At 28.0% G+C, this 222423-nt stretch overlaps 18 protein-coding genes and 1 long non-coding RNA gene across 25 annotated transcripts; 8 read left to right on the top strand and 11 right to left on the bottom strand.

Annotated features, from left to right (window-relative positions):
* Positions 1-18660: 18660 nt before the first annotated feature.
* Positions 18661-23775, top strand: LOC132947493 (uncharacterized). Of its 2 annotated transcripts, XR_009664931.1 has the most exons (4): positions 18661-18954; positions 20022-20130; positions 20245-20431; positions 23610-23775. It is a non-coding gene; the product is annotated as an uncharacterized LOC132947493 (long non-coding RNA). The 2 variants fall into 2 exon arrangements; XR_009664932.1 differs by lacking the exon at positions 20022-20130.
* LOC132947492 (uncharacterized) lies at positions 22109-28148 on the bottom strand. Of its 3 annotated transcripts, none has more exons than XM_061017800.1 (4): positions 28104-28148; positions 27734-27991; positions 23924-24160; positions 22109-23038 (listed from the first exon to the last, which is right to left on the bottom strand). In XM_061017800.1, the coding sequence occupies exons 2-4, from the start codon at positions 27989-27991 to the stop codon at positions 22919-22921; spliced, it is 615 nt and encodes a 204-aa protein (XP_060873783.1). In that variant the 5' UTR covers positions 28104-28148; the 3' UTR covers positions 22109-22918. The 3 variants fall into 3 exon arrangements, with proteins under 3 accessions (XP_060873783.1, XP_060873782.1, XP_060873781.1); XM_061017799.1 differs by having other exon boundaries at positions 28084-28148; XM_061017798.1 differs by having other exon boundaries at positions 28109-28144.
* A 3783-nt stretch (positions 28149-31931) lies between these two features.
* Positions 31932-50516, bottom strand: LOC132947491 (uncharacterized). The gene is made up of 20 exons (XM_061017797.1): positions 50315-50516; positions 50097-50257; positions 47520-47756; positions 46949-47135; positions 44476-44636; positions 44273-44404; positions 44027-44212; positions 43371-43553; positions 42677-43303; positions 40255-40407; positions 39204-39500; positions 35864-36008; positions 35714-35800; positions 35347-35474; positions 34474-34599; positions 34201-34405; positions 33734-33879; positions 33423-33638; positions 32504-32605; positions 31932-32200 (listed from the first exon to the last, which is right to left on the bottom strand). The coding sequence occupies exons 1-20, from the start codon at positions 50412-50414 to the stop codon at positions 32126-32128; spliced, it is 3654 nt and encodes a 1217-aa protein (XP_060873780.1). The 5' UTR covers positions 50415-50516; the 3' UTR covers positions 31932-32125.
* Positions 50517-54720: 4204 nt separating this feature from the next.
* LOC132947090 (adenylyl cyclase-associated protein 1) lies at positions 54721-59633 on the top strand. The gene is made up of 6 exons (XM_061017287.1): positions 54721-55043; positions 56864-56998; positions 57082-57277; positions 57802-57887; positions 57950-58206; positions 58272-59633. Exons 2-6 carry the CDS (start codon positions 56880-56882, stop codon positions 58868-58870), a joined length of 1257 nt encoding a protein of 418 aa, XP_060873270.1. The 5' UTR covers positions 54721-55043; positions 56864-56879; the 3' UTR covers positions 58871-59633.
* Positions 59634-61690: 2057 nt separating this feature from the next.
* Positions 61691-73115, bottom strand: LOC132946932 (nicotinate phosphoribosyltransferase). Of its 2 annotated transcripts, XM_061017050.1 has the most exons (15): positions 72640-73115; positions 72416-72557; positions 71252-71422; positions 69111-69237; positions 68496-68579; positions 68305-68432; positions 65451-65569; positions 64733-64926; positions 63914-63961; positions 63438-63578; positions 63244-63368; positions 63038-63181; positions 62843-62979; positions 62650-62778; positions 61691-62579 (listed from the first exon to the last, which is right to left on the bottom strand). In XM_061017050.1, the coding sequence occupies exons 2-15, from the start codon at positions 72489-72491 to the stop codon at positions 62502-62504; spliced, it is 1701 nt and encodes a 566-aa protein (XP_060873033.1). In that variant the 5' UTR covers positions 72492-72557; positions 72640-73115; the 3' UTR covers positions 61691-62501. The 2 variants fall into 2 exon arrangements, with proteins under 2 accessions (XP_060873033.1, XP_060873034.1); XM_061017051.1 differs by lacking the exon at positions 63914-63961 and having other exon boundaries at positions 72640-73114.
* Positions 73116-87814: 14699 nt separating this feature from the next.
* On the bottom strand, positions 87815-89490 carry LOC132946579 (signal peptidase complex subunit 1-like). The gene is made up of 4 exons (XM_061016625.1): positions 89332-89490; positions 88808-88867; positions 88649-88735; positions 87815-88054 (listed from the first exon to the last, which is right to left on the bottom strand). The coding sequence occupies exons 1-4, from the start codon at positions 89365-89367 to the stop codon at positions 87914-87916; spliced, it is 324 nt and encodes a 107-aa protein (XP_060872608.1). The 5' UTR covers positions 89368-89490; the 3' UTR covers positions 87815-87913.
* A 139-nt stretch (positions 89491-89629) lies between these two features.
* LOC132946414 (uncharacterized) lies at positions 89630-92389 on the top strand. The gene is made up of 3 exons (XM_061016407.1): positions 89630-89785; positions 89955-90438; positions 91100-92389. Exons 2-3 carry the CDS (start codon positions 89989-89991, stop codon positions 91310-91312), a joined length of 663 nt encoding a protein of 220 aa, XP_060872390.1. The 5' UTR covers positions 89630-89785; positions 89955-89988; the 3' UTR covers positions 91313-92389.
* A 1444-nt stretch (positions 92390-93833) lies between these two features.
* On the top strand, positions 93834-122298 carry LOC132946275 (guanine nucleotide-binding protein G(I)/G(S)/G(T) subunit beta-1). Of its 2 annotated transcripts, none has more exons than XM_061016180.1 (9): positions 93834-94258; positions 111479-111575; positions 115739-115884; positions 116282-116452; positions 116523-116645; positions 116711-116840; positions 116902-116973; positions 117088-117304; positions 119301-122298. In XM_061016180.1, exons 2-9 carry the CDS (start codon positions 111519-111521, stop codon positions 119405-119407), a joined length of 1023 nt encoding a protein of 340 aa, XP_060872163.1. In that variant the 5' UTR covers positions 93834-94258; positions 111479-111518; the 3' UTR covers positions 119408-122298. The 2 variants fall into 2 exon arrangements, with proteins under 2 accessions (XP_060872163.1, XP_060872164.1); XM_061016181.1 differs by lacking the exon at positions 93834-94258 and adding an exon at positions 103851-104305.
* On the bottom strand, positions 117467-119294 carry LOC132946279 (uncharacterized). Its single transcript, XM_061016184.1, has 3 exons — positions 118207-119294; positions 118037-118148; positions 117467-117977 (listed from the first exon to the last, which is right to left on the bottom strand). The coding sequence occupies exons 1-3, from the start codon at positions 118323-118325 to the stop codon at positions 117873-117875; spliced, it is 336 nt and encodes a 111-aa protein (XP_060872167.1). The 5' UTR covers positions 118326-119294; the 3' UTR covers positions 117467-117872.
* Positions 122299-124963: 2665 nt separating the features above from the next.
* On the bottom strand, positions 124964-131420 carry LOC132946273 (vacuolar protein sorting-associated protein 18 homolog). Its single transcript, XM_061016178.1, has 18 exons — positions 131010-131420; positions 130484-130664; positions 130194-130336; positions 129923-130108; positions 129671-129860; positions 129292-129416; positions 129001-129225; positions 128827-128943; positions 128640-128752; positions 128425-128536; positions 128177-128353; positions 126925-127069; positions 126684-126856; positions 126250-126604; positions 126032-126183; positions 125688-125954; positions 125485-125624; positions 124964-125399 (listed from the first exon to the last, which is right to left on the bottom strand). The coding sequence occupies exons 1-18, from the start codon at positions 131082-131084 to the stop codon at positions 125336-125338; spliced, it is 2940 nt and encodes a 979-aa protein (XP_060872161.1). The 5' UTR covers positions 131085-131420; the 3' UTR covers positions 124964-125335.
* Positions 131421-131722: 302 nt separating this feature from the next.
* Positions 131723-135687, top strand: LOC132946278 (chromatin accessibility complex protein 1). Its single transcript, XM_061016183.1, has 4 exons — positions 131723-132026; positions 132092-132258; positions 133631-133751; positions 135423-135687. The coding sequence occupies exons 1-4, from the start codon at positions 132011-132013 to the stop codon at positions 135557-135559; spliced, it is 441 nt and encodes a 146-aa protein (XP_060872166.1). The 5' UTR covers positions 131723-132010; the 3' UTR covers positions 135560-135687.
* Positions 135685-136402, bottom strand: LOC132947508 (U11/U12 small nuclear ribonucleoprotein 25 kDa protein-like). Its single transcript, XM_061017814.1, has 2 exons — positions 136001-136402; positions 135685-135930 (listed from the first exon to the last, which is right to left on the bottom strand). Exons 1-2 carry the CDS (start codon positions 136400-136402, stop codon positions 135685-135687), a joined length of 648 nt encoding a protein of 215 aa, XP_060873797.1.
* Positions 136403-137072: 670 nt separating this feature from the next.
* LOC132947509 (prostasin-like) lies at positions 137073-141491 on the top strand (the record flags this gene model as incomplete). The annotated part of the gene is made up of 6 exons (XM_061017816.1): positions 137073-137085; positions 137464-137585; positions 138981-139194; positions 139705-139866; positions 140729-140929; positions 141106-141491. Coding segments are annotated over 6 exons (846 nt in total), but the record flags the coding sequence as incomplete, so codon positions are not given.
* A 1519-nt stretch (positions 141492-143010) lies between these two features.
* On the bottom strand, positions 143011-145579 carry LOC132946274 (phosphatidylserine synthase). Its single transcript, XM_061016179.1, has 2 exons — positions 145145-145579; positions 143011-144917 (listed from the first exon to the last, which is right to left on the bottom strand). The coding sequence occupies exon 2, from the start codon at positions 144898-144900 to the stop codon at positions 143614-143616; it is 1287 nt and encodes a 428-aa protein (XP_060872162.1). The 5' UTR covers positions 144901-144917; positions 145145-145579; the 3' UTR covers positions 143011-143613.
* A 211-nt stretch (positions 145580-145790) lies between these two features.
* Positions 145791-148546, top strand: LOC132946276 (26S proteasome non-ATPase regulatory subunit 10-like). Its single transcript, XM_061016182.1, has 5 exons — positions 145791-146056; positions 146236-146334; positions 146396-146542; positions 146624-146790; positions 146868-148546. Exons 1-5 carry the CDS (start codon positions 145940-145942, stop codon positions 147010-147012), a joined length of 675 nt encoding a protein of 224 aa, XP_060872165.1. The 5' UTR covers positions 145791-145939; the 3' UTR covers positions 147013-148546.
* A 3477-nt stretch (positions 148547-152023) lies between these two features.
* Positions 152024-157340, top strand: LOC132947431 (synaptic vesicle membrane protein VAT-1 homolog). 2 transcript variants are annotated; one of them, XM_061017709.1, is made up of 6 exons: positions 152024-152209; positions 152697-152885; positions 153199-153409; positions 153526-153780; positions 154509-154637; positions 155630-157340. In XM_061017709.1, exons 1-6 carry the CDS (start codon positions 152135-152137, stop codon positions 155635-155637), a joined length of 867 nt encoding a protein of 288 aa, XP_060873692.1. In that variant the 5' UTR covers positions 152024-152134; the 3' UTR covers positions 155638-157340. The 2 variants fall into 2 exon arrangements, with proteins under 2 accessions (XP_060873692.1, XP_060873691.1); XM_061017708.1 differs by having other exon boundaries at positions 152027-152209; positions 154509-154753; positions 155630-157337.
* A 5600-nt stretch (positions 157341-162940) lies between these two features.
* LOC132947510 (E3 SUMO-protein ligase KIAA1586-like) lies at positions 162941-170513 on the bottom strand. Its single transcript, XM_061017817.1, has 3 exons — positions 169236-170513; positions 163240-163334; positions 162941-163115 (listed from the first exon to the last, which is right to left on the bottom strand). Exons 1-3 carry the CDS (start codon positions 170511-170513, stop codon positions 162941-162943), a joined length of 1548 nt encoding a protein of 515 aa, XP_060873800.1.
* Positions 170514-176617: 6104 nt separating this feature from the next.
* LOC132947110 (protein pinocchio) lies at positions 176618-212483 on the bottom strand. Its single transcript, XM_061017310.1, has 5 exons — positions 212239-212483; positions 209283-209433; positions 178097-178262; positions 177124-177253; positions 176618-177048 (listed from the first exon to the last, which is right to left on the bottom strand). The coding sequence occupies exons 2-5, from the start codon at positions 209407-209409 to the stop codon at positions 176932-176934; spliced, it is 540 nt and encodes a 179-aa protein (XP_060873293.1). The 5' UTR covers positions 209410-209433; positions 212239-212483; the 3' UTR covers positions 176618-176931.
* A 6991-nt stretch (positions 212484-219474) lies between these two features.
* On the bottom strand, positions 219475-220191 carry LOC132946280 (uncharacterized). Its single transcript, XM_061016185.1, has 2 exons — positions 219747-220191; positions 219475-219644 (listed from the first exon to the last, which is right to left on the bottom strand). The coding sequence occupies exons 1-2, from the start codon at positions 220189-220191 to the stop codon at positions 219475-219477; spliced, it is 615 nt and encodes a 204-aa protein (XP_060872168.1).
* Between the last annotated feature and the right edge of the window lie 2232 nt (positions 220192-222423).

The raw sequence follows: 222423 nt of genomic DNA on the forward strand, positions 1-222423 counted from the left end.
ACGGTTATAATAAATAATCATATAATAGCGCTCCGATTTAATGTCAAATTGACAAATTTAATGTAAAAAAAAACAAAAATTTTACGAAGGTCAAGAGTACACACGACACCGCGAAGTTGTTTAGGTGTATACGACGGGGGGAGAGGGCCAACTACCGCCGCCGTATTCCCTCGCACGTTGAGTTCACATGTGTGAACTTTCTCCGTTTGTGTTTTTTGGTGGGTGGCGGGTGGAAGAGAGAGGACACCAGCTCATCTCCCCCACCGTTCACCCGCCGATTATTATTATTATTATTACTATTATCATTGCTGATACAGTCGTCATATCAATTTTTCACCGTCGTGTTGGTTCGCCATACGGCGATTTGGGGCGGTAACCGTGCGTCAGACCTCCGCACAATTCAGTGTCCGACTACCAGTATATATATGTAGCAATCGACCAGAGACCATCACACAGTAGAACGTCGGTACACCGTTTCTGTCCGTAGCCCGACCGACCGCCGACCGTGGCGGCACCGCGTCTCATATCCGCTAGATGGCGCTATGCGACCGGTTTCCGAATAAACTATAATATTATTATTATTATTATTATTATTGTGTTCTCGGGCCGTGGCGACCGACTACGCGGTGCATGGAAGGAGGTCCCACCCGGCACCCGCCGAACCGCAACCAACCGTAAGTCGTGTAACAATGGAAATACGATGAACAAAATAATAGTGGTTTATTATTATTATTGTTGTTGTTGTTATTGCTATGAATTTCTACATTGTATAACGTAGGCTGAGTTAGGTGTCGATTTTTTTATTATTCATATTCTTGAGGCGCACCGCTTAGGCGGTGGTTACTTACAGATACTTACTTATATGTTTTCTTGTCCATCGCACACATTTTAACATGCACTTATGGTATACCTTAGCTATTTAGCTAATTCTTGCCGATCCATGAATAAGGGTATGAATAAATATAATTTAAACTAATGACTGCAGAAAAATTAACAGTACCTACATAGTACGTGGAATTGTAAAAAAGAAAATACTGCTTTGACGCTTTGTACAATTGTACATAATACATATAACATATACGATATGCCTATAACAAAAACCTCCACAGCTGTGTTTACTATTTAGTATAAAAAAAATCGCGAATTATTATATAACCCTCCTTTGTTACATATCTACTCACATACTCCCTAAAAGCTTATGTAATACGGCGTATTCGGTGTCATCATAAAAGCTGACATACGACAAACGCTCCGCTTGACTGATTATTTTACTTAAAAAAATCTGCACCAACATCTCTTTAAATAAAACAAAATATTTTTTAATCCAAGTGAATTGCGAATAGTAGAGTGTAACAGAATAACCTAACAAATAACAATAAAAAATAGATACAAGTTAAACTCATAGAAAAAATTATAAAAATTATATGGATAATAAATAATTCAAGATTTACAACTTGTGTCTAAAAATTACCAAAAAGAATATTTTGAAAAATGTTATTATTACGTTTCGAATTAATTTACTCCAAAAAAATATTGATATTTTAAAAAGTTAACTACTTGATTTAAACAACAATTTAATTATCAATTTTTTTTTAAAGATTAGATTTACCAATTTGCTATATTATGCATTTTTCTAAAAAAAATGTAGCAAAATTAATTTATTTTTATTTTCTGTGTGAAATATAAAAATAAAAAATTTATAGGTACTGTACTTTACTTAAACGCAAGTATCCATAAATTAAATTAAAATGTTGATTAGAACAAAAGTTATTTTATTTGTCAGGTTATTCTATTATACTTGAACAGTATACGGTGGAGACTCGTTTGCGCACATATTAATATATATTTTAAATTTAAAACAACTCGTTTGCGCACAAAATAGTGAACAATGAAAACCAGCTGGTAAGTACAAATCTGGGTGTACACTGTACAGAGTGCCTTAAGCTTCACATACACGATCAATATTATTGATATCAATTGAACACACGTCAATTAAAAAATAACAAAGTTGGTTCTGGCGTTTGAAAAATAATAATGTGCTATTAAAATAATACTCGAAAAATGATTCTGAAATTGGAAGGGGGCTTAAACACTTTTTCGGTTTACCTTATTTAAACTCAAATGAAGTTCCGGACGCATTTACTGAAATAATTTCAATAGCTCCTTGTAATATTAGTATGGATTTTCCAGACCATATATTAAAAAAGAATATTGATTCTGATGCTGATTTTGAGCCAAAATTATGGGCTAGTGTACCAGACAATAGCCCAAGAACAGCGAACGGAGCTGAAAACGTTCACATGCACTTCAATAGTTAATTTTATACCTCCCATACTCATATTCGCCAATTAAACAAATATTAATAGAAATTCAAGTCAATATTGATTTAAAAATAAATTTATTAAAAAAAAAACAATAAGATACCCGTAGAATAGAAATATTAAAAAAATTAAATTATATGGAAAAAATATATTCTGATTCAATTTCTGAAGCAAATAAATAAATTAATGTTTTGATATGAAAAATGATTGTATACCTACTAGGTATACATTGTCGAATTTTTTGTAGAAATACCTAGATTAGATAGCACAAAAGTGGATAAATGGTTTTATGGTTAACATCATATATAATATATAACAGTAATAACTAATAGTGTAACACAGTATACTGTATAGGTAATATGAATGGTTAAAATGCCTTTATTGAATACTTGGTTGAGTATAATAATGCAAGTGATAATATGTGTAGGTACTAACTACTAAGTACTATGTGTGAGCAATAAACTATAAAGGGACTAAGTATGAATGTAGGTATGTAAATATCTATTATAAAACGCTGTAATTAAAGCACAACTTATCTTTTTTCCTTGAATATTAATCTTCATGGTTTTATTCATACAATAGAAGTGGAAAAGAATTATGTTCATACTTAAACATATTATTGATTAATTTACTGTTTATATTAGACAACGTAATATGCATAGTGCATACCTACGTAATCGCACATATATTTTAATTCTAAAAAAGTATTAGTTTTGCCGTTGATATTCGCATTACTAATAATATATCTTGAATAACACCCATTAAATAAACGTGGTGGGGTCAGTTGCTAGTGCAGGGTATGTCTATAACGCTAAACGCACCCACCGGGCGCCCATGCACACGAAGTAGGTATAATATATTAAAGTATAGGTACCTACTTATACAATGATAATATATTTAAATGTAAAACGGGTATTTCGAAAAGCATATATTGTTATGTATATTGTATACATATATAATACTGCTATAGATGGAAACAATAATTAATTCCTCGGCCGTTCACTGTAATTTATCAGTATGCCTACATATAGACATATAGTATATACTAATCACTGTACACCACACCGCACCGTATATTATTTTCTTCTATAGGCACGCTGTTTTCACAGTGTCTAATATATTATCTTTATCCAACCAAAAGTAATCAATAGAGTTCACGTTATATTTTATCATATTTTATAAACCACATAACCCATACGTATATTCATCACGACTGGCGACTGTAGACATTCAAATAAAATGAAACGGGCTTTTAATTATATTTTATTATAAATCATGCCTGTGGCCTACTTTACCCAAATTAATAAAAATTTACAATGAATCAACAAATTATACATAATATGTACCTATACGCGCAAGCCAAATTTTTTTGAGAGGACTGAAATCCTCCATAATATTGGTTGAAAAAAACGTGGGTTGTAGCGCCTCGTATATACGATATACACCGACCATAGTTATGTATGGACGCATGCAAATACAAATTATAATTTACGTTCAATCTGTTTTAAATCTATATATCTTAATATCAAGCGCATAGTAAAATAAGCAGCTGATAAACACACATAATATCTCAATATCTATGGTAAAATATTACACGGTCTGGGTCTGGTCTCATCACACTTTCGCAGCTGCAAACCGCGGGCTTCTTAGCTATCGATATATCGTATAATTTAAGTGCAGTATAACAACAATATTATTATATACCTTTACCTATACAAACACCGTCCGGATGCCGTTTTACGCGCAAACAAGCTAACGTTCCACGCTGGCCATTTTCGCGTTCGCGGAAATTGCCCCTGTGCACGATTAACATTACATTTTCGTTCGATAGAATAGGTACTTGGCCTGGCTGCGTTTGACGGCGAGACGGTTTCCTGGATTTCCGCACCCAGCGAGTTTCTTCGGCCAGTTTTTTTTTTTATATATATATATAAATATAATACAAAATATTGTACACGTTCGGGTTTGTACTTGGGTATAACAATAAATACCACAAAATAAGTTCCCTAAAATTCTAACCGCATACAGTATTATGACACTAAATGGCTATGATGAGAATACACGCGTGCGGTTCCGTGTTGTACCATTCTATTGTATTTTGAGCGATCAGCAGTTAAACGCTTGAACATATGAAAGCATGTTCAAGACTCGTTTTGCCAAAATTTTACTGCAAATCAATAAAAAAATACATCTTCCCCATCTAATGTCAATTTAAATTTAAAACTATCTTGAACGTTGAGTGAGGTTTTTCAGGTAGCAAATTCGTTTGTACCTATACTTTGGCAGCTCAAGAGTAAAAATTGATAAATTGATTAAACTTAAAGTAAAGCTTTAGTTTGATAGCCATTTTATCATTTGTATTTTGTCTTATCTTATTATTATTTATTGTCAAGTGGGAATATTTCAGTCTGCTGCAAGAACATCCCTGTACCCATTTATGTGTATGTGGGGAGGGGAGGGAGTAAAGATCTAAAAATACTACTTGGCCTCTAAGCGATATTCTTACCTTTGAATTTGGTAAAGAGTCAAATTATTCTAATATTAAAAACAACAGAGTAAAATGGATTACTCTAAACGTAAAATTTGTTATGTTTTGCGGTTATCATGGATAGACAATTTTATTCGCATATTAAAACAAAACATTAATAAAATTTAATCGTTTAACTTATTATTAGATATTAACTACAAATATATATGATGCATTCATCTTTTCAATACAATTTTATTAATATTAACGTAATAAAAATCAATTAAATTACAGAAAAAGTAACCATACAAAACTAAGAAGCCCCATCTCACCCCCCTTGAAGATTCCCTGTTTAAATGTACTAGCTATGGTATCATGGCGATCAATAATTTATTTGTCCAATATATAATTAACCAAATACTAACGAACAAATTATTTTAGTAAATAATGCTCAGGGCATGTATTTCATAAGCTAAAATAAATAGACGTATTAATCTTACATTTGCCATTCTTACAGAAGACTCTTAACTAATTATTTCGTTCAAATATATGATTTAATTTACAGTTGAATACTGGTAATTTTCAGATATTTCACATCGTGTAACAGTGTAACTGTGTAAGAATGAAGAAAAAGTAAATGAATTTATAGTTATTAATTCACAAGGTATGAAAGCTTTTTATACTCCTTAGTCCTTTATATTGTTCTGTAAGAAAACGGCTTAAATACGTCCCGCATGCAACACCATAATCCTTATTACGTGAGTTCGTCACCCGAATTATTTTCTACTCGTGCTAAAAGACAGAGTATTGAATTTATACCAAATGAAAAAAAATCGTTAGCATAAGCTTTACTTAAGCTTTTTATATCGATGGTGGTACTATAGCATCAAGGTTCTGGGTATTTTGGTAACACGAGGATTATACCTTTGTACCTGTAAATTGTCAATACAAAAATAATTTTAAATTTTAATTCGTTTGAAATCTGGGATTGTAATCCGGAGTGTACACCGCAAAGTATACTAAGGGCTGTAAAAAAACTTTTATCACCTGAATAAACACGATTGTGCATTAATGCTTATATAATGCAACATACAATAATATATTATGTATACACACAATACACATCAAATTGTATAAAAAGCACGGCGAATCTGTGTTACCTATACGTTTATAGAATGTCATACTCATACATAATATAACTTTTTTGAGCAAATTAAATTCATTTTCACAAATTTGGGTATAGAAATATTAAATTATGTACTTATTATATATTTCATTGATATCGTTTGGTTTTTTAAATGTTTTCTAAAACATCACATAGATTTTATTATTAATTATAATTAGTTTCTATACTTTTAACTTACAACTTTCATTTGTATCGGACTCATTTTTTTTATTACTTGTTTTTAGTTGCCATATAAATTATATTTACTGAAATAAAAATTACAATACTTTTACTTACATGGCTATATAGTAAATTTTTTTGATATTATTATAATCTATACTTCAATAACGCGTCGTACCAGAGAATGATTTGCATAGAAAATAACAATGTATATATTATACATAATATCAAAAAGCTTAAACTTTCTAAGATTCATATTTTTTTTATCTACAACAAAATAACTTGTTTTTAAACTGCATGCTTTTAACCCAGTCGGCATATGCATCTCATTCAAAAAGATTAATTTAATTTTTAAACGTTTTCTTATCATCTGTTTACAACACGCGTTTAGGTAAATAGAAATAATTATTAATTATACGCTTGATAATTGTTATTCTGTAATTATAATTAAAACGCGGTTACGAGTGTATAAAATATGAGGTGCATCAGCATCACAGTTATATGTTATCTAATAAGGCAATTCGTCTGTGAAGTATTATAGGTACATTATGCAAAAATATACCTATATAATATTATATATAAACTATAGGTACAAGTTGATTCTTTTAAAAGTAATTATTCATTATTTTGAAAAATATTAACTTTTTAGACATTACCTTTTTAAAAATTAAAAATACATGAATATTTAGTTTTTATAATTTGTTTACTCTTATCTTATATGCGAACCAATATCGACTTTCAATTTATAAATGTATGAATATAAATATATATGTATATATTTATAATTTCGTAATCTAAAGTAGACCATTTTTCTAAAAACGTTTATGTATAAAATATATAAAATATTTAATGAATAATTTTTATTTATTTATCAACATTTTACATGTTGATATTAATAGAGTATGAGTCAATAACGGTTAAGTACACAGTGAAATTGAGATACATTAATATATTAATATAATATAATACAACTCCACTTATCTACAAAAATTAAATAATGCATATAAATAAGAATGTATCAAATAGAAAACTTCAAAAAAAAGTTATTATAATACTTTTTGAAGTAATGCGTGTTTGCCGTGACATATAGATCAACTCATGTCTTATATTATATTATACATCATACATGCCTTACGTCTACATTAAATTATTAAACCATAAAATATTGTTACATAGGTACTTTACATGCACAATATAATATTATTCTTCATTAGTCGTACTCGTATAATAAAATTGTGTGCTACCTATGCTGAACCACATCCGTGGAATTGCCAACGTTTCATGTTATATATTATATTATGTAGAATTTAAAAAACGGCAATACCAATTACCAACCAATATTTAGTAAGTAAAACTCACCCTTTCATCCGTGTGATGTTAATAAACTGTTAAATGAACAAACTTTAGGTACATGCGTAAAGCACATCCAAAGTATCGTCAAAACGTAAGAAATAATATCGACATTTTCCGTGTTATTTGCAACAATTCGCAAGCCTTACAAACCACGCTGTGAACTTACAAAGTTTCTAAGTTAAATCTCATAAAGTACGCTTTATTTTATAAAATTATATAAGGCTCAACAAATAAACAATGTAATATAATATTTTTAAAAAGGCTGTGAGGCTGTCACTGAATAAAAGAAAAAGTTTATTGAACCATAATATAATGTATGTATATTATGGGTACTCTTTGTATAAGAGTCCTAATTAAGTAAATTGCACCTGAAGGTATAATTTTTTTTATCACAAAACGGAGTTGTGTGTTTATTTTACTGTGCAGATAAAATATACCAACTTGACGCTATTTTTACCGCTATTGGTACCTACAACATACGTCAAAAGACGCAAAATCAGCTCAGATTATTAAGTTAGCGAGTTGTGTTGAATATGATGAAAATAACTCCGACAAAAGTTAAATAAATATTTTATTTTATTTTGTGTGTATGGACAGATTAAAAATAATATTTAGATATTTTTATTTTGGTGTGCGATTTGTTAAATATTAAAATACCTATTCAAACATTTCAAAATGTATAATTTTTATAATTCAGCATCCCTATTGCCACAAATTTCACACCATGCAGTATAATGCACGAGGTTTTCGTTTATCTGCTCTCATTTTAAGTACCCACTCGTTAAATGTTCAATATATGCTATGTGCTTAATAACACATCTGGACTAAACGACCCATAACGACAGAAAAAAAATATATAGGCTTACTGATTTAATCGGTATAGATTGATTACTTTTTCATTAACTGTCGATAGGTAGACAATTGGATGCACCGGTGTGACCAATATGAGTTTAAAATCTTATTGAAATAGTTGATTAATATTCTTTAACAATTAAAGAAGATTTTTCATTCTTCATTCTTGGAACCTTTTAGATTCTGAGCGGAGCGATTTTTAAACTTTTGTTTTGTCAGAAATAGAAAATTAAACTTTTATCTTATTTTTTATGTAATATAATATTAATATATGTTTCACTGAATATTAACCCACAAGATATCTCTCGAACATTAACATAAGAATCGGGTAACCAGGTGTGTGTTCTAATTGATGGATTACACGTAACATGCCATAGCTTAGGTACATCGTAATATATCTTTAAACAGGAAATTCAGATTTAAACTTCAATTATACATCCTTCCTCGCCGTTAACATTTTGAGACATCTTTATTACTTGGATTAAATAACGTTAATTTAATGAGTTTATTTTAATTAGAAATTTAGAAGTATAGTATTAATATTATACATAATAAAATAAACTCAAATTTTTATATGATAATAATTAATTTTAAATAGTTAAAACTATAGTGCTAAAATACTTAGAAATATACTAAACATAGATAAGTTGGGTAATTTTTTCTTTGTTTTTTAATAAATCCGTTTGACATCAAGTAAACTATTAATAATTGGATTAATGAATCCATAGTTCATTTATAACGTCATAGCTAGAAATGTATGAAAACAATAATTAAATAAATAATATAATAGGTAGGTATGATGTATGTAGTACGATTAAATTTAAAACGGCATTCGTAATTTATTGCTGAAATGTGCACAATACCATGAAAGCAGCTAAAACTCATAGCATATACCAAATTATCACCTAAATCAATCTAAATTCACATATTTTATGAACACCTTTTTCACATAATTTTTTTTTTAACTACTATACTTTAACCAGCACTATTTAAGGACCTTCCCATATTTTGTTAAATAAATTAGGTAATACATAAATAAATTACTTTGTAGTTGAAGTTGATTATATTTTATAAGTATTTCTTGGTCTTTCTAATTATTTTTCGGCTTCTTTTTATACATATTAAAAATGTAATAGTAAAAAAATATATTATGTAGAGTTGAAAAGTAGTGGAAGTTGGTTAGTAAAGAATACAATGAACGGTAATTTTAATTTATATAAGAAACCACAAAAAATATGAAAGATCAATTAATTTTATAGGTTTTCAATAACTTATTCATTATTCATTATTATTAATAATTATATATAAATATAAAACGTTACAATATAAAGTGTCTAACCATGACACTACACGTGCAAAACTACACAATACCTGCACATTTTTTTTTTTGCTCAAGTGAACTAAAAAATATTGCATATTTTAATAAAAATTGTGGATTTAAGAAAAAAACTATTTCCTAAAATCATATTTCTATTGTATTAAATTTAAATATTATTATTTTTTTTTGTAAGGAGAGGGGGGGGGTCATAATAATGAACCATATAAAAAAGTATATTTGTATTTTATGCTTACGATAAATAAAAAAAAAAAATTCAAATAAATAATAATTCTAATTCATAATAAAACTTAAATATTGTTATTAAAAGCTGTAGGTAGCTTACGCAAATTAAATTTTAAGTAACTATAGTAATATCTGTTTACGGTTTACCTATACTTGATATTTTTAGCTTCATCCGTGATTATTATCATATATTATCTATAAATGTCTAATATATTAAGCTACTTAATATGTCCACACATACAATTTCTGTGGTAATACACAGTTAATGTTGTCATAAATAAATAAATAAAATAAAATTGTATTCTTATCTATTAACTTTAACGTATTACATATCTAATTACCAGTTGTAGAGTTCCTAGTCACTTGATTATAATATTATGCATTTTGTTGATTGCAGACTAAATATAAATGTACCTTCAGAGAAAAACAAATTTTATACTTTGGACTTTTCAAATAATTTAATTTAATTTTTAATTAATTGTAATGATAAATAACTGATAATTACCAAAATACCGTGAACCGTATATATATTTATATAAGTACGTCATGTGCATAACTGTACACTGAACAATAGGAATAGTTTAGGATTTACGTTATCTGTGTATTATATTACTATTATATTATATCGACCGTTGATGTGGTTATTCCGAGCGTTATTATACATTTTTATTATTTATTATAATAAATTACTTATTAAATGTGTCAAGTGTCAACTACACAATAATTATACAATACCAATATTTTGTTCAGTATATTACATACTACTTACTACTATAAGTTATAACTATTACGCTTAGGCAGGAACATACTGTAAAATTATATAAAAATTCAAAATATACAACTTTTCGAACAGCAAATACAAGAGTCTATGATAACTTTGGAACGAATTCTATAAGAGTTAAATCAACCTAAATGTCATTGCTTTTTGTGATTGGGTATATGATATAACATAACATTTTAACTGATTATTTATTATACCATAGGGCATAGGCCTTAAACTACTAGACAAGAACTGTGTATAACAACAGCATTACGAGCGGTATTTTATTTTGGATGATTGCGGTTTAATTACCGATCGGTCACCGGTTCTCAGTAACCGACATACCTAACGCATAGTGTGATCCTAGCCTAACAACATATCGCAGGGATGAAGACCGTCTTGACGACAAAATACAATAATCTATAGGTATATCTATTAACTATATATAGAGAGCCTCTGTCTATATTATATATATATTACCATACCACCCCGCACTACCATCATATTGAGTAATCGAGTAATCAAAAAGTGCCCTCCATGTTGTTACGCTTTCCATACAAGCATTGCTTGTCTAGAAGTATAAAGTCTATGGATTATACAAACTGAGATGTTAATAAAATTTATTTAATAAAAAACAATTACAATGTTTGTATAAATGGAATTGTAACAATTTTTAACACATTTTGAGTAATAAATTAAAATACGATTATATTATTAAATTGATTATTGGTATGAAAATATTTTAAACTAACATAATGGGGGATTATTTTTAGGGAAAGCATCTCTGGAATGTTCTGTTGTATTGATACTATAAGTATTTATCACCTACTAAGGTATTGATGGGTGCAGTATCTTTGATCATATAGGTACTTATTGGCTACTGTTTTTATCCTCTATGATAACTTGACGTACCTACTTCGCACGCTGAATATATCTTTATAGTAAGTATATTGACTTTAATAATACTTACTTTTCTTCGAAAAATAAAAAAAATGCTTAACTTTTGGAAAAACATGTAGCTTGTACACTTGTCAAATGTGCAGTCGTAAATTACATTCCGGACAGAACCTGTTTTAGAATTTGTAAAGCCCGGGATAAAGCAAAAAAAAAACTGGCCTATTTTTATAAATTGTAAATTAAATTACAATAAATTAGTAAATTAAACAATATTCGAATGTAGGGCATAGGTATATTACAAAATAACAATTTTTATAACTGTTTTCTAGCCTATTGTTCTGAAAACGCATCAATAACATTCCTGAAATTTATGTTTGCAATGATGTAATTTTTATTTGATAAGATCTCTAAAGAATACAATTTTTTTTTTAATTTTTTACTTCTTCCTATTTTATTTTTATTTTATTTTAGCTGAGCCACTGAAGTATTTTTAGGTAACATTTTTTAAATGGCAAATATAACAATGTATTATAAATAAAAAAAAATTTCGAAACAGCGTTCAAGTGGGTAACACTCTGCTGTACATTAGGTGTCTAAAGAAGTCACCGTAAATTGTCAATGAATGTGTTAAATGATATAAAATCATTGTTTACGAATAACGATAGACGATCTGTCAACCTATTAGTATATTTATCTTACTATTAAGTGATATAGGTGGCCATTAGTAAATACTCAATAACTGTAAACGCTCATAAAAATTGTATTTGACTTTTCAGTGAACTTTTTTTTGTTAAATATACAAGAAAATTAACTTAAATGTTCAAACCTTTAATATACATAGAACAACTTTTTATTTATGCTCGACTTTTTTTTAATTCCCAATAACAACCATTTATGAGTAACCTTAGGTTTCATTTTAATTTATACACGTCTGTTGTTATTACAGCTAAGTATAATAAGTATTAAAATAAAAATAATGTTGTTATCATTCAGTTGAACAAAACGTAGGTATGCTCTATTTGACTATACTACGGTCTTATAAAGGTACATAATATTATATATATGTATGTATATGATCATAAACTATATAAATATCTGCCAAAATTACGTTCGATCGATGTTATTAATACAATAATATTCCAATATCTAGAGAATCGTTTGATGCAGTCCAATTTTCAATTATTCTCGACTCTCTGTCCATTAGATGAAAATGAGCAGATATATGATTTATGTATGATTTATTAAATGGAAATATCGATTGTCCCTATTTATTGGAAAAATTAGGAATTCGTACCATCATATTTCTCTAGAAGTAAAACATTATTTATTATTCCCTACTAATTACTATCCGAAAAAATCTGGTGCTGATTAATTTTTTCTGCTCGCGTTAAATATAGCTAATAACATATCCTCCTCATTAGATTCATTAGATTTTTTTCATCTACTCATGATATTATTAAACACAATGCTATGTTATTTTTAAAAATTGGTGGTGCATAAGTTAATTTCATGAAAACGTCATGTACCTATGTTTTTTTGTAATAATTATTTTATACTATTATATTATTAAAAAAGACCTAGGTCCGTTAAACTATTTATAAATAAATACATAAATAAATAATATCTGTGTCGTAAGATAATAGACGATCTTAATGAGTATTTATTATATTATAACCATATTTTTTGTGACAGTGAAAAATATAATTTATATTTTAACAAGTATTTTTGAATGTGTACACTTCTTTAGTGTTATCCAAATGTAAGGAATAAAAAAAAATTAAAGAAATTAAATCCAGTAGATGACCTTCTAATTTGCAAGGGTTCTGGACAAATACCCATAATGCCCTTAATAATAAGGCCCTGATTCCGGAACTACTAATTATACGCACGATATCAATATGTAGAACGTAAATACATACCTGTCATACCTACCTAAGATATACAATAAAATTATGTTATAAGAAAAAAAATCATTCAACAATACGTGAAAGTGTTAAAACTGAGATTCATCCGTAAAAGGAAAATAATATTATTTTTTTTTTTTTTATTAAATAATAGACTATTAATATGACCATTGGCTGTACTGAATTGACATACATTTACACGTTATAATAAATTACATTTTATATTTGTATGCATACCTATACAAATAAATTACAAGCAATTAATTAAATTAGACTTATAATAATAAAGGTTATCTTGCATTTTAAGTTGTCTTACTTGAGACTTATGGTAAGGGCTTTTGACAGGATATTACAGGTTCTCGTATCTCCGTTTCAATATATATATTTTTGTAGCAACTTCTACGTAAAATATAAATATTGAACACGATATATTATTATTTCAGAAGTAATTTTATGTGTTATATAAATTATCCTCGGTAAGTTCAGCCTCTAAAGTTTCTATTGTTGAAAATAATTGTACATTGTCCCATGTTAAGCCACACGACAAGGGACGTACATATATTTTGTCCACCGTCCAAAGTATTCCATGAATATTGAAGAGCGTAGGCGAACATATCTATATGTATATATACATATTCTCTGTACGAGAATAAACATCGAATTAATGTGAAATAAACACTATAACGAATAACGATAAACGTTTTAGCGCGGCGTTTCGATTAAAATTACATATTATAATATTACTATGTACGCTTTTACATTTGCCGCTTAAATTGCTATTATATAGGGGTTTTACTGCTCTACTCTATATGGTCACACGCCCATACACAGCAATGATTTTATTTATTTTATGAGTTTACAACACGCGGAAAGTCTATACGACAAAATAATTTTTTTATTTTAGATTCCGAGTGAATTATCAGTGCATCATAGACCTATAACAACAAAGGTCCCGCGGCGTTATTAATGGCCTTAAATTATTGAGAACCACTCACAGTAAATTTAAAAATAAGCCCATATCGCTTATATAAATTACCACCAGTCGAAATTATAAGCTGAAAGTCCAATGTTGTTTGAGACTATTTATGTGCCCCTAAACCAAGCGTCTGCCCTGCATGATTATACCCTGCATACCCCGTGATGCGCACGCCTATGGTATGTATAGAAAACGTTACGAAATGCTGACAATCATGATTTTTTACAACCTAACCGTCTTATACATAATGATTACTTTCAAATTCAACATTGCAACATTTCAAACAAAACTATTCCGAGCCAAGATGAGCGAACTTACTGAAAATTAGAGCTCGACGGACGGGCATACCGCGGCTTTCATTTATTTATTTGTGCTGGTGACGCGTATAATAGGGTATAGTCTTTAAGATTCACATCGCACGACCAATGTGCGCAAAAATCCGAACGATACGCTTTGTAACACAATAAATATGTACACGAAACCATTCGCGAGCACATCTCTAAATAATAATAATATTGTACAGGCGAAAGGTTTTTAACCGTTAAACCGTGCCGAGTGTTTCTCACATATCAAAATGTTTACGGCCATCGAACTAAAGTGCACTTGCATTTTCGACGACCAAACCCTGTACGCGTTTTCGATCGTAAATTTTCGGTATTAATGGCACGCTGCAATTAGTGACAAACTGTAAAATATTATTATATTCATAGCGGGAGACTATAACAGTGGCGCCGTGTGCGTAGTGCCCGTGATCGCATGAAACCAACGAGAGTTGATTATTATAGCCTTTATTGAAAGGTATGATTCTAATATAAAACGCATTATTTATGAATACGTATACGTATTCGTTATTTATTTAAATACGCACGAATAAAGTCACTTGCATTCAGTCGTGAACGTAATTAATTATTGTAATATATATTTTATACACAAATATAAGAATATTATTTCGTTAGTGTTTTAAGTGTTTATAATATATTGTATGGACAACAAAAACATGTTCAAGTGAAAACGTATCTATATAACTTACGTGCACAATAACATTTGGTAAATGACATGTCGAGTTATACATTGTAAGTGGATACGCGTAAGTTAATAAGTCTCCCTCGGAATGTGCTATTATAAAGATTAAAGAATTGAAGTCCTTTCGAAATGCTACCGTGTAATTAATAATTATAAATTTCAACCTCCACCCCAAACATTTTTCAATGACTACTGCAAACTGCATTATTCAAAGATAATCAATAATTAACTAAAAAATAGTGACTCATAAATACTGTTTTATTTTAAATGTTTAATTTACCATAATACAATTTACGGAGTCATTCTGATCCTTGGTAATGTTTGGCATAAAGTTGGAATGTTTTAATTTTTTCAATACACCTGAATAGTGCTAAATGGTTAGTAACGATAGCTGAACCTATATAAAATGTTTATATATTATTTTCTAGAAGTTGGTTTCTTTCTTTTATGTTTTTTGTAGTATATTCTTGTTTTGAAGATCTGAATAATTTATTCAGCTCTCCATTAAATTGAGCCGACACACCTTTTTGATATACCTTTAGTAAGTCATGCATTTGTTATTTTGTGTTTATTTTAATCAAAATATTCTATTTGTATTACTTTTCTTTATTTAAATTTTAGAAAAATATGGTATGTGCATTTTTTTTAAAGATCAGAGTCCACAATACATATTAAAAAAAAAAACCTGGGAAATTTGCTCTGCTGTATAGAAGCTGTTGAGTGTACCTCATCATTGAGAAGGTCATCACTACTCACTAACTGTAGTGGATGTGTTAAATTTAAAATTTGAATTCAATGATACATTTTGGCACACGGAATATAATTTATTATTCTAGGCAAAGACGATGTATCAGCCAATAATTCGAAGGGTACTTCTTATTATATTATATTTTTAATTTTTTTAATTTATTTTATTAATATTATTATTTTTTTTTTTTTTTTGTTACAATATTTATTTATACAATCTGTAAATGTGTTTTTCTACAATAAGTACAAGCACTGTGGGAATTAATGGGTTGGAGGCTTGAAGCCTGAAGGAAGAATCCATCCAGTGATGGAACTGCATGACAGATTTAATCGTCAATTTATTTTTCTATTAGTATAAATATTATTACTGTCGTTTGAAGTATGGAAAAAATCGCATACATTATTTTACAATAATTATTATAAAATTATTTTATTTAACTAGATACAGACATTCGAACTCGAACAAGATAAGGGAGAAGTGAGAACCTCATGCACAAATGGCCCTTTGTTCATAATTCAAGTTATAGTGACTGCGGTTTCCCTAACTAAATTATATAGCGCATACCACACGAGACTAACCAAAGAGAAAATTCAACATTAAGCTCTATGATATCTTCAATACCCTGAAGCTATTGAATATTTGAATGGTTTAAAAATATATAGGTATTTTAACTTCTAAATTCATATTATTATTGCTCTGTTTATTGTTATTATAAATATTATTATTCATTATTTAAAAAATAATTTAATCTCTTTTATTTGTTTCTACTTAAATTATCATTTATCAATATAATATTACCCAGTTGTTTATAGTTTATACCTTTACGAATAATTCAGACATACTGTATAATGATATAAATAGCCTTATCGTATAAAAATGGCTTAAAATGAATTAAAATATTTTTGAAATTGAACCGTGTTGAGTTAGTAATTAAGTTATAATGACGAAAAGTTTCTTGTACCTAAGAATAATATTATATGAACTACGTACAACAAAATAACTTATTTAATCGTTATTTTTCGTTTAAAATTGTATATGTATATTATATATTATATAATTTATAATAAACCTTGTATTAAATTGCCTAGCTTTATTAATTATTAAAATTTCAAATGTTAATTTTAAACTACAAAAAATTAAATAATTTTCGAATTTTGTAAGAATTTGAAATTTAAATGGTTGTAAAAAAATATGACTATTTATTTTTTAGTTTGTGTACTTGCCGTAAGAGCAACTTATGAATAGACTTATATTAAATGTTCCAGCTATTTTTAATCGTAACTAAAAATTTTACTGCACAAAGAATAAATACCAAAAAAAAACTAAATTTAAAATGTCATAAAATATAAATAAGTAAATAGCACAAAAGGACCCAAAATATTTTTTAATTTATCAATTTCTTTTTTAAAATAGGTACAAATATAAATATTTCATGAAAAATTCGATTCTCTACAAAATATTCTATAGTTTTTTATTTTTGAAATAAACAAAAACGGGTTTTGCGTGAAGAATGTTCCTTAATTTGTTTTTTTTCCAGATTATTTTGAAATTGAGAATTATTTTCTCTTGACTTCTTTTTATTAATGTAAAGAATCCTTTTTGAAGTCAAAGGCAATATTTCATTTTGCAGAACACTTCAAAATCTAAATACTTAAGACATATTAATTGTGATAGTTTTATTATGTTGGGTACAAAGTGGACATGTTTTATGAAAAATATATTAAATACGATTGGTTTATCTCGTTATACTGATATGAGATACCTACCACAAAACCCAATACCCAATTAAGTTTATAGCATATTTATATCATCATTCAATATTCACCATACATTACAAACTTAAGTCTATATTATAATTTATACTCGATTATTACTGATTATAGTAATTACTAATTAGTTTCGGCGGGCAATTGCTTTAAGCTATTTTATTAAAAGAGAACGTGATGACCAGCTGATGTGTCGTTTCCGTCTTAAAACGTACAACATATCAATTTTACGTTCGGCCGAATCTATTTTGTGTTGTTACTTTTAATATTACCGCAGATTTAATTATTATAAAATGTAAAGGTAAAAATATTATCAGCTGTGTTTTATCGTCGGTTTTTTTTTATATTTTAATTTTGAAATGAGTTATGAGCTTTTTTAAAATTATAATATTTTACATACCTACTTATAAAGTTATAACTCGCTTTAAAATTTAAATATAAAAACTGACGAAAGAACACAGATAAAATTCTTAACTTTAAATTTGATAATAGTTAAATTGATAATATAATATTTAACTTATAACAACACAAAATGGATTCTGCTAAATGGAAATGGGGGGGGGGTTGTTGATAACTAAACATATGTCACATTGCCACACCTTAAAAATTGACTTCGGGGCCATCACTACAACACTGATAGTGGTTTTATGTGTACCGATGCTTGTATATGCTCACATTTCACCAATACGCAGTATATAGTACCTATCATCGTAATTCATATAATATATTCACATCGTATGCCAAATACTAACAAAGCCAGAAGCTTTGATCCAAAATGTCAAAATATGCGTGTTTCGGGCTTATACCAATATTAATAATATCATAATTATAATTCAAATAATCATAACAATATACCTACCAATGTTCACATTTTGGCGTAGCTGCCAAATGCTAATTATCCACAATATTTGTGAACGAAATTCAATATGGACGGATGGATTAAAATTATCTAATTTAACTCAACAGCGGCGAAGCACACAGGTATAACGAGTTTATAAATTGTAAGTAATAGTAAACATAGTACTACGTGTATATTCGGTGAATTATAATTAAACTTTAAATTATGGCAAAACACTAATTATCAACAAGGTTGTTTAAATGCTTAGTAATTAAACCAATTCAACAGATAGGTAGGTAGGTACGTTATATTATGAGAAATGCTAATAAGTAATAACTTACTAATAACCAAGATTAAGCAAAATATAAATCGAGAGTTATATTTCACTCTGACGGGTACGCAAAATAACTATGACTGGATACTAATTACAAACACACCACAGCTAATTGGATATTTATATAATGGAATATGGGGATTTTATCCAGTATCCACCATCAACATAAAAGTATAGGTAATTAATATCTTAACAATATAATGTCAAAATGTTGAAAATAAATTAAGTTATTATTTTGACAAATATATAATTTTCTTTGATAAAATGTCAATGTCGCATCGTCCATTTTACACAAAAATACATCAGTAACACTATTTTAAGTCATTGTATGAATTAATATGGTATATATTAATTTTCATTGTATATAACTCAAAAAAGATATAAACGTGTGGCGTGTGGCACGTGTTCTTTTTTGTAAAGTCATAATAATTACAATTGGGGGACGGAGTGGCCGACCCGAGTTCAATACCTCGGTCGCGGGCGGAATTTTTCTTAGGGCAAGTCACGGTGTCCCCCACCCGGGCATGGCAGATACCTACGGGTGCCCAAATTAAAAATTCTGCCAAAACAAACACACACGTGTAAACTAATCTACAGCACCCTCCCCTACAGTACTACAGGCTAATGACCTAGTAATCGAAGCCTTAACCCCAAAAAAAAAAAAAATAATTACAATTATATTATTATTGTTTTATCTACGACAATGCTACATAAATACATAATGTATAATATACATATAATATACGATAAAAAATATTTTTAGGTGTACCAGGTGAACTTTCGTATTATACTAGTACTATCGTACTATACCTAGGTGATCTACAATTATTATTATTAATTTATTTTATTATTTATTAATATATTATATGATTTAAGGAAATATAACAGAGTCAGGATTCTACTGGGTTATAGCACCTTGAACGGACGACAATAGTTCATACTCAGATTCTGCTTCTGAAAATAATCCTCTTAACAACGGGAATAGGTATTATGGAAAACGAGTAGAAAGACCTTGGGTTTTTAAAACGTTTTTTTTGTTGTTGAACGTCGAGATAAAGCTACACTTATATACCAATAATTGAAAAATAAATACTTCCAGGAGGCAGGCGCAATAATCATGTCAAATAAATGAAAACCCTATAAAGTTTTACGAAATAAAGGTTATAATCACTTGACCGTAAACCATTCTAAACACTTTGTCGACCAGCTAACAGAAGCCAACACATATACAATAGAATACATCGGAACTTTTACATCGTCATCTAATTGAAGCATGCATGGTGAAGGTCAGTTAATCCTTAACATACTTTTTTTCACATTTTTAATTGATACTAAAAATGTTTAGGTATACCTAAAGTAATTAATTGTACTAAGTAACTAACTAAGTAACTGTACTTGGAATTTTTTTATATTTGACTATTTAATTTTTTTATTTTTTGACATTTGTATGATATAACACAATAAAAAATATAATATATTTTTATACATTCAATAGTACCTACCTATACTATTGAAAAAAACACTTGCCAAGTCGGGGATCGGCATGTAAACTTTCTTGATTTTTAATTTTTAGAAATGTATTGGCTGATATCACACTCAAGCGGTACAACAATTTGAATCCAGAAAAATGTCGGTGTGAATAGCCCCACAAAAAAATCATTATTTTCATTTTCATTTAGTAAGATGGATCTCCGAAATCGGAGAGCGGATTTCGTTGTTTGAGATCTTGTTAGATTCACATTGGTTAGGAGAAGTGCAGTGAAGATTTTCAGAACTTTATCTTTAGTAGTTAATTCATTACAGAACATTAAAAAAAATTAAAACAAATTTTATTAGGCGTTTTTTGATTTTTTTCAGCTTTACAGCTTTGTATTGAATCAACGATTGGAGATTAAAGTTCTGAAAATCTTCATTCCACTTCTCCTAGCCAATGAATCTAACAAGACCCCAAACAACAAAATCCGTTCTCCAGTTCCGGAAATCTACTTCGCTAAATAAAAATTTATCGAAAAATAACTCTTTTTTTATCTGTGAAAAATTAAATTACATTTTTTGAAAATTTTAAATCCACATTTAGTATCTATTTTATAATCCCTTTTAATTAGTTATCAACCAACTTTCTAGCTATCATAGTTTAGGAGAAAAGTTAAAAAATAGAAATTTTGGGACTGTTCACGCCGACATTTGTATAGATTCAAGTGGTTATACCGCTTGGGTGTGATATCAAATCTCTCTCATTAATATTTTATATTAAAGCTAGCTAAATTACCCACATACTCATCATTACTGAGTTACATTTTTATTATTTTCCTATTTAACACAAATTCTTGAAGTTTTCAAAAGTTTTCAGACATTTTTCATTTCAATTACCGTACTTTTTTGATTAAAAATCAAAAAATTAAAATATATTTTTAATTTGTACGTAGATCACTCATCCTGAATTCGCAGATCGATCAACTGCTGTAGATCACCCGCCACACAAATGCCCAAATAAATATTAACTATTAACTATAAGTATTATAATAAATTAATACTGAATACAAATTAATATTTTACATTGAGAATAAGTAACAATGTATACAGCAGTGACGTGAAACTGACTAATTTTACTCTCGTGAGTAATTTATAAAATAAAGGTACAGGTGGTAGACGTATATGGTAATATGGTATATATATGCTGAGAATTATGAATTTGCACCTCGTGGCTTACAGGCTTAGTTAGGCAATAATATCAGTATACATATAAGGGTTTTAGCCTCAATTTAGATGGTAAATATGTTATTTTTTTTTATAACATAAAAAAATTATAAATAGAATAGTATGCGCCACCTCTGAGTGGATATATTGTGTTGTACGAATTCTATAGGTACATCTCAAACAACGATTTTATCTTATTTTGTCAGTATAGTTAATGGTTAATTAAGCTTGAGAATAAGTAGTTCAATTAATGTATTAGTACTACAAATATATGAAAAATAATAACATACTACCATTGATTATAAATACTATTTAATAGTTAATACTATCTAATAATTTTTATAATCAATGGTAATACGTAGGTAATTAAAATAATTAATTTATCTATAGGTACCTACATTTATAACATTATTGTTACAACATAATATGTTACAATGATAAATTAAACATTTACTATTGTTACAATATAATATTTTACAATGATAAATTAAACATTTACTATTGTTACAATATAATATGTTACAATGATAAATTAAACATTTACTATAATGTATATTATATTCTTATTTTAATTCTAAACTAAAAGTTATACGACTGAATAATAATAAAATAATACAACTAAAGATTAAATATCCAACGAATTATTGAATATATATAATGTATAATAGATACAGTGAAACCTCTAGATACAGCCATACAAGACACTTTTGATCACTGATATTTTGTCCGCCAATCGGATGTGTCCGCTATTCAGAAGGTTCAGTTGTAGAAAGTTTGTAGTTTGTTCCCAAAAAAACGTCCGCTATTTTGAGGTGTCCGTTAGAGGAGGTTTCACTATATTAAAATTATAATAATAATAATAATAATAATAATAATAATAATAAACAATTCTATTTATCATTATTTTATATCAATAAGTTCCTTGTAGCACTTTTATAAATAAAAAAATTATACTTAGTTGGTATTTTTACGTGCTTATAAAATCTAAATCGTGCGTAATATAATGTATTAAATAAATACACCACATTTCAATAATGCATTAGCAATTTAACTTTAATTTGATGTCATTGTGTATATCAGTTTATAGTCCGGCCACCGAAAATACGTCTCTGCGTTTCATCCCATTCAATACTGACATGTCGCCAATTTTTAGCAGGATTTATATTCTTGTATAATGGCTGTTTTTGGAATTTGCCCTTAAAACACAATAAACAAAATGTTTTGCATAAATATATACATACAATATTTTATTTATTCGTTAAAACGAATTGCAAATTGCAGTATAGAACTAGATGAATCAAACATACCGTTATATAATAAAATTACAAATTATAAATGTACATATTATAATATGATATTAAAATTGTTCCTATTATTTCATACGTTAGTTACGTCCTGCATATAATATATTATTATTTATAGTTATACTATAAGATCCACATTTATCACACTCGGAAAATAATATTCCCTCTCTTCGGTATACACGTTTTAAAACTAAATTAACTTTTGATTTATAATAAAAGCAACCGACCTTATTATTTTCCGTTTTAAATTCCAATGCAATTTAAAGTGTTATCACTATAATAATTTAAAATTTAGAGGACGGGAAAGGAGAAAAGGCGCAGGGAGATGAAATTATTTCTGTGCGTTTTGCTGAGAATTAATCGATTTGATTAAACCCGACGCGGCTAACGTGAGTTCCAATGGAGGGTTGACGTATAGCTATTTCATCCGATAGTATATAACATTAGATATGTTTCATTATAGCTATGCGGTGTGATGGTATTCGTTGCAAACGGCGCATGAGCAGATTTTTTTTCCGGAATGCTACTTTAAGGTCTATCGGACCCGATATTACCGCCACGCTGGATCAATGTGGAAGCAAAACGACCGCTGTACAATACAATATTATGAATCTGTGCCGGTACTTGCAGTATAGTAGGTATAATATTATATCGTATAAATTAACTTAACACGCAGCGACGATTAATATTATTGCCAACATGCACGATGACGTAAATCATAACAATTAATATTCATTTTATTGTGGTGACGAAGGGGAAAAAACGTAATTATTTTACCGGGTCCGTGGCGAATGGTTTTGACGGTATGTCGACGGGAATCGGTCGACCCTCTGGCACGCCAGAAGTTAGTTCACTCATTGTTTTTGAAGTGCTGTACACGAAGGTGCACACCATGTCCCGCCTGTCAGCCGATACATCATCGAGACTGATCTGAGGACACTTGAAAACTCTGGGTCTCGTCCTCAGGATATTCGATCTTGCCTCTGCTTTATCTTTATCGTACTCAATCACTTTCTGTAAAACCATGCAAATTTATAGACTACTATTTACAACGTGTACAATGTACATAATATACTATATTGTATAAACGCATCAAACATACGACCTTTTGTGCTTTTTGTGTTCGGGCCGATTTTCTTCTATACGTATATATAAGTACGTACAATACTACATGATAGTGGTTTGCTCAAGAATAAATAACTATCTAGATAAAGGTTTGATCCTGCGCATATTGATGGAAACGGTATTCTACCTATTATTATTTTATAATAAAATACATCACAAAAATGCATAATGCATAACGATGTAGTAGACGCAACTAAAATATGTTTATATTTTAGATACCTATAATATTAATTTTAGTATATTTAATATTTTTATATTTATTAATATAACGGGCTATAAATAGCATTTACATGTATTATATAGTTTTAAATAATTAATTAATAATACCTAAATAAGAAAATGTACAAGATAATATATAGTTCCTAGCTATGTATAAAGTTATAAAGAAGAGAAAGATGCTTCTACATTGGTAATCCACATCATCCTTGTAAGCGGAAAAGAGCCTCATTAGCAGCATAGCTTGTGGTAACTTAATATGGATTGCGTGATAAAAAGAATAATAATATAATGTGCTTAATAATTTTTCCGTGTGTAAGTTAGTCAGTTACAATGGGGTTCTATAGAACCAAAGCCATTCGATACTATCTCAAAGATTCTTTCTCGTTTAAATTATCGCAGACCATCATGATGGATTTTGTGAGCTACGTTTATCTTATTAGCAACTGAAATCGCGCAACGTCAATTCAGACTCGCTAGGACTCGTGTAAGTGTGCGTTTCGAGGTTAACCAATTACATTTCATAAGGAATCGAAAACAATATTTAAAAAAAAGGTTGCTTTATGCAATAAAAACATTCTCTACATCCGTTATGATAGGTTTGCATACAACATGCATACTTGGAATGAAACGTATTGGGTATTTGGGGAACCTAAATTAGGATATCAAAACATGAAAAATTTCATTACTTCTCCAAGAATAAAAATATCATATTATGTAGTTTAATATTGAAGTAATGTATGAACATCAAACTTTTGGATTGTTTAATTTTATCAATAGATTCAATTTTTGAATAAATAATATTTTCCATCGGTGGCTTAATACAAAGTTCTTATAATACCTATTTAATTCTGGAAAATTTGTACGTCTCATCCACAAATAAGTGGTATAAAAATACATAAAAATGTTCTATAACGTGAAATTGCTGACAAATAATTCCATTATTCATACTAGGTGCTTTTAAATAATGTATCCCTACCTAGTACCTTAACACATATAATATGGGAAATATCACATTGCATTACGTCGTATTATATAATAATCATATATTATATTAATATGCGGGACCGGATTTAGAGATGTGGAGGCTCCGGAAGACCCATAAATACTTACTTATTAACTTTCTTAGGTCAGATATTTCAGTTTTCGTGGTTTAATATTATTAATATACGATAAATTATCTGCAAAATTCGATGAAAATTATATAGTTTATTACACACCAATCGAAACTTTGTGGTGTTTATTTACGGTTACACTAATTTAAAATAACAAGAGAAATACAGTTAGTGAAACCTGAAAGTTAATAATTCGAAGTGAATTCGATTCCCTTGAAATAATATACGTTCAAACTCAATAAAAATGTAATCACGGTAGACACAGCACTATGACCAAAGTGTTTTGAAGAATATAGGTAATATCGAAAATGGCCTTAGACCACGCGATGTATCTTATTTTATCTGTATGTCCCACGCGACGAAATCATTCAACTCCTAAATCTGTAGACTTTAACTCTGTAATTGAACCTGAATGGATTCATCATGGATTTAAAAAAATAAACCAAACCAATACATTATCTCTATTTACCCGAAAGTTTTTAAGAAAATAATCGTAATTTATAACTTTTCTAAATATTGTTAAATATAAAAATATACGTTTCACATTTGATATAGTTTATTCAAAAGGTATTAAAAAATAATTCCCGTTAATGTTTGTCTAATGAAAAAAAGAAAAAATCCGTTGGTATTATAATATGAAAGACTTATAGATTTTGAGTTGCAATCCTGTCTCGTACAATAAAAAATAAAAAACAAGCCAATCGCATTTTTTTCGTAACCAAAATTATTTTTTAATCTAATTATTTTATTATATACCGAATACATAATATACAGAACTTTATTTAATTACAAGTTCAAATATACACTCATAAAATATACTCGTGTTCGTAAATATTAAAATATACCTACGAATGGTAAGTTTCTTTTAACCTATATTGTATAAAAAAAATGTTCATCGTTTAATTCAATACCGATCACTATTATTCGTACTGATTACAACAATAATTTATAATAATTAAAACAGAAATTTACTTAATTTCAATTTTAAGTTAAATAATTAAATAAAAAAATTATAGATATAATCTATAGGTTGATATAAATTTTGCCAAAAAAATCAAAATATTATAATCTTTTTTATTGTTATTAACTTATGCTAATACTGGTGAAAAGTAGAACGGTGTAAATAGGTTCGTGGTATAAGTAGCATAATATTAGTCTAAATATATTGTAAATGTATAGAAAATAATAATTTAAGTCAACGTATCCTTTTACTTATCATAAAAAAATGTTAACATGCATTTATCGAAAAATAAACTTAAAACTTGAACATTTTGAATGTACCTATATAATTAATATATGAAAAATACATTACATATTTACATAATTTAAACTTTGTGCTAGGTAAGTTATGCCTAAGCTAAAAAAAACTAATTTTTTTTACAAATTACAGATTTGTTAATAATAGTAATTACTAATGATGTATGAAAAAAACAAGTTAGGAAATGTGCATGGGAAATATTCCCGAATTTAGTGTTTTATTAAACCGGACAGTATCAAATTAATTATAATCAGGATACGTCATAATATATTGAACGATTAAAATCCGTGATGGCTTGTGTAAAAATTAAAATATTTAAATATGTAACCAAATACATTTTAGAAGGGTGCCTACCAAGAAAAGAGTTTACACTCATATGAAAGAATCCCAATAGGTTGTATTCTGTAAAAAAAATGAACAGAAAACTTAAAAAATAGTACAATGTGATTAGATATGTTATATATAGATAGATAGATAGATAGATAGATAAATACATAAATGAATATATAGACGGATATATAGATAAATAAATAATAATTAGACAGACAGACGAAAGCACATAAAAATACGCATGGATATAGATAGTAGATGGATGGATAGTAGATATTGGAGAGGTGTATGCTGGCAGGCAGACCCAGTTGTTTCTTAATGGCCGTAAGCTAAAACAGGCGAATAAGGAGATATTAAACCAAGCGTCGTCGTCGGCGTTGGATAATTAAAATTGTCAATTAATAGTTAAATACGTAACTTGGTGTCAGCACGTACCTATATTAAATAGTTATACGACTGCGCGGCAATCAGTGCATTCCAGTTGAGTAAATTATCTGACAGATACGTTTCTCGAATTACTATAATATTATATGTTTTGCATACCTCGGTTGGGTAATGAGTAATAGGTTTCTGGCTACACAAAATGGGTTTAGGATAGCAATCGAAATCGAAAGGCAACCTTTGTGCGTACGGTATCGTCTTGAGTGTCTCCACGTTGCTAAACGACTGTGGTGCCAGAAAATGTGGACGTTCCGCTTCGGCTTTGAATTCGTATTGGTCCCAGTCAAAAATCCGCTGTCTCTCCGCCAGGAAAGGCCACGTAAAATCCGAACGGTTAGTCGTTTCGAAAGTATTTGTCATCTGAAACCGGTGTAAACGACGTATCGATAAAATTTATATAATATTCAATAGAATAACTAATAAATAAATAATTAATTCTTTATAAGAATAACTTCTAATAATAATATACTACGTCACTTTTAAGACGACACCAAACACGTCACTGAATCCGTAGTCGACACGACCCGATAAACAGTGTTGTTGTTGTGCATCGCAAGTATACGATATTTATTATGATTATCAGTAAGGCTATTATAGTATTCATCTGCTCACTTTATGACTCATCCCACAGCGTAGTCAGCGGTAAACAGTTTTGTGATTTTGGCAGGCGTTTTGTATATTATAATATTATCTTTTTCTCCGATTTAACTGTAAATACTAAATATTCACGTTTATTTCTTGCAACGATGTTCATTCGTTTATAACATAAGCCAATGAACACGCCAGTTCCACAGGTGAGAATGATTGTGATTTGCGAGAGTAATTGAAAAATTATACAACCAAAAGGATATTACAATATTATTATGTAAATACATGAATGTATAAAACGCATAAAAATTGTCTTCTTGGAATCGACGGAGCAAAAATACAAACAAGAATATTACATTATATAATTACAAAAAAGGGGTCCTTGGTTTTAAATTTATTGTTTGTGTTAACATCTCCTTTGCTCCTGATAAAAATAGATAATAATATTCAATTTAAAATACGAGTATATTATGTAGTACATATTTTACGATATTTTTTAATGACTGTAAAACCTCTTATTATTAATATTTTATTGAGTCAGGGATTACAGTTTAATTGGAACCAAACAATACTCAGAAAACGTACCATTTACAAATTTGTAATCACAAACACAATGACCCTTATTTTGTTTTTTTATTTTTTGTGTACAAAATACAATATTGTAAACAATGTAAATAATTTTTATACATTTTTAGGTACTCGTTCTATACACTGTATTGTTTTTCTCAAAACTAATATCCGTTTATTCAATTTGACCAACTAGGATAATAGTACACAAATCACAATAATATAAATATTATATCATTAAAATGTTTTCAAAATTAAAATATATGTACATTATAAACAATAGCATAAAATCATATGAAGTACTAAAATTAATTCCATATGATTCTATATGAATTTAAATCATGATAAAAATCATTAAGCTAATCTTAAAAAGTAGGGAAAATCAAGTAAAGAGAAACCTATAGAATAAATGCATATTGCTTAAATTTTATTTTTTGTCAATAATATATTATTATACTTATTATATGTAGGTAAAAGATACACTCGCCACATATTCAAGTTTAATTTGTTCAATAATATATTTACTTCAACAATGTATTTAATACTAATAGAATTTAAAAAATCTTAAGATTTCTTGCATTTTAACTAACATTATATTGTTTATAGATACTTAATTAATCTTTACTTTATTATTTTGGTCGATAACATTTTAGTATGACACATGCTTACTAATTGATGTCAAATAAAAATTCTTATTTTCAAATTATTCTATTGAAAACATTTCTAATTTTATATTAAAGTATATTTACATAAACATTTTTATTACGATAAGCTTCCTAAAACAAACTAATATGATATTTTTAATTTTATCAATTCTTGTATTTGTGTATATACAATTTGTTACATTGTGTAATGTTTAATGTTATAATTTATAAAATCAATGAAATGTATTTCTGACCTTGTGGTATACTTTTTCCCTTACTCAATGCACTTAAATACACTAAATAATAGTACAAAATACATTTCACATATTATAACTAAAATTAAGTAGTATTGTTTTACAACTTACACTTTTAAGTTTGAGATAGATATAGACTAGTCGAGTGTATAAGTCAATTATTATTATTGATTTTTTTTTAACAAAGCTTTACTTATTTGTGAGGCTGTTTGCATAAAATACTAATCTAAGCTTACAGTGTCCTTAATTAATAGTTTATATTGTAATTGTGTGTATTTGTTAATTGTTTTCTCATCAGTTGGTTGTTGGTTTCACGGTTCCACCATTGGGTTAATTTTTCAGTATTTTATAAAACGTATGCGGTGCATTTCAATAATACAATATTTTGATCACACGGCGTTATAGATAGGCAATCAGGTACATCAATCACTGTCATGGAATCATTTTTCCGATAGAATTTTTTCTCATAACCATGATATTTCTCTAATGCATACAAAATATATTCAATACATCAAAATTCAAAATAATAAATACGATATACGTGAATAAGTTTAAATAAGGTGAAATCAGAATATATCATATTATTTTAAGTTTAGATATCAATAAACCTATTACAATAATTTAAAACTATAGCTAAAACTAATTGAGCCTGAATTCATTCTTCTGACTGTGTGAGATAGGTCGTCGTGTTGCTTCCATTTTCCACTGAGATGGCTTACATATGCTACATACTGGCCAATTATTTCGTTTAAACCAATTGAAAAAATAACCAACAAAGCTGTTAGATATGTTTGAATGAATTATGTTATTTGTGTGCCGCTAAGTTCACGGACGTAATTATAACAGTTATTTTTAAATTTTTATGTCAACGTTGTAATTTAATTTAAAATGTGTAAATAATTATTTTACCGAAAGGACAGTTTGACACAACATAATTCTTTTAAATGTATGTTAATATAAATTCCTCCTTCATTAAAATATATTATTATATAATAATATACTGAACCATCCTTAGATAATGTTATGTTCAATGATTGATTTATTTAACTAAAAATATTAAAAATATTTAATTCGTAAAATAAATTTATCGATAATTTACCACAATAATATTATGAATGTACTGAATATAACTAAATAAATATTCAGAATTGAAGTTTTGTAGTTTTTTAGTATACTTTAAACTTTTAAGGCCATATTTTGAAGTAGGTACTTAGAATTTCTATACAATTTAAGGAGTATCTTGTGACAATATAAACTTTTTTTCCAATGAAAACTAACCTTTTTTATTTTAAATTGATAGCCAATAGACTATTTTGAAAATGTTGATGCATATATTAAATAGAAATTCAAATGAGTTATTTTTTAAAGTCTGAGTCATTACACTGTATGTAATACAAATATTAGATAGTTTTATATAAAATATAAAATAAATTTAGTATCTTTAGTCTAGTACTTATTACACTCGGTTAATTTTTACAAACAGATATACAATTTTAATAAACATGTTATATTAATACATACCTACTACTTATTAGTATATATAAATTATCATAGCCCGCATATCTTATGAACCTGTTCATGGATTATTATCCTTAGTAAGTACTTTAAGTTCAATAACTTAGAAACTACTCGTACAAATTTTGACTAATATAAATCAACTTTTTCAAAAAAAAATCATCTTCTTAACAATTTACGATAAAAGGGGTGATTCTTATTTGAAATAATAAGTTAGTATTTTCACACGATGCAACTTAAATTAAGTTAAAAATCCAAATATTTAAAATTATGGTATTTAACCACACTTAAAAATTCTAAAAATCAGAATTTGTATAAATACATTATTTAGGGGAGAATATTTGGTGAATCACACTGTATATTAATTTATACTAATAAATCATCGATTAAGATCAATGATAATATTCAAAGAAAAGCTATTGCAAATTATTCGTACTGTGGAAAGTAATAACGTATCAAATATAATCAAAAAGAAAATAGGTTCCATTTTAATTTAGTCACAAATATTTTAAAAAAATTATTGTTTAATGATCTCTCTCATCTACATATTATTCTAACAGTAGAAAATTATCGACTAGAATAATTTAAAACTATTATAATATTATTTCTATAAAATCTACAAATAAAATATTCTCATTAAGAAATCGTTATTGCAATTTAGTTCTTAATGAAAGATGATATTTTTTTTTAGTATCACGTAACAATCACAGATAAAAATACAAATTTTTCCTCTTTTTATATAAATTTTAGATTTTATCATTGAATTAAAATTTTAAGAATTAAATAGTTCAATTTTTAATACAAATACAATTTCTATATTAAATCCACCCAATAATGTTTATTTATTTATGCTCTAATAAATTTTATATTTGATATAAATGCAATTATTATTTAATCTATATTTTAAGAAAGTAACCATATCCCCATTATTCATCCTCTTCTTCCAGCATTTTTCGAATATCTAATTTATTCATGAAATAATAGCTACATTGTCTGCCTTTCTGTAAATTATAAAAAAAATATGTTTGATTAATTATGAAATTGTATATAGTGATTACTGATTAAAAACTATTCGACAAATATCATTTAAATCAATATGAATATAAAAAAAAAATTAGTTGTCCCTGAGAAAACTGTTTACGAAAACCAAAAGAAAATTACTTTCATTACCTAATTTAATTAATATAATATTGCAATGATATCTACCTAACTATTTAGTTAAGTCAATTTCAAACATATTCGTTTAAAATTAATTTGATTTTTAATAACGTAGATTTTATAATATATTTAATATTTATATATACCAGGTCTTTAGCTATACGATTGGCCCCACTTCCTATTAAAATTGTACTCATTGTTTCCACTTGATCTACAGACATAGCGTAATGCAGTGCGGTTCGTTCAATCTATAAAAAATAACAAAATAATACATTAGGTACATACATACAGTATTATAACAGTTATCGATAAAATGTTTTGTCCAAATAAAGATCCCTTATTTTTTGTCAAAAATGACTTTTGAATTAATATAAAAACATTTTTAATAAACCAACCTACAGAATGTACGGGATTGGCGAACTATGCGAGTGTCAGCCGCAGCACTAATATTTTTTTAAGAGGATGCCACATCAACGGCCGTGTGTGTTGTTTTCGTCTTATAAACACGTGACATAAGAAATTTGTGTTTAGCCGTTCCAATTTGTTGTAGTAGGTAACCTAGTTTCTAAAGGTTACTAATAATTAATGAATTGACCTATTATCAAACTCAAAGCTAAGAACATTATTTGTGTTTTGACATGGGTTTTTTGCGATGTTTTAATTTTAAAGCAATTTATAACGTAAATACGTAAAATATTGCAATTTAAAAATTATCAGAACTCGCTTATAAATTAAAATACTATACAAAACCCATGTGAAAACACAGATAATGTTCTTACTTTTAAGTTTGATCATAGGTTAGTTCACTCTATTATTAATGGCTTCTTCACTAAATTGGAACTGCTGAACACAAATTTGTTATGTTATTCGTTTGTAAGACGGGGCAACATATTATGTGAGTGTGGCGCCGCGTCCTCTTAAAAAAACATGATTAAAATTACTAACACGGTAATTTGAAAAAATTTAATAAATATTGACTTATTTTATTGTTTACATATTTAAAGAACTTTAAAACTTAATCATTTCCATAAGTCCATTCAATAAAATAAAATAATTTTATCTTACATTATCAAGCACAAATAATGTAGTAGGAAAATTTTCCGCAATTAACCGTAAAATCTCTTCATTCTGACTTAGTACAGCTATATGTAAACTGCACCGGCTTCGTTCGTTTTTCGCCATAGCCAACATGACACACTCGTCGTCACGCTCACACAACATTTCTTCAACTTGACTTTGGGCTCCCAAAAAAATTTCTCGATGTAATCGCTTCCGTTTTTCCTTCATATCATATTTCATTTTAAACCAACCAAAATCATTAATATTGTTTAGTTTATTTATATTGTAATTATATAGTTGTATACTATTATACTAACTTCAAAAGTCGGTATACTTTGAAGGATAACTGATACGTGAGAGTGACCTCTACTTAATGGTAATGTTAAAATGTCTTTATCTGTGTTCAAATCCAAAATATGATCGTACCCTTCCAATAAAAGATTTATTACTTTGTTGTATTCACCTAAAAATGTAATATAATAATATTAATAAAATTAAAATACTGAGTCTCGTGGTATTATACATTAATTTAATGACTATATTATAAGTTTAAATTTGTATTATTTTGATTAGAAATAACAACAATCTGTACATAACTTAGTACAATAAGCTGAAGTTATATCTAATTAACAGAATTAAAATAAGAAAAAAGGTGGGTAAGTGGATGTCGCTCTGCTGTACAGTAGGGTACAAGTTGTAACTATGGCATATTTTCCTATTTATACTAACAAGTAATAATATAATATGTTAATGATAAATTATTAATACATTTCCGAAAACTTACCCCTGGCTATAATATGAACCACGAACTTATCAATAGTTTTCACATTTTCTCTAATGTTCGAAGTTATGGCAATATCTCTTGGAGTTCTATAATATTCATCTCGAAGTGCAATATTCGCATCAAGTTCTTGCAACAATTGAAAGAACGCATTGCGATTATGTGTTCTAGATGCAGCATAGTGAATCATGTTCATTCCAAATTCATCCTAATGAAATAAAATTATTATTTTAAATACTGTGCAATAAAAATAATTGTATTTTCTAAACGTCTTACACGACTAATTTTTTTGAATTCTGGCTGATAGTTACTGAATACATCCCAAGGTTTGAACATATTTTCAGAAACCAGAGGTTGATCTCCGTCGTTAATACCTTGTGTCTGAACTCTGGGTTGCAACACCTGAACATAATATTGTGGCAATAAAACCACCGTAAAGGAATGTTCGATCCAACCATTGTGATAGGATATAATTTTAAACCAAATTATGAATTTACTATTAATGTGTTTCAATTTTAAAATACTGCGGATGAAGAATCAAAGTTTATAGTTCATTAAAGTCAAAATATTTCTGTATTTTAGTGATATTTTTTATTACTGTTATAAAAAGCACACGTTTAGACACAATAATCCATCAAACACACTGATATTCATGTAACAAACATAATACAAACAAAATATATTAGCATAGTATTGTGTTAGTCTGAACAAGAATTGTTAACTAAAGAAATTTGAAAATCAATAGAAAATACATCAACTATACAACATTTTTCGTTTGAAACTATATTAGTTATATTAGGATAAGAATACAATATATATATATTAAAAGCTTATTATAAGAACAATAATTCCCAAAAATAAAGGAAATTTAGTGTTGTTTAAATATTGAAAAAAAATAAGAAAAGTTTTATTTTTTACTATTTCTATTTTCTATAATATTGTTAAGTTAACATTTTTGTTTTGGTAAAAATTAATAGATACATATTTTTTAAGTGTAAAAATAAAATGACAATGCAATTATTACAATCTCTATAATTTAATATCACTTAAAAATTATTATAAATTACATAATATGTCAAAAAAAAACCTAAATAATTATGATAGAGTTAAATTTTAGTTTTTAAATCATATTAACTTAGCCAAACTTACTCCGCTTTCTTGATCTAATTGCGGATCATCGTAATGGTTGGTCAAATGTTCAGCTAAGTACAAAGTTGGATTAGATGGTCGGCGTTTTATAAGTTCCTTCAAACCAGAAGTTAGTGGTTTTCCAATGGCTAAAATAAATATCATAATTTACATTGCAATTCTGAAGAAAACTTAAATATTAAATAATATTAAATAATTTATTACAGCTCTAATAATTATAATCCAACAATAATAATTCAATTTATCCTTTTACTTTTCAATCAATTATATTTTCTTTGAAAAGTATATATTATAATATATAAATTTTATTTCCAATTAATATGTAATATTTCCCATATGCATTATATTGATCTAATCAATAAATTACCTTTAATTAAGTATTCACTATCCTCGGCGGAAAATTGACTTGCACTCATAACCACTGAGAGTAATTTTCCAGAGCTATTACAAGATCCTAAGTAAAGAAAATCAATTATTATAAATTTAATCATTTAATAATAATTTAATTTGTATTAACTGTCCATGTCTGTATCAATATTTTCCTCGTCGACAGTTTCTGTGACGTAACTTACGTAACCTAAAGTTTTACGTATCTTATCTGGATCAAATGTGACATCACTTTTTCCAAAAGTTGGTGGCGTATGGTAATCAGCTTGAAAGTCCTATGAATATTTCATGAATATTACTATGGATACACACCAACAACAAGGATTCATATAATAAATAACTGTCAAGTATAAAATTAGTTCCATCACTTTTTAATTGACAACGGTAGTCGGGTAATGATGGACGAAATAGATATACCACCTACCTGCATGTTTACTACACAAAAATATTAATAAATTATTGATACATGAATTTAAAGTACAAATAAATTGATGTTTACTCCCATGCCATAACCAACTAAACTTTCAAATTTAATATTAAATTAGTAATATCTTTCCTAAGATTAACTTTGAGGGTCAAATGTAAACAACGATACTATAAACTTTCCTAAAAGCGCATGATCTATAACATTATGGTTGGATGGAGTAATATGCTTACCTATCGGCTATCACTTTTCTGTTGCCTAAAGAAAAAATGTATTTATGTATTTAAATTATATTTAACTGAATTCTAACCAGGTCTGGTTGATCAAAGATGGCTTTGGGTCAAAAATAATTTTCTTAACAATTGGAAAAAACCAGTGTTCAAAAATTCACTTAAAAGTTGAAAATTTAAATCGTTCACGCTAAGTTTTTTTTTGAAAGAAACATGGTTATATTGTATACATTCTTCTAGTCGTTCCTTTAAACTGTTATTTTATAAATCTTTATAGAAAACGATGAGTATGGTATAAATCATTTTTTTATTGTATGTTATAATTAAATTTAAAATTATAATGACATAGTACATTACCTTTTATTATTTATTATTATTATTTTATTTTTATTATTTATATGATCCAATATCCATTATAATTTATAATAACATTAATTCTTAATAAAATACACTTATACTTACTATAGGTACCTATATCCAATATAATAAGTAATTACTATTCACTGTAAGGTAGCGGGAATCAAATTTATTGAAATCAAAGTCAAGTTACAACATACAATTAATATAATATAAAATATTATTTTAAAATATATAACAATATACATTCAATGCTCAGAATCTAAAATATACATTTATACATTTACAATATAAATTAATATATACTAGCTATATTAACTGGCGTTTCCTGATGATAAATGAAACCAAGATGAGCAATCCAGTTACGGCAGATAATAATAAAACACTTTTTTCTTACGTGAACCAATTGCAATCAGAAATCAACGAACATGTGGTTATGATATGAATATTATTATTAACGATGAAGCCACCCTAAAATAACTAGTTTAATCTATTATCCAAACCTTCCTCGAATTTTAAAAATCAGACAAGTATTTTTTGATTCTCTAAACAATTAATCTTTGTCTTTTATATATAATATTATAACGGCTGTTATTTCTATTATAATCTAATAAAGACTTACGACCGTCCGGGATCCCAAACAATAAATGTGTGCAAAATGTTGTGCTAATGGGTAACAAACTGTAGATTTTTATTAAATATAACCCAACTAATAATATCTGTATTTTCTGACTACCTATTATTATAATATGTCTATACATCTATCTTTAGCTTCAGTCGAAATATTCCTAATTGTTTTTTTATCAAAATCGATCAAGTATTTTTTTTAGTATATCAACCTCAGCCTCGACTTCTTCGCTAATATAATATGATAGCTGTTAGTTGTTACTCTATTTTACATTTATATAGATTAGCTGTATTAGCCTAAATGACAAAATGTAATACAATACGTCATACAATTATATCCATTCATAATATATATTTTCAAAGGGGGGCATTAATTTGTTAAAAAGTTAAAGTTAAGTTAAAAAGTTGATTTTTTAAACTTTTTAACTTAACTAGTTAATTATTTTTATTTTTGACTTATTAAATTATTCAGTTAAAATGTATATTGATGTAACTTAACTTTTTATAGTTAATTATCATTGTTGTGCAGTTAAGTTAATTTTCTATTCGTGTCATGCATAAAACTAGAAAATACTAATTCGTTGACTCTTTTTCGATTTTAGTTATTTATTTTGAATTATATATTGTAATAATCTAATTTTTTACTAAGTGTTAAACGTCTAGGTAAGTGTTTGTATATAACAAAATACTTGGGCAGTTTATGACTTAAAAATATCGTAACTAGAAAAAAAATTAACTTTTTTTTAACTGAGTTGAGTTAGTTTTATTTTCTTTCTTAACATTAAACTTATATAATTAAATTTTTTTCTTGTTAACTTTTAATTTAATAGTATTACTTAACTTGCCACAGTTAATTATTTTCATTAACTTGCCCACCTTTGTCTATTTTTTATCTTTAATCAATGGAAACCATATTATATATAAACGGTTACCCAAAACAAAATTTATGTGTAGAGACGCCTACCAACCCTTTTTTAGATTACTGAGCATTTCCGATTTGGACATCACAAATGCACCAACTAGATTTTCTATCAGAGAAGATGCTGATGTCAAAATCGGATTATTTTTACTACCCCAAATGTTGATAAAAGATAGAGAAAAAACACACATCATTGTAAATACAATGCATTCAACGCTCCGCTCAGAATCTAAAATTTACTAAGAAGACTAACTTTTTGCTGTTGCGTTTATTTTTATTTTCTATATACGATAAAATATTCAAAATATTTATTCTAATTTATTTCAAGCTATACTAAACCATAAACCTATCCACACCATTGGAGGATATGTCACCATGTCGGTATTAACTTATCAGTTATTTATTGTGTTTTTTCTAAAAACTAGTACAACCTACCTATGTAAGAATATATATTAACTTAAGTATATAATTGTAGTTAAACTAAATAGATTCTGATCCGCCCGTCTTCTTCGCTCAGAATCGGTTTTCGCAAACAATGATTTATCATTCAATTTAAATTTAACATAATGTCACCTATTGCAGTAGCCTACGAAATAACGAATTACACTCGAAAGTCAAAACACTAAACAGCATATACAGCAGACTGCAAAGCGAATTCCACGAATTTTTCGTTAAAATTAAATACAGTTAAATTTCTGTCACGCTAAGTTCTTGAAATTTCGAAGAAAAGCCCACATTAGTTAAATTTATATATAGTGGATATTAAACACTTAAAAGTTTGTTTTTTATACTTTTTTGCATTAGTCATTTTTTTCATTATTTTGGGACTAAATTATTGAATATCGACCATTAAGTAAGTTTAGGTAAACTAAATACTTATAAACAGAAACTTTTGAATCAAACGTGAACTCACCTCTAAATTACTTTTTGTCTCCAACAATTGGTCTATAAATGTCTTATCTTGCATATAATTTATATAATCTATTGCAGTCCATCCTTGCAAGTCAATCAATTTTGAAGTTTCTGGAAACTTATCTATCAGGTATCCAAACACATCAAATTGTTCATAGATAACTGCTGTATGTAAAGGAGTTAAGCCTAAGCCACTTCTAGACTCACGAGCTAAACAGAACTTCCTTCGATCTAAAAGCAGAATTAATTCATCCAAGTCTCCTACAGCACAATATCGATGAATCTGATCAATTTTATTCTGAAAATAGTAATATTTTATTTTTTTATGAATATCATAACAAAAAAACATATCATCATAACATTAAAGTACATTTTCGCTAGATTCAGAATCTCATATATTATATGACTTATTATATGTATGGATTACAGAAACTAGAGTTAGGTACTATATTGTACTAGGTGGTTTTTTTGATACCTACTCGTTAAACATTTTTTAATACTTATTTTATCATATTGAATTAAAACGCCAGGTTTTTTTTTTTTTGGTTGCGCATACAAATGGGACAACATTTTTTATCTACCATAAAATATTCACCATTCTACTATTTATAAAGAATCAAGTCAAATAAGATACAAATATCAAAATTTTCTAACAGCATGTGATAAAAACAGTTCCCACTATTTATACAGCGAATTGATCGTGACATTTTTATGGGGGTATAGAGAAAATCTCGAATGTTTTGAAAACTGTTGAAAAATGATAAGACAATATACTCTCGTATTAAACAAATAGACAATTTTTTTTAACTGAACTCTTATAAGAATCCTTATTTAAATGCAATAATTTACTGAATTATGCAGGCCCATTATTCTAATGAAAATTAAAATATCGATCTTCTGTTAGTTAAAAGTTATTTATTTTTAAACTTTTTTTCAATAATTGAATTACCTATAAAATGTATTATAACCATTTCCCATATACATAATACATAAAAAATAAAAATTTTACATTATTAGGTAGGTATATTAGCTGTCAATAGTTTAATACTTACTGCATAAAATGATGTTTTATCAAGAAAGTCTTGAATTTCTGGTACGTCTGATCTTATTCCTACGAGTTTTTCATATTTACCATCTAAAATGTAATCCGCTATTTGTTCTAGGTTACCTTGTTTTACTATTATTTGAGCTGAGCTTATACGTTCCTAGAAAAGAGAATAAATTATAAAATATTCTTAATATGATACTTAAAACTTATAATAGGTAAAATACTTAATTTGTTTTATTTGATAAGTGCCCAAAAATTTTATTTTTCATACAATTATTGAGTTTTAGATTATCTTTTACTACAAAGTATAATCTATTCATACAAGAGTAACCTCAGGCGGTGGTTATCTGCGCTCGATAATGCCAATGGGTGTGCTATTTTTTGTTTAAAAATATTATTATAACATTATAATAACGAATAATATTAGTATAATGTTATTATAATAATATTATAATATTATCATTACAAAATGCTGTATGGGTTAATGGCTTAATGCATTCTCTGGAGCGTCACTTTATTATTCCAACAACCCCCTTGCTAACCAAGCTAACCATTTTGCTAAGAAGTAAGATTAACATGGTAAAGTATTTTTCAGTTGCGGCCGATCGCCAGAAACTAAATGTGACAACGAAATTCAACCAAAATTGATTTCATTGAAAGGTTTGGGCTCTTAATCTTGTTAAGTATTCGAATACCTAATTGTATTTAAATACTTTTTGACAAATGTATTTAAAATACTTTTTCTTCGTATTTTTATTCCAGAATAGTAAATACTTTTTTTCATATTACCGTTATATGTAAATCACCAATATTTTCAAATTTTTTATTTTTTTATTTTTAGAAGAAAATATACAATCTAAATCTAAGACATAATGAGTATATGTGCGATAAGAGGGAAACAAATAACATGATTTACATAATTTGGGGAAAGAATCCACCCACCGATGACACATTCGACTTGGTTTAATTTTCACATTTAACTATTATAAATTGTATTTTTAAAATAATATTTTATGTTGTTTCTAAGAATTTATAACAAGGCCTAACCTTGTTCAAATAAGCAAATAACAGAATGGCTAACCGAGTCGGCCCCAAATCTGAAATTATTTAACGTGTTTAAGTATGTATATTTAGGTTTTAACGATTAAGTTTAAATAATTATAAATATAAGTTTAACCATATATTTGTGATTAACGTACAAGTAATTCAATATCAAACTTTTTATTAAACTAAAAAAAAGTGTTTCTTATGTATTTTGAAGACTTAAAAAGTATTTGTATTTATACTTTTGAAAAAAGTATTCGAGTATGGATTTTAAATGACAAATGACACCGCGAGTATTTAAATACGTATTCTGAATACATTTAAAAAGTATCACTTTAGTCACAAGACTAGCCAAACCAGACGAAAATCGGTCACCGTCTTAGGTTAGGTTTCATACGTATGAGACAAATGTATAGAAGAATTCATCTATGTATACAAGGTGTAACAAAAAGAACTGATCAAAAAAAAAATAAATTGATGCTACTTAAACGTATGACAAAAATTGTCAAAATTATATGATTAGTAAATAGTTTTAAGAATATACCTATGTTAACAAATTCCAAAAATAATATTTTTAAAAAAGTTATTGCGTTCCAAAAAAATTTAATCAAAAAAATATTGATATTTTAAAAAATTCTAAAAAATAAACTAAATAAGATAAATGTTTTTACCCTCCAAATCGTTCTTATAATCAGATTCACAAATTGGCTATTTTGAATTTATTCAAAAAAATTTAAGTCAAATTTATAATTTTTTATTTTTGCGCGTGTAGCGCAATTGGCTATAAATGATATATAAAAAAAATTTAAAAATAATGATTACCTAGAACGAAAGTTATTCCAAAAGTCAGTTCTTTCTGTTACACCCTGTATATATTATTATTGTTTTTGTATAGGTATACATTGTTATTTGTTATTTCAAATAGAAAAATATTTGTGCAATAATTTATTAACTAATGTAATTATTACATCACTGGCTTCATGCCGCGATGCTGCAGATACGTTATTTATAGTATCTTAACTTTTTAACACTATTTTTTGTAACAACCTTGCTAAAAACACTGTTTCTAATTCTGTATTTTATAGACGTTAGTATTTTTATCATCTGATTATCTACATAAACATTTATTAATGCTATAAATTTGGTAGATACAAAATAATATTTCAATAAATAAATGCCTTATTTTATCATTAATTTCTAGATTTAATAACCAGAAACTAGTCTATGAATGATTAAATTATGATACGTACTACGTAGGTATATATCAATCTGTCTGGTCCAAATTCATATTTTATGTTTTAAATATGCATAATAATATAAGACTAATGATATAAGAAGAGTTTTTACTTTTTATTTACATTATTATTAAACAATTTTTTTACCTGCAATTCGGTAGACTCCAATACATCATTATCAGAATATTCAATATTATTTATATCATCTAAACTATTAACCCTGTATACCGGGCCATCCATAGGTAAAATGTCTTCCAAGAGACCATTATTCAATGCTTGTCTGACCTCACCCAACGTAAGACTATTAGATTTTGGAACAATGTTGTTTGTTCTACCGATGTCTTGAAATTCTGCAGGTGTTCTATATAATGAAATATAATTTTCATATCTATTATCAGGATCATTATTTGTTTTATATTCATTATTATCAACATCGTCAATGTCTTGAAGTTCCGATTGAGAGTATAAAGAAATAAAATTATTATCTCTATTCTTAGGATCACTATTTTTACTATTTTCACTATTATCAATATTATCATCAATGTTTAATTGTTCTGATTTAATATTTAAAGAATCATTTTTAGTTCTATTCTTAGGATCAATTTTTTCTTTATTTTCACTTTTATCAACGTTATCAATATTATTAATATTCTCAACATTATATTTTGCAGTTTTAATGTTGTCGATATTTTCAACATCATTTGTAATTTCAGCGTTGTTGGTATAATCAATATTTGTTGAATTTTTTTTTATTGTAGTTTGTATTTCAGATTCCTAAACAAACATTAAAACACTCATAAAGAAAGGTCTTTGTCTATAAACTTTATATGTGAATACGTACTTGAGTTGGCATATTTTTAGATTTTAATTTGCTAACAGATTTATCAACAGGTTCATAGAAAATATTCCAGTCCCAAGAAGCTGGGAACTCTGATGCAATTCTTGGTGCTTTTGGTAAAACGGTTAATAAATCATTTGGGATGTCATTTATCTTCACACCATCACTTTTAGGAGTTCTACCATTCTTAAATACAAAAACAAAATATATGTTTTCATCAACACGAAGTGTAATTAAATAATTCAAATATATATTGAATAATGTTTATAAAATAATGAATTGTGCATAAGATAACTTCAATTGTTGTACGATCAGCTCAATATAATAAAGGTAGTACGCTATGTAATATACTATGTCCATTGTACCTACATAATACATAATATATAGATTATTAGATTAAAACATTGACTATAATATTCTAGTATGCTGTATAATATTATCAAAGATTATCTACACTCAGATAAATTAAAAAATAATAATATTTTATCAATAATTATGTTTATGAAATAATATCTCGTAATTCAATAAATCAGTTTGCTTATGCTCATGTACTGTAAGTTATCACATTATTTAAACAATAACTTAATAATTGGGTGAATGCATGACTCAATAATAAATACATAACAATACGTGTATAAGCAAAAGTACTGATGACAAACCTTATCAATTAAATTTTCATTTGCTCCTGCTTCAACAAGCATGTTATACATAGGTAAAATATGTTTTGATGGAGAAATAAAAACATAATGTAGAGGTGTTCTACCATCATTATCTCTTAAGTTCACCATTTTTGGATTTTTGTTTATTATGTATTCAACAATACTGAGACGACCCAGTCCTACGGCCTAAAAAATAATTGATTTCATTAATTTAAAATTTATTGTATGCAAAACTAAATTTGCAACCTTATGTAATGGAGTTAATCCATTCTTGTCTTTACTTGCTAAAACTTCTATAGGGACAGGATCACGATTCAGTTTTTTCAATAACACAAGATTATCGTCAATAACAGCCTTATGAATTTCTTTGATAATACCCTTTAACAAATAAAAAAAGAAATACTAAAAAAAATGTATTTCGACAAAAAGTGTAAACATTTAAAAGTTACCATTATGTAGGGCACTGCTTTCAAAAACTTGTTCACAGTTGTTTGTTTGCTAGTCTCAGTCAACAACTTATCTCCCAGTCCAGACCAAATTACTTTTGAAAGCTGTTTTATGTTACATTCGTGTATCCATATTCTTATGTTGGAAGGTTTTATAGGAACCTCTATAGGGATTAGGAAAATACAATCAACCAATCTTACATAATATATAATATACATGCCAAACATAAATAAATGTATAAAAATATATATGCCATATTTCAACTAATTATAATAGTATTATAATGATAATCTATGTAACCAATTGAAACCATTAGGATATTTCTCCATTTCTATTAGAGTTAAAAAAAATTAAGATATAAACACCATCCAAGTCTCAAGGAATTTATTGATATAACTTTTATAGTAAACGATTCAGTAGTTTTTGAGTTTATTAATTTTGCATAAACCAACATTTATATTATCTGCAGATAACCCGACTTCGCCCGTGAAAAAATGAAGAAATATATATAAAATATAACACTATATACGGGTATATCTTGGTTTTAGTGTACCTCAGTTCAAGGGAAAATTGGTGTCAGTGTACCTCACTTTTTGAATCGATTCAATCGAGATGGACAAGTCTATAGGACCTATCTGTTTCAGATTGGATATAGCACTGGTATAAATTGACCGTAGTTCAAACTACTCTCTAAACTTTTCTGATGATGTCTTTGAAATTCTCACAAAATCGGTCAAGTAGCTTTTGATTATATAAGATAATACCTATTATATTATATTCAACTCTCATATTTGTTTTAAGTTAATATTTATTCATTTGAGGTCATAAACGCGACGATTTGATTAATTTTACCTCGTCTGCTCGAGTAACCAATGGAAACCATTTATAAACTAAATAAATTTATATTTCCTTAATTTTCAGTTTTTCAGTTTTTCTCGAATTTTCAAATTTTGCGGGAACTTTTCACAATTTTTCTTTCTGTAAAAACCTTATTTTGGCTATTAAAAACATAAAATTGGACCAATTTTACTACTGGACCAGCCGTCTTCAAGTGATGCGATTACTAACGAACAGCATATAATTTTTATTTATATAGATTTAATGTTTAGAATTATAACAGTTTATATATAATATAAGTATCGAAAAAAAATGTAATCAGATTACATAAGAAACCATTTTAAATCTATGATTTTACTAGCGATGTTTATATAGACCGGTAAAATGTTAAGTTTTAAAACAAAAGTTTCGGAGTTTTGTGGTGAGAAACTATGGGGCAACTTTCCTTAAACTATAAATAGCTCTGATCAGAGCTTAGTATAACGTTGTATCTATAGCTGAAAAAGAGTGATTTAATTTAAAACTCTTTAATGTTTTTACTATTTTTAAATAATTTTCTTAAAAACTACTAACAAATTAAAAATATATCCTCTTTAAAGTAACTAGGAAAACCATCTGTATTCATTTTCAAATCTAAATTAGGAATATATTGAAATTGTATCTTAAGCTTTCCAGCTTCTACAGTATCAAATATCAATACTGAATTTCAAATAACCTCGTAGGAAAAGAAACACATTGTACAACCAATAGTAAAAATCCAAACTTGACAGTACAAACTAAATTAAATTTGCTACCAATTTAACCAACACCCTCCATCAAAGTTGATGATCTGAGCATTTGCCTGCGAGAAAAGTGTCAAAAAAAAAGAAAAAACTCACACTATTGTAAAACGAATACGTTCATCGCACCACTCAAAATCTAATAACTTCCTCTCAGCAATGAGCATTATAATATAAATACGTATACTTATAAAATAATTTGTGTTTTTATTATGAAGAGTTTCACATGTAGTGCATGGGAGTTTAAATGTTAAATGACAAGCACTAATTAAGTATGAAATATCATAATACACCATTCAATTTCAAATATAAAACAAATAAAGATTAGGTAAGTACAACACTTTTGCATCTATTTTAAAGTTTTGAAAAATATGATAGGTACTAAAAATTTTCACAAAACAATATACCAAATACTAAGGACAAAAATAAAATCTAAGTAATTCAGAAGGTGACAATCACAGATATACTGAACATTGGTACAAGTTTAGCGGTGTGTACTTTTTATGCAACGAAATAGGTAGATACATATTATCATGTGATAAATACATGGAATTAAAAAAAAAATGAACCCAAAGTAATATAATCTATGAATAATAACCATGTTTGATGATAAAAAAAAAATAACAATATAATCTGCTTTAAAATAATAAAAACAGCTTAGCATATTTTTTATATATTCAAATAAAATATATAATTTTTTATTTTTATTTTTACCTCTTTACTTCATTATATGTACTACCTACTATAACTAAGTCTAAAATATTATTGTTTTAATAAGTGGCTTAGTAGCCATCACAATATTTTTTCTAAACTGTTAAATATATTATAAATTACCTAGTTCTGACAGAAATTAAATTACCTTTATCTGAATCATCGCTTTTATAATTATTTGGCAATGTAATATTTTCACTATATTCTAAATAATAAGTTGGCGTTTTATTATTTATATCTAATGTGTTAGGATCAGCACCAGCTTCTAACATTAAATCCCAAACCCGTGAAACTTCTGAACAGGAACATATATAATGCAATGGAATTCTTAAGGTCTAAAAATTTAAAAAACATATTAGTTGGTATATGATATTATATACTTAACTTTGATTACAAATACATTTCTACAAAATAAAATATTTTTTAAATTTAAATGAATGTATAGCTGAATACTATAAAATATAAATTATAATAATGCTATTACAATAATGATGAATGATGATTTAAGTTAATTAATTATTTATCAACACTATGTTACATTATATTGGAAGATTGTGTACGTAGGTACCTACTTACCATCTTATCTAACTCTTCTAATTAGTTCTAAGTTATATTGTAAAATGTATATATATATATGGGTAATTAGTATTGATAAATAAGATATTAACTTAAGCAAATTTATACTTGAATATTTGATATATATTGAAACTACATATTACTTTATCTTTAACGTGGACAGTTTGTGGATAGTTCTTCACAAGCCACTCAACCACGTCTAAATAGTCATAATAAACGACTTTGTGCAGTATAGTTACTCCATTTAAATCTTTGCTGCAAACTAATTTTGTAGGAAGAATTTTGTAAATATTTCTTGACGTGTTTCCATTTTCTAATAATAATTGCATATCTCTCAAATTTCCTTTACAAGCAGAATCTTGCAGCATATCCATACGGGCCTGAAACATCAATGGCAAATTATTGAATAATAATACTGAATATCAGTGTCACTATATTATATAATATATATGATACTATTCACTGAATAGAAATATCCAGTGATAGAAAAACATATACTATAAGTTATACTTAGTTAGAGATAGGAAGTTGATGACCTAAATAAAAAGGTCAGCTAGTGGGTGTTACTCTGCTGTACACTAGGTTAAAAATGGGTCCCTGTAATGGATGGTATTAAATTTAAATTCAATGACATAATATAATTGTGTACGAAAAACGATTCTGAACGAAGACAGTCATCAGTCAGCATCTGATATATTACTAAGTATATATGATGATATTATTGTGAATAAAGTAATTTATTTATCTATTTACGTGAAACCTTGTTTTAAATTGCCAGTCCTTAGCTATAAAAGTTGAACATTTTCTAAATTTTATAACTACAAAATTATTTTTAAATTTTAAATTTGATACATTTCGCCAAAATTCGTACTTTAAATGATCCCCCTATCAAACAAAAAAACAGCTAATGGCCATAGTTTCTGGGCTTAAGCTCAATAAAAAAAAAAAATTAATAAATATCTCAAGAAAATAAGTGTTTTTGATTACAGGGAGTCCTCGGGCTTATTAAATTTTAAAAATATCAGCTCCCGAAATATCTTAATTACATTTTCGACTCGAAAAAGCGTCTTTGAAATGTTTGCGACATTCAAATTATGATTACGTTTATTATAAATTCATATTTATTTGTGTTATTTATCAATATACCTATACGTCATTTTTACTAAACACGACATTTCTGAATTTCTGACCTACAATTTCAATAATATTGATCGCTTTAAAATATACGAGTATAATCAAAGAAAGCAACTGACTATGTATACCTATATATATAAATATAGAGCTATACCTACCTAAAGTGATTGTTAATGATATAATAACTGTTTAGGTACATATTTTGGCTGTTTTTTACAATTCTTGTTATTATATTATAATAGGTACCTAATTTAGTTTATATAAATACTAAAATACGTTTATTTTAAAAAAAAAGTATTACTTTCTTTGTTACTTCAATTTCTGGTCCCGGAATTTCGTGTAGTTTGGTGGGTATATTATTATATAATATTATGTGTATTGTACTTTATATGTATAGTAGGTAATCATAACAATATTTTTTTTTTTAAATGATTATTCTACAGTAAATCATAAAGTTAGTTGGTTGTAAAAACATATATTATGTACATCTTAAACAGTTCTCATTTTATGTTTTTTTTTTTTTTTAATAAATTAATAACTATCCATTTCTTTACCTAACACCTATTTTTTAAACTCTGAGTGGAAGGATAAATTTATTGGTTTTAAACTGATATGTGAGCTTGAAGTCAAAAAAGTGCTCCAATCTTTAGCTTTGATGGAAGTTTCTGATAGAAAATCAAATCAAGTTTAAATCGTGTATACATTTCCCAGTTATTAACAAAACAAAAAAAAAAAAAATACGGGAATATTTACACAAAACCAGTTTTTGACAAATTTGATTTTGTTTTAATGTAATACTTACTTAAAAAAAATACATCTACGGGCACTTGAAAGTTTCACCTATAATGTTTTATGTTTATATTAAGATTTTCTAGGCATGCTAAATTTAAAAAATATTTTTGGATCTTTTCTTTTTTATCTATATATGACATATGTATTATAGAAATATAAAGACATTTGAAAATCTCAACTTTTTTAAGTTTGTATTTGACTTTTTTAAGATAAAATGTTTGTTTGTTATGTATTTTATGAGTAAAAAAAGCTTGAAAATGTAATGCAAGGTGTCAAAGTAAGTCACAAGATTTTCTTATAACAAAAAGATAAAACACATATAGAATATATTGTCAAAATTTTCACGAAATTAAAATCCTCAGGTTTCGTTATAACTATTTTACAATGAAAAATAATAATATTTTTTGTGGTGTAAATGTTTTAAAAGTTAAAACTAAAATATCTAAATGGGTAAATTACCTATCTATGGTGTATGGTAGTACATTATAACATAACTTCAAACTTTGAACTCAGTACTTATAGCGTATAGTTAAATAAACCTACTAAATTGTATTAAATATTTTAAATCACATGTTTGAAAAATCTTCATACAGTCTTCAAAATATAAGATACATTATAATATTTTAAAACCTAAATATTTTAATTTATTTTTACCTCTCCCTACAAAATAAAATAATAAATACAAATCGCCTTAATATATGTATGTAGAAAATTAATATATATGCTTAACTAATATAATCTAGGTAGTGAATTTAAATCACTTTTTTATTATTTAAATATAATCGAATATTTACTATATAAATCGGAACTGATTGTAAAAACACTTTAATTTTAGGATTTGTCGAATAGTGTCCAATTAATTTATAGCCTTCGCCATTCAGTAACTTTTCTTCCAAACTCTGCACGTTTCCATCTTTAATTAGTTTTTTAACTTGGTATTGGTTCATAGGTAACGCTAAAACAATAGTTTTAAAAAATAAATTATAAATGTAATATATTATTTTTTACTTACCCCTAGGAAGGTTATAATTAACATAGCACATATTTGGCCCTAAGCCAAATACATCATTTTTTGAAATTTTTTTTCGACATTTCTGTATATGAGGTTTCATTTAAATTTTTAATTAGATTCATTGATATTGATTTATCATTTCAAAAAAAATCATAACGAAGTATAATGATATGTACCTACCTATAATATCTGACGTTTATGAAATAAAATATCTTGTCCAGGGTAGCAAGAAACGCCGATGACCCCGCGTCCAATGCAGTCGTTACTCGTTGCTAACAACATTCAATATCGACAGGGTTGATGGTCATCGGGATTAATTATGATCAAAAGGTAGGGGAATGTATCAATTTTTTTTTAAATATTATATGAGTATTAATGAAGTTTTTACTAATTACTTATTATTATATACTGTAAATAATACTATACTATACTGAGTATACTGTATTTTTACATATTAAAACCAAAGGTTCCGTTTAATTTTTCTCAAAAACAAAATACACAACATTTTAAGTACAATAAATTTGGTACATCGTTTACATAATCCAACTAATAAGCTGCTGTTCGACATATTATAATATTTAATTTGATTTCGTATTAAGTCAAATTCCAAAGTATAAAGTACATAGTCCGCTTCAAAATAATTAGGAAACCCTAACAAAAAAATAACTTAGAACCTGGAATATTTGTGCAAAATAAATTGTGTTACAATTCAAAAAGGAATAATATTATTATATTAAAGACTTAATTTTGTAGATAAACAAAACATTCAAAATATTTTGGTTTTTTTTTTTTAGAAATTTGTTGACATTTTTTAGTATTTTTTTAAATTAATTATGTTGATAAGATTTTATTACTACATTTTTTTTCTTTTAATGATGATATACATTATTGTCTTGGTTAAAAATCTTGAAAACCTAATGTTCATCGTAAATTCTTCTTATCATAACTTAAAAATATCAAAAACATATAGGAACCAATTTTTATTATAATCGGTTTAAGTTTAATTATTTTAATTTTTAATACCATATATTTAAACGTTTAGTACAAAAAGTCTTTCAGCAGTTTGAAAATATTTAAAATACAATATAAGCGGTATCTAATACAAATTTTGGGTCACTGTAAATTATGTCCCATTTTTAATTGTTCAAGTAAATTGCAGCCCGGCTATATTTTATACATACATAAATTGTGACCTAAATATTTTTTATTCATACGTAAATTATGTTAAAGGGGCAAGGATATTTTTGAACAATCAATATTTTTCTTCTATTTTTCAGACTAAGGAATAAAAACAGGAAATATAGTTGTATTAATAGATATTGGTATGGTTAAAAATATTGGTTTTGATGTTAATCTTGTTTAGTATTAAAAAACGTATATTAAAATTTAGTTAGGTAAGTATAACTGGTAAAAATGAGTAAACATTTTGTAAGTTGAATGATAATTCCCGCACAAAGTCTAAACTTAGTTAAATTTTTTTATTAGCAATTCTTTCTTTTTTTCTTGTATATTTTAATTTTTGTATTTTTATGCAAAAAAGAGCTTCTGCAGTGTTATAAATAGGGCTCGAAATTGTTTGGCGTCTATACCGTCACAATCGCATAGACATAAAAGAAAATTACACATACAAATTTACAAATATCATTAATATTATTGTGACACGTAATTTCTATGGACGCAACTCGGTTATGACATAAATTAAGTAAACAGTTAGGAAAAAAAGTAAAAACCTTAGTCGAGTTGCATCCCCAAAACGGGACGTAAGTTACTTATTGAATTTACTATCCTATAGGATATAAAAAATTGAATATATAACGACGGTTTTTTCTGGGGATTTTTTTTCTGAACACCGTTATGATACCACACTTTAATTATACCTATGTAACCACTTTGGTAACTAGTATGCTCTTCGATCACCCTTAATTACATGGTATGCCCAATCCATGTATATATTATTATCTACAAACATGGCAGTAGACAGCCTATATTATATAAAAAAAAATATGGATAAACATTTACGTCGGTAAAGGTTGTCAACGTGATTTAAAAATAAATAACGTGAGGATTTGACAAAGCGTAGAAGTTCCACTGTCGCCTATGAAATATTCACTTCAAAAATACATTTCTGTTTTTTTTTTAATTTTACATATTTTGTATAATATTTATATTAGTACATTTTGTATTAAAACGATTTATGAGTCATAATAATCATAATCGATGACGTTTAATTTGAATTGTATTCATATTATGTTGTGAATATTAAATGATCAAAAAAAGAATTTATTGATTTGTATATTTATTTAACAAAATATATTCTTTTATTTGCATTTGCAGTATAATATATTGTTTAATATGTTTACTTTTAATCTTTTGTCCGAGGGGGAATTGTCCCATACTGGAGGGATTCAGGAGGGGGTCACGGAAGGGGGGTGTCCTTGATTTGAAGCAAAATAATAATATATAAACTGTTATTAGACCATCGGTTAGTCATAACACTCATAACCTTTCATCTGCATGCTAATTTCTCTATAGTTTTGAACGACGACGAGTCGAGTGATGTCGATGACTAATAAAATGACTATAAACATCGTCATAATATACGCAACCATATAAATTATTAGGTATCTGTAGATTGTGACATTAACTAAATATAGGTACTAATAAATATAATATAGTAACATAGGTACAATAGGTACATATTAGCTATTACATATTAATTATTATCATATATTATGCTTAATAATTTATGAATAGTTTCTTATAAAAAAAAAATACCAAAACATCACTAATAAATAATAATAGGTACAGTTGACTATTGACCATGATTTAAGATTTATCTTAAATTTTGCTGTTGGCCAAAATGGTCTAGCCCACCAAGCAACACCAATTTTTTTGATGATACACGCCACTGTTGTGACTTGTGAGATATGAGTAGGTATGAGACTAACGACTATGTGTAGCTTACTGGCTTCTCCTACTTAAATAATATACGCAAACTAAAATAGGTAGGTACTAAAATATATTATTTAGTTACAAAAATTCACAGTTAGATATTATTCAAAATTGATTGTAGCTTGATGTTATACAGCCTATAGGATATAGCTCTCCACGATAAATGCACTATCCAACACAAAAATAATTTTTCAATTCAAACCAGTATAGTTCCCGAAATTAAAGCGTTCAAACAAATCAAACTCTTCAGCTTTATAATATTATTATAGTAAATAATATCATAGACCTTACTAGTAATATTAATAGTATATGGTCTATGGGCAATATGGTTTAGATTAAAATTTAATTACGACAAAATGAAAAGCAGACTACAGACCTATCAAGTGACAATTTGATACAATATAACATTATAACATTTTATAGGTAAGTACAGGGTTTTATTTATTTCTGTTAAGATACTATTTAATAGTCACGATGTATTTACATCGTGTTAATAGTTAACCTTCGAGTGGGCGCGCGGACGGTTTTTACACCGCACATTTGAAAAAAATCGCACCCATTTGTTAAAAGTTTCATGCAGCGAACCTATCTATGAGGTATCGTCTAATTTCTTATCTATATAGTCGTAAGATAACGCAGTCGTTATAATTTTATAAAAATTAAATTCAAATGCGGCTCTAAATTGTGCGGTGTTAATACCGTCGCGCGCCCGCGTGTGTAAATGCAAAATGCGTGTCCGCTCGAAGGTTAAGGGGATTCGATACCGTGATTTTGTTTTTGTCTAACACACGCGCGCCATAGTATTTTAGACGTGTTTTTTGCTAAACATTTCAATTGATCTATTGAAGCGATAAGAATTCTGAAAACAGATTTGAATTTGTCGTCAAGTCTACTTGAAATCGACTTTCCCACATATTTGATATTATTCCCCGAATTCCTAAAAATGTCATATTAAAAAAAGTATTTGAAAATGTTCGGATTTTAATTTTTGGAGAAGTTAAAATCAAAAAATCAAAAATGTGGAAAAGTCGACTTCAAGTAGACTTGAAGACAAATTCAAATCTGTTTTTAGAATTCTTATCGCTTCATTAGATCAATTGGTATGTTTGGCAAAAACACATCTAAAATCCTATGTCGCGCGTGCGTTAGACAAAAACAGAAAATCACGGTATCAAATCCCCTTAGTAATATAATAATATGGTCATAAATCATAATAAAATATAAATTAGATTTATTATAAATTATATTTTATATATTCTGTCATGGTGATGGTGGGGACTGGGAATCATAGACCTATGAACTAGTCTATGGTGGTGATGGTCGCAACAGTTTATTACCAACTTTGGTTTTCATAAAATATCTTCCCTTTTCTTGGCCGTGTCATGTTGGCAATACCAGTCGGCTAATTCGCGATGAATTTCGTGATTCGGCGAATCGTAACAGATAACGTAGCTACTGTCTAGCTAGCTGCTAGCGCTTACTGCCTACCTCTAGCTCCAGCAGCTCATCGGCCTCGCACTTCGCAGTCAATACTTTCATTAATAATAATAATAATAATAATAATATTCTCGATTGTATAGGGTAACTTTTTTTGTGTTTAGATTTTTTTACCTTATTAGTTATTAGTATTTCGTTTTCCCCTTCTCGTTGTATTGGATCCACGGGCATCAGTCATTGGACATTCTCTAGTTTCTCACCAGTCTATGATCGCCGATCGTCCTAGGTGAAGCCGGTCGGTTCTGCATCATCGATATTATATTATTATTACTATAGTCAGGTGAGTCATCAATTCGAATATTTTTGATAATATAATAATATGAGTAGTGAGTACATTACATTAATACGCCCGAATTTGACGACTACATATTATATTATCTATGCTTGTTTTGAAACAATATAATATTGTTCCACCGATTAGTTGTATTGTATTATTTAGCTTTTTGTCCAAACTACTAATTTTATAGGTAGTGATATTATTACAGTTCCCAGATTTGAACGATCAGTTTGCGGCATGATGCTATGTATCAGCAGCCAATTAGTTCAATTATTAAATACGAAAATCAAAATGTTATCTGATTAATTATTTCTTTGTAAACATTGTGACTAATCAGAATAATCAGATGACAATTTATGTAAGGAAATATAAAACTCCATGTTTAAGTCATAAAACAAAGATTAGTAGAACAATATTGGGTATAGGTACAATTATTTTTCATTTATTCATGATGTGTCTAATAGCTTACATACTTGGGCTCTATATTTGTTTGAACATTTCAAATAATAAATATAGGTACCGATTTTTAATTAAATAACAAAGTGAACAATACCTAATTTTTATGAAAATATTCTAATTTAATTAATGTTTTTGTGGTTGAGTATGTATGACATTTTATTGAGGTCAACATAATTCAGTACCTACAATTATTTAATGGTGCATCAGTGCTTAATACATTTTTGCTCTCCAATTTTTATAAACCATAAACAACTGATTTAATAGAATATCTACCTAATAAAACATGAACCATATTATGTCATTTCCAGCATCCTGGTTTTTGTTTCCTTAAAAAATATGCAGTTATTTTCTTATTATAAGTAGGTAGGTAGAAACGCTCATTAAATACATGTTAAATAGTAACTTGTTTACAATAATTTGTAATGAATCTGTTTGTATATTATATTTTTAACTCTGACTTTTTTTCAAAGAATTGTAAGATTAAACATACATTTTTACAACATTAAAATATTATTGTTTTGAAGTAATTAAAATTTATGAGAAAATAGATTTTTTTATACCTACCTATTATAAAAATGTTCCTAATGAGTTTCAGTCAAATTATTAAAATTAATAAAAATAAAAATGTATTTATTCAATTTATACGAGTATCTAATATTCCTTAACATTTAAGATGACTTGCCAAGAAGTTTTGTTCGGTCCAATTCTGTTTAATTATAGATATTTTTTCAAAAAATATAATTTAAGTATGTATCCATAGGACATATTATTTACCTCAGTCTTTACCTTTGTTGTACCTAATATTAAATTTGATAGCGATAAATTCATCACATTAGAAAAAATTTTTTAAGTATACCTTGGGCGTAATTTAAGACTTAGGTATTAATATTTTTTTTTAAATATCTGCCTGCTTAAATTCTTCTATTTGTGTTACATAATGCAAATATCCCAAAGTCCTAATTTGTATGTATAATACATTTTACACAGGCTAAAACACATAAAGACTATATTATTCTACTGACACAATATTAAAATAATTATATAATAATATAATACATAATTAAAGCTAAAAAGTTCATATAATGCAAATTAAATAATATTAAGTTTTAAAATAAATTTGATTAGGTAGGTCCTAGATTGTAAATGTCTTAGGTATATGATTAATTAATCAATTAATTATATAATAAAAAGTTTTTTTTTAAACACCCAATTAAATCTAGGTCATAAGACATATATGAATAACACATTCTGCTATTTTTAGATACCTCTACTATTCTACACACCCACACACATTTTGTGATAGTACTAGACTAAAATGTTTAATATGTGTAATTTTTATCTATACCTCTATTTTTATTTTTTAGTATTTAATCTTTAATCATGAGTGTACAAGGGTTTGAGGATCTAATTAATGGTCCTTTGACCACTTTTGTCCAATTATCCAATCAAATTGGTGGTGATGTAGCCACTCAAGCTGCACTTGTCCTTAGCGCTTTTCAGTAAGTTATATCAATATTATTTTTAAAAAATAAACAAATTGTACCTACTGAATTATAATAATAATAACCGTTTAATTTTTTAGGGCTGAATTTCAATTCATCAAATATGCCAGTGAACATAGTGCACCAAGTGACACTGAAAAGCAAAAGCTATTACTTCCTACAAGTACTAAAATCCAAGAGATCCAAACACTAAGAGAGAAAAATCGTGGTTCTCCATTTTTCAATCATCTCAGTGCCATCAGTGAAAGTATACCTGCATTAGGTTGGGTTGCTGTGGTGAGTAATTTGCTATACGTTCCGAATTGATTCATCCAATTTAAAAACCCTATTTGTTGTAAAATGCATGTAGTTTCAAGTTAAGATAAGTTTTAAAGGTTATTCATTACATACAAGTTTTTGTTATCATATTTACAATGTCCAATGTGTTCCCATTACTTGTCTTTAGACTTAGCAGTCTACAATTTTTTTCTTTGATTATACATAAAAGGAATTGTTTATGTACCTCCCCTTCTAAAAGATATTGATGAACTGAAAACTTAAAAGTTGCATTACGGATACTTACATGCTTCATGATTCAACATGTTTATGAGGGATTTGGCTATTGCTTAGATATGACTTGAATAATGGTGCCCACATTAAACATTTTTAAACATTGTAACAAAAACTTATTGCAATTGCTAACCTTTATAACTTATTCTAAATTGTAATTACTCAATTTTTTTCAATAAATATGATGAATCATTTTGTACAGCCTGTATTATATATTTCTAAATGTTGAATATTTTTTTTTTAATTTTTAGTCTCCTACCCCGGCTCCTTACGTTAAAGAAAGCAATGATACTGGTCAATTTTACACGAACCGTGTGCTTAAAGAATGGAAAGAAAAGTATTTGTTACATATTTGTTCAGTTAGTTATTAGTGTTTAATATCTTAAAATCCTAACTTAGGAACAAAACTCATGTTGAGTGGGCAAGAACCTGGGTCCAACTTTTAGTTGATCTTCAAGCATATGTCAAACAACACCATACAACTGGATTGGTTTGGGCAAAAGCTGGAACAAAACCATCTGGAGGTCCACCACCCCCACCACCACCATGTGGATTGCCACCAATGGATGATTTATGTTTAGCCCCTGCTGATCCAGATGCTACTAACCGTTCAGCCTTATTTGCAGAAATCAATCGCGGTGTTGATGTCACTAAAAGTAAATATCACTATTATTATTATTATTAAGTTGTGTTTATTTATCAATAATATGTTTGTTTTAAGGCTTGAAAAAAGTATCTCCTGATATGCAAACCCACAAAAATCCCAGTATGAGAGCGAGTGGACCAGCCCCTGCTGTAATTGGTAATTCATCAGGTGTGTCAGCACCTAAACCAGCTGTTGAAAAACCTCCAGTGTTTGCTCGTGATGGTAAGAAGTGGCTTGTCGAAAACCAAAAGAACAATACTAATCTTGTGGTTGATGGTGCTGAAATGAATAATGTAGTGTACATATTTAAGTGTGTAAATTCCACTATCACAGTGAAAAACAAAATCAATTCAATCGTTATGGATTCTTGTAAAAAATCATCTGTGGTATTTGAATCATTAGTCTCATCTGCTGAGTTTATTAATTGTCAGTCAGTTCAAATGCAAGTATTGGGTAAAGTGCCAACAATTACTATCGACAAAACTGATGGCTGCCAAATGTATTTAAGCAAGGATTCTTTGACTACTGAAATTGTTACATCCAAATCATCCGAATTGAACGTAATGGTTCCTAAGGCAGATGGAGATTATTCTGAATATCCAATACCTGAACAATTTAAGACAAAAATTGGACCTAAAGGTCTTAATACTGTTGTTATTGAAGCTTCTGGGTAAATTTTAAACATTTACTCATTTGTTGAGTTCAACTGAAATCTTGAATTTATTCAGCATTTATTTAAATAGAATTAGGAGTAAAAAATAATCTTATTATTTATTTGGATGTTAATGTTCAAAATTTAAAAACTAATTTCATCATTCAATGTATACATTTATACCAATAATATTGAGTAAAACTACATTTTTATTGCAAATCTGTATTAAATCTAATGAAAATATAGGTGATTTATAAATGTATTGTGTGGTCTGAAATTTTAGAAATATTTGATTCGTACATTTTTATGTTTAAACCATATAATTTTTAATTAACATTATGTCCTGCTCATCACTATAAATAGTGCTCATATTTTTTACATTACTATTAACCCGTTTTTTACAAAATATTTATGAATTAATCAATAAAGTAACTATAATTAACTTTATAAATTCCTCGTATGATTAATAAATTATTTGAAACAAATTAATTGTGATAATTTTATATAAAAGAAAAAATATACTAATATTATTATATTAAGTATGATTCTGGTTTTTTTAATTTAAATTATTACTAATGATCATTGAAATTAAATGGTATTATTATTTATTTATTCATCAATATAGTTTATACAACAAAAATATTTATAGCTTTATTATTATTTATCACATTTATAACCTAATTCATAAATTGGTTTTTTGTATTTATTGTATTATCCTTAACTACTAACTTATAATTAAAAGTGGAAATCACAATAAAAAAACTTTTTTTTTATCAAATTAAATACATTAATGTAAATAGATAAACAATGCATTTTAAATAATTTAATATTGTGATTTTCATGAAGACATTTTTATATATTATATTATATTTTATCTTTTCACAGGAAATAAATACATAATTTAAAAAAATATTGTTTTACTTTTTCTTTACTAGTTATGCTCTATATTACTGATATTAACTGTGAGATTATTTGAACTGGTTGTTATTTCTGAAAGTCTCGTGGAGTTTTTAAGATGTTACAGCAATAAAAAAAATTTTAAGTAGAAAAAATAACTATCAAACTTAATATGATTATAATTTGAATTTTAGCTAAATAAATGAATTTTTAGTGATAAGACTTAATGTTTTAAAATATAAAGATCACAAACATATTTATAATATATTCAATTAATAATCTTAAAATTATTAATATGAATTTGCATGCAGCACCAGTTTTTGACATAATAGATTTTATTTTGTTGGTGGAACTCAAAAATGAATTATCGTGTACTTGAAATTTTCCAAATATTTTAACAGAGCTATTTATAAACATTTGACACTTGTTTTACAATGTACCTACCTCATAAGTAGCTTGTCATATTAAAACCAAAACAGTTTTTTTTTTATAGAAGTATTAAGTTAAAATTTATATTTAAATGAAGAATAATATTTTTACCATTTTTCTCAATTTTAAAATGTTATTTGCGGATACTTGAAACTTTTAACTTATATTTTATACACACAATGACATTTTCAAATGCAATGTTTACCGCAAAAATTAATCCAACCTACCATATTACTAACATTAAAACAAATTATTTTAATTGCAATATATACATATCATAAAATATACTTAGTAAAATGGGGTGAAAAGCCGTCTTTGCTCAGAATATTGTTTTCCATTGGGAATTATTTGTTATTGAACTGAAATTGAACATATACATTATAGTGACTTAGTTGATGACGAGGTACACTTGACGCCTATTGTACAGCAGAATGGTTACCTACTTTTCCCCTTCTTTATTGTTTGAAAATTAATAAAAATTGCTTTACTCCATCGAACACACTTTATTATAGTGTGCATTTTTTAATACAAACTTTTAAACCTGTATCTATAAAGAGCTTGATTTCAAGCAACAAGCAAACCGGCCGGTCAGCCATCTCAACACGTCATGACTACTTATGTATAAAATATAATAGATACCTCGTCAACGGTAATCTTTTTTAGAGTTTATGTACCGATCTATTGCTCAAACATCAGAAATGTAAGGAATGTAAAAAACTATATTTCAGATATATTCACTATTTAACATTTAAAACTCGTCAAATTAATGTGTTCCTTGTTTGTCACAACTTGATAAATTAATATAACCATAAATAAGCAGAAATATTTTTATATCTATCTGCAATTATTTGTGGTTAGATTGGATATATTTCTTTAAATTTGTTATTAATGTAAATCATTGATAATTGATTGCGAAATATGTTAAAATCAATTACTTAACACCGAGTGATCTATTCAACGTAAGCATCATTATTTCAAAAACTGTTAATATTGTTTAATGATATATGCATTTTTAATTCATTATCCCAAAACAGAATATTATTGGAGTACTTTAATACATAAAAATAGAATTTTGTACAACTAGTTTATGAGTTAAGTAATTATCGATGAGTGGAGACTTACAGTGTCAGCCCACAAAGTGTTTGCACATTACTTCGCTTGTCAAAACTTTAAATACTTATAAATAATAATTCACTTATCCAAAATTTGGCTTTTAAGCCGAAACACTCCAAATAATTTTCTGCTTTGGAATATGAAATAAAAAATTATTTTGTAACAACTTAAAATTATGTAAAAGAAATATTCTAAAAAAACATTAGTGCTTTCTGAAATAATTAGCGTCTTATATTAAATGAATCATTTCCGTCTGTATTAGTATTCCAATTTAAGACAATAATTATTATGAAATGATGTTCCTGGAATATTTTGAAAACATATCCAAATACAGGTGGAATATAGGACAGAATTATTTTAGAAATTTTGTTTTAAGTTAAAATAATAATAAACACTGATGAAATACTAAATATAAACGTGTAATTATTCTACGATTCAAACATTAACAATGTATAAGCTCTCTCTGTCTCAAAAATACAACATTTAAATACCTATAATACCCCAAAAATGTATATTATGTATGTATAACATTAAAATAATCAACAAAATTATACAAGTAAAAAAATAAACATTTCGAAAAATTACAAAAATTAACTTTTGTATTTCCTAAATATCTAAATACATTATTTAGCTAAACAAACTTAAATAAAGTGTTAACGACATTATTTAATTATTTTTAACAAAAAAAAAATGGTGAACACAAAAATAATAAAATTAAAACAAAAAAGGAATGCCATACACGCTGGTAATATTATTAAAATAAACAAAAAAAATTGCATTAAGTACTTATATAAATTATTATTGTCAAGACTAGAAATTGTTTGATTTATATTTGTTCATTTCTGTCACATTTTTATTGTGATATGTTGAATAAAATAAACTCAAAAATAACCAAGTAAAAATGATTTCATTTTGGATTTAGTTGGAGTATTTTAAACTGTGATCACTACTTGATAACCAAAATATATCTTTTATGCTCAAATGTAACGAATACATTGGCCACCTAAATTTTTAATAAATGTATAGTTATGTTATTTATATAGAAATTGTTAAATAAAATTGTTCATTCCTTTATCTCAAAATTAATTCACTTTTAGTCAAACAACTTAAAGCTTGTGTATAAGTGGAGTGCACATTCAAGCGTGTTGTTGAGATTATTTTGAAATTCATTTCATCAGCTGATAACTGTAGGTCGTTTTGGATTAAACATCACATCAAGACAACTCTCCGATTGGAGTGTTTCGCATCCATAGTTCATGCATAAACTCATAAAGATCATCTGACACAGATACCTATATTTTTAAAGATAAATATATTATTATAAATTTAAATATTTAAAGTATAATCTTAGAAATGACTTACTTTATAAGGAGTGGGATTCAGATTTCTTTTAATGTCAGGGCGTATTGTTCTTAAAGATTCTTTGACATGTTCTCGGACTTCTTTTAACTCTGGTAGTCGTTGCATAATATGCCCATTTTCCCAATAAACCTAGATGTACATAATAAACAAATATAAATAAATTATTATTTAGGACTATGAATCTAAGTTTTACTTTATATAAAGGTTTTATTTCTGATGGTACAACAAATGCTCGTTTCTTTTGATCAAACGGATGTCTGCAAAGAAGTTTTGTTTTGGCTATTGGTGTATCTTCAACAGACTTTTTCAATAAGTCTATCAAGGCAAATCCTAAGAATAATTAAAATAGTATCAAATAACTCAAACGTAAAATTCTTAATTTACATACCATCGGCACCATACAACCGAAAGGCATCCTTTTTACCAGGCATTGTAATTTTGCTACCATCTTGACTTAATTTAATTCGTGGTGTACCATTTACTTCGACTAATTTATACACACAACCCAGAGCTGGTTGTCTTTGGCACGTAACTAAATTCAAAACATTCAGTGCATTATTACTTGAAATTAAATTAACTATATTTCTAATTTACCTAGATGTGTTCCGATTCCAAAACAGTCAATACTATGCTTTTGATCATTTAAACTCCAAATAGTTTCTTCATTGATATCATTTGAAGCGATTATTGTTAAATTAGCAAACCAAGGTATATTATACCTATACAATTTTAACATAAGAATTTCTTTTTTAATTTTGTTTTTCTTTTTATAAATTAATTTTACTTACTCTTTTGCAACTTTAACAAAAGTTTCACGAGATTTGTTAGACAAATAGGCTAAATCACCACTGTCGATTCTAACACCAATAGCTTTGTATCCAAGATCATTTAATGCCAAGGCTACAGCACAGAAGTTCAAAATTCCGCTTCTAAAAAGAAAAAAAGAACTTAAAACATCACAAGTATATTAACTGTTATATTAATTAATATCTAATTCTAATGACTATAACTATATATTCGAATAGTTATTATATTAAACCAGTGCGAACCATTGAACCTAATCAAGCATGCGTTTATGACCAAAAATGATTTGTGGATTTTTACATGCTGTAAATGTAAAAATTGTAATGGATATAAGTGAAGTATGGATATGGAATATAAGTTTAATATTATTATTAAATTTAGAGTTAACAACACATAAAAAGCAATCAGCGTTTCTCCCAAGGTCAAACACATGCGAATAATGGATAATGGGAATTCTTACCCAAAACTTGAAATGACAGGTAGTTCTTTTGGTCCTAAGAAATGCCACCTGTAATATTTAGAACAGAAAAAAATACTGACTAATTTTTGTAGGTTTATTTTTTTATGATTGTTATAATATTTTGATAATTTTAAAGGAAAAGGAAAACTTGAAATTTGCTGAAACTCTCAATGATAAACTTTTTGTTAAATACTATCCTAAAATTCTAACATGTAATCTAAACTTCTATAACATTATAATAATTCCCCTATAGCTAAGAATTTTAAACCATTTATTTTATTTTAATATAGTAATTTTTTGTAATTATTAAAAAACCTAACTTTTGGAATATTTAAGAGCTTTAGGGACATTCTTACAATGTACGATTAAAGTAAACCGACCGAATTCTTACGGTAATAAAATCTGTTATCAGTCAATTAGTGTCAATCAACACTTTACCGGACATTGTAACAACAGCCCTTAACCATATTACTTTATAAAGTCACTTGATAGAAACTGAAAAAAAACATGCCATAAATTTGAATAATATGTAAATATAAAAGCACAAACAAAAACATTAGCTTAAGTTAAGATTGTTTTAAAATATGTAACATATATTATATATACATATATGTTAATTATCAGTCGTGAAAAAATACAAATGTATGGTATTTGCATGCCCTTAAGTATCCCAAAAGTTACATTTAAAGCAAAAAAATCAAAGTAAACTGGCCATGGTCTATTAGATGAACCACCTAATATCGTAAATTAGGTGAATCACCTAATATCGTAAATTAGGTGAATCACCTAATATTTATAGTAAAAATCACAATAACTCACTTGTTTACATCGTAAGTGTCTATGAGTGCTACAAAACCTTCTGGAAAAGCAATTGCAAATGAAACAAGAGCAGCCAGTTCTCCATCAGATGCTTGGCTTTCAGATATGTGTAAAAGGTTTGATAATGTAGTACGCCATGATAAAGTCAAGTCGATCAAATCTTGTTCTTTGCCATTATTCAAATTAATTAGAGTCTATAAAAATAAACCAAAATATAATATAATAAATAAGTAAATTATACATAAAATATTTAATTAAAATTGTTTTCCAATATGTTGAAAATAAAAATTAGATTTAGATTTAGCAAAATATTGTTTATGGTAGGAGCAGTGCTTCAAAAAGTTTCATAAAGCAACTTGAAAAATAAAAACTTTAGATACTATGAAAACATAATTTTTTGATTTTTTAAAAGTATCTTTAAATTTATAAGGAAAAAAAATAAGCAGCAATTGTCAAATTTTTTTTAAATAATGTAGGGCAGTACGGATACAACAAATATTTATAAAATAGAAAAATTGAATTATATAAATACTAAATTATAAAATACTTAATTTCCCATTTTTTTATTTAACTAGTTCATCATTAATATGACAGAAGAACTTTATTTTTTAGTTAACCTTCAATTATTGTTTCATTATTTTTTGATATTTAAAAACCAAATTTTAGAACCGTATTAAAAATAGATTTACATTTAATAATTTAAACTATATTTTAGTACCTTGGTTTTCAATTCACTAGGATTAGAAAATGATGTTATATATGCATGAGCATGAGTTCCTTTAACTGGTATATTGAACATTTTTCCAGCAAGTAAATTACTTGTTCCATCAAATCCTCCTAAAGAATAAAAGTATAAAAAAAATTACTTATCATTTATGATGTTATACAATATTACATTATTATTTTATTTTTAATAAGAATACAATATAAATAGGAGAAAAACGGGGAAACTCGCTCTGCTATACTCGGTTTTGAGTGTACCTCGTCTTTAAACAAGTCACAGTAATGGATAAGTCAATTTTGAATTCAATAATAAATCATTATTTACGATAAATAATTCTGATCAAAGAAGATGAGTGGTTCATCATCTATTTCTAAGAATAGTTTATATTAATATTCAAATTTTCTTAGTAGGTTAGCAAAAACATTGCATATAGCTTGTTAGTCAATATTTGACTATATCTAATTGGTGTGCCAATGACCATAGAATGATACCAATAGATTTATGGCATAAAATTAATCTAAACATGAGGTGAAATATTTCAAGTGTCTGCAATTATTCCGTTATGAATTAAACAAATAATTTCAACTGGTATTGCATTATTATTTCGGTTTTTTTATTTTTTCAAATTATTATGAATAGTACCAAGAAATTTTCTGCCAGAAATCGTCCTAAATTGTGAAAATTGAAGCAAATTTTCTGCTCCAAACATAATGATTAACAAAAAAAATATCATGAAAAACACATCATAGTTAAATCAACACATTCCTTGCTCCACTCTGAATCTAGTACTCTCTAAAAAAATTATTAATTTGATAAAACTAAAAGTTAAGTCATAATATAAGTTACGATTGTTTTGCTTTTAATGCACATCAAACATTTTTAATTTAATCAACAGACTCAAATTACCTTCACATAAAATTAACCATAATTATAACAAAATAAACTATTTTTTTAATAAGTGTACATTTTTCTATACTTAAAATGTTAGATTTCTACAATTTATGACAATATCATTTTAGAATTTCTTGTAATAGAATAAGAAGCTTTAGATAACAGAGATTGGTGTTCCACAAGGTTAGGTACCTACTCAGATATAAAATAAATGTTCAAAACCTTTACTCCATTTTTAATATTAATATAATTAAATATTATAATATTTCTTTAAACTCTTTAAACATATTGATATAAATAATTTATTGGTATTATTATTATTTCCTCATAATAGAACTATAGTGTAAAAATAGGTCATTATTAGTTAATTTATTTTTATTGTTATACCCAAGATTCCCAACATTAAATAATCAAAACAATTTACAATGGGTAATTAAGTATTTTATGACAAATTTTTAGTATATTATCAGAATTAATATTACAGCAATCGTATGAATTAAATATTGTTCATTTTAAGACCAAAAAATATATCAACACCTTACCATGAACATTTAAAAAAATATAGATACACAAAATTAACTTTAGTTGGATTTAAATTAAATACATTGAATAATACAGAAATAATGTACATAAATAGTAAGAAGTATTATGTATTTTATTGAAAAATCTATAATTAGTACTACTGCAGCAGATTCTTCTGTTTTTTTTTTTTATTGTATATTGTGATGATTAATAATATTAAACAACTTATACTATTTATATATTCAAGAAGACTCATGTAAAAAATGTAGTGCGAAATAAAATTCAGATATCAGAAAAGTGTTTTTATTTGCTCATCTCAGAGCAAATAGTAGTATGCTGAGATATTATATTTAACTAGAAGGCAATAATATTATATTATTGCATTCAAAAAATTATAATAAATTTAATATACTCAAAATATTTTAAAACAGCTGATAAATTCAAAAATTATATTCTATTATTTTATCATCCTAAGTGAGTAATTCAAAGATAAAAAAAAAAGTTGAACATAATTGCAACATTATGAAATTAGTTTAGTTTATGTTAAAATTAAGACCTTGAGGTCATCATTTTTTAATCTATCTGTCGAACAAAGTAATCATCAATGAGAACTTTGGCAATCATTCAATAAAAAATGTTATTTATGAAATACCAAAAACATTCATTTAATTTTAATTGCAATTATATGTAAATAAGTTTCTTCATTTTCTTTCACTTGAATATTAGTTAGTTCAAAGACATTATGTCTTAGACATACAACAATTTCAGAACTAATAATTAATATATTATGCAGTTTTTAACTATTTTTTCTATAATATATTATAATATATTATATTATATATTATATATTATTATATATTATATTATATATTATATATTATTATATATTATTATTATAATATAATAATATATTATTTCTATAATGTAACTTTTCAACACTAATGAAGATACATATTTATATGGTGTTTAGTGTTTACTGTTTATATTAAATATTATTATTCACCTAAATTCTAGATACATTTTTTTTTAACCAAACCAATTATATACTTAAAATATATATAAAAAAAGATCATATTAAAAAATTATACAATTATAATTTATTGTTACAAAAATGTAAGCTCAAAAAGTAATTTATAACCTGTCAGAAAATTAAAATTGAAGTTTATTAAAAATGTATTAAAGTCATTTAACTTAAAGTATTCGTGATAAAATTACACAAAACAAAATAAGTTTGAGTTCAAGTTTAGTGTTGATTACTAGTAAGTAATAAAACACGTATCTAGTCATAATTCACTTGGTACCAGTCACTGCCTGACATGGCTTGTATCGCAATCAATAACCAAGTTCAACCAGTACCCAGCACACTAGCAAATTGTGATTGTAATACTTGATAATGCATGACTATTTTTTTGTTATTAAAGTTAAAATTACATACCAATGTATGCATACTTAGAAGCAGACAAACCACCATCAGGACCTTGGGCTCGCCTTAAGCCAAATTCTAATAGTGATACATTATCACCTGCTGCCATTCTGTATCGAGCAGCATTTGTTGCCATTAAACTAAACAACAATTTTAAAAATATTATAAAATTTTTATTTATACATTTTATTAGTAGTCAATACCTAGAGAAGTTGACCAATGTTAATAAAGTTGTTTCTAGAAGTTGAACAACAATTAAAGGTCCTTCGACTCGAATTAAAGGCACTCTGTAAATAAAATACTAATTTAATTCTATACTCTAAAACATAAAAAACAGATTTAAACAATTCTTATTAGGCCAATAAAAATATAATATAAAGCAGTAGGTACAACTTTAAAGTTATTACGTACATACACAAGTGTTCTGATTCCATTCAAAAGTTAACTATATAAAATAATAGCAATGACATATAATGTTGTGATTGGATTTTAGAAAAGTTATTTTATTATCCAATGATCACAATTAAGTGGTACTCAGAATAAATTCACTACTAGTGGTTGAGTATAAAAATACCCAAAAGAATCTTCGTACAGAAAACATTTTTAAGTCACAAGAAAATGATTCATATCAAAAACTTTTAATGCCTATTTAGTATTTTTACATCAATGACCCAAATTAATATTATACAATATAATAAGTACCTATACAATACAACACAATAATTATTTATTATTTACATAACTAAAACCTGTTTAATCTAAACAGTGCTAATAAACACTTTAGTAATAAATACAATTTACATTTTCTTTTCAATTACCTTGGAAACACAACTGAACCTTCATCAATAGCATATAATTTCACATCTTTAGCAGTTAGTTCCTTTAAATATACAAAAAATGATTGTTCAATTGTAGGTGGCAGTGTCGTTTTTAAGTACTCAATATCTGAAAACACAAAAATAGTTTTTCACAATTATTACTCTTTTGATGAAGGTATTTATTGTCGTTAAAATCAATATAATGAAAACAATAACTACTATCCACATAAGTTTGTCCAAAATAACTTATAACCTAGAAGACTTCAAATCAACAAAATGTTATCAAATACCTATTTGAATTTGTAAACAATACATTAAGCATTTTTTAATTGTATGTTTATTATAAACTATAATTACTAATTAGTCTATACTAAATTAAACTATTTTCAATTTGAATCATTATTCATAAGTGATTGTATAATTTCACTACTTATCAAAAAGCCAAATATGTAACCATTGATTATTTTTTTTTCCATTACAGTTGTACTGTAACTATACTTTGTTAATACCTAATTACCTAGTATAAAATTATGTATGAATTATCAACCACAACAAAAGTACCTTGTCATTATACTTATGTTTTTGATATTTACTTCATTAAGTGAGGTATTTTAATTTAAAGTGTGTAGACTATTAATTGATACAAACTCAGTTTTAAAGTGTTATATTTAATTAATCTACATTGTAAGAATTTTTTTTATGTATTAATTATCTAAATATCATAATATGACGACTTACCTAATCAATTCATATTATTGAAATTGTATAATGTATAGAATGCAACATTAAAAAAAAAAAATGTTTCAAGTAAAATCATGTATCAAACATAAGTAGTTTAAAGATTATTGACAATTTTAATGATAAATTCAAATGTCTATAAAATAATCGATCAAAAAATTAAATTGGAGCATTAAGTACTCATTAATAAGCTATAAAACATTTCAAATTAAATAGATTATAAGTGTTTATAGTAAATATATATGTAGGTATTCAATTACAGACATATTTTTAAAGGTACCTATTCAATTCAGCGCTTATAATAGTTAATTGTATAAATTTGTTACCTTAAGTATTTAAATATTTAATAGGTGTACTATTTGTACAGAAACATGATTTTTATACTAAAATCACCTAAAAACATATAGGTAGCACAAAAATGTTACATATGAATATGTTTAAATGTATAATGCTGTAAATTATATATTTTAAGTACCTAGTAACAAATTGTGGGGACAGAGTGGCCGAGCAGACTAAGGTGTCAGCTGCGATGCAGCCGACCTGAGTTCAATACCTCGGCATTTTTCTTTGGGCAAGTCACGGTGTCCGGAGAACAAGTGACACCATCCCCCACCCGGGGCACAGCAGAAACCTACGGGTGCCCCATTAGAAATTCTGCCAAAACAAAACACACACGTGTACCAACCTACCCAACTTAAAAACCTACAGTGCCCTCCCCCACACCCAATAGCCTATGTTGCCGCGAGTTACCCAATAAAAAAAAAAAAAAAAAAACAAATTGTAATTATTCAGTCACATTTACACTTTTCAACTTTTACTTACCATAGTAATACAATTAGTAAATATCTGTTCTACACTATTCATAAAACCCAAAAGGTAACATACCACTATTTAACATTAACAAACAAATGAACAAATTTGAATCTGAAAAAAATTAATTTCTGCCTAAGTTTAATAAAAACTAAGATTATCAATAATTGTATAATAGTATGCTAAACCAAATGGAAGTTAAATTATTAAATATTTACTTTGAGGTATACCAAAATTTCAACCTTTGTTATATACGCTTTTTAATGGTTTTAGATATATATTTTAAAGCATTTTTTAGAAGAATAAAAATGGATCACTAAAAATATATTATTATTATAATTTATTTTCTTGAAATGGACTATTAAGGCTTTGACAACTGAGGTCATTAGCCAGCTACTGTGGGGAGGGTACTGTTGGTTTGAACTTGTGTATGTATGTGTGGGGAGGATTTGTCACTGAAAATTCCGGGTGGAAATACACTTTTAAGTAACTAATATTAAATAACATCGGTACCTATACAGTTATAAATTTATTTTCAAATTCTTAATTAAACGTACACATTTTTTTTAAAAGAAAATATTTTAAAAACTTACCACTGTCAGAATAATTGAAATTTTCCAAAAATCTTAAGCATTCTTCCAATCCACCGAATATGGTAAACTCGCCTTGGAATGGATTCTGACGAAAAAACAAATCAAATACAGCTGTATCGGATGTTTTTTCTGATTTCCAGTATGCATAAGCCATTGTAATTTGATATAAATCTGATAAAACAATAAATACAATTACCTATATGAATAATGAATTCAGTCAAAGAACATTTATATTTACACTAATTATCAAAGATGTAAGTTAAAAAGTTAGCCAAAAATAAAGCCTAAAGTAGTGAAAGTGGACTAGTGGTATAGCATAAAATGTAGTCTCTTAATACATACTTTTTAAGGACAGTGCCTATAATATATTATATTTACAAGGTCTCACTCTAAGAATAAAAATTAAATCTTTATTGAAAACCAACTCCACATTTATTTAAAATGTAATACTAAACAATATAATATAATGTGAAACTGTGAATATAATTAATTGTGTGACAGCCAATTATAATACAATTAGTACATAAATAAAGCCATTAAGGTACAAAATAGAATAAAAATGTAATGGTATCAATTTTTTTTTTTTGGCCAAATATTAAAATAGAAAGATTTATCTTAACAATTTCTTGAACTTCACCTGAGTATTTAATTCATGAGCTTTCATATTTTCAATGGCGAATAATTAACTAATAAATAATTGTTGAAAAATTACAATAGGTACCTCCTAAAGTTATTCAATTAAATTGTTTTCTTTTTTAAATTTTAGTTTTAAAAATGATTATTTTGTAGTAGTAAGTACCTAACTATAATGAAGTATATTATACCTAAATCATCAACATTAGAAGTTTTATATATAAAAGTAAGACTGTAACTTAACGAAAATCTATGAAAGTGTGTAGGTACCTAATTTAAATTAAAACAATTTAAATGTACCTAACAACCTGTACATTATTTCACTACTAATAGGTACATATTATAATAACAGGTACCAAATCTATAGTTTATTTTCAATAAGTCTAAATAGGTACTACAACAGTTTTAATTTTTGCATTTTGATATTGGTTAAAAAAAATATAGGATACCTAACTTATTAAGAACATACAATCGTATGAACACAGAAATAATGAATGGATGGTAAAATAAAACGACCTGTTTGTTTGTTACCTGTGAGTAAAGGCTGCACAACACAGTTGTGGACCTGAAGTCGCGTATGGACATTATTGCTTTCGTCGACGCTCATCGTGCGAATGGGTATTGCAAATGTCTGAGGTGAGCGGTAGGTTTAAAATAATTTCTTTGATTTCACCTTAAATAATAAATACATAAAAAAAGATTAAACAGACCGAAAATGACTAGGACATTGTTGTGTAAATTGTGTTATAAAATACCTGTGCGTTATTGCACACTTCCATTAACGAATACAAATCAAGAAGAACGGACGACCGCGCAATACGGCTAACACAGGACAACTGAATAGTGAAATAGTGAAAAGTGAAAAGTGAATTCTGTTTATTCCGAAGTCTGAACCGTGATTATCACTCTGAACTACCAAAGTCCACAACGCGATTCCGCTCATTCACATTATAGCCTGCCTATAGGTAGGTACGTTTTGTCAACACGCAAATTGTGTTCAATGTTCATTGCACAGTAACCGCCATTGCCATTTGCCGCCACTCGTGCACGATTTATCACAATATTATTACAGACATCACAGTGGATTTATAGACTCTATGAAATTTAAAAAGTGAAAACTGAAAAATGATAATGTATTATTATTATTATTATTATTATTTTACTAGAATTTGGACGTGAATAATTATTGTGCGCAGTAGCACAAAATCACGGTCGTTGTGCATAATACGTGATAATAATATTATTGTCACAGAATGAGAATATTGTATAATATTATATTATAGTTATATTCCGTGATTGTAGGTAATGGCTGGCAATAAATTATAGTGGCAACAACTACAGGCTCGGGGTTGATAAATGATAAGGATCTTATAATATGGGACAATAATAATAATAATAATAATAATATTATGATGCGATAATGATACGAAAAATAAAAATATACCATGGACATAAAAGTAAACATAATACGGCTAATTGTTTTATTAATAGTCATTTGACATTCGGAAATCATGACTGATGATCTATTCGAAGTCTATTATAGTATATAATATAATAATATATATTTTGAACACTTTCCTAGATGAAATAAGTTTAATTTTATTTCACATTATTTTAAAATAATATAATATCTAATTATAGTAGGCATTCTAGAAGGATATACATAACGAATATTTATATATTATATAATAATATTTTATTAGGCTAAATAGTGACCTACCTAGCTAGATATACCTATTGGCTATAATTGCCTAAATTTAAAGGTACGGTTCCTAATCTATATCTAATACGTGTGTATATGGCTAAATATGTACCCACCATAATCCAGCTATAATACCTACCTATAATCTCTATTCGATAGGATATTATTTAATATTATAATTCAAAAGGTTAGGTAACATATTTATAACAATACAATGTGAAAGATAGTTTGAATAATAAATAATAATCACCTTGACTTGACATTAAAAAAATTATCGAATAATATGGTGAATTATGGCGTGTATTTCATTAACAAATTTGTATGGCTTATTGTGTCTACTGTCTTCAGTCTTGTACTAGTAAAGTTGTACTTAAGTACGTCTTTAGTAAGCACTAAATTACGTATATATCTATAAAAAAAAAGGTAGGTGCTTGTAAATAAAATAATTTTGTTTTGGAAGTCCAAAATAATATATAATATGTAATTTTAATATTTATGTTATTGATTATACCTTCTTATTACGCTATCTAAGTAAATGTTTAAAATTATTACAATATTTTTTGATTGTAACTGTTAAAAATACTAATATAATAATTATAGCTACTTAGGTAGGTCATAGGTTGTAGGTTGTAGGTAGATATTTTGTTGAATACAATAATAGGTACATTAACTTATATATTATTAATATTTGTTTTGATATGTAGGTAAATAATTTAAGGTAGGTACCTTGGTATTAACCTTGCCTACCTAGTACATATAGTTATTTATTTATGTATTTATTTATACAATATACAACTTATAAGTTATAACTAGAATTAAGCTTGAAATAGTGACCTATTGACTAATCTGTTTTTAAAAAATGTATTTTTACGTACTCTTTCTAATCTAACTAAATTACATACAACTATTATACAAGCAAATAAGTTTTCAAAAACGTAAATGTTTCTAGGTGGGTACTGGTTAGTACAAATAAATATTTTAAATAGATTGATATGTCTATATGTCTACGCGGGAGAAACAGTGTGGATAGCTGTTTCCCCAGTGAGATGTGCTTGTAGCGACCTAGCTGTTCACGAGCGGATTGGATTTCATCAATAAATTATAAATCGGTTGTATATCCGGCATAGGCAGAGACTATTACTTAGAAATAATTTTTTGGTTGAACCCCTTAACTTGATTTATTAGCTAACTTTCATATATTCGATTTATTTTAGATTCTGAGTGTTGCGACGTATAATATTTACAAATTACAATGATGTGTGTTTTTTTGTTATCTGTCTGTCATCAACATTTGGTGTAGTAAAAATGCTCCGATTTTCAACGTCAGCATTTTTTTCGATAGGAAGGTGAATCTAAGCACCAGGAATAACAAATTATTTGTTTTGAAAAATAGATAAAATTTTTTTGCTGAAAATCAAAAAACTAACAACCGTAGACCCTTGAAATTTTTACCAAATATTTATAATTTCATTTTCCATAATTGATAACATTTTTGAATATTTTGACTCTTTTTAAGCTATTTATGGCCTTGATACATTTTTCTTAAATTATTGTCGTAAAAACTTTTTTACTTAGTAAAAAAGATTGAATATTAATCAAGGGTCCTCATTCATATAAGATGCTTTAATAGCAGTTCAAAAATATTAAAGATATAATATACCTATTAGCACGATTATTTTTATATGCATTTATAGTTTACATTTTGACAAAATTCCTCAAAATCCCGAAATGTTTCAAATAATTTTTCAGATAGAAATTCATAAAGAAGGTTATAACCTAACCTATCTATATATAACAAAAAAAATATAACTGAAACGTAACATTAATTTTTTATGAGCGTTTCAGCGTTTGAATTAAAAATGTTTACGATATATTTTGATATTCAGCGATAATTTAACGAATTCCAATTAATCGATTTTTGATATTTTGTTGTAACTCAAATACGAATAACCGAAGAAACTTACTTCACCAAACATGTATATTAAAATTGTCCATACATAGTAAAATTTTCAAACTATTCGACTATTTTTGTGATACTTATAGCAATAAGAAATTTTTTTATATTTTGTAAATTATTTTCAGTTAAAAATATATATTAGTTTTTCTTTTCATAGTTAATATTAGAAATTTTAATAAAATAATTCCAACAAGTTCTTCTACCTTTATCAAACAAAAATTATGTTGATTCGGTTTCATATATCGGTATTTATTTTTTCCGATTTCGTTTTTGGTTTTCAATATTGCTATTTATTTTTTCAGATTACAATATCAGTATTCATTTTTTTGAAACCCCCCTAAGTAGGATAGGTGTTCACATGAAGGAACATGGGGACAACTCCACCACTATAAATGAGAATTTCTATTTTCAATTGTTATTCTACATTTCTACGATAAGCCGGAATTGACTCAAAAGTGAATACAATTAATATATATTAATATATTAGACTATAGAATAGGTAATAAATGCAACGTTAACGGCAAAAATTAATTCAACATACCGTCAGCCAAATTACTAATATTGAAATAAATAATTATAAATTATAATAGCAATATAATTATATAATTAAATATTTAAATATAGGCTGACAGTTGACCAGGTTTCATACATTTTTTCGAACTTTTACCTTGCCAAAATAGTGTGCACATTTAAAAATATAGATATGTACTTACAAATTGCACACAATATTTTGACAAGGTCAGAAACTTGAAAATGACAAAACGACCAGGTCTCGTATAGTCGTATAGAAACCAGCAGCTGTGATTCAAACTTTTGTAAATCATTGAAAACGGCAAATACTTACAAATTACTTGGGTAATAATTATTGAGAAATCTTGAATTAAAAATGTTGTAATTGGGCAGCCAACTTACAGACCTCTCAAAACCTACTGTACAGCAGAGCATTGCTGTTATTACTTATACTTGCCCGCTTTGTCATTGAAGATTCACTTTCGTCAAAATTTAAACTTTAAAATATGAAGATATGACTTATCATGGATTATTGTTTCAATAGCTTTTTGACTAGTAAAAAAAATGTTTTATCAACATTTATGAAAAAATTCCAAAAATGAAATTGTTTATAATAATTCCTTAAAAGGTAAAAGTATTAAGTCAAAATATTTTAAAAATTCACAGTGTATAATACAAATTTACGTTATGATGTCAAGTTTTGACGATTAGCATTTTTTGAATAACAACAAAATAACTAAAACCCCGTTTAATGAAAATCGTTATTTTATGTTTGAAATTTAAAATATCCAATTTCGTCAATATTTGAGCTTTAAACTCTGATAAATAAACTTTAGCTATGTATTTTCAGTTGTTTTTAAATTCTATGAAAAAAACGTACATATTATACATTTTCAAGTTTTAGAATTTAGATATTATAGCTTAATTGTTATATAAGTATTAACATTTTATAAATTATTATCTATAATATGTTACATTGGTATCTAAACAAATTATTTTTTGAATTTTCGAATTTATGACGAATTTACATTCAAACAATAGTGTTATTGTATACTAATAATTGTATAAAATTAACTATACATAATTTATAATATAAACAAATAATTACTTATATCTATCAAAAAATAAAATAGGATAAATTTTAATAAAATATACGCACATTTGTTAAAGTATTTCAATGGTTTATTAACAAATCCAATCATAGTTACATAACCTTGAATGTTCTTTAAAATATATTGATATAATATTATTGTATATTGGCATGGAAACGATAAACAATTTGTGCTTCCTCTTAGTTTACTATCTAATTTATATAGAACATCATAAATCGAAAACTTTGTTTAGCTGAGAGGATACAGGGGTACCTCGTACCTACGCCCCGAAAAATTTTTGTTCACAACTCCGACACGCTCATTTATATTTATACTTTATAATTAATTGACTACTGATTTGAAACCTGATTTTTATGTACCGAAATTCTTAGAAAAATATTTGGTTAAGGAAAATTAAATTAAGTATGTACCTATAGGTATACTAGGTAGGTACCTATTATATATTAATATTGTAAATTGTAATTATTTAAAAAGGTAAAAATTAAATAAACGATAAAAAAAATGGGGAAGTTGCTCTAATGTAGTAGTAGTAGTATTAATATTAATGACAATTCATGAATTGAGTACCTACTACCTATAGGTAATAATTGTGGTGGGTGGGCGATCCCCCGTGAAAATTTGGGTTGCATGAATAAATTTGGGCTGATAACTTATAAATATTTTATTATTAGCCCAAAATTAGCCCAAATTGTCGGTTTACCCGGGGCCAATTTTTAGTCCCGGTCAGGCCCCGGGTATATATAGCGTTCCGTAATATTATGGCGGTTGAGAAGAGAGTTTTTAAGAGTAGGTATACCGTATACTTACGAGTTATTTATCAATTTTGAATTCAATAAATTTAAAAATATAATTGTAATTATTACAATAGCCATTCTGGTAAGGGAATAATTTTAATTTTAATTCATCTAAAAATTAACGAAGGATATTTTCTATGTAAGTTGTAAACTTGTTGTTTTATATTGTAGTGTTGATGTGCGGTTAAGACGTTATAGGTACCTATATAAGGCTATTAAGGTAAGAATACCGAACATGACGTAGGTATATGTATGTGAAGTACTTTCTGACTGTTTGATAAACTATTGCATAATACAATAGATTATACTATTATAGTATTTAAGTGAAGCCGTGAAGGCGAGTGTTTGATTTTAGTTGGTAATAAATAATAATAGATATAACAACTACCTAACAACAACTAGGATACCTACATGAGTATACTATTTAGTATACTATTTATTATGACATACTATTTAGTATTTGTGTCCGCTTGGCTATAATGTTTATTGTTATCTAATCAATTATTACACTTCAAAATAGTTTATAGTCACGTAATTTGTTAATTAAAATTCACAAAAAATACATTTTTGTAAAATACTACTTAAGTAGGTACTACCATACTAGGTACTACTACCTAAGTATACTTATGGCCTATGGGTACCAGGTACCTATAATATATCAATTACAATTTTAATTTCACGCATGTAATTAAAAAATATAAGATATTATCTATTATTTTTATTTTTTATAATTTATAAGTTATTAAGGGGATTCGATACCGGGATTTTCTGTTTTTGTTTAATACACGCGCGACATAGTATTTTAGACTTGTTTTTTGCCAAACATTCCAATTGATCTATTGAAGCGATAAGAATTCTGAAAACAGATTTGAATTCGTCGTCAAGTCTACTTGAAATCGACTTTCCCACATATTTGATATTATTCCCCAAATTCCTAAATATTTCATATTGAAAAAAGTATTTAAAAATGTTCGGATTTTAATTTTTGGAGAAGTTAAAATCAAAAAATTAAAATTGTGAGAAAGTCGATGTTCAGTAGACTTGACGATGAATTCAAATCTGTTTTCAGAATTCTTATCGCTTTGATAGATCATGTGGAATGTTTGGCAAAAAACACGTCTAAAATACTATGTCACGCGTGTATTAGACAAAAACAGAAAATCGCGGTATGGAATCCCCTTAACAGATATTTAACTTAATTGTTCCCTTGGAGGCATGCATTTTATGTTTTATACACTTATGCGCGGTTTTCCCGTTTTTCCTTTATTTTAGATTCTGAGCGAAGCGATGAATGTATTGATTCTACAATGATGTATTTTTTTTTATTTTTTTTTTAATTTTTTTTATTTTTTTATTTTTTTATTTTTGTGTCTGTCATCACCTTTTAGGACAGTAAAAGTGCTTGGATTTTCTTCAATAGTAACTTTTCTGATAGGAAAGTGAATCTAGTTGGTACTTTGGGGGGTCAAAAGTAAAAATTTCCCAGTAGTTTTCACAAGCGACGTGAAAAACGAAAGAAAAATTAAGGAAAAACGGGAATTTTTACGCAAAATCTGTTTTCGAGAAAATCGATTTTGGTTTTTGGTGTAACTCTAAAACAAATGACCGTAGGGACATGAAATTTTGACTGAATGTTTATATTAGCATTTCCTGTACACCATAAAATTTTGAAAATATTTTGACTCTTTTTGAGCTGTTTACGGCCATTGTCAGTTTTCAATTTTTTTAGTTTTTTTTTCTATAAATATCAATAAAATTTTATCTGTTGAGTAAAAAAGCTTCAAAATTTAATAGAAGGCTCCTAGGTTATTGTTTCAAAGGCAGATGAAAAAAATTAAAAATCCTTAGTCACAGTTTTTAATTATAAGCATTTAAAGTTCAAATTTTGACAAAATACGGAAAAATCACGAAAAATAGCAAATTATTTTGATGAGAATTCATAAAAATTTTTCTTTTTAAATCTAAAATTTGAAAATGTAATATACGATTACTCATAAGTTTGTCTACCTTTATCAAAAAAAAAATGTCTAGAAGAAACTTAAATTAAATTTTTATGAGCGTCTGAAATTTATATTTTTACAACATTTGATATTTACTCGATTTCTCATGTAACAATTTTCTTATTTTATTGTAATAAAAAAACGAATAACTGTAGATACTTGAAAATTTCACTGAATGTTTATATTAGCATTTTCTATACACCATAAAATGTTGAAAATATTTTGACTCTTTTTAAGCTGTTTACGGACGTTGTCAGTTTTCAATTTTTTTAGTTTTTTTTTCTATAAATATCAATAAATTTTTATTTGTTGGGTAAAAAAGCGTGAAAATGTAATATAAGGCTCCTGATATATCGTTCTAATAGCAGTTGAAAAATATTAAAAATACATAGGCACAATTTTTTTTAATAAGCATTTAAAGTTCAAATTTTGACAACATTTATCAAATTTATAATTTATTAATTATTTTGTGGTTAAAAATTTATACATTTTTAACTTTTATGGCTAAGGATTGAAAATTTAAAACAAGGCTCCACGTAAATAGGTTATATATAAATTACTTTATTCACAATAATATCATCAAATATACTTGGTAAAATCATAGGCTGACTGACCGTTTTCGCTCAGAATCGTTTTTCTTATACAATGATATTATATCATTGAATTCAAATTTAACACCATCCAGTACAGTGACCCACTTGTAACCTACTGTACAGCAGAGCGACATCCACTTATCCACCTTTTTTATTTTGTTTTTCCCTACGCTTTTGAAAACTACTGGGAACTTTTTGACCTCCCCAATGCACCAACTAGATTCACTTTCCTATCGAATAAGATACTGAAGTTGAAAATTGAAGCATTATTCCGATTACTTATCGTGCAGACACAAATAAAAAATAATTTAAAAATTAAAAAAAATAGAAAATTAAAAACCACAATAAATTAATATTCAATAAAAAATCAATACATTCATCGCTTTGCTCAGAATCTAAACAAATAATGAAATTCGACATTTTTGTATGCCTTATATAATATAGCTCAAAAAGAGTCAAGTTAAGTTTGTATTTTATCGATCAATATTAAACCATCTCCAACTAATATATAACACTCGCGCGATCTACCGTTCCGATAGATCACTATGAGCGTACGGAGCACGGATACAGAACAAGATCACGTTGAAATCGTCATTTCGACATAATAATACATAATACAATATTACAATATACCATAGATATATAATATAACTATTATTTACCTTTGCAATGTACATAATAAATATTATAATGATAAACTAAGAAAACAAAGAGATTGAGATCTTAGTCCGTGGTTTTGAGTTACTACTGTATACGGATATGTGTGTTGGTCGCAATTTTATAATCCGCTGTGCGTATGCTGTATAGTACCATGAATTTAGGATTTTTACAGAGGTAGAATACTAAGGGAGAACAATTTTTGATTTACGCAAGGTTATGTATAAATGTTTAATCTAATAAATAATCTATATAGGTAACGTTATATAAAAGTGAATGTTTGTCATTTATGTCATTGAACTCCTCCTAAACGGCTAGACGTTTTGACGGCTGACCTAATTTTTATTATTTTTGCTTTATTCGACCGGTGAATATTGAATTATTTTTTCTTTATTTGACTGACCAAATTTGTTCTCGTAACTTTTAACTTTTAAGTCTTTAGGGTAGATACGCACTACGCGGCTGCCCGTACGGCTGACGGCACGATCAGTGTACGCACTGTGCGGTCAGTTTGCGGTTAACCATCTGGGCGTACACTGCGGTCAACCGGACGGTTTTATACGGGCAGCCGAATAGTACCTATAGAAATGATAGGTTTTTAAACATAGATTATCGTCTGTCTATGGCCAACCCGTTAGTTACCAGTACTTACATAGTTATGATTGTTCTATAATTGTTGATTTTTATTTATTTATTGCCTGTAGAATGTAATTACCATATTTTAAATTTTTAATACTTATATTTAAAAGTTAATAATTTTACAATTTTTTTTTTCTACAATATCATTTTTAAATTTATAAATGTATACATTTTGTCAAAACTGTCTCAAAATGTGAAGCCAAATAATAAACCATCGGTAGCGCTGAAAACATTGGGTCCCCAGTGTGAGGAATCTTTTGGTCCCCCAACCCCTGCCGACCATGTCGTTTCCAGTCCGTTAATTATCTTAGTTCGTACACGGTGCATCGTGCATGGTGAAAACTATATAACTTAGTATAAATGGTATTCCCAAAGCTAATTTTTCGACCTTTGTCCCGGGAACACACACACATGCACATCAGAATAACAAAGTGTTAGTAAAACATTCGAAATTACCTACGTACGCACCTCTCGGGGACTGCAATCCACAACAGGTGGATTGCCTACCTGAAAATTATACTGCTCGCATGATCACAAGCGTTTCTGACGGGCAACGCCGGGGGGCAGGATGGCTATAGTATAATATAATCCAACGTGTCCTGACTGACTGACCGACTGACATTGAATGGTTTCATCCTTCTATATTGAGCAGAGGTTTTTTTTAGTTGCTGATATCGCATCCTCGGCCTCTTTTAGACGCGAATCATAAGCATCTTTCGTAATGACATTATAATGGTTGTCTTTTTTTCCTTCCACCGATTCCATAAGCTTCTTAAGAAACCATTCTCGGGTACTCATTTCTCTCTCGGTTTCCGTCATGATACCAAAGTATACAGCGACCCGACGATGATGTTCAATACCGGCGAACGTCAACGAGAGCAAAAAAAAGAACTTGGAATAGAAAACGGTCAATTCGCGCCAAAAACACGTATGTACAACGTCTACGACGAACACAATCGTACTGGCGAAACACGGTGTCGCAGACCATATTATACGCTGACGTATGCATCAGCATCGTATTATTATTAAAATTATTGTGGGTATAAACTGTTGAAGTTATCGTATCTAAGTGGTGGACGACTAGCTAGTTAAAGTTATTTTAATTGATTTAATAGTCGGCCTTATCGGTCGAATTATCGAGCAATATTTATAGATCGTCTGTGCGGTCGCGTGTGTTTTATGAAGTGCGAGTTCGATACATGCATTTTAGTTAAAACTAGTTTTTAGTTTTTACTGACTTAATTAAACCTGCGGTTAATTCTAGTTTTAACTTAGGATTTGTGGAAACTAGTTTCCACGGATTTCGGGTTTTAACTGTAACATAATATAGGTACACCGTACAACAAATGTTAAATAAATCGTAAATGTTCAGTTAAAAAAAATATTAAACAGATTTATAACTAAGATGTTACTATTTAGATTCGAGCGGAGCGATGAATGTATTGGTTTTACATTTACAATGATGTGTGTTTTTTATTTATTTTATATTTTTGTGTTTGTGTACTGATAACTTGTTTTGAACTGTTTAGAGACATTTTTAGTTTCCAATTTTATTAGTTTTTTTTTCTATGAATGTCAATAAAACTTTATTTATTGGGTAAAAAGCTTGAAAATTGAACACCATGCTCATATATTGTTACAATGACATTTTAAAAATATTAAAAATCCTTAGTTACAGTTTTTTTTATAAGCATTTAAAGTTCAAATCTTGACAAAATACTGAAAAAATACGAATATTATCTAATTATTTTGAGTTGAGAATTCATAAAAACGTTTCTGTTAAAATCTAAAATTTGAAAATGTAATACAAGATTCCACATAAGTTTATATAATTGTCTACCTTTATCAAAATAAAAATGTCTACAAGCAAATCAAATTACATTTTTTATGAGCGTTTGAAGTTCATATTTTTACAAGATTGGATATTCACTTGATTTTTCATGTGGCGATTTTGTTATTTTGTTGTAATTCAAAAACGAATAACTGTAGATACATGAAAATTTCACTGAATGTTTATATTCTTATTTTCTATGCAACTGTTTTCTATGTAACCTACTGGACAGCAGAGCGACACCCACTATTGTAACTTTAACAATAGTTAAATAGAAGGAAAAATAACATTTAACTTTATTAAATTTTCACAGAATTGAATAATCATTTAACTATTATAGCTTTAGCCTTTAACGATCGTGATTAATTAAAAAAAGTACGATATTAACATTATCTGTATTTGATTTGGGTTTTCTGGCAATTTATATATTATGTTTCAAGAATTTATAATTTATAATTAATTAATAAATATACATGTAATTATTCCATTTTTTTTTTAATAATAATGGCTAAAATAATTTTAATTTTAATCTATCTTAGGTATATTTTATATCCTTATAATAGTCATAAATTAAATAGTATATACGTAATATTATAACAACTTTAGTATGCACTATGCGTGTATATATTTACTGTGGTTCATAAAAAATAAATTAGGTGGTTTTTTAAGTGATTTTTTACACAAGAACTACAAAATCCAAACTCTATTCATAAGACATAAGACATTTTGTAGTTTTTACATTTTCAAAGTTCTGTAAAGTGTATTTATATTTTGTTATCAAGTTTCGTATTGACGTATTTCATCGCAGATATTTCTAATTACAGGCCATATTCAGTTAAAGTTAAAAGTGTATGATGTAGGTAACTATAAAATGTAGCAATGCCACAAGGGAAAAAAAGGTACCTATAAAATATATACCTTTTTAAAAACTTGGTAAATTATAATAGGTACATTTAACTTGATATTTATTAAGTAAAACATAAAACTAGTTGTGAACACTTTAATTAGTATAATAAATATTTCAAAATAAAAATGAAAACAGGGTAAATAAAATAATAATTTTTATAGTAAAAATAGGTAATAGCCAATGAATAGAGAGGGGGGGCAAAGCTCTATCTGGTTACTTTTTAGAAAATGTATTAATGGGTTTGCTGTTAAAAATTGTATAGTCTTAACCATGAAGCACGAATATAGTGTATGCGATTGTTGTCAAAAAAGAGGCACCATGAGGCATGAACAATAAAAATTGGTCAAGGCACAAAGATTCGTGTAAAAATAATAGAAGTTAATAAAATATTGGTCTTGAATGTGGTATGGTAGTATGGAACATTGGAACTCTTTAGAGTATTGTATGAGGGGGGGGGGCAATATGAGTTTGTTTTGTAAACGGGGGTGTAGTCTATTTAATTTTTTACTTACCCCTTCTTAAAATATAGTTCGGCGCCAGTGGTTATACAATAATAACGCAGTGGCAGATAAGTTTGAGTTCTTCGCCGAAAGCGCAGTGGACCCGTCGCCTCTTACCGGATGTTGGGATATTATGGACTGAGCGAACTCTCCCCATGATACCACTCACCAGTCACCTACAACATGACACAGATCATGACGGGACACTGCACTACTGCAGGTGCTTCCAGTTCTATTTACATCGGATGGGCAAGGCCCCGAGCCCCAAGTTCATACACTGTCCCTGCATATCTGATTCTGTTGAACATATAGGTACCTTGTTTCATTGCCCTAGGTGGGACGCAGTGAGGTTGGAAATCCATACTCGCCTTTGACGTCCTCTCACTACGGCTAGCCGCGGCTGACCCTGACATGGCTGAACTACTTTGTGGGCAGGCCCTCAACGCAAGCCCTTATTAAGGGAGGGCACGGTCCCAGGCCCCATTGATATTGGGGGCCCATCTTTATCCCCAAAATATATTTTTTTAACGCATCTAATAGTTTTAAAAAAAATAATATTTAACTCTTGTAAATTAGGTATTTAAGTTAAAAGTACTTATGCATATTATACTAAACTTTAGAGGACCATAGTTAATAACCTAGTGAACCAAAATTGATTATTATATTGACTGTCAAAATGTTCAGAAAAAAAGCTTTACCGGAATCCATCAAAAATTTAGTGGTTACCATTTGAAAAAACAAAATTGATTTTATTATTGGTACAACTGCGTGTTTAAAAATTTTGAAAATGTTATAAAAAAATTGCCTGTTAAAGAAGGTATCTTTTTTATTTTAACGAAACTCTATATCATCGATCCATAATTGTTAAAAAAAAACCTACGTACAATGGCATAAGATACACTGTATATTTTTTGTGTACCTAGTAAAAAATTATACAATAACATAAAGTCGTTAATATGTAATGATACAATTATTTTGAAGTTAAAGTTGAAAGGGGGCCTACTAAGTGTATGGTGTCCCGCGGGGCCCAATTGATCCTTAATCCGTTCTTGCCTCGACGACCTCACAACTGCAGACGAGGCGAAAAAAGCAACGGCGGCTATACTTGACAGTTGATGCTGAAGAATCGTATAGATTATTATATTGCATGGTAGAGACAATGTCTTCGAAACAGGACGAACTGAGATGCCACAGACCACGATTCTTCACTCTATCCTATGGCAATAGCACTAAGGGAGGGGCAAGCGATCCACGGCAGCCATGATGACCTTATTGTTATTTTGATGTTTATATTCTGTAATGTAATTTGAATTTTTTTTCTTTTGTTCAATATAATAAATGATGTGGCATGGGGGTAAGTATTGTGCAAACGGTTTACCCCCATGCAGCGGCCAGCGATACCACAAGGATAAACAAATAAATATTGAAATGAAATAGGCTCACAGACGACAAACCGTCACCAATCGGAATCGTTTTTTGTATGCAAATATACAATGATTAATCATTGAACTAAAAATGTAAATTCATAAATCCATTACAGTGACTTATTTTTATGACAAGGTACACTCGACTCCTAATGTACAGCAGAGTGTTTACCTACTATATCCTCCTTTTTTTTAAATTGTTTATTTTACGGACTTGGCCCTTTGAAAATTTACCTAAGGTCACAATATATAACATTAAGTACAATAAGACTATTAAGAGGACGTCACACCCGCATGTGTCGTCTCAGTCTTACAAATTTAATGTACAACATAGCAAAAACGGTTTTGCGCGGTACAACTTTTATCTGCCTGTGTTTGTAGTAGTGGCTCCAAAATTTCTGAACATATAGGGTAGAAAATTATATATGCTACAGCGTGCCTATATTTTAGATAACATAAATACAGTAAAAATTATTTGCATCTAAACATTTTGTTTTTTCATTTGCTTAAAAATAATGATTGGATAGTGTTATTAAAAAAAAAGCGCGCTGTTGCAGATATAAAGTTCTTCTTTACGTGTTGTGAAAATTTGATAGTTCTACAATAAATATGGTGCGAGAAAAGTTGTCCCACGCAAAACAGTTTTTGCTATGTTGTACATTTGTAAGATGGAGACAACACAAGTGGGTGTGACATCATCTTAACATTAACAAAGGTGGGATGCATCCATATTTGAAAGATACATTAATTTCGAAGTGGTTCATCAGCTATAAGTAGTTAGGTGTGGGGAAGAATGTAGAAAGGAACAAATGATCAAGTGGTTTGTTTAGGGACCTTGAATTGAGGATAGGTGAATCAACATCCCAAACCACAATCCATCCAAGAATTGCAACCCTAGTAAATATCTACATTTAGTAAGATTTTCAATAGCAAGTGCATTAGAGAATAGAGAATCTGAACTATCTATTATCATATTTTATACACACAACATCATTTTAAAACACAATGTTTTTGACAAAAATTAATCAAATCTACCTTATTACAAATAGTAATATAAAAATATACTTAGTAGTATAAGCTGATGGATTTTCTTCCCTCAGAATCTTTTTTTAATATGTAATGATTTATCATATAAATTACAGTGACTAACTAACTTACACCAAAATGACAAGCTGGTACTAACCTAACAACTACAGTAGAGCGGTAACTTACTTTACTCCATTTTTTAAATTATTTTTCTTGTTTTTTAAAAGGTAAACAAAAAAAAAATCCCTGCCTTAAAGTAAATATAAATTCTTGCAATATAACATATATGTAACATAAATTTATTTCAAATAATTGATTTAAATTATATAATATAATAGGAAAAAACAGTATATTAAAAAAAAATTCTATAAACTAGTTCACTTTGTCTTCTTTTTTTCTTTCTTTTTATCTTCTTTATACTCATCGTAGGTTAGGTTATTCTCAATTTTCTTAACCTTCTTTACTTTTTGCCATTTGAGTGGATTGCGAGCATAAATAGGCCAAGGTGGAATTGTCAGCTGAAATTTTTTTTTAAGAAATAAAGTATTTATAGTTATTGTTATAAAATTAGTACAATCGTTTAATAATCATATTTCCAATATAATATATTAAAAATGGGCTTAATGGTTATTGTAATGAAGTACCAGTTCATTATGCTATCGATTTCAAATTTTCGGGTTAAGAATATTTTCCATTAAAGTTATTGTCAGATAACTTGCCACAACGGCGGAAGCAAAATAATCCATAATTGGTGGTTCTCTATATTTCAAATTATTTATTAACAATTTACAATCGTAAATATAAATGTTAAAACTGATAGTATGTTATTAGTTTAAAAACGAATAACACCACCACCACCATCTGACAAACACTATATAAAATATAAAATATTACATTATTTGATAATTTAATATGTATGATAATCATTTATGCTGTACTTAATATAAAGTATGATATTTAAAGGTTGAATAACTAAATACAGTTAAATAAGAGGTTTGGTTCACCGATAATTAAACTATACTTCATTTTCATAAATTTTTTTACTGAATTATTGGTTTTTAAAATTATTATTATCATATATTAATAATATTATATATTATTAATTCACTTACTAAAGCAGAGACAAAAAATCCAATTAATGTTAGACCAATTGTGATTGAAAATTGCTCTTTTACATATCCCAAAATAAAACCAATAAACTGTCAAATATATAAACAAATAAAATATTAATATCAATAAGATTAATATTTGTAAGTATAATAAAAACTTACCCCACACATAGTAATAATGGTTCTAAACAAATATTCCGCATGTTTTTGTCCCACAAAGTCCTAAAAAAATATATTAATCATTAAACATTTTATATTTTTAATTTTAACTAAAATATATTTAATTTGAACTCAAGAATTTAATACAGGTAGGTACCTAATAAAAAATTTATTTATATCTATAGGCTATAGCACACAAATGCCAGAAATATAAAATCTATTGAGTACTTAACAAAAACTTCATCACAAAATATATTATGTATTTGAAAATAATGTTGGTTTTAATAAAATAAAAATTAGTAAGAATAATTGTACATTTACATACATAAAAACCAGTGCTTATTTTAATATGCTTGAATTGTTAAACATATTTTGCATCGCTCTAATTTAAAAATTCGGGGTGAAGGATTGTGATCATTATTGTGGTTTGAGGTGGAGCATCAAATCAAATTTATGAGCACTTCTAAAAAATCTTTAAAATATGCCTTGATCCTAATGCTAAGCAACTTAAGAATCTTACTTCTTACCATATGCCATTTCCAAATTGATAAATTCTCGAACATTATGGGAAACTCACAAATAAAATAATATAAAGTAATATATTATACTTCTAAACTATATATAATTGTTAAAATTTACAAAATACAAATTACAAAATATAATACGAATTTGTATACGACATACGTTATCGAATTGATAATACTATTGACACACGTCATCAACATATTATTCAAAGAACTTGTAATTCATTGTTTGTCATTCTTTGGTTTTCACTTATCAAACCGTTTCGCGCTTTTATCACTATCAGTGTTTATTTATTTTAATTTATTATTTGTTTACACTTTTTTCATTTGAAGCACGAATTAAGATATTATATCTTAAATCGTGATTTGAAGAAATTCAATATCTATTCTATATTAATTTATAATTAATTATTCAATTTATAATATTTTCAATTATACATAGGTTATGAATATTTTTGTAAGTGTAAAAAAATATACGTTCTTAATATGATTTAGTCATAGTTTTGAAAGCATTTATAGTAGTATTTTTTTTTATTTGACTACCTAGTATATTATTTTTAGAACACAAATTAGTTACTGAAGCATTATATTGATCTTTTAATATATTTTAATTTTATGCTAATTAGGTGATGTAACTATTACTTGATTTTCCAACAAAAGATGGACACTAGTCGCAATACAGTTGCAGCCATATTAGAAGAAGTGAGAGATGATGTGCACAGTTCAACAAGTCCTTTATCGCAACCAGTCCGTCCAACCAGCACTAATGATGCTAATAAAATTGTCATTTATGTTCAAGACAAAAATCGTTTTGTGAAGACTGAACATGCTGATTTCTTTAATCATGTAAATGATCATCCACCTTCAGAGAACTACAATAATTTACGTCCAATAGCAGCAAGAGTTCAAAGGGTATTTGCATCTTTGGGCACTGTCAGTCAAGGTCTACTAGCAGGAGTAGCTTTAGCACAATTATTCTTGGGTGAAGCATCCCAACGATCACCATTAATATTGATGTCATTTTTCTTATTGTCGACTATATGTATGTGCACAGTTCTGGATATTTTTGACTTGTACAGATGTGAGAGCTTCAAACCAAAATATATTTTAGTAAGTTTAAATGCTTAATAGTATTTTTAATGTATTTGGTAGGTAATAACTATAAGACCAATAAATTATAAATTTTTGAAATTCATAATTTTCCCTACATGTATAAGTTTATTTAGATTTTGAAATGATAAGGTATTAATACAATCTAATCTAAATATTCCTTTTTTTATAAAAATATATGTAGTCAAACCTATCTTTACTAATAGAATGTTAAAAAAAATAGTGATTTTTTTATACCAAAAGATACTAAAACTCAAAAATGTCAAAATCTGACATAACCCTTTTGGCCACGAATCAAAAAGTGGCTCTTATTATTTTTATAATCGAAAACTTTCTGTATCCCTCATAATGTCATAATTTCCAATTTTTGTTAAATTTAAATTCAATATTAATTTAGGCAGGTACAACAGTTGAATGAACAAATAATGATAAACCCGATCTACCCTAAGTACTCAAAGTTTTGTTGTTGATGAGTGATTTCTTCCAAGTTATTTTGCTGATTTCATAAAACAATTTTCATACAATATTAAATAGAATCTGACTTTATATCCCAATCTTAATAGTTAATACATACAAAATTGTTGTACAAGTTATTTAATATTTTAGTTATTTATTCTCAAACCAATGTTAAACTAAACATATACCATTTTGTATTTTTCAGGTATTATTCTTAAGTGTATTAACAGCTTTAGCTGCATTTGCATGTACTACATATGATACAGCTATTATGTCTGGTAGCAAAGTGGAAGCCAAAGTTTCGGAGACTTGGCGAGCATTAAACTGCTGTCGATGTTATGGTGCTGTTCTTGGATGGATTATTATTATTATTATGAAACCTAAAGATCAATTAGCAGAATATTTAAATATTGATTAGTTTTTAATTTAAAAAAATATTTTTTTGTTAATTTTTATTGAAAAAAAAAATCTTAGTATGAAATTTCACTAAACATATTCACTATTTTACATTTAGGTAATACTAACTGTGTTAGGAGAAGACTAATGGTAGAAATTCACAAATGTGTAAATCAAATTCTCCAGTTTATGTTGACAAGTTTCCAGATAGATCTATTTACTCTGGGGCGTCATAGTTTGGTAAATGTATGAAGTTGCATGGCCTACATCTATATGACCTCTACATTTATAAACTACAACAATTCATGTTGGAATATTTTTTGATGCAATTTCATATCAACTTTTTTGCAGTGTTTAATAAAATAATAACTATGCTTAAAATATTGTTAACAGTAGGTACCAATAAAATAAGCTTTGGTACTCCAAACCTCTGTTGTATAAGAAACAGTATTATAACACAGTGGATTAATCACCTTTTATGTTTCATTTAAAATGCTAAATTATTTTATATCATTGTATAAAGCCAAACCACAATTAAATTATATATAACAAAAACCTTTATTTTATACACCAACAGAACTAGTTTAACCAATATTGTTATTGTATTTGAATAAACTTCTATACAAAATCTTCATATAAATAAACCATTTTAAAATTGTATGCACAGTAACATCAAGACAACTGGGACCACTGCTTGCACCACCAACCTAAGCCCCCCCCTCCCTGATAAAAAAAACATTTATAATGCACATTTTTTTTGATGGATGCCAAATTATTATTAATATTATTTTTCTAACTAAATGTATAATCAAAATCATAATCAAAATTATTTTTAAAAATAATTGTTATTATTCAATGTAATGTAATAAAAATAAACTTAATGTACAAATATTTATGTGCCTTATGTATAGAGTTATGTATATTGTTCCTGAATCAATCAAAAATCAGGAATTTTATTTTTGTTAAAATTATAAAATAATTTTTCAATATTTGTAATAAATTGTATGTATACTTACTAGTAACTACGAAAATATTATGTTCGTGTTAATTTGTATTTGTCATTATATGGACAAAATAAATATTATAATTACATAATTTATTAATGTGTTTTGTAGATACTGATTACATTTATTTTACATTTGAGTTATAAAGTATGCAATACTTGTATCAGTTGTATCTAAATTGTATTACAATTTAAAGATCCAATTGTTTATTTTAAATAAGATAAAATTCATAAATACTGAGTAGAAATTATTTGATACCAAATTAAAATTGATCTTTAGTAACTAGTTGAGTTTTTATGTATCTATACAAATTAATTTAAGTGTAAATTTGTCTATGATCTATGTTTTAATTGAATACATTTAACATCATGAAAATATTGGATTATTTGTTCAACTTTTATCGATTGACTTTTTAATTTTTAAATATTGTTGTTCTTTATTCAATTATTTTCTTTTACAATTATGTAAAATCTACTTAAAGAAATATTTATCTAAGACATTACACCTGTACTCACTGAAAATGCCAACAATTAATTATAATATGACCAAAAACCAATAATCCTCACCAGTTGTATTTTCTATATATAACTGCAGTTATACTACTATATTAAAAACAATGAAGGGTAAATCATGAGTTGCTAGTTTTCAACAGATATGTACACATATTTGTAATTTTCCATATAAATTATTATAGGGCCCAGATTTATATGCATTTGCATGTTTTTTTCTGAACAGTCCAAAAAATAGCTAGGTAAGCTACAAGTTTTATTTGTAGTCAATAGATCTGAAATATAGTTTTATTTTGTCATTTTATGACATGTACTGAATATTTCTGTATTTTACGATTTTATACATATAGTTTTTAAAATAAATATCAGAATAACTGGCCAACTAGGTATTAATTATTCTTTATTATAATTTATAAAATCAATTTTAATATGCATGTGAAATAAAATAATATGGTTTTCAAATTTCCCACTCATATCGATGACGTCACTGATAAATTTTTAATTTCCGTTTGTACAAATAATAGGTGTTGGTTCAACACACGAATCTTTATTTTTATCGTATAATATGAATGTCTTTATAAAACGGACCGAATGTGGCTCCATAATAAGTCATCAGTGACTGATACAGTAATGCATAATCTTCTAGAATAATATAGATGATTATATTTCATTATTTTGACGAAAAATAGACACACTCCTGGCCACTTTCGTATAGTAGATAATATAAAAACCAATAGGCCGCGGCCCACGAGGCCACCTATAATTCTCTCGAAACAACCTTGATTATTATTATAGATTATAATTTATAATAATAATTATAGATCTATAATTTATTCTAGATTTTATCTATTCCGTGCCTCTGTGGTAGAACCACGGCCGGCGTTCCCATTTTACCAATTTGATTTCTTCTTCCAGGAACGTCGACAATGACGTCAACTACCGGTAGCGGGCTAGTCCGTGGTTTGGCCGCACATTTCGTGGTGTGGGTGCGGTGGAGTGGCGGTACAACGTCGCCCGCCCGCCAGAACAGCGAACTGAGCGAGTGGACTGTGGAGTCCTAGTCTACGGAAGCCGCACCCAATTTTTATCACTTCGTGCCGCGCGCGTATCACTACAGAATAATTTTTTATTATTATTATTATTAATTCGATAAAAAAAAAAAATAGCGAGTGTGAGAGAGAAAGAGAAAAGAGTAAGAGTAAAAGCGAAATAAGAAAATCGCGTCTTCTCGTTACCCAAATAATAATATGTGCAGTGCGCCGTCTTAGCAGAAAACTTTGTGCAAGTCCGCGCGGTCGTCCGTCCGGGTAAGTTGAGTTTGGCATTCGGGTGCGCGAGCGTGGTGTCGGCCGTGAAACTCGGTGTATCGCAAGTGCGTGAGCGACGTGAATGTGCCTTACAGAAACATCGGGCACTCGGCCGGACTGAATAGTGTCATAAAACACACGGACAAGGGTGAGCGTTAGTTATTAACAGTTATAGTAGTTATAACAAGGGTATGGCCGGGTAGCTAGAAGTTAGAACGTAGACATTGTGCACTACCCAGGTGATAAGGAATGTATCGGTGCTCGTATGGCGGACCGACAGCAGTCCGTGTATCTGCAAATGCATACCGACGATTGTGGTCTACGATTGTAGTTACGCTAATGTTGTCGGGACGCCCTTGGAGTCACTAACAGTCCCTGTGCACCAAACGCATGTACACATTGTATAATATAATTTCATTGTACTAGAATCTAATAATATTATGTAAGCTATCATTTGATACTGTGCCCAACTCTTTAAGACTTAAAATTTAATCTCACTGATAGAAAAACTTCTTAGGCGTTCCTCCATTAGTGATTAGTATGTGTACTTTTACAATATAATGAATTATTTGCTACTGTTCTAAATAGAATACTTAATTTCCAATGGGTAATTAACGTTTCATGAATAAGTATTAATTACAACAATTTTAGAAATATATTTTAGTTGCTGATAGCTACTTATCTTATTAATATTGTTGAATTACCTATTTCATTTCAACAAAATAATTTAAGTATACTAAAAATGCACATTATAGGTATATAAATATTTAAAAATGATTTATTCAACAGAAATATTTTAATTATTTATATAGGTAGGTAGTAATAAGTTGTGTTGACAACAATTTATAAATAATTATATTGATCTAGGTCCCTAATAATAGACTAAGTATTAATTTTTCTATCTAGTTTGTAACTCGGAACTTAACAGCGTATAGGTTAATACTAGTTATTAGTATTATATTATTTAATAGATACTAGTATACTACACATTCAGTCATATTTTCGAATATTTAATATTAAATAGGTAGGTTATAGGTACCTACATAAGGAAGATTATTTACAATATTAAGGAATGTTATAGAAAAATCAAATTTGCCACACCACTAAGTAAAATGTATAAGTTTTTTTTTAAATTTTAAGGTACAGTATTGTATTTAACTGTACTAAATCAACTACTGAGACAAATGGTCTTAAATTTGACATATTATGTAATAGGTATCTATGTTGTTACCTTTTAATATGCAAATCGTTTTTTTTTTAAGAAGATAGCTTATTTTAGGTACCAACTACCAATATTAAAACTTATTAATAGATCATTATTTTAACTAAGTAAAAAATTAAGATAAATAAATAATTTGTCTTTTCAATATTAACTCTTTCTTTTTGAACAATATTTTATAATTGAGTAATTTTATGAAAATATAGAAGAAGGTATAAAAAAATGTATGATAAAGACATAATATTGGTTTCATCAATCATACTTCATTGTCACTTCCTTTTTGTGGCAATTGATGTGTTATGAATTATGGTAGGTACCTTGATACTTATAACATTTTGTTTGTACCTAGTTATACAGGTAAACCTAAATCTTATTACTAAACATAATCATTAATTACCCTTTAGCCTTTGGCCTTTATCTTACTTTTAAAAATTAATATAGAACAACTTACTGTTTATTTATTAATTATGTAATGAAAAGTGAAAGTGATTTATAGTAGTTTTTAGGAAATCAAGCTTAACATTTTTTTTTCATGTAATATTCAACAAATTACCTACCTATTATTGGGTTTATACTCTGGTTTATATAAAATAGTACCTTTGTAAAAATAATATATAAAGTACTTTCCATAGGTATCTACGAGGGTATCTATTTATAAAATAGAAAAGTTTACATAATTTAAAAAATCCTCAGGACAAATTATAGGTACACTACTAATGAATTATTTTTTATTATTTTAGGATCATTAATAATTATAATTATTACTAAATACTAGGTATAAAATATTCAATAGTAGGGGTGCTGACTTGCCACACATGAAATATAACAATGCAATAATACTCAATATAATACAAATCTTGGACAACATAGATATCTGTCTGTTCATCAATAGAATATATACTACTTAAGTAAAATTAAAGAAGGTCGAAGTCTGTAGTTGGTACCCAATATAAATAGGTAGGCAATTTTTACTATTCTATACTTGACTTAGGAAAAATAATTATAGGATGTTTATTGACCAAAATTAATTGAATAAATTATAATTGTTAAAAATAAAAAATAAAACCAGTATTTCTGATAATGCTGTTATAATTTTATTTAATATACTTCTTCTTTTATATACCAAGAGGCTATAATACTGGTTGCAATACCCATAAAATAAATTAATATTGTTTATCATAATACTATTATGTAATAGGTACCAATGTACCTAATAGTTAATTGTTTGCCTTTCAACTCATCACCCATGTCATCCTGAGAAGATTCCCTAATTTTACATTTTTCATTCTTTAACTATCATCAGACCAAAGTTAGCCCCTAAATTCTCAATCTCTGTCATTTACTTTTTAATTAAATTTATTACCTACCAAGGCAGGCTCCTAATCTAAATTATTATTTAACATTTACATTACCTACTTAATTATATTGTTTATCTACTTATCTGTACTATTATAATAGGTATTATATGTATATAATATGTACCTATGTTATATTAATACTATATTATATTATTATTGTTATCCTTATTAAGAATTGATATAATTGGTGTGCTATATATAATTTGTGTGTTTAGAAAAAAGAGTATATTATAATATATGTTGGATTGTAGGTACCTAATAGATTGATGTAAAGATCAAAGGTTCTATTATCCAAACATAGTGTAAGGTAACTAAGTACCTATGCTTGGAATTAATTTTTGTATGGAATAGACTAATTTATAATATATTATAATATATGGGATGGAGTACTGTTAAAAACAAAATTAATTATTATTCAATTGAACAAAATTTATTTCAATATTCCAAGTATTTTTTAAATAGTTCAACAGCGCTACAATAATGGAAACATTTTTGTTTTCAATTATTTATATATATTTGCTGTAATAATATTCTTTACTTGTTTTAATTTTAATTTATAGTCAAAATGATGTTGCATAGTAATAAAATAAAGATAATTAGGTATTATTTAACTCATCCGAGTTAATTTTAAAAACCACAGTATCTGCTGTACAGTTAAACTGTTGTATATAGGTACCCTAAGTTCTATAGGTACTAAATATACCATATTACATTAGGATACCTATGGCAGTTATTGTGGGATCAAAATTATCAATAGGCTAATTTATATCAAGTAAGCAAACATTGAACATCAAAAGCTTTCCAAATTAAAACAGCTGGGTTCAGATATTCTATAGTTAATATAGGTACCTACCTAATTTTTAAAAATAATAAAGTTTAATACTTATTAAGCTAAAATTACTTATTACTTATGTCTTATGAGCAAAAAAAAAAAAATGAGCGTTAATTAAAATCAATTGTTGCGCTTACTTATACATATTAATATTTGTTTAAAAATATAAACAAGATAATTAAGTTCCTACCCTGTATAATATCTCAGATGGCACCTCCCCTGCAGATGCCCATAAATAGTTGATAGACTACAGTGTCTTATTTTGTATAATATGTTTAAATATATAGATATTGGAACTTGAACAATAAATATAATTTTACCACTAGATACCTATAATATGGTTAATAGACTTAACTTATTTGTGTTTTACACTTACTACAATAATTATTCTTTTTTAATATAATTTTGAATAAGGTATATATTCTTATTTTTCATATTAAATAATAATTATTATGATTTTAATTTTATTTACTTGGTAGGTATTTAAATGTTTTATTATTTAAAATACAAAAATAATAAGTACCTATTCCATTAATATAAGATTTAAATTTAACCAAAAAATAAAATTGAATCAAGACAAGTATTGCTAATGGATGACCATGTCAACTATCGACCTTAGTATATAAGTTTATTGTGCATCTTATTTCATAAAAAAAAAGTTTAACCCACTAACACAAATTGTAGGTACCTAACCAATTATTATTTATTTTAGTATAATATATATTATGTAGGTTTATATATTATTAAAGAAAAAATGGGGGTTGAGCATGCTTAGTGAATCACTCTTTATATACTTGAAATTTTTCATTTTAATTTCTAAAAAAAATTAATTTTTTTGAACTTTCCTGATTCCTATACATAAATAAATTGGAACAACATAATAAGTATGAATCATATCCGAGTAAAAACATTGCTGTCAAACACGTTCATAAAAAACATTTCCTAAGATGACCCATATTTTGAACAAACATGTTCTATACTCGCCGCTTATGTTTTCTAGTGGAGCCATAGTAATTTAGTATACATGGACATGGTTAGTAAATGATACATATCTTTATATATATATAATGAAAATTTTCATTGATAAAAACATTCTTCTAAAATCACAATATGGTGTGTAGCTAGGGTCCGCTTGAGTGCAACTTACGGTACCTAGGTATTTAAAAGTAAATATAATAATATTTATAGACTTACCTATAATCTTACAATAACAATAAATTATGAATATATTTTCTGTAGATAATTTTTATTATTTATTAGTAATTGATAAAATTGCTTACGAATTTAAAACAGTTGAAAAGTGTGGGTATAGAATAAATGTATGGTTTTTTTTGCGTGTTAAGTATTAATATAAAAGCCTATTATAAAATAATAATTAATATAGGTTATAACTTCTAATTTTAGTTTTGTCCATTAGTGAAATTATTTGTTAATTTTTGTACATAAATTAATGTGCAGTAAATGTATTCCCTGTATAAGTGTATCACTAATAAAGTAATTACCCCCTCCCCCCAGCTGGTTCATTATCATCTTTATTGCTATCTAATTTTTTCCGCCGTTAAATTTCTTGGATATATTCAATCTAGAATATAAAAAAATATAACTTCTATGTATTAAGTAGTATCGCTGTGGATACACTACTGGGTGATTATTTTAATAGTGCCTACCTGTATTCACTTAATATCTTGTAACACAAACGTTTCGTAAATATGTTAGAAACAAAATTATATTTTTATCGTTGTAATTTTTTAATTTTTTAAATTATGTATTTCTACTTTTTTGGGGCTTATAAAGGCCGTATAATATAGTCCACATTCGCTTTTTGTTCAACGCTCCGAAGATTTTTAGATCTTCTTTATTTTGATCCTCCCATCGTTGTCTAGGTTTTCCCCTAGGTCATGATTTATTTGGTCTCCATATTTTCGTAACTCCGTACGCATCACCTTAACTCTTGGTCTTGACTCTTGAGTACACCCATTATATTGGTTGGTATCTACGTAATCATTATAAGGTATATTAAACTCTGTTTGGTATTATTTCGTAACCACCTTCTTAATTTCTATTTTTGTCCAAATATTCTTCGCCCACGCTCCACAAGCATAAATTACAACGGATCAAACAAAGATTATTTAATCTAATTTTGTTTTTCCTCGCTGATAACTTTTTAGATTAAAAAGGGTTCAATTGGGTTGATGAAAAATAACATTTGTTTTCTGCTGGTATTCTTCTTTGAATTTCTTCGTAACTATCGGATTGTATATTATTACATACATGTAGTAAACAAATTAAATTAACAAGTTAAATTAAAAAATGTTATTTTATAGTGACTTAGAAGTATGTACAAATTAATAAATGACGTTATTAATTTTCGAATGTTTACTGTTAATTTAATCACCCTGTATAGTGGTCAACGTTATTGTCCTAAGATATTTTTGGAAAAAGCCGGACAAAATGTGTTACGTATTTTTGTCATCACTCGACACTCGTCACATAAGTCACTATCATTCCATCCATATGTTCCTGAGTCATCATATTATTGGCATACTATATGATATTACCTTATACCATATAATACAGCAAAATATCAAATTGTCAGCCTTTAAATACCTAAACTCTTTCAGAGATTGATTCTCGATCTCTTTTATTATATCCACATAAATCGCAAATAGTGAACAAAGTTATTATTTTAAATAAAATAACTAATTTTTTAAAAATTATATAGTTATTGCTCACCAATTTATAATAATTTTATACGCCTGTACTCTATGAAGACTAAAGTGAAAATAGTGCTCAAAATTTTCTCTACTCTTGTCCAGCTTGATGAAGTGCCTTCATTCAATAAGTATTTAATTTAATAATATATATATTCTGTATGTATATTTACTATTTCCGTTAAAACGTTATTATGTATTTAATTAACAGCAGATGTTCTTATATTATAAATTGCATATCTAATATATTAGGTACCTAATGATACTCGACAACCGCTGTTATATATAATAATATTTTAGTTATTTTTCAAGTAAAATAGTAATCTAACCCCAAGTTAAAATTATTTTAACCTACAATTCAACAATTGGTCAACTAATAGTCATACTTTATAATTTGTAGTAGGTAACCTTAATTATTAAGATGTTGAATGTTCACTTTGTTAATATATAGTACTATTATAGTAGTATATACCAGTTAGAAAAAGTTAAATTTATATTATAAAAACGAGTTTAATCAATATTTGTAGTTCAAATAATTACTAATATAAGTGATAATAATACTAAGTAGTAAGTACTAACGTATAAGCAAATTATCATAAATCATTATATAATATATTATATTATTATATTATCCGTACAAATATACTGTATACATTATATTATGTATTGTTTCATGTCCTCTCCAGAATCCAGTCTCTTATTTCCTCTGGTTGTATATTATATTGTGTCTGGGAGGTCGGTATACTAGCAGTAGGTGTCCTCGTAATCAGCAGCGCCCACCGCCCTCTCAATGGTTGTGTTAATGGTGGGGAGTCCGATCAATCTAAAAGCTCATGCGTGTTGCGCCCGTCAAGACGCGGTTGAACCGGCAGGCAGTGCCGGTGGTCGGCTTTTTTTTATTGCTTCGTTTGAACGCAGCCGAGAACGCGCACAGATATTCTGTATTAGATTAATTGCAGGTAGATTTTTGGGTACCCAGAATTCAATTGGTGGTTTATATAGTGGTTTATACTTACATAATTTTACAATATACATGTATATATGTACCAACTGCTGAAAATAATATAATATATTTTGGTATACTATGTTTACAATTTTAGTTTTTAATTTCTAAGTTAAGTAAATATTTTATACCATACAGTTATTTTTTATTTTGCAGTAAATTAAAATAATAACAATTAAGATAAAACACATTTTGAAATGTCTTAATTAATCCTTAATAAATGTCTACGTTATCCTATTGGCTTACATTTTATTGTGATTTTCGCCAAAACTTTATTCTTTTTTTAAATATCAGTTAAATTAATTAATATTAATAACTATTGGTAATCAAACAATTTCTATTATTAAAAATACTACAGGTATAGGTTCAATTTCAAATTGCTATTAAGATTGAATTTTTTTAATAAAAAATTATAAGTTTGTTTGTGTAATATGTATTCTAAAGAAAATATATTATTAGTAAATGAAAATACTCAGTTTATCTACATTAAAAAATAATGTGTTCTCTTGTTTATTTTGTTAATGTTAGTTAAATATGATAATTTGTTAAATTTAATTATTTCTATAAAAAGTTTTTATTTTTAAAAATATTAAATATATTTTATTGAATAGGCGTCATCATTATATTTTCATTTATCGATTTTGATTTACAAATTTTCGAAAGTTTTCTCAATAAAATCAATTGTTTGAGTGTGCTTTAAGAAATGTAAAGAACATATTATTTACCCATGCAATACACTACCTTGATATTAGTTGTTTTTTTTTTTTTAAACAAAGAATTATATCAGGTCTAACAATGCATCTAATACTGATTTTAAAATAATGTTGTATATTTTTTGTAAACAATACCTATTGTAGTAAACCTCGGAAATATGTTAATCAATTTAATGAGGATGTTAAAACTGTGGATAAAATTTAAAATACTATTGAAAATTGACTGAGTTAAGAGTTTACTTACTAAAATTAAATACCAGTTTTATAAAATCTTCACCTGAAAATTATTAGTAGGTAATATAACGTATTTATAATAAATTACTAAAACGAGATTTAAAACTTTTTATATGGAGATTAAATTATTTTTTGATATTAATAACATGTTAAAAAGTTGAGTTATATATTATTATATCTTAATTCTGGATTGTTTTGATATTATCATATAGCTTTTACATACCTATTGATATTGAATAAAATATGATAATAGACTATAGATACAAATTGTATAGGTACTCGTTGGCTATTTTACTATAGTTTTGGAAATCAGAAGATGTAGTCGGAATTAATATTGTTTTCTTTAATTTCCCCAATTGTTTATTACTGTAATCCATGAACTTGTTTTTCCCATATTACACACAACTACACAAGAAACAACGTTAACAAACTTCAGTGTGGTGTTAATATAATTTCATTTGTTAACGTGTTGCTGGTTTTAGTAGAAAAATTTCTATTATGAACTATTTACTAGAGAATTCAGGATATTGGATAATGATATCATGATTCACGAAGTTTTATATTTTAATATATTATACCAAAAGGCATTTTTGCAATTATTTGTTCAAATTTTTTTATGAAAGTTATTTTTGTAGTGGGAACTTAAAATAATAAAAAAAAACATACATTGGTAACTAAGTTGACTAACTTAACCTAACCTTTAGTTGAGATTAAATTAATAAATTAATAAATTGATTTTCGTGAGACAGTTTTATCTTTTCAATCTTATAAATAGTTATATAATATTACTGCATTATTTATTATTATTTATCATTGCTATTTTTAATTTTAAAAATCACATTATGCATTTTGACATTTTAATAGACAGATGATAAACATAACTGCTGTACATGTATACCTATTATATGTATAGTGTATTATAGTTATATATGCGAGTACATAGGGCTACTATTTGTGTATGATCGTATAAATACTCAAAAAGGTTGTTAATTTAAAACTTGAACGAGCCGCTAATATTATTTGTTTTATTATATTATGTATTATATATTATGACAGACATATATCATACTATTTTATATTTTTATGTATAATAACATATTATACGTATTATTTTTAATTAAACTAATTCGATGATGTAGTAAATATAGTTATATAGTAAATAACTCCTGCATTTAACAGTAAGTTTAATGGTATTTAAAACTTAATAAGTTAACTGTTTTATAACTTTTAAAAAATGGTACAACGTTTTTAGTACCTATCTATAATAATATATTTGTTTTAAAGTACGATAATTGATTATAAATACTAAATACTGTATATATAATCAATGGTACGATATTACTTACTTATAGTTTCCAACACATACAAATATGGATTTTTAAATATTTCCATACTGACAAAATAATATCTGACTAAATAATAGTATCTATGTGTATACCAATACCATATTATAGATGCAATATGATCGTAGCAAACATGTTGATTGAATAGACCGTTTAAAATACAGTTTTTGTTTTTACCTTTGTCTCATAGTGTAGTAGGGGAACAAGGAGTGAATGTCGAAATCAGGGAGAGGGTATTGTATGAGCGTTGTGTGATCGGCGCTGCGAAAGCCTCTCCTAAAGCTCTAGCGTGCTACGATGGAACTTTACATCCGCGCTCGACAGGCAGTCAGTACGGTGTTGGGCGTGGTTCGCATAGGAATGAATACTACAGCAACCGATGCGATATTTTTCATTAAATTTTTTTTTACAACTAACCCTATTATATTGTAATATTAGCTTTTAAACATAATAACTTTTTATTTGTACACATTATTTACCTACCAGCGCTTTATGTCTGTGCGTTATTTTATTTAGATAAATCATCCAACATTTTTACCCATTGTTTTTCGAATCGTTGGTTTCGCGATATCATTACGACGATGTTGAAAGGGGTGTTGTGCGCTAACGGTGCGTTTCTAGTACACGCGAGATAAGGTCCTTAATCTTAGTGATCGTATAAATATTTTTACCACGATGTCTAGCAATCGTTAATGAAACACGCAATCGGGATATTTACGTCCTACCGCTTAACTTGACGGATACATCCATGTCTTGACCTTAAATATTTGATTTATCTTGAGGTGAGTAACAGCAAAATTAATATAATTCAGTGTAAAATATACTATCCTTATGACAATAATACATATCACTTGTGATGGTATTCAATTTTTTAATATAGTATTGTACTATTGTAAAATAAAAAATAGTTTTAACTTTAATTTTTAATGTTTATAATATGCGTCATAAAGAACGCTGCATGTAACACATCTGCTATACAAAGAGAAATTTAATATTTAATCATAAAACATTTTAAGTACATTGTGATGTTTTTGTATAGTTTTTCCACTTGTATTAAACGGCTAATATTACGATTTTAATTAACAAAAAATGACTTCCTATCGTGTCAACCAATGGTTATAATTTATAAGTATATAATAAATGTTTATTTGAATTCTTTAATGTTGTGGTTCTTATACAAAAAAAATTTTATTGATATTTTGTGACGTACCTAGCTGGAAGAATAACCGAGGGAAAACAAAATTAGAATATATTTCCTAAACTATTAACCCTGCTAACCATATACTTTCTCAAACAGTACATTTAATATTTACGTATATTATAATATACGTACCTATAAAATATAATATATTCTAAAATATTAAAACTAATAAATTCATCACCTATTATTTAAATATTGCTTATGCAGTTATGCGCATGTAGCACGTCAATTGAATATACTTGTTACCTTCGTGAATTCTATAGTTTATAAGTTATATTATTATTAATAAACATATCGAATAATAGTTTTATTTTTTATACTATATCCATACAAAATCAACGTACTTGATTAAAATTGTAGGGTTGGGTTATAGATAAATATCCGTTTCTTATATTATTCTATTATCCAACTATAGTACAATATTTCAATTTGATAAGATATTTTAAAACTGAACATTTTAGGTATCGAGTAGCACAACTATTTCATTACAACTTCGCAAGTTCGGTATAGCCTACCCTGTCGGTTACGCAACAATAACTTATTATATCGTGTATTATAGCTGTTCTTTAGTTGTTCGAAGTAAGGTCCACTATTACCGAATTATTTTTTTCCTTCTGTATAATATAGATAGATCATAGGAAATTCACATCAGCAGCACCCCCGAAAATAATTAATATTGTTGTATTTACTGTTTATTAATTAATATAATGGTCAATACTAGATATATTTAGACTATAACTCTTAATATTTTTAATAGCCCATTGCCAGATACTAGTAAGGGCAACGTTTTACATTGACGTCGTTTGTATAGAATGAATTATATCCGCGATAAAAGTTAGTATATTTGGATGAATTGTAAAAAAAATTGAGGGACTCGTTACCCTGATCGAGGTTGACACTTAATAATAACATTTTTGCTTGTATCTTTTATTTACTGGCTACCATTATTTAAATAATAACATGCTTTACTTATTAAGCATCGTCGAATGTCGGTAATTTAGAGTGCAGCTCGTGGAGGTAATATATATTAATAATATAATTTGTTTCTGGGGGACTTACCTATTTTCGCCCTATGTTTATCAAAACGTACAAATGATTATTATAATAATAACTACAATACCATTAAAATAATCACTCACAGCTATCGAATCAAATTTCGGATGTCTACGCTTAACATTTAAATATGCGATTAGACTCAGTACATTTCTTTCGCTTCTAAAATAACAAATTGATACAGAGGGCATGAACACACAAAAAGCCTAGACAAAACTCTCATTGGGAGGAGGTATCATTGTGATGTCATCGTATCTTAATGTCGCATGTGGTTACACCGTGACACTGATGCATGGATTTCCAACATAGAATTATAAATATATGGACTGCGCGTCCCCCATACCCTACTATAGGTTTCCAAGTGCCAATATTTTAGCTAGATAGTCAATACCTGTGTAATATGGGTCCTGACTACCCAAGGTGTATGCTATATCAATGTTGTTTCTAACAATGTTGGCTTCTAGACCTTTCTGTTATCAGTCCATTTCTTTATAAAATTATGGTTTCCAATGTCGTATTATCAATAATTATTGTGGTAACGGATTCGACGAGAAACACCGCCGAAAACGGAATAAAGAAACCCAGTCGCACGAACGTTATTGCTGTACACTATTCTCAGCTCGCTGTCCATATAAAATACTAACCGTGTAGTTGTAATTTGTAGCCACCCCGTAGAAAATACAATTTAACGTATAATAACGTACTTTTATCGTATCACCTCAAGAACGAAAAATTCATCGCGGAACTTCTAGCTACACAGCTCGATTTTATTATAACATTATTGTCGTAATTGTATTTTTTTGCAGTCAACGTCCCTAACTTCTCCTAACCTAACGAATTTTAAAATTACCGCTCGACCCCTTTATCGCAAGGCACTTATATACGCAAATGCTATATGAAGAACATTACAGATAATATTATTGTGAATCATACTCTTAAAATATATTTCGCGCATTTTCGATTCTCTCGCTGTTGTTTTGACGACGACGACACGGTGTCATCGTTCATTTTCCCAGCGGCGGTGTCAAAGGCGTTGTCGAACTGCTTCGCCGCGGCGGGGGAGAAGAGAGAGCGAGAGAACACCACCGTGCCGTGTCGCCTTCACGCTGCACACGCGGTGGGTTTACCCCGGATGAAACGTCGGTCGGTCGCCACGGCAACATCCGCGCCCCGACGGTAACGTTGACCTTTGGCGCGCGCGATGTATGTGCTTGTGTGTACGCTTATAATATGTTCTATACGGATATTACGGTACTAGCCGCCGCGGAAAAGACAACGCCACAGCATCGCGCGAGTATATAAAACAAAGAGTGGCCGACCGGTCAAATACTTCCCCCTCCACCAACCATCCACAAACGGGGTGCCGTGTGTAAGTCGTCGTCTTTTTCGCTGTACGGGTCCACTCTCGTATGCCCTTAGTGCTTACCCTCGGGCCTCGACTCCGACACATCATATCGTGTTTTTATGACGTCCGTGAAATAATATTGTAATAATAATGACATTACTATTATAATAGACTTATATTATTATATTTACAATAATATGAAAGTCGTAAACTGCGACAATTGTCGTTGCTCATACTTTATATCAATTATATCGTACAAATCTTTTCTTTTTTCTTTATTACATTATAATATTATATAGTTACAAAATCTATCAATATTTATTTTATCACGGACCGAAACTCGTAAGATCACAGATGCATCTTCATACGTACAAATCTTAGCACAATATTATTATGTTGCCTATATATTATATAGATATTAAATATTTCAACTAGTTGACCTAAAATTGAAATGGGGTAGTCGGGAGATAACAGGGAGGGCCGAAATACACATTTTGAGAAAATTTTAAATATTTAACCCTTTCTATCAGTGCTTGAGTTGAAGTGGGATGGAGTCCCTATTATATTAGAAAATATTTATTAGTATAAACCCTTCTCATTATATCCTCGTCAATATGACAATTAAAAATATTCAGGTACGCAATTTTTTTTTACACGCATCCCTTTTTTAAAGTTTTCTCAATTCACCATGCGCAACACAACTTTTTTTTTTAAATAATAACTAATAAGTTTTTTCATAGATACAGACTAAATAATTTTTTTTATAAGGTTTGTTTTACTTACATAGTTAGAGTAAGCTAAATTTTACTTATTCTTACTTGTGAGATAAGATAAAATAAAATTGTATAAAACTGTTTATTTAGATTTTGTTATTTAATAGTGTTTATTTACATTTTGTCTATGTACCTATAGTAATTTATAATTATACAATATCAAAAATATCTCGAGTAAAAATTAACATTAAAATGTCGTTAAAAACCGCAAATTATATTTTGTAAATTTAAAATTGCTCTATTTTTTTCCATTCTGTAAAAAACTCTTTTATACAAAATGTTATTAAAAAAAATAGTATGTATACTTCTACTACTAGTATATAAATATGTATAGAAACAATTGTGTAATAATATTATCGTTTTCAGGAAATGTTCACAGAGTTAATCATACTAATGTTATACTATACTATGGTACCTATATACTGTCTATACACTATCACACTTATTTGGTACTACACACAAACACTATGTACGAACAATATAATAATTTAACAATAATTTTTACATTTTTTCCCCATATTATTTCCCCTAATATCCCTCACTTCTATAGGCGTACAAGAAAGTTTTATTTTAGTATCAGTTTGGAATAAATAAAGTTATTAATGTCCCGACCATATGGCCAATGTAAAAAAAAACTGCTTGTGCTATAGTTTGACGCATGTAATAACGCATCGGGAGAGAATGTCATTCCGCCTCTACTAAATGTAAGCCATAAAACAAATCCAAAATGTTGAGTTTCGTCTCAAGTGATTACGATGGTGTTTTCATTTCATCGTGTCATTGATAATATGCCATAATAGTTACATTAAATATTTTTGAATAAGAACATAATCAAACATATAAACTATATAAGGCCCTGTGTCACCATGACACCATGTATTGTGTTTTAGATGTTCCCTAACAATTCTTACCTGTTTGCTGTATTAAAATATCATAAATTACTGATAACTTCATAACACATTACGCTATTATTTATTATTGTTATATGTTTTGACAACAAAGTAAAATTAATTATTATTATTTGATATTGATGTTTTTATTTGCTACGCAATAGTGCGAATGTGTATTTTATACTACTACTATAACTGACATTAGGTTGAATACGGGTGCTATTGTATACTTTAATGGAGATATTCGCTATACATTGTGCTTGTCTAAAATATCGATATTACGTTTTACTATAATCCATCTATTTTGCAATATAGTTAGGATGAATTAAATATTTAAATTTGTTAGTCAAAAATAATAATTTTTAACAGTACTTATACTAGAATTGAGACAGATATTTATCCGTCTTAATTTTCCATTTATTTCATTAGTTATACATATACTATTATAAATCGAATAATTACTCTGGGACTAGTAGTTGAAGTATATTATGATGTGCATTATATGGATGTGAATAGAATATTTGTTGAAAATTAATTTTATTAATTATAACTAATAAGTAATAGACTATACAGACCGCCTAATGAACACAACTATAGAGTGCCTAACAATGACAGATCAAATGTTAAAACTTATATAAATATTAAATGGTCTAATATCGATTTTGTGTAACATAAATCTTCATTCTTCATCAATGGTCGAAATAATCTTACATAGTATTATGTCTCAATATTCGTCTATTACATAGTTTTAAGTATTTTATATCCAAAATAAAACAAATTATTACATTTTGCATAATTATTTTAACTAGAGTGTGTGCGGCGCGCGTGCGTTCGTTTTTTGGGCGAGACGTGCGCCTGCGCGCGTGTGTTTTACGAACACATGAGCGTGATGCCGGCCGGCGGCGGGTTAGGTAGAACGAGCACGCGGCTCTGCGCCCGATGATCGATCGGCTTCGCGCTTGCGCTTTACACCCCTTACTCCAGAATGCGTGAGTTAATCATGCACCGAAGACTTGAATTTTTGCCCTTTTTATTTTATTTTATGTGCAGAGAAATTATTATTATTATTTTGCCATGTCCGCATGTCGTGAAATTATTATTACTATTATTATTATATAAAGCCGATTGTCGCACAGACTTTTGGGCGGGTCATTCGTGACTCCGTCGTGCACGCATCGTCCGCCGGGATTGTCGTGGTTATAACAATCCGGTCAAAACCACCATACCGATGCTATAATATTATTATATACTGCAATATAATATAATATAATTAACTCCTCCACAAGGGAATTAATAATAATAATTCAATTCATTTTCTATATTATAATATACATTCTTACGATATTGCATCTTACAAAAGTAACCTATAATATGTAATACAAACAATTCTTCAGTTTTATTAATTTAAAATTGGAAGCAAGATGAAAATTCAATCATGTAATAAATGTTTTAATATCTGCTATTCTTATACATTAAATATATTGAATATGATAAACAAAAAACAAAATATATTATAATTGTTAATTCGGTAGAAAATGTAGGGATTGCGTAATTGTATTTTTATGACGTCGTTATAATGTATAAAAGAAAATATAAAATATTTTAAGTTTTAAGTTGTACATTAAAAAAAAAAAAAATTCATTTAAGTATAGATATTATATTATACCAAGTTTTAGGTACAACTAACAACTAACCTAACCTATTTAATGTATTATGTTTAGTCTTAAATCTGAATTATTTATTTTCCAGTTAGGTTTTATTCATATTCTTTATTCAGTTTATTATTTAATAAATTACATAATATAAGATACTTCATACTTATGTGATTCAAATACATATTGTTAATATTTAAGTATAAAATAAATAATAGTATTTTTATCTTAATTTATGTATTTGTTTAGTGTCTTGTAAAGATAACAATAATTGATTAAAATAACCTATTCGATTTACTTTTCTAGTAATGTATAAAGGCGTTAACGTGCACAATATCTACCTAATAATTTCAATAATTTTAATTGTTTAAGAATTAGGTTTTTGAAAGAAATTAGTGAATTATTGTTCGTTGAGTTCTCGTGTCAAAATGTTCCGAGCCTTGAAAAACTAGACACATGAAATTATAAACTCATTGATAATTGACGTCACGTATCCGTATTTTGTTCCCTCCCTAACCCATTATCATGCCTGCTGGAATGTATTCATAGACCGTGTGGTCTATTGACGGAAGTCAATTTCGCTAGTAGTTAATGCTACCCTTCTCTTCATCCTGTCAATTGCATGTGTTGATAGATAAACAAGCTAATTGCATTGGTTCTCAGACTTTTAAATAGATATATTTTTTTTAACTGCTATTAATGAAAAACATGACTAAATCACCAATACATAATTTGTATTCTGTCATTGAGCGTTATAAAGTACCTTTGCGTTCTTATTATATTCAACCGCTTCTTATATTGTTATATTATAAAATACAAATACAAATACAAATAGGTACCTACCTAATAATATAAATATTAAATTTAAACAAATTATGTATGTATTTATTACTTTTACATACATTACGTATACATTTTAAAATATACTTACATAAATAGTTAATACTGTGATTTGCAATGGACAAAAATTACTTATTTGCTGTTAAATAATGAAATATAATACAATTTAAGACTGACTGATAACTTACTATTATTTTTTAGCATTTGTGTCGGTCGAGACCGGAGGCCCTAGCCGTGCACAATGAATGAACTGGACTCACTAAGGCAAGAGGCTGAAACGCTGAAAAATGCCATACGAGTAAGTATCTAATAATTAGTTTAATAATTAATAATACAATATTTTATAATTTTTCATTTTACACTAATTATTGTAATACTATATTATAGTATATCCTTTATTTCAAGAACCTTAATGTCAAAATGAATATTATATAGATATTTTTTGATAAATTTATTTTTATATCATATTTTTAAAATCTTTTTATTATAATTAATAAACAAAAGGCACTCATTTATAAATAAGAACACATAACTCAAAACTTAGAAAAAACCATACCAATGCTATTAGATTATTATCTCGTTCATAAAAGCGTGCACAGACCTGCATTTTTGGTGGGCTTACAGTATTTTTGGGCTGTCTCCTATCACGCCAAGCAACGTTAATGCAATGCATAATGACAGACGCCTATTACGAAAATTATTTAATTAATTTATCACTAAATCGAAATCAACATTTGAAGCAATTTATTGTTCTGCAAATTAAAGACTTATTCGTTCCAAAATGCTACTTCTATTGAAAACGATGATTTTTACACAGACATGTAAAATGTTGTACCTTTATGATATATGCAATAACACGGAATAATTGTATCCCATATTCTATAGAAAATTTAGTCTAAAATATGAGCTACCTACTGACTAGTGGTCTTAACTTTTAGGGCCAAAATTACTAAATGTTAGAGGTGTTCAGCCGCTCAGGCCACCGGGAACGTACCCCATCCAAACGCCTATGATCTCGATCGATGTATATGTCGTAATTTTTATTTATTTTGGTAAACTTCTCTTTATCTAATCCCCAATTTAAGTACCTGCCTAAACAATTTTAGATCTTTTGAAAAGTTCGTTGTTAGAATAGTCTTGTACTCTTAAATCAATCAACATATTACAATGTTTGATTAAAAATATTATAAATTGTAATAACTCTTATGACACTACTTACGACCTACAGTTTTGAGTGTTGGTATATTATATAACGTTTTTAATATTATTAAATGTAAATCAGCTCTGAATTCTTATCAATTTAAAATTTTCCACCATTATATAGTCGGTGTGTTCGAATACCGTTCGTCCGTTCGTTTAAAAATATCATGACTATTGTCAAGTAATAGAAACGATGGACACAGAAAAAATAACTGATGGATTTACATAGATAATAAAGATATTAATGGATGGGCCAATGTTAAATATAGTTGAGGCCGCGGTCCTGGAGGGTAGGGCAATTGAGGCCCTTTTATATTGATACTAAAAGTAGTCGATACTCGATTTAGATCTTAGATCATATACTATGCATGGAGCCACGGCGTATTAAATCAATACAAAAAACGTTGCCGATATAGCGACGAGTCACCGAATTAGGTGGTCGATATACGCATGCGCAACGCAACTTCTCGCATATTTATCCAAAGATACCTATTGTACCTATGGATAATTATGCGAGGAGTTGCATTTCGCTTGCGCACATTGATTACCTAATTCGATGACTCGTCACTGTATCGGCAACTAAATCATACGTTGTAGCTCATAGTATTGTATCCATAGTATATAATCTAAGATTTAGATATACGTCTTATTTAGCCTCAATTTGATCACTTGATTACCGCTGATAAGACCGTTATCCATATCATGGTCCCTGCCGTCGTTGCAATAATATAATAATATAAAAAATGTGTAAATGTCTAATCCGCCGCGTCGGCGACCACAATTCATCGACAGTGTAAATTATATTAAGATACATTTTTCAATCTAAATGTCGATAAATATTATAACAATATATTATGTCTTCCGATCTCCGTTAAAAACGCGTTCGCCCCATCGCGTACTCGTGCGATCACGTGTTGCGCTCTCAAGTTGCGCTCGTAAGTCGTAACCGTCGTAACATACACACACATCCATACACACAACACACGTAATACAGGACGAAACGTCTTATCCAGTCAATAATTACAGTGTATAATTTTTATTTTTATTTTATTTTACTTTGAAACCTAACGTACTTATTCAAATTGCGTATAATATGTGTAAACGAGTATAATATTGTGGGCAGCAGACTTCGAGAGTTAAACATGTAAAACCATCCTCGCCACGCCTGTTTGACGATAAAAAAATAATAACAATCACCCTGTATAATAATACTGCGGTTATATATAAGCGTGGAGCTATGGTGGAGCTGCTATTAAAACGCGGCGGCATTATTTTATGTGTACAAATATAATAATATACGCTGCGGCTGTGTGGCCAACGCCGCGCACACACTGCACGCACACGTCTACAAGTCGGTGCTCGCTTGGTGAATCGAGCGGGTCGGTGGCGTAGGTGGTGGCGGGGTAGCGTGTAGTAGTGCAGAGAGCTTTTGCGGTGCGGTATACGGCGGCGACACGCGAAGAGGAGAACGGCGGCGTCGTCGTCGTCGTTGGTGGCGGCGGTGGCCAGCGAGGGGTCATGCGAAAGCCGGCCGGCAGTCTCGGTCCCCCGTCCATTCCACTCTGCTACCCCTCATCTGCTCTCGTTTACGGTGGCGGCGAACGACCTATTCTCCATCGCCCGCCACCGCCGTTGCGACTATCTCGCGCGCGCGCCCGTTTGCCCGTCGATCAATATGGCGCGTAGCCGCCGTCTCGCGCGGGTGCGTCGCCGTCGTTGTTGTTTGACTATAACTGCACGACGAGGGATCGTTCACACTGGCCAATTTACCCCGTCTGAAAAATAATAATAAAAACCGTATATATTTTGTAAATGGGAGGGTGTTTCACCAAAAGAAATCACTTATAGGTTTTTTATTCTTCGAATTTTTGGTCCCTGGACTCAAACTGTATAGGAAAACCCGATTGCGATGTAGAATCATCGCCTACGTTCGTTTGTTCGCCCTGTGTAATAATCGATACATACGGGTGTACATACGGGTGTACACAAGACTTCGAATATACTTCACCATAATATTATACTTGGACACCGTTGTATCCTCGACAGAATCTCAACAATTTCCCAAAAAATGTATAGGGTCTGTAGTCTGTTGATATTTGGTTGGGTTTTTTTATTTATTTGAATGGAAACTTCTTTGTTGAGTATTATTCATGTTAATTGCAAATTGTACATCGATTGATATAAGTTAAACATTTAAATCATACGTAGTTTTAATATGATATAATATGACATATCGGTTCAACTTTCAACATAATTTTTTTTCTGCTTAATAATTTAATATTATTAGTCATTAGTTACAACTTACAATTTTAATATTCATAAATACTTATATTATAATTATAAAAATATAAAACATCACGAATACGAAAACGCCCATTTAATTGTTTTTAGTGATTATGTGATTATAGTTTACTTTTATACAATTAATTCAAGATGTAGAATAATAGCATAAAATATTTGACTGTAAAATAATTAAGACAATTTTTATTTTTATATTACAATTTAAATAGGTATGCTAGATATAAACATATTGTACAGTCTTATAAAAAATTGATAGTTTAAGTTTTTATTATATTTTGTAATTGTTATTATTTATTATATAATATCTCCAAAGTTTATTATTTTACTTTCAAACAAATTACAATTATTCTTTTATTTTTCTAGTTTTATATTTAACAATTGTATAAGTTGTGGTCAATAAATAAAATCCAATTTTTGTTCTATTTTCAATATTCTATAATACAACTTAATTAAAACCATTATCTGTTATTCAAATGCATTGTAGATACTTGCTTAATATATTTTGGTGCATGTACGCAATGCAGAACAGAGATAATTATATTCTTATATGTATTCATTGGTCTCTAAATGGACGTTTACTAGGATGTACCTATATTGAATATATAAATAATGATGAATAAAAAAAATAATTTTCTCTTACAATCTTACTGTAATATGTTTATTGTATATAAAATGTATTATATATATTATATAGTATATGTTATATAATACTTATTACTTTTCTACAAATTGTTTGACGAGTACATTAGTCATTGTACATTTAATTTTAAACTAAGAATCAAATATTTATATTAAACAGAAATGTTTGATATCATAAACTCGTACAATCATACTTTACTAATGTGAATTATTATATTGTGTAGTTATACTTATATTATTGTGCATATTCTAATCAAATCAACTGCACTGATATTCAAACTAGTTTGTATTGTATTATATTATAATTATATTGTATTATAGGATGCAAGAAAAGCAGCATGCGACACAAGTCTGTCGCAAGCGACCACCAGCATGGAACCGGTCGGCCGGATACAAATGCGAACGAGACGTACCCTACGTGGACATCTTGCCAAAATATATGCCATGCATTGGGGCTCTGACTCCAGGTAATTAAAGTATTTTGAGATTTCATGTATATGAGTATGAATAAAGATATATAGCAAAATTGGCCAATTTATAGGTCTAATAGTGACTGCCTGCATCTTGTGTCATATTCATAAATAAATTTAAAATGATGATGATTTTCAACAAAAAAAAAATTGTCATAATTACAATTTTGTAGTCAGTATTAGTATTTATAGTTTTCTTTAAAAAATACTTCATAGTTTGATATGTTTTAAAAAAATACTATAAATACTAATACAAGTAGGTTTACAATTGTTATTAAAATATTAGATTTTTTATTTTTACTGTTTCTTGTACTACATTTAATTGCTTTCCCTGATGTATTAAATAAATTATATACTTTTAAAACTTATTGTATATTAAACAATTTTATTACAGAAATCTAGTATCAGCCTCACAAGATGGAAAGCTTATCGTATGGGACAGCTATACGACAAACAAGGTACACGCCATACCACTTAGGTCTAGCTGGGTGATGACGTGTGCATATGCCCCATCAGGCAGTTTCGTTGCTTGTGGTGGCTTAGACAACATATGTTCAATTTATAGGTATACTAAATAATTTCTTAATAATGTAAGCCAAATTAGATTTTATATTTTTGTATTGTAATATTTTTAGTTTAAAAACAAGAGAAGGTAATGTAAGAGTTAGCCGAGAACTGCCAGGGCACACAGGTTATTTATCATGTTGTAGATTCCTTGATGATAACCAAATTGTCACCAGTTCAGGAGATATGTCATGGTAAATATTAAAATTTTGTAGTATAATCACATCTGATTCTCGCTAAAATCTATTGTGCTATATAGTGCATTATGGGATATTGAAACTGGCCAACAGTGTTCATCATTCATTGGACATACTGGCGATGTTATGTCTCTGTCAATGTCACCTGATATGCGAACATTTGTATCAGGAGCTTGTGACGCTTCAGCAAAAGTATTTATAATTTATTGTTTTCAAATAAAATACAAATTAATTATTATTATTTAATTTTCAGTTATGGGATGTTCGAGATGGAACCTGCAAACAAACGTTCCCAGGACATGAATCTGATATCAACGCTGTCACGGTATTTAATTATTTGCAATATAATTTTTTACTTATTATTTTTTAAGTAAATGTACCAGTTATTTATTCATCCTTGATTTCATAATTTAAAAAGTTTTATTGTTTTTATATTTAGTTTTTCCCGAATGGCTATGCCTTTGCTACTGGCTCAGATGATGCTACCTGTCGTTTATTTGATATCAGGTCTGACCAAGAATTAGCCATGTACTCACACGACAACATAATATGTGGCATAACATCTGTATCATTTTCAAAATCTGGACGTCTACTATTGGCAGGTTATGATGATTTTAACTGCAATGTTTGGGACTCAATGAAAGCTGAACGTGCCGGTTAGTTAAAATTTATTTTAAGTTATTAATTATAAAAAAAATCTCTATAAACATTAAACATTTTTAAGGATCAAAATCTAAAAACTAATCATATTTTAATAGTTGAAAAATAATTCATGGTATAAATATATTAAAACAGTAAATATCCTTCCCCAAAAATATTTGAAAACATACATTTTAAATATATCTTAAATATAATTTTGAATTGTAAGCAGCTCCAGAAATTATAAATATAGGATTTTTTACTAAATATTTCCTTAATACCTATCTGTTTGTATGTGGTTTCTCAATATTTTTAATCCTGATGATTTCTAAAATAATTAGGTATTTCAAGTTTATCAAAGAATAATTAATATTATCTAGTTTAAAATTGTAGAAATTTAAATTATTGTACCTAATTTAAAACTTTTTAAATTTATGAATAATTTAGAAAAATATAAATTTTTCCACTTGCAATTTACTAAATAGTAGGGATTCATTTTCCCAGATGGCCTCCCTCATTTTCTGTCACGCATAATTAAACATAAATTATATACATACATTATAGTGTATGTCTTAATATATATACCTAAAAATCAGTCTTGTAATTTGATTTTATTTCAATTGGCAAATGTGTAATGTATGGCCCAAATATTTCTAATTGAAATTCTTGTTTACTTGATAACCAACCAATCTAAACCAAAAATAAACATCTCATCATATATTAGGTCACACAATTTTTTAATTATGTACTTCTCTTGATGTTGTGTTAGGAAAAGGTAGTACACTTCTAAGATCCATGTTTAAATTGCCCTTTCTCATCATTGCATTTTTCTTTACGGCATTTAATTTTTCATTTCTTTCTCTATCATGTCCAATAATATATTATTAAATAAATTAAATACAATTTCTTACAGTATTACTTATATTCATCTAATATCCATTCCCACTTATTAGGCCAATCATCAAATGCTTTTTGTTCTTGCTCACAGCGACTTCTAAAATTTTGATCATCACTTACAGATACATTTGCTCTAGCCATGTTATAATAATATAATATGATTAACGTTATTGAATTTTGGATATTTATTTTACAATATTATTAGTAACTAAGCAATATAATATCTATTATCTAATGATTAAAACTGGAGACTTCTAGGAATTAGAAATTTTTTTCGTCCAAAATATTTATGCGATTTACAAAATATGTATGTTGAAACATGATTCAAGATGTCAAGTGTTTAATTTTAGTTAAAATTAATTTTATAAAATTGCATGAACATTAGATGAAAATTCAGATACTATTGTCTCAAAAGACTAATAATAACCTATAATACAATGTAATTATGTTAGCAATAAATTAACCAATTAGTTAATAATTAATAATTAGTGTTGATTATTAACCCTGTAACCTTAAATTAATAATTTGAAATAAAACTTATATTTTAAAATAAATGTCTAGACCAAAAAGTATAAAGTCAAAGTGAAATAATTTTTAAAAATAATACTATTATGATTTATTTAATCAGATATTCTCTTAAAAAAATATCATCAAAAATTAAATAATCCTTTTATATGTGATTTTTAGATTCTCTTAATATGACATGAAGTCAATCCTTTCCCTAGTAATAAAGTATTTTATATATCGTTTGTCCAAAATCTATGAATACTATAGTCTGTCTCACGAAAGAAAAGTACCGTTTCGCGCATGTAGACTGAGTTATGATCCGATGCCGGACCGCTCCACACGCTTTATCGGTACCCCGATGTATCACAATGGAGAACGATCAGTTCACGTTGCCTCTGTTTATACACTGCTCGTGTTTACTTGCTACCACGACCGTTGTCGTCGGTGATGCTAACCGATTGTGGTGGTGGTACTAGTTGTAGTGCGGGGTGGGGATGCGCACAAATAACAGATTTCGTTGAGACGCGGTACCTTATTTTTGTAAGACAGACTATATTATAAATGTTATATATTTTTAAATACTATTCAGTTGCTTTTATTTTATTTTAGGTATATTGGCTGGTCATGACAACCGAGTCAGTTGCCTGGGAGTAACTGAAGATGGCATGGCTGTTGCTACCGGTTCTTGGGATAGCTTTTTACGTATTTGGAACTGAGTTGGCCTTTTGATGAGACCTATGAAGTCAACGCCAAACGGTCCCTGAATTACAAAAAAAAACCCAAAAACAGCTAAATAAATAAATAAATAAAAATACAACAAAAAAACCAAATAAAGTAAAAAACAGTTCAAACATTTTTTTCTTAACGGGGGACCACTCACGCGAAATGAAATGTTTTGTTTTTATCACTATAAGTAATCTCTAAGTTGCATTATTCAAAATCCAATACCACCCGACTTGAAGGTCTTCCGTTTCGCGCATTTTGGGACAAGTGTCCGCGGCTGTTTAGGTGCTCAAAAAAACAAAACCGTGGCAACACAAACTATCTATGGAAACGTAGTGTTAACAATTATATTTTACAACATATAATATACAGATGTGTATATATATATATACATATATATACATACATACAAACTAAAATAATTATGAATATTTATATCTAAGTCATATAACTAGAATAGATCAGTATTTAAAGTTATAAAACGCTAAAAAAAAATTATATTCCTAAAAAGTTTTTTTAACGAGTGTTCATATTAAAAATAATTTTTAAAACAACAAAAAACAACTTTATATACTTTTCTGTGTAAATACTAGTAAATTAAATCTTGTGTATAATATTAAAATTTAGTTCTTAGAGTTAAAATATATAATCAGAACTGTGTGCATTTTTCAAATAAATCTGAACTATATATTATTTTCACCGAGAAGTTTTAGATTTTACACCGATGTTGGTTTTTAAAATATACAGACGTTATTTTACGATAAGAAGTTGATCTATTTCAGTTTGTTCTCAATGCAAAGGTCATTTGTTTCTCTTTGCTGATACCCATTTATATTTAATTATTACACTTAATATGTATACATTTACAAGTGAAATATTTTGGGTTGAACATTGAGGTCAACTTTCTAAAATATTTAGAATCGTCTTAAAATTTTGTAACACCACGGACGGCCTTCATGAGGGTTGTGCTCTGATCATACACATCTTTGGTTTTTATTATAAACAATATTCTTTTAATATATATTTTACTTTTAAATTTTTTTTTTTACATTCTAACGCACACATACACATTTTTATATTACATAACCAGTTTTTTAAAAAGCATTTATACCTATTAAAATATACGTGTGAGTTATTTGTGTTGTTTTTAAACTGTCAAGCATTCATTGAATAGTTAATTTTAATTAATATTAATTTTATTGTTACTTTGTAAACAAAACCATTACGTTAGCCTTATGAATCTGATAAAACCATAAGTTTTGCCACTATATTATATCTAATGGTGGTCATTATTTTGTATTATTATTATTATTATTATTTAATTACTTAATTCTTTAAATGTCCACGAATTACTAAAATAAATTTTTGATTCCCTAAATGGATTTACCTACACCATTGAATATCCTGCAACTCTTACTGATTATAATGGTGGTGGTGATATTTTCAGTTTCTTTATAATTTTATACGGTATAGCTAACACTCAGTATGCATATTTATGGCGAATTACACATAACATTTAATATTTGCATTTTCCTATAAATCTGATAATTTAATTGTTAATGTATCAATACAAGGCAGAATGTTAATTGACTTACCTAGATCTTTCTTGGATGTGTTGTAATTTATGTTTATAAGAATGTCTTATTTCAATTTATCTAATCTTCATATTATACATGTGTTTTTGGGTTAATTAAACATGGAGTAAGACTTTTTTATATACATTAGCTGTATACTATACCATGTGTTGTGTTCTAATATGTTAGCTATCTGATACAGACATTTATCTTAATACCTAAAGAACTATTGACATAGAAACCTTTTTTAGTTTTATGATTTAATATTTTTATAAATATATATTTTTTCCTAAAAGACTAATTATTTCTATTAAAAATAAAAATCATTGAATATAATATTTAAATTCAATGAACATTGTCAACAACCACATGGTTAAATGTTAGTAAATACATTTTTTTTTCAACTTGAATGATCAGCTGTATAATTTATGAACATACAAAATATAAAATTAATTAAAAGTATTAATTTTACTTTTAGTTACATAAGAATAAACAAAAAAAAATTGTATATTTATATGCATGTATGTAATATATTTATACATACATATATATATATATATAGATTTATTAATAATAATACTAATAGTATGTACAAAATATCAAATTTATAATTACATTTTTTTGCTTAACCAAACATCTTTGTAAACATTTTAATACATTGAGTACTTAGAGAATCTTATCGATTATTGTAATGATTTTGTGTTCTACTTTCATTTTGTTTTTGTTTTTGAGTGTGTGTTGCAGTCATTTTTTGAATTTTTTCTATAGTACGTATATTTTATAATTAAAAAAAATTATCAATAGGATTACATCTTACCATCTAATATTATTATGTAAATATAAAATAGAAATTACATAATTTACAATTATAATTATAATTTTTTTTTTCGGCAACGGTTTGATGTCACACACTGTATCATATAGGTACTTTTACTATGGTTATAAATTATAATTATAAAATATTACAACTTTAGGTCTTACGTAAAGATAAGGTCTTAAAATTATCGTTGTTCGATAACTATTAAGGAAATAAGGAAAAAAATATTAAAAAATATTGCAGTCAAAAGAATATCGCTGTTTTTGTCGAATTTCTAATCATATTAATTAATTATAAGTTAAGTTATCATTATTAATTTTTAATTTATTGCCAAAAGGAAAAAACACTAAAAACCAAGTAGTTTATAGTGTCTTGTATTTTTTTTATTTCCTTTTTTTTTATCGCTATTGCGTTTATTTATTTATTTTTTAAAATGTAAGTGTAATAAGTTTGTCATGGTAAAAATAAAATAAATATTTAACATATTCAAATATGTTAAGTGTTATTTAATATGCTTTTTACACATTGCCAATGATTAAATAATTAAAATACTTTTAGAGCACTCTTTAAATTTTAATTTTTTCAAGCAGTGATTAACCTTATTTGTACAATACATAGATTTTATTAAAAAATCTTAAACCAATGAGGTTATTATACATCAGGTGACCCATTAAACATACTACACTAATTTTTTACGTCAAAGTTTGTGTTTTTTTTTATTATTATTTTAACTTTTAAGTACATTTTTACAATTAAAAATAAAAAAAAAATCATAATTTTTATAAAGCAGCAATCTTTATTTTCAATTTTATAGTCCTAAGCCAAATATTGTATTAATGATGTTAATATAAAAATATTGATCCCATATTACTTTTTTTAAAATTGATTTGATGATTCAATATTGAAGGCTTGACGTATAGAGTAATCTATAGTTTTCTATTCATATTTATTTAAAATGGTACTTTCCTGTTATACAAGACTACGGTTATTACCGCGACTACCACCTATCTTAGCTAATATTATAGCTGAACGATATCCATAAGCTGCGATTATATTTATTATATATCTATCATTATGTATATTATTACTTATTAGTTTTTGTAATTCTTGTTTGCCACGGCAAATTTGATACATTACAAATAATTATTTTGTATTTAATCTTTTAATTTTTTTTTTATATAATTCAAATGTAACTATCCCCACAATACATAAATTATTTATTATTTTATTTGTGGATTTACCATTTTTATATTATTATTATTATTTTATTGTTTCCGTTTTCCATGGCAAATTTGGCACTTTGGCGTGTATCGTGTTAAAATACATTACGAATAATTACTATGTATTTAAATTTTTTCTTTATTTCGTTCTGGCCATCCTCACAATACATATTATTAAAAAATATCAAAGAAGGCAAGAAAAATATAAGTCTCGTATAACAGGAAAGTGCCATTTTGGATTATGATGTTTCACAAATAATCGTGGTATTCGCGATAACGGAGGTAGTCTTGGATGGTAGTCTCCATAACAGCCATAGTCTCGTATAATAGGAATGTTCCTTTAAAATAGGTCTTCAAAGACTGAAATAAGACAATAGGTATCCATAAATATCAAATATATTATTGCACTATTTCTGATCCTCAAAACTGTAAATTGATTATAATTTATAAATAATTAACCGACAGTTCAATATTGATATCAAATCATAGACATTTTAACATTTATCATAGTGCTACAAAATATAGAATTAAAAATAAATTTTTCAATTATTAAAAAAACTTTTATTTGGAATTGTTGATAGTTTGAAAAACCCTTTTCAAATGCAAAACCCAATTTTAATGGCTTTAAACTTATTAATATAATATTTTTCAGACCTTTTAGAGTTTGAACATTGTCTTTCCAAAATTCAACTAAGTACTAACTTCACTATTTTATAAATATTTCTAAATTCTAATATAATATATAATAATTGATACAAAATATATTATAGTTGCCTATCACTTTATCTATTTCTTATTTGCTTACCAATCCTACTGGCTACTGCCATATAGAGATCTCATTAATTACATGTAAAATAATATTGCAAACTAACATCACTTTTATACCTACCTTTACTACAAGTTACAATATAGTAATACCTCTTACATTGTTACCACTGAAGAAATACCATGAAATCCATATTGATTCATTTCCATTGTTGTCAAAAAAGTTTTAAGTTATGAAAATCAAGAAATGTTTTGATTAGATTAGTTAAAAATTTCAGATTGCACAGTATACCAAGAACGAGAGGATAAAACACGGTATAAACGTGCACAAGAATAGTGTGATTAATATTTGTGTAGACCATTTTAAAATAGAGTACAATATTGTCATTGGTAATAATATTATAAAGGTAATTGTTTATTGTTACCTTCTATAGAACAGTTAAATAGGTACTTAAATTTACATAAACATACACTACTGTACATAACATAATATGATGAATTTATAAAATTATTTTTTTAATCTGAGCGATGATTGGTGAAAGTATTGATTTTACTATGATATTATCAATTGTTTTATTATTTTGTTTATCCCTATCTGTCACCACCTTATTACAACAAAAGCAATACAAATGCTTCAATCTTAAATTTTGATATCTAGTTGGTAGGTACCTTACATGGTAAAAACTGAAAAGTATACCATTCCCAGTATTTTTTTAATTAAAAATAAAAATAAAATTATCATATTATAATTCAATAACGAATCGGTAACTCTCAAATTAAAAAGTGATTACAGAGCATTTATTTCAATAAAATTTCATTCCATTTTTTAAATACCAACCGCAAAAGTAATTCATGTCTGATTGTAGTTTTAAAGCATCATTTATTTTTAAATACCAACCGCAAAAGTAATTCATGTCTGATTGTAGTTTTAAAGCATCATTTATTGATGTAATAGTTTTAAACATTTTAACGTCATCTGTGGACTGTGAAAAGCAATATTTTTGAATGTTTTAAAATTAAGAAATATCATTAATAAATAATAAGAACAATAAAGGAGATTTTGTGCTTACAATTACTTATAAATGACTTATACTGAACAATGATCAAATATGAATTCAGGCAGACAATGTAGGGCAGTAAACTTTATGGACATCAAAAAATGCAATGTATATTTTACTATTTTAATAAATATTTTATATTTACATTTATCAATTCTTATATAGTAGGTAATATAATACATAAGATGATTGGTTTGTAATAATAAAATTCTCAAAACAATAATTATTTTAAACAACAACTTTAACAATCCTTTGAGATCATTATGTATTTATAGGCATTAATACATTGTTTAACTTAACTGTGTATATATAATATGTGATTGATGCAGAAAATATAAATTAAAAGAATGCAACACATTATTTCAATTGACATTTAATTTTACTAATTGGTGCGAAGAAAAATTAAAACAATAATTATAGGTATTTTCAAATGGTTATAAATTATAACTTATAAAGTATAATAGTAAATAATATTGTATGGATTATTTTATTCCCATTCTTGCTTTATATTTTCAAAATCGGCATCTTCTATGAAAGGTTTGTCGATAAGACTAAAATGATAATAGAACAATTATGTCATGTTTATTTAAGAATAATTTAATTTTGTCCTTTGTTGTAGAAATGTATATTGTGTACCTTATCATAATTTCGCCACAGAAAAAACATTCAGCCGCCAATAATTTATCTAAGGATTCTTTGACTTTATCGCGACGACTTATTGCTTCCAATGACTGTGTTATGTCTTTATTGTTTTGATATAAGATGCTGAGCTGGTTCTAAAAAAAATAATGTTTCACCTAATTTTTAAAAAAGAAACCAACTATTCCTCAGCTATATACCTGTAAGTCTTTAATAGTGGTTATTGTACTGGGGTCGACATATGGTTGCATTTCCTTAATCAGGCATTCTGCGTGAAAACAATGTGAGCAAGGGAACGTATAGAATGCTTTGGTCACTAATTGTTCTTGACAACTGCTACACTCATTCGATGGTTGAATTAACATGTAGCCATTTCTGAATGACAAAATTTCAGATCTAATTACTTCAGCTGATTTGGTAGCATCTTCCATTTCTTCCTTGAGACTTTGTATATCCTTATTGTACTCCTAACAAAATTAATACAAATGCAATTATTTTCATAAAGAACCCAATACAAACTTCAATAATTATCACATTATCTCACTTCAAGAGATGAACACACAGCATCTTTAAAATGATCAATAGTTACAAAATCGGGGAAAAACGGTAAGATATCTTCAATTTTTATAAACTTGCACTCCTCCAAGAAACGCATAGCTTGTTCAATGTCATTATTTTGTTTCACTACATATTGTGCTGGAGTAAAAATAATGAACTGTCAAGTTATTATTATGCCAATAAGTATATTAAAGTGTAACTCACCGATCTTTAGCCAAAGTTTTTTTGATAATTCCATGTTGTTATTGGGCAATGAAGCTGTGGTTTTGGCCAAGTCAACACTGACTGTCAATGCTAGATCCACTGCAGCTTCCCATAGACCTAAGACAATAGACAATTGTACGCACGCTTCTCCTAGCTGGTGTTCACGACACAATCGCAGAGCAAATTCCGGGTTGTAGCTCACAGCCGTTATCTCTCGACCTTGTAGCTTTAAGTAATTCATAAGTTTGTCTCTATTGTGTTTTATGTAGAGTGATATCAAATAGTTGTGTACCGATTCCACATGGCAGTTCAAGCAATGAATACTATACTCCAAGTATCTGATTATTTCCAAAGCCTGTGTATAATATATGTGCAATATAATTATAAGTACTGATTTCTATACAAATAAATAAAATACTTGGTTCTATGCTCACTAGTCGTTCACTTGGATTTGGAATTATCAATGTATTGATTACTTTTAAAGGGTCTAACTTTTGTCCTTGTTTTATCAAAATAGAAACAGTTTGTGCCGGGGCTTTTTCAACAAGATCAGAGGAAAACGTGTAAAACAATTCACTGAATGGATGATTGTCCAACAATGTTAATGCTACAAGTGTATAATCATAATATTAATATTACTAGCTCTAAATCCTAGAAAAATCCAATTTTATTTACCCTCAGCAATATTTTCTTCATTTAAATAATGCTGAATAACACGCTTATAATCTTGATTTTCAAGTGCCAACCAAATCATAAAATTCACATCACCATGGCTAGCCAATATGTCATAAATGCTTTCCCAATTTTTACGTATGCAATCCTAAAAATAATAAACAAGTAATAACAATTAAAAACATAAAAAAGGTGGACAAGCTCAGCTATACAGTAGTTGTCGGGCATGTCATTGCAGTTTTGTAATTATTAATGTAACTATCTGGCAAACTTTTATTTTTTATAAAGGTAAAAACATTTGTGGGATGTTAATCTTCTATTCAAATTTCTAATGTTAGCTATAATAGAAAAATTTGTATACATTTTTAATTAAAAAATCAATAGATGAAAATTTGTACATTTACCAGTAAAAATGCAATATCATAAAAATTTAAAAATAAAAAAGTATACTCATGAATAAGGTAAACTTTTTTAATTTCTTGATTTTTAATCTTTTTTTGGATTCAAATTGTTATACCACTTGGGTGTGATATCAGTTAATAAATTTCTAAAAATTAAAAATCTAGAAAGTTTACATGCCGATCCCTGACTTGGCAAGTGTTTTTTTGATTAATGTAAAAAAAATAGTTGAGTGTTAATCCTCTATTTAAATTTTTAATGCTAACTATAAAAACAAAAACTTTTATGAATTTTTAGTTTTCACCTCTCAAAAGTACAAACTAGATTCACTTTACTATCAGAAAAGAAGCTGATTTTGAAAATTGGTGCATTTCTACTACCCTAAATGTTTATGACATTTTAACACATTGTTGTAAATACTAAATACAATACATTAATTTTCTCCGCTCAGAATCTAAAACAATAAACACAGTGGTAACACAATGCCCACTAGACTCACAATATACAGGCTAGTCGCTTATAAGACTTAAAGTCATCTGAAACGGTCTAGACCCGTGGCGGACTGAACTTAAATGTTAACACATTGAATGCGTACTGACACCATTTGGCGTCATGAGAATTATACAGCAATACCTTTGCAATTATTATCATATTTCTCATCACTAAAGCACTAATTTTAATAAACAGCATAATATACGAGTATGAGCAGTATATTGCCTAAATGGACAAAAGTACCAAATTGTTTATAATAATAAATAATATGTATAAGTAAAATAGCAGTTTTTGTGCTGGTACCAAAGAGTATTGTAAGCGGCATCCACTGCATAAAGTTATTAATTAATAAGTAGATCTTTACTTGAATAATAGTTCTAGATAAAAAATGTTGAAATGATTCTTGCAGCATAGTATATTCTTGTGATTTTCCTTGTTTATAGTTTCTAAGTACAGCTAATTCATTAGAAAACAACTCAATCAACCACAATGTTACCATTGTGATTTTTGTATAATCATGTGACTTTAAACTATCCAATTTCTGCAAACAAATCCAAAGAAATAATCTTTTAATACTTATATAAATTTATAAATTTAAACTATATATCATACTTTCATAAGGAATAGTTTTATGGGTTTTTTTTCATTTAAATGTAAAAATTTTAATACAATTTCTTCAAATGATACATTTAAATTGGCATATATTAGTGCACTATTTTCATACCTATAAAACAAGTGATATAATAATTAATGACTTTAACCGTATTTGTCTTTTAATGATATAATATGTTCGCAGTATTTATATAGGTAATCAATTGATTAATTACTGTTTTGACTTGAAAAAATGCTCTGCTTGTCTAACTAACACTTGATTCATCCTGTAAGGATTGCTAATGCAAATTTCTTTTGCTTCTTCAAACATTCCTTTATCCAGATATACCTAACCAAAAATACCAAAGTTAATATTTTAAAATTTCAGAAAATAATATAACTGTTTTATCATCTCAATCATACTTTCCAAACATGACGATCTTCTTTAATCATTTTGTATCTAAAAACAGCACGTTCTGCATACAACCAAATTGTTCCAGTCATCAGATCTTTAGTTATATTCAACAGTCTACCATGGCTCTAAAGGACATATTTAATTGAATCAACGAATAAAATCAAAAATAACTTATCATTTACATCGGAACAATAATCTTCATCCATCACTTGAGATGCATTGCGATCTGCAGGGGCTACTAAAGAAACAGCAATAACTCTTTCTGGAAACAACAACAATACATGATAACGCGTAAATGTCATTGATAATGGTACAGTGAAATCATCATCATCTCTTCCGTACAGCCGACTATACTCAATGAGTTCATGTGAGCTAAATATTGTTTTCTCATCTTTGTTTATATCTACCTGTAACAAATGTTTTGAAGTGAAATTAAATTCTACTCTATTGATTTAGGAAAAATAGTGGTTTACTTCAGCAACAAACACTCCTAACTCAGTGAGAAATCCAAAATATTTTGGAACCGTAAAATCATTGTTTAAGAAATAAAAATGTAATTTGCCATGTTTTACTACGGTCGGGACTTCATAAAAACGTTCTATAAAACAAAAAAACAATTATTAAAATGTACACATACTTTCCTTATTTTAAGATTGAATTAAGTACACTAGATTTAAATACCACTTGAATGATCAACTGTACAGAGTGGGCCACTATGTTTTTCTATTTTTTTATAGTCACAGAATAACTGATAATACAGTAGATAACCCACCCAGTAGATATTTTTCAATAATGAATTGTACTTGATTGATCCATTCTTCTTTAATTATATAGGTATAATATTATACTAGCCTGGAATGGTCAAATAATTGTTGAAGATTTGTTGTAACATCGGTCTTTCATCTTTATTAAATATGAAATCAACAAATTGATACAACTTTGTAGGTGTAATTGCTAATATATAAAATAGATCTGATTTTCCAACTCTATGATATTGGAGACCAATTATAGGAATAGGTTGTCCTTTACTTATATCAAACACCTATAATATGCGGTTCATAAAAACTTTAATTGTGTTGGTAAAATAAAGGCAGTATTACAAACCTCTTTCCAATATTGAACTACGCTACCTTGGAAAAACCTATCAAACTCAGTTCCTAGTTGTGTTTCGATTATCGCACCAGATGAATTTCCAAGCAATATGGGGCCAGTCGTGCTGGACGTAGATTTCACCCTACGATCACAGTTCCAAGCCACAGATGTTATTTCTGAACCCTGATATTTGCCTACCTATAAAAATTAAACAATAGCTTATTATCCAGAACAAATAAGAAAAAACATGGCAATTCTAAATTAATTTCATATTTTCCCTTACAGGTTTGAGTTTGGACAGTTGTTTAGTTGCATAAAAAAGCTGAGAACTTGTTATGTTACCACATGAAATTAGTAAATGTTCTCCGAAGGGATCTAAGAACAATTGCTTCACTTTTAGAGATGAAGTCTTCAATGTATCGATTTCTAAAAGCATACAAGACAAGTTATTTTTGCAATTGTTACAAAATAATACATTTCAACTGTGTGAGTGTACACATTTATCACAGTACTCAAGACCTGGAGTATTTAGCTTAATCACATATCCTTCAATCGTGACCCAATCAATCTCACCTTCAATATTGTCCTGTTTTAAGTTTATTCGCAGCAACACATTATTGACCATAGCTAATACCACATATTCATTGCTTACCAGCAATTGAGTAATCTTATCGCTTGGAGAGAAGTTGACTTTCTTCTTAGACAGTATGGGTACTCCTCCGAGATCTTCGTCTCTATCAAAGCTTTCATCGAGCTACAATATTGGATTATAATCAGTTTTGTTTGGTTAGGTTAGGTACAGCTTAATGCTGGATTGCTTGAACAATTCAGTAATTTAATGGTTACATACAATTTAATGGACTAAATCATGTTTGATCCAAGGGAATATAATATATTATATTTAACTTGGTTCTAGAACTTAATTAATATGTACATGTCTTGTTAAAAGAGGGCCCAAATATATTGTAGGTACCCCTCGAAATTCAGGTTTGCGCACACCAATAAATAGCTCACTGATCACTATTGATTCAATATATGTTTAGTGTGTTCATACAACCCAGCTTAAGAATAGGAGGTTTAACATGAGGAATTTTTTTACCAATTGCTTGGACGTAGGAGCAATTTTAAATGTGCTTTCAACTCCCTGCTCAAATTGATCCAATATTGAAATCATTGTGTAAGTAAATACAAATCAGATCACGGAGTGGCAAACATTGACGTGATGTCCACCTGTATAATATTAAATTTGCTTCAAACTTTTCAAGCAAATGTTGCTATTTTTTAATTTTGGATTGTTATAAGACAAAGACAATAAGCAAATTACTGGTTAATAGAAATAAAAAATTAATAAAATTATTTCGCCAATTGGCGATCAACATTATACTGTACTAAACTTATAAATTTCTAAGTACTAACGAGGCAACGAGTATAATACATAATTAAATATTTATAAGTTCATGGGTATAATTTATACTATAAACGCTTAGGCTGAGTCTGAGCACCGAACGGGCGTTGATAACACCAACGTAAATAATTGATAATAGATTACGTGGAAACATGGTCTTCAGAAAGTTCAGACAGTTTATCTATTCTGTGGTTCAGAATGATCTTGAAGAAGATCTTGGCCGTGGCTATCAAATGGATATGAACCAAGGTATATTGATCACGGTTTACAACCGTGGTATTGATACAATTATACAATACACCTTGATATGAACCATTTTCGGTGTTATCACGGTTGGAGCATATTATCACAGAATAACACAATTATTTTATTATTATTCTGTTATCGGACGACCGTTATTATCAATGTAAATTGTAAACAAACAAAGCATGAATGTTTGGTTGAAATAAATAAAATGTGGTTATAATATACAAATGAATGTTTTATATTATAGTTTGTACTCCATAGTCCATAGCCATTATAACTCTTATAAGACTATTAAGATAACCTACATAAATAAATAATACTACTATACAACTGTACAAGTTTAGAGTTGTTGTTTCTTGAGCGTTTCCAAAAAACTTGTTTATCAAAATTCATGCTCAATTAAATAATTTACTAGTTCTAAGTACCAAAGTTGGCTTACAACAATAATTATGTCAGCATTTAACAGTAAGTTTTAATTTTGTATTTTTAAAATATTTTATTTTTTGCATTAAATACTTATATGATTTTAGATTCCAGTACTAGTACTGACCAAAATGATCCAAATAAAGACAAATCAAAAACTCCAAAATCTAAAGATATGCATTTACCCATATCAAGAGTACGTACCATCATGAAAAGTACACCAGATATTGAAAACATAGGATTACCATCATTGCATGTTGTCACTAAAGCAACGGTAACAATAGAATCATACTTTTTTTTTATCAATGTTTCAATAATATATTTTATTCTATTACTTGTTAACTTTTATGAACAATCACTTCTATATAGCAGTATTATTTTTTAAATTTATATTATCGTAATTTAAAGAGTAGTATCTGCAATCTGCTTAACATCAAACATGTAATAACTGTTTTCATTGGTTACATTTTTGTCAATTATATTATCTACTGAAGTTCACTCTAATTTCATAGTGAGTTTATTTTAAATGATTATAATGGGTACTAGAATGTTAATATAGTTATAATTAATAATTATTGTATTAGTGTTATAAATTATAATGGTATATTGTATATAGGTACTGTATATTATTTCCAAATTAGGTAGATATGTTTATAAGTTCATTTAATTTTACATTTTCCGTCGTCCAAGAAGTATACGTACTAAGAAAAATGAATTTTGATATTAATACTACAGTAGAAGTATTTAATTTTAATTTTAATATAAAATATACAATCTGTATCTCAAGGCATAGCATATGATAACAGAAAAAAACAAAACAATTTTGAAAAAAGTCAGTCTTTGATGAACTATTAAATTTAAAATTGTATACATATTTTTTATTTGTATGTTATTAACACATCAGCGCCAGAGTTTTTTTATTTATAATTTTAACCTACATTTTGTTGAAAATGTATGTTATACCTCAAAATTGTTTGTAAAAAATCTATGTTGCCATATGGCAACACACGGCGTTAATGGGTTAATTTAATAAAGTTCCACATAAGTTGCCTTGGCAGATTTCCTAGGGCTGTTTTCATAGAGAAGTCTTATAGTAGAGTGGAAAGTCAGTTATGAAATTGTTTGTAAAATGTTTTTGCTTATGGATTTAAGTTTAATATCAGATTGTATAGTATTATGAGACACATAAGGGGCTGAATTAGAAATCCTCGGAGGCTATGTAATTACAGTGTGAAATTAATCTAGATTTCATTTTTTGCAAATATTTTGGTATTATCCCCAAGTTGGGTTAGGTAAGTAAAGTAATTTCAAAATTATGTTACTCTTAGATAAAAGCATTAATTCTAAATACTACTATACTGCCTTTGCCGAAATAATGCAACTGGGTGGCACCCAAAACTCGTTCACTATTGAACAATCCTTCCACAATTCCAGCGCGATCACATTGCCCCGTACTGACGACGGCGCTACAGCCACAATCTTAGTAGTATGTAAATAGTAGCCTCGTGGTAGGGGAATTAGACCTCGAGATGATGAGTAATCCGCGCACAGTATAGGTGTCCAGTTTCTTTTGATTACATCTCATCTTTATATAGAAACTAATTTATTTATGTTAAATTAATTATTAATTGTTAATTGTATTTTAGGAACTATTTATACAAAAACTGGCACAGGATGCTCTCAAAGGACAAAGACACTTCAGACATTTAGAATATAACGATCTTGCCAGAGCTGTTGAAGAAAATGAAAATATGTATTTCCTAAGAGGTATATTTTCTTTTGTTTATGAATTATGATTTATAACTTTATAACTATTAATTAAGTAATTCTTTGTAATGATGGATTGTAGGTCCCAAAGATAGGAATATTTGGATTATCCCAAATGGGATTTTCATCAAAATTGAAATTGGTTTTGTCATAGTTACCTAACATAAATTATTATTACTTGTAAAACTTGGAATTATATGCATAAAAAAAATGTCATTTATGATGCAAATATGCAAAATAAAGTGATAATATGCATTATATTTAATATATTTTATACTTGATAGTTGATATTATCCACTATAATATAAATTGTAAAAATAGATGTACTTTTGTATGGGGCTTATACACCAAATGTCCACATTTTTATTGAGATTGGGAGTTCTTTGCTTCATTTCTCAACCCACACATAAACTTAATTTTGGTTCACAAATATCAAATATTTTTTTTAGTTCTATAGAACTTATATTGTGTGGTAGGCTGTAATGTCCGAGTGAATTGACTTAATATCAAACTTAAAGTTAACACGTTGAGCTCCGCTACAATTATCAAAGCATAGCCCATGTTGCCGGTCAAAAATATGTCCAATCGACTATTTCAGGAAAAAAAAAATACTAACTCAAAAAATAAAAACCAATTATATTGTTAGCTTCTTGAGATAGTACCAAATCGCCTACAATATATTTAAAAATATTATCTTATTGCCAGTCAAAATTATGTATCATCAAAGTGAACACATATTTATCGACGGGTAAACCTAGGAAATGTTTATGATGTCGATGTTGAGTGTCTTCTAGTTTTTTTTTTAAGAAATTAATTTTATGCTAGTTAGGTATAATTATATGAATATGTAAAATATTACAATTTAAAATGCTCATATTATTCTTAAAAAATTCAAACACTGTCTATTCACTCTAATATTAAAATTTGATAACACAAATTTGCTATGTTTTGTGTGGAAAGAGAGACAAAACAAAATACAAATAACGCACCAAAATCCAATAAATTAAATTATTTGATTTATTCCACGTTAATTATGCATATAAGATGAATTTATGAACAATATGCTATATGTAATAAAATTTGGTTTTTGAATTTGGTGTGATGAAACGTTGACATTTTGAATCATGTGCATACTGCATAATATACATTAAACAATTAAACAGTGTGATTCTTTTATCATTGAATACTCATTATTTCAAAAAGTAAATTGAATGATGTTGAAAAAAAAAAATGTATATGATTTCTAGTCATTAAAATCGACATTTTTTTTCCTTAACATTTTTTTAAGTTTTAATACTTTTTTAAATGACAATATAAAGTTTTAATTTCAAAAGCAGAATATTTTTCTAAGTATTTTGGTACATAAAAATTGAATTTTCTATGAGTAGTCAATGAGTTATAAGAAGTTAGATGACTAGATGAGTGGACTGGAACGCGGCTATCCCGCGAAATGTTAGTCCACTACTCCACTCATCTAAACTTAAATACTTATAAGTTATAACTCATTAACTACTCATCCTTAATTTGATTTTGATGTATCAAAATACTCATAAAAATATTCAGCTTTTGAAGATGAAATTAAAACTTCATCTTGAATGTTTTTGAATAATGAGTGTCTTACATTAAATGTATCACTTTATATTAAAAATACTTACCTGTTTTGTTTTTCAGAGGTTTTGCCTAAAAAAATTACCATGGCTGAATACTATAAATTGGTTGGTAAAGAGTCCTCAGAAGATGGTGAGGACAATGATAACAGTTCACAGACATCACATTCTTCATCATCTTCAGTATCATCAGACAATTAATCTATTTAATATATTATACTCCTTAACAGTTAACAATCATCAATATAATAATTATGTAGTTACATATTTTTTTTTTTAATTTTTCTATTTATAAATTATTGTAATATTAAATATTAATTTTCAAGTTATTGATCGTGAATGTTTTTTTCTCTAAATCGTTTTACAAATATTAGTTTTGAGTTGTTTTCCATGTACTTGGATATGGAATCAGAATTACACTTAATTTTTTTCCCATTACAACTTAACCAATAAGTTTTCCATATTCGTCTCCAACTGACGGTTGATCTCTCGCCAGCTCTTTTTAAATGTAACGTCATTTTTCTTTCTATGCTCTTTTTCAAGTCGGCCACTTTTGCTCCATTCTTCTGTACCTAAAAAAGACAAAGACAAATTACAATATATTATACATGACATTTTTATTGCCTATTCACAATTAATTGCCGGAAAATTCGGGGCGTTTAAATATGTTATACTGACGACAATTGGGATGACAATGCCGTCGAAACGTTCTAGGTATAAGGTTATCGCTCGACCGTGTTCAATCGCGATTTGTAAATCGACTTCTCCCAACGTCACGTTGTTCGGCAGGTCTCCTAACACGCTGTCTTTGTCCAGCACCGTGTTCAAGACTTCGCCTGTAAGGTCTTTGAGTCGTTCGTGACTGATCGCGGAGACATCGACGTCCACCAGTTCAGACAGCGTACACGACGACGATAGATCTGCAGGCTCGTCCATCGGCCCACACGTAGTTCCTGGTGCAGCTGGAAAAAAAACCGTTTTGCTATCAAGGACGCTGATATAATACAATATGTGTAAACTGTAGGTAAAAGGCGAGGTCGTCATGTCGATGAAAAAAAAAAAAATGTTTTCAATAATCAAATCATCAATGCGCTCGGCATGTGGGCTGGTGAAATGAAAATGGTGTATTATAAATATCTATATCGCAACCGGTGCCAATATTCTTAGCGGGCGGTTATGCAGTCATGCAGGTATAGACGACACGTTTTGTCCATTAGAGGACCGTTACGTCATTATTAAAACAATATCATTTAACAATGAAATGTACAAGGAGGGTGGGGACGTTGCTCAATATTAATATTTTATAGTCATCGACGTCTGTGTATATTTATTACAGTATGGAGTCCTGTGTATATATATAGGAACCTATAAAGCCTACCCTGCAACAGTCGGCCACTCACCAGCGTCACTTATATAGTGACAGTCGATAGTCGATACAAACTACAACACTACGCGGAGTGCCGGAGAGACCGTCCGATTTCGGTCTTTAGTAAAAAATATTTACATCGTTTTACCGACATCGCACGTACAAAAATGTACATGGTTATATTCGCGTTACGACAAACTCACTGACATGGTGATCGGACGAAATATGCCCATAATAATATATGAGGCGTGTATATGGAGGATTTAACAGTATTGCTCATTTAAATAGTCAATTCATCCAGATACACTCTATATAATATACATATGTTACCACTCGCTATTTCTATAATATATTATATTAAGTAGGTACCTTTACCTAATATAAACCGTCGAGGCGCAGCGTTCAAAGTTCAAACCATATTATTCAATAATTTAATATTCATCACTTCAATTAAGTAGTATAATATTACATCATGTATATATATTAATATAAAACGTTCGACCGCAGTTGTATGTATATGATATATTATAGCTTTTTTATGTGCGTTTTGTTTTGGGGGACAAAGCGCGCGTGGAGTGGCTGAATATACCTATTATATATAAGCGTCGAACGGGCGAGCGAAATCTGCGCTTAAATTGTTCATTGTTATACTTGTTATATTCGTAAAAATTATACAACGAAATTGGTTTACTGAAAAGTTAAAACTGTTTTTGTACACGATTTCATTTTGATTTTCCAGATAATCTGCAGCACGCCGCTTGCGGTACAAGAGTAGTATCTCATCAGTTGAACCAAAGGAGATGGCCGCAGACCAAAATCATTGGAGGCTCGACTACTCCATACGGAGCATATCCTTGGCAGGTAATAAGAAATATACGATTGGTTTTATTTACAATTTACCTACGACCAACCTAATTATGATAATAGGTAGCCGCCGTGGATAGGTAAGCACACATGAATCGTATATTATGAAATACACGCCCGTATATTCTAATTAATAACTTTTCTAATCAAGTTCTTGTTAATAGGTAGGTTATTAGGTATGCGCAAGACCAAAATAAATTATACTAATTATTTTAAATGTTTATCGTGTAGTGTGTTTCGCAATTAGAGCAAGAGTTTTTTAATGCACCAATAATAGGTTTAACCCTATCCCTATGGCCCATATATAAAAATAAAAATATCAACAGATATATTATGCGATGTACATATATTATGTAAGTTCTGCAAGGACGTCGCATGTACGTGGGCATTAAAACTTATTATTCGGTACATTGGTAGATAATATCTAGTATATGATATTGACGCATATTTCTGAATACTGTTACCTTTTTGGTTAACTTGTATCCTATTATATTTAATGTATACCTAACTGCATAAGATTCTTTAGGCTATAGGTATGTTTTCTGAACAAAAATAATGGTCACCAATTAATTGAACCTGATAGTAGCCAGCAGTTAAGTATATTGGTATTCTTTTCAATTGTGAGTTTTTATTTTTAATTTTATTAACAATCTATACATAAAATGCACGATAAGCTCATATACTTCATATACTAAGGTCTAAACGCAGCAGTAGACATAAAAGGGTCGATTAAGGAGTCGCTCATTAGTGACACTCATCTTGATAAACATCTAGCTTACTTATTGAAAAAAAACTGAATGACATAAGAATGACAAAATAAAAAATTATTCTTAGAAAAAGGCAAAGAAAGGAAACGATAAAACAAGAATTTAATTTTAGGTATTATATGCCTTGTTATTCTATGAACGTAGATATGGGTAGTAGGATATCTTTTTAATTTTTATAATTTTAAATAATAATTATACAGTATAGGTATACTACTAATTAATACAATAAGTAAAAATAATAAAGGGCAGTTGAGATCATATATTGTGTGATCAGTTTTTGTTCAGTACTTCAAGAGCATAGGATACCTATCAAATATCAAATAAATATTCGTATAAATTACTAAATATAAAATATTAAAATATCAATACAGTTATTGATTTATCATCACTCAAAATTACAATAGGCAATAATTATTGACATTACATCGTGTATACATATATAAAATTCCTATCTACCTAACAAACGACAATTGTCGATTACGATTTTTAAAGAGAAAAAATAAGCATGTCTATTATTGAACGACTATTATTCTGCAATTATTGATTGTCATCACTCGTCATTATATATACTTTGCATCTATTTAGTGACTATATGATTTATAATTTCATAACCATTGTTATACAGGTAGAATTACAAGCATACAAAGATGGATGGGAACATCACTGCGGAGGAGCATTAATTTCCGAGACTATAGCCTTAACGGCCGCCCATTGCTTGAAAGACTTTAAAAAATCCCAACTGCGTATTATTGTTGGTAAACATAATTTAGCAAAAAACGATAAACATGAAAAAACATATAGAGTACAAAAGGCATTAGTACATCCTGAATTTAGAAAAGGTAGGTACTATTTTAAGACTGAATAATTAGATATAGTATTTATAATGGAAATAAATAATATTGGTATAATACCTGTTTATTATAAAATAGACCATATTATTGTTTGTCAATTGGTATTTAGGTTTACTTTTAGAACTTAATAATTAAACATTTATAAATCTTTTTGATCAAGTTTTTATCATTTATTCTCCGATTGAAAAAAATTATTTTCGTAAAAAATGTGTATAGGTAGGTAATACTATAATTTGTTTCCAATTAGAGCCCAAACATTTCAGTAGTTTTTAATTTATGTACCTACAGTCAACAACTAACATAGAAAGTACCTATATTAATTTTTACATTTCAATTTAGTATATCGATTCCCCAGTGGACCTATTTGTAAATATTCTTTACAACACAACCTAGTTATGTGCTTTGTTAAACATTTAAATTTAAGTGTCATTTTACCGTTGATTTTATTATAGAATATACTATTTTAAACTACAGCTATTCAAAAATATAACATTTCAGACGGACCACACAGCCACGACATAGCGATATTAAAAATTAATTCATTGAACAGTAAAGGAGTAAAATTTGATTCGCACGTGCAACCAATATGTTTGCCGGATTACTATACGAAACCCAAAGACGTAGATTGGTGTACCGTAACCGGCTGGGGAGCACAAAAACGTAAGTTTAACTACCTAACTTTATTTTTTTACTTTACAGGATCAACTCTGTGGCCGAGTATATAATATAAGTCATGAGGACTAGAATATTCTATTATATTATACTATTTCTATTATATACCTAAGTACATCTTGGTGTCATATACCTACTCGTATCCAGCCTGCATTTTCAATGTAGTATAATATTATTTAAGAGGGTCCAAGTGACCAAGTATATATTTGTTTCTAGTTTATTTAAAATTAAAACAAATAATCTCTATTAAAAAAATATGCAGCTTTTTATATAGAATTGGTATTTATAACCGAAAAATATTTGAAAAAGTGTTTTCTATGTTTTATACAAATGAGTAATGACGATAATTTTTCTAATTTGTATACACCTATAACCTATTTAATAATATATATATTATATCAATCATAGATAGATATAGAGATTAATTGACATTTAACAATGGTTAGAAGAACTAAAAATGATTGACTCATTCTGTCGAGAATAAGAAACTATTAATTATTATGTACGCAAAATACTAAAATAGAACAATATAAAAAATATCACAAAAAAAGTCGGAAATCGATAAAAATTAGAAATTAGTATAAATTGAAATATAAAAATCATTTTAGACACAACAAAAATTAAGACATATGTAGTGGTTTGGCGAGCGTGGCCTAGAGATTATTAAAGATATACCAGAATGTAGTTTGAACAACCCCCTCCCCCATCATTCTGAATACGATCATGTAATACAATTACCTGAATTACCATACAATTAAAAATTAATATTGATGGCTTTTCAGCCTTTCGACTCTACGGCGTGTCTCATCAGTGTATGTGAAAACATTCTATGTTTAAATTTTTTTTTTAGAAGACGATATGACAAGTTTATCCAAAGTGTTGCAAGCTGCGTCAGTACCCCTGCTAGATTTGGAAACCTGCCGACACGAAGATGTATATGGAGGTCGACACCAGTTCATATTGGACAGTATGTTATGTGCGGGAAGTTTAGAAGGAGGAGTAGACGCTTGTGGAGGTGATTCTGGAGGACCACTGGCCTGTCAAGTGAATGGTAAGTTCAAAGGATCAAATTAAGTATTTAAGGAGGGTAGTCAATACCCAATTTTAGTTCAATATAATAATATAGGTTAGGGGTGAAATGAAAAATATAGAATTGTAAGGGGATTAAGTGTTCATTTTTAAACCAAAAAATTAGAGCGACATACCTAAGTTTTTTTTCTTTTTCAGGAAAATTTATATTGACAGGTGTGGTATCGTGGGGTGATGGATGCGGCAAAAAAAATAGGCCTGGTGTGTACACACGTGTGTCATACTACACAGAGTGGTTAAAAAAAGTTATGACAGAACTAGAGAATAGTTGAACTACTTGATAAAAAAAAACTCAGTGATTCTTTGAAGTATAATTAAATTTTATAATGTAGAATAAAATTGTATGTAATATATATGTAAATTGTTATAATGTACATATTACCTATATATTTTTTGTAAATAATGTAAATCATGCAAATTAAATAATGTACAGCTATTGAATATTTGAATATAATATTATATACAGCTATAGACTATAGTTATAACAAAGCAATATGTAAATATGAAATAATTAAAATTGTACTTATGATTTTCTGAATGTATAAAAATACTAACGGAATTATACTAACATCACAATTTTTTTTTAATTTTGTGCGAGTCAAAAATATACATAATATATAACTAGTAGGTAATTCTATCATTACAAATTATTAAATAATAAAAACATAATACTTTTGGAGCAAATTAATATTGACTTTTGAGAAGTATGTATTTGTAAAATAGATATAGAACTGAATAAAATAAATAATATTTAAATCTAAATGATTAAACACAGCACCTAAAAAGAATAGAAGACTACCAGGGTTGTTAGAGCCAGCATAGCACATAGGTATATACTACGATCATTGTTATAAGAAACTAAGTGGTTTTAATAACAAAACAATTATGTATAATTTTATTTTATAAATAATTTATTTTATAGTGAGGCACATCATCATTTTGGCTTGAACCTAAGAACCCTAGACGATTCTAAACATTATAAGAGTTGAAATATAACTTTGCACGATATACAATTATTATTTAGTGTATTTTATATTGTATTCTAGCAGTCTTAGTATAATAAAAGTCTGATGACATTTTATAAGTCATAAATGCCACATTATTTTATACAAGATAAGCCGGTAATTGGTTATATTAAAGCAAAAATATTTATAATTGCACCAGAAGATAATATAAAATAAATAACTAAAACATTTTTTCAATCAAAAATATTATATGAGAATAGGTTCCTATAATAAGTCCTAACATTGCCTATAGGACGCAGGGACCTATAATTATTTTATACTGACATTAACTCAATTATTTAAAAACATTTTACAAGTTGATATTTTTAATTTTTATTATAATTACATATTTTATGAAAACTATTTAGCTGTAATAAAAATATATGTAATAAGAGATACAAATAATTAAAACATGTATGTACATCCAAAAATGAATAATTAATTTAATCTAAATTATTATCCAGTTTAATGCGCAAGATAACCAAAACAATAATTATTACTGCTTAGCTATTTATATTAAATAATATTATAATAAATTGTAATAGTATTGACATAATTTGAATTATGATAATATTTTGAAAATATAATACAATATTGTTACATTTTCTGAGTTATATTAGTAATGAGAGCGGGTTTGTCAATCAGTTGTACATACATTATTATTTATTTACTATTTAAATTATTTAATGATTTAAAGCAACACATCTTGAAATTACTAACATAATTAAATTAGTTATCTGAGTATTATCCAAATTATGTCTACTAAAAAGATAGCTAAAGGTTTAATTTCTGATGAATAAACAATTTATTTCCTATATACTGTTTTTATTTCTAAGTTTTATGGACATTAATTTATACTTACACGATTATTTAAGTTATAATAATTGTAAACTGTAAAGGAATATATTATGCCATTGAAGTATGATAGAAAAATGAGTATAACAATCACAAGTTTAAATGTAATATTCAAAATAATTTAAATTTTAGAAGCACAAATAGAATATTAATATAGGTAGAATAATGAATTAAATGGTTTAAATACTATGACACTATGTTACTATATTTTGTCTTTAATACGTTAAATATATTACCTTGAGCAAACATTTAAATAAAATATGTTCAACGCTAAGGTATTTTAGTATTTATAATGATGTATACTATAACTATTCTACAAGACATTTATTTTTTCAATGGATTTTATTTAATATTATGGAACAATTAGAAATCAATACAGTCAAAAAAAAAATTACAAACGAGTAGTTAAGGTGACCTATTTATACACTAAACACACAATATTACAATTTCAGTACTTTATATTTTTATCACAATAAATATCATTTTAAAGAAAAATGATTTAAAATAGGTAATAACAAATACACTTAAGGTGACTAGGCTTAAATAAGTCTTTTATCATAACGTTATTACAATAACTAATAACAATACAAGATCTGATAGTTAAGAACTCATAAAGAAATACATGTCCCATTATTTTTAAATAAATAAATATAAAAATAATTATTTTAAGGAATAGGTCACATATCGAGTTTACAATTTGTAATGTCATCTAATGATTCTAATATGGGTACGTATTTATGTAATATTTGGCATCTACTAATTAACGCTACTACTTTAAGAAATAATTTTAAAGTGTTTTGCTTTTGCTAGTTTTGTAGTCTTCTTCAACATTGCTATCATTTGAAATGGAGTTTGGAACAACATCTGCATCAATTTTTTGTCCTGTCAACCAATCAGCCTGCCAAAAACCCAAAACACTCACAACGGAGAAAAATAGCATGATCATCAACCATACTGATATGTTAAAAATTTCTGTCTGTTGAAATAGTTCTTTTCCATTTTTTATACACAACAGTGACTCAGTGACCATTATGACTGCATAGACCCAACACTGTGTCCCAAGTCTTTTACAATTAGGATCTGTCACATATGTGTAATATTGTCGAGTAGATGGTGCAACTACAATACTCAAAAAGAAAAGCCTGCCAACAACTAGTGGATGTGATGGTGGCATTTCAAATATGTGCTTCAAGAAGAATGTATTCAGTTCAGATACTTGCCACATAATTACCATTTGGCACACAGAAAAAAAGCGCATATATGATGAATTTGGATCTAGCCACCGAACTGGTGTCCAACTAGCTGGTGTAAACTGTAGTGCAGCTCGCTTGATTTTACCTTTAGTTGTGTCAATATCTTTAATACCAGGCCAGTTATAGTCTCTCATTTCCAACATTTTGCAAATTTTCATTCCGACCCATATACCAAATCCATTGCAAAGTAGGACATCTAAAATCCATGCATCCCACCAACATTCCTTAAAATTAGGCAATAAATGAGAAAACATTACTTCAGTGAATTCCCACATCATACTCATTGACCACAATATTCCATAATGCCTCACTAGTATTGCTTTTGATACCCATCCAAAAAAGTGACCAGCAGCAAATACATCCAAATGTGCCCAAAACTTCTCTACAGAGATATCTGAACAGTTAACACCATACTCTTTATCCATATCAATTCGGAAATCTTTTAGATTAGGATCAAGCCATAATATCATTCCTTTAATAGTTTCATATTTTTGAAATAATAAAAATAGCAATGTTAACGAGTATAGAACACTTAGTCCAAATACCATTCGCCAGACTGCTGGGTGAGGTCTCACAAATGGGCCATTTGGGAATGCCAATAGAGATACAAGAATCAAAAAAAATATAACACACCAGATTCCAGCGCAAATATTGCTGTCAATCGATTTGTCATCTCGAATAAAGGACATAAAAATTACACCAATGATTGACAATATTAATAGAGTTATGGTATGAGGTTTGTAGAAAAACTCTAAAGTAATATCTTCCACTTCACATTCGTTGAGTGTGTTGAACACGCTTTCTTTCTTCTGGACTACCATGGCGCGATCGGTAGTTTCTGGCAACAAATGAGAACAAATAATGAACTTGGGCACAGTGTCTGGCGAATATTTAAATAACTTATTAAAAAACTTCTATTGTATGTAATTACACACACACACATAATATAATATTGAATTTAATCAAAGCGGGTTTTTTTTAAAAATTATTTATTATTATTATTATCAAAAAATAGACAAGTTTGAAAGAGTAGTAAATTTTAAATTTAAAAACCATCGTACTTACCAGGGATGTAAATGAACAATTATGTCACAAACTCGTACTGAGTTGCACCTACAACTGTTTTCGGCAACTCATATCTTCAGCTTTGATATTTGAAAAATAACTCATAAATAATTTTGAGTACATCACGTGTTTAAATAATTAATGAACAGCGGTGACTGGTGAATGCAGAGATTACAGGTACAGATAATAATGAAGTTAGGGAATGAGTGATCGCGTGATCTTCGATCGGTCCTCGGCGGCTCGGCTCGCCTCTCTGATGGTTAGTGATTATTATTTATTACTGATAATATTGATAAGGTTTGTGCGATAATACTATAGAACAATATGAACGATATGAACCGATCATAGAGTCGGTTACTTACAACTGTCTTACTCTATGGAACCGACCCTCGATCAGCTATTGCAGCTATATATATATTTATATATATGTAAATGGTCGTGCTTGTTTACCTATGAATTGAACTTAGCTAGTATTATAATATGATCTAAGGATCTTCTGAACCTCCAGTTACCATGCACCAATATGATGTTAGACCCAATATTACCCGTATTATGAAAAAGTTTACCGGAACGTTATCGGCGTCGGCTTTTTTACCCTTCCCCAAGGTGTTTTGATCAATTGTATATTTGTATCAATACACCTTGGTCCATCGTGGTATACGCTATAAGACGTATACTGATAACTGATTAGTGACTAGTGAATATATTATTATTATTTATTATAGTGATTACTGAATACTTATTATTATTAGACTTACTTATTTAGTACTCATTTAATATTTTATTAAACTATTTATGATGGATTTTGAAAAGTTAAAGGAAAAAACTTTTGAAGATGCACATAAAGGTAATGTTGACCAAGTCATGAAAGCAGTCGAAGAGCACTTGAGGCTGTTAAAAGAAGTGGACGTTGTATGTAATATTATGATTTATGATGATTCATTTTAGTTTTTAAGCATAACCAATTTAAAAAACTTAAGCCATTGATTTATCATTTGAATGTTATTTACAATAAGATTTTAATTAGCTTACTAACTAATGAGTAATTATACAAGCTAAATCTCACCAATTGTGTATCCATACATGTTTAGAACAATCGTTTGCTCCTTCATTGGGCAGCGCTTGGGGGCCATGATAGACTTGTACGATACCTTCTCGAAAATGGTCAACCAGAAGATTCTCGAGATGACGTAAATATATAAATTATATAATAGGTAAAAGTAAATTTAAAATCTTTGTCATTTCATTCAGATGCAAACTACTCCTCTTATATTAGCAGCATCAGGTGGCCGCATTGATACAGTAAAAACTCTTATAGAATATGGAGTAAATATTAACGCAAAAAACGAAGAAGGACATTCTGCACTTCAATATGCAGCTTCAAAAGGTTGGACAGAAGTAAGTCAATATTAAATATTATTCAAAATAAAAATTTAATATTAAATATATAATATAATGTACTCTATTATAATTATTTAGATTGTCAGATATTTAGTATCAAAAGGCGCTGATGTTGATATTGCTGATAATAGAGGAGCAACACCATTACATAGATGTGCATCAAAAGGAAACATGTCAGTGCTAAAAATTTTATTGGACTGTGATGTACATGTAGATGCTAAAGATAATTATGGAAACACACCACTGTAATAAAATAAAAAAATACTGATTTCTACAATCAATAAAATTAAGTTTTTATTATAAATAGTTTCATTTTTTCTAGCCATTTAGCTTGTGAAGAAGGACGTGTACAAGAAGCTGGATTATTGATTAAAAGTGGAGCTGATATCACTCTCTTAAACAAAGAAAAATTAACACCTTTTGATTTAGCACCATCTGATGTACAAGGCATTTTAAGAAAAATCTAAAATAATAAAATTGTCTTGGGTGAGGATCATATAATATGTTGTACAATTAATATAAAAAGTGGATGGAATATTGTTAGGACATTATTCTATCATAAATGGTAAAAGAGTCCAAGAAAAATAACTCAATTAAATTATATTTTAATCACTATAAAGTTAACTATGTACGTAGTGTCGTAGTTTATCTAAAAAAGGTCTGTAACATCCTAAGAATCTTCACAGATAATCAATATTCTACAATGCTGTTTCTTTTAGTGTAATCTTAAGAAAAATTTAATCTACTATAAAGTTATTTTACTTGGAATATTTTTTTTTTGTAACTTTACGTTAACTTTTTTTAAATTGATTAAAAAAATACTATACTTGCTGATTACATTTTTGATTTTCTTACTAGATAATGTAACCAATAGGCAATAACCATTAATTTCAAAAAATCAACTCTATATTATTGAACTCAAACTTGATTGCAATGTCAACTTTTTCATGAATTAACAAAAAATGTCTACCTTTAAGTAGAGATTTGTGTTCAATTAACTGGGTAAATTGTTTATTTTTTTTATTGAATTAAATAGTTAATTATATATTGATTTGTCGTGGAGGTCCTTATAATTGATATATATGACTTAGGACATATTATATACTACAAACAACTCTATTAGCTATCAACACTTACAGGCCAAATTTGAAGGATTCTAGTCCCCATCATGTACTTAAATCTGTTCCATTTCTCACAAATATTGTTTATTTTATGTTTACCATTACTTTATATATGTTCCATACCACAGGGCACGGGTTACTAATAAAATTATTTAATTCAAAGAAGTTCTATATTTATCATTTTCAATGTTCCCATACATAATATAGTATAACCATGAACTAAGAAGAAATCATCTTAGTTTATGTAAATAACATAAAATGAATTATTAAATTATGTTCCAAGTGAGTATACTAGATACTTAACACTTTACTTGAAAACATTTTTCTTGAACTTTTTGTCTGTTTTTCCTTCTTACCTAACCTTGGTGCAATATTGCATTATGAAAATATTGATAAAAAATTATTCTAAATGCTTAGTTTTATGATTATTTACTATTAAATATAATCTGTGAAGTTAAAAACTAATGAGTGTCTCTAAAGTATTAGCATATTTGTTTTTTTAATCCCATAAAATACCTATTTATTATCATACTAATATAGTACCTATGTAAAAATAATTATAATTTATGTATGATTATTTTCAATTAAAAATTACTCATTATGTGTACTACAAAATTATTAGTTACAATAATATACATACATTTACTGAGATGTATAATAAAACAGAAAAAGTCTAATTTGATGCAATTGTAAAGTATTAACAGTTGGAAACTAAATTGTTTGTTAGTAATATACAATATGGAACTAAAATCAGTCACCCACTCCATATTTATTGTAAATAATAATAATATGTCTTGTAATAATTCTGAAATAGACTTGTATATATTTAAATAATTAATTAGTATTGTGATGATATGATATTATATTTAATTTAAGTAAACTATTATGTTATTCTTATTTTAAATGTCAATGTTTCTACCTAAAATGTATGCACTTTCGATTATTGGATAAGAAAAGGATAAAAGAAAATAATATTAAACCTTTACCCTTTCAAGTCACAATCCAGCTACAACCAAGTACCAACTAGCGGTGAAGCGTCATAGAAGACAATGAGACAATGTTTACCCACTTAGAATGTGTACAAATAATGTAAATAATACATTTAAGGAGATTGGTGGTAGACAGTTATTTTAGCAAAAACATACCATTCATTTGTCCATTATACTGATTGACCTAGTAATACGATAATTAATACATATTTATGATTCATACATTCTCTTTGAAGTGATATATATCGAGAAGTGTGTTATATTTCAATAATACTCTGCATTCAACTTAATCTGATTTCCCTATCCTAGTTACTTTTTTTTGATAGACTGACATTTTTTAATGTTTCTTTGATTTATGTAGGTAACATTTTCGTTTCTCATTCAAAAATCTTTTGGTGGAAACAGGGTATCTGCCATGTGGTACTAGTGGTATTTTGTTTATTTGTGCATAGTACATTTTTCAATTTATAATAATTTCTGCGTAATTTGAATACATTTTTTTGCGCAGAATCTTTATATATGCAAAAACATTGAATAATATCAATTGTTCATACACTAAACAGCTGTATTTTTGTTTTTTTCTACTCTTTCATAGATTTTAAGTAATGTATATACAAATGTAATGCTAATGGCCCTAGTAGTCAAAGCCGAAATTATTTATAATTTCAAGACCAATAAGGAAACTGGAAAAGTATAAAAAAAGAACATAATGTATATTCTTACAGATTGTTTGACTAAATACTGTTGTTTTTTAATATCATTGACTATGAGAGATTAAATATTTGTCATAATCAATTTTAGTCTTCACTGTTTAATTGACTGGAACATTTTCTATGAAATGTAGAATACTTATATATATCATTTTTCTTTTGGTTACTATTCAATGCATATTTGAATTCTGAATAAACATATTACATAGGTATCTACAACAATACAAGCAAAAAAATATATTAAAAACATACAAAATTTTAAACAGTTTGTCTAAAATTCTACTTTAAAAAAGTTAAAACGGGAATTTTTACGCAAAATCGATTTTGCCTTTTGGTGTAACTAGACAAATAAACGTATATACATGAAATTTTCACTGGTCGTTCATATTTGCATTTTCTATACACGATAATTTTATTAGTCTTATTTTCTACGAATGTTAATAAAACTTTATTTGTTGGGTAAAAAAGCTTGAAAATTTAATACAAGGGTCCTACTATATTGTTACAATAATATTTGAAAAATTTTAAAAATCCTTAGTTACATTTTCTATTTATAAGCACTTAAAGTTCAAATCTTGACAAAATACGGAAAAATCACGAAAATTAGCAAATTATTATTAGTTGAGAATTCATAAAAATTTTTCTTTTTAAATCTAAGATTTGAAAATATAACACAAGATCATCCATAAGTTTGTCGACCTTTAGCCAAAAAAAAAAATGTCTACAAGAAAGTCAAATTAATTTTTTATGTGCGTTTGAAATTTATATTTTTACAATATTTGATATTTACTCGATTTCTCATGTAACGATTTTCTTATTTTGTTGTAAATAAAAAACGTATGACTGTGGATACTTGAAAATTTCACTGAATGTTTATATTGGCATTTTCTATACACCATACAATTTTGAAAATAATTTGACTCTTTTTAAGCTGTTTACGGACAATGTCAATTTTCAATTTTCTTAGGTTTTTTTTTTCTATAAATATCAATAAAATTTTATTTGTTGGGTAAAAAAGCGTGAAAATTTAATTCAAGGCTCCTGATATATTGTTACTGTAGTAGTTGAAAAATATTAAAAATTCATAGGCACAATTTTTTTTATAAGCATTTAAAGTTTAAATTTTGACAAAATTTATCAAATTTTAAATTTAATAATTATTTTGTAGTTGAAAATTTATAAAATGTTCAACTTTTATAGCTAAGGGTTGAAAATTTAAAACAAGGTTCCACGTAAATAGGTCAATAAATTACTTTACTCACAATAATATCATCAAATATACTTGGTAATATATCATATTATCATAGGCTGACTGGCCGTATTCGCTCAGAATCGTTTTTCTTATACAATGATATTATATCATTGAATTCAAATTTAACACTATCCATTACAGTGACCCACTTGTAATCTACTGTACATCAGAACGACATCCACTTACCCACTTTTTTTTTATTGAATTTCGCATGGTTTAAATTTAAAGGTTGGGTTTTTATTATATACCTATTTAGCCATAGGTACTCATTTATAATATGTGGAAAGTACCTATGACGTGATGTTCATTATTTGAAGATAACACCCCTCGATTACCGACAAATACCCAATGTCACAATATACAATATCAAATAATATTATATTTCAATTGTGTTGATATATGGGAAACAATGGGACAATTCCATTTTTCCCACACTTTTCTGGTATTTTTATTATACTTACCTACAGTCCACTAATGGTCAATATAAAAGTAAGTTTGAAAAATATATAAGAAAAAATCTAAACCTTTTTTTAAAATAAGTTAAGTCAGTTCAAATGACGATCACTACAATAATAAAATGTATATTCATATTATTATAAATTGGTTTAACAATAAGTATCATTTCTTCCAAATTTGAACTTAAATGTCTGTAAAAAAGAAATGCGTAGGTATTTATATATTTTTCGTATTGTTTGGTTACAGTATGAGCTATTTATGAGAACCGTTGTTATAAATTTTCAATCCTTAACTATAAAAATTTAACATTTTATAATTATGTTTAACTACATTTAATCTCTATTCTATGCAACATAGGTATAAATGTATAATATGTTGTAACCACGAATAAATTAATATAGTACTTGTAACAATATAATATTGTTTATATAAGTCTATGGCGGGAGCTATCTTCACCACAGACATATAATATAATATATTAATATACTATTATATTTATATTATATATCTGTGATCTTCACAGACATCACGGCCTCATCATAATACGTTAATACCTATTATTATTTCTCCAAGCACGATGTAGATACTATGTAGATAATATAATATATTCAAAATCAAAATAAATAAATAAAATAATTATATTATATTATAACATAATATATTATTTACATCATGACTCGTAAGTCATCAATATTCAATTCATAATTCAGAACCGATATTGTTGTAGTTTGGAATAAACTCTAGGTGGATTTATTATAAATATTTATTGTTATTTATAAATCCACCTATAAATCTGCAATAGGTATACTCATGTATCATAGAACCACAGATACAACTACCTACCACGATTTAAGATAGTACCACAGATTGTATTATATTATTTTATTTTATTTTACTAGTTTTATATAATCTGTGATAGTACTATCTTAAATCGTGCTACCTGTATGATTTTTATCTCTGAATATCCAGATAATCTGATAATATTATAGTGAACGAGTGGCGGTTTTTAATTGAAATTGCAATAAGAATTAAAAATTCAATATCGCAAAAACATTTTAAAAATGAATAATGTCAAACAAACTGAACAGGTTAAATCCATAGTGTTGGAAGGTTATGGAGGGTATGATAAAATAAAAGTAAGTATAGTTTACCATTATCAATTGTTTGGGTAGGTTATTACTATTAATAAGAATATAATAAATAATAATAATATATAATATATAGATGTATACCTATTACCTATACTTCCATATGAAAACTATGTAATGATTGGTAGGTATCTAACTATCTACATAGTAACTAATATTAGTTATATTATAGTATAATTTATTTGATACATATTATCTAAAATTAAGTATAATATTTTGGTTATTATTCAAGTTTTATTTTTATTTAAATATATTTAAACTGTTTACAAAATAAAAACAATAAGTAATAAGGATAACATAGAAAAGTATATACAAACATAAATTGCGTGAAGAGGGAGCGTTCGTTAACAGAACCTCAGATTATTCGAGTTTATGTTTAAAACCTTGTACACTTGTCTAAAATAATGTTATATTAATAAAATAATGAAATTGATTTGATACATTATTTATACATTTTAATTGTAATTTATTTTAGATTAGATGTTGGCCACTTGAATTTTTAGGATCAACAAGTGTATGTGTCAGAGTCCAATTATGTGGTGTCAACTTTAGTGATTTATATACTAGACAAGGTTTTCTACGTCAATTAAAAACCCCCCGTGTGCTTGGAGCAGAATGTTATGGTACAATAGAAACTACTGGAAATGAAGTGAACAATTTTCAAGTAATGAAAAATCATAAAGTTATTTATTGTTAATTATTGATTTAAAGTAGTGTCAGACTCCCCTTCAATCATGTCATTCAGTAAATATAAATGTCTGCCTTTTTACTCTATTGTGTATATAGGTTGTAAATATAGTTGTATAATATACATATTTTTGCATTTTAAAAAATGAATGATAATAATAATTAGTATTGTTGTTTAAATAATATGTTTTGCTTAAACCAATTAAAAACAAACATAGAATAATAATATCCTGCAATTTATTTTAATGGATTCATTCATTTCTTAATTTCTTATTGACTTTTTTATTTAGTATGGAGACCGAGTAGTATGTTATGTTTGGACAGGAGGACTGTTTGGAGAAAAGGTTATAGTGCCGGCAAATAATTGTTTTTTAGTTCCAGAGAGTGTTAGTGGTCAAGACGCAGTTGCTCTACCCGCCAATTATTTGACTGCGTACTTGAGTATTTTTACCATGGGCAATATACAACCCGGAGATACTGTTCTTATACATTCAATCGCAGGTATTATGGATTTTAAAATAGAGATGTCTATATGTATAATAATATGTATATATAAAAAAATAGAACTAAATTTAATTTTATCATGATGAAATTTAAATATGATTTTTATTTTATAGGAGGTGTTGGGTGTGCTGCTACTCAATTGGCAAATACTGTAAAGGATACAGTTGTTGTTGGAACCGCTTCCGCATCTAAACATAAACAATTAAAAGAAAATGGAGTTTCACATGTGTTACATCATGAAAACTATGAGACACTGGCTAAAAATGTATCACCAGAGGGTTATGATTTAATTATAGATAGTATTGGTGGACCAAATATTGAGATCAGTCAAACATTACTTAAGCCTTGTGGTCGTTTAGTCATCATTGGTAGGTTACTATAATCAAAATAACATAAATAGTATGAACTTTATACTAGGTAAATAATGTAATACAAGTAGTTTGCTGTGGCCTGCGATGTAAGAGTATAGGATATATTCTGTGTAATAAGTTTACTTGGTAGTGCTGGTCACTGATATTTATTAATCTATTTATTGTGTACTGATATGGAATATAAACTTATAAATATGCTTACCTAATTTAAAAATTAATAAGCAGGGCTGTGAATTTTTAGGAAAGTCCATATTTTTTTAGCTGATTGTAAACATTGTTTTTTTTTATCGAGATTATAATTCAACAATTATTATATCTTGACACATAACTTAATAATAAGGTGTTTTTCCCGTATGATCACGTATATACGTCAAATTTATATTTTATAAAATAACATTTTATACAAGTTGTATACGGTTTAGGTAAAGGCAAATATAATTATAAAAAAAAACAATCAACTTAAAATCAAAAATAAAATTGTTATTAAATAAATACAATATTTTCATGCATATAATATACTAATATCAATATAAATATAAAAACTAAATTAAAAACCATTTTAAACTAAAATTTTTGCATTTTAAGTGCATATTTTATTGTGTTTTATGACTTTTTAAATGCATTTTTTGAGGTTTTTCACCGCTTAATATTCACAGCCCTGCTAATAAGTTATTACTTATTTGTATTGCATAAATTAAAAATATTTATTTATTTTTTATTTTTAGGTGGTAGTTGTTATATTAATGGAGAAACATTAAAGATTGTAAGATCACTATCCATGAAGTGGCAAACAAAAAATTTGGTTCCTCAAACTATGATAGAACAAAATATCACTGTTTGTGGTCTTCATTTGGGTATGCTATTTGATTCTAATCCAAAGAAAATTCATTATATCATGGAAGAATTATTAAAAATGTTGAAGAATAAATTAATAAAACCGACGATTCATGAGATCTTACCATTTGATAATGTTAGTAAGAACAATACATATAAACATAAAACATATTCATTAATCATTACATATCATACTTATAATTAAAGGTAGAATGTTTGTGATTTGCACTTATTGTTTTGTAGCTTGTACATTTTGCAGACCAATTTATAAATCAGTTTAGTATAACGTTGAAGCAATTTAATTAGATTTTATTTTTTTTGTTTTGGTATTTTTATTTATAAATACATTTTTTTGTTTTAAAAATTTTTTTTAGTATAGGTCATATTTTGTAAATTTAAAACCGATCCGTCCTAACTTTCATGATACCTACTCTCACACTATTATGCATGCATGATTGTATGATATTAACTTTTGAAATAGTTTAATAGTTACTATCGGCCTGTTCACATAATGATACTCTAATGATAGTAATTATCGAGTTTTACTTTCAACGTGGGTATATTGTAGGTCATTTTTCTTAAATTTTAGATTTCAACAAAAATTTTAAAAACTTTATCACAAAATAAATAAATTATACAATACTATAAAAAATTAAAAATTAATAGCTAGTATAAAACATTTAATATAATCATAAAAAATTAACAGTTATTTTTTATAATTAATTATTAGTTATTATTAAAAATGTGTTGTATGTTTTTAAAGTACAACAAATCAAACAGTCTTAAACACATTTTACAATGGTGCATCTGATTTTTTAAGGATATCTGCAAGCTTATTTTTAGAGTTTTTTACAAACATTTTTACCCTTCTTACAATACTTCACTAGAACAACATTGTACTAAGAGTAACCACAAAATAAAATAAAATTGTGCAGTCATACATAATCATTTATGAATTATGTTTATAGTTTAAAACATTTTTATACAATATTATATCATTTAATTGTTTAAGGTAATTGAAGCTCAAACAATATTGGCAGAAAGAATGAATTTTGGGAAAGTCTTATTAAAGTTCAATCATTAGAAAAAAAAAGATTTACAAGTTTGTTTGGTGCTGTAAGTGTCATTAATGGGTGTCTTCTCTCCTTAGTGTTCTTATATTTTATATTATATGTACTCTTTTTCTCATATACTTATTGTGCCCTATAGATTGTATATTTTTTGTAAAAAGAAACTGTTTTATAAAATGTATTTGCTGTGGATAATTCTTTGTGATCTAACTATTTAACTGAATAATCCAAATCGTAATTTGAAAATTGAAAATTTGATTAAATATTAAAAATAAAATGTCTTTATTTAAATTTTAAACTAATTAATAGATTTTTTACTGTTATTTGATATATATATAAAAAATTACATCTTTCTTTAAAATGTAAAACATAAATACTAAATCATATTTTTATTTAATTTACTTTTGCACATGATACATAATATTATAATGTTTATATGCAAATGCAAGGTACCTTTTTTTAGTTGCTCTTATATATATTTGGAACGCAATTAGTATACAATAAGTTATACTGTTGTACCTAATGTCATTATACACATAGTACCCTATTTAAATCCCCATCTAATTTTCCCATATTTAGTTATTTAGAACATTTTTCTTTATATTTTTAACTAAACGTAATGTGAATATAATATGATAATTTGTTTTAATTAAAAATTCTATTTAAAAATGATTATAAAGTTTTAATGTAGTTTACCTAACTTGTATTGAGTTGTATATTCCGCATAATATGTGCATATCAATTTTATATTTATATTTTCTGTATACATAATATGTTGATGTTATTATTAAAATATATATATATATAATATACTAGCTGAATATTACCCGGCGTTGCCCTGAAAAAAATTCTGATTGTTCAACTCCTTTGGGTTGTAACACGCTGTGGAAGCATTATCTTTTTAATTGTAAATGATAATAATGATATTATATTTTAATGTATAGCCATCTCGACCGGCGTTATCCGTGAGACTCTCAGCAGTATATTATCAGGTAGGCGATCTACCTGAGGAAGATCGCGGATCCCATGTGGTTTGTACGCAAGTGTATAATTTAACTCTAAAGCAGTGATTCCCAACGTGGGCGCTACCGCCCCCTTGTGGGCATTTTTTATTTTGAAGGGGGCGCTAAAGGGGGCGCTCATCTATCATTTAAATTTTTTTTGTTTATAACTGATTGTAATGAAATGTATAACTACGTAGAATAAAATACCTAATGTAATCAACACAATTATGTAGGTATAATATTTATAGACACTTAAATAATATCAAAAAAATTATCTTGACAGGTACTTGACGTTATTATCGGAGTTATCGTATAGATTCCGATTAGCGGCTAATGATTAGCCGATTCCGACAATGTTATGTGGAGATTTAAGACTAATGCTGACATCTATTGAACCAGATATCATTTCGTTAGCAGGAAAACATCAACCTCATGGCAGTCATTAGTCACATAAGTATTTTTTGTATTATAATTTTATATTAGCGAATTCGAAATCAAATTATATAATTATTAATTATTAGTAGGTATTTAAATTTAAAATTAACTAAATTGTAGCGTTAAAATGTTAATGATATTTTGTCTTAAATTAAATAGCTTATTAAAAAATAAAACGTTTATCATTTTAAAAAATTGATTGGGGAAGGGGGGGGGGGGCGGTGTGTGATTTTAAAAATCTAAAAGGGGCGTTGAGTAAAAAAAGGTTGGGAAACACTGCTCTAAAGTATCAAAGTTATGCCAAGTTTGTCGTTTTTACTTAATTCAACTTACGGCGGATTATTAAAAATAACCTAACCGTACGTCCGTACTAAAATCCGATGAATAAAAAAAAAACCAAACATTCATAGTTATGTAGAGATAAAGAAGAAAAATAAGAAAAAAAACAATTCAAAAAATTGGTCCACCGAAACCGTTTAACCATGGTTCGAACTTGAGACATTCAGTAATAAAATTCATAGAAGTGCCACTGCACCACCAGGCTTATCCCTTTAATAATAATTATTTACAAACAAAAATGTCCCATCGTAAATATCTTGGATCATATACCATATGTCTAAGGTAAATATCATAATCCCTGTTTGAGCATTTCCCCGGGGTAAACTTTCCCGATTGTATGGTAAACTTTCCCGGATCAACTTTATGTTTACTTGAAGGAAATGTGTAAGCTCTCCCGAGTTGATTTAAATGTTTTTGCTACCCTATGAATTGACTACAATGCAGAGATTGTGATTACCATTTAAAATTTTATATTATAAATACTATAATATAATATTGCTAGCTACAACAACATTGATTTTTATTATTTTTATATAATTGGCTTTTTTTGTGAACTGCCCTGTATAGTACAATATTATTCATTAGTATTATTTTCCATTGTATGTTTTCTCAATAAACATAGTATTTTATTTCATTATAACTATTATCAAGTTGTTTTGTCCTAATATCTAAGTCCATAGGATCCATAAAATGATTATGTTATATAGATTTCCTATAGAGGTAAGTATACAGAAAAAGTGAGTTTAATCACAAAAACTGAAAGTTGATTCTGTGCCATCTGTAAAAGTGGTATTTTTCACGTTTTGTTGTACCTAATACAAATATGTGTTTTTTGTTTATACTGTTACTTTTATTTTATATTTTATATAATATTCCCATTTGTTCTCGAAGGGTAGTATTGGTATAAACCCGGGAGAGTTTACATGTTCCTGTCAGTTAGTATTGGACTAAACCCGGCAGTTTACATGTCATTAAAATCGGGAGAGTTTACAATCGCCCTCCTCGGGTTGGAATTAACTCTTTTTAAATTAACCTATCTTCTTCCCAGAGGTCTAATCTATATCTGTACCAAATTATTCAATTATGTCGGTAAATGTTGTAAAAAAACACGTTTTAAACTATAATGTAGGTACATCTTTTACCGACCATTGAAATAATCTACCGAGATTGGTGATAAATCTCAAATAATACACTGATTTCTACTGGATAGATTAATTGAAATTATTATAATATGTGCATAAAAATTATTTATTGGTACAGTTATTACTTATTATTGGCTATTGCTACAGTGGCGTCATTTTGGGGGAGGGGTGGCAAGGTGGGGATTTGCCCCTGTCTGATTTTAAAAGCGGCCCGATGGGCCGGTGTCCAGTTGTTGCCGTTTTACCATTATTATATTTTATTAGTGCAAAAACGTGCCAATAATAATGTTATAATTATATTTTTAGTCAAACATTTGCTGTCTGGCTATTTTATAATATTTTCAGTAATATTATAGTATGTACCTACTAAGAAATTATTGTCACAATGATACATTTTTACTAATTGATAGTTGAAATATATTTATATTTAGACGTATGCGGGGACGTACCTACACATAGTATGTATGGGTTAAGTTTATCTATGTATTTATGTACTTATGTTTGTTTGTGTGAATGTGTTATGTGAAGGAAAATTAACAGTTAGTATCATAATCTTGTATGGTTTAATTTCTAAAATCTAAAATGAATACAAATTCTAAAAACAACAACCGATTGGCACTCTTATTATTTAATATTTATCATTGATCACGGACTTCAGTTAACTTGCGACTGTCGTGTATGATTCAACTATTCTGCGTATTGTGTTAATTTAGTTGAGTACCTTATTCTACCTAAATTAAAATTAATTTTTTTCGTGATGCATGTTGACATTAATCTTTTAATTTGGGCAAAATATGATCTAAAAAAAATAAATGGGTGGTGCGGCTAAAAATATAAAATTACCGCAAACTGCTCGATAAGTATCGAAAATAATTTCTAGCATGTTCAATAAACAGACAAAACTTGAGCCGGTAAGCAAGCAATAAAAAAAAAAATATTTTATAATTTAAGATAATATTAATTTGTAAATATATCATATACCTATATAAAAGTAATGAATCAGGTAAAATTGATTTATAGATAATGCAGTTGATATATTTTCAAAATTAAAAAAAGAAGATATCCTAATAAACTACTAATATTTTTGGGGGGTTTTTTTTTTTACCCATTCGGGTCGGTTAAAACCTTTACCCCCCTCTATTGAAAACTGAAAACTGTATTGCTATGACATTTTGAACTGCACAACATTTCCGTCGCATTACAAGCACATTTTTTGGAGCCACCGCCAGTTTTGCAGTTGCATTGATTGAAGCCTTATTGACCAGCTATTCCTTGTCCTGCGGCTTCGCTTAGAGTTATTTCCCTATCTCTATTTTTTTTTCGTGGCAATTTTGTGCTCTAGTATATATATTTATGATTCAACACGCCAAATTCTGTACCTGATTCAAACATTCGGGTATTTATATTATTCAAAATTAAATAAATATTACCATATTTAAGTTGAATTTCATATTTTATACATGTCACCTTCATATGAAATAATCACTGCAAGTAAATTACGCGGAAAACCTCGAGCCCTATCAACATCTGGTACTGGGACACGAAAAGTTGAATCTAGGGGATACAAATCCCCGAAGCTATACCTAATTGTTTGAAACAGCTGTTAAAAAAAAAAAAAAATTCATAATAATAAAAAAATATAAAATTTAAATAATAATTATTATCTAATCTAATACCTATATAAAAATTTCGTGTCAAAGTATTAGTGGTCGCACTCCTCCGTAACGGCTCGACCAATCTTAATGAAATTATTTTTGTATATTTGGTAGGTATGACTGTAATATGAGAATGGGTCTTAAAGTATTTTTCACCCTCCTAGGTCCAACCCATGGAGGTACTCAAACGGGGATTTTGAGATTTACGCTGGACATTTTTGTTTATAAATGGTTACTATCTCGGTTATAGGAGAAATAATTAGTAGACATTTATTTATTAATTGGTTGTCATTGATTAATCGGGCAGATCAGGTGGAAGTAGTGATTTTGGACTGCGAAGAATTTCCCTCTGTGTGGTGAAATTTTTATGAAATTTATATGAAAGAGAAAAAAGAGAATTCTGTACATTTTTAGGGAAATTTAGAAATTGATGTAGTTTAAGATTTTTTTTTCCGGTTAAGTATAGTAGATACTAGATACCCATATAAATTATATACCTACCACTTACCACATAACAATTAACAATTAACAACAAGTGACTGTTGTCTGTTATGACGTTATGTGTACCACTGTACATACCTAATTATGTAAATTATACACAATATATGTTGATTGCTACCGCCTAGTGCTTACCCACCAGCTACATGCAGGCTAGGTACCTATGCTTACACATTATTTAACGTTTCTTTTTTTTAAGTCATGTTAATATTTAATATATTATTATGAGCTAAATAGTTAATAGGTAGGTACCAAGAAATACTATACGTAAGAGTTGCGCGGGGGATTGTTTAACGGTACTCCTTACGGTCCTTACCTAAATCAAAATATTCGAATTGAGCTCAGGTTAAAAAAAAAGGTATGTAATGTTAGAATATAATATACTCGGGTTCAAAACAAGTAACTTATGTTCGAATTGAACTATATATCCGATCATTCCTAAAAACTATATTAATTTTAGTTGTCAATTATACATAGGTATTATATAAGATTATGTATATTGTGGTGTTTCAATCAATTTAGTACCTACTCGATTTAGTATTAATAATGACGTTATTACACAAAGTTACGTACCTATACGTTATAATTAACTAGTTTAGAAATACACGTAAATACTTACTTGCATATTTAAACCTATACTATAATTTCGAAGTAACTAACTATGTAGGGATCTACGTACCAGCTAGTATTAAAATTGTATTTTAAATTTATTAATTTTTAAAAAAGAAATCATATTTAAATTAACTACCTATTTACCTATTGTTAATTAATTTCAAAAAAGCGGATAAGTGGATGTCACTCTGCTGTACAGTAGGTTATAAGTGGGTCACTGTATAATGGTTTGTATTCAGTTTGAATTCAATGATATAATATCATTGTATACGAAAAACGATTCTGAGCGGAGATGGTTTGTCAGTCTGGATATTTTATATTGTTATTAATTATTTTAGCCTGTAAGTTGAATTAATATTTTTAAATTCGTCACAATTGTTATTCGTTTCTATGGTTATAAACAAAGTGTTAGAAATTAAAATCTTGTCTTTAGTGGTTTTTTGTAATTTGTCGGTGGTTTTTCACGTGGCATTAAATAACTCATGAGAAAATCGAAAAATGACTTCTTTAAAGTACCAAATTTATCTAATTTTCTAAAAGATATAAGATATTATATGTTGAAATTGAAGCAATCCTTCTGGTAGAAATTTTGTATACAGGATAAAAAAAAAAAAAACAAATAAATAAGAACTATTGTAAGACCACTAGCTTCCTCACTCCGCTCAGAATCTAAAATAAAAATAATATTTTTATTATTTTTTTTTAATTGTTTGTGGTATACAGGACTGATATTTGTTAGTATATAGCTTTTACGTAAATTTGGTAACACGCTGAGCAATTCGAATGCACAGGTGCACGTTTTTAAATTTCAGCGATTTAAAAAACGCGGACGCGCTATGATAATGGCATTACGCGATTCTAACATTCAAGTGCGTGTTTTTAAATCGCGTGCTACTACGTTATAATAATATAATATATGAAATAAACGCACCTGATGGAGAGTCTCATGTGAATACAAATTGCAATTTTTCTGAATGTTCTTTAACATTGCTTTCCAGGCATAAAATTCGTTTCACACATCATAGAATCAAAAAATTTGACTTTTATTATTGATACATTTTATTTTTAACTGTTTGATTATTAGTGAATTTTTAGAATATTATTTTGGTTTGAAGGCATTTTTTGCATTAACCTTTTTAATTTAATTATCATTTAATGTTTTTTTTTTTTTTTATGGAACAAAAATAAATAAATATCGGCAACACCGGCCATTAGTTGCATCGTAGATACACCTATACAATTAAATTACAACAATTTTTTTTTTTTTAAATAAATTATACACTTTTGTTTGTTTGAGAAAATTATTATGTCTAACTTTTGTTCGTGATTGGGTTCAAATGCGGTGTCAAGGCAACCTTGAGTATACTTAAGTATATTTAATCTATGATTAAGGATAATAGCTTCTTTTTAATTGAGGTTTGGGTTTATCTATAGATTATAGTTCCTTCTTTAATCTCTTTTAATTTGGTATCTATATTGTTTGTTATAATTTCATAAATACTTTTAAATTTATTTTTTTTCGGTTTTATTGATATATTTTTTGAGACATCATAAGACATTTATCTAATTTAAAGAGTTTCATTATTTTTGATGGCAATTGAGGTTTTTTCGTCAGCTATTTCATTACTTGTTATTCCCGAGTGTCCAGATATCCTATCATGATTGTTATATGTTTTTACAAAGAGCTTCAATGCCGGAAAAGATGCAGCCCAACATGTATTTTTATACATGGTAATCTTAGATCTAAGCCAGCAAATTTACAAGGTAGCACACTTCCTGATCATACTTTACCTAGTCAACCACTGCCTCTAATAAAAACGTATGCTCATGCTACGTCCAACACGCCCACCAAAAATATTTAACCAACTGCTCCAGATATATCAATAAAACGTTGTTAAGTTTTCTTGACGAATTTAAATCTCTAATACATCCTATGTTATCTCTTATCACCAAATTAATCTCCTGCTTAATAGAACAAAAAATGTCTAATTTTAACAATAAAAATTCTGTCACTGACAACTCTCTCTTAATTCTGTAATTCAATGCTAACGGACTCTAAAACCACGCCCTTGAACTAGAAACTGTTTTAAATAATAAGCGCATTGATATTGCTCTCATAACAGATACGCACTTCATAAAATATTCTTATATTCGTATCTTAGGTTATGTATCAATCAAAACTAACCACCCAGATAACACTGCACATGGGGGCGTTGCTACTTTTGTTAAGTGTTACCAAACTTTTGTCAAGATTTTCTTCAATCCTGTGCTATCAGTCTTAATGTAAATAATACTTCAGTCACCATTGTGGCAGTATATACTCCCCCAAAACATAATATCACTAACACACAATTCACGGAATACTTTAACACAATTAAAAATAACTTTACTTTATAGGATTATAATGGCAAACATCAGTCACGGGGTTGCCGTGTGAATAATCCACATGGTTTTACCTTATATAATTTTATAAATACTAAAATATTTAAACTATTAGCTCTGCCAGGACCAACGTACTGGCTGTCCTCATCTTTGTAACCAAAATCCCAAATAATTTATTTTGCACTACTAAAACTGTACCCTCATTACCAATCTTATGGGTTATTTTTCAGAATCATTATGAAATTGATCTTCATCATAAGCGTGCGTCAATACACTATCATTGTAATACTAGGTATTGCCTATTGGCGTAGGCAGCTGTACTGCCATATAGGCATATAATATTATATCGTTTAAAATTTACATGGTAACTTATTGCTGCGGAGTTTATTTTTTATGGTTTTATAAATACCTATGTAGAAAAAAAGTTTCTTGTACAAATGATTTAAAATAAAAATTATAATTTACTATACACAACAGTACACAACTAATAATTATACTTACAATAATTATAAACAAATTAACTTAAGAACGTTTACATTTTGTATATGTTTTGTAAATTGTAATTGTTTAAATAAGTTTAAAGTCACGATGTTAATTTTGATTGTTTATAAGTAGTGTTTACAGTTATTACTATTTACTCATTAGTCCTTACCTACCTATTATTTTAATAACTACGAAACAATTACAACGAATTCTGTTCCACCATTTATAATCAAACAATATACAGGTTTCTGGTATTTATTATATTTATTTCTGATCTTATATTATTGTATAACTGTATACAAGTTAAATAAAAATATTTATTTTATTTTATTCAGCATTTACTTCTACAACTCATGACAAATAATTAATAATTATTATTGACGTAGGCTTTTACGTCACATTATACGCGTGCGCGCGAGGGAAAACAATTCGATAATAAGTATGTATGTTAAATTATTAATATCATGTGGGTCTCAAACGTCTTGGAAGCTATTCTTTAAAAATTAAAAATATAAAAAAATGTTGATCAGCTATAAATTGACATAGACGTCATAGAGTACATGATATTTTAATCTGCCAGTTAAGGCTTGTAGGACTCTGAAGTTATATCACTTTAACTATTGTTCATAATGTTAGCGAGTACCTACTACCAAATACCTATATAATATAGTCTATGGAGATTATTGCAGATAATTAGATAATGTCATAACACCATTACAGTCATTATACCTATACAAAAATACCAAAACATTTCAAAATAGATTTACTTTACGTATACAAAATATGACTAAATAAGTGTATTGTCTACAAAAAAGTAATCCGATGCCATTCGAATGATTGCAGTTGAAGTACAGTGAGAAATGAATGTCAACTACAAATACCAGCTAATACATACAATTGTTTTTTTTCTATAAATAATATAAAATTTACGCCAGTATCAAAATTAATCAAATCAGCTAGGAGAGCTCACTCGGCGAGCGTACTAAGTTTTCTGTTTCTAAACATTGTATTAAATACAATGCACTAAACTATAAATCCAAATACAATTAAAACAGCATTTGGTAACCCTGATAATTAATATTTTGGCTAGTATGAATCTATATTAAATACTTAGGTACCTATACAATAAGTAATTATCTTAATATCAACAATCGTAATTAAATATCTTAACACAAACAATCGTAATTCGTAACAATGTACAGTAAGTATTATGTAGTAACTACGGAATATATAATATATTAATATCAACAATCGTAACCATGTACTGTTGTCTGTTATAACTTATAACTAACGGATGGACGCACGGACGGGCACATCGGTGGGTACAAATAGTTTTAAAGAATGTTTAGAAACCTAAAAACATTTCGTATTTGCTGCAGCTCCCCTTTTCTAAAATTTGACACCCCCGCCGACCCCACAAAAAAATTGATAATGAAATAGTTTTTATTTTGTTATTCACATATATTACAAGTATATACATTTGTATCAGTAATTATTATTAAAAGAAAACCTGTAAGCAAATAGAGTGCAGTGTATACAATTTTTATGACTGACTTATTTAGCTGGCTCGCAATAGTAATATATATATAATATATAAGTACATAAAAAAACCACAAATCGTTTTGAAACAAATACATTCTTAGCTTAGCTTAGAATCTAAAATTTCTGATGGTAGTATGAAGTGGGTGGGGTGTGGACCCCTCGTAGCCTATGTTTTATTTTGAACTAACAGTCTTGCTGGCAAGGATTGTATGCAGTATGCCTAGGACCGTACTGGATAGGGTTTGGCCTTTTATCCCAGGACCCAGATGGATAACAGCGGCCCTATACCCTGACCATATGGGCGTAATTAATTTTGAGCCACCAACTTTTTTTTTACCCCAAAATAATATGATGGAAAATTAAAGAGTCATTTATTTGTTGTATAGAAATTGGAACCATTTAATTATTAAAGTTTGAAGACATCTCTCTCATATAAATATATAATCCTATCATGTTTATGTCGCATTACTATGTTTATGTACCGATGACTTATGTCTTATACGATATAATCGTACCGCTTACAAGGCACCGGCCCAAAACCCAACCAAGGACAGTAACCTCTATCCTCTAACCTCTAGGACAGTAGACCACTGGGTCAGTCCACCCTTAAGTATGCCTGTCCCAGTGTTCAGAAAGTTCCTTTTTAAAAGGGCCTCGTTTCATTCCCCATTATATTCTTAACATAAGAACTCGTTCCAGATCTTTGTTCTTTATTCAAATAAGGAACTCACTCCAAATCCAGTTAATATAAAAATGAACTTGTTCCAATTTTCATTCCTTTTTTTAAGCAAGTTATTAAAAAAATTGTGATTTTAGAATAATACCTTTTTATTTATAATGTTAGGTAGGTAAAGAAAAACGATCAATGAATTAAACGTAAACCAAATAAAAATATCTTTTTACATGATGTTCTTACAATTTAAAGAAACTGTAACTTTTGTTTATGTTCCTAAAAAAAAAAAGAATTCGTTAATTTTCTTTTTTCTTTATTTTGAAAAGAAGCAATTCCAAGCTTCATTCCTAAAAATAACTCGTTCCAGGAATCCGTTCCTTCTCAACAATGCCCCCCTCCCCAGATTTTAACCCTATAGTTGTGTTCTTGGTCCTATGTGAACAAGGAAGGGAGTTCTTAAGTGAAAGGGCACGCGCTTACACAGTATAATAATTTATCGTCTGAAGAGATTTTTCACCAAATCGCCACTATATATAATATTTTTATCCGAAAAAAACCTGTATATGCACAAATTAGAAAGGACATTTTGTAGAATGGTACTGCCAAATACTATATAGTATATGATATATATATATATATTATTATCTTGAAGCCACATTTTGATTTGATATTCTCACTTAGGTATATATACAATCTATATGCATCTTAACCAAACCTAACTGATAATGGGAGAAAAATACTTAGGCTGCTTTTGACTAACCGACGAATGGCCAAATTTATATATCACTCATTCGAGGTAGACTACCAAAAAGTCTTATGCATATAATTTGGTAAAATGAAAAATACGATGTGATGCACAATTATAAACGTTCCAATTAGTAATTAGTATTAATATAAGTTGTAACTATAACTTTTTTAATTATTTAAATATAAATTATTATTTTTATATGACGATAATTAATTAAAGTGGGAAATCATAATATTAGAACAAGACCTAGATAAAAATTATAATTATTGAATATATTTTTTTAATCTTTTTATTTTATACGTCGATATTTAATATACTCTATTGAACTGAGAAATCATTATAATATTATTATGTATATTTTTTTTTGTATGATTAGTAATTTTGATTTTTTATATAGGTACCTAATGATACTAAATAATTATAATCATTGAACTTATTTTTTAAATAAATTATTTTAAATATTGTTATATATTAATACCGGTCTTTTTTACTCCGGACATTTTAGGCTTAAGATTTATCTACTGCGGACTTTTTTTCCTAGGACTTTTTTACCGCGATTCCTCATTTGGCGCTTGATACAAATATATAAACAAAAGAATTTGCGTTGTATTTAGAGTCTTAGGTTTTAATTTTTCATGACTATGAGCTATTTGTCGTTTATTTTATGCATAATATATATTATAATTTATAATATATTTTAGATATTTGTTTATTTTTTTTAAATAGCCGTGTGCCCGTGATCCGACCACAACATGGCAGCATCTATGGGTTCACATTTATTATTATTCTATATTTTTATTATAATTTTATATAAATTTCCTGCATAATTGTAGGTACAACAAATGATGTAACTGAGTTGGAAGTCATACTGCCACCGTCTCTGCGCATCCGTATACCACACGTAAAAAAGCTATTTTTGGGTAATTCTTTAATATCTATTAAAATGTCGAATTTTCAACAATTATTCGTACCGGTTTACTATAAGAAAAACAGTCGGCGGAATTGAGAAATGTTGTTCGTTTCGGTTTACCAGCAGACATTATATTAATAAATAATAATATATAAAGATGTCTACTTAACATTTTCTAAGTACCTACCTAGTAACTATTTATTTTTAACCATTGTGCAATAGGTAAATACATAGTACTTAACAAATAACAATATACTTATGTTACGATACGATATCGTGAATCGATTCGGACTGTGGTGACAACACTGTTTCCTTAGTATATACTTAAACAGTCCAACATCGGTACCATCACACATGCACACGCCACACGCCACACGCCACTGATCGCACTAACTACATAATGTATAGGTAGTCCATGACATCGGTATATTATTTTAAAACCATGACCCAACTGGCAACTATATAATATAAAGTGTATGCGGTTTACACATATTTTTGTGTACCTATAGGTATATCCCATACACTATCGTGTCACGTGAATAATAAACATTACTGACACGAATACACTTATACACGATTAACAATGCCTTCCTATTATCATAATTCATAATTATATAATCACACTGCACAGCAGCACCACATTGTGATCCAAAAAATATTAAAATAATTCAGCCATATGTAGGTAGGGATTACAATAAGTATAGGTATGTACGTACTACGTGTTGTAATAAATAATAACTGAAATAGTAGGTTGTATGTAGGTACCTACATTGTATATAATTTATAATTTAAATGCGTAGTAACTTTTTTTTTGGTTTTTATCACAACACAATCAGATATTATTGTTATTATATTCTAGGTTTTTCTTTCGTAAGTAGAAAACGTTAAAATTGTATATGTACGTACCGATTTGAAAACTAACTAAGTGAATGACAACATTCACCTGCAGCCAATGTCGTTAATAGGAGTTTTATTAATATAATTTGGTCTCATAAAACATGATAAAATATCTTTATAAGTAGAAATCATTTTATCGTGTAACTGAGTTATCACTACAGAGGAACTTTGGAAAAAAGAATTAAGTGAGGTGAATTTTGGCAAGACCCAATCTAAAAACAAAAATACAAGTCTTATGAGAGGGTCTGTGAGTGTGCTGTATATTGATTCTGCTATTGTTAGGCGTTCATTTAAATGCTTATCTTGGAAATATAAAAGTAATGCATCCCATTGTTCTAGCACTCTAGACACAACTAAGTGCAAAGACAACCACCTTGTCTGACTAGGATGTAGAAGTTTGTGTACTGGAGTAGAACAAAATTCTTGAAACTGCACAAATTGTGCAGATCTTTTTGAACTCATTGAAAAAAATGAATAAACGTTGCGCGCTAAATCTTCACAACGTTTTGGAAGAACCTTACATGCTTCACTTGCACAAAGGTGTAACGAGTGGCATATGCAAGTCCATATGCTTATACCAGGACAACTTTCTCTCATTCTGCTAGCAACAGAATTATGGGCACCCATCATTGAGTTACACCCATCTGATCCAAAACCAATGACATTATTGAATGGTATATTATTTTCAGCAAATGATTTATACAAACAATCATATAAATTTTTGCCTGTAGCACCTTCGTGGGCCTTTTGATAATTTTTTGGTTCAAATACATTGGATAGCTCAAAAAAATGGCTTACAATTCTACCGATGTCTCGATTAAAGTACCTAACAACAATGCATGCTTGTTTAATACAACTTATGTCAGTAGACTCATCAGTTAAAATACTGAATTTTGTTTGCACCAAGCAGTCAATTAAATACTCTTTATGAGACTTACCAATCACATGTTTCATTACTGCAGTGGTTTTAGTTCTTTGCAAGTGCATATTTTTTAATACTTCAGAGGTTGGGTCGAGACTTTTAATTAATTCAGTTAAGTGGTCCATTGTATTAAATGAAATATTATGTTCAGCTACAAAAGCAGTAAGTTTAATTTCTGCTGATTTTACTTTTTCGAGTAAAGAAATATTTTTTGGTTTAAAAGAATCAGAAAGTGATGAAGTTGTTGAAACACTATTAGACATTAACTTATGTTTTTTGCTATTTAAATGGCGGTTTATTGAAGAAATTTCTGTAGCCAAAACTGTATTACAAATAATACATTTAGCACTTGTGTTTGATTTTTCATCAGGTCTTAACCATTTCGAAAATTTTGGATTCTGTTCCCAAGACTTACTGAATAATTGTTTCCGATGTTTCTTTTGCTTACCATCACCTCGTCTAATTCTTTTGTACTCTGGTGTGAGACTGCGATCGGATCCAGAACAAGTATCATCTTTTTGGTCAATTGTTGATGTTGATGGTTTTACAACACTCTTCCCAGTTTTTGTGACAAATTTATCCATAATTATGAATTTAATAATAATACCGAATACTGGTTCATAAAGCCCATGATAACATTACTACTAACACGGATACGAGACCCTAGCTACTATAAGACGCTTATATCTAAAAATAGAAATAGAAATATCAACAATTATAAATTTTAAGATATGGGCCTGGACTCTGGACTCTGACCGTCTAATACGCTATACGCCAATACGGTCGTAATCGGGGTACTTATTTTTAATTTTATTTTATATAAAGGCTTTATAATAAATCAGTGATAACTGCTAAATCGATAATCATTAATTGTATTTGTATTTCGGCATTTTTGAGTAAAAATTTGATTTTTAAATGCATATTTGCATCAGATTCAAATGTTCGTAATAAACCGTACGAATGTTCGTTTTATGATATGTTCGTACATAGTTGAAATGTTCGTACTAAAACGAACATGTTCGTACGCCTGGCAACATTGCCTGCAGCCGTCTACTTTTTTCCGACTTTCATAAAATATAACAAGCGTATTACACCATAGTAACTCCATACTGTGCCACAGCTATAAAAAAGGAGTTGATTGATGTAGTAGGGGGGGGGATGCGTGGTAAAAAATTGATAATTACAAATACCTACCACTGTTTATTTACTAAACATTTTTTTCAAATTTCTCTAGTAGGTATTATAGTTGTATCCAAAATACAGTTAAGAAGTTGAGAAAGTAATTAATAGGAAGTAATACGTTATACGTACTTAGAAGTAGGTACAATAACTATACCAGGTAAATACATTTTATCATCAGGCGTACCTACTTACTTAAAACTTTTCTTTTTTTCTATACGGCTTATAATTTGTAAATAAAATTTAAAACAATTTATAGTATAGTCTATTCATACCTATACCGATAACCGATCTAACAGTCTATATGGATAATTGGCTAACTATATAGGATGTCCCGCGAGGATTTACCCATTGCGATATCTAATAAAGATATCATAAATCTGTTTTTTTTTTTAGACTCACAGAGACAAGAATTACACATTTTATTTTTTAATTTAATTACATTTTTTGGTAAAAAAGTTAAAAAAGTTATTTTTATTTTTTAAACAATTGAAGATAGCCATCTTATAGAGTTTATTTTTGAGAACATTTTGACTTGCCAACATTTTATTTTCATTATTCTCATGATTTTTAATAATATTTTTAGTTTATAAATAAATCAGCGAAAACTCGGTTTTTGTCGGGTGTTTGATGTAATACTTCAGGGTTGAAAAAACACGTTTTTTAATAAAAACAAAAAAAAACGTTTAAAACATGAAAAAAAAATTTTTATTGATGCCCTATAAACTATAATAGTCAATTATTATAGAAAGGTAAAGGTTATATGTAGCATCCCTCATCACTTATCACTTATCAGTCATCTTGTCATTGTGTTATTAATATATTATTACGGAACATTTTTTTTTATTCATACATATGTAATTTTTAACGCTGAGAAAGGTGGTGCAGTCAAAATATTTGGGGGTCGTGCTTATTTTCAGTTATGGAGTTTTGCCAATTGTCGATAACAATTGGCCCAACTTTTTAGATGCTATCGTTTTTAATTTTGAAAACGTAGAAATTGTTGATTTTCAATAAAAAAAAAAAGTTGGGCGAGCGAGTGTCACTCTGCTGTACAGTAGGTGGGTCACTGTAATGGATGGTGTTAAATATGAATTCAATGATATAATATCATTGCACACGAAAAACGATTCTGAGCGAATACGGCCAGTCAGCCTATGATAATATGATATATTACCAAGTATATTTGATGATATTATTGTGAGTAAAGTAATTTATTGACCTATTTACGTGGAACCTTGTTTTAAATTTTCAACCCTTAGCTATAAAAGTTGAACATTTTATAAACTTAACTACAAAATAATTTTTCAATTTTCAATTTGATAAATTCTATAAAAATTTGAACTTTAAATGCTTGTAAAAAAAAATTGTGGCTATGTATTTTTATAATTTTTAACTACTATTGTAACAATATATCAGGAATCTTGTATTCAATTTTCACGCTTAATTTTATTGACAATTATAGAAAAAAAACTAAAAAAATTGAAAACTGAAAATGTCTGTAAACAATTCAAAACAGACCTTTTGAAAATGTTATCAAGTATGGGAATTGATAAAATAAACATATAGTGTAAATTTATAGTATCTACAATTATTCGTTTTTAAATTATAACAAAATAAGAAAATCACTACTTGCGAAATCGAGTGAATATCCAATGTTGTACAAATTTGAACTTCAAACGCTCATTAATATTTAATTTGACTTTCTTGAAGACATTTTTGTTTTTGATAAAGGTAGATCTTATGAGCAATCTTGTATTACCAGTGCGACGTTGTGTGCATGCGTAAAAGCAGAAAATGATCAACTTGCGAACTTCAGAAGGATACAACTTATTAAGTGAAATAGTACCATTATTTAATTATACTTATATACAAGACGTAAGGTTTTATAATTTGTATTTGTTTAAATTCTAATTTTTGGTATTTTTAAGTATACTTACCTACTTGAGGACCAATATTTCAAATACTTTTTTATAGGTACCATCTAAGGAGTGTACTGTGGCAATATCTTATTTTTCCAAATGAGAACTACTTTTTTCCCGCAAATAACTAAATAGATATTATTTCTTTTTTTTTTAAATGTTGATAACATGTAAGTATAATCTAAATAGAAATCCAACTGAGTAGTTTTTTAATTATTTAACTTTATGTACTAAGAATAATGTTGGTCCATTGACCATGACTAAAGTGGTTTAGACGGTTTGGAAATTTGGAAGATATGGGGGCAACCGTAACTGAAAAAAAATTTCGAGGGTTCTAGTATTTTTTTAATATAGATACTTACTGGACACTCATCGTTTTTACGTTCAAAATATAAAAACTCTTTATTCTCATTACTACAGATTTTACAAATATATAAAATAATTCTTAAAACAATAATCAATAAATAATATTCACATCTAAATTTTTTTACTTTTAAAAAATGTAAGGGGGCGGACTGGAAAGGTGATTTTTATTTGGAAAAATAAGTTGATATCGCCACATAAAACTACTTAAATGGTATAAAGAAATCCATAAAATTAAAAATATTGTCGTTAGCTCTCGAGTATGGACAGTAACCATTTAAAAATTCTAGAAATCAAAATTTGAATAATTGCATTACTTTTAAAGGAAAAGTTGAGGGATGGATGGGCTTGTTTGGTGAATCACTCTGTATATTGTACATAGCCATATAGGTATATAGGTACTGTGTAGTGCATACTCATACTTTCATAATATTATGGCATTCACGATTCACCGATTCTTCAATCTTGTCATCTTGACACTAGACTTCCTTCGACCTTGACTTATTGTGATCGACGAGCGACGCGATTGCACGGAGCACGTGGACAAAATTCGCAAAACATTTTTACACTCGCAGCAGTATTTATTTATAATTTAATAACACAATATAAATGTATATTTAGATGACTTTTATATTCCTTTGTTTATTCCGTTCCACGACCAAAGCGAGATTTCTCTTCTGAATTTTGTTCTTTCTGTTTAGAAAGTCTTGGTTATTTTAACATTAGTTTTACATTATAATGAATAATGATGTATAATATATATATTATATATTATGTAGGTATGATCCAACCTACACGTCAACTACTAACTGATACAGGCGGTACACCGGATTCTATTATGATATTTTTCAAAACAATAAAAATATTCAAAATGTTTTGTCCTTTAAATAAATGTATTGAGCAATTCTAACTAATACCATTGAGTATAGATAGTATAGATCAGGGATCGGCAACTGGCGGATCGCGGAAGGCAAAACTCTGGACCCTGTCACACATTGTACTTCATTATGTTATTTACTATAATAGTATTATTATTAATAGAGAATATTTATTTAATTTAATTTATCAAACTCAGATTATAGTTATATCATAATTCATTGCAAATATTTTATCGGGCAGGTAATAATCGATTTTATTACAATGTTATCGGCCTACCGCCGAGTCGCGACAATACCCAAATATTTGATTATTTTCTAAGAACACCGAAGAACCGACGGCGTAAAATTATATTTATTGCTTATCGTTGCTATCCATTGAAATAGTTATATTATTTGTCTATATCCCGTATTTTTTAAATAACAATTTAGTTAACGATTCAGTACGTGTACATTCGCCGGTGGATACAGTGCGTGTTCTACACTCAATGCTAATACCAATTAGTCCTTTAGTTTTTTTTTTTTTTTAGTTAACCCACGGCAACTTTGGGTGGTTTTTAAACTGTGGGGGAGGGTACTGTAAGGTATAAACACACGTGTGTGTTGTTTATGGCAGATTTTCAAGTAGGCACCTGTAGGTATCTGCCATGCCCGAAAAAAATGCCGCCCGCGGCCGAGGTACCGCGTGTCCCAACCGACGCCTTAGTCCGCTCGGCCACTCCGTCCCCCAAGCCCTTTATTCTTATTTGAAAACATATATATCTTTGGTTCATGTATTTAACTTTGAATTGGGCGGTGGAGGGAGATTTATATATTTTTTATAAATTATTAATTTATCGTGCTTATAATAATGTAATATATATAATACTAGTCTGTATTAAATTTGCTCCGCGGAAGCAATGCAAAAGCAGATCCCGCGGCGTCGTCGGTTAAAACAGGAAAGAAAAAAAAAAAAGTCTGTATTAAATTTAATGTACCTAATGGCTAATGTTATGATATTATTCAATATAAGTGGCTTATCTACGCGTCTATACCTAATACTCATATACGTAGGTTGTATAAAATAAATTTTATTAGTTAACACAATGATTATTTTCAATTGTCACGTAATTTGTTTTATGTTGACTTGACCATTTGTTGCAATTAAATACTGGCGTCTGGCAGTTTATTTTTTTAATTGATTAATTAAAAATAGTTTCTTTTTTTTTCGTCTAAAAGTTTCAACTTTGTCTTTTGTGATTCGTAGAATTAAAACGGCTGCAGTAGACTTAATATTTGATTAGTTCTAATAATTTAGGTGCACTAAATGCGCACAATATTCCTGTCACACCTATAATTAAAGCTGCACCAGTCATCTGTATGACTTGTATTATTCTATTTCTGACAATTCATAATCATCATTATACAGAATATAGTTACTCTCTTTGTATACTTAATAACGGGTTAATTAATAATACGGGTTAATATAATTATTATGTAAAATGTAAATGCATTTTATGAAGTCACAAAAATTACGAATTCACAAACACTGATTATTGTATTTTGTAGGTATACTTTGTCCAATTTTACCCTAGTATTGAAACAAATGTCTGCACTCTCGGCACGCATTAAAAAAAGTACCTACTTAGATTGAAAAATATTGACTTTGTTTCATGAATAAAATGAAAACATTATTAAGTCACCATTACAAGTGCATAACATAGCAAATTGTACGCTCAGCAAAACACGTGTAGCTCCGTTAGTTAAAAAATTAGAGTGAATTGATCTCTTATAAAATATCTCTTGATAAAATTTAAAGGCATGATTATTATCTAGACAATATTATATGCTTTTTATTATATTTTAATTTTAAAGCGATTTTATAAAAAATTGCATAGAAAATGCTAATATAAACATTCAGTCAAAATTTCATGTACTTACGGTCATTTGTTTTAGAGTTGCACCAAAAACCAAAATCAATTTTATCAAAAACTGCAGATTTTGCATAAAAATTCCCGTTTTTCCTTAATTTTTCTTTTGTTTTTCACGTTGCTTTTGAAAACTAATGGGATTTTTAAATGGGAATTTTTACTTTTGACCCCCCAAAGTACCAACTAGATTCACTTTCCTATCAGAAAAGTTACTGTTGAAAAAAATCCAAGCATATTTACTGTCCTAAAAGGTGATGACAGAGACAAAAATAAAAAAAACACACATCATTGTAAAATCAATACATTCATCGCTTCGCTCAGAATCTAAAAAATGATTCTTCGTAAATGCGTTTTGTCTATGTTGCGCGTGGGCCAGAGAGAGAAAACAAATAGTGCGCTGAAATCCTCTTAAAAGTAACAATATAAATAACAAAACAAATTTATCAAAATAAATATATATTTATTCTAGCTTAAGGGTTTTTTCCAAAATTTCTGTCACTAATAATAGAAGGTAGGTAAATAATTTATACTGATTCGATAAATAATTTTCATAGAAAATTAATAGCAAATTATTATGTACATGGAAAAATCATTTTGAGAATTCATTTCATTCCAAAAACAAGACGTGATCACCACGAGGAAATGACACCGTGTACACTGAGTAAAATTATTATTATTAGAAAAGTGATACACTTAAACTAAATTCTTAACAATAAGTACTCAGTTGTGTTTAAGATGTTTATAAATCATGGCTCAAAATGTGGCTTTGACCTTTTCGAGTCTATTACACATCTGTTTGACATCACGTCCCATTTCTTTACATTTTGAGGAGCATTCTCCCATCCAGGTTGCCTCGCCACTTCTATGAGACTATAAAATAAAAGTTAAACACGTAGAAATTAATTCAATAAAGTATAAATTGCATAGATTTTTTTTTAAACTTACTTCTTCAAGATCACGTTTCCAAATATTTCGACAGTGACCTGCACAAATAGGACAAGGCCTCTCAAGGGAATATCCACCGCATTCCAAGCAATCTAATGACACGTGGCGTTGCTCCCAGTTGACTCCACAACTATAATCATTCAAAAATATGACCTATCCATTATCCATTTGTTTACATTTTACAACAGAAATTGTCAACTTCTAATATTACGTGTTGGTGAACTATTTTAGTTAGTTATTAATTACTATCAATATTATCATGATTAAATTAGTATTCCTTTCATTTTACTTGCCACGAAAAAATAAATATTAAATATTATATTATACGTTCGTAAGAATTATTTTTTAAAGGTAACATTACAGGAAAAAACTATTTTAAATGGTATTAAAAAAAATGAAATTAATACAGATCATGCTTAGTATTATACTATTATTTAAAGACCTATAATCTTAGTTTATGTCAATGTCTTTTACTTATAGACCGGTCCATCATATACCAAATACATTGATAGCCACGTGCCGACATGGCACAGTGATTCAGCAATAATCAGCCCGTTTAGACGTTTAGTATTAATAAATAGTATGAATATATATATATTACCGTATCAGAGTATGCAGTAACCGAAAAGCGCCACCTATCTTGACACGGTGGAAACGTGAAGAGCGCCGGTCTATTAGTAAAAGGTCTATGGTATTATCAATATTTAATTTCAGTGAACGTTTTATGAATAAATATTATTACAATTATTTAGAAATATCAAAAAAAAGGATGCTATTTATAAATGATGCGGCCTTTGAATACAACAATTGCATATTATACAATAATTGCACTGGACTTTGACATAATTGAGAATCTATATTGGTAAAATTATTTATAAAAATGTATTGGCTTTTGGAGTATTAAAAAATAAAAACTAGTACATACTAGTTGTATTACACTAGTACATACTAATTGTATTACATAAGTACATACCGGAAACAATATTTAAAAACTTCTTTGAGCTCTTCTAGAGTTACTGCCTGCTCAAGATCACTGACTAGATCCATGTTTTCGAGCATTTTGTCATTAATGTTCATCAAGCTTTGGTTGTTCATAGTCTGGACACTAGTAACTGACATATTGTTGTTAGTATTCTCAACTAAAATAAACAAAAACTATTGTTATGCACTTTTTTTTTTATTATTTTCTTAACTGTATACATATAAATTCTAGATATAAATAGGTAACTTTTTTTTTTATTGAATTTAAGCATCGGCAACTATGACTATTAGCATTTTGAAGAGGGTTACGATTGTTGAAAAACACATATATTATTATAAATGACGTCCAATTTTAATTTCTATAAATCAGAATAACACAACATTTTTACCATGCCAGCAGCGCAGTGACTTCAATGTGCCACAGATAAAATCTAAGTAATAAAATCAGAAATAAAACACATCGCTGACCTTTTCATAAAATATACCTATATGGACTGTTTGCAAAATATCCGATGATAATCATCGTCTTGCATTCCATAGAACATTATTGTAACGTTTAGAAATCTAAAATTGTATAGATTTAAGTGGGAAACGACTGCAGGGCCGCCATCATTTTAACATGCACCGATTAATCGGCTTAAGGATTGTATACAAGTATACAACCGATAACACTGAACAGTTTACATTAAATTAATCTTTAACCGTTGCGATGTTGCGTGGTACCGCAAATGGGGAACAAAAATTTGGGTTTCCTAGGTCGATCGTTGATATTTTATAGTGCAGGACACAATTCGTATATTATGCTATAATATACAATTATATATATCATAAATATAATATTATGTTTGAGAGTTTTGTTTTTAATATTTGCACGCGAGCAAACCAGTAATGATGACAATGACGTTATATTGTATCGGGAAGTTTTTTATTCGGTATTCCAGAAAAAACCATACTTATTTAATTATTAATAGTAAAATCTTGAACAACCTTCAAGTCACATATTACCTAATACCTATACAATTATTTTATTCAATCTCTATGAAATGCAAAAGTATATCCTTTTATAAATTGCGCATTTTAAATAATTTCAACCAATGTACTGTGTAATCTAACTATTATTATAATTTAATATGATTTAATGTATATTATATTATATACATTTATAAGGACAACTGGATGCAGAATAATAATGGGACGGCATTCTATTTTGACCATTTACCCCGGAAAGCATTATAATCCTGAAAAACTGGTCTGTGTGGCCTTCATATTGTTTTACATTCGTAGACTGCTGTTCATTTATACAATATGATAATGGCATCTTAATAGGTAAATTTTAAAGCAATTAACACAGATAATTATTTGAAATTTGAATTCATATAATACGAAATATAATTGTCTGTATAAATAAGCGATTCTAAAGACTTAATCAGTTTAGTGATACACTAATACTTCGTAATATATTATAAAATTTACAAAATTACAATGCTGGTTGAATGACCTTATTTCATTTTGCAAGTTTGTTTTGCAATTCAATTGTTAAAAAATATCTGAAAAACTGTTCACCCCAATCTCACCTAACACGAATCTAAGTGGTTTAATAGAATAGTAAAATAGAACAATAATTATATAGCCAAGTGGCAAGTAGTACACAATAATTTCTGAATATAAAGCATTTTTAAAAAATGTATTGCATTATAATTTAGGAATTACATTTATTACCGTTCTATATATCTTTCATACATATACACGAATAATTCAATACCTATTTAATACGAGTGTTTAAGCACGTTAATCAATAAAGTGTATCAAAACACTGATTTGTTTAGTTGATGAATTTTAAAATTTAAAATGGCTCATTTTATATTTATGTTCTTCAAATTATTTAGTTTTATGGGTCTTGTCAAATAAGACACATGCTTGGAATGGCTTTAGGTGTATCCGTATTCCAGTGACCATGGACAGGCCGACACTGAACGTAATTACCTAATTACTAATTAGTAAGTAATTACACTAAGACATTTCCGCATTTCTAATCAAATGGAAATTGTTGGAATATTTTCTTTCAGTTTTGTTTAGTTGAATACAGCAGTTGATAAGTTAAAGGTTAAAGGTTTAAATCACTTTTACAATTCGGCCAAGTATTTTAATGATTTTTCTTTGAAGAAGTTAATTGTTAATACATAACGTGCGGTAAAAAAAACATGCGGAAATTCAGATCACTAATTTAGACATGGTTTTATACTTTTATAAAGCAGAATAACCTTGGATATGCATAATATAGTCTGGTTGGTGGTGTTAATGTACAACAACAATATAATATGCACGTGTCATCTTGTTTGAAAATTGTATACTTATGAACTGTTGGTGTATGTTTTACCCTAGTGTAATTTATGAAAATAAAAATAAAAATTTAACTAGGTATACCATTTTGTTTTTAGGTAACTGTATCACAATTAGTAACTATTGATTTTAATCAACTCAGATGCAACTTCCTGATCAATTCACAATGCTGTATGCTTTAATATTCAATTTAAAGTATTTTTTATAGGTATATCGTATATAACATTATTTTCATAATAAAATATTCTATCATAACATTATGGTTTATACAACCAATGAAACAATAACTTTTACGAAGTTACAGGTTACTTTATTCTGCGGTAATAATTTAAGAAAATTTTCTTAAGCCTTAATTTTCTATACAAATCCTAAAATACAATAAAAAGCATTTTCCAAAATCTAAAAATGTAAAGAACACGGATTCCAATAAGTTTTAACTGGGATGGGTGTAATGAATAATGTTCTCTGTACAATGTACCTGCATTAAGTATATTCGGCAAATGTGACTAGGTTTAAAAATCTGACCACGTTATTAGAGAATATTTTGTTCAACTTTAAAATGCAGTACTGTCTAGTCAATATATAATCTATAGTTAAGTATTATTATGTTTGTATTGTATGATGTTAAAAAACCCGTTCACGCTACACTTCCTTATAACTCCTACCATTGTAACAACTGCATATCTGGTTTTTCATTATACGTCTGAGGAATTCCCAGTATATTATATTATTAGTTCGCAATACATTTTAAAATCTTGTCTGGTGGAATATCTGTAACTGGGAGTTTTTTGTATGATACACAAAACTGACCTTCCAAATCGATGAAATATTGCATGTTTAGAATAGACAGACTTCAAAATGTGTCGGAATGTGGGATTGATGACTTTTTAATACATAATTAATTGCAGTTTCATACTCTCATTACCTACGCTCAAATTATGTTTTATTTCTACCATTAATTGCTTCTTTACTTAGATGTCTACTGTCCATAATATAGAAGTATATTGAAATGTACGAATATACAAGATAACCTATAGTTGTATTTCTTTATTGAACCTTTTCAGTATATTTCACACAAATAATTGAAGCTACATTTGTTCACTTTGATCAATTTTATTACTTATTTTGGTAAATTAAATTATTCGCCACTGATGTAGTAGGTATATCGTATATGCCTCTCTGATTATCTTCAATAATCTCAGAGATTTATAAACTGAAATTTATTGCGAGTGTTTAAATTAACTTTTATAATAAAATAAGTATTGTGACAATTAAAATTAAAACTATAGGAAGGAAATATTGGAATGATATATTATATTTATAATTTATATGTTATATTGCTGATGATAATATACGCAAGGTTACGTTCTTAACTTGATATAACTGGGTTTTGATATATTCTGGGCTTGTAAATAATATGATTCCTTTAAAGTAGATACATAATATTATCTATACATTCATGCTAGTATATTTTGATGATTTTTATATTAGTCAATAGTCGTGTCATTGAGCGAAAAACGTTCTTCGTTATTTTATGGAATCAATGTCAAACAAAATTTCATTAGATTTGACACGTTTGTTTGGTAGTGAAAAACATAACATAATATGGTAGTACTGTAGTAAGATATACACTATACTATACTATAGGGCATAGGCTATATTTTTAATTCCATTAATTCGTACCTATATATGATATACCAACTGGACAATATTATAATAATTGTGTCGAAAGGTGTTTGTATTATTGTGAAATCATTATTTTTGTCTTGAAAAAAATACTAACGTCTGTAGAATGCTGAAAAAGTTGAAAATTGAATATATATCATTATTTCCTATTTATTTTCATCATTAATTCTAAATACAAAATTGAGTCAATTTACACAACAATAATTTGTATTGCATCTAGTCAATACGGTAATACGGCAATACGGTAATAATAATGTATGACAATGTAAATAGTATGACATAGGTATATATGTTTTTTTCAATTTACAAATTTCTATACCTCCTCTTTTTATGCATTTTTTAATGTGAAATCGATGTACTGCTGTCTTACGTTAATGAAACTGTTAATAGTTATATACGTACTTAATATACATTATTGATTATACAATATTATGATGCTCGAGTGCATGACACATTGTGTATACACTGCACAGCTGATACTCATTTTATCATTGATTACAGTATTATTGTTTATACTTGATTTCACTAGGTAACGTAATACATCTACATCTGGTCAAAAATATTATTAGTTAGCAGTCTTGTAAAGAACTTGGACAAAGAATTTAAAATACTTTTTCACAGTAGGTATCTGTATTTAAAATCAAATACTAATTTGCAAATATTTATTTTTTTTTAGTTTATATATTTTCAATTTTCAATTTAATCACGTAAAAAAATATAATTTACGACATACCAGTCGTATAATACATTTATTCGTTGTGAATAATACCCAAACAAAATTTCAAATACCTTAAAAAAAAAAACCATAGTACCTAGTTTATAATTAATTGATACGATAGAAAATGCTCTATAAAATTAATATAAAACATGAAAATACTAAAAAAAATTGATTCAGTCGATTAGGTAAAAACAATTTTTTTATAAAAAAACTTTGAAAGTATCAATAAATATTTTTTTAAATATTTATGTTGGTAGGCACTCAAATACTTTTATTTTATTGGGTAATAAATACTATTTTTAAAACAAGTTCTTGAATACTTTTAAAAGTTATCTTTACAAGACTGCTATTGTTGAATGTTGGAGACTACCTATAATAAATAAAAAATGAAATGTCAACTTCATTTGATAAGTTTCAAATCTTAACTAGGAACTGAATTATTACAATATACGCTATTTTAGAAAGTGCATGATGAAATTGATTCGAATTGCATCGTATTTGGAACAAGACAAAGCATTCATAATATTCATAACACATGAGCGTTTACATGAACAACTAGACCAAAACTAATTTGTTAGTTACGTATAATACTGGTATTAAAATTAATATGCCCGTTATAAATCCTGTCGATGTTAGATTTAAATTTTTGGATAATAACAATTTGTTATTAAAATTTGTTAAGATTATTAATTAACTATTAATTACACGTATTATTTATTTTTCGGCGTGTTGATAAGATTTGATTTTGATTTGACTAATTCAATAAACATCGGAGTAAGGTAATTTATGTTTATGTTTCACATATTTTGCGCTAATACAGCCTTGAAGCTAGAAATGTATTTCCTCGTGTTTTTAAGTATAATATTCTTTACTGCCTCTAATAAATAATAATAGGAGAAAATACTGAATGGGACAACCTACTATACAATCGCATTTATAGTTATTCAACATGTCACAATGACTAAGATTTGTATATTCGTGTAGGTACTCGTGTACTTCCCCCAAGTCCCCAAACCATATTGTATTATTGATAACTACTACAAAAATAAAATTTTCTTTTTAAAAATTTAAACATTATATAATTTACTTAGAATTCACTAAATATAATCAAGGTCTTTTTGCATTTATTTTTACAACGCATATTATGATAAAAAGTTGTTTTTTTGACTGGAATAATATATTTTTTTAATATTACTACATATTATTATATTATTACGTCGATGCGTATCGACCCATTCAATTAATATACACAAATACAAGTTTAATTAAATTTCTGTTTATTTATTCGAATTATTATACTTAATAATTGCTTTTATCAATGTGATTTAGTTTTGATAATATCTTAATGTTATTTTCAACATAAAATATATTAATGATACATGAAGGTTAAAATCATACTATTGATCCATTATTATAACACAGGTGATGTGTTATTAAATAAAATTGAATTTGTAAATTTAAAATGTACCAATAAATATAATATGTATGTCCTAACCACATAATATAAATGTAGCATAAATATATGTTAGTATGTTACAATGTTTCATCGAACAGCTAAATAAGTCTAATAAGTCCAATAAGTCTAAATAAGTCCAGGGTATCTATATAGGTTATCATAAGAAACAAAAATAATTTCGTAAAAAAGATAGATATCTTTGAGCCCTCGGATGCCAACTATCGCAATCCACGTGATTGTATACGAATTATGAGTATGTGTTTACATAAATCATAATGAAAATATAGTAATACTAAACTTTAGCGAGGAATTGTTTATTTTAAATAGGTACTCGTAATAATACTACGTTTTTTAGACACATCATAATTCATAATAATAATGTATACATTACTGCGGTAGGTACTGTGGAATACTCACATCTAACTCAGGAACGAAAACAATGAATGCAATTTGACTACGACAGTTTGTTTTTCTTTTAAATTTCTGTCACCACGCTGACGTGTCGCTAGAAAATTCTTTAAAATCGAAACGTTTTGCGTACTTCAGGCGATCGCCGACGGCACTATATATATTATAATAATGCGTTACAACAAAAATATTGCACGAACGCGTTTCGATTGTTCCGATATGATCGATCGACGCGGTGCTGCAGATATTGTATTGTATAATATTATTATAACAAATAAATACGCGATGTCGCGAATTATAGATAGGTACCGACCGTAAAAAGGAAAACTTAGGTGAAATAAGGCCGACAAGTGTGTTGAAAAACGATCGGTCGAACGATATTCGAACACTCTTCTTCGGATCTAATTAAACGTCGGACGAGACGACTTGAGTATTTACCTACACGGTCAGACGGTCGTTGGCGTACTGAATAGTGAAATGTGAATAGTGAATACCGACGTCTGGTTTGACGCGGCGTGTTGCTCGGGGATCGGCCTGTTGCCGCGTTCTCGCGACGGTTGACGATAGTACGATACCGAAAACGTCACGCCACGGAGGCCGGGAATACCATGACGTCGTATCGACACCACGCCGACTGGGCGCATGCGCACCGCCAGTATATAGACACCAATATACACCATCGCACATAACCGTGGTAGCTGCAGGGCCATCATAATATTATTAATATAATACTAGGCTCGGATAAAACCGACGTTTATAGTCGTCAAGTTCCGGGATAAGTACATTATATTTCGATGACCTTCATGTCCTGGTAGATCGCCTGTTGGATACTTCAATACTTGTATGTTATTATACGCGTCTATCATTGAATATTATTAGATTGTTATAGTGCGAATCGTGTTTAAAATATAAAATGTTAATCGTACTACCGTCTACCGGACGTCAGGGCTATCCTAATCTTAGTATCGTAATATCTACGAATGACAATCCGTTTATGTTTGTATGAATAAATAGGACGGACCTGAGAGTAAAATTATTTTAAGTTATACCTAACCTACAGTCCTTCTTGGCTTCTTCCTCCTACACAGTAAGTGGCTAAAAGTTTTAGGAAAATCGTTTTTAAAATATGCGATGTAGGTTTAAGCGCAGGTAACAATGGTATAATCTGGAGCGATATGGTGCCAAGGAGTGTGTTTGGGACTACAACTCGTTCGAGCACACTTACCTTTTTTACAACTCGTTTGCGCACTTATATTTTGGCTACCTGTGACGAAAATCCCTAGTATTAGAACCCGTTTGTGCACACATTTTCCTTCACACTTTAACAGATTGAGGACTGTCTGCTTCAATCAGGCGTGATTAACAAAGTGCGTGTGTTACATAAATTGTCATAAATCATAATATTGTTACAAATTACAATATAGGTACCTAGCATAGTCGTAAATTGACTAAATTTTTTGGCTCAAGCCCCCCTCCCTATAGGCCATATTGCTTAGTACTACAGAATATAAAAATTAGTCCTAATTACTAAATTTTTAACTGGGGGGACTAAGTCCCCCCAACCCCCCCCCTATTTGTGCCAATGGTACCTAGTCAATATAAATATAATCTAAAATTTTGAATAGCCACTCATTAAAACACAATATTTACTAAATTTATAATTGTCGATATTAAAACATCGTTTTTATCGACGAGTTTCAAAAATATTAGAAATGTCTACGTCCATATTAAAGAGTTTACGTCGTCAAAACCCTAGTACTTCACTGTACTGAACCATAACTACTGAAACTGTACTAAAAGTAGTTAGGTACGGAAAATCCAAAATGATGATATGATAATATTCCTATCAAATATTTGATAATTTGTACTACAGTCTGTGACGATATATACATGTGTGTGAATGTATCGCTGTGCGCAAACGAGTTATCCGTTTAAGGGTAAATAATTTTGAATGTGCGTAAACGAGTTGCAGTGGTGTGATTTAAAGATTTGTATTTTAATACAAAATCTTATTAGGACTTGATTATGCTTGATTTCTCGGCAAATTTTTTTTTTGATTAAAAAAAAAATTATTACTATAGGTTCTTAATTTTATTCTTATATTAGCTTATTTAAGTATGGGCCCCATATTAGAAATTGAAACGTGGGGCCCCGGTGCAATGAACCGCCCGCACCGCGGTTTCTACGGCCGCGGCACTGGTAGATTGCATACGACATCACAACCGATGATATTGTCCTTATGGATAATTAAAAATTCAAAAATGAGAATTTGAAATTTATTATTAGAGGAAAATATAGGAAATATAGTGCATGCTTGGTGTATCATCTTATTTAGGTACCTAAAGCATTAGAATAGATTTTTTTAAAGTAACTATTTAAATTTTCCTGTTTACTTCAAGACACCGTGGTACAACATTTAATAGTTTTAACGAATTCTTTTAATTTTTTTTACACGTGAGTAAATATATTCTTCCAGTCCTATTCCCTCCAAAAAAAACTCTATAATATGCGCTTCTATTTACTCCTACACTGATCAGTCCCGTACACAGAATTTTTACATAATTTTCACTCCCTCTCCTCTTCTGATACTGATAGATGCTGTAGATCTGCAGGATTTTTCAACTAAGGCCCAATAAACAATGTTTTATTATTTGTACGCCCATTACCGTCTATGCGTCAGAAATAACTAATAATTTATCATCAGTATAATTAATCTAGTCTTAATGTCTTATTGACAATGGCTATTTTCGTTAGGTGCTTTATTTATTCAAGGGAAACTGATAAGCACTTTGAAATTTTAATATGTTATAATTTCCTCGGTATTCTAGCTAAAAGCTCTGCAAAAAAAATCCAATGGAATTACAGTCTAAGAATAAAATATTTTTTTTATAATTACGTAGTAAATACGCAGATACTATAATTAACTTTTTTTTACTTTGTTTAAATATATCAATATAAACATAAACAAATAAAAATATAATCATAATATAAAAAAAATCTTTAAAAAAGAATACAAATGTATATGAATATCTAAAAAAAAATTGCGGTGTATAATATAATATTTATATAATTGTAGGTTATTATATACATTATACATATTATCTACAAATTCTAGCATATATAGTTATAATAAAAAAAAAATATAATACATTAATATTGTTCCTCGAGGGCCGGTGGTATTGGGTTATTAATATAACATATATTATGGTGCAGTTTTTAATTGGTAGGTACTGATAAATTACCTATTATTTTTTATTAAAGGTGGTGCCTAGTGCAAACAGTAATCTTATATAATAATTAAATTTAGGTAGGTATTTGTGAACTTTTATTCGTTTAACATTTTTTTTTTGAACTATTTTTACCGATATTTATATAATTGGACTTTTTCTTGTAGGACTATTAATCGGAGATTCAGTTTCCCCACCCCCGTGTTGAAGGATTAAAAGAAGGAAATTCAGAAAAGATTAATACGAATTTCTATCATTATAATATTAATGTAATGATATCCGTTCATTAGTATAAAACCCATTTTTGTAATTCATACATCTCTCCCCAGCCCCTCCTCAGCCACTCTCCAGGGCACGAAAAAGTGGTAAAAAACCAAATGGTATAATAGAAAATCTCATGTTTGATAAATCGATCATCAGCAAATACCGATCGATGATATTGACTAAACAGTCTAAACTAATCAATCAATTTATTACGAAAATATAAACCGATTATTACCAACCATATAACTGCTGTCCTCGGCTATACTGAAATCGTCTATAATCATTACCTTTGTTGCCGAAATTTCCGATATTGATGATAACATGCATATTATAAACTTATCATATTGTTACACTAAATGTCCATAAAATATTATGTGTACACCGTACACGTGAATCGCATTATTTACAGTATGTGTATTCTGTACCTATACACGGAACGCTTTGATGAGAAAACATTATACTGCAAGGTTTCTATTAAGGTTTTCAATTTGTATAGTTTAATTCATAATCCACGATTTAAGATAAATACCACCTACTAGAATGTTTTAAATTGTGAGTTGGGACGATGAAACAATTATGTTGGAGCTACAACAGTTTGAATGACCAATTTTTGAGAGCCGGTAATTATTATAAAATTGTATTACCTATATATTATTCAATATTTATATGCTAATATATGCAGATTAAGTTATGCTATAATACAAAATTGCATAATATATACCTATATCGAACACCTATTGCGTGGCCCAAATAACACTATACACTCACTATGTCACTGGTCATTACATGACATTGATATGTTACATCCTTCTATTACGAGTCAATTAAAAACCATAATATCTCCAACAAAAAGCAACATAATTATTGAGAGCAAATATAATATAATTAAAAACCAATTTTGAAAAATTCAATTTTATTTTTTTGGTGTAGGTAACTCAAAAACTAATAACTGTAGACCTTTATTAATATTAATTTTTTAAGAACTTTTGAACTTATAATTTATACGATATTTGATATTCAGCGGTAAATTATTGAGTTCCCATTAATTGATTTTTGATATTTGATTTTGTATCCAAAACGAATAGATAACAGTAGACTCTTGAAGGGTTCACTAAATATTTATAATATTATTTCTCATAAATGGCAAATTTTTCAAACTATGTTTATTCTTTTCGGCTATATATAGCCATGATATTTTTTTTAAATTTTTAAATTATTTTTCAGTTAGAAATTATTAAAAATATTTTTCTCTACCTAACAAAAGAAATGTTAATAGAAGGTTCCCAACAAATTTTTCTACCCCTAACAAAAAGAAAAAGTTCACCGGAAAATCACGATATTTCTAGCCATGAGATATTTTCAATGTTTTGTTAATTTTTTTTTTTAACTAAAATTTTTGATTATTTATAAAAGTATAAATTAGGCTAATACAATGTCTCCGCTCAGAATTGTTTTTCGCATACAATGATTTATCATTGAATTCAAATATAATACATCCATTAAAATGACATGCTCGACAACTATTGTACAGCAGAGTGTTTCGTTAATACGTTAAAGTATAATAAAAACTGTATTTTTCCATATTAGGTAGCCAGATAGGAAGGTTCACTAGAATATAAGGTTTCGAGTGTCTCAGTTCATGTTTGTCCCTGTTAATATAACTATTTTACTATTTAAATCAAATTGTTATAAATTAATAAATTATTAATGTACTGTTGATATGTTTATTTATGAACTTTAATTTAAAATAGATATGTTTTAAGTCTTGGAAAATTTTTTTCCGACCGATTAACCTTAGGTTAGAAACCTAACCTAGCCTAGCTGGTAGCCCCTATCAACCGATGCATAACGCCATAAAATCATATAATTTTATTACGTTACCAAACCAATATCATTTATTTAAATCAGTTTTATTTAACATAATATCATCACATTTACTTATTTGCATTTAAGCTATACTAATCTTTATAAACACATGTGTTTGAAATTATGATTTCGAATTTTGAACGCCAGAAAGCCCATCGCAAAGGTAAACGTACCATAGACGAACGTCTAGAATTTTAGGAGTTTATGTGATCGTTATGATCATTCTTTTCATCGATTACTGATGAAGAAAATTACGCAATATTTAATTATTTTTTTTATTATTAAAACATAATTACAATCTATACACATTTGGAACAATAAGTAATTTTGAATAAATATAATATATATACATAGCAAGACTTACAGATATTGGGAGGGCACTCAGAAGTGCCACCAGAAATATTTAAATTATGAATATGTTCTTTTGTCCTACTAACCTAACCAATTCATAGTTTTTCCATCATGCAGCGATAAACTATCAAGTTAGGTACGTTAAGTTTTTTTGTTACGTTATTTGCAGATTTTATAAAGTCAATGTCTAAGTTTGATTTTTATGAAAATAAAAAGTTAAATTATTAAAGTATTCATAAAAAATAACTAGTTATGATTTTTTTAATTAAAAAATAAATAGATAGGTACAATAAGTAATAATAATAGATAAGTAATAACTAATAATTTAATATAAGTATAATAAAATAACAGCTAGTGCTTAAGTGGTTATTTATTTAAATTTTTTTTTTGTTTTTTAAGGTACTTACAATATATGCACGTAGGTACATAAAACTATTTGAATGTATACAATACAATTATTAGGTATGTAATATACTATATTGAAATTGTTAATCTAAGTTATTATTACCAACTTGGTTTGAAACTAGTTTTTTTATTATAATATTATAATCTTCATTTAATCAATTATAATGTATCCAGTTATTGTTGGTCGTAGCTGTGAAGTAACCTGAAGTTGTTATATAATATTAATAAAATAATAAATAATATATTTTAAAATAACACTTATGCATATATTTAACTTACATACTATTATACATTCGAAATTCGCATTAAATAATTAATAAACATGCGAGATAACACTGAGCGTAACAATAGGAATGTATTCGTCCAATGATTAATCGTGTGTTTCCTACAGCGTATCTAAATTAAGTTTATGATTATCGTTTGCTAGGTAAACAAGTTATAGGTACTATAATATAATAATTACGTGTGCATCATAAATTCATAACCATAAGTCTAATATATAAGGCGAAGTTTCGTCCAAAAATGACCCTCCCCGTTTCGACCGAGTACGCGTTTTGTCCAGACTAGTTTAGACCAATTTAAAATTAAGTTTATAATGATTATTTTAAATTATATAATATTTGAATGTCATTTATCGTGAACTATAGAGAACACCACGAGGAGGCGATATTCTTTGTTATATATGTTATATACGAGCATTCTTGTGAAATCACCTTGTAAATAATTTAACCATCGCAACCTTTTAAGAAAAAATTGTGCTCAAGCATTTTAAAAAAACGTCGCCCGCGATGAAATAGCTCACTTCCCGCCCTTGCCACACAGTATACTATTTCCTGATCTCGATTTCAATTTTAAATATTTGAATTAATTTTTCCGGATATCATGTAAAGTTTCAAATACCTACTGGTATTTATCTTTTCCAATTTCAATTTCAGAATCGGTATCTATTTTTACCAATTTTGATTTGGTTTCGAGTACTATAGTATTTATTTTTCTCCTATTTTGATTTAGATTACCACTAACCAGTATTGATTTTCTTATTTTCGACTGAGTTGGTAATGATAAGATTATTCGTACATAATACATATTATAATATTTAATTATTAGTAAACTAGTAACTTCAAACAGTCATATAATATTTACAAAACATAATATATTAATATGTATAGTGCTTCAATCAAAGGGTGATATGATAATATGGCAATGCTCATTTAAAACAAACTTGAAGAAACTACTTCTTACGGGCTAAAAAAGTAAAATAAAATAAAACTGCTCATACCCGATTACACCGTTCTAGAGGGAACGATATCAAGAATTCTTGTTTGAACTTTAAGGAAACCTTCCATTGATGGAACTTTGTATGGTGTTAAGTTATTGCCCATTTTATATTCAATTAGAATGTTACGACGAAGTAACACCATTTCTTCTCTAAATGTCTTCTGAGGTCCCCTTGGACTGGGATAACAAGGAAATCAGAATTATATTTGTTGGATGGATTGCATTAAAAGCGTTTATAGAGATTATATAGTTTTGGCGTCTTGAAATGGAGAAGCCGTTATGAAATGTATACATTATTTCAAACATAGAATGGATTGTTTTAATACGATTAAAAAATAAAATGTAACTATTATAATTATGTTTGTATTTTTTTCCTTCACCTAGATTTATTGTAAGTAATGTAAAAATGTAAATTTTTAACCGATGGTGAATGCAACTTAAGTTTATCGATAAAAAAAATATACTCGTATATTTAATGCTATTATAATTTAATTATTTAAAACAATAGAACATAAATAGATATTATGTAAAAGAGGTAGTTATAATTTAATCTACCTATTTCGTCTGTTTCAAATTTCATAATATAGGTAGCATTGTTTTACACGTGATACTCAAATTACAATACATATTTTGCACGTGATAGTTTTTATTATATTAATATTGATGTTGTATCAATAATTAAAATATAATATATATTAATGCGTATTTTATTGGTTCGATATTATTATTATTATTAACTTTCATCTGATTTATTTATATACTAATGATTCACCAATGTTAAAATAGTGTTTAAAATTCAAATATTGCATTAATTATCTAAAAAGTATTTTCAAATATATGACAGCAATAAACTGAACTATAGAAATTATACGACGTGTTAAAATAAACAATTTAATAATCTAAATAGATAGTTTAAAATATATCAAACTGAAATGCGGTCTACGGCCAGCCCATATATTTCTAAAGATATTTTATTATGTAGGTATTTATAATGCAATAATAGTAATTAATAGGGAACGGATTTGAATGCAAATTGCATTTTTTCCTGAATGTCCGAAAACATTGGTTTCCAAGCAATAAGTTCATCTCATACATCAAAGAATTATTAAACGTAACTTTTATTTTGCATTTTTTTGAAATTTTTAGTGCATTTTGTCGTTTTTAAGTCATTTTTTCAACATTTTTTTCACATTCATTCTAAAAAAAATTAAAATACCTAAATATGTATTATGTTACGAAATTACGAAATTATTGTTGACACGAGTATATTCCAATGCTATGAAACAAATAGTAAAAGTAAAACAAATATACCTATTAAATTTTTTATTTTTTAGGGTAAAAAAAGATGGACTACAGTAGATAATTGAAAATTAATTAATTAAGGTTGTATTGTATTTAAATATTTTTTATTAGATTTTTCTTAATAATATGTTTTTTTAAAGGTTTTAAATTTAAAATTTTGTTTTTATTGAATATAAACCCATTTTTAAAGTTTTTTAGGGCATTTTTTTAGTGCATTTTTTGATGTTAAAGCATTTTTTTAAGGCATTAAATCGTATTTTTTCAAGGCATTTTTCTTGTTTTTTAGAGCATTTAAATCCGTTCCCTAGTAATTAGTTTTTCTATTAAAGTATCTACCGTAGGGCCAGCAGTAAAATTAATTTTCGAAAATTAAGGATGTAATAATTTTATTTAAAACCTACAAAATAATTTACATATTCTCGTGATTTTGACAATTATTGTGCCTTTATTTTTTTTAAAAATATATCGACCTAAATAAAAAAAAACGAAAAAACTCAAACATTTAAAATATCTATAAAAAGCTCTAAAATGTAAAAATATTATGATACATATTTGGTGAAAATTTTAAATCTTTATAAGTACCTACTGTTATTCCCTTTTAAATTACAATAAAAACAAAATCGTTGTTGAAAACTGTTAGGTTTTGCTGGTAAGTTTTTCTCAATTATTTTGAAAAGTACTGGTAATTTTCTACTTTTTCACTCTTTACGTACTCAGGCCAATATTTCAAGGTACCTTCCAGATCCAATTTTATACCAAAAACTACGCTTTTAAAGTTGAAGATTAAAGCATTTTTTTGTTCCTTTTAACTAATAAGTGAGTAATAAGAGAAAAAAAATCATAGATCATTATAAACACAATATATTCATCGCTCTGCTCAGAATCTGAAATGTTAATCAGTCACGTGGCCACATGGAGTTACACGTGAATTAACCTACCATTGAACTTTTACAATTTAAAATAACCTATTTTTATTTTTTATTAACGCTTTTAACCAATTAACAATTATTGATAAGTAAGTAATAAAGATAGGTAGATTTTAAATATAATATACCAATTCATAATAACAACAATGTGCATTCAAAACAAATACGTATAAGGACCTAAGTATATATAAATATATTTATAAAGAGTTTACATTTAAATTAAAGATCAAGCTTTAAAATTAAACTTACTTCAGGTTTCAAAAATGAATGTAAAATAAAAAAACATAGTTAACAATATTTTGGGAGGTACCACTTTTCCACTCTACTCCGCTCATCTAAGCTATTTAAAGGCCTATAATTACTATAAGCTATAGCTAATGGATTACACGTTCAAAATCAATTTGTATGTATCGATCAATATTCTGAAAAATATTCTTCTTCGGAATATTCGAAATATTAATTTTAAAATGTATGTTGTCATTCAAAAAAGTAAAAACTTAAAAATAATAACAATGATAATTATATATTTAAATATAATTTGTTTTCAGATATGTCTTTTACAACCACATTAAAGTATGTAAAAAAATAATTTCAAAATGTTAATACTTCAAACGAATTATCTAGTGTAGATGGGTACTTAAATGTATCACTTTGTATATAGGTACCCATAGGCGCAATTTGGACAACTTGATTTTTATAAAATCAATCCAGACCCGCTGGGGCTCCACCCCCGCACCCCCTCACCACTTGTTATAAATTTTACGGTAATAATATATTACAAAAAGATTTAGTATGGTACTCAACAGTAAAAACAAAATACTTGATAAATGAAATACAATAATATACAACTCAAGTACTCAACAACTCAATGCTAATAATTATTTATTTGTAGTTTTAAAAATAAAATAAAAATAGTTACCATGTGTTAAATCTTATAGTTGCAAACAGTGATTAGACATAGCGAATTTATTTAATTTATCTTCATTTTAATACTACCAGAAAATAATGTCCTTTTCTTTATATGTCACAGAAGCATTTGAAAATCTATCTTGATGCATAGATGTGCGTATCAATTTTTTATCTTCCTCATAGGTAAAAAAGACCCCTTATTTTCCTCCTTAGGGGTTGAATTTCCAAAAATCCTTTCTTAGCGGACGCCTACATCATAATAGTGCGTTGGTAGATCAGTCAGCCAGCTTACTGTTTTATATATACAGACGACATCTCCGTAAATTCCATATTCTAAAAATAGCTAATATGCGATAATAATATTTAAACCCGTGTTACTATACTATGATATCAGGTTATCTATACTCAGGACGGGTACAGATTTCCCGATTTTGATAACAATTGATAACAGCGAACTTGATGAGAACTCATAGAACAATACTGTACTCAAGCTGTTATTCAACGATGTATCATATTATATTCATATCATTAAAACCACGATTAAAGTTTAAGATATATCTTTAATCGTGATTAAAACTAACATTAATAACAACAACTGATTATATATTCTATAAATTGATATTAATTATTACTTATTGCTTATTCGAAAACATACGTACACTGATTATCGAGTTGGCTAAAAAATTCCATATTTAATTTTTTTTTTTAATTTGATAATTTTTTTCATTAGGTGGATAAATCCATTATACGGATATAATCTATTAGAATGAATATATTTAAAAACTTAGGGGGCTTAAATAAAAATAGAGGGAGCTAAGCCCCCTATAGACCCCCCAAATTGCGCCTATGTAGGTACCTATATTATACATGGCACATAGGTACCAATGATAATTTGAAAAATTAAAAATGAATGCCTAGCTAATTTCTTTTACTGTATTAAGATTTACATCATAAATGGTAAATGTTATTAAAAGTAATACATTTAAATTTGAAACACAAAAAATAAGAAGTTAAATGGACACCGTGTTGCCTCTGCCTTACGAACGCAACCGTTCAGCAGATTCAATTTTGTGTTGTTTAGCTTTAATATTAGAGTGAATTACCTATTATGATAACAATTAATAAATTATTAAGATCAAACTAAAAGGTAACAATATTATCTAGGGCTTATGTAAATTATTATTTATTATCTGTATTTTATTGATATTTTAATTTTAAAATGAGTTATAACATGTAAATTATTTATAATTATGTTTATTATATTATTATATTTTCCATAATACTTATTATATTTATAGTTTTAAAATGGTGATAATATAAAATACCGGTCCAAAGATGGAGAAGAAATCCCAATATTAGTACCACAAATGAAAAAAAACTAAATAGGGCCAGAATTAGCCACACAAGACTAACTCATGAGTACCTAATGATCAAAGGAGACCCACCAATATGCCAATCATGTGGCACAACAATCACAATAAAACACATATTCGAAGAATGTAGAATTTACATACAACAAAGAGAGGAGCTCAATATAAGCTACCAATGTGGAGCAAGTCTAGGCCCAAATCCTGAAAATGAGATCAACACCATCGAATTCTTTAAGACAACCAAATTACTCAAGCTACTCTAGTCAACCCCTTTTCAATGTACAAATTACCAAACGAACTAATCTAAAACTGTTTCTATTGTATCTTTTTGTTTTTAATTCTTTGATCTGTTACCCACTATAAATATTATGTATCTATTATTTATAGTAACATGCTAATGACCAAGTTGTCGAAGCAGAAATTTTATAGATTTCAAGACCATTAAAAAAAAAAAAATATAAAATACAAAAAATAGGCTTTGAGATGCTTTAGATAATATTTTAGTTTTTGAGTGGAACGATGAATGTATTGATTTTACAATGATGTGTGTTTTTATTTTTTATTTTTTTTTGTGTCTGTGTACACGATAAGTAGTCGAAAATAATGCTTCGATTTTCAACTTATTTTCAAGTATCTTGTTCGATTGGAAAGTGATTATTGTTGGTGCATTGGGGAGGCCAAAATTTAAAATTACCAGTGATATTTTCAAAAACGCCAAGAAAAACAAAAGAAAAATTAAGGAAAAACGGGTATTTTTACGCAAAATTGATTTTTGACAAAATTGACTTTGGTTTTTGGCGCAACTTTAAAACAAATGACCGTAGATACATGAAATTTTCGCTGGTTGTTTATATTTGCATTTTCTATACACGATAACATTTTCAAAAGATTTGGATTTATTTTGAACTGTTTAGGGACATTTTCAGTTTCCAATTTTATTAGATTTTTTTATATGAATGTCAATAAAACTTATTTAGTCTAAACAATAAATTAATAATTATTCAGATATTAATAATTAAGTAACTTTATTTGTTGAGTAAAAATACTTGAAAATTTAATACAAGGGTCCTACTATATTATTACATTGACATTTGAAAAATATTAAAAATCCTTAGTCACAGTTTTTTTTTTTATAAGCATTTAAAGTTCAAATCTTAACAAAATATGGAAAAATCACGAAAATTATGAAATTATTTTAAGTTAAGAATTCATAAAAATTTTTGTTTTTAAATCTAAGATATAGAAATGTAATATAAGATTCCTTATAAGTTAGTCTACTTTTATCAAAAAAAAAAAGTCCTTAAGAAAGTCAAACTAAATTTTTATGAGCATTTAAAGTTCATATTTTTACAACATTGAATATTCACTTGGATTTCTCATGTAACGATTTTCTTATTTCGTTGTAATTAAAAAACGTATGACTGTAGATACTTGAAAATTTCACTGAATGTTTATATTATTTTCTAAACATGATAAAATTTTGAAAATAATTTGACTCATTTTGTGCTGTTTACAGATATTGTCAGTTTTCAATTTTTTTTTGTTTTTTTTTTTATAAATATCAATAAAATTTTATTTGTAAAATAAAACAGCGTTAGAACATAATGCAAGGCTCCTGATCTATTGTTGCAATAGCAGTTGAAAAATATTAAAAATACATAGGCACAATTTTTTTTTATAAGCATTTAAAGTTTAAATTTTGACAAAATTTATCAAATTTTAAATTTAATAATTATTTTGTAGTTGAAAATTTATAAAATGTTCAACATTTGTAGCTAAGGATTGAAAATTTAAAACAAGGCTCCACGTAAATAGGTTATATATAAATTACTTTATTCACAATAATATCATCAAATATACTTGTTAAAATCATAGGCTGACTGACCGTTTTCGCTCAGAATCGTTTTTCTTATACAATGATATTATATCATTGAATTCAAATTTAACACCATCCATTACAGTGACCCACTTTTAAACTACTGTACAGCAGAGTGACATCCATTTACCCACCTTGTTAACTTTAAACTTGATAGTTGGTAAATTCACTATAATATTATAGGCCCGTTAAGCACGTCCGTTTTTTGCCACGTGGCACGGCGCCGCAAGATATGTGCAGTTAAAAAAATGTGTAAAATTTGTCATTTGATCACAGTCATAATAATACCTATACCTACACCGTATTTGCGATGCAGCAGCGGCAAACAAACGGACGTGTGCACCGGGTCTTTGAAACCTAACAAAGTGACAACACATAATAAGGGCCCGTCATCAATAATTCATCATCTTAAAAACTATATAATATGTTAAGAGGACGTGCTACCAACGTACCGTACTACAGTGCTACGTTGTCTCCGTCTTAAACATGTAAAACATGGTCAAAAACTGTTTTGTGCTTAACAACTTTATTCCCTCTGTATTTATAGAAGAATTCCCGAAATTCCAAAACGCATAGTGATGAGCTTTGTCTGTGACGTAGTGTTTTTATTTTTTGGATGACATAAATACAATTAAAGCTATCAGCATAGGCGCAAATAGGGAATTTCGATGGGGGGGAGGGGTTAGCCCTACCATTTTTTAACTAAAATTTATAAGTTGAGGCTTTTTACCTTTGTCCCCATACCTATAAATGATCCAAAATAATCATTGAATTATTATTTTTAGTTATAATCACTAACAGCTGTAATGTTGCAAGATAAAAGCTTAATTAAATTAAAAAAGTCACAATCATATAAAATAATAAATGTACACAATTTTATTTTAATTAATATTTACAAAATTAAATTGGTTCTTTTTTGAGTTTTTGCAAAATTATTTAAGACCGATTCCACATCAATATTAATGTATTTTTCTATACTAAGTAAGCTCAAACTACTAAAACGAAATTGATATCTATGTTTACACTATCGTGCTAAACACAAACATAAAACTAAAAGTCCAGGGCATGAAACCACTTATGAAAAATTTGGTTACCGGTTTTAGAGGTTTTTAGAATTAGTGGTAATTGATTACCGGTTACCAAAATGATCCCTAAAAATGTGATTACCGGTTATCGGTTTGGAAGCGGTTTTAATTCTTCAAGATTACCGGTAACCTTTTCGGAAACGGTTTTTTCGGAAAATTTTAGTTTTACTTTAATTAATTCAAAACAAATATCCACTTTATAAAACGATTTAGGGACAAGTTAAATTAAAAAATAAATATGCTTCTAAACATTTGTTTTCTTTTTGTTTTTTTTGATTTCCTAATGATAGGATATTGCTATTAAAAAAAAAGCACGCTGTTACACAGATATATCAGTTCTTCTTTACGTTCTGTGAGAATTCGGTAGTTCTACAACAAATATGATGCGAGAAAAGTTGTCCCGCGCAAAACAGTTTTTGCTATGTTCTACATTTGTAAGACAGAGACATCACATGTGGGTGTGACATCCTCTTATTACTTATCATTGCGGCTACAGACAGTATTATACCATCTTTAATCGTACTTATTATTACATTACATTTATTATCTTGTAAATAAAATTATTAATCGAAAAAATAGAATACAATTTCCAAAAAAAAAAAAATAAAAAAGTATAAAAATCAAATATAACCTTAATTTTTTTGAAATATTTCTGGTTTTGTTGAACTGACCGGTTTTTTAAAAAAAAAAGATTACCGCTACATGTTACCCCTTAATTGAACTTGGTTACCGGTAATTGTTAACCGCTCAAAATGTAAACTTACAAACCGGGAAGCGGTTACCAGACCCAAAATTGGTCATGGTAACCGGTTTCCGTTAAAAACCGGTAACCGGTTTCAAGCTCTGAGTCTAAAACTATTTATCGCTTATATGCAATTATGTATACACTGTACAAAACGTTCAAAATCTCTGAACAATTTTTATAAAATACGAGTATACCCTTGATTTTTTTAAAGTATTTTTTTAAAATTTATTTTTATGTATTATGCACCTACTGACCTACTACGACGTATTTTATTTTTTTTTTTACAAAAATTACATTAATACGATAATAAATCCGTGGGGTGGGGCTGAATTCACATTAGGGGGGCTTGGTCTCCCAAGCCCCACCCTATTTGCGCCTATGGTTATCAGTTTGAGAAGATAAGGTTTTTTTGTTTTTTTTTCATTTAATTATTAAAAATGATTGGTTAGTGTTATCAAAATTGAAAATAATTAAAACACTACGTCACAGATTCTTATGCGTTGTGGAATTTTCTACTATAAATACAGAGAGAGTGACGTTGTTACCCGCAAAAAGTTTTTGGCAATGTTGTACATTTGTAAGACGGAGACAACACATACGGGTAGCACGTGGTAGAACGGCCTCTTAATTAATTGGTTATTGGGTTATGGTCAATATAGCTTTTCATCGATAAATAACAAAGAAAAATGGTTCTTTATATTATAGCTCTCACAAAGAGATAATAATTATTTTTTTTATTTCGGTCAATTGTGATGCAGAACAAATAAAGGATGTATACTAGCTATAGTACCTAGTTGCAATAATTAATATAATTACATATTATAGGAAAAATAATTTATGTACCTCTATTCACTATTCAGTTTATATGAGTAAAAAATTCTATCTCGGATCGAAACTTAATTTAACGAATCACCTTGAATTGAACCAGTCTGAATCAGGTTCATTCAATTGTTAGTTGTGTGACAACAAAATATGGAATACTTCAGGTATTTTGTATTAATTTATTTTATACCTACATAAACTATAGCGTTATAGAATTTAAATGAGCATATTAATATAAACTTTCAAGGTTAGTGATTTATGTCACCACACGTTATGATTTTTTTTTAGATTTCTAAAGAATATTTGCGTATCGAATTATTACGTAGTATACGTATAGTTACTACTTTATTGGCATTAAAATATTAAACACAAGGTATTTTAGATTCTCAGCTGGGTTTACAATGAAAAACACAAAAGAAAAACTCTTGTATTTTTCATAACATTTTGGAGCAGTAGAGATATTTAGCTTTGTGTGTGGTTTCTAGTAGGTATGAATCTGGGTCTATGGTACTTCAAGGTGTCAAGTTTAAAAATCACAACGGTTTTAAAAATAGCTGAGAAACTGAAAATGATTATGAAAAAACTGGAATATTTACGCAAAATCAGTTTTTGAATAGATTGATTTTGTTTTTTTGTTGTAGCTTAAAAATAAATAACTGCAGAAATTTGCTTGTATGTGTTTTGCTAAGTCACAAAAATAGCAGAGTACGAAATAAATACGTTTCATGCTTTCACAAAGCTAGTTATGAAATTTTATTTTGCATATAAATGCATATTTTGATTCTTTTTTGTTTTAAAGCATATTTTACACTTATATACTTTTTGAGACATATTTAACTTAAATCAATTTTTCCACACCGACAATTTTATTTCAAACAAAATAGTCCAAATGTTTGGATAAAAATTTAAAAAATGTTTTTCATACAATAATATTGACTGTCCGCGGGCGGGCACACGTTTTTCATACCAGCGCTTGAGGATCGCCGATAACCCAATAATATAATTTGCTGTAATTAATTTTATTAATATATTATTAATAGATCGTTAACGATCAAACGTCGTACACCATACGACATCACAACCAAAGTAAGCTGTGTGCGCACTATGCGGATTGCGGGCTTTTATTCGATTAAGATTAGAAAAAATTTTAGAAAAAAATTTTAAATGCATATTTGAAGTGCATATTATAGGGGTTTTAAGTGCATAAGTGCTCGCATAATTAGTGCTTTTTTAGAGGTACAAGTCCTCTGCCCTATTGATAATATACCCTAGAAATTATTTAAAAATGAATGACTACAAATGTTAAAGGGTAAAACATTTTAAACACCTACGTGCAGATATTGATAAAGATAAACAGGACAAAATCTGATGAAAATAAGTTAGAAGTGTTTGAGAAAAAGACACTGAGGAAAATATTCAGCCCAAAAAGAAACAATTATGGAGAGTATGAGATACGGAACAATGACAATTTGGAAAATCTATATAGTGAACCTATAGCATTGTTGGAACCTTTAAAAGTACGTAAGTTTGGCTGAGCATGTATAGAAATTAGAAGGACTAATTGGACAAATAACAGCGTGGAAATCAAACACAAAAAGATCCAGAGAGCGTCCTTGACAAAGATGGGTGGACAGAATAAATGAAGATCTGAGATTATTGGAAGTAATAAGAATGCTGAAGCAACTGCAAAGGATAGGGAAGAATACAAGCAGTAGTTTGTTGCGGCAGCCGAAAATGGGTCTGAAAGGCCTGTAAAAATCCGAAGAAGAAGAAGAAGAAAAAGAAGAATATAATCAAATAGGCAACTCACTAGTAATAAGTAATAACTGCTATAATTTCTGTGAAAATTAATTCAATCTACCGTTATAGGTACTTGAAAAGATTCAATTTCCCACGAATTATATTCTAAATTACAACAAAATAACTATAACAACTTTCTTTTTCTCAAAAATTCTTCTTTTAAATATTTATTTGCGTCCAAATTTTAACATAAAATGTCTATAAACATTTTTGTGCTTAGTTATATATTTTTAGGTTTTTTTGGTCAGTACTTACATTATAAACTACTTATGAGTTTATTTATTGCAGACTAGCAGAGTTACATCCACTTATCCGACTTTTTTAAACATCTGTTTAAAATAATTAGAATAATGATTAATGAGGCAGCTTAGTGATACATATTGCTATTTAACAATAATCTGAACCTATAGGCGCATTTGCTATCTTAAATGATTATTAAGAAAATAAGAAATCAAGGTAACCTTCAAAAGTTCTGATACGGTTGAGATAAAACTGCAACTGAATAGAAACATTCAAACACGCCAATAAAACCGTTCAGCTTATAAATACATTTATTTTCAAACAGAGGTTAATCACTTTCAACCCATATGAATAACAAAATATTATTTACAATTAAAAATAACATTAAGTAAAAAATATTGTAAAATTACCAGAAAAAAATGTAAATGTTTGTATAATTCGTATCAACTACATTTACCTACCTATATTTCTACATACTTACCATACATATTATTATACCACATTAGATAGGTAGGTACTAATATACTTAATAAATATAAACAATATAGTATTATAGATTTATAGCAGTATATATAAAATATAATATATTATATTATTATACTTAAGTGCATACTATTATGTATGCATCATGTGTATAATATCGGGTCTGTATGAACTATAAGATAGGTACTTACTGTAGAATTATTTGAGGTTTAAATATTGTTATCTTTATTATTTACCTATACTTTTATTCGTTTTAATTAAATAGGTACCTATATGTACATTATATATAGATGTTTAATTATAATTTGTAATGCACAAGTATTACTGTATTAGGTAGGTACACAGTACATATTATCTTAATAAATAATGATATAGCTGTAACTAAAAAATCCGAGGGCTAAGTGAGAGGCTTATAGATCCCCATCAAAATAAAACGTAGTAACGACATATTTTTTTTATCTAAGCAATGAAGTCACGATCCAGGGTTGTGAACATTTTAATTTCATCGTCAGATGTTTAACATCAACTTCATCTAAAGTTAAATTTTATTGTAAATTAGAATACCTTTAAGAGTTTATGATATTATACGTATATCAATCCCAATATCCCAGTATAATAGACAAGTCTCTCAGTGTGCAGTGTGCTTACTACTTTGTTCAATGTGTTTAGGAAACCCTACCTATATATTAATATATTATAATATTATATAGCTAACTACAGACGTATAGGTAATAGCTGAACAGAAAAATGTACTAATTTATTTTATTTAATAAATCTAAATTAAACATAAGTCATACGTTTATATTTATATATAAATTATAATAAAAGCAACCTGGATCCACTAAAAGTAATTTGACAATATCGGGTATATAGCTACTAGCTAGTTATTATAATTTTCCCTCAGTTTTGGTACCTACTTGAAATTTGAAACATACTTCATCGTTACTTTTATTATTTTTATTTATTATTTATAAATGATTTATGTAGACATGTTGCTATATTTTAAGTTTTTAACATCAAAACTAGCTCTGTGAAAGCATGAAACGTATTTGTATCACACTCTGTTATTTGTGTGACTGTGCAAAACAAATATGCAAATGCTACAAGTCCTCTAGGTATAACTAACGTTCTAAAAATAATTGATCAACATAAATTACATTAATTATAATTCATATAATATATTTTCATCTTGGATTTAAGTATTTGAAGAATTGAATAGAATGGGAAGTGAATAAAATTCAAAGTTTTGTTATTATTGATCCTTTATTGACCCTTTGATTTTTAATTCCGAATAATGTCTTGTACTCTTGTTAAATAAAATAATATGAGAAGTTATAAATGTATTATGATTAATGGGCCATAACAAATGTGGTATTTGGTTTTTAATTCACAATAAAAAAAATGTATATATTTATTATTACTACCTAGTACCTACGCTTTGTTTCCAACAGAATAAAACATACAGTGTGCAAAATGCAAATACTGCACATGCGCAATGCGCACCTGTCTCCAAGGTAATCACGATCGTGTAATATTTATTATTATTATACATAAAAGTAATGTCTATTACAATCTATAACTAATTATAGAAACTAATTTAAATAGCTAAGAAACTAAATATATTTTATGTATTTAAATAAATATACTTAAATATTTAACAGTTATACTTTCTTACTTTCTACAGAAGGTATATTGGTTCAGTGACGTACGCAGGGGCTAACTGACCTCCCCATCGTTGATATTCATTTTAGAATAAGTATATATATTGATTATATTGTCGTATATTGATTTTACAATAATATCAAATAGTTGTACAATGAATTTTCAAAATAACCAGTAAAAAAAAAAAAATTACCGAAAAAAACATGAATTTTTACACAAAATCAGTATTTGACAAAATCCATTTTGTTTTATTGGTGTAACTCAAAAACGAAAAACCGTAGATATCAACTAGAAATGTTCACCAAATATTTATGTTAAGTATAGCTTTTTCTGTACCTACATGACATTATTTTCAATAGCTGAGGATTGAAATTTTAATATAAGGTTTCTTATAAAGCTGTACAGTTGGTTACTATTGTTAAATAGCAATATGTATCACTAAGCTGCCTCATTAATCATTATTCTAATTATTTTAAACAGATGTTTAAAAAAGTCGGATAAGTGGATGTAACTCTGCTGTACAGTTGGTTACAAGTGGGTCACTGTAATGGATGGTATTAAATTTGAAATCAATGAAATAATATCAATTATCATTGTATACCAACGAAAAACGATTCTGAGCGAAAACGACCAGTCAGCCTATGATATTACTAAGTATATTTGATGATATTAAGGTGAATAAAGTAATTTATATATATCCTATTTACGTAGAATCTTGTTTTAAATTTTCAATCCTTAGCTATAAAAGTTGAACATTTTTAACTACAAAATAATTATTACGTTTTAAATTTGATAAATTTTGTCAAAATTCGAACATTAAATGTTTATAAAAAAAAATTGTACCAATGTATTTTTAATATTTTTCAACTGCTATTGTAAAAATATATCAGGAGTCTTGCATTAAATTTTCACGCTTTTTTACCCAACAAATAAAATTTTATTGATATTTATATAAAAAAAAACTAAGAAAATTGAAAATTGACAATGTTCGTAAACAGCTCAAAAAAGTCAAATTATTTTCAAAATTTTATCAAGTATAAAAAATGCTAATATAAACATTAAATGATATTTTCAAGTATCTACAGTCATTTGTTTTTTAATTACAATAAAATAAAAAAATTGTTACATTAGAAATCGAGTGAATATCAAATGTTGTAAAAATATGAATTTCAAACGCTCACAGAAAATTAATTTGACTTTCTTGTAGATATTTTTTTTTTTTTTGATAAAGGTAGACAAACTTATGGACAATCTTGTATTACATTTTCAAATCTTAGATTTAAAAAGAAAAATTTTTATGAGTTTCTAACTCAAAATGATTTCCAAATTTTCGTGATTTTTCCGTATTTTGTCAAGATTTGAACTTTAAATGATTATAAAAAATTGTGACTATGGATTTTTAATTTTTTACATCTGCCTTTGAAAAATATGCTTAGACCCTTCTATTCAATTTTCAAGCTATTTTAACCAACAAATAAAATGTTATCGATATTTATAGAAAAAAAAACTAATAAAATTGGAAACTGAAAATGTCCCTAAACAGTTCAAAATAAATCCAAATATTTTTTATCGTGTATAGAAAATAGTAATATAAATAACCAGTGACAATTTCATTTACCTACGGTCATTTGTTTAAGAGTTGCACTAAAAATCAAAATCGATTTTTTCAAAAATAGATTTTGCGTAAAAATTCCTGTTTTTTCTTAATTTTCCTTTTGTTTTTAACAGCGCTTTTGAAAATTACTAGGAAATTTTGACTTTTGACCAACTAAATTCACTTTCCTATCAGAAAAGATACTTTTAAAGAAAATCTAAGCATTTTTACTGTACTAAAAGGCGATGACAGACACAAAAATAAAAAAAAAGTAAAAAATAAAAAATAAAAAATAAAAAAACACACATCATTGTAAAATCAATACATTCATCTGTTCCGTCTGTTCAGAATCTAAAAACTAATAATTGAAAATTGCATGTGCCTATAAATATTAGATAGCTCAACATGAGTCAAAATATTTGTTAATTGTTTGGTATATGGAAAATGCTGATACCTACAAACATCCAGTGAACATTTAATGTATCTACGGCCATTTGCTTTAGAGTTACACCAAAAACCAAAATCGATTTTGTCAAAAAAATATTATCTTAAGCCCCAAAGCCCCATGTAACATTTTTTGTAATGTTTTAATTTAGAAGCAAATTATATAGTTTAAAAGTTGTAATTTTTTTTTAATTTTTGGATATTATTCATTTCCTTAAATTTGATAATATAGGTATTATAGGTCATTCACTTTAAAATTAAAAAAGTTGGGCAAGTGAGTACCGCATATAGCTATATAATAATAATTAGTAGGTGCCGAGTGAGTCAGGCGGTAATGGTAAGTTCATATAACCACACACTTTAAAAAATGTCGTCGTTCACTTGTTCAAATATATATACTTATATACTACGTCAATACCGTACACAATACACATTGGTATGTAACAATAATAACGCATACAATTTATCTAAAATACGACAAGGCACCGAATAGTTAGTTCACCGCACACGTAAAGTAGATAAGAATAAAGAAACAATAATTTTAAATGTAGGTATAGTCTATACTAGACGTATAGTATATAGGTATAGTCTATAGGTATAGGTCTATAATCGATTCATAAACAATTAAATAACTTTATTTGAATATTTTAAAATTCTTGAATATAAATGTATTCCAATCTAAACATTATATAATATATCTACGTTATTTTATCTTATATCTATATTTTTTATCAATTTATATTAATACAATAATTAATGATGATGATTTAATTTTAATCTGTCGATCAAAATTGATTTAGGAGAAAAGATAAAATATATGTTCGCGGGTGTAACAATTATGTGGTGAATAATAGTTGAATTAGTTCAAATAACTCTAATGACTTCAATCAATCATAAAAATGTATCGGGTTAACTGCAAAACTTGTTTTAATATAAGAAGAACCCTTAATGATGAATCTGGTATTAAATTTTAAAATCTTAGATATGAAAAGAACATTTTTAATGAATTTCTTACTACAAATTTCATAAAATTAAAATATTTTTGATTAACGCTCGACTATTTTTTTTTTAATTACTCTTATAACAAATTATTATAAAAAAACTTTGTATTTAATTTTGACCAAACAAAAAATTATTAATTTACTATAACAGTAAAAAACTTTTAAAAAATCAAAAATTTCTCATGCCTATATAAATGGATCAAAAATAGTCAAAATGTTTAAAAATGTTGTTTTGTATAGAAAATGCTAATTTGAAAATTTGGTGAAAATTTCAAGTATCTACGAGTATTTGTTTTATGTTACACCTTACACATAAAATATTGAAATAAATGAGAGTACCTATTTATTTATCTATTTAAAATGTTTATTTTTATGATTTTCTATACATGATAATACTTTCAAAATATTTTGATTAATTTTTTAGTTTTTTTCGAATATTATCGATTAAAAACATTTGGTCAAAAGGCTTGAAAATTTAATACAAGGTTCTTCATTACTTGTTAATTGTTATATAATAGCAGTTCAAAAATATTAACGATACTATTAACGATTTTATTATGAGCATTTAAGGATCATATTTTAACAAAATTCACCAAAATTATGACAATTTACTAACTAAATACTTGTTAATCGAATACATAGATACTCATTTTGGTGTTAATTACAATTTCCTATAATATAACATTACTCAAAGTTTAACATAAACCACTGTCAAGGGTAATGTTCAGTGTTCTTCAAGGATAATGTTGAGTTTACCCAGGAAATATAGACATTTCCCGGACATATGTTCAATATTTTTAATTATTTAATTACCCGTAATTATAAATATGCATAACGCATAAAATATTAATTTTACATTGGTAGGTACTACAATTTTGTTTAAATAATCGAATGTGATAATAATTGGTAAATTAACTTACCATTTTTATTACAACTACACTCCAAATCATCACTAGGTCTAAAATCAGGATCATCTTCATCGAATATTATTGATTCTTCGTAGTCATTAAACACTGAACGATCAGATTCATTATATGCGGTCCTCATTTTTCTTTTAAGTATGATTTAAATCTAAAATAAAAAAATAATTTAACTTGATTAGTATATGTTTCTAGAATGATACTGATATTTAAATTATTTTATTTCAATGCATATAAAATTAAAATTGAAGAAATATTAATGATATTTTTAATTTCCTAAGAAAAATCAAGCGCCAAAGTATTATTTGATGTAAGGATTTTGAAAATTATCTCCAATAATAAAATAAAAGTTAATCATGTTTAAATTAGACTTTTAGATTAATTCTACAATGATGTGTTTTTTTATTAATTGTTTTAATTTGTGTCTGAAGACACTTTTATTAGAAGAAAAAATGCTTTGATCAGCCTTTTTGATGTAGGTTTCTGGTAGAAAATAAATTAGTCTACTTGGTACTTTTGGTAGGCCAATATTGAAAATTCTCAGTAGGTATAGGTATATTACTTTTTAAATTGACCGGGAAAAACAAAAATTGAATAGGTGTATAAACATTTATTAAAATTGTAATATAGTTATTAAAATAATTGTTTGGTAACCATGGTTAGCCAAAAGTAAGACCGTCTTTGTTTGGATCATCTTAGATTTATTTTCGTATTAAGTTTCTAAACGTACCTAAGCTTAGAACACTTTATAAGGTGTTGTGTCCGTCCGTTCGTCGGTCCGTTAATTACGAGTGCATAGTTACGATTTACGAATTACGATTGATGATAAATAAATAATTTTAAATTATACATGGTAGGTGCAATGTACATTACTGAGTTGTATACAAATCGAGTGAATATCCAATGTTGTTAAAAATTGAACTTCAAACGCTCATAAAAATTCAATTTGTCTTTTCGGTAAACTTTTTATTTTTTTTTAAATATTCAAATTTATGAACAATTTGTATTAAATATTCAAACCTTAGATTTAAAAACGAAACATTTTTATGAATTCTAACTTAAAAATAATTTGCACATTTTCGTGATTTTTACGTATTTTGTTAAAATTTGAAATCTTAATGCTTATAAAAAAAAATTGTGCTTATGCATTTTTAATATTTTTCAACTGCCATGTGTAACAATATATTAGGAGCCATATATTAAATTATCAAGCTTTTTAACCTTATGGTGTAAAGAAAATGCAAATATAAACATTCAGTGAAAATTATATGTATCTACGGTAATTTGTTTTAGAGTTAGATACACCAGAACCCAAAATCGATTTTATCGAAAACCGATTTTTTGTAAACTACGGCGTTTTTGAAAACTACTAGGCTTTTTTTACTTTTTTACTGACTTACTTTTGACCTACCAAAGTACCAACTAGATTCACTTCCCTATCAGAAAAGATGCTGTTGAAGATAATTTAAGCATTTTTAGTGTCTAAAAAAATAAAAGTTTGTCCTCAAAAATACACTCTGCGGGAATAACGATACCGCCCTGTAGAATCAACCAAATTTCATAATTTTTTTTTTTAATTGCTAGAGGGAAATATTCTACAGCTTGTATCGATCTCTGTTTTTTCAATATTTTATTCTCAAACTTTATAATATGTCTAAGAAAAAACAAGATAAAAAGCATTTTTTTACAAATTTTTTAATACAATTATTTAAAATAAAATACAAAATCAAAGATCGATGCGGGCTGTAAGAAGTTTTCTTCTTTCAGATAAAAAATAGTCATCAAAATCTGATGATTCTACAATGCTTGAGAGTATTCCCGTAAAGTCTTTTTTTTATATAATACACCCTATCAACCCCACCCCCCTAAATAGATATTGGGTAGTAGATTAGTGGAAAAGTCTTATAATTAAGGTGAAAACTAAAATATAAAATTTAATTTTCAAATTTTATAGAATTGTGGAAAATTTGAAAAACTAGCGCCGGGACCATTAATTAATTTATAAGTTTGAAGTTATCGTATGAAGCATATAAAATGGTATGCAGTTATAAATGGTTATAGCAATATTGGTTAGTTAGAGAAAAATTAAATGTGCATACAATTATTTAACTATTATTATATAGAGGTAATATTATACCTACTATAATATTATGTCTATATAGTAGAAACATACCAAGTATTTTGAAATATTTTCTAATATTTTCTATTTATTATTGGAAAAAGAAAACCAATTTTCAACTAAAAGTTTTGTAGTATTTGTTCAAATTTTGGCGTTTTTGTTACAAAGGTGCTACATGAAACTTTTTATCGTTTTTACTAATATAATTTACTTTTTTTAAAATAAGCATATTAGCCATATTACTATAGCTATATTACTTATTTTAAAAGCAATACAATTTATTTAAAATACCTACAACTAACAAGACATTTAATCTGCAATAGCTACCTATTTATTTATAATATTTCATATTTATGACATCGAAACTATAGTAATAAATATAGGTAGAGACATATTAATCTTAGAGAACCGTACAATTAGAGTAGGCACCTACATAGTTTTTGTGTAACTTTTGGGTAGGAGAAAATGGAGAAAAAGAAAAAGTTAGGTGTATAAACTATAAATTCCAGTATTCTAACAATTATCTAAAATCAAAAAATATTATATACATTTATTACTGTATTAATAGTTATCAGCATTTTTTAAACCTTCTCAAAAATACTCATTGTAGTAATTAATTAAAAAATATAACATGAGGTAAATAATTAGGTAAATAGTTATTAAAATTATTATAATAATAATTCATTATTCAAAAAATATATATTAATATATAACCATTCAATGATATTACTTGCTAAAATCCTTAAATATTAATATATATTATAATATATTCACCGACAAATATTAAATGATAATAGGTAATAAATATATTTTTAATTAATAATAATAATATCTTACTTTGGCACTTATTCAAATAGCATATGGTACTCCAAAAAAAATAATATGAATAATATTATTTTTTAATTATTTGCATAACTTGTCTGGTTAAAATATCACCGTAAATAATACTGAATTTACATGACGTACAATATTAACAAAACTTCTTAAAACAGAATAACTGGAATAGCTACTATTGTATTTCAAGTTTAAAATTAGTAAAGTAATATTTGATATGCGATTAAATCTAATAAATAATCAGACGAGAGCACATAATATATTATGTTAATATTAAATGTCTTATTAATATATGTACGAGCGTTCAACTATATTATTATCGAGTTTTTTCGACTGTTCACTTTATACGAAAATTACGTATATCATGTTAGATAATACAAGTATTTATTTTTATCTCTGTATAATTATATATTCCTTATCATTTAATTCTTTTAATGTTTATTTACTTGTATTTTTAAACTAGTCAGTAAAGCTAATATATAGTCAGATAGAATTAATATAAATGCTTAACAGACAAAAAAAAGTTCTAAATAAAAGAGGTTAATAGTATGATAGCAACATTGATGTATTAGTAATTTAATAATTATATCATTATTATGATAAAAAATATACAAGTATACAACACACAACATATTACAATTTACCAATCATATACGCATCATGTTATCGTTATTACACATATAGATGAACAATATGAAAACGCCAATAATATAATAATACTTATATATATTTTTAATATTTTCAATAATACTTTAAATATTAATATAGTTACTACTTATTATTATATTTATAAAATAGATAAATAAACATAATAAGTGCCAAGGCCCAAGACTATTTTGTAAATATCTATAGATATAGATACACTGCCGGGTCGAATAAATAGCCTTTGCTGAATTCCCAAACAAGAATAATGGTTTGAATTCGACATTTTTATAATAAATAATAATTATCATAAACTAGGTGTTTTCATTTGTGTGAGCGTTACACTTTCCTGCTTAATGCATACACAATAAATTATGTGCATCGTAATTTATAGGAATATATTATATTATACTACCTATCTATAATTTAAAAAGAAAATTACGTATGATGTACTAATTAATATAGTGTGGAGTTTATTGTTTATCGTTTTATTTATAGAGTTATACGAGAGGAGAGTTCCGCCATTGTTCACCGGAGAACTAAAAGATATCCTGCTACGAGATAAAAATGCTCATGTTGAATATATATCTAAATAATTCATGTTTCTAATGATAATACATTTTCGTTACTTCGTGCACATTTCAAGTCTATGTCTATGTCCAAAAAGTGTCTCACTGAATATAATAATAAACATTAAACATTAACATGTTTAATCTTCATTAGCAAAAAAAAAAAACCTTATGACTTTTAGAAATCTGTTAAGAAAACCCGTGCTGGTAACTAAATGCTAAAGGAAATAACCTGCAATTGAATAATAAACTCTTCTAATAAGCAAAAAATTGCAAATATGTTTGTTGTAATGTTTTTCTTGATGTATTTTTAATGAAAATATAAATTATTAAATATTGATAACATTGCTAATTTTGACTTAACCAGTAACGCTTATTTTTCATTGGATGATGTCTACACTCTCATGTAATCTTGTATTTACTTTGCATATGATACATTCGAAAATCAAAGTCAACTAGATCGGGGGTGTTTTCAGGATTCTTCATTGGAGGGGGGGGGGTGTATATGAACTAATTTAAAGTAGACCGTGGAGTAGAAGAAATTTAACACTAAAAATAACCATGGGGGATCTATCTCCCCACACCCCTACAGTGAGAACGCCCATGAAGTAGATGTAAACTAAACTGATTTTGAAAAAAGGCCTTTGAAATCAGTGGGCTTAGTGAGTCAGGTTTTGGCAAACACTGGTTTTCTTCGTATCTTTGCGATAGTTATTTTTGAATCAAAATGTTTAGTGTAAATTCTAATGTATTTTTGATGTTTATGGTGTTCCGTAAGGTGGTCACATGATATCAACACTTATCTTTTCATTTTTTGTAAACAGTGCAGATTTAAAAGTAGATAAGTTTTAAAGTTTATAAGTAGGGCTGTGAATTTGTAGGAAACCACATTTAGTTAGATAATCATTACAACAATATTTTACAGTACCTATAGGTATATGATGGTGTTTAAAATTTTTATCTTTGAAACTTGCTCATTAACATAATATAATAATAATATAATATACAATATATTAGGTACATATAAATAATAATAAGGTCTTTGTAAAATGCGAAAATAAAAACCACATTTTCTGGTTTCACCATAAAAATAACAGAAATGAGTATGGTTATCCCTACTTAGATATATAGAACAAGTGTGCTACAAAAAGTTTTGAGGTGTTGATCCGGACTTTTATTTTGCAATATATTATGTAGGTACCTATCTATATTTTAACTTTTAATATACCTATTACCTAGTAATATATAATTGCACTACAATTTACGTAAATTATATAGTTGTAGGCTTGTAGCAGGTTAGAATAGGTTTAGTAAAGATTTAATTAAAATATGGAGGAAAGTATAAGACTATAAGGTTAGGTACAGCGTAGGTGTCGAGTGTACACACTATAGTAGGTAGGTACCTTGTCAAGTCGTCAATGATCGTCATTGAACCATGTATAAAGTACAATAAACGTATGAATACAATTTGACTCAATGATGATTCATTGCATATATGAAAAACGATTCTGAGCAAAGACGGTCATCATATTATATGTTTCTGTTTTTTTAGTATCTACCTACGCCCTATATTTCATGATATGTTTTTCGATATCACTATTAAAGTAATTTATTTTACTACACTACCTAGTATTACGGTAGGTTGATTTATTTTTTGCCAAAAACACTGCGTTTATATTATACAATAAATATTTAATTATTGTAATATACTATATTATATTTATTATTTATATTAACTTTTGAATCAATAACTTGGCAATGATATGCAAAATAGGCAATAGCTTAAAAATTAAAGTTAAGGGTCCCGGTGCCAGGTTTTTAAATTTTCCACAATTCTATAAAATTTGAAAATGAAATTTTATATTTTAGTTGCCACCTCAATTATAAGACTTTTCCACTAATCTACTACCCGATACCTATTTATGGGAGGGGTTGATGGGGGATATTATATCGAAAAAAATTACTTTACGGGAATAACTCTTTGTAGAATTGTCGGATTTTAATGACTATTTTTTATCTGAAAGAAGAAGACTTATTCCTGCATCGATCTTTGATTTTGTATTTTATTCAAATAATTGTATTAAAAATTTGTAAAAAAATGCTTTTTATCTTGTATTTTTTTAGACATATTATAAAGTTTGAGAATAAAATATTGAAAAACAGAGATCGATGCGGGCTATGACAGTCAAATTTTAGTTTAGGTCCAAAAAAGATACTAATGTTTTAATAGGCCTCATAGTCCGATGCAGTGTTTCATCATTGAGATTATAATCAAATTGTTAAAATATTACTCAAGCTCTGGAAAATGACATTATCTGGCGTTTATTAATATTAAAAGTGAAATTATTGTCTGTACACCATTCATAAAGAGAATTTAAATCAATTTGAAGTAAGTCAGCTTCGACTTGGTTGTTAACTGTTACTGTTCTAATGGAATATTCTTATATCATTAACAAACATTAGTAGTGCAGTTTTGCAAATTAATGTCATTGGAAATAAGAAATAATACTAAATAATGGTACTAAATGGGACCCCTGAGGAACTTCCGATGTAAGTATAATGTACTTAACACGTTTTGGAATAAACCAATTATCTTTGTAAGCTACAATTTTCTAAAGATCTTCAATAAAAGAGATAATCTATGATAAAAAGATTCATGAATACCAATCTGTTTTAATTTAATAAATAAGGTTTGATGATTAATTTTATCGAAAGTTAAGAGCGAAGTCGGTATCTATATATGACATCAACATTAGATTCATGAGAAATTGTGTCCGATACAAAATGTTGAAAGTTAGGTAAATTAGTAATCGTATTCTCATTTCGTCGAATACTATATTGATCATCCACGATTACATTATTAAAAACGGTTAAAACTTTATTTACAACCATCGATTCAAATACTTTAGGTATACAAGAGAAAATAAAGTTATTGGCCGGTAATTTGAAATATTAGGTAGATCATAGATCAGAAGAAGACTTAAGAATTGGTCGAATCAGGGTACCGAAGGAGAGGGATAAATTAAACAAGTAAAGTTAAGACGAGGAAATAACAAATGTACTGTTGCTTAGGAATATGTTTGGTATTAAATCAGGACCGGGACTGGAATTGGAACTTAAGGCAGGGCCGTCCCAACGATTTGCGGGGCCCGGGGCAGAGTAAAATGGCGGGGCCTAAAATGCCTAAAATGTCATTATCGCACGTCAGTTGCATATCGCATATGGGAGCTATACTCCCCAAATTTGAAACTCAAATGTGCGCAAATAATCTTAACAAATATAGTACCTTGCACCTACAACAACATGAATAAGTAAATTAACTAATAACGCACCATGTCATATAATCAAACTTAATGTAATAAATAAAAATTATCAAAAAAATATTGACAAAATAAGACAACAAATATAAAATATAGCAATAGGTACAATATAAAAATATATTAAAAATTAACTTTTCTGCTCTTTATATCCGCAAATTGATCAATAATATCATCATATTTTAATTGGTCAGCAATTTCTTTTTCGATAGAGATTATAGCTAAGTTGGTGATTTTTACTTGTGACAACGTGCTTCGGAGATGGTTTTTTTTATTAATTTCAGCTTTGAAAACAATCGTTCTGCTGAAGCAGTAGTTACGGGTATAGTATTCAGCAAATATTGGTAGGTAGTAAAAATTACACCAATTAAATGTATAAAATATAAATATAATAGGTAGTGTTATTATATAAATTTATAAGTACTACTTACATGTAATTGTGTCGTAACATCGGAATCATCGGATAAAATTTTCGGTTTATTCAAAAACTTTACTAACGTACCACGAATGGAGTTTATGTTTTCTTCAATTTGTATTTTTTTTTTTAAATTTTTCACTACCAGATAAATATTTTCGGAACTTGTCTCGTGGTCTTGACATTTTTGATTTTATATTTAATATTATTATATTATTTACCAGTTCAAAAGTTCAATAGAATATAATGATGGATTATTAGTTAATATTACTTATTATTAACGTCGTACGTGGTATGCAGTAGCCAGTAACTATAGTAGATTACCTATTGCTATTATTACTATTACTAGGGCTGTGAATTGAATGCACTAAAAAACCTTAAAAAATGCATTAAAAATGTCAAAAATATGCAATAAAATATGCACTTAAAATGCAAAATATGCACTTAAAATGCAAAAAAAAAGGAATATAAAATGCCAAAAATTATAGTATAAAATTTACTAAAAATGGTTTTTAATTTAATTTTTATATTTATATTAATATTGGGTACAGGATATTAAACATTAGTACAAAAAAGTGTTTATTTAAAAAAAAAAAAAAATAATAAAAATGTTGATTGAATTTTAATTTAGATATTTTGCATTAAGTTAATGCTATTCACCTGAAACATATTTAAAAAAATTCGAATTTAACACCATCCATTACAGTGACCCACTTGTAACCTACTGTACAGCAGAGCTACATTCACTTATCCACCTTTTTTCAAATTATTTTGTATTAACTATATACACTATGTACTATTAAATACATATTGTTATTTAGAACCCTCGTATAGTATAGTTTATACAACTGTCCATGTCGTTCCCGCCGCGGTGTACCTAATGCGTTATTTTATGATTTATTCAACAGTTTTCGTCGCTTTTAGTGTTTGATGGCTTAAATATTTCTTGGTTAGGTTGGTTTATACTCTGTATAATTAACTAACGATTTTTTTTATGTAAGTTATATATTCTAACGATTTTTAGTAGTTAAATCTGTAACAAATGATTAGATATACACTCAACAAAACGAAAAAAAAAGAAACAATATTTTTTTGTTTTCACAAAATTTATTTATTAATAACAAAAACAAAAAATAATACAAAAATGAAGAAACAATATTTTTCAAAACATAAATAGTATTTTGGTTGAAAAAAATTAGCACATTGGCTATCAATAATATATTAAAAAGGGCCGAGAATAAGAAAAAAAAATCGAAATTTACAATATATGAACAATTAGACAATTTGAAATAATTTTAAGAAATAAAAGGAAAAAAAATACGTTAGGCAGGAGGTCAGGACACAATCAACAAGGGGGAGAGGATGCAAGATGGCGAATTTTGGTGCGGATATATGCAATGTTATTGGCCACTGGTCACCTCTGCACGTTCTCACGACCTGTCCTGCGGGTTGCCGAGTATGTCGCGGGCGCGTTTGCTCGGACGCTTGACGACCTTGCCCAGCCGGCGAAGCCAAACCGATACGGCCGCGGAACGACCACGGATGTCGGCGACGAACGGCGGCTATAGTGCGCGATGTTGTGCGCGTTGACGGTCGACGGCGCGACGACTCTGCCGACGGACGGCGAAGACCAAGACACGGAGCGAGCGAATCGAGATTTTGTGCTGCGGAACCGGTGGGGACGAGCGAAGCGGCCAATGTGAGATTACCGCGGGGCGAAAAGGCGAGAGTCAGCGGACCGCAGCGCGATCCTCAACTCTCGGTAATTTTTGCCCTGGCGTTGTCCCTTCGGCCGCTTCTTCGTTCCGCCGCCGCGGTGGTGAAGTCGCGCGCCGCCAGACCCTGAAACCGTTAAGTTTCCTTGGATCCGGCGACGCTGACGTCCCCGTGTTCCTAGCACGCAAATCTCCATACCACTCACCCCGTGCCAAGGTCTCCGCCGCTGCCGTCGTACCGAGTCACCATCGCCGTCGTCATCGTCGGTGTACCGTCGGGGCGGAATCGTTGCCCGCGCCGGTACCTCTACTACTAGCCGCCGTCGTCCGTCGCCGCCGCCGCTCCACGTGACCGTAACTGCAGCCGGGCGCTCGCCGAGCCGCCAGAGGGTCTCGCGCGTCAAAGACGACCGAGCGCGCTACGCCCGCGAACAACCCATCGCGCCGCGGGTGACCGGAGAACGTGCGTGGGTGACTTACCGCTGCGCACCGTCCGTGCTCTTTCTCACATCCTCCCCTCCTCTGTGTCGCCGTCATCCTGCCCGTCGTCTACGGCCAAGGGGTGAGCTGCGGACGGGTTCTCATCGGCAGCAGCACAGAGCCCGGAAAAAGCGTCTTACGCTTTTCCACCTCGTACGAGGTGGATCGATTTTTCCGGGTGCTGCCGCCGGGTTTAGCCAACCGACCAGCTCACCAAGACTATTTTTTACAACTATACCCCTGGCCGGCTCAATTTTCTCATCCAACACGTCTTCTGTACGCAAAACGTCGTCGAGCGGTCCGTCCTCAGGAGTCGGAGTGGGATCGACAGGCCCCGACTCCGAGGACGGCGCGTCCCCACACGACGACGTACAGCTGCTCGCCAACAAAACGGAATGGTCCTCTTCTGCTTCCAAAATTTTCGAATTGTCGTCTTCCTGGACAGTGTTGTTGTTGCCGAGCGGTGCTGCCTCTGGGATCGGAGCAAGCTCCGACTCTGCTGCAGATGACAGCGCATCGCCGCTCGGCAATCCATCACTGTGCAAGGAGACGGACTCCTCGGCGTCTTCGTCAAACTCCTGTCCATCTGCGCCTCCAAGAATCGGATTTTGTCCTTCAGGCTCCGACTCCGGGGTCTGATCGTCGCCACTCGCAGTAGCGCCCGAATCAATGGCAGACAGAAGAAGGGTAACTAAACCCACGAGATATTCGTCTGTTTCGCTAGCGTAAGTGCCATCCATAATGTTGACAACAATGTCTTCTAAGATTTCGAGCAATATGACGTTTACAGCGTCGATGTTATAATAGTTAGTTGCCATCTTTTGTTTGAGCGAAGATAATTTGTATACGTGTACGTTGGGATTTAATCGAGAATTGCTAATGAGCTAAATACAAATCGTCCAACACAGAGACCGATCTCCGAGAAAATCTCCCAGACGACGACGACGTGTATTACTACTAGCCGGCCAGTAATGTGTTTATCGTTCTCGTCGGCCCGCAGCATTAGAATTTCGAGCGCGTTAATTTTTCTAAAGACCATTATTGATATAATAATATTATACCTCAAGTTGGGGCAAAAAATGTAGAATATTTGTATAATTTATTTAATATGTCACTTGTATGAAAATATCACAATATTGTTACTATTTTTGACGAACTATGTGTAGGTACTTTTAATGTATTTATTTTATATTGTGGTCATTTGTGGATACCAGTGTGCAGTGGAATTTACACTTGGTAAATAAATGTATGTGTAATGGGCATAAAACACCTTTATAATAAAATACCCAACCGAACATAACTTACACATTTCTCCCTGTATATTCAAAATCCATAATATAGCTTAATAAAACCAGAAATTTATTTTATGGGTACCCTTCTTTACAATGTTTGTGTTATAATTTTATCATTGAGTCTATATAATAGTCTATTACTAACTACGGCATCGAGTATCGACTGAAAATAATAATTATCGGTAATTGTCGATAGTTAGCGACTGTGTAGAGGGGATTTCACAGGCGGGCGAGCCGGCCGGAGCGACGAGGCGACGTCGTTAATTTTTCAGGGAACTACACCACCGCCAAAAATAGAATGCAAGTGAATAACATATTAATATTGTATACAAATACCATACCAGCGTATACGGGTCTAATGTATTAAATAAAAAAAATTAAATAATATTATAAAATATAATTACTATAAATAACATTTTATTGTTCCATTCAACAATATTGTACATGAAAAAAAAATATGATATGCACTTTTTTTTTTTTTGCTCATCAACTTGACCTTTTATTGTATCTATGAAAGCGGGGCCTGTCCAATTGTGGTGAGAGCGCGGGGCCCAGGGCGTGAGCCCCGCTCGCCTTGCCCTAGGGACGGCCCTGACTTAAGGAGCTGATTGATGCAAATACCTCAATTAAATCAATCGAACAAGAGTGGAATGAAGAAAAAAGAATTTTGGGTGGATCATGTGATTTAAAATTTACATTGAATCAATCATATTTTTCATAAACTTTTAAGAAATAATTAGCAAAAGCATTAAACAATATGTCAATATCATTAGAAGTATCAAATCGATCAGTATTTAAAATGTCAAATGCCAATATTGACCCTTCGTTTCTTCTATGCCTATAATTTACTGTATAGCTATTAATTTATTATTACATCATAATTTGTACAATTAATGTGTAACTATATATGTATATTGTATAATGTGTATATATGTCCAAAGGGTTTATCCCGTATATTTAATAAAATAAAATATAAATCCATACTATTAGGTAAAAAAATTTTACATTTCTCAACTTACAAATCTTAGATTTAAAAAGAAAAATTTTTATGATTTTCTAACTCAAAATAATTTGCACATTTTCGTGATTTCTACGTGTTTTGTCAATATTTAAACTTTAAATGTTTAAAAAATAAATGTTGACTAAATTTTAATATTTTTCAAATATCATTGTAACAATATATTGAGAGCCTTGTATTAAATTTTCAAGCTTTTTTACCTACCAAAGTAAATTGAATTGAAATTCATAGAAAAAAAAAACTAAAAAAATTGGAAAACTGAAAAAGTCCGTAAACACTTAAAACAAATCCAAATATTTTGAAAATCATGTGTGGTAAAATGTTATCGACTTATCGTGTGTAGAAAATGCTAATATAAACAACCAGTGAACATTTCATGAATCTACGGTCATTTGTTTTAGAGTTACCAGTTACACCAAAAACCAAAATCGATTATGTCGAAAGCCGATTTAACATAAAAATTCCCGGTTATCCTTCATTTTTTTTTTTTCATTTTTTCTCGGCGCTTTTAAAAACTTCTGGGAATATGGGATTTTGACCTTTCCAACTGGCCAACTATATTCACTTTCCCATCGAACAAGATACTGAAGTTAAAAATCGAAGCATTATTTCGACTACGCTTATGGCTTATCGTGTACACAAACATAGGCGCGATTTGGGGGGTGCTTGGGGGTGCTTAGCACCCGCCAAATTTTTGAAAACATTATCGAATTTTTATTGACTATAATATTATGCCATAG

The sequence above is a fragment of the Metopolophium dirhodum genome, chromosome 6 (assembly GCF_019925205.1).
Source record: "Metopolophium dirhodum isolate CAU chromosome 6, ASM1992520v1, whole genome shotgun sequence".
Taxonomy (NCBI): Eukaryota; Metazoa; Arthropoda; class Insecta; order Hemiptera; family Aphididae; genus Metopolophium; species Metopolophium dirhodum.

What these genes read in the sequence shown, in the direction of transcription:
- LOC132947492 (XM_061017800.1), bottom strand. Translation starts at nt 27,991, where the DNA reads ATGACAAATACTTTCGAAACGACTAACCGTTCGGATTTTACGTGGCCT. An exon ending in TTACTCATTACCCAACCGAG is followed by an intron (nt 24,161 to 27,733) that starts GTATGCAAAACA and finishes ATGGTTTTACAG; the next exon opens with AAAGTGATTGAGTACGATAA. An exon ending in AACCATTCGCCACGGACCCG is followed by an intron (nt 23,039 to 23,923) that starts GTAAAATAATTA and finishes TTGTGTTTTAAG; the next exon opens with GGCAAATTCCAAAAACAGCC.
- LOC132947491 (XM_061017797.1), bottom strand. Translation starts at nt 50,414, where the DNA reads ATGAAACCTCATATACAGAAATGTCGAAAAAAAATTTCAAAAAATGAT. An exon ending in TAGTGAATACTTAATTAAAG is followed by an intron (nt 35,475 to 35,713) that starts GTAATTTATTGA and finishes TATTTATTTTAG; the next exon opens with CCATTGGAAAACCACTAACT. An exon ending in AATTAGATCAAGAAAGCGGA is followed by an intron (nt 34,600 to 35,346) that starts GTAAGTTTGGCT and finishes TATTATGTTCAG; the next exon opens with GTGTTGCAACCCAGAGTTCA.
- LOC132947090 (XM_061017287.1), top strand. Translation starts at nt 56,880, where the DNA reads ATGAGTGTACAAGGGTTTGAGGATCTAATTAATGGTCCTTTGACCACT. An exon ending in CTTGTCCTTAGCGCTTTTCA is followed by an intron (nt 56,999 to 57,081) that starts GTAAGTTATATC and finishes TTAATTTTTTAG; the next exon opens with GGCTGAATTTCAATTCATCA. An exon ending in CGGTGTTGATGTCACTAAAA is followed by an intron (nt 58,207 to 58,271) that starts GTAAATATCACT and finishes GTTTGTTTTAAG; the next exon opens with GCTTGAAAAAAGTATCTCCT.
- LOC132946932 (XM_061017050.1), bottom strand. Translation starts at nt 72,491, where the DNA reads ATGAGCGTCGACGAAAGCAATAATGTCCATACGCGACTTCAGGTCCAC. An exon ending in ACATTGGTCAACTTCTCTAG is followed by an intron (nt 68,433 to 68,495) that starts GTATTGACTACT and finishes ATTGTTGTTTAG; the next exon opens with TTTAATGGCAACAAATGCTG. An exon ending in TTCTAAGTATGCATACATTG is followed by an intron (nt 65,570 to 68,304) that starts GTATGTAATTTT and finishes TTTATTCTTTAG; the next exon opens with GAGGATTTGATGGAACAAGT.
- LOC132946579 (XM_061016625.1), bottom strand. Translation starts at nt 89,367, where the DNA reads ATGTTCGAGAATTTATCAATTTGGAAATGGCATATG. An exon ending in CCATTATTACTATGTGTGGG is followed by an intron (nt 88,736 to 88,807) that starts GTAAGTTTTTAT and finishes TATATTTGACAG; the next exon opens with TTTATTGGTTTTATTTTGGG. An exon ending in GATTTTTTGTCTCTGCTTTA is followed by an intron (nt 88,055 to 88,648) that starts GTAAGTGAATTA and finishes AAAAAATTTCAG; the next exon opens with CTGACAATTCCACCTTGGCC.
- LOC132946414 (XM_061016407.1), top strand. Translation starts at nt 89,989, where the DNA reads ATGGACACTAGTCGCAATACAGTTGCAGCCATATTAGAAGAAGTGAGA. An exon ending in TCAAACCAAAATATATTTTA is followed by an intron (nt 90,439 to 91,099) that starts GTAAGTTTAAAT and finishes TGTATTTTTCAG; the next exon opens with GTATTATTCTTAAGTGTATT.
- LOC132946275 (XM_061016180.1), top strand. Translation starts at nt 111,519, where the DNA reads ATGAATGAACTGGACTCACTAAGGCAAGAGGCTGAAACGCTGAAAAAT. An exon ending in CTGATATCAACGCTGTCACG is followed by an intron (nt 116,974 to 117,087) that starts GTATTTAATTAT and finishes TTTTATATTTAG; the next exon opens with TTTTTCCCGAATGGCTATGC. An exon ending in AATGAAAGCTGAACGTGCCG is followed by an intron (nt 117,305 to 119,300) that starts GTTAGTTAAAAT and finishes ATTTTATTTTAG; the next exon opens with GTATATTGGCTGGTCATGAC.
- LOC132946279 (XM_061016184.1), bottom strand. Translation starts at nt 118,325, where the DNA reads ATGGCTAGAGCAAATGTATCTGTAAGTGATGATCAAAATTTTAGAAGT. An exon ending in TGGATATTAGATGAATATAA is followed by an intron (nt 118,149 to 118,206) that starts GTAATACTGTAA and finishes TGGACATGATAG; the next exon opens with AGAAAGAAATGAAAAATTAA. An exon ending in CTAACACAACATCAAGAGAA is followed by an intron (nt 117,978 to 118,036) that starts GTACATAATTAA and finishes TTTTTGGTTTAG; the next exon opens with ATTGGTTGGTTATCAAGTAA.
- LOC132946273 (XM_061016178.1), bottom strand. Translation starts at nt 131,084, where the DNA reads ATGATTTCAATATTGGATCAATTTGAGCAGGGAGTTGAAAGCACATTT. An exon ending in AACTGTCCAAACTCAAACCT is followed by an intron (nt 130,109 to 130,193) that starts GTAAGGGAAAAT and finishes TAATTTTTATAG; the next exon opens with GTAGGCAAATATCAGGGTTC. An exon ending in TGAAGAAAATATTGCTGAGG is followed by an intron (nt 126,857 to 126,924) that starts GTAAATAAAATT and finishes ATACACTTGTAG; the next exon opens with CATTAACATTGTTGGACAAT.
- LOC132946278 (XM_061016183.1), top strand. An exon ending in ATGTTGTCACTAAAGCAACG is followed by an intron (nt 132,259 to 133,630) that starts GTAACAATAGAA and finishes ATTGTATTTTAG; the next exon opens with GAACTATTTATACAAAAACT. An exon ending in AAATATGTATTTCCTAAGAG is followed by an intron (nt 133,752 to 135,422) that starts GTATATTTTCTT and finishes TTTGTTTTTCAG; the next exon opens with AGGTTTTGCCTAAAAAAATT.
- LOC132947508 (XM_061017814.1), bottom strand. Translation starts at nt 136,402, where the DNA reads ATGACGACCTCGCCTTTTACCTACAGTTTACACATATTGTATTATATC. An exon ending in TAAACGCCCCGAATTTTCCG is followed by an intron (nt 135,931 to 136,000) that starts GCAATTAATTGT and finishes TGTCTTTTTTAG; the next exon opens with GTACAGAAGAATGGAGCAAA.
- LOC132946274 (XM_061016179.1), bottom strand. Translation starts at nt 144,900, where the DNA reads ATGGTAGTCCAGAAGAAAGAAAGCGTGTTCAACACACTCAACGAATGT.
- LOC132946276 (XM_061016182.1), top strand. Translation starts at nt 145,940, where the DNA reads ATGATGGATTTTGAAAAGTTAAAGGAAAAAACTTTTGAAGATGCACAT. An exon ending in CTTCAAAAGGTTGGACAGAA is followed by an intron (nt 146,543 to 146,623) that starts GTAAGTCAATAT and finishes ATAATTATTTAG; the next exon opens with ATTGTCAGATATTTAGTATC. An exon ending in AATTATGGAAACACACCACT is followed by an intron (nt 146,791 to 146,867) that starts GTAATAAAATAA and finishes CATTTTTTCTAG; the next exon opens with CCATTTAGCTTGTGAAGAAG.
- LOC132947431 (XM_061017708.1), top strand. Translation starts at nt 152,135, where the DNA reads ATGAATAATGTCAAACAAACTGAACAGGTTAAATCCATAGTGTTGGAA. An exon ending in GAGGGTATGATAAAATAAAA is followed by an intron (nt 152,210 to 152,696) that starts GTAAGTATAGTT and finishes AATTTATTTTAG; the next exon opens with ATTAGATGTTGGCCACTTGA. An exon ending in TCTTATACATTCAATCGCAG is followed by an intron (nt 153,410 to 153,525) that starts GTATTATGGATT and finishes TTTATTTTATAG; the next exon opens with GAGGTGTTGGGTGTGCTGCT.
- LOC132947510 (XM_061017817.1), bottom strand. Translation starts at nt 170,513, where the DNA reads ATGGATAAATTTGTCACAAAAACTGGGAAGAGTGTTGTAAAACCATCA. An exon ending in CAGACCCTCTCATAAGACTT is followed by an intron (nt 163,335 to 169,235) that starts GTATTTTTGTTT and finishes TCTATTAAGCAG; the next exon opens with GAGATTAATTTGGTGATAAG. An exon ending in TTATTGATATATCTGGAGCA is followed by an intron (nt 163,116 to 163,239) that starts GTTGGTTAAATA and finishes TTGCTGGCTTAG; the next exon opens with ATCTAAGATTACCATGTATA.
- LOC132947110 (XM_061017310.1), bottom strand. Translation starts at nt 209,409, where the DNA reads ATGAGGACCGCATATAATGAATCTGATCGTTCAGTGTTTAATGACTAC. An exon ending in GTGTAGTTGTAATAAAAATG is followed by an intron (nt 178,263 to 209,282) that starts GTAAGTTAATTT and finishes TGTTTATTTTAG; the next exon opens with TTGAGAATACTAACAACAAT. An exon ending in GGAAACGTGATCTTGAAGAA is followed by an intron (nt 177,049 to 177,123) that starts GTAAGTTTAAAA and finishes TTTATTTTATAG; the next exon opens with TCTCATAGAAGTGGCGAGGC.
- LOC132946280 (XM_061016185.1), bottom strand. Translation starts at nt 220,191, where the DNA reads ATGGCAACTAACTATTATAACATCGACGCTGTAAACGTCATATTGCTC. An exon ending in CGTTTTGTTGGCGAGCAGCT is followed by an intron (nt 219,645 to 219,746) that starts GTACGTCGTCGT and finishes TGCGTACAGAAG; the next exon opens with ACGTGTTGGATGAGAAAATT.